General features: G+C 48.7%; 6 protein-coding genes and 1 long non-coding RNA gene across 19 annotated transcripts; 5 read left to right on the forward strand and 2 right to left on the reverse strand.

The window, feature by feature from the left end:
* The first annotated feature begins 4604 nt into the window (after positions 1-4604).
* Positions 4605-12866, forward strand: LOC102413408 (CASP-like protein 4U1). Of its 3 annotated transcripts, none has more exons than XM_044937616.2 (3): positions 4605-5303; positions 9200-9313; positions 9444-12866. In XM_044937616.2, exons 2-3 carry the CDS (start codon positions 9213-9215, stop codon positions 10039-10041), a joined length of 699 nt encoding a protein of 232 aa, XP_044793551.1. In that variant the 5' UTR covers positions 4605-5303; positions 9200-9212; the 3' UTR covers positions 10042-12866. The 3 variants fall into 3 exon arrangements, 1 of the variants encoding a protein (XP_044793551.1); XR_003106736.3 differs by having other exon boundaries at positions 4627-5303; positions 11107-12866; XR_328171.3 differs by having other exon boundaries at positions 5103-5303; positions 12431-12866.
* A 13711-nt stretch (positions 12867-26577) lies between these two features.
* BCORL1 (BCL6 corepressor like 1) lies at positions 26578-87205 on the forward strand. 6 transcript variants are annotated; one of them, XM_025275802.3, is made up of 15 exons: positions 26578-26725; positions 28012-28091; positions 45804-45933; positions 50690-50777; positions 51046-54321; positions 58122-58287; positions 59551-59631; positions 61716-62105; positions 66089-66312; positions 70761-70982; positions 73061-73227; positions 73977-74122; positions 80566-80643; positions 81643-81796; positions 85137-87205. In XM_025275802.3, the coding sequence occupies exons 3-15, from the start codon at positions 45848-45850 to the stop codon at positions 85417-85419; spliced, it is 5361 nt and encodes a 1786-aa protein (XP_025131587.1). In that variant the 5' UTR covers positions 26578-26725; positions 28012-28091; positions 45804-45847; the 3' UTR covers positions 85420-87205. The 6 variants fall into 6 exon arrangements, with proteins under 6 accessions (XP_025131587.1, XP_006065718.1, XP_006065719.1 ...); XM_006065656.4 differs by lacking the exon at positions 26578-26725 and adding an exon at positions 27282-27446; XM_006065657.4 differs by lacking the exons at positions 26578-26725; positions 28012-28091 and adding an exon at positions 28548-29097.
* A 6145-nt stretch (positions 87206-93350) lies between these two features.
* ELF4 (E74 like ETS transcription factor 4) lies at positions 93351-130787 on the reverse strand. Of its 5 annotated transcripts, XM_044937007.2 has the most exons (10): positions 130647-130787; positions 130357-130499; positions 105691-105970; positions 101258-101429; positions 100767-100859; positions 98939-99130; positions 98027-98110; positions 97746-97938; positions 96701-97078; positions 93351-95879 (listed from the first exon to the last, which is right to left on the reverse strand). In XM_044937007.2, exons 3-10 carry the CDS (start codon positions 105760-105762, stop codon positions 95075-95077), a joined length of 1989 nt encoding a protein of 662 aa, XP_044792942.1. In that variant the 5' UTR covers positions 105763-105970; positions 130357-130499; positions 130647-130787; the 3' UTR covers positions 93351-95074. The 5 variants fall into 5 exon arrangements, with proteins under 5 accessions (XP_044792942.1, XP_006065722.1, XP_045020374.1 ...); XM_006065660.4 differs by lacking the exon at positions 130357-130499 and having other exon boundaries at positions 130647-130779; XM_045164439.1 differs by lacking the exons at positions 130357-130499; positions 130647-130787 and adding an exon at positions 107436-107565.
* LOC123331871 lies at positions 107921-109834 on the forward strand. The gene is made up of 3 exons (XR_006548676.1): positions 107921-108059; positions 108987-109134; positions 109657-109834. It is a non-coding gene; the product is annotated as an uncharacterized LOC123331871 (long non-coding RNA).
* LOC123331704 (collagen alpha-3(IX) chain) lies at positions 129455-140467 on the forward strand. Its single transcript, XM_044936516.1, has 4 exons — positions 129455-129475; positions 130007-130205; positions 130261-130745; positions 140101-140467. The coding sequence occupies exons 1-4, from the start codon at positions 129455-129457 to the stop codon at positions 140119-140121; spliced, it is 726 nt and encodes a 241-aa protein (XP_044792451.1). The 3' UTR covers positions 140122-140467.
* A 3992-nt stretch (positions 140468-144459) lies between these two features.
* AIFM1 (apoptosis inducing factor mitochondria associated 1) lies at positions 144460-175196 on the reverse strand. 2 transcript variants are annotated; one of them, XM_025276589.2, is made up of 16 exons: positions 174923-175196; positions 166846-166976; positions 162110-162209; positions 160773-160897; positions 160515-160645; positions 158932-159022; positions 154130-154214; positions 153470-153546; positions 152471-152579; positions 151617-151724; positions 151195-151283; positions 150607-150747; positions 148844-148986; positions 147255-147379; positions 145055-145251; positions 144460-144728 (listed from the first exon to the last, which is right to left on the reverse strand). In XM_025276589.2, the coding sequence occupies exons 1-16, from the start codon at positions 175026-175028 to the stop codon at positions 144657-144659; spliced, it is 1830 nt and encodes a 609-aa protein (XP_025132374.1). In that variant the 5' UTR covers positions 175029-175196; the 3' UTR covers positions 144460-144656. The 2 variants fall into 2 exon arrangements, with proteins under 2 accessions (XP_025132374.1, XP_025132373.1); XM_025276588.2 differs by lacking the exon at positions 166846-166976 and adding an exon at positions 168143-168285 and having other exon boundaries at positions 174923-175193.
* Positions 175197-180492: 5296 nt separating this feature from the next.
* RAB33A (RAB33A, member RAS oncogene family) lies at positions 180493-190547 on the forward strand. Its single transcript, XM_006065662.3, has 2 exons — positions 180493-181026; positions 189957-190547. Exons 1-2 carry the CDS (start codon positions 180769-180771, stop codon positions 190410-190412), a joined length of 714 nt encoding a protein of 237 aa, XP_006065724.1. The 5' UTR covers positions 180493-180768; the 3' UTR covers positions 190413-190547.
* The last annotated feature ends 22468 nt before the right edge of the window (positions 190548-213015 follow it).

Raw genomic sequence — 213015 nt, forward strand, 5'->3', positions numbered from 1 at the left:
TAATTTACAGGGTGGTTTTTTTCAGGATTAAATGAAAAAGTATATGTAAAGAATTTGTAGAGCAACGAGAGTGCCATCTCTGGCTGGAAGAATGGAAATGAGACTGGCATCCAAAGAGTCCTTAAAGAACCCCCATCCCAGGCTTAGGGGGCAGGTTAGGGAGTGGGGAGAGGCAAAGATGGTGAGGGGAATATGTATAGCAAATTGATAACGCTCAAGCAACATCAGCAACTGTATTTGGACATTTTTTTTTAGTTGCTCAGTATACAAGCACTGATGGTTTGAAGCAAATTCTAAGACACATGAAGGGAGATATTCCGTCTCTCTACCCACCGGCAGCTAGGTAGCAGGGATGCAGCCCAGGATCTGCCAGTCAGATGCCTTCTCTCGCCCTGGACTTTGGAACTTGAGCATACAGCACTGCAGAAGAGAACAGCAATTATTCCTGGAGGTTTCGGCACCCAGACATCCAGAAAAGCAGCAAGCCTTGGAGGAGACCATGTGGTCACAGCATCCTGAGCAAGCCTGTCCTGTGGCATGATCCCAACTGAGCCTGCCTCACCTGCTTCCTACCCTTTTCCTGAGGTTGGTTCTTTAACATAGTCACAGTGAGATTTCCAACAGCCTTCCAACAAACTCCTTTCCTGCTTCAGCCAGTTGGAATCAGATTATGTGGTTTGCAACCAAGAACCTGACTCATCAGGCTACTACGATTAACTATGAAATTTACATTGGCAGATGGCATGAGGTGGTAACTCCCCGCCCCGAAATAATCAGATATCCACAAATCATTTGTTAAATAATTCATTCTCTTCCCACCGATTTGAAATGCCTGAGATTTTTCACTGAGTGAGCCCTTGCCCTTGAAACTCTCTCATTGACTACAACTCCTTGTCTCTCCTAGAACCCCAGAGAGTTTTTCATTCTCTTCTCCCCAAGGGAAATCTCCTGTTTTAGAACCCCAGACTGCCTGCTTTATACTAAATACTCTAGATATCTAAGAATGTCCCTGTTTTTAAGCTGGAGGACTGCATTAAGAAACACGTCTGCTGACTTTAGGTCTCCCCACAGCAAGTCATCAATTTGATGATTCCAGCCCCCCAATTTGGAGAAACTCAGAGGGGTTAGAGGGCCTTACCTAATGAAAAAATAAATGGCCCAAAACAAGCACCAACTCCCCATTCCACACTCCGCCCCCAACCACTGGCTCCTTATTCTGTATAACTGTATGCCAGCACAGCCCAGGAGAGAAGGGGACCAGTGGCTACAGTGCTTGCCTCCTGGCCTACTTTCTTGGTGACATCAACCCTGAGGTTGTAGGGACTTCCCTGGTATCATAGTGGTTAGGATTCTGGCTTTCTGTGACTGGGTTTCAATCCCTGGTCAAGAAACTGAGATCCTGCAAGCTGCAACATGTGGCCACAGAAAATAAATAAATAAATAAAATAAAAAAGCAAAAAACCCAAAACAACCTGAAACTGAGGTTGTAATGCAGTGAAGGTGCCATCTTTGGCTGGAAGGGTGAAAATGGAACTGACATCCAGAGAGTTGCAAGTGGGGAGGCAAAGGTGGTGAGGGGGAAGAAGATAGGGTCCTCTGAGGTAGAGACTGTGCTGACTGACAACATGGTACCACAAGGCCTGAGAATGTCTGGTTGCCAATGAGTGTGCTGCTGCTGCTGCTAAGTCACTTCAGTTGTGTCCGACTCTGTGCGACCCCATAGACGGCAGCCCACCAGGCTCTACCATCCCTGGGATTCTCCAGGCAATAACACTGGACTGGGTTGCCATTTCCTTCTCCAATGCATGAAAGTGAAAAGTGAAAGTGAAGTCACTCAGTCATGTCCGACTCTTAGCAACCCCATGGACTACAGCCCACCAGGCTCCTCCGTCCATGGGATTCTCCAGGCAAGAGTACTGGAGTGGGGTGTGAGTGTATGGAAGGACAAACCCTTGTGGAAGGACCAATACATGTCACAGGAAGTAACTAGATCTGAATGTGAGGGGTGGGAAACAGGTGGTTCCTAATTGTCTTCAGCAAAGACAGTGTTGCTGGGCTGGTCATGGGTAAAGGACAAAGGAGACAGTAGGCCTGGGAGTTTTCATTTATTTTCTTTATTTTCTCTTTCCCAGCTTTATTGAAAATAATTGACACATAACCTGATAGCTTTTAAAAAGCAACAGGACTCGACACAATGGGCTATTACATGGCCACTAAAATGATGTTTACAAGGACTTTTTTAATAACACGAGGAAATTCTTATAATTTTAAGTAAAAGTAAAAAAGCCCAGCTATAAAGTGGTATATTGAGTTGAATCACTAACTGTGTGGGAAAACTATGAATTTTTAAAAAGCCTAGAAGAAAATGCACCCAAATGTTAACCACAGTTAACTGTCTTTGGATGGTAGTTATTTAACAATGGGACTTCCCTGGTGGCTCAGTGGTAAAGAATCCGCTTGCAGTGCAGGAGACCCAGGTTCCATCCCTGGGTCGGGAAGATCCCCTGGAGAAGGAAATGCAACCCACTCCAGTACTCTTGCCTGGAAAATCCCATGGACAGAGGAGCCTGGCAGGCTACACTTCATAGAGGTGCAAAGAGTTAGACCCGAGGGAAGCAACTTAGCACGAGCACACAGGAAATTAGATCCCGCATGCCACAACTAAGATCCAGCACAGCCAAATAAATACATAAATAAAAATGAATATTAAAAAACAATACTAGGTACAGGCAAGGACCTATTAATATCAGGCCTGGGCTTGGCATTCTACTTAGATAAATTACCACATGTCTTTACACAACAACCCTGTGAGGCATTTACTCCTACTTTACAGGTGAAAAAATTTAGTCTCCCAGAGACTCAATGCCATACAGCTCAGGAGGAGGAGTATGATAAAATTATTGGCTAAGAATTATGTTTCTGGGCTTCCCTGGTGGCTCAGTGGTAAAGAATCTGCCTGCCAATGCAGGAGACACCAGTTCGATCCCTGGTCTGGGAAGATCCCACATGCCACAGAGCAACTAAGCCCGTGTGCCACAAGTACTGCACTCCAGAGCCCAGGAGCCATAACTACTGAGCCCACGTGCTGCAGCTTGCTGAAGCCCATGCGCCCTAGAGCCTGTGCTCTGTAGCAAGTGAAGCCACCACGATGAGAGGCTCACACCACAGAGAATAGGCCCATTCGCTGCAGAGAAAAGCCCGTGTAGCAAGGAAGACCTAGCACAGCCAAAAATAAATAAATAAACAAATGTATTTTAAAAATAAAAGTTATGTTTCTTTTCTCTATTTTCCAATTTTTTTTTTTACAAAGAACATGTGCTTTCTACCTTTCCCCAACTGTCCTTTTCTTCCACTAATTAATCCTTCTTGGATCAGGAACAAAGGGACACATTCTCTCCTGTTCTCAGAATTTGTGATCTCCCTGTCAGTAGAGCAGAAGTTCCCGGTGGGGAGGGACTCGGTCCCCAGCCCGGAACACAGAGGAGCACACAGATGCTGAAGAGATGTTTGTGGAATAAAGGACTGAATGAAGGAACAAATGAGTAACAGTCATGAAAAAGTTCATCATGCTGATGATGTAAATGCCCTGTGTCTGCAAAGTGCTTGGGGAAGGGACAGCCTTTTCACCAGAATGTTGAGGAGGGTGCCATTAGGACCATAGCCTTCCTATGAGACTTGGGTCCCTTTGAGCAACCCAGTCAGACATATCTCAAGTGATATACTTAATCCTGAAAACTCCATGTACAGGGCCTGCCACCCAAGGCTTGTAGCTACCTCGTCTTTCCTTCCACTAAAACACCCCTGTATTTTTCAGGCCCCAGCTCCTAGCGGGCTGGACCTGGGAAGGGGTGTAAGGTCAGGGAGATACTGAAATCTCAGAGCATCCTGGAAGACCCTGAGAATAACAGGGAGTTGACTGCATTTTGCAAGCTAAAAAAAAAGATAAAGGAATTTACATGCTTAATATACCAATAAGAAAGGCCCAGGATAGCCAAGGAAAGTCAGAGCTGCTCAGAGGGACCTGGAATCCCTGCCCAGTGAGCCCAGTGGTGAGGCCCAGTGGGCGGTGAGAGGTGAGGGCAGGCCAAGGCAAATCTCTCTGTGCCCTTGGTCCAGACTTGTCAGTGGGTGGCCACCTCTGAGCCCTGTGGGGCAGGGGGACAGGGAACAGGATACTGACTTAATTTCCTCCTAGCCCGTGCTTCCCCGATGGAAAAAGCAGGCTGAGGAAAGTTTTCATTGAACTGGTAGCACTTTGTAAAATTACAGCCAATTCCCCGTAATCAGCATGAACAAGGGGCCAGCAGTATGGCCTGCAATTAGATAAAGAAAAATAGCAATGTTTACAATCCAATTTGTTTTAAAACAGCAGATTTACCTTTATAATTATGAAGCAGTGCATGTTCCTGCTAGAAGGACCCAGCCTGGCTCCAGCCCTTCTCCTCAGAATAATTTCTCCACCTGTACCTACATCCCCCAAACCCCTCCTTGGCCTTCAAGGCCATGTTCAAATCCTTCCTCCAAGAAGCTTTGCAGTTCCTCGGCCACTTCTTCCTCTATACTCCCTCTAGCTCTTTGCTAGCGCTTCGTAGAGCCCCTTTCAGGGTCAGCTCTGACTGTCCCACTGTGAGCTCCTCTCCTTCTAGAGTGGAGGCTCCCAGAAGGGAGGGCACAGCCTTCTCCATCTCAGCGACCCCCTGGACCCAGTACAGTGCCTGGCCCAGTGGATTCCTCACCCAAGCCTCCTTTCTCGTTGCCGATGGACAACAGTGCCCACCCCGCGGGGTCCCAACGGACTTTCCGGGGAGCAGGGGTAGCTCCGAGGTCTAGCAGATTCCGGATTCCCAGATCCCCTGGGAAGCCCCCCTGCGGATAACAGGGAGTTGCCCTTATTTTGCAATCTAGAAAGGAGTATTTACCAGGCCCAGTTACAGCTGATTTTGTCGCTCCGGGAACGGGAAGCGTCAAGCCCAGCTGCACGGGCAGAGTGAGACAGCGAGGGGAATAAAGGGCTGCCTCCCTTGATCACTGGGCTCCCCAAGTGGGAGACCGGAGAGTTGAGGCTGCGGAGGAGGAGAGGGAAGGGGAGGGGGAGGCCCGGGGCCGCGCTGCCCTTCCTCCGGCTCCTCCTCCTCTCGCGGTCCCCGCCGGCCTCCCTCTCGGGCTCTTTGTCTGTCGGTCGGTCTGTCTGTCGGCTCGCTCTCGCACTGGCTCTCCAGCCCTCTCGCTCTCTCTCGGCTCGGTTCACGTGACCGACTGCTCTCAACGGCTCCGATCACCTCTTCCTGAGGCAGCACCTTTCGGTTGGTAACAGGAGACACTCGGGGGTTGGGGGCAGGATGGGTTTCCTTCCTCCGCTTTTTCCTCCTCGCCTTCTGGGGCAGCTCCGGCCGCTCCTCTCGGCTCGGCCTCCGGCCCTCCACCCCTCCAGCCTCTCCCAGCCCCCATGGTGCTCCCTCCCTCTCCTCTCCCCTCCCCTCTCGCCCCCGCCTCCCCCCCACCCCGCCACCGCCTTGCCTCCCTCTTTCCCCGATGCCATCCCTCTTTGGGGAGGGGGCTTCTGCGCGGGGGACAGACAAAAGGTCTTGGACGGACTCCGGGGGCGCCCCCTCTGCAGCTCCCCACCACGTGGCCCCTCCCTCCGCGGGCGGCGTGCAGCTCCCCCCTCCCAACCCCAGCAGAGGTCTGGGGAGTTAGGGCCCCCGAGGCATCATCCTTTCCGGGCTTAGTTCGCGCCAATTGCTCTGCCGCGGGTGCTGAGCCTCCGGGCGCCTCGAATACCAACGAGGGCACCGGACGCCGGTGGGGGAAGATGCTCCGAGGACCGAGGCTGCGCTGTCGGTTCCCACTCTGGGGAACCGCCAGCCTAACTGGGGAGACTAGGACCCCGCCGTCGGAAGGCTCCTGGTCCTATGGGGGATGATGACAAGGTCTCCAACCTCAGGGAGCTAGAGGCTGGTGGGACTCAGTCTCCCTCCCTTTTGCAGTACAAACTCACCAAAAAAAAAAAAAAAGGATGAATCCAAAAGTGTCATGAAAGTGCCCTGCAAAAGCAGCGCTGGAGCTACATATTCGTGAACTTCTGGCAGAACCAGATTGTGTGTCCCTGCCCATCTTGGCCAGCACGGAGGGAGCCGCTGCTCCCCGGCCTATTAGTGCCCGCCTCCAAAATTTGAAATTAAAAGTGAACTCTCTCTCATTCTCTCTCATTCCACACCAGGGTAAATTTTTAAACAAAGGCCATTTAAAGATCGAAGTTATCAAGTAAATCAGGCAAAACATTTTCAAAGCTGCCTCATTGTAAATACACACTTAGCTGGTGCCTAGAGCCGAGGTACTAGCCTGGCCCTAGATACCACGGGCCTGTGTTTTAGAGCCCAGGGAGGGAGAGTTCCCCTGAGCCCCCAGCTGACCACTTAAAACCATTTTAGTCAACAAATCTAAATTCCCTCAGAGGATACTACCTGTGGCCAATGCCATCCTTGCAGCATCTTAGGTACATCCCAAGTCAATCCTGATAATGATTACCCAAATGCTGGAAAGGGAGGGGTGCCTGGAGCAACTCCATCTCTTCAGGATCTTAGGGAGTGACTTGAGAAATGCCCTAGGTTTGATAGGTAACAGGCAGAACATTACTTACTTACAACACTAAATAAGAATGGTCACCACAGCTACAACTTATTGAGCATTTAAGAAAGCGCCAAGGGCTCCCCTGGTGGCTCAGTGGTAGAATCCCCATGCCAATGCAGGATACAGGGGTTCGATCCCTGGTCTGGGAAGATCCCATGTCGAATAGTAACTAAGCCTGTGTGCCACAACTACTGATCCTGTGCTCTAGAACCTGCGAGCCGTAACGACTGAGCCCACGTGCCACAACTAGAGAAAAGCCTGCACAGCAACCAAGACCCAGCACAGCCAAAAGTAAAATAAATAACTTTTGTTTAAAAAAAGAAATTGCCAAGTGCATAGTACACATCATGTGTTGTGCTGTGTTTAGTTGCTCAGTCGTGTCCAACTCATTTTGGCCCCATGGATTGTAGCCTATCAGGCTCCTCTGTCCATAGGATTCTCCAAGCAAGAATACTGGAGGGGGTTACCAGGCCCTCCCCCAGGGGATCTTCCCAACCCAGGAATTGAACCCAGGTCTCCCACACTACAGGTGGATTCTTTACTCTCTGAGTTACCGGGGAAGCCCAGTACATATCATATTTAACCCAATAACAGTCTCCTATAGTGGGTACTATTATTATCCTGGTTTAACACATAAGGAAACTATGGCTCAGAGACGGTAACTTGAAGAGGCCACACAGCTGGTTAGTGGCAGAACTGGGTTTGGAATCCAGGTCTGGCCAACGCCCAAGTTCAGGCCCTCAACCATTCACTGTACTATCTCACCTCTTTCCCACAGGGAGTGATTCTAAAACTCTCCCAGAAGGAACAGGGATAATCATGGGCCAGGGCACAATCCTGCTGGAAATTGGCTGGCTACAAAAATGTGGCGGGTCAACAGTGGCCCATAGGTCACCGCACTGCCGTTTCAAATGCCACAGACTCCCAAATAAAAGTCCAGACTCCTAGATTCCTAAACCTAGAATCCAAAGAACGCATCCTGTCTGCCCATCCCCACAGAAATTGTCCCACTTCCGGTTTCTGCTTTTTCTGGTAGTGGGGAGATCTGCAGGATACCAGGCCTAGAGTGAGCTTCATGGAGGCAGTGTTATGGGGGGTGGGGGTGGGCATAATAATGGACCCCCACTGCCCTACCCCCAGTCCTCCCTGGAGGGAGGACAAATAGGTCCATTGATTTGAAACTCTCCCAGAGGGCATTAGAGTAATGACTCTGGACTGTGTGATGCCTACACCCCCTTTGACCTCCTGACTGACCCCTGCCCTGGGAGGTTCCAAAGGCCACAAATCTCTGTTGCTTGTGGGCCATGTGGTTTGTGGCTGTTTGTAGTTTTGGAAAGGAGGGGGAAACTACAGGGGTAGGGGACACTGCTTCTCACTGTGCTGGCTTCCCGAGAGAACTAGCAAGGGGCGGGCAGGGCCCCTTCCAAGCCCTGCCAAGACACACTGCAACTACTGATACGGGCTTCATCATTTATTTTTGAAAGCAGCAGGGCTCTTTGCTCATTTGCATAAATGTTTGCACTGCCTGCTATATTTTGGTTCGGGAGAAGGGCACCGGAGTACAGAACATACATAACAGATTTGTAACTGGGCAGCTTGACCCTGCCCCTGGCAAGGTGAGCTAACCAGCCACCCTCTGTGTCTACTTTTGAAAGCCCCTCTAAGTGCAGACTCCAGCATCAGGGGTATATGACAATAGAAAGATCTTACCCCTTAAGGAGTACTTCTAAGCCAGGTGTGTAGGTAGATGGGTAGATAAGAGAGCATTTTCACTCGAAAAGAGTTGGGAGTCTGGACTCCTGATTTCTACTGTTCAAGAAAGAAACATTTATTGAATGATGTCCATGTGCCAAACACTTTATTAGGCACTGAGATAACATAATACATATCAAGACCCTGTCACTGAGACACTCATAGTCCAGCATAGCATGGGTGACAGAAACGTGATAAAAACAAACAAACAAAGAAACCCTAAGTGTGTTGTGCCATCAGAGAGGTTAAGAGAGGATTGCTAAGGCAGCACTCAGCTATGGGAGACATGGAGTCTGGAGAGATTTGTTGGTTGCCTAATCTGAGTCTTAAACATCAACCCTGCTCCCCATCTCCAAGGTGTGTTTTAACCTCTATTACTAATCCCTTGTGTGAGTTCAGCAAAGGTCTAAGCTCTCTGGGCTGCCTCAGTTTCTTTATCTTCATAATGGGAGCAATAATCTGTGAAGTGGGCCCCTGTTTGTCCTACCTCCCACCTTGACCCGTCCTATATCCAACCTCGACTCCAGACTGAGAGCATAACTACCAGTTTCATCGACGTGCCACGCAGATCTGTGGCGGATCCAGAGTGGGGACTATTGAGAGGTGACGGGAGTGGGAGATGCGATGGCATCCAGAGGGTCTGGCCACAAACGATGGTTCAGGTGCGGAGGGGTTACTCTCATCTTTACATAGTTAACCATCCTTCCCTGGCGCCTCCTCTGCCCTGGCGTCTCGAAGCGGGAGCTAGGTAGCAGCATCGGGGAGGAGACGGGCTGCTGGGGAGAAGGCGCCTCAGGATAGCAGTCTTCTCTTTCAGCACCCCCCCCTTCATGCCGTCTAGCCTGAGGATGCAGGCACAGAGGAAAATGTTGTCCTTTCCTGCCGTCACCCTGCCACGATTGGGATCGCCTGGGTTTCTCTCTGGAGTCAGGTATTTGCCCATAAATCTGGCTCATCTTGCGGGGGCGGGGAGGGGGGGTCACCCGTTCCGTTAAATTTCCTCCTTGTAGAGTAAAGAAGGACTTCCTTTTATTCGTCCTAAGCGACCCCCCCCCCCCCAGGGCTTCAGGGGACGCGAGAGCCCGGGGCCCGGCCGGGGCCGAGCCGGCAGCGCGGCCCCTCCAGGAGTCCGCGTACTCGGCGCTGCGAGGCCGGCTGCAACTTCGGCCTCCGAAGCTGCCGACTCGGCTTCCCTTTAAAATACAGAAACTCCCGGCCCATACCCCCGCCCCGCCGGCCGCCTCCTCTCCTTCCCCCTCCGCCCCCGCCCCGGCTCAGGCTCCTCCCAGAGCCCTGGGCGCGGGGGCCTCCCTGCCACCTGCCCGCTGCCCAGCCCACATGCAAAGCGTGACCGCCGGGGAAGGCAGGCGGGCGAGCGCCCACACCGGCCCTGCGCCGCGGCGACAGCGACAGCGACAGCGAGCAGCTCGCCTACTCTGTCCGTCTGCGCTTACCCAGCATGCACTTCCAGGCCCCGAGCTATCTCGGAGCTGCAGCCCCGGGGTCAGAGCGGCCGGAAGAAACAGGAAGTTTGGGACGGTCCTAGTCGTGGGGCCGGGAGTCCTAAACACCAGGCCCTTTGCTTGGCTCTGCCGCTCCCTTCCCCCGCCTCCTCCCTCTGGCCGACTTCCCTGGGGTCCGTTTCGGGGGCTGGCCTGAACTCCAAAAATCCAGATGTGTTTGGGGGTCATTCAAGGCGCACTCCCAGGGTTCCTTTGCCATAGCATCTCCAGGCTTTAGGGATCCAAGGGTGGGAGCGGGAGGGAGTGCTCCCGCCCCGCGGGTGGGTGGGTAGACCCGGAGGGTGGTTTGTCTTCTGCCCGCGGAGAGGGAGAAGGACGCTAGGTGGGGTGGAGGTTGAGGGCTGGAGATTAGCCTCCCGCAGCTATCTCTTGGGCAGGTAGGGCAGAGGTTGGAACCAGGGTTACGGTCTTCCCCTCCCCTCCGCCAGTTAGCTTCTCTCTAATCTGCCCTCCGCACCGACTAAGGCTGCCCCGTTATCCTTAGCAACCATCTCAGTAACGTGCACTGCTGTTCATCAGGGCCGCCTGGGGCCAGGGAGACGGGATGCCTAGCGCAGCCCCATTCCTCAGGCAGAAAAGGCGAAGGGCACGCCCTGTTGAAGGCGCTCTCCATCCACACACCGCTTTGGCCAGGCAAGAAAGGCTGGAGTCTCAGTGCCCTTGGTCTCCCACTCAGTCCCCATCCTTGACCCATCTCCTCACTCAGCTATCCCCACCTGAGTCTCTCCCTGGCCTAGAGCTGAGAGGGATGTGTTACAGTAGCTCCCAGTGGGCGGTACTGACCCTAGCATGCCACTTGGCCAATCCTATTCGGGTTGTGCAGATGGGCCATTAGAATGGCCCGCAGTGCTCTTTCTCCTCTCGTAGCCTTATGCTCCCCGCCGGGAACTTCTTTCTCCCAGCTCACTAGGAGTTCCTAGATTTCCTGAGAAGAAAGCTGGCTGGTTAGGAGAACAAGGATGAATATTTTGGAAGTGAAGGTAAAAACTCATTGGATGTAGAATGATTGTGAGACTTCACTGCAGTTTCTGCCCCAGACACCTCCAGGCAGAATTAATTGGTCTTTCCTCTGGGCTCCCATAGAGTAGGATTTATACCTCTATTATCACATTGTATTGTAACTATTTGTTTACATGTTTCTCCCCCCTGCTAGACTGTGAGCTCCTGGAGGGCAGAAACTATGTCTTATTTATCTCTACAGCTCCCCACACAGATCCTGGCTCACAAAAAGGCTGTTGAATAAATGAACCAGAAATGGAAGGGATTCAACTAGATGACCTCCAGGATCTAATATTCTGTGATGCAATTTAAACCCGCACCCATAGTTACACTCACATACATGTAAACACAGACCAAATCGACAAACACTATCATGCCACAGTCCGGGTGTTAGTGTAAGACCACTCCTTGGAAAACGAACAGACGTTACATGATGCCAAGTAACTGGCCTTTTGAAAGTTGAATCTTCAAACCTAAACATCTGAAGTGTCGGCAACCAACATCACAACTGGTTTGGCTGATTTTTTTTCACTGCCCTTCCTGACTTTTTAAGCAGCCACAGCCCTACATGCAGAAACAGTGAACATTTGAGCTGAAAGGGCCCTCTGAGAGGCTCTGCTACAAGTATCTTCATTTTACAGCTGAGAAGGTCCAAAGTCAGACAGGAGCAGAAATGGCAATCCCACATTCATGCCACTTGGAGCGTGCACATGTATGATACATGTTTGTATGCAGACACGACATGCACAGCATGGGTGCATCCCTGAAACACATGCCATCACTAGCTATACCCGGGTACACCCTCCCCCCAACACCCACCTAACAAACAAGGATGACCCCACCTCCGTGTAGCTGCTGAGCAAGGAAGGCAGGGCAGGGGTCATCTGGGCCTAGGCAGCCCTCGCCAGAGTTCCAAGGGGACCGAAAAGCCTACAGGTCTGCAGCTGCCATTAGCGTGCCTGGCTCCCCTCGGCTCTCCTCTGTCTGCAGAGGGCGAGGAGAGGAGACATTCCGGGCTCATTCCAGCGAGCCGTGTGCATGCTGCAGGCGTGGTATGCGAGCAAGCGGCGCGCTTCCAGCTGCTGCCTTCGAGGGCTGACAGGCAACCCCCTCCCCCCAGACAAAACTCCTCACCCACTGCTGGCCTCTCTTCACATGGGCATGATTAAGGCAACCAGGACCATCGCAAGCCCTTTTCAAAAGGAGAGAAATTATGGCTTTTTCTCCACCTTGCCTGCCCACCTTTTCTTAGGGGGCTCTCCTCTCAGACCCACCTCCAAGTGGAACCCGGGTAGGACTTAACCCACCCCATCCGGCGCCTGCCTCTGCTAGCCCCTTTGCAGCAAGCTCCTTTAACATTCCGGTGGATAGCTTGTGCCCTCATCGTTGGTGCCCATTCATTTCCCCCCATCAGGGTCATCTCTCCCACCTCCACCCCACTTAACATAAGCATCCCTTCCTTGCCTTTGTAGGGTGCTTTAGAGCTTTCAAAGTGTGTTTTATTTGACCTTTACCACCACCCCTAGCTTCCTCTGACACATCAGGAGACTGAAGCTCAGAGAAGATAAGCACCTGCCCAAGATCACACAGCTAATACATGAGGATGGCACATCTTTGACTATCAAAGGCACGTTTTGCCCACTCTGCCACCCTAATGTCCAGTTCCCTGAGGGGAAGGAGATGGCTTTCTGCTTCTTTCGGACCTCTAGGGTACCTGATGTAGCACAGACTTTGCACACAATGGGTGTTCTGAGGCCTGCGCAGACGACAGACGATGATGCCAGCAGCCAGAGAATCCTGGAAGCTCCAGGAAGGGAGAGACTCTTGCAGACCAAGGTGTTGTGTACCACCCAAGTCTTTTCAGCAGCCCCCATCCCTTGCCTCTTCTCACTCCTAACTTGCTCAGAGAGAGCAGTGCTCATGAATAAAGCTAATATTGGAGCTAGTCGTATACTAGTTCAAGAAGGACTGTTGTCTGGATTCTTCTCTGCAGGGACGGATTGTGCCAATAGAATGCCCCAGGCCCCAGCCCTTTCCGTGCGGCAGGCTCAAACCGAGGGCGTCCCCCCACCCCCGCACCCCCCTCGGGCCTTTATGAGTCTCAGCTGATTTCCCCTGAGGGCCGCCCCCCTCGGCAGCTCCCCCCAGCCCCCCACCAATCGGACTCCTTCACTGTACCTGGGCCCCGCCCCGACTGTCCTCAGGGGCGGGGCCAGCCCTAGGGCAAGCTGGGGCAGGAAGTGGTTGCAATTACACACTCCCGCCCCGCACTGGCTGCCACTGCCGGAGCGACAATGCTAACTCGGCCGGGCCCAAACGTCAGGGTAGGAGCTGGAAGAGGGCTCGGCCGGGGGCTCCTGGGCTGGAATGAATCTCCTTTCCTGAAGGAAGGGAGTTTCCAAGGCTGGGCAAGGCTGGAAGCCTCAATTGACTCCTGGTCACATCCAGGGTTGAAGGGAGGAGATCGTGGGTCTCTGTACCCATCCCAGCATGGCAACCACTAGGCACAATCGTCCCTTTTAAACCTGGCCACTTGCTAAAAGCAGCTTTCTCCTGCTGTTTGGGCCCCCTGCTTGCAACCGCCAGGACTGACGGCCCTGACCCCTCCTACCAGGGGAGGACAGGCTTTGATCCTCCACTGCTGCAAATCACCAGAGCATACCCCCTATTCCTCCCTAGTTTCTCGGGCATTCCCATCGGGGGCTGGCTCTTGGCCAGGTGGAGGGTGTGACTGGTGTGGCCAGAGCCATGTGCTAAGTACCACGTAGAGAGAGGGATGGGAGAGTGCCAGAATGTGTGGCTGGGACAGCTTCAGAACAACCTGGAGTGGGCTTTCACTGAGGGCATTTTTAGCTCAGCGAATTGGGGCTGCCTGAGAAGAATGGAGGGAGAACCGGGTCAGTGAAGAGACTGGAGAAATGAAGGGAATATGGGAGCATGGGAGGGAACGAGAGTGAGTGAACTAATTAGGGTTAAAAAAGAAAAGGCCTAAAAACCCAGTGGATGCAATGGGGGCTCTTCTTCCCCCTTCACTAGCATCTTCTCCTGCACGAAGCAGGTTCCTTCTGTATGTCGGCACTCAGTGGCTGCCTTCTCAGCTTCAGAGCCTGCCTTTACATCCTACTGAAAACCTCACAGCATCCTCCTTTCCTTGTTCTATGGAAACTACTCCTTCTCTCCCAGGCCAGGCTGCCCAGTCCGTTGAGGTAGTTTAGGGCTCATCTGGGAACTACCAAAGAAGAGAGTCTCCCCTCCCCATCCCACTCATCCTGGCAGGAGCCAAAGGCTTTGTGGACCAATTTGAGGGGCTACTGATCAGCAGCCTTTTCCCATGGGGTTCCAGGCTCCCAAGAGACTGGGAAGCTGAGTCATAGGCAACTTCATGCTCTACAGACAACACAGCAAGTGAAAGGGGGAAGAGAAAATGAAAAAGGTGCAAAAAGACAAACCAGGTAGCAGGTTCATTACCTAAGGAGGTGAGGGGCAGAGGGACTCTTAGCCCTGCCTTAGTCTTGCTTCAATCGTAGATAGTGATCAAAATCAGGAGGTGAATATGAAAGATGATGACTAGACACAGGATCAAATAAAGGAATAAAGATGGAGGTGTTTTGTAAACTACTAAGTTCTATATAGATATGAGGGATTACTATTATTGTTACTACACATTATGAATTTTCATTTTGCTCCCATGGATCTGATTTATTCAGTGCTCTCTCCTTAATAGAGGAGCATGACACAGCCAGGTTAGCCTTGAGGCTTTTGTAGCCCTGAGTGAAGGGGGGTGTGTGTGTGTGTGTGTGTGTGTGAGAAAGAGATTCAGAGACAGAGAGGGAGGGAGTGATTGGGTGGAACTTCTTCCCTCAACATTTTCTCTTAGAAAGCTAGGGTTCTACTGAATGAGGAGCAATTTGAAGGGGAAAAGACCTCACAAATCACATGGCCGGGGAGAACCAGGAGACACGTCTTATTTTGTGTTATGAATGCACCTACTTTTTTAAAGCAATATTTTATTTACTTGTTTATTTGGCTGCAGCAGGTCTTAGTTGTGGCATGTGGGATCTTTAGTTGCAGCCTGCAAACTCTTAGTTGCGGCATGTGGGATCTAGTTCCCCGGCGAGGGATCAAACCCAGGCCCCCTACAATGGGAGTGGGGAGTCTTAGCCACTGGACAGCCAGGGAAGTGCCATAGGAGACAAGTCTTGTTCGTCTCTGTACTCTCAACACCCAGAACAAACTCCTTCTGAGTGATGGAAAGGCTGCTGGAAGGAAAGAGTGATGGGTGCACCCATCCTTCTGCCTCCTCCGGTGTCCTAATGCTGATTGTGGGAAGAAGAGTCTCAGCTTTCAGCTCTAGCCGTCATGTCCACCAGCCCCATCCCCCAAGCGCTGGTATGTTCCTGCGAGTCTGTGACAGTCACTGTACCCCTGATGTCGCTGCCTCAATTAGGGGCATGGTCTTCAGAGGCCCTGCACCCAGCCAAGGCCACTGGCACTACGCGTCATCCCTCTTTGATGCTTCACAAGACCCTCTCCTAGGCTCTTGCAAAGCGTCAGGACCATTCTGAACATCAATCAAAAAACAAATGGGGTCATGGATGGGGAAGCACTTTGTGACCTGCGAAGCCCTCTACAAATGTAAGGGATTATTGCATTACATCTCATAAAGAGCATTCTGACACTTCGAGGGTTGTAGTTATTTGGATTTTGCCAAACAGGAGTTTACCACATTATAAAATGTGTGTGTGTGTGTGTGTGTGTGTGTGTGTTGGGGGGGTGTCTGCACAAGTGCATGTTCAGTGATAAGACCCACAGATAGAAACCTACTTGGCCAAGTAATACGAAGAGTCATTTAGACTGTGTAGAGCCATATTGGTAAGTTCACAAGAATTCCCTGGCCTTCTGTCTTTCTCAATATACTTCTATATAGGTGCTCTCATCAGATTCTCTGCACAACACTATGGCACTGTTAAGTCCCTCCGACTTGAGTTCAGCAGAATAAAGCACACAGTGAGCTCCAAGGAATCTACTTTTGAGACTTGCAGGCTCTGAGAACTTTGCCTGGGAGAAATTTTTGGGCAGAGAAAAACATAGTCTGTGTAGGTCCTGGCAGGGTGCGTGAGACCCATGCCAACTTCCCTCCATTCTCTGACCCCACAGAGAGGCTCTACAATGCCTCCATAATGACCTCCAGACCAAGAAGAAGGCTCTCTTTCAGTCAGTCATTCAATCAACAAACAGTTTTTGAGTGCTTTCCCATCAGTGCCAGGCCTTCTGCTAGACCCTGGGGCAACAAAAATGAAGAAGCCTTCATTGCTCACCATTCACCTCTTGCCTTGCAAGCAACATGTTTTGTAGCATCTTTCCCCCTTCAGGCTGTCCTTGCTGTTCATTTTATTCTGCGGAGAGAAGCCAGGGCTAATGGCTTTGAATCCAGCCCTGGTTGTTGGGTCTCTGATTGGGCAACAAGGGGCTCCTCTGGAGAGGGCAGTGCTCAGAACATCAAATGGGCTCTCAGACACGTGGCCCAGGTATCATAAACCTCCAGAGGAGATGCAAGCCTGATTCTTTTTTGTTTTTTGTTTTTTTTTTGTCCACAGCCTTGAAGAGTCAGGAGAAAAATCATGCGATTAGCATTGTGTTGGAACAGCATTCTCACCTCAGGTTTTGTCAGGGCAGACACTCTGGGTCTGGAAGGTCTCTCTGGGAAGTCCAGCTTAGGCTGTCACCTTTTGGTGGGGGCAGTTTTTTTAATTAATTAATTTTAATCGGAGGCTAATTACTTTACAATATTATAGTGGTTTTGCCATACATTGTCATGAATCAGCCATGGGTGTACATGTGTTCCCCATCCTGAACCCCTCTCCCACCTCCCTCCCCATCCCATCCCTCAGGGTCATCCCAGTGCACCAGCCCTGAGCATCCTGTCTCAGGCATCAAACCTGGACTGGCGATCTATTTCACATATGATAATATACATGTTTCAATGCTATTCTCTCAAATCAACCCACCCTCGCCTTCTCCCACAGAGCCCAAACGTTTGTTCTTTACATCTGTGTCTATTTTGCTGTCTCGCATATATGGTCATCATTACCATCTTTCTAAATTCCATATGTATGCATTAATATACTGTATTGGTGTTTTTCTTTCTGACTTACTTCACTCTGTATAATAGGCTCCAGTTTCACCCACCTCATTAGAACTGATTCAAATGTATTCTTTTTAAGAGCTGAGTAATACTCCATTGTGTATATGTACCACAGCTTTCTTATCCATTCATCTGCCGATGGACATCTAGGTTGCTTCCATGTCCTGGCTATTATAAACAGTGCTGCGATGAACATTGGGGTACACGTGTCTCTTTCAATTCTGGTTTCCTCAGTGTGTATGCCCAGAAGTGGGACTGCTGGGTCGTATGGCAGTTCTATTTCCAGTTTTTTAGGGAATCTCCACACTGTTCTCCATACTGGCTGTACTACTTTGCATTCGGTGGGGGCAGTTAAAGGGCTGTCTTATTGGTCCCCGGTACATAGCCATGTGCACCCTTGGTGGGGAAACTCTAGTTAGTTAACTAGAACATTGAAGCAGAATGATTTTCCAGATTTTGGAATTTGCCAATTTAAACATTTTATTTATTTATTTATTTTTGGCTGTGCTGGGTCTTCATTGCTGCAAGGGCTTTTCTTTAGTTGTGGCGAGCGAGGGTTACTCTCTAGCTGTGGTGTGCAGGCTTCTCATTGCAGTGGCTTCTCTTGTGTGGAGCACAGGCTCTAGGCTTCAGTAGTTGCAGCACATGGGCTCAGTAGTGGCGGCTCCCAGGCTCTACTAGAGCACAGGTTCAGTAGTTGCGGTGCACGGGCTTAGCTACTCCATGGCATGTGGGATCTTCCCAGACCAGGATTGAACCTGTGTTTCTGGCATTGGTAGGCGAATTCTTTACCACTGAGCCACTAGGGAAGAAACCCAGAATTTGCCAATTTAGTAAAGGTTAATTTTCAACTCCTTTCTTATTTAGCTTCTTGGTGTGGAAAACCTTTCTGACATGTATGAGCCCACTTCCTAGATTGTCAGTAGACTTTAATGAGCAACTCAATAGAATCTCTCCATTGACTGGGTGTCTTACAGGGATTTGCAATCAGTGAATCCCAAACTGGGGTCCCTGAACCCATAATAGCCTGAGAGAGAATCAATGCATTACGCTGGTATTTCATAAGGTCTAGTGAAACATACCAGCAGGTGGTTGCAGAGGTTAACTACAAAGGAGAGTGTTTTTGGCTTTGGCCAGAATTAAATGACCTTGGTGTGACTAGCTTGGGCTGAAGTTCTGGCCCAATTTTATATGTATCTGATACATTATTCAATGAAAAATTATTACTTAAAATATATCCCATTTAAGTCGATAATTTTGTAATATTTTTTGATTTGATTTATTTATTTGACTGAGCTGGGTGGGTCTTAGTTGCGGCATGTAGGATACTTAGTTGCAGCATGAGGACTCTTAAATGTGGCATGTAGCATCTAGTTCCCTGACCAGGACTCAAACTCGGGCTCCCTGCATTGGGAGCATGCAGTCTTAGCCATTGGACCACCAGGAGATAAATATTTTGAATACAGAGGGTTAAGAACACAGACTCTGAAACCAGACTGCCTGGATTCAGATCCCAACTTCAAAACTTAGTAGCTGGGAGTGGATAAACAAATTGTGGTGCATCCATACTATGGAATATTATTCAGTCATAAAAAAGAATGAGGATACATGCTTCAATGCAGAGGAACCTCAATAACATGATACTGAAATGAAAGAAGACAGAAACAAAAAGCCACATATTATATGGTTTCACTTAAATGAAATATTCTGAATAGGTATATCTGTCGAAACAGAAAGCAGATAGGAAGTAGCCAGAGTCTAGGGGGAGGTCAAAAGGGGAGCAATTGTTTAACAGGTATGGAGTTTCATTTTGGGGTGATGAAAATGTTTTAGAACTAGGCACAGGAGGTAGTTGCACAATACTGTGACTGTACTAAATACCAGGCAATTGCATACTTTATTATTTTTCAGTGTTGAATTTATTGTTAATGCCAACATTGACAAATATTTTCTAGATTTCTAATTTTTTAATATGGAATGTTTTTATAGAACATTCGTTTATTCTTTTTTTTACTGAACTATAGGTCATTTACAGTATTTTGATAGTTTCAAGTGTACACCAAGTATATTGGTTATGCACACACATATATACATATTCTTTTAAAGATTCTTTTCCATTATCGATTTTAACAAGATATTAAGTAGTTTCCTGTGCTATACAGTAGGTCCTTGCTGTTAACCTATTTTACATATAGTAGTGTGTATATATTAATCCCTAATTACTAATTTATTCCCCCCTCCGCACTGCATTGCACACATTAGTTAATTTAGGGACTTCCCAGGTGGTCCAGTGGTTAAGACTCTGGGCATCCACTGCAGAGGGAGTGGGTTCAATCCCGGTTCGGGGAATTAAGATCCCGCATGCCATACGGTGTGGCCAAAAAGTAAAATAAAATAAAGTTGTTAGTTTATGTTACGTAAATTTGATCTCCATTTTAAAAACTTACTAGAATTTCACCAGTGGTCCAGTGGTTAAGATTCTGCCTTCCAATGCAGAGGTCATGGGTTTGATCCCTGGTCAAGGAACTAAGGTATCACATGGCATGGGGGGTGGTCAAAAAAAAAGTTACTAACTGGGCAACTTTGAGCAAGTCACTGAACCTTTATGTGCTTCAATTTTTTCATCTGTAAAAGGAGAAAATGATAATATTTACCTTAAGAAGTTATACTGAGGGGAACACGTGTACACCCGTGGAGGATTCATGTTGATGTATGGCAAAACCAATACAATATTGTAAAGTAATTAGTCTCCAATTAAAATAAAGAAATTTATATTAAAAAAATAAAAAAGCAAACTAAAAAAAATTAAAAAAAAGAAGTTATACTAAGTTATTATTTGTAAAATCCTTGCAACAATGTATAGCACACACTAATTTACGTGTGTTTAAAATGGGGCCTGTGAGGGGAAAATTCATAAAACCTTTGACAGTGAAAATTTTGGGGGCCCCTGGGTGAAAACACAGAGTCGGACACGACTGAGGGACTGAACTGACTGACTGGGTGAAAATGACAATGGAAAGAGTGCTCAGTGTCTTTCAAGGGGTCATCTAGGAATCCTCTGGTTCCAGCTTCCTGGTAGCAACTATTGGAAATTCAGAGTATAAGGCTCCACCTCAGACCTATTCAATTAGAGCCCAGGTGGGTGGGTGCCTTGGAATCTGAATTTTGACAGCACCGCCCACAAGACTTGTGTATATTAAATTTGAGAAATTTTGGTGTTGCTATTTTTAAATATATTTATTTATTTATTTGGTGGCACTGGGTCTTAGTTGTGACATGCGGGATTTTTTTTTAGTTGTGGCACCTGTGATCTTTTATTTATTTATTTTTTTTAGAGGCATATTTAGGAATTGTATTTGGCATTTCTTTTTAAAATTTATTTATTTTAATTGGCGGATAATTACAATATTGTGATGGCTTCTGCCATACATCAACATGAATGGGCCATAGGCATACATGTGACCCCTCCCACCTGAAACCCCTCCTACCTCCCTCCCCACTCCAGGTTGTCATGGTGCACCCGCTCTGGGTTCCTCTAGTTATACAGTAAACTCCCACTGGCTATTTATTTTACATATGGTATTATGTACATGTTTCAATGCTATTCTCTCAAATCATCCCACCCTTTCCTTCTCCTCCTATGTCCAAAAGGCTGTTCTTTATGTCAGCCTTTTAGATGCAGTGTGTGAACTCATAGTTGTGGCACATGGGATCTAGTTCCCTGACCAGGGATCGAACCCAAGCCTGCTGCACTGGGAGCATGGAGTCTTAGCCACTGGACCACCAGGACCACTGGAGAAGTCCCCGTATGAGCATTTAAACTGAGCATGTACTGAAGAGAAAACACTGGCTTCCTAGCTTTAAAAAAAAAAAAAATCTAAATCCCAGGTCTCAACTTGTCTTTTTTATCTTGCGACTGCCTTCCCAAAATGGACAATTCTTCCTCTGGAACCCCTTGAAGTTTAATGAGCAAGAACAGACACACAAGAATACATATAAACACACAGTCCCGAAATAAGCATGGTATCTTTACCAAGTTATCTATAGTAACAAAACCATGTGCTTACTCTAGTTTGTTAATGTCGGAAGTGCTATGCTGGGCTGTGCAGAGGACATAGTAACACACGGCCCTTGCCCTCCAGATATTTGCAAATTCTAAGAGAGAAGATGGCTACTGAAAAGGTTGGGGTATCCTGGGGGTGGATGATTTGAGAAGTGTGGTGTACAGGGGGGTAGGTTGGGGGGGGTGGGAAATGATAGAGTATGGGTGAGACTTGAAGGGTCCCATGCCCCCACTGAACACCTACGGTCAAACAATCCCAAAGTATTCCTGGAGTGCTGCGTCCTTGAATGCTGCTGGGTATTGTGAGGGATGCACCTTCTATGCCTACAACAAGGTGCCTGCCCTCAGATGGAGAGGTAGAACAGAACACAGAAAAGAACTAACTGCTAAGCAGGGCTTACCTACGGGGTCAAGAGTTCAGAGGCAAAAGCATTCAGCGAAAGCTTCATGGAAATGGGGTTTGAAGGATTTGGGCAGGTGAAGGGTGTCCTGTAGGCACACAGATAGGGGTGAGAATAGCGTGTGTGGCTTCAGTAGGGCACATCAATCTTGGGTCAGCATCCCCAAGCCAACACAGAATCACCACTACAACCAGAGGAATGCACCACTCCAGGAACTGGAATTTGGGGAGTTCCCACTGAATGTGGGCCACTGGGCTGAGAACTGTTCCTGAGCTTCTTCAGACTGACTGAAAAGTCTAGCTTAATTTTATTCCATTCTCCTCTTCAAAAATACACCTCTCTTTTTCTCTGTGTTCAGGTTGCGGCTTTTATTTCCAGGCTTGAATTTAGCAGGTGCTCCCAAGTTCTGAACTCTTTAAAAACTCCTCACGTTAAACACAAAACCCAGAAAACTATTATGGGATGTCTACTGGAGGTCAGGCACTTTACGAAGTACTTAACATACAAGAATTCATTTGACCCTCGAAACATTTTCAGGAGATATTTATTAGGTCCCATTTTATACATGAGGAAACTGAGGCTCAGAAAGAAGTGGAGTGTCCAAAGTAATATCGCTAGGAAGTGGCAGAGCCAGGATTCAAACCACATCTGTCTAACTTCAGAGACTGTATGAAACCACTAAATGGGAAGACAAAGACTAAAAAGGACCAAGATTTAAAACTGAGTCTTTTTTTTTCCTTTCTTTGGCTGAATGGCATGCGGGATCTTAGTTCTTAGACCAGGGATCGGACCCATGCCCCCTGTAGTGGAAGCTTGTGACTCTAACCAGTGGACCACCGGAGAATTCTGCTAAAACTGAGTCTTTAATAACTGGCTAGAAAGAACACTAACTCTGGGCCTCAGTTTCTCCACTATAAAATAAAGAGGTTGGATTAGATCATCCATCCATTCATTCACTTAACAAACACTTGTTGAGGGCCAACTCCATGCAAGGGTGGACAACATTGGTAAGGGAGGATGGAGGCTGTGATACACAGATGAGAAATACTGGGTTCCTTCATCCAAGGAAGGGAAAATCTGGTTGGAAAGATAGATAGGCAGAGCATAGAAGTGCTAAGTAAAGGGATCAATTCAGTACTGTGGGGTCAGGGAGTGGGGGATAAGAGGTGGCAGGAAAGAACAGGCTTGAGTAATGGTTGAGTGCCATTTCAACAAGCTGAGAAGGGCATAGATAAAGCTGAGGGAACAGTCAAGGAAGCGCTCATCTTGTCCAAGGAATGCCAAGAGGGCCAGTTTGGTGAGAACAGAAGCCCTGTGAGGGACACAGAAGGAGAGAAGGCTGGAATCAAATCGGGGAGGGCCCTGAAAGTTAGGTGAGGACTCATGGACTTGATTTTGTTGGCAGCCTGCAGTCACAGCCAGTTTTTCAGGAGGTCAGTTGATTTCTTAGAGTTCCTTCCACCTCTAACACTGTCTGTTTGATTAAGAACCTTGTTAAGTGCCTAGGAGTCTTCAGGAAGGGAGGAGGCTTGACCTGGAGAGGGCTCTGGGGTGATTTTAGCCCCCTTCCTCATTTCCCCCCCTCCAGCTATAAAATCCAGAAAGGTTGTTAGTTGTTTACAGAGTTAAGTTTAACCAGACACACTGTCTCCCCATCTAGACCCGGGGCTCTGAGAGGCCAGAGACCAGGCCTTCCTCAGCTGCAGTGAGCTGCTGGAACGCATCTCCAGCAGCAACCTGCGGCAATAAGGTGCATTTGAAATGTATACGAATACTGGCAATGAATTGCCCTCTGTGGCCCTACCCAGGAGATAAAGTGAAACACTGGAGAGCACATAGTGTGTGTAACTCACAGTCAGTCTAGTACCAGCCCCATTCTTTCCCCATATTTGCAAGGCTCTTTCTGAACCCTGATCTCCTCTGGTCTGCTTTCAAGTAGGGTGACTTAGCATAAGTGCTTTGACAGGCTTGAGACCCTGGATTCCAAACCTGACTTCACCTTCACCTTCACCTGACTTCACCTTCAACTGCAGGGACTGAAGGGATGACCAGAAGCTGCAAATCTGCTTCATTCTGACACTCTAAAGATCTAAACCACTGGGATTTTATTGTTGTTGTTGTCATAGGACTGGGCTGTTTTACCAGAGAGACAAGGCCTGTGATTGCAGAACAAAGCAGAGAATTGAAGCAATTATCCTATGAATTTAGCCAGAGGTTTGGTTTGGGGCCTAAATTACCCTGGGACACCACCCCCCAATGCCCTGTTTTGTCTGGTCAGTTCACGAAGACAGGGCTCAGGCCAGTGTCACCCCTAAATCTCTGTGCCACATCTAAGGGGGCTGGTGGTGCCAATGCTAATAATAATAACTCTTGTATGAGCCTAGTAGTTGACAGTGTACAAAATTCTTTCCCATCCATTATTTCATTTGATGCTCAGGTGTGTGCCTGTGAGGGAGGTATGACAGGTGCATTGATTTCTATATTTTAGAGCATGGGGAAGACCCAAAACACATTACCTGGCACAAGGCTGGCACTGCTTAAATGCTAGGGCTTGCCTGAGGTCCCACTGCTAGCTATCGACAAGACAGAACTGGGATGGGATTCTTAGAACTCTCCAAACAATCCTCTTTCCATTACGACAAGCTGCCTCTCTGAGTCCAGCTGTTATTGATGGGAGAAACAACTAGAAAAACAAATCTGCCTGAAAGGGAATATTTTTGACATGAAATGGAGGCCCCATACCATATTAAAAGGAGCTCCGTATGTGGAAACAGGATTACTGAGGTTGAATCCTGGTTCGGGAACTCACTAGCCATGTGACCTTCAGCTAGCCGCTCATAGCCGCTCCTGGCCTCAGTTTCCTCAATTACAAAATTAAGAGCTGTAGTGAGAAACAAATGAAATAACACAACTGAAAGGGCTTTGTAAACACTCCGATGTTGTACAAAGGTAAGGTATTATGATGATGATATTGTGGTTCTAGCCTCAAATAAAACAATCATTTAAATTTACATTCTTTACAAGGTTTCCCACAGCTCTCCCTACCCTGCTCCTTGGTTTCCCATCATCTCCTGTAGGGCAGGAAGTGTGGCCCCCAACAGGAAAGGGCTCAGAAAAGCTAGAGCTTCAGCCAGGAAATAACCATCTTGCCCCAACCTTCATTTCGCCAGATAAATGATGCAGCCAAATGGTGAGACACAAACGAGAGGGAATGGAGATGTCCAAAATCCATCTCAGCCTCAAACCAAGGAGCAAAGTAGCCCTAAGGCCTTAAGAGACGTGGAGATGCAGTAATTACCAGGTTAATTAAAATCACTGAAGACGGCCAATGTGAATCAAAGCAGAATTGGTGGGGTCTGCGTTATCAGGCCTGATAGAGGCAATTTCCCCCCTTTAAAAATGCATTCTGAGTTCATATATTGATTAGCTTAAACAAATCATTTCCAAATCTTCACTTTCCCTTGGTGCAACTAAGGCCAAGCACTTTTTAATGTATGTGCATGGGGTGCATGGCAGGATGGGAGTGGTCAAGTAAAACAGCTAGTGAAGAGGGTCCCCAAGCAAAGTAAAATGGCAAGCAGTCTGTCCTCACTGCTGGCAACAGATTTTGAGGTTGGTGAGAACAAGCAAGAGGGGTTGCAGAACGCCAGGCCTTAAAAGCAGAACCACTGCAGCCTTCATGGCTTGCCCTCCTCCACAGTCCTCACGGGCATCCTTCAAACCAGGTGAGGCAGACATACCAGGCAAGTCTCAACTGCCATCTCTAAAGTCCTTCCAAAGGAGAGAAGACACCCCATAGCTTAGGGATGGAACCTCTGGGCCTAGGACAAAGGCAGGGGTGGGGGGGGGCGGGGAGAAGGAGGAGGAAGACATTAATCCTGCTGGGCTTCCTTTTAGTCCAAATCACCCTCTGGCTTCCTTAGTATAGATAAATATGTAATAAATAATATCAATATATCTGCACATAAAGATTTTTTTCAAATTCCTGCTATTCATTTCACATTCCGTTGACAATAATGCCCTGAACCCTCCAGGAACTGCTGGGCACCTCCCCTAATACCCTCTAGGTTGAGGCCATGCCTTTGAAGTCCCCACCAGGGACTCAGGGCTGGAACTGCTAAGAAATACCCAAAGACTGAAAGCAAGAAGGCCAGCAGCTTGAGATCCATCGCAAGCTGCTCTCCTCCTCAGAGTTAATGTAAAGTCATCAGAGTTCCAGTGTGGACCGCGCAGGCTTCTCAGCCCTTCAGTCCCAGGGATAGCCTGGGATGTAAACACGTCGGAGGATTTATTCCTTTAGCTAGGAAAGGAGTCGTTAGGGTAAAGGGTAAGGGTCAAGAGGTTCAGTTTGGTGTCTGAGGAGCCCAGAGAAAGCGGGCAGAAGCTGAATCCTCTTCGAGCCAGGTTTTTGGCCCGAGTCGTGCAGGCTTCCCCCTTTACAGACCTTTCGCCCCCTCCTCCTTCCTCCCTCGGGCCTCTCACTCCCGCCCCCCACCCCAATGTCTCCACGCCCAGGCCGGGGGCTGCCCTTTGAGGTCTGCCTAGGGAGGTTTGCAGCCGGGGCGGTTGCCACGAAGGGTGGGACGCCCCGGAGACGCAAAGCGAGGCAGCGAGCCCCGGCATTTTCCCTTCCCCAGCACCTGTCCCACTTCGGCGCCGGGGCTGGGGCTGCACCCGCGGGCGGCCTCGGTGCCCAAGCGTCGGAGCCACGCACCGAGGTCGCCCGGGTTAGGGAAGTGGGGGACCGGGGGAGGGGCGGGGCGTCCGGCGAGGGCGCCCCCCACCCCGCGCACGCAAGACCCTAACCACCACCCGCTTACACAGAGGCTAAACCGAGAGAGAGAGTCACACAGAAAGCTCGAGCGAAAACGCTTGCTCTCCGACCCCGAGCGGCGTTGCTCGCCCCCCCTCCTTCCTGGAGCCAAGGGCTGGCCGGGGAAGGTGGCTCCGTTCTTCCCCCGTGGCCAGTGCGGGGTCTGCGGCTGCCTGGCGAGGTTCCGGCTTCCCCGGGGCTGGCAGGGGGAGCCCCGAGAACTGCAGGCCCGCCCCCCCTTCCTCCTCCTCCTTCCCCTCCTCCCCCACGTGTCCTCCCAGAGCCCAGCGGCCTGATCCCAGCACCCCCCGCCACCTCCCTCCTCCTCGCGCTTCGCCCGCTTCCCCGGCAGCGTGGAGAAGAGCAAAGTTGCGACAGCCGGCGAGGGGCTCTGCCCAGGTGAAGGGGGCGCCGTGGGAGGGGGGGACGGCGCGGCCCTGCGGCGGGGGCGGAGGGGAGATAAAGAAACTTGCTTTCCGCCGCCCCCACCCCGCGCGGGTTCGGATCTTGCGTGGACCCAGCCCTCGTGGCGAGACGCGGCAACGCCGCCGGGACCGAGGCCGGCACCGGGACCGGGACCCGGACCGCGCGCCCGAGTCGGCTCGGCGGGCGCAGGCAGCGGGCCAGGCCAGCACCCAGGCAAGGGCGGGGTGGGTGGCCGTACACCGGACCGAACCGGGGACTCCAGTGGCCTGGGCGCGGGCCGAACCCGGACCGGGCCGAGTTGGGTGGCGAAGTAGGACGTGGATTCGGGGGCGGGGCGCGGCGGGAGGGGGAAACCAGGCCCGGCCGGACTGGCCTGGGCGTGGGGGCGGGGGGCGAGTTCGGGGCACTTGCTGGGCTCGGGACCGAGCGGTAGGGCGGGGCGGTGCTAGGGGCTGGGCCCGACTCGCGGGGAGAGGGCGAGGGGAGGGGGGGCTGGGGGTGGAGTAGGGGCGTGGAGTTGGAAGCGGGGTCTGGCCTCGGCCGGGGGCGAAGGTAGATCGGCGGGGCCGCCAGCAAAGGGAGGGAGGCCCGTGGTAGCGCGGCGGCGGCGAAGGCCAGCTTCCGCGGAGTTTGTGCCCGGGCTTCCCGGGCTCCGGCCGCCTCACGCGCACAAATGGGGCTAGGGGATTGACTGGTAAGCAACTACGAGTGTTAGACGGTGTTCGGCGGCGATTCCGGGAAAAGCGCGGAGAGACACTGTCTGCAATTATGCCGCACACCCCCCCCCCAACCTCTTTAGCATCTGGATTCTGCTCTCAGGGGGCCGCGGACCCTCCCCGCCACAACCTTTTTACTCTCCAGCACTCCCACCGCCTCCCCCGCCTTACTCGGCCATCTGACTCTTCTAGGGGTGTGTGTTTGGGGGTGGACGACGGCGGGGGGTGGGTATACTTTTCCTCTCGCGGCGGCAGCCTAGTTCCTATCTTTATTCCTACATGTAGCGTCGCTTCGAGTCGCATGGACATTGGGGTTTAGTTAATTTACCCCAACTAACGCCCCCCCTCCCCAAGCGATTTGATGGTTTTTAAGGAAGAGGACGAATCTCTGGATTTCCACGCGTGGGATGAGGTTTGAGGATTGGGATTCACCCCCAGCTCACTTCCACTACCAACCCCTCTTTCCTTGTGAGCCATTTCCACGGGCATCCGAACTCGAGGGGAGGAACGGCAGTATTAATGTGCTTCTCTGTCTCTACACAGGGTCGGCGTGGCCAAGGACGGCTGGTCTCGGAGGAAAAGTAGCCACCAGTCCAACTCGGGTCGCCCCCACTATTACTTAGGTGAGGGGGGGCAACACTAAAGAAGGGGATACTGGTGGGTAAGGGCCCAGTATAAGGGAGGGGGCTGGGTAGTCGCCCCCGAGGGACTCCCTTTCTTGGCGGGGAGGGAGACGCGAGCCCCGGCTTCAAGGGAGGGGTTCCGGGGAGGGAGATGAGGGGTGGCGACGAGGGGGGGCGGGAAGAAGGGGGGAGTCACGCCCTGCCAGCAAGGGGAGCCTCCCTCAGGCCCCTGGGAGAAGGGGACTGAATGCGTCTGCTCCGTGCTGCTGGGCAGGGGAGATCGGGGGTCTCCGGATTTGCACATTGGATCCAGCACCGGTGGCCTGAGAAAGTCAGGTCGGGGCATAAGGTGGAGAGCGTTGGAAGAAAGAGAGAAACCCCTGACCGTGGTGCACTGATCTTTTCCCTTCCTCAACCTCCCCCTTGGTGGAGCGTACGGTGGGGGGGGGGGGCGTGGGGCTTCTGCAGCCCCTCGAATTGAGCGCCTTCGCCTCTCCTGGGAGTCTAGCTTTTTGCCCGGCTTGCTGCAGCCAGCGCTGCCTCCCTCTCCGGAATCCGCTCGGTCCTCGCAGCGATCCCCTCCTCCTCCCCTCCCCTCCCAGTGTCACCGGGGCTGCTTGGCTCTGCCCCCTTCGCCGCCGCTTGCTCCCTGCTTTCGTCCCTCCCTCTCTTGCTTGCTCCCTCCCTTCGCCTCCTCCTCCCTATTCCTCCCCCTGGGCAGGCAGCATTCTGGGAGTTGTAGTCCCGCAGAGCGGGGGCCGGCGCCACCCGCGAACCCGACCGGACTCCACTTCCCGTCGAGCCCTGCGACCGGCACCCACTCCACCAGGCTTCGCTCGCACACACAGACACACACACACACCGCTCTCCCCCTCACTCTTTCGCTCGCCGCGGCTGCTGCCAGTGTGTGGCTCTGTCTCTCCTCCGCTTTGCTGAGCCCTCCCTTCTTCCTCTCAGTTCCTAGAGTCCGACCGCCGCCGCCGCCGCCGAGAGAGAGGAGAAGGAGGTCGGTGGCAATAAGGGGCGGAGGGGGCATCAGATCGGGGCAGTATTAGGCGGGTGGTGGCTCTGAAGGGGTTAGAGGGAGTCCGGGTGGCGGCCTGAGCCTCCCCGCGGAGCCGAGTCGGGAACAGGTGCGTCTTTTTTTTCTCTCCCCCAACCCTTCCACCCCTTTTGACTCCCCAGCTTTCTCATATCCCCCACCCGCTCCTTTCTACCTCAAGCCTTTCCCCAACCCTGTCCCTTCTTCGCCCCGCGGCCGCTCTGCTTGTCCCCCGGGGGCGCCGTCCTCTTCGTGTCCCCGGACGTAGCGCTCCCTGGAGCTCAATCTGCCCTCGCCCCTCCCTTTGGGACAGCTCCCCTCTACTTCCCACCTTCGTACCCCATCCGTGCCCTACCCTACCCCCTCCTCACCCCTTCTTCCCTTAGCCAGGTGAGACTTGTTCACCACGATCCGAGAGTCTTCTTCCTGGCTGGGCGGGGGTCTCCATGGAAACGGGGGTCGGGTTGATCCTGGGGGGAAACCATTGGAATTACCCCACTCCTCGGAAAGGGAGAGGTGGAGGCATCGGTCTTGTTAACTACCTGGCCCCAACCCCCTGCTCCGAGGATCCGACGATCCGAAGGGAGGCTGGCCAGCAGGGCAGGGCGAGAAAGGGCTTGTTTTTTTTTTTTTTTTTTTTTTTTTTTTTTTTTTTGAGGTGGGGGGGCTGTCCGTGATGAAGTCCTGAAGAGAGCAGGAGAAAATACCCTCCAACCTCAGAGGGGAGGTGCGACGGGTGCTCTGAAGGGCTGCTTTCTCCCTGGTGTCGGGGTGCAGGAACCGTAGGGTAAGGGGTACCCCTAGGTGGCGGCGGGGCCTGGGTTCGGGAGTGGGAGTGCTGTGATGGGGGCAGGGGCAATTATCCGAGTCCCTGGAAAAAAGGCGGGGGATGACTTCGGAGCGCCCTGGCTCCGCTGCCCTCGCTCTAGGGGCGGGGGCCGCCGGGCCGGGCGCGGCGTGGAAGGGGCTTAAATTGAAGGAGGATGAGATGGGGGTAATTCATACTAGCCCTGGCAAGCCAGGGGGGAGATTCCGGCGTGCAAGCTCTCCACCCGCTTCGCGCCAGGCCTGAAGGCGAGGGGTCTGAGAGCATAGCGAGGGCTGCAAGGAGGGAGGCTCCGGTTACTGGGCCGGGTTTCGGGATCAGGGGCAATCCCTCAGCCCTTGGGGAAGGAGGGAGAGGGATGGCCACGAACCCCAGGGCTCCCCCACCCCGGGTCCTGAGGGGCGTGAGGAACGGACAGCAGGCCCGGCTGAGCTGGATTCGAACAGATCGGGGCTGGGGAGTGCGGGGGGGCTTAGTGGTGGGCTTCGGGGGGAGCAGTCCCGCGGCGGGGCGGGCGGGCGGGGCGTGGGGCTCCGGCGGGCGGCGGGGCGGGGCCGGGGCGGCGCTGCTGCCGCCGCCGCCGCTGCCGCCGCCGCTGCTGCTCCTGCTGGGGCCGCCGCCGCCGTTGCCGCCGCCGCCGCCGCTTCTGGGCGGGGAACGGAGGCCAAAGGGAGTCCCGTGCCGGGGCAGAGGGCGCCGGCGGCGCGCGGTGGGGAGGGGGCCGGCCTGGGGGCGGGGGCAGGCGGGGGGTGGAGCCCCCGACGGGGGGCGGTACGAGCCCGGACGAAGACGACGGAGAGCCCCGGGGGCCGGGTGCATGGAGGACGAGGTGCTGGGAGAAGGAAGCGGGGGGTGGGTCCCGCGACGGGCCTCGTGGGCTTGGCTCGTCGAGGTTCTGCTTCGGGACAGAGCCCTGCGGGGGTGCCCAGGGGCCCGGGAAGGGACCGGGAGGTGAACTGGAAGATGGAGGGGGCCCTGCTCGCCGGGGTCCCGCCGAGAGGAAGGCTGGGCCAGAGGGACGTCCGGGGCAAGGCTGGGAGGAGCCGGCCGCACCTCAGCTGGGGATTTCGAGTTATGGAGGTGGGGGAGATCGTTGTAGGGAAAGACGTGGTCAAGGGGAAGGCACAAGGCAAGCAGACTGCAAACCCCGGAGGCCGGTGTGGGGGGTGAAGGCTTCTGTTCCACCCTCCCACCCCACCCGCGGTGGAAGCACTGTTTTTGTTTTATTGTTTTGAAAATTTTAGACGTTGCTTGAATGAAGCTGTTGATGCGGTGATACTTACTCATTCTTGGTGTCTCCTGGAGTAGACAGTAAGGACAAGCGTATCTTGGTGAGGACGAGGCTAGCCCAGGAGTCTAGCCCAGTTTAGGGGCTCTTTATGCTAGAGTGGGAAGGGAGCCTGATAACTTCTGTGACAGCCGAATGAATACTCTCCAGGCGATTGGGCACAGAGGTGGAGTACAATTGCAAAAATGTTTGGTGACACTTCTTGGGTGCATTGGTAGGTTTGCGCTACCCTGGTTAGCCCGTGGGTCTTTCAGCTTAGAAGGCTATTTTTCAAAGTCACTCCGCTGAAACGTATTTCAGGGGAAATGAATGCAGGATGCGTTTGGGGTTGGGAGTGGATTAGGTTGATGATAAAATTACAGCATTGGAAGGCACTTAAAAGGCCACTTAATTTTCTGTTTACCTGTCCTGTCCTTGAATGTTGGGAGAGGGGAAGCTTTATTTTGGGAGAGACGGTAGGCAGCACAATGGAGCAGAGTTTAGGGGTACTTAAATTGGATGGTGATGTCACCATGTAGTACTGAAGAGGACAGTTATGTAGGAAAGAAATTTGGAGGATTCCACTGGGGATTAAATGGGGGTAACCTAATCCTATAAATTATCCAGGGACTCCAAATAGAAGCAAAATGTAGAGTGAGGAACCTGTTAAATATTGATGGAGCAGCAAAGTTAGTAGGAGAGACTGGGGGAGCTAGGAGAAGCAGGAGGCTTGGTTATGGAAGTTAAGAGAATCTGAAGGCTGATGGAGTTGAGGAGGGACATGGCCATCTTGACTAAGCTGTGTGGACATTGCTAGGCAGACTCATCTTTTGACATGGCAAGTGAGGCAGCTGCCCTGGGGGTGGATGTAAGGGACAAGAGGCACAGGCCATGGGGCAGAGCCTTACTCACATTGGCATCATTAATAAGAGGGCTGACCCTATTGCTAGGTTTGCAGCAAAGGTAGGTCGGTTTCTTTATGTTCTGGCCCTAAGAAGTCGCTGATGGAGGAAGTGGGGTGGACTTTGATGTCTGGGTTAAGGAGGGCTCGTTCTTTAGGTCACAAGGAGGAGATGGCAGATTGTCGGGCTAGGGCAGAGGAAAGCTGAGTCCCTGTCAAGCCCCGCAGTTGGAGTCTGGATTGGGCAGAGTGGAAGGCAGTTCCACAGGAAATGGTGGCTGTACCAAGGGCACTTGTAGATCTGGCTGTATTGATTTACCAGGAGAGGATAGGGAGGGAAGGAGGATCCCTTTCTTTCTCAGGAGTGTAAACTTTCTTGGGAAGCAAAAGGGGTTCCTCCAGACATCTCTTTGCCTTATTCGTGCTATAGTTCACTACATGGGGGTGGGGAGGGAAGGTTCTCAACATGATGAGTCTGGATTATGGGTTTTAGAGAGCATATTCTTTTAGAGGAACAGAATTATAGGAGGAAAGGATTTGAATATTAGAAAGAAGGAAGGCAAAAAGAGAAGTCAGAAGTGGGTTGGATAGGCAGTGAAGAGGGAAGAGAGGTGGTTATCACTGGTCCCATTTTAGGGCCAACTAGGAAAAAGTGGAACCTTAAAGTCTCCAGGATAATGTTTCCAAAGTAAAGTTTGAAGACCCTTTAAGACTCTTAACTTTCATGCTAGAATAAGTAAGGTTTGGGCAAGAGAGAAGGATATTGTTGTCATTCAGTTGCTAAGTCATGTCTGAGTCTTTGTGACCCCATGAGAGAAGGATGATCTTGGGTAAAAGTAGGGCTAGGGAGAAAAACTGATATATGGGAAGAAACAAACATATTTACACATAAGGAAATAGGAAGTTTAGAGATACTATACAGACTGAAAAATGCAGAATAGAGAAAGAGAGTGGGATAATGAGCCAGAGTTTATTCAGATGTCATCTGGAGTTGGTGTGAGGAACATAAAAACTTGCTTTGATGGCTGCTGCCCTGGGAGGGCCCAGGAAGCAGAGGTTAGCTGGGATCCAGGGCTTAAAAGTCTGAGCGTTAATTATAAAATCTCAACTAAGGTAAGTATACAGAATGGGGATAGGAATTCACCATTGTTAGTAGAATGGCCTTGAAAGAAGGAGAAAGAGGGAATACACCAGTTTTTCCAGTCTGCAAGTGGGCGGAATACTAGATATAGGGAGGTGAATGATGGAAATTCCAGAATGAAACAGGATAAAGCACAGTGGCCTGAGAGCCTAGGGCCAGAATGGGAGGGCGGGGTGGGAGCAGGGAGAAGAGGCGTTAATCTGGGGTTGGACAGCTGGAGTGGTTCATTGCTTCTAGGCTGAGCTAAGTTTGAGATGGGCTAGAACGGCCTCAGACGGTAGAGAGCTGTTTTCCAGCATCAACCAGCATTCCAGGATAGAGAGAGAAGTTCATGGTTGAGTTTGGTGGGAAAGTGAACACTAGAGTGGAGTGGAAAGAGTGCTGAGGAAAGTGGAAATTGTCGGGGTAAAATAGACAGTGAAAGGGAGAAGCCACTGATGACTACATTAAGGGCAAAAGGAAGACCCTACACCTTTGAGTTTTCAAAAGGAAAATAAATTTCTTTTTAAAATATTTGTTTATTTATTTATTTGGCTGTGCCAGATTTTAGCTGGGGTTATAACTGTGGCATGTGGGATTTTTAGTTGGAGAATATGAACTCTTAGTTGCAACATCTAGTTACCTTACCAGGCATTGAACCTGGGCCCCCTGCATTGGGAGGGCAGAGTCTTAGCCACTGGACTACCAGGGAAGTCCCAGAGAGGAAATTTCTTAATGCTGACATTCCAGTTGGATGTGAGTCTCTGCTTGCCAGAAGGTTTAGCGTCTGACTGGCCAAAGAGGGAGGTAATAAGAAGTAATCTACCTTTCGGCCAGTAGGATGCTGCTGCTGCTGCTGCTAAGTCGCTTCAGTCGTGTCCCACTCTGTGCGACCCCAGAGACGGCAGCCCATCGGGCTCCCCCGTCCCTGGGATTCTCCAGGCAAGAACACTCGAGTGGGTTGCCATTTCCTTCTCCAATGCATGAAAGTGAAAAGTGAAAGGGAATTCGCTCAGTCGTGTCTGACTCTTGTCGACCCCATGGACTGCAGCCCACCAGGCTCCTCCGTCCATGGGATTTTCCAGGCAAGAGTACTGGAGTGGGTTGCCATTTCCTTCTCCAATGCATGAAAGTGAAAAGTGAAAGGGAAGTCGCTCAGTCGTGTCTGACTCTTGTCGACCCCATGGACTGCAGCCCACCAGGCTCCTCCGTCCATGGGATTTTCCAGGCAAGAGTACTGGAGTGGGGTGCCATTGCAGTAGGATGCTATACAGTATTTTATGTAATCTCACATACAAACTAGGCTTTATTAACGCCAGTTTTTGAATGGTCATCCTTAAAATAACGTAGAACCTGTTCTCTTTCTAAATCATACGCTTTCCTACTGTTCATAACTTAAAAGCACTCTTTTATGATGAAAACTTTCTTTGGTGAACTGAAGTTGAATTCTGGTCAAGAGTAAAATTTAACTTTGTTTCTATCCCCATAATTCAAATATGCTGTTCTGGTTCCCTCTTTTTTTTTTTTTTTTAAAGCAGAAGCCACCCTTTCCCCATAAAATGTTAAAAAGTGGATCATTGTTTAAAAAGTGGCTGCAGGCTCCATGTCAAGGTCATATTCTCCCTGGTCAATGAATTGTGATGAATCTGAAGAGAGATGATTTATTGTTTGTAAAATAGGGTGATTTTCAGCTTATTCGTGAGAGTATGTGTCGCAGGATACATCTTCATTTGGATTTTAAGAAGACCTTAGGCTAAGTATCCGTGAAGAATTGAGAGTACTGAGGGGCAGGCAAAGCTTTGTGTTTCAGGCTTCTTTGACTGTCTGCTAAGAAACAAAAATTGGTTACCTCATTGCTAAGGTATGCCTAGAAATCTTAGTGTTAGTGCCATTTAAGGGTACAGTTAAGTTTTGTTATAATGCTGGTGTCCAGGGACAAGGAGAACGAGCAGGTTTTCATTTTTCCAAGTTCTCTAGAGAAGTGCTCTACATGCGACCCTGAACCCCACATGAGCGGATGCACCCTGTACCTGACCTGAGAGGTGATTAGGTATCTTACCATGACGAAGCTTTACTCAGCAGGACTTGGTGGTACGACACAGAGGTTAGTGTGGTTCGGTGGTTCTCAGACGTTAGCCTTCATCAGAATTACCTGGAGGCCTTGGGAGACATACAGCCTTATGTTAGAGTCCTCATGCTTCTCTTTCCTAGTTGTGTGGAACTTTCTTGAGCCTCAGTTTTCTCATCTATAAAATGGAGATGATGGTCCCAGTCTCACAGGGCTGTGAGGATTACACAAGATGATGTGTCTCTAGTGCCTGGTCCATAGCAAGTGCCCAATAATGGCATTTAGTATTATGGTATAATCTAGTAGTATAATTTCATATTATAGTGTAACTAGTTTTTCTTATTCAATTGTGTCCTATAACATTATCTTTTTTATTATGCTATGGTAAATGTGGTGGCAGAAAGAAAACTGTCAATAGCTCCTGAGTGCTCGTCTTATATCTTGATGCTCTGTGCTCTTTCTCCATATTCCTGTTGTATTAGTACATATTTAGCATTTACGATGTGGTAGGAAGAAATAGCTTGGCTCATTACTGCATTGTTGCATCCACCTTTGAGGTGGAAGTGGCAGCTTCTTTAACAGCTGTGCTGTAACATGGCTCAGTGTTTCAGAGCAGGAACTGAAGGGTGTATATCCAGTCGAAACTTCAGGGCACATTTTGGGCCATGGTTTAAAAATGACCCAAAAGTAGTTTACCAGGGTGACATTTTAAAAATCTATTGCTTTCTGAAAAGGGCTTCCGTGTTTAATTATGACTCGTTGGGCTTTCCAGCTGTCTCTGACATCTGGAATTTCTACAAGAGCTGATGGATAGAGCCCAGGTCTGGGATGGCTCTATGACAAGGATGTTCATCAGCATTGAATGGGAGAGATTAGCGTCTCAAATAGCTCAGGTATCCCCAAACCAAAGTTCTGGGCAGGGAAAATGATGGGCTGTAAACTACAGTCCCTCTCTGCAGCCAAAGTGGACTTTGATGCCAACAATCAACTATGCCGATATAGGGAGAGTGTGATATCAGGCCAATTTAAAACAGTAGATGAGTGAACAAATTAATGATTTCTGTTTGACTTTGGAAATGCATTATTATTCTCTGCCTATCCCCCTCCCCAGCAGATTTACGTTCCTGTTTATATTCTGCTTAGGCAAATATTAAAATGAGTTGTTCCCTGAGCACACATGTACCGTAAGTGGCAGAAGGCAGTCCATAAGTTGGCTGGCTTTAAAAATTAGCTGTGGCTAAGCCACCCTCAGATAATTGGAAGTTGACTTTATTATTTTGCTCCAGTCCAATTTTATTTTATTTCTGTGATTTCTTTATCATGGAAGTAAGGAGAAGAAAGAAGAGAAAGTTTATGAGAGAAGCACAGGAAGTAAAAGGAATTCATAGGCCCAATGCTTTTTACATGGGGTTGTTCTTGGTTTCTGTATGGGGTAGTGGGTAGTGGGGATTTCCATTTTTACCCATAGTTTAGCAAGTATTTAATTATCAAGTGCATATTGCATGCCTTGTATCGTGCTAGGCACTATTGGGAGGAGCTATTAAAAGAGGTAGAAAATCTTCCTAGCCTTGAAAACTCTATAGATGGATAGCAGATTGAGCCAATATTGAGAGTTTGAAATTCTGTGAGCTAAATGTGTGTATGTATGTGTATACCTTTGGATGAATAATGTCTATAAAATGAGTTAAGCCCATAGTCTGGGGTGAGAGAATAGGGAAAAAAAGTAGGCTGACATGGCCTCTCCAAATATTTGTGTAAGAGGTCCAGGAGACTTTTTTTTTAAGAAAGGCCAAAGCTTGGTGAGGAGGAACCCTTGAAGTGAAAATCCCGTATCTTGAATGCTGTGTACTGAAATGAGGAGCCTGAGAGCCGCTGTCACAGTTTATTGCAGGGAGGACCCAAAAGCATCACAAAAGGGATCGAAGTCTCAGGTTACATTGACTCAACTTTGGAGTGTGAAAAACACCTGCAATATTCACATGGTCCTGCTGAAGACCAAATTGAGGAAAGCCAGCTCTTATTTTTTTTGATCTAGTAGAAACGAGAGGTGCTTAAAGGATGACCCTAGTTACTTAGGGTGACATTTAAGGTGGTTTGCATTTGGAAAAGGATTGATTAATTTCCTGATATTTAGGTTTTTTGGATATCTGTGACATCGAGAAGTTGTATAAAATCTTGTTCCTAGAGCCTAGGTCCAGTTTAAAGCTATGATGAGGTGAGGAATTTTCTTTAAATGGAGTAAAATAATGTCCTTACAGTAAGAAATAAAAGTGAGTACTATTTGAATAATAGGGAAAAAATGTCTTGGCAGTGGGTGGAACACTAAAATGATCTGGTGATATGAAAATATACGTGAGAGATTAAAATATTTTACTTTTGCCTACTTCACTGCTGGAATTGATTACCTTTGGTCCATTCAAGTGCTTTTGTGTTATTCTCAACTTTTGCAGATGACATTGTAACTGGACAAGAGTAAGATGTCTCAGATGGTTAAGAAGTAGGCGCTGAAAATGCCCTCCAAGTTTGTTCCCCCACAGTTGAGGCTTTGGGTAGTAGAGTATAGTCGTCCCTTGGTATCTGCAGGTGAGTGGTTCCAGGAACCTCCTCGGATGTCAAAATGGATATCAGATCCTGCAATTCTCAAGTCGCTGATGCAAAATGGCAGAGTAGAAAGACATTTCCACAGCCACACAAGTTTCGCATCCCTGGATTCAACCGGCTGTGAATGTCAAAGGAGATCAAGATCCAGACCTCAAGCCCTGGTCACTCCTTTGGGATCAATGTCTAGCTTCCCAAGGTGACTACTTTGGAAGTAATGACATTCATTTGAGTGAGTAAGCTCTTATGCCTTTAGCAGATAGTTAACATTCCTTTGTATCCAAGTCTCATAAATGTTTATAAGGTGAAGTTTTCAAACATAGAGGTACCTAAAGGAGTCTATGAAGGTGTCTCTGCTAGAGCTGTCTGCAGGCAACGCCTCAGCTTTCTTGGTAAACACAGGAATGAATGTATCTGAGAACAGAATGCCATGTCCCTTATAGGACTGATGCCTTGGAGTAGAACTGGTGGAACTTTTTGGATAGAAAAAACCAAAAACCTCGGTGTAACTAGAAAATGCGAGAATACAAGATGGGGATGAATAGGGCAAAGGACCCCTTTCTCATTCCAGTTGCCCAGCAGATTATTTTCAGTTGATTTCATCTGTGTGTATGTTTGTGTGTGGTGGTATATGGTGGTAGAGGAACCTGTTTTGCATGAAGGGAAGCAAAGTGATTGGGGCGTGTTTATGGGACCCTTTGAGTTCCAAGGAGTGTATTTGGTTAATGGTAGGGGAAGATGAGGGGATATAGATTTTGAGGGAAAAGCTGGAGGAGAATATTAGAATATCCTTATATGGAGAATCATTAAATTAGAAGAATGTAAGTTGGAAGAACTTCCTCATTGGGGGTGAGGTTTCAGATATTAAGTGAGGGAAATGGGAATGTTAGTCCTACACATGAAAGAAGGCAGAGGGCCAAGGAGGGTAAGACCCATGGTAGGGGTTCCATATCTAAAGCCAGGTGAAGTTATCCTTGTTGGGTGTGTGTAAACTTTCCTATTGAAAGCAATGATTTTGAGACATTTTGACATCTCTCTAAAGGCACCCCAGTGACTAGGTGGAAGTCATGGCCTTTTCATGTTCCCTGGGATCTCAATGCCAGTGAGCTCTTGGGTCTCCTTGGGGTGGGGGTGGGGGCGGGTATCTTAGATGTCGCTTTTCCCAAAGTGCGGAGTGGGGTGGCCATGCCTTTGCTTCAGTGAAATCAGAATGTGAATACCTCTCTCTCTGTCTACGGGCACTTTCCCCAGAGTTCTGAATTTCTATTGGAGCAGTAGGTCCCAAAGTTGATTTTCTTTACTTATTAGTCATCACTGACCCAGCCCTCCTTCTTTAACTGTCTGCTGACCACGCCTATCCTCTTGAGGACAGATTCAGGGCCAGGCTTAAAGATGAATATTTTCCAGCGCTTTCATTTTTTTTAAGGTTGTAATTGCTTCCAGGTCACAAGGCAGTGCGAACCAAGAGTCCTGGGGGAGTACTACCAGATTTAGTTTAACTGAGGCCTTCTTAATCTTGAGTTTCTGATTTACTGTCTTGATGGTAGAGTCCAAGCAGGAGTAAGTGGGCAGGTTTCATGCTATGTGTAAGGGCCCTGGATGTGTCACATGCATTGCCAGCAGCAGTTGTTCTTCATGTAAGGTGTCTTTGACCACAGAAGGAGCCACATGATTCTGGGGAACTTGTCCACTAGCCTCACAAACACCCTGTCTGGTCATTTTCAAGGGTGGAAACTAAAAGTTTTTAACAATGTCTACTTTCATTTAAAACAATGTCAGACAGATGCTCTGTTACCTCCTGTCATGTCCTCCTCTTCCTCCTATGCAGGGTGACCATGCTTTGGCTTGTAGTTGTGAAATCTCCTTGTTTTGGCATCTTCCTTTCAAAACCGAACCAAAAAAGTCTACCCAGTCTGTAGGCTCTTGGAGATTTTAGTGCTGACTGTCCCCTATTACCAACTCCCCCAGCCCTAATTTGGGCTACAATTTGATGTTCTTCCCCTTTTGAGAAGATATTCTCTCTAAACTTTTCTAATGTGTCTGTCTTCAGTGCTTCCCCACAGTGTTTCAGTTTGGCCCACGATGGTGAAATATTTCAGGTTCCCCTATTTCATTTTTTTCCTTTTTGGTTGTTATTTTCTATGGGCTTCTCTTTTATGCCATTTATACCTGCACTTGTCTTCGAGGGTTTTGTTTTTCTTTCTTCCTTTTGGATTTTTTTTTGGGGAAAGCGTTCTACTTCATTACGGTTTTTCTTCTACTCCCTGCTCGCCCTAAGCTTAGCTGCTATTCTCACCATGTTAAGGTCATTGCTCTCCCATTATCCATTTTCTCTTTGATTTCCCCTGTTTCATAGTGTGGTGATCCTGACTGGCTACCTGCTTTCTGCTGCCCGCTTGTTGGATTCAGTCCCTTGGATTTTGGTCAGTCCTTCTACTTATATGTACATGTGCCTGCTAAATCTAGATGTTTTTCTTTATTTTTTCAGCACCGCTTAGCACTTCAGGTTGGTGGAACATGTGTTCTTTGTTCTCACCACAAGTTAGATGTGCCTTTTGAGTCCCCCCTCCCCAAAGTGGGGACGGCTTGCCGTGGTCCTGCTGCATTTGATTCTGCGGCCCTGCAGCTGTTCATTTCTTAACAATTACATGGTTGTGACATCTGGGAAAATCCTTTGAGGTATTTCGTATCCTTGTGCCTGTGCTTCCTGGGTCACTTGAGATTACCAGGTTTCTTCCAAGTTCCTTTCAGGAACTTCGCCTTTCACCTTTGATGTGATGGTTGCCATCAGAGAGGGAGTGAGAGACGATGGAGAATTGTACACCACATATGAGTGCAGGCACTATGAGTGAAAGAAAGCTGGGCCCCAAGTGTGTACACCAGTGGGGCCTGCCAAGGGTGACATGTCTGTAAGATTTTCCCTTTGTGCTCACCTCTCCTGGGAAGTTGTGTACCACTGAATGGTTATTAACTTGATTGAACTTAGTACAGAACCCTCAGCCTCCTGGATCAGAATCTCCAGGGCTGGGACCTATGAATCTATCTTTTGAACCAGCACCTTGGTGATTCTGACTTGAAAAATATTGGTGTGCGTGGTCCATCTTGACTCCTCCTGTCCTGTGTGGGCATTGACGCCATTGGTACCTCTTTAGAAGTTACCTTTGCTTACTCTCTTGCCTTCTTGTGTAGACCGTTTAGCTTGATGTTCTCTTGACTGCGCTTTCCACCCTTCCCCTTCCCTCTCCACCCCTGCAAAGGCTACTATTAATTAGAAGCACAGGACTTCACACAGGAAGGGGCACTGCTCTGACAAAATCATAATAGAGGAGTGGGAGGCCGAAATTTAAGCTGATGCTCTTATCTTCAGGATCTTGTGCAAGTAGAGGTCTTTAGGATCAGGTTTGCCCTCTAGGTAGTCATAAAATATATATTTTATGCTAATTATTTTGGTTTTTACTTGGTTTTCTTGTTGTTATTTGGGGACTTGGGGCCATCTAAAAACTCCCTTATCTAGGTAATGATATTCTATACCTTGTTCTGTTTCCAAATGCTAGGATTCTCTCCTTTGATTTCTGTCCCAAATCCTACAAACTACTAATCCCCTCTAAACAGAAGAAAAATTAACCTAAGAGTGAAAAAGCCATGGTGACTGACATATCCGCTGCCTACAATATTCAGGTAGCCACTAAAACGTGCGTTAAAATTCATGTTAAAAATTTGTCCTATGACAAAATGGCCCGTTACATTGCCTGAGTCTTCTAATGCCTCACAGAAAGAAAAGATGAAAAAAGATGATCAGCCAACAGACTAAGCTGTTATTCCTTAAAGTAGGATATTCCAAGATACTCTAAGAAACAGTCAAAACTTGATTAACCAGGTTGTTTAGGGAATGGGATCCTAGTGAACTGAGGTATCTTACCCCTTGCTGAAATCTCTCTGAAGTTATGTGTGAATCCATGTAACTGTTTTAGAAATGTTAAAGATAATTTTCACGGAAAGGTAAAATCATGAGTCTCTTACAGATTTAAGAATGAGCACATGTTAAAGATTTTATTTTACTCATTAGTTAACAAGGGAACCAGACAGATGTTTATAGTTGGTTCAAAGAAAAAGTCCCAAAAACACAAATTTATATGGAGTAAAGGAATTGAATTGCAAATGGAGGCAAAACTGGTTTTTCCACAGTGGGGAGGGAAGTCAATCCAAACTGCATGGGACAAGACAGAGTTTGCATATCCATCAGTTACCTGCAATTTACAGAGGTGCAAAAGCGCTCAGAGGCAATGAACCGGGCTAGAATCAGGCAGCTTGGAAGGGTGTGCTGTCGATAAGGCAGAGCTCTTTTGTTAAAGTACAGTTTCTAAAAAATAGTAAGCATGGTGAGTACTTTTTTTGGGGGGGGGTTCTTTTGCCTTTTATAATTTCTCAGGGTCACCACCTCAATTCTCACCCAAGATTCAGTTCCGCATAACATGAATTTACTAAGTACTTACTATGTATAAGACATTGCAGAAGAACCAGAGACAGAAAAGAAGGTATTTCTTACCTTAAGTAGCTGATTGTTTGGGAGTGAGGGAAAGACATCTGTGCCATATGCCCAGTTAATCACACAGCAGAGGGACTAAGAATCTGTGCTGTGGTAGGTATGGGAATGAAATGTTTAGGGAGGACCAGACGGGGAGGAGTTAACTGACCAAGGACGGGGGCTGGGGAGATGACATGGTGACATTCAAGCTAGGCTTTGATGGGGGACAGAGGGGAAGAGGGGACACAGGAGAGGCCGTTTCAAGGTGAGGAACCAGCCTGGAACTGGATGGTCTGTTCAGGGAAGGGTCAGGAATCGAGTGGTGAAGGTGCAGGATGTGGCCAGACAGGAGGCTAAAGGCCAGGTCATGGAAGGCCCTGAAGGCTGTGCTAAGAAATGTAGTCTCGACTCTGAAGACAGAGGAAAGCTGTTGAAAGCTCGGGCAGACAGAGGGGGCGATGTGATCGAACTGGTGCTTTAGAAGATGAATTGATTGTAGAATCAAGATATTAGAGGCAGAGGGACCAGTTAAGAGGCTATTGTAATATTCTGGGTGAGGGATGATGAGGGACCACATCAGGTCAGGGGCGAGAGGGCCAGAAGGAGAGGACAGAGATGGTGTTATTAAGGCTTGACTCCTGATTGGATGTGGGTAGTGTGGGAGAGGAGTTGAATGCTGAAATTTCCAGGCTGGGGGATAGTGGTGCTCTTAACTAAGATAGGAAACATGCTGGGCATGGGGGGTGGGGAGCAGGTTCTTGGTAACAGATAATGAGTTCGGTTTGAGACACACTGAGTTTGAGGGGCTTGGTGGACATCTAATTAACAGCAAGTGGCTGGCAGCTGGAAATTCTGGTCTGGGTCTAAGGAGAGAGGTCAGGGCTAGAGATACAGATTTGGGAGTCATCAATGCCCAAGGGGTGAGCGGAAACTGGGAGGTCTTGAGCTAAGAGAGAAGGATTGGTGGGGTGCGTGTGCATGCGCGTGCACGCATGCGCGCACGCACACACACACACAAACACACACACACATACACACACATACACACAAGGAGGCAGGGCGAGGGGAGGTTGGGGAGAGCCAGTGAGAGCCAGACTTGAGCTGGAGAGGCAGGGAAGACAGGAGGACAGAGAGGGAGACTAAAGGCTGAGGCTGGAGGTCTAAGAATAGAGGGGAGGAGAGGCAATGGGGAGGGAGAAAGGGGAAATAAGGAAGGTGAGATAAAGGAGGGAAAGGACTGGGGCAGGACATGCGGGGGAAGGGAAGAACACTGAAGGAGAGAGGAGGAGAAGAGAAGCAGAGGAGAGGGGAAGAGAGAGAGACAGCGGGGAGAATAGTGGGGGAAGGGGAATGATGAGGAGGAATAGAGAGAAATGGGAGAGTGGGATTGAGAGAGGAGGGGGAAGGGAGAGAGAGGAGGCGGGTAGGAAGAGAGGGAGGGAAGGGGAAGGGATGGGAGAACATGGCAGAGGTGAGGAGAGACTTAGTAATATGAGGGCCAGGTTTCTGGAGTGGCAGGAGAGAAGCCCACAGGTGCAGGGTCTGTAAAGCCAGGCAAGGGGCAAGTATAAAGGAAGAGGCGAAGCAGGAGTGTCCTATGCTATCCTATGCGACAGGGATAGGAGGAGGGGGAAGTCCAAGGAGAGGATGCGGCCCTGCTCTCCTCTCACTGACTCTTTCCCTTGTCTGCTCCCTCTGCATCAGCTCTGCAGCCTCTGGGCTCTTTTCTGATCTTAGCAGGCACCCCCTGCCTTAAGGACCTGTGCAAGGTGGTTTCCTCTGTGGAATGCACTTCCCCAGATGTTCACATGGCTCGTATCTTTGCTTCCTTCAGGATGTATAAATGTCTCCTCAGCAAGGCCTACTCTGATCACCCACTTATAAATTGTAGCCCATTCTGCTCCTTGCCCCCCACTATTGCCTTGCCCCTTAGCCTGTTATATCACCTTCTAACATCCTGTAACACAGTCATTTAACATGTTTATTGGCTATCTCATCCCACTAGAATATAAACTCCATGAACACGGGGATTTCTTGTCTTTTTTGTTAATTGTTGAATCCTTGGTACCTTGGACAGTGGCAGCACATAGTAGGTGCTTGAAAAATATTTTTTTGAATAAATAAGTGATATTGTGTTGAATATGGACAATCTCCAAAAGTTGTATAAAGGATGTGTTATTTCTGTGTTAGTTGCTCACTCATGTCTGACTCTGTGATCCCATGGACTGTAGCCTACCAGGCTCCTCTGTCCATGGAATTCTCCAGGCAAGAATACTGGAGTGGGTAGCCATTCCTTCCTGACCCAGGGTTCAAACCTGAATCTCCTGCATTGCAGGCAGGTTCTTTACCATTTGAGCCTCTAGGGAAGCCCATATAAAGGATAAATGAAACAAATCCCCGAGGTAGCTGTATTTTACTATGATTTACTTCTTTGCACAGTGGAGAACAGCATAAAATTCTGATCACCATAGGGTTTTGTTCAGTTGAGCTTTGATGAATAAGGCTTTTAGCTAATAAGTTAACTCGAATTTGAGGGTCTCAAGACAAGCTCATTGGATAAACATCTTTCTCTTGATGCCTCGATTTCTCTGGAAGGTGAATTGGCTTTGCATTGGTCATCAGTAGTGAGAGCCCAACACTGGCTGGTGAAGGGGGTGGCAGGTCATAGGGATGACAGACTGATAGGAGGGACAAGGACAGACATGTGCAAGTCTTAATGGAGCATTGTCTTCCGTCTGCTTGTTTGTGGTCAGAGCACAAGGAGTATGTTATCTGATTTGAAGGGCACTTTAAACCAGCTTAGGTATATGCATTATATCTATATGACTCCTAACTTGAAATTAGAATAGTTTGGAAGGGCTTATAAAGCAAGCATGTGCTTCCTCTGGAGAGCTTAAATTGGCAATGTCACTCAAATACTTCAGTACTCATGGATTAGAGAGTTGACGAGAAAAAGATTCCCCAGTAGTCTTTCAATGCACTGTTCGTATATGGGAATGACCCTCTAATTGTAGTTGGTTAGGCTAAATGTGTGTAGAAAAATATACTGTCATCTCACTTGTCTGAAATAGATTGAATTTCCTCGAATACTCATGCATATCTGTCTTTCAGATAATTTAAAAATCACTCTAGGTGATTAACAGCATCCTCATCTCCATCCTGAAACCTATGGAATCCTGGAAAGCTGGTGCTCCCTCGTCCCCATTTGGACCTTAATTTTCCACAGCAGTCAGGCTTGTGAGAGAGATGGCCTTAATGTTTTGGCACTCTAATTACCTTTATTTGTTTCAGTGTTTCCACCTAAAAGGTGGTTAAAGCACCGTCTGTGTTACAAGTTTTGATTTTTGGGAGTTCTTTTTCCCCAGGGGGAGTGGCCACAGCAGGTCCTAGCTGGTGGTGAGTGGCTGTCATGATCTCTACAGCACCGCTCTACAGCGGCGTGCACAACTGGACCAGTTCTGACCGGATTCGCATGTGTGGCATCAACGAGGAGAGGTGAGGAGGCTGGGAAGGTGGCTGTGGCCAGCTTCCAGTGAGCTGCCCCTGCTCCCCAGCAGGGTAGCTGTGAGAGGGCCAGAGGAAGAACCCTGGGAAGGAGACTGTTGGTTGTTTCTGATTTTCCTGAGGTGGGCTGGGGCTGGGCGGTGAGAGTGGCCTGTTCTGCCATGCCGTCCCTGTTCAGGTGGAAGTGAGGAAGCCAAGAGATGACCTTGTGCCAACTAGTATTTGTCTACTCAGTAAGAACTGTCAGACTGTGGAATACAGGGATGCTCAGGCAATTGCAGTTTTTGTTTGCTGCATCCATGTTCTGTGCTCAAGGATACATGTAAGATATTTTTGGTCCTTGATCTAAGCCTGGAATAAAGATGGTTTTATTATTCAGCTTTATACTGGGAATGGTTAGTGGGTATTCTGGCGATCAGCACTTTCTGGCCTCACGAGGCTAGTGATGATTTGCAGTGAGATACTTATAAAATATCAAAGGATGATCAGACTGCTTAACGTAGTTTTCATAGGAAACTGAAAGTTGGTGATGCCTGCTGGATCCATGTGCATTTTCAGTTTTCTGTTCACCAAATACTGGGTTGACCAAGCTGTGCCATTTCTGATCATACCCCATATGAAGAGCACTCAAAATGGCCTTCAGATTCTACATTTGACTTTTCCTAACTCTTAGCCAAAGAGCTGTGTGTTGGTTGCAATGTCTCTCCCATTTTTAGAGAAGGTATGGCTCTCCCATGCTAGCTGGTTTCAATATATTGACTGCTGAAATCCAAATATGTCAAATCAATCACCTAGAACACAGAACAATATGACTTTTCATTGGATTCAAGATCTGGCATTTCCTTGGGGAAATCTTGGAGGTGTGTGCATGGGTGTGTGCATGGAGGGGGTGTGGGTAATTTTGAAAGGAAAAGGGATGGCTATCTTCCTTCTTCTGCTCTTAACTGAAGAAGTGTGTACTTGTCTGAGGTTCAGGTTAGAATAGACCTTTTTATTTTTTTTTGAAGCCATTAGTGTTTGATGGTTTAATGCTCTCTACACAGAAGAATGAGTTAGAGATGGACTTAAAAGGAATTTAATTTTAGAATATAAAAGTCAAGTTCAAGGAAAATAAGACAAAATTCTTCTAGGATCTGTGCAAGAAAGATATTTTCCTTTGCATATGAGGTGTGTCCTTAGATAATAACTAAGAGATGATGTGGGGAAGGCAGAGTGGTGGTATTGATTTGTATGAGTGTTCATTGGCAACTAGTTATAAGCAGATGAGACTTTGATGTAGAGATCTGGACTAGAGCCTTCAAAAAATCAATGGACAAGTTACTTGGGTTTACTGTCCATTCTAAATCCCCACTGAAAAAGGACCATGAGTTGGAACCAAACTTGATTTTCACTTCTTATGGACCTTTCTTGGGATGTTCAATTACCAAATATTCCACGTGGTTAAGATGACCTTTTAAGTGTTGTAACTTTTGACCTTGTCTACCCATTATTGTTACCTTCCTGCTCCAGCCTAGGCCATGCTACAGCTAATTTCCAAAAGGTGATCTCACCTTATTTAAAACCATCTTCCTCATCAGCCCTTTACTACCTGTAGAACTTAGCTATTTGGAATATAAAGCTACATCTGGGGGTTAATTCTTAAAGTTAGGTTTGAGAAGCCCACCCAGCTCCTCAGATAAAGTTGGGGACTGTAGAAACAGGGGACAGGGCTTTCTGCTGGCCTTAGGTGACTAACTCTAGACCAGCCTCCAGCTAAATCCCTCTGTTTGCTTGCTTGCTTGCTTCCTTTCTTGTACCCATTCATGACTTCATTCACCAAACATTTGTTAAACTCAGTCAGAGCAAACCATTTGTCATGGGACATTGGTGGTAAGTGCTGTCGAGTGGCATATACAGTGGGAGTCTAGAGGCAAGAATCAAAAACTTCCTGGGGAAAGAAGGGAAGGCTTCCCAGAGGCAGTGACATTTGAGCCAGGGCTTGAGGGATGAGTAGGAGTTTCAGGTGAGGGCTGTTGTTTGTCACACCGTGTGTTTGTGGGGAACTTTGGAATAAAGGCAGTCTTGGGGTGTGATGGGATTTGAGGCAGGGAAAGTCTGCAGGAGCTGGGATCCAAGGAGTGAGATATGTGCCATGTAGTTAAGGCCCAACAGGAACTGAAAAAGGTCTGGTTTGACACTGGTGCTAGCCCTTAATAATTAGGCAGACAGCCCTGAAAGGTTATGACAGGTTCTGGTTTAAGTTCAACAAAGCCTTGAGCATAACAGCCTAGGGTCGTCTCTGTTGGGAAGAAACGGTGGGATCAATTTTCAGTCCTGATTGAAGCCTGCTTTGACTCCTGTTCTCTTCTCCCCGCTACCTGCACCCTCCTAATCTTGCTCGGTTGACCTGGCTCTTCCCCTGCACCCCCTCCCATGTCCCACATTCTTCTGTCAATGGAGCAGTTTAACATTTGCTTGGCTTTACACACTCCTCTCCTCAGAAGGCTTGAAACGTGGCCTCAGGACATTTTCCCAGAGCTCAGGTGTAGGTATGGCTGGAGTAGTCAGGATCGCTGTTACTGCGGCCACCTCGAGAGTCTCTGGGCCAGTGGCTCCACACTTCTCTGGTGGCTATCCTTGAAGGCAAAGTTTCTACTTTCAGGGTGACTTTATATAGGATGAAAGCCGAGCAAGCAGGACCGAGTATGCAGCTTAGCTCCCCTCTGTATCATCAGCAGGGGGGATATGGAAGCAGTGTGTCCTCTCTGTGATACCTTATGAGGGGTTGTCCAAGCGGGGGTCCCTGCCTCTCCTTTTCCCTTACCACCATTGTCCCCGCAGAACCAGCCCTGGAACCCTGCTTCACCCCTGGCCTGAAGCTGGGGATTGGGCTTGCTTTCCTGGGCTCTCAGGGGTTGATGTCCAAGCATGTTTTCCCTTTCCCTCAGGCTCCGCCTTCCTCGCCTTCCTTGAGACCCCCGACTGTGTCTCCAGCCCTGTCTCTCCTTTTGATCCCTGCTATTTGTCACCAGCAGTCCATTGCCAGCAGTGAAACCCTCCCACTTCTGCCAGCCTAGCTGCCTTTTAAAGGGAACAAGCCTTTCCCCTCAGTTAGTCCCTTCTGCAGCCCTGAAAAGATAAGGAGAGGCCTGTGGTGACCCCCTTGCCTTTTTTGCCCCTCTTGCCCCAGGTACAGTTTGGGGGTGTGTCAGTGGTTCCCTGTTCCAGTGCAAGGGAAGGAGTTAGTTCTTACGGGGCTTGGGTTGGGGACACCCTGACTGCCCTTTGGTTAGGGTGGCTGGTGAGGCAGGCACTGGCTTCTTCCCTGGCTGTGGCAGAGCTCAGGAAGAGGCTCTGAAATAGGAGGATGGCAAACCCCAAGGCAGTCTGGCTCCCCGGAGATGCACAGAGCATTCCTGTGTTTGCACCCTGGGAACCGTATCGTAGTGCTTGTGCTAGAGCTCTGTTGTTGCACCTCAGCCTTCGACTCACCCACTCCACCCACCCCTGCCCCACCAGTGTCTTCCCTAGGGCAACAGAGGCACATTCTGTACTTCAGACACCAAGTTTCCCGTGGGCTTTATCCTCTCTCCAACGTCACCCTCCTAGGCTGACCTTTTTTCAGGGAGGGGGTCAGGATATACCATTTTCTGTGAAATGGTTGGACGGCATCACTGACTCAATGGGCATGACTTTGAGCAAACTCCAGGAGATGGTGAAGGACAGGGAAGCCTGGCATGCTGCAGTCCATGGGGTTGCAGAGTCAGACATGTCTGAGCAACCGAATAATAACAAATCCCATTTTCTAAGATTCTTACCCAAATTTTACAGAAGACTTTTTAGAAGGTGAGAGTACAGTGGAGTTTTCCTCTTTTGGGAACCTGGCCTTTGGGAACCTCCTTTGCTTTGGCCTTGAGCATTTCCCTCTGCAATATACCAGCTTGAATTTGGGGTCTGTTGTCTTGAAGGCTTCCTTCCCTTTGGGATGAGAGAAAATGCAGTGATGCTGGGAGGCCAAAGGGAGAGGGGGAAGCTGATGGGGAATGGGATGCAAGGAAGAGCAGAAAGGTAGGAAGGAGGGTGCTGGCCTGAGCTCACCGGTATCCTAGAGGGAAAGAAGTCATGCCCTTGAGATGCCCCTTGACACCCAGTGACCTGCCTCAAATCAGTGTCATTATGTGTGCTAATAAACATGCATCTGCTGTAGGCAAGCCTGTCAGGTGGACAGGTGAGAGTTGGATTTAGAACATGAAACACAATGGAGGTGCTTATTTGTTTTAGGAAAGGGTTACCCTTATGAAGCCTGCAGCCAGCTTTCCTTACAGACTTAAATAAGACTGCATTTATGAGAAAAGTGGTTTGCATGCCTTTTGAGATTTCCTGTGAGTTACATCTCTCCCCTCTTGGCACTGCTCAGTACTTTCTGCACAGTCACCTTGATGGATAAGCTCTAGGAACAAGGCAGAGGTGCTGGGGTCCTCCACACCACTGGTGAGAGCCCTAGAAAACTGGACACAGCCCAGAGAGGGGAGTCTGGTCAGATCGGGACTTTTCCTTTGTAGGAACTTGAAAAGTTGGGCATGGAGGCTCTGGTTTGCAGCGTGGACCCCCTCCCCCAAGTTTATTGTGGTCTCCCCAAAGCCAATAAGGGAAGTGAGACAAGAAGGATTTCTGTGAACCCAGGCAGGCAGGGGGTGTTCTGGGGAAGGTGGTTGTGGCCTGAAGGCTTGGCCTCATGTCCTTTTTCTGCTTGTGTCTCCCATGCTAGAAGAGCACCTCTTTCTGATGAGGAGTCCACGACAGGTGACTGCCAGCGCTTTGGATCTCAGGAGTTTTGTGTCAGCAGTTTTTCCAAGGTAAGGGGCCATGCAGAGCCACATGCCACCTGCTGAAGGGTGGAGCTGAACCACCCAGGCATGGTGGCCAGCCTGCCTTCCCTGAACGGGGCCAGGCAGGACCAGGGTGCTTCCCAGGAGTTGGTGCATGTGAGACAAAAATCAGCCCGCTGTGCTTTGCTTCTGCCAAGTTGCGAAGAGGACCAGCAGTCGCCCCTTCCAGGCCTCAGGAGCCTTTCACGACCTACAGAGAGCTAGTTAAGACAGGCTTTCTACTCTGTCATTGCAGGTGGAGCTCACGACAGTTGGAAGTGGCAGTAATGCCCGGGGGGCAGACCCAGATGGCAGTGCAACAGAAAAACTCGGGCCCAAGTCAGAAGACAGGCCTGACGACGCCCAGCCCCAGGTGGACTATACTGGGAGTGTGGCTGAAGCAGGGGGCCCCTTGGTGTCCCTGAGCAGCCCAGGAGACGGGCTCAAGCTTTCTGCTCCTGACGGCCCCGAGGCTGGCAACGACACTGCTGACTGCTCCTGGACTCCCCTTAGCAGCCAAATGAGCAAACAGGTGGACTGCTCGCCAGCTGGGGCCAAGGCTCTGGACTCGCGGCATGGCGTCGGGGAGAAGAATACTTTCATTCTGGCAACTCTGGGAACTGGCGTCCCCGTGGAGGGCACCCTGCCTCTAGTGACCACTAACTTCAGTCCATTGCCAGCCCCCATCTGCCCGCCGGCGCCCAGCTCGGCCTCCGTCCCCCCATCTGTTCCAGACCCATTCCAGGTGCCCCTCTCGGTCCCCGCCCCGGTCCCCCACTCCGGGCTCGTTCCCGTCCAGGTTGCCGCTTCGGTCCCAGCTCCTTCCCCTCCCTTAGCGCCAGTCCCGGCTCTGGCCCCAGCACCACCCTCAGTGCCCACGCTTATTTCTGACTCAAACCCCCTTTCGGTCTCAGCCTCGGTCCTGGTGCCTGTGCCCGCTTCTGCCCCCCCGTCGGGCCCCGTCCCCATGTCGGCTCCAGCCCCAACCCCCCTCTCAGTCCCAGTTTCAGCTCCTCCCTTGGCTCTGATCCAAGCTCCTGTGCCCCCTTCAGCTCCAACCCTTGTCCTTGCACCTGTCCCCACTCCAGTTCTGGCCCCCATGCCAGCATCCACCCCTCCGGCAGCTCCTGCCCCTCCAGCGGTGCCGATGCCTACCCCGACCCCGTCCTCCGGCCCACCTTCTACCCCCACCCTCATCCCTGCCTTTGCTCCCACGCCAGTGCCCGCACCCACCCCTGCCCCGATCTTCACTCCAGCCCCCACGCCCATGCCGCCTGCCACACCTACTGCCATTCCCACCTCGGCCCCCATCCCAGCCTCCTTCAGTTTGAGTCGAGTGTGTTTCCCTGCAGCTCAGGCACCAGCTATGCAAAAAGTCCCCCTGTCCTTTCAGCCGGGGACAGTGCTGACCCCAAGCCAGCCGCTGGTATACATCCCGCCTCCAAGCTGTGGGCAGCCACTCAGCGTGGCTACACTGCCAACCACCCTGGGAGTCTCCTCCACGCTCACGCTCCCCGTCCTGCCATCCTACCTGCAGGACAGGTGTCTTCCCGGGGTGCTGGCCTCCCCAGAGCTGCGGTCTTACCCGTATGCATTCTCTGTGGCCCGGCCCCTGACATCAGAGTCCAAGCTGGTGTCTCTGGAGGTGAACAGGCTCCCCTGTGCGTCCCCATCAGGCAGCACCAGCACCCAGCCTGCCCCCGATGGGGTCCCCGGGCCTTTGGCAGACACATCCCTGTCTACTGCTTCTGCCAAGGTGCTTCCACCACCGCAGCCTCTGCTGCCAGCCCCCAGCGGGAGCTCAGCCCCACCGCATCCCACCAAGATGCCAGGCAGCGTGGAGCAGCAAACAGAAGGGACTTCCGTCACCTTCTCTCCCCTCAAGTCACCTCCACAGCTGGAGCGAGAGATGGCCTCTCCACCTGAGTGCAGCGAGATGCCCCTCGACCTCTCCTCCAAGTCCAACCGACAGAAGCTCCCATTGCCGAACCAGCGCAAGACGCCGCCCATGCCTGTGTTGACCCCCGTGCACACCAGCAGCAAGGCCCTGCTCTCCACCGTCCTGTCTAGGTCCCAGCGCACGACCCAAGCTGCTGGCAGCAGTGTCACCTCATGCCTGGGCTCCACTTCCTCACCCTTTGTCATCTTCCCTGAGATTGTGAGGAACGGGGACCCCAGTACCTGGGTGAAGAACTCCACTGCACTCATCAGCACCATTCCGGGCACCTATGTGGGCGTGGCCAACCCGGTGCCCGCCTCCCTCCTGCTGAACAAAGACCCCAACCTGGGCCTCACCCGAGATCCCCGCCATCTCCCCAAGCAGGAACCCATCTCCATCATTGATCAGGGCGAGCCCAAGGGCACTGGTGCCCCCTGTGGCAAGAAGAGCAGCCAGGCTGGGACTGAGGGACCGCCAAGCACAGTCAAACGTTACACCCCTGCCCGCATCGCCCCTGGGCTGCCAGGGTGCCAAAGCAAGGAGCTCTCACTCTGGAAGCCCACAGGGCCGGCAAACATTTACCCACGGTGTTCAGTCAACGGGAAACCCACCAGCACCCAGGTCCTGCCTGTTGGCTGGTCACCGTACCACCAGGCGTCTCTGCTTTCCATTGGCATCTCCAGTGCTGGGCAGCTGACCCCCAGCCAGGGGGTGCCCATCAGGCCCACCAGCGTCGTTTCTGAGTTTTCTGGTGTGCCATCCCTCGGCCCCAGTGAGGCCATGCATGGGCTTCCTGAGGGGCAGCCGCCACGGCCCGGGGGCCCCTTTGCTCCCGAGCAGGATACGGGCACAAAGAACAAAACCTGCCGCATTGCTGCCAAGCCTTACGAGGAACAAGTGAACCCTGTCCTCCTGACTCTCAGCCCTCAGACAGGGACCCTGGCACTGTCTGTGCAGCCTAGTAGTGGGGACCTGCGAGTGACTCAGGGGCCTGGGGAACCAGAGAGCCACCTCTGCCCCGACAGCACTCCTAAGCTGGAAGGCCCCCAGGGGGCTTGTGGCCTGAAGCTGGCCGGAGAGACAAAGCCTAAGAACCAAGTGCTGGCCACCTACATGTCCCACGAGCTGGTCCTGGCCACCCCCCAGAACCTGCACAAGATGCCCGAGCTGCCTTTGCTACCTCATGACAGCCGCCCCAAGGAGCTCATCCTGGACGTGGTTCCCAGCAGTGCCAGGGCCTCTAGCACAGAGCTTCCACAGCTCGGAAGCCAGGTGGACCTGGGCCGGGTGAAGATGGAGAAGGTGGATGGTGACGTGGTCTTCAACTTAGCCACCTGCTTCCGGGCCGATGGCCTCCCAGCAGCTACCCCGAGGGGCCAAGTGGAAGTGCGGAGTAAGGCAGGGCAGGCTCGAGTGAAACAGGAGAGTATAGGTGTCTTTGCTTGTAAGAACAAGTGGCAACCAGACTCTGTGGTGAGTGATGGTGCGTCCGAATCTCCGCCACTCAAGAAAATGAAATGTGGCAAAGAGAAGGATGGTGAGGAACAGCAGCCACAAGCCAAGGTCCTGGTCCGAAGTTCCCATGGGCCCAAGGTGAGTGCTGGGCTGAGTTTGAGGGCAGGGCCGAGATACCAGTGGTCTGCTTTGTCCTGCAGATGTCAATCTCATGCAGTGTTCTTGAGTAGATCTGTGAAGCAAAGTGATTGCAAGCCTTGTGCAAAGTGAATCATGACCCTTAACCAAGGCACATTCTCCATATAGAATGTTTTAGTGTGGTGGGGGCGGAGTTTGCATTTTATAGGCTGTGGGAAATGATCCCTGCAGCTGAGGAAGCCATTGTCCCAGATGAAGATGGAAAGCGGAAGAGTATGATACGATACAGGGAGGGAAATTAATAACAGGCCCTTTGCTGCATAGCCATTCTTCCTTTTCCTTTTCTAAGATAACTGATGGCCTTGAGAATTTGGGACCCAGGGAGGGAAGGAGCCCTTGACAGGGTTGCTTCCTGCACCACTGGGTAAACCTGCTTAGGATTAGCTTGGAGTTTTGAGGGGCCAAAGCCAGTTCAGCTTCTGGGCTCATCCACCAGTTTCCTATCCCCCTAATGCTTGGGGTGGTAGCTTTGGGTTTCAGCCCGTTAGAGATTTGATGTCCAGAGCATCTGGATCTGGGTTCTTAATAGGTTAAGGAGAATGGCAGGGTTCTAGGCAGAAAGTGGGGATAAGAGGACTTGACCTGAGTCCGGTGTTCCTCCAAAAAGTATCTGAAGGCCACTAGTGATCAAGGAGATTCTAGAAGCAGTTGAGGATAGGGCTTATTCAAGATATGGAGCAATTTGAGGTTATGTTAACAAGCCTTCAAATTGAATGTTGAATAGATTTCTAGGTAGAGCACCGTGAATTTGTCTGTGCAGAAGTTCTTAGTTTTTTTGTTGTTGTTGTTGTTGTTGGACCATAGAGCACTTTGAGAAGCTAATGAGAGCTTCAGACCCTGTCCTCAGAAACATGACCTCATAATTTTGCCGATAATTTCAAGGGGCTCAAAGACCCAACCCATGTCCCAAAGCCCACCCATGGACTCCAGGTTAAGAACACTGGGGATAGAGTTTGGGTGGGTTTTTCTCACCCAGTGATGATGTATACTGGCCAGAATGGGCAAATTGATAGAGACAGGACATAGATGAGTGGTTGCCTAAGGCTGGAGAGAACGAGGAACTGGAGATGGCTTAATGAGGCCAGGGTTTCCATTTGGGGTGAGGAAAGAACTTTTGGAACTAGATAGTGATGATCCTTACACATGTTTGTGACTGTACTAAAAACAGTTGAATTACAAACATTACAAATATATGATATATCTCAATAAATTATGTCAACAAAGCTGTTGTTAAAAAATTATTAAATGAAGTGATACGTGTAGATGCTTAGAACAGTACCTGGCAGATAGTTAAGTGCTCAGGAAGTGTTGGTGGCTGCTATTGATATTGTTAGTATTACAAATAGGATAAATGTGGTCCCCGCCCTCCTGGAGCTTACGTCTCACAGGTGACTCACTGGCAGACAGGCCCCGCCCCTTCCTATATAAAATGCAGAGTTCACAGGGCGCACTGACAGATGCAGAGAGCAGAGAATAAAGTTACAGGGTCAGGAGCCTCGAAGCAGCCCTTGGCAACTGCCTGTAATGATTTAGTAAATGTCCATTTTTCTGGAAAGCAAATACCTTGGCTCTTTCTTTTTTACGTTCCATCTTCCTGAGGAAGAAACCATTGATTAGCAAAACTAAAATCAGGGGTCAGTTCAAAACAGCCCCTTTCAGGGTATGGCCAAGAATCAGAATAGTCTCTGGAGTATATACAGAAGTAGGAATATAATGTTAAGTGTGTGAAACTTATACAATGTTATAAACCTATGTGACCTAAAAAAAAGAAAGTTATTTTTTAAAAAGAAACAACACAGTCTCCTGTTTCCTACACCACCTGCCCCAAGGCCTGGAGACTCCTGAAGGACCTCTGAATCATCAGCAAAGAAAATTCTCCTTCAGTCTGGTGCTGGTGGTCTCCTCATCATTTGGAAAATTCTTTAGAAAAACCCTTCAACACTCTGTTGACCAGAACATTCATTTTACATGGTCTCCTCACCATCCCAACTTCTTGCCTAAGTTGAAGTGTGCCCTTGCAGAGCATGCAGACAGGAATCCCGTCTAGATGTTCTGTTCTGCCTGTTTTTGTCTTATCTTAGGAAGTAAAGGTTAATGATCTGTACTTGAAAGAGCCAGCTAAAAATGATATACAGAAATAAATAGGACATGTTCAAATTGATGTGCATTGAACTTTATTCCCCATGACCTGAAAGAGTTGTTTTCTGACTATACCTGAAGGGCACACTTGAAGCAGCTGGTGCCCATCTTCTTTCCTCCCTATGTCTTTCTTTCTCCTAACACTTTGGTTTGTAGGAACTTGCAGCAAGTGAAGGGAGAAACTGAACTTGAATTTCCAGCTCAGCCCTCCACTAGGTAAGAAGCAGGAGGAGTTGATGGGATAGCAGGATTCCCTGGACTTTGACGGGGATTGGTGACTTTTGTGGAGTCCCCCTGCCAACCCCTGCTGGAAGATGCTCCATCAGTAAGATATCTGCCATCCCCTTAGCTGGAGCTGGATCGTGATAATCTTCTAGAAGGTCACCCGGTGTGCAGGTCTGCTTAAAGGGAAAACCACTCTGCCTTTCTTCCTCGTGTCATTGTTAAAATGGTTTGCTTATTCCACACTCCCTGGACACTGCAATACTGAAAGTCCCTCTCTTGCCCTATTTCTTGCTGGATGGCGTGGAGAGATCTCAGAGCTTGTGAGAATATGTGACTGCTAGGCTCAGAGTATCCTAACAGTGCATAAGCACGACCATTGTGACTGTCCCAGGCACCAGGCAGTAGGTATGCGTGGAGCCAAGCATAGTCAGTGGAGACACAAGCACAGAAGGAAGAAGAAGAGAGGAATGAGAACGGAGGTGAAGGGGCCTGCCCTGGGTGCTAGGAGCCCTGGGTCTTGGTCCCAGCTTGGCCGTTTTCTCACCACAGGCACACACCAGTTAACTTGCAGGCTGGCCTGGTTCCTGGTGGCCCCTGAGGCAAGTGGAAACCTTGGGCTGTGTTGCCCTGGACAAATGATTTAACCTCTTACCCTGGAGGCTCAGTTTCCTCATCTCTTCACTAAGGGTGATTATTAGCTTTTCCTTGCAGAGTTGTTAAGAATAACAGATCGAATGGTAGAGAGAGTGTTTGGAAAAGGTGAAAAGGCCACAAAGTGTAAGGGGGCATTGTTGAAAATGCCTGAGCCTTTTCATTGTCTTTCCTAAGTACGGGGAGATTAGAATGGCTCCCGTGGCAGACTTTTCTTCTTGCCTTAGTGGAATCTTTTTTCTAGTATGAATTTATACATGAAAATAGATAATTTTTCTTGAATTGGCCCACGCGAGAATTATTTTCAGTTGTTGGTGTCGATATTATTCACAGTGAAGTTATTTGAACAATGTAGTCACCCAACTTGCAGAAGAGGCATTTTTGTTTTCTGTCGGTCTCTCTGTTGCTGTTCGGATAGAGTATGGGGCCTGACTTTGCACCTTTTCAAATGACTTTGGGTGTTTATTCGGCTTGTGAATGCGGACTCTGTGGACCTGTTTAAAATGGTGGGATATGGATGTCTATGGGGATTAGCTAGGGCACTGGATTGGGTCCAAAAAGCCTCTGTGGCCCACTGTGGAAGGCAGAGGGCTGCCCCTTCCCCCAGCCCATTCCTGGGCAGCTCATGTCCGTGTTTCAGAATCAGGGCACAGGGCTCAACATTAAGAGAACATTCTTAAGATGGGAAGCTGACCTTGGACCTGACACTATCTACCTCTCCACAGTGCCGGAAGCCACCTAGTGACCCCCAGGAACCCACCAAGAAAAGCCCCAGGGGGGCTCCAGATTCAGGAAAAGAGCACAATGGAGTCAGGGTAAAGCACAAGCACCGGAAGCCAACAAAGCCGGAGTCCCAGTCTCCAGGAAAACGAGCCGACGGCCATGAGGAAGGTAGGCCTGGCGCGTGTCCTGGCCCTCTCTCTGGGCTGCAGGGGGATCCCTATGGCAGACTGGGGCGGAGAGAAGGGCCTCTGACACTGACCAGGAAAGTGGGGCTTGCTCACTCGAGGAGAGAGAGATCATTAACACCTCTGAAAGTGGAAGGAGAAGAGAGACAGGAGCAGGGCTGCTCACCCTGGTTGCTGGAGTAAGGCACACTCTGAAGTGGTGCTTTTCAGACACACAAGAGTCAGTCCAACCCCAGAGTAGCCAGCCTATTAGCCTGTGGTGGGTCTAGGCTCAGAGAAGAAACGGCTTTAATGAGGATTGAGGCCGAAGGGGGATTATTTACAGTTTCTCTACCTTTGGTATGTTTGGAAACTCCCATTATAAAGGTTAAAAAATTAACTAGCTAGCATGGCTAGAGAAATCGTAAACCCTTATTGTTTAGGGACATACAGGATGTTTGGGGCAGGGAGGTGTGTACGTAATGCATGTGCTATGCCAGTGATAGTTCCTTGGCATCCTCTGCAGAGAGAAGCCCGTGTAGTCCCGCCCATAGTAGCCTGTGTTCACAGCCTTCCTGTCTGAGATGGCCTGCCCCTTTATAGTCTCTTCTTATATAGCAGCTTTCTGCCATCCGCCGCGTCCTGCTCCCATCTTCCTGCCTTGCTCAGTCCCCCAAGATCCCTTCTCTGGGACCTATTCCAGCTCAGTTAGAATTTTGTGGTGGTGCAGCAGCCTCACAGTCGTCCAGGCAGCCAGGCCTTCCACTCTGTGGTGTGCCAGCCCATTGATGCCATGCACTGCCTTTTTTGGTGTCAGCCAAAATGACCCAACTCCCAGTTTTCAGAAACCACCAGGAAAAGCTCCTTTTCTAAAAGAGATACTTAAATGGTGGCAGCATGCAGGTGTGCTCAGTCATGTCCAACTCTTTGCAACCCCATGGACTATAGCCTACCAGGCTTCTCTGTCCATGGGATTCTTCAGGCAAGAATACTGAGTGGGTTGCCATTTCCTTCTCCAGGGGATCTTCCCGACCCAGGGATCAAACCCACATCTCCTCTATTGGCAGATGGATTCTTTACCACTGAGCCACCAGGGAAGCCCTGATAGCAGCATAGGGGGAGCTAATAAATGTAATGCAGGCAGAACACAAACCCTCCCTTGAGCTTTCCATCTGAGCCTTTCAGGGCAAGGGTGGGGGGCTTTCCTGTGCTGAGACTCTGATTGTGATATTTCTGCCTTCTGCCCTGAAACCGCACACCACTCCAGGTTCCTTAGAGAAGAAAGCAAAGAGCAGTTTCCGTGACTTCATCCCTGTGGTCCTCAGCACCCGGACGCGCAGTCAGTCTGGTGAGTGAGTCTGAGGCTGAGGCCCATCTTGGTACTTCTCTGCAGAGAGGTAGAAATCTGGTGGAGCCATTTTGCCATTGGCCTAAGTGGAGAGGTGGGAATTTCATTCATTGTGCCAAGATGCCCAGCTCCCTGCAGAGACAAGAGAGCCTAGGGTAGGAGCTGGGTCATTGCCCACAATTTTAGGACGATTTGCTTAGCTTTTGAGAACAGGGATTTGACACCTCTTATTGGTAGCCAGTGGTGGAAAGACGAAAAGCCTGTGCCACTCAGGAAAACTGGTTCTACTCCAGGCCTTGGCGTCTCTTGATTATTGGGGCCAGTTACCAGCACAGACATTTTAATCTTTGGGCCTCTCTCTTCTTGGCCCATGTGACAAGCATCATCAAAATTGGAAACAGTCATTGAGTCGTCAGGGCCAGGAGAATCACACTTGGTCCCCTGAATTTGTACTAATCAGCCCCCAGTGTCTAAGAAAGGATGGCTCTTGCCAGGCGCTCTTCTTGTCTGCTAGCCTCCAAGTTGGTACTTAGTGCTAGAAATGGTTGCCCGGGTTCACCCAGATATCCAGGCAAAGTGAATGGAATGGAGAAGCAGGCACAGTGTAAACTCAGTTATCTGACATTCTGTTAACGAGCACCTCAGCACACGGAGAGCACGCTGGTAATTGGGGTTTGTAATGACAGCCTGGAGGCCTTGACAAATCCTGAAGTGTCCTCTGAATCATCAAAGAGCCATTACGTTACAGCCATTGCCATTTTAGTGTTAAACACAGCATAGTGTATTTGGTTCTTTAGAAATTGGTGATCCCTGGGTGATCTCTATGGTAATTCGTATTAACCAGAATATTAGATTAACTAGAACACTGCGTTCCCTGCCTGGTCTGTATAATGGAAAGTTTGCTGGACATTTGCTGTCTTTAAGTGGTCTGACTGAGGGGCTTGAAGCTTTGGTCCAGTGCCACTCTGTTTGCCTTGAACCATTTCTTCTCTTTTTTTTGGCTGCTCCGTGTGGTTCCGCAACCAGGGGTTGAACCAAGGCCCTCAGCAGTGAGAGCTTGGAGTCCTAATCACTGGACCACCCGGGAATTCCCTTGAACCATTTCTTTTCTGCTGACCTCACTTGGGTTTGGGGATTGCTGAGTTAATAGCTGGGTCTTAAGAGAAAACTGGTGGTATCTCAGAGCCACATCCAAGGACGATGTCAGATCTCCTGGACTGCTGAGCCAGGCCAGCTTAGGACTGCGCTTGTTGTCAGCAGAGTTGAGGGTAGGAGTTGGGAGGAAAATGGCCTCTCGGCCAGTGGCAGAAGAGGGCAGGAAAGGTCCCATCGTCCTGGGGTGGTGGTGAGAGGAGAGGAAGTGCCTGCCCAGCGGTGAGGCACAGCTGCAGCGGGGTGGGGGGTGGAGCTGAGCTGGGGAGAAAGCTCCACCCCTGGACTCGTGGCTGCTCAATAGAAGGTGGGGTCAATGTAAGGGAAGAGGGCCTGGCTCTGGAGCATTTGGGCGGGCCTAAGCCAGGCTGTCACAGGAAAGGGGCTCCTTGCTTCACTTTTCCTGAGAGCCTTGAGAGACAGCTCAACTTGCGCAGGGTGGATCTGTCAGCAAGTTTGGGGGTCACATAGTGGGCCGGGGTGGGGTGCAATGTCAGTCTGCCCTCCCTTACCCTCTACTAAACCCTGTGGCCCTCTCCTGCCCCTCACACAACTCTTGGCACCTCGTAAGCACTAAGTAAGAGTTTGTGGAATGAATGAAAGTGGCAGGGCAGCACGGATGAGGAAGGGTGTGTGGTTTGGATACTTGACAGTTGTGTAATTATTGGACTGTGTAAAGCGCTTTGGAGTGAATTATCTCATTTGAGCCTCAGAACAGTCCTGTGAGGTCAGTAAGGCTCAGAACAGTATTCTCAATTTATAGACAAGGAGACAGAAGTGAAGGAACTTTCCCAGAGCATACAGCCAATAACTGGCAGAGCCTGAACTCGAACCCAGACCTGCTGGCTCCTAATCCAGGGCACTTGCTTCGACACCATACTCTTAGTCCTTTGAAGAGATGCATGACCGTCCTCTGTACATCCCACCCGCAGGAAGCATCTGTAGCTCCTTTGCTGGTATGGCAGACAGTGACATGGGATGCCAGGAAGTCTTCCCCACAGAGGAGGAAGAGGAAGTGGCTCCCACACCGGCCAAGCGTCGAAAGGTGAGAAAGACCCAGCGGGACACCCAGTATCGCAGCCACCATGCCCAAGATAAGACCCTGCTGAGCCAGGGCCGCAGGCACCTATGGCGAGCCCGGGAGATGCCCTGGAGAACAGAGGCTGCCCGGCAAATGTGGGACACCAATGAGGAGGAGGAGGAAGACGAGGAGGAGGGCCTGGTGAAGAGGAAGAAACGGAGACGGCAGAAGAGCCGAAAATACCAGACTGGGGAGTACCTGACGGAGCAGGAGGAAGAGCAGCGGCGGAAAGGGAGAGCAGGTAAGGCTGGCCAGGGGCTGCTGCCCCAGGCGGCTGCTGTCACCCGTCCCCAAGCCACAGTGACTCTGGCTTCTGGGGACCCTCAGGCATCATGGGTACTCCCACCCCTGCCTCCTCTCCACCTGCCAAAGGCCTCTGCACCCAGAGAAACCTGGTGCTATGAGCGCCAGCTGCCAGAGGGGGTCACTCAACTGCAGTCCCAAGGTCTTGGCTTGGGGTTGAGATTGAATGAGTTCCCACTGACCTGCAGGTGAGCTGAGGACATGTATGCCCAAGCCCTCCAGTTTTATGTATATATATAGATATATAAATCTCAACATGTGGGCATGGCCACAGTGATGTCCTTGGTTACCAGGCAGTTCTCTGGTTGGCTTGAGGGAGTTGGGTCTCGTGGGAGGTTGGGTTTTCTCTCCTAGAATCCTAGGTCCGAGAAGAAAGAGGGCATTGGCTGCCTTTCCTGGGATGCCTCCAGCCCCTAAAGTTCAAAAGAAGTACAATGGTTTCCTCAACCCAGCGTAAGAAGTTCAAGTAGAAGCAGGCACAACTTGGCTTTCTTGGTTAAAGCCACAAAGGTTAGTGAGGCAGAGTGAAGCTTTGACGTGACCCGAGGTGGCATCATTTTTGTTGGACCTGAGCTGGAAAAGTGGGGAGCCCAAGGAGAACACCAGGCTCTCTTTGGCCACGTCAGATGCTATAATACGCAATCACGGAGGCACAGACTGTCACCAAGGCCAATACCAGTTTGTTCTGTTAAGTGCTCTTCAGGCCCATTCCTGTAGTGGATTTCTAGATGAGCGAAAAGCACATCTCTGGGTTCAGTGAAAACACTTCTGTCTTTCACTCTCTTTCTCTGACCTCTGCCCTTGAAGCAACAATTGATTGTCTCCTATAATGTATTCATCCTGAGCTGCTAGTAAATATCTGCAGTCTCATTATTAGTGAAAACTGAACAACCATGTTGGAGTGGGTAGTATATTCTGGGTTTGCTATAATGCCAAGAAGGCTAACCATCATCTCTGGCCCTGTTTAAGTAGAGATGTATATTATATCTATCCTCACACTTAAGAGAGTAATTGAGCCAGTTTTTGTCAACCGTGTGAGAGTAGTGATGACTTTCCCATTTTTCTGCCAGAGCCATGATGGATTGATTGGTCAGGAGTGAGTTGTCAAGCAGTTGGCCTCAGCCACTTGTGTTAGGATAAAGAGAAGCTTTTGTATCATCACTTCCCTGGGGCTCAGACAGTAAAAGCATCTGCCTACAATGTGGGAGACCCAGATTCAATCCGTTGGTCGGAAAGATCCCCTGGAGAAGGAAATAGCAACCTACTCCAGTACTCTTGCCTGGAAAATCCCATGGACAGAGAAGCCTGGTAGGCTACAAAACATGGGGTCGCAAAGAGTTGGACATGACTGAGCAACTTCACTTCACTTTTGTATAACCACAGCACTCTTGACAGCTTCAACATAACCACCTCCAGGAGCATGGGAGCACCACTCGGCAAGGCATCCTGCTGGTTGTGGGGTCACCTCCAGTGTTTGGAAACCAGATCATTCTCCCTCCATGTGTGTGTCTACGGGTTTTGAGTTGAGTCTGTTGGATTTGGCCTACGATCTTCTCCATATGTGATGCTAACTCTTCTTGAAGGAATTGCCTGGCAAACATCTCTCTTCTCCAGAAGCTCCAATTCCTCCTATTACTCCCCTCTTTCAGGTTGACATCACAGAGTCAGGCAGAGACTAAACTAGACCAGACAACTCCCGTGTGAGCCTCATGATCTTTCTTTTCATCCTGGGCTTGGGTCTCTCCTTGATTTGCAGAGGGGATAAGAAGAACCATTGCCATTCACATACCTGCTACCTTCACTCCCAGTTCCCTTCGGTGCTACCATGAGGGTGCTCCACCAGTGTCGAATAAACTCCAGAGCCTACCCTGCCCTGAGGACATGGGAAGGGGCTGCTGCTTTTCCTGCGGCATTGAATGCTGTAATATGGCTTCCCCATGTTTCCTGAGGTTCTCACAAGACTCGCTTCTATTCCTTCCTCTTTTGCCTCAGCCCAAACTGGTTACATTAAAAGGCCTGGTTGATAATGTGCTGGCTTGAAGTGCCATTAGAAGCCATCCAGCACAGCAGTTCTTTTTTTTAAAATTTATTTTGATTGGAGGCTCAGTACTTTACAATATTGTGGTGGTTTTTTGCCATACATTCACATGAATTAGCCATGGGTGTACATATGTCCCCCATCCTGAACCCCCCTCCCACCTCCCTTCCCATCCCATCCCTCAGGGTCATCCCAGTGCACCAGCCCTGAGCACCCTGTCTCATGTATCAAACCTGGACTGGTGATCTATTTCACATATGATAATATACATGTTTCAATGCTATTCTCTCAAATCATCCCACCCTTGCCTTCTCCCAAAGAGTCCAAAAGTCTGTTCTTTACATCTGTGTCTCTTTGGCTGTCTTGCATATAGGGTCATCATTACCATCTTTCTAAATTCCACATATATGCGTTAATATACTGTATTGGTATTTTTCTTTCTGACTTACTTCATTCTGTATAATAGGCTCCAGTTTCATCCACCTCATTAGAACTGATTCAAATGCATTCTTTTTAATAGCTGAGTAATATTCCATTGTGTATATGTACCACAGCTTTCTTATCCATTCATCTGCCAATGGACATCTAGGTTGCTTCCATGTCCTGGCTATTGTAAACAGCAGCACAGCAGTTCTTAGGCAGAGGTGGGGACCCACTGGTGGACTAGGGAAAGTTGGGAGAATGGGGAGCTGTGACAACTGGGCTTTTGAGAGCTCTGTGTAACCTGTGGAGAAGTCCTCATGCTATGATGATGGCTCCTCCATCTAGGTCTCCCCTTGGCAATGTCACACGTAAGAGAAGCCAAGGTCAAGGGAGGTGGGTTGAGAACTCTTGGATCTTGCAGAACCCCCTCATTTCACAACTTGGAGAAACTGAGGCTGCAGTTACTTCAGAGACATACTCATCTTTCACTGTTCACTAGGCATGGTGGCCAGTCCTGGCGGGAAGATAAAGACTATATGGGCATGGTCCTGCCTAAAAGCTTACACTTAACTAACACAGTAATGATGCCTTACACTTTATAAAAGGGTGGTGTGGATTCTATCCTCATTTTACAGACGTGGAAACTAGGCTCCCGGAGATTATGACCTGCCCTCAGCAACCACACAGCTAATGGCCATGCCATGTAACAGTCATGTTAAGAGATAAGGATCAACTCAATCTGTCCCGCCCCACCCCATGGGGCTTAGGACTGACCCTGCTTTATGAAGCTCTTGGTATGGAGTTCCCAGCAGGCCTTTTGGAAATTGGAATGTGCTCTGTTCAGCGAGCTATGACTAGAACTAGAGATGTTGCTCAGTGTGCCCCAGTGACTTGATTTCCAGCTACAGAGGGCAGCAGGTTTCTGTGACTGCCCCTCAGTTAAGTTGGCCCGTGGCAGCTTCTGGTTTCAGGGAGTTTCTGTCCACTTTGATCTTTGTGTGCCTGGAGAGAGACCAACAGGGCAGACAGGCGGGTAGAGCTAAGGCTGTGAGGGACGCCTTCTCCCATTTACTCGCCCCTAGTATACTACATGCTTCACTTCAGGAGAGCTGCTAGCTTTGTTTCATATTGAAGTGGAGAAAGAGACAAAGGGGGGAAATGCTGGGAAAGTTCTGATTTCCTTTTAAATAGACCCTCATCTTTGGGACAGCCAGATGGGCCGCCCCCTGCTAGCAAGGCTGGGAGTTGTCTTCTGCTTGGAGGGGAGGGACATTGATGTGGAAGCACAGTGTCTGTTCGAGAAGCATCTAGTGGAATAGGCAGCCCCGCACCAGATATTGGTAGGGAATAGTTACACAACTTTGTCCTGAGATTCTAATCCCCAAAGTCCTCTGATTCAGCTTAGAGGAAGACGTTGCTTTTCTGTGTGCCATTTCCCTGACATCCATTCTTTCCTGCAGATTTAAAGGCCCGTAAGCAGAAGACTTCCTCCCAGAGCCCAGAGCACCGCCTCCGGAACAGGAACCTTCTCTTGCCCAACAAAGCCCAGGGGATCTCAGATTCACCAAATGGTTTCCTCCCAAACAACCTTGAGGAGCCAGCCTGCCTTGAAAATTCAGAAAAGCCATCAGGAAAACGAAAGTGCAAGACCAAGCACATGGTGACAGTCTCAGAAGATGCAAAGGTATGTTATCAGCCAGAGAAGTTGGGGGTGGAGACTGGGCTAGGGTGGCGTGTTTCCCATTTGAGGAACAGTCTTCTGAGTGAGTGAGTAAGTGCATGAACAGAAAAAGTGAAAGTGTGAGTCACTCAGTCATGTCCAACTCTTTGTGACCCCATGGACTATAGCCCACCAGGCTCCTCTGTCCATGGGATTCTCCAGACAAGAATACTGGAGTGGGTTGCCATGCCCTCCTCCAGGGGATCTTCCTGACCCAGAGATCGAACCCAGGTCTCCCACATCGCAGGCGGATTCTTTAATGTCTGAGCCACCAGGGAAGCCCGAGTGAGTGCATGGGGGGATTGAATTAACTCGTATTTATTACAGTGTTTTAAACTAATTCTAGAAGGGTTGGGCTGTAGATTTGAAGGATGGGCACTGAAGTCAGAGCTAATAATAAGCATCTACAAACTGTAGGGTTTGGCCCAGGATGAATTTGCCTCAACAATCCTTGGATCTCCTTAGAGTAAGGGAAGAGTTAAAGAATATGGCAGAATGTTAGCCTGAATAGCTTGTTAACGTCCAATCAAGAAGCTTTTGTCTGGGCTTAACTCACTGGAAACCAATCAGGAAGTTTTCTGAGTCAATCAAGGTAGAAAACAATTTGTAGAAGCAAGGATGTTGATGTCCAGACAAAGGTTGCCTGAGGGTGGGGCTGAAGGAATTCCACTTGGACTGGTCATATCTGTACTTTCCCAACTCCACTCCTCAGTTTCTGTGCTTCTCATGAGTGCCTACCAATCCATAGCCAAGCAAGGGCACTAGAACCCCTGTTCAAAACTGATGTCTCTTTGGGTTCTGATGTTCATGGCATTGGTGTTTAGTTCCACACCATGCAATTGAAAAAAAGAAAATCCCATGATCCTCTCATCCTGGAGGTGTGAGGATGTTGGAGAGATGCGAGGCTCAGGTTCAAGCGTTTGCCTGTAATATGTGTTTGTCTTGATAACCAAAACTCAAAAGGCCGTATGAGCTGGTTTCGGTGGTTGTGACTCTAATGGCTCTTGCCAGCTCCAGAGCAGGCTCCCTGAGTGGCACTGGCAAGAGGTAGCAGACCCAGGTGCTCAAGTCCCCCACCCTTGTTCTGGAATCTGATTTCAGCGCAAACAAAGTGCTCAAGCCTATTTCTTCATCTTTAAAAAAAGGAGATGATACTTCCAGTCCTTTCCATCCCACAAGGGTGCTTAGGGGAACAAAGGAGGCAGTGGATGTGAAAGGCTTTGATAATGGTCAAGTGCTGTCTCTGAGGTTGGTGTAAACCCTCGAGCTTCAGACCAAGGCAAGAATGAGGGGACAGAGACACAGGAAGGCCAGGTAGCAGGGCCGGCTCCTGGAGACTCTGGAGGGGCCAAGGCAGGAACCGGGGCATCTGCTCTGGGCCAGGTGCTCTGCTCACACAAACACTCAGGTCCCACAGCAGCTGTCAGAGGTGGGCCCTCTTGTTGTCATTTTATAGTGAGGAAACCAACGTTTGGGGAGGTTCAGGGACTTGCTCGAGGTTACTTGGTGGTCTGAGTGACAGACTGGGGCATGAGGCAGGCCTGGCTGCCCCGGGGGCACCCCCAGCCCCTACCCTTTCCATATGCCTCCACCCTGTGAATGGGTGGCTTCTGTCTGCATTCAGGTGATGCTGGGGTAGGGCGAGGCTAGGCAGGAAGACGGTGCCAGCCGGAGCAGCTCTGGTGGAAGGTGGACATCCTCATCCCCTGCTCTTCCCCACTCACATGACTCCATCCCACACAAAGGTGACGAGTCACCTGACACTCAGCAGCACATGTCTGGTAATTCTGCCTGGCAGTGTGTCCACTGGAATGTTCTCCCAGAGAGGTTTTGTGCCTTCCCAGGGTCTCCCTTTCTCCCTCCCGCCTTTCTTTCTTTCCCAGTCACCACCACCTGCTCCAGTTGCTCCCGTGGCACAGTGCTTTGTAGTGAGAAGCAAGGCAGGGGGAGGGCGGGGACGCGCCTGCAACGCTGAAGCTGGCACATCAGCCAAAGGCTTCTTCCCACAGGGGCTCCAAGCCAGGGGGGCAGGGCAGGGGGTCTTGCTCCTCCCTCTCTCTGGCAGCCTCCCTTTTCTCTTCCAGCTCTGGCCCCTTGATGGGGAATCACCCTTTGGCTCCTCACTTGGCTTAGCAACAACCTGGGCATTTTACCCAGCATCCTCCAGTATTACCTTTGTACACCTGTGTTCTCCTGGCAAAAAAAGGCCACATTCTACGCTCATAGCCAGGGCCTTCCTGCTAGCTGTTATACCTCTCTGCCCTTTTGGGATGTGGACAGAAAGCAGCTCTTTTCTTGCAATTTACCAGAGGAAACAAATGCCCTGGGTCAATGTCTTTTCCCTGGTGCAATTTCTTTCCTGGCTTCGTGTCTTTCTAGGCAACTCTTTTGGCTGCCCAGGGCTCTATGTGTAGCTGGCTTGAATCAAGTCAACAAATGTTTGCTGCAGTGACATGCCCAACCCCAAGTTAATTGCTGTAAGGAACAAAAGAGATGACTACAATATGAACCCTAACCCCAGGGAGCTTAAAATGTAGCAGGGGAGGCCAGACTTGCCCATGAAACAACAGAAGGAAGTTGACAGTCAGGCATAAGGCATGGGATTATGTGATTCAGACTAGGTGTTCTGGGTGTGTAGAGAAAGGGCAGTGGGGACCACAGTATTGTAGATGACAGGATTTAAGGGAGCCCTTGATGCTCTCGGGGATTTAGGTAAGTAGGATGTATTCATTATCTGTTGTGCTCAGTTGCTCAGTCGTGTCCAACTCTTTGCCACCCTATGGACTGTAGTCCACCAGGCTCCTCTATACATGGGATTTTTCCAGGCAAGAATACTGGAGTAGGTAGCTAGGGAAGATCTCCAGGGGATCTTCCCGACCCAGGGATCAAACGTGGGTCTCATGCATTGGCAGGTAGATTCTTTACCAGTGACCCACCTGGGAAGCCCTCCTAGTTATCTATTGCACTGCACAACAAACTACCCTAAGATTTAGCAGTTTATCCCAACAATAAGCATGTATTATTTCAGTTTCTGGGGTCAGGAATTCAGGAGCAGCTTTGCTGTGTCTGACTTGGGGTCTCCCATGCATGAGATTGCAGTCATGGTGTCAGCCAGGACTCCATTCGTGCAAAGGCTCGACTGGGGCTGGAGGATCTGCTTCTTGAGTGGCTCCCTCACATAGGTGGCAAGTCGAGGCTTGCTGTTGGGGGGGGACCTCCTTTGCTTGCCCCTTGGGCCTCTTAAGGGATGCTTGACTATCCTCATGACGTGGCAGCTGGCTTCCTCCTGAATGAGTGATTCAAAAGAGGGCAAAGCAGAAGCCACATTATCTTTTAGGCTGTGGCCTTGGAGGTCACACACCATCATCTCTGCCTTCTCCTGTGCAGAAGGGGCTACACAAGAGCATGAATATCAGGAGGTGGGGATCATCACAGTCATCTTAGAGTCTGATGGGGGCATTCTTGTCCTCTGGCCCCTGGTGATTCATGTTCCTTCCACGTGCAAGTCATACCCTCCTCTCCCATGGCTCCCCCAAAGTCTTGTCCACTTATGGCATTAACTCCAAGTTTAGAATCTCATCATCAAACTTAGATCCAGGTGAACATGAAGCACCTTGCGTCTGGGTCCTTGAGTACAGCTCTTCAAACACAGTTCCTCTCTGTCTGAAGTCCCCTCCTCTCATCTGAAAGAGACAAGTAACCTGCCCCTATGGACTCAATAAACCATGGTGTGCCAGACATGAGAACCTGTTCTGGATATTCTAGTTCAAAATGGGAGAAGAAAGGAGACAAGCATGGGTCATTCATGAGGAAAGGACTGTAATGTTTTGTGAGCACCCACCGTGTGCATTGTTCTGTGCTGCTCTAGCTCATTATCTCAAAGACCCTGTTGGGGAGAAAGTGAGGCTCTGAGAAGTTGGGTCTTGCCTCAGGTCTTGCAGCTAGTGGCTGGCAGAGGCAGGATTCAAAAGCTGGTCTGTCTGATTCTAGAGCCTGAGCACTTTCCACCAGCCCAGGTGGGCACGAGTGTAATCCAGGGGGACAGTGTGCTAGGAGGTGGGGAAAGCCTGGTGAGGGTTGGATGTTGGGGGAAGGTTTTTGCAACAGAGTGAAGGCTTCTACAGCTGTGCCTCTTTCATCACAGCGAGCTGTCTCCACCTTTCTTCACTCTGAGAATTTGCTTCTGCTTATTTATCGAGGTGACTAGTTAAAAACTTCAACAAATGGGGATCAAGGCAGGTAAAGAAGGCGTGCAGAGTGTGTGAGAGAAGCTGGCATATCCCCTCGAGCTCTGTGTGCAATCCCTTCGTTATTGCTTGGTTTTCGGGGTTGAGGACTTGAGCCATTCTGCATCTGCTCGCTGGGTAGAAATGCGGTGGTGAGTTGTGCTGATCTGTGTCTCTGCCTTCCAGAGCAAAGGGCGTTGGAGCCAGCAGAAGACACGCCCTCCCAAATCTCCCACCCCAGCGAAGCCCACAGAACCATGCACACCCTCTAAGTCCCGAAGTGCTGGCCCAGAGGAGGCCTCCGAGTCACCCACAGCCCGGCAGATTCCCCCAGAGGCTCGTCGTCTCATAGTGAACAAAAATGCTGGCGAGACCCTCCTACAGCGGGCGGCCCGCCTTGGGTATAAGGTAAGGAACACCTCCTCATATCCACAGGATATTGTTGCCCCAGCATCTGTGGATAATCTCTTCCCCATTGGCTCTTCTGTGGCCTGGCCAGGCCTTTGTTTGGGGCTTAAGTCCAGGATGGCCCCCTCCTACTGTGTATATGGCCTATGGGGCTGCCTCATCGCGACGTGCTGTGTGGGCTTGCAAACCCGATTGGATGTCAATTTAGGATGAATAGCATTGAAATGGTAAGACAATATCATCCAGTACCTTCATAGGCCAGAAATGGGATTTGGGGGGTTTTATGTCATCTTGAATTTCCCTGTGCCATGGATCCCCACTCAGAGAGGAATGGGGGTGATCATCGCTCACTCTTTATATCTCCCTCCAGCTTCCCCTCCTTTTGGCCTCCAGTAGTGGAGGGGTCGAGTACATTGGAGGGGCAGAGTTGCGCTTACCCCCACCTTATTCTGCTTCCCTATGGACTGGAAAGGAAGCTGGTATTTGTTGAGCACCTCTTTGGTCATGTTAAGAGCTCTCGTTACTTCATATCCTTTCATCTTCACTGTAAGCCTATGGAGGTAGGTTTTATTAACCCTGTTTTACAGGTGAGAAAATCAGGGGTTAGCCATGTTAAGTGATGTGTCCACAGTCACTCAAGCACTATGTATATGTGAGTCTGAATTCACACCAGCGTCTTCTTGATTCCCAAAGGGTAGGGGCAGAAGCCAGATTCATTCAATGACATTGTTGGACATTTTTGTTGATATGAGCGTATTTTGTGGCTATGAGCTCTTTGACCATGTGCCTTTGCCAGCCACACCAGTTATTTCCCCAGAATTTGCTCTGAAGTGTGGAAATGCTGGGCTATAGAGTAGGTCCTCTTTTTTTTTTCTTTTGAGGTTTCCAGTACCCATAACTGACTCATTTAAAGACAGCTGGACTCCCAGCCAGGCGGGTTGGCATAAGAGAGCCACCTTGACACTGTCTCACTGGCAAGCCACCTATCTGTCTTGAGCACCTAGTGTGGGGGCCTGGATAGCTGGTAAGGGAGATCTAAAGAAAAAATGATAACCAACCCTTGCCCTTTAAGTGAGTTTCTTTTACTTGGGGCCAAATCAGGCAGCAGGAGACCATAGGTGAACCGATCAGGACAGGGCAAGGGCAGGTTGGACAGCCTGTGACAGGAGGAAGGGAAGGAGGAGGCGTCTGAGGCCAGGACAAAGAGGCTATATCTGCAGTGGTGGGAAGGGTGGGGGCTTCGTGACCCCCTGCTTAGAGACAATGTGACAGTTCCGTGTCCAGAAGGCAGCACCCCGACTCAGGCACACAGGCTCTAGCCAGCCAGCCGGTGTGCTAGCTGTCAGTCAGGACGGCTGAGTCCCATCTCACCGGGGCCTGGGGGAGCTGACGAGAGGCTGCTGGTAGCTGCTGTCAGCCTCTTTCCCTCAGAAGAGGGACTGCCTCTCCCTTCTGCCTCAACTTATCCACCACAGCTAGCTAGACTGCTTCTCAGCCTGGAGTCCCACTTATCGTCCTGTCATCTCAGCCCAGGGACACTGATCATTACTATGGATGACTGCCCACCTTGGATGATACTCAGAACAGTCTTCATTTGAGGGGAGGGCTGGAACTGACTGCCCTGGGATACACATCCAGGGATGGTACTTACACCAGTTCTTTCTTCCTTGTTCTCAAATAACTGCCAGAGGCAGTGTTTGCCAGCACAAGTCTCATTTCTCTGGTCTGGGGCTGTCTCGCAAAGCCCCGGACGAGGGAATGGGCAGTCAGACCATGGAGGCCTGAGGGTGTGAGCTCTGGGTGGGCAGGTGAGCCTCTCTGAGGGGCTTACACCCACAGCCCATACCCTGATCAGTGTTGTCAGCCATTAGAAATGTCTCCACTCTGCTGAGGACACTGCCCAAAGCTGGCACCTCAGGACTGATTTAGTTGACAGTAGATTCTGAGATCTGCCCATCAGTCCCTGGACTAAAGAGCACGTTCTGAGACTCTTTGGACACGTGGAGAGCTTCAAACCTAACCCAGGTGACTGCAAGAGTTTGGCCTCTCTGCTCATGGCGCCCTCCCTGTCCCCACAGGACGTTGTCCTCTACTGCCTCCAAAAAGACAGTGAAGATGTGAATCACCGTGACAATGCCGGCTACACGGCCCTGCATGAGGCTTGCTCCCGGGGCTGGACTGACATCCTGAACATCCTGCTGGAGCACGGGGCCAACGTGAACTGTAGTGCACAGGATGGCACCAGGCAAGAAGCCTGCCCTCCCGTCTCCCCCACCCCTCTCCCCTGCTCAGCCCCTCCCTCAAGAGAATCCACCCCACTTCAGGCCAGGCTGCATGAATCCCTGGCTGGCCAGTCCATGTTGCCCACTGATGGGAGGCCGGGGTTCTCTGGGGATCATCCCTGGCACCTGTCTTCAGGTAGAATCTCAGGCTTTAGGAATCAGAAGGCTGATCTTGAGGTAACATCCCAGATTTGATTCTTGATTTGATCTCTGTATACTTAAAAAAGGGACACCTGCCGTGTCTTAAAGAAACTGCACCCATTCTCCTGTGCTGTATCCGAGGGCCTGCTCCCTGGGCGAAACTGACCCCTGAACTGCATACCAAGTGGTGGGGGGTGCTTGGGTCAGAGGCTGTGGGCTCTGCTGAGCCACCTGCTGGGTGTGCGGAGCAGCTCTGGGGCAGTCATCTGGGTTTTCCAGTCATATCCCCCAGAATTTTCTCTTAAGTTTAACTTCAGTTAGGGGCCTATTCTCCCCTGAGCTCCAGAACAACCAGCAGAGTGCCATTGGGGAACATAAGAGAGAGAACTGGGAGGGAGGAGAAAGAGGCAGGGAAATATGGAGGGCAGTGCAGGCCAGGCAGGCTCCCTGCCCTCTTCCCCATGTTACGCTGGGCTCGTCTCACTTTGCTTTCCCTGCCAAGGTGGCCTGAGGCCTAGACACCCAGGTTCCCACTTGGGTCCTGCTGTTCTCACCCTGTGTCACCTTGCAGGCCAGTTCATGATGCAGTGGTCAACGACAACCTGGAGACCATCTGGCTTCTGCTGTCCTATGGGGCTGACCCCACGCTGGCCACCTACTCAGGACAGACAGCCATGAAGCTGGCCAGCAGTGACACCATGAAGCGCTTTCTCAGTGGTGAGTATGACCCAGACTCAAAACCTCATTACTAGGGCTCTGACCCTGAGCTCCCGAGATACCATCTCACTCATTTCAAGCGACTCCTATGAGGGGCATCGGCTCTCATCACATGTTTCTTTCTGGCAACTCAGAAATCTCTCTGAACTTTACAAAGTCAGCAGGCAGCTTTGTCTTGTCCCTGTGCTGTGAGTGTTCTCATTGCATGCATCCTCTTCAGGGCCCCGGTCGCCCTTGGGGCCCCCTCTTCCCGCTCCATGTGTGAGGTAGGCCTCTCTGTGGGACAGTGGCCCCACTAGTAGTTTGAGTTTGGGGCAAAATGTGTGGACTTGTGCTTTGAATGGTGTGCCATTTGCAGAGAGGTGGCACTTAACAGTTTGCTTTTGTTTTTGCACTTGCACTTTATCTCTGTTGGTGATCAAAGTCCCACCCTTGGGACCCCTCCACTTGCTTTATTCCTCACGCCCTGTGGTAACTGTGATGTTCCCTGTGCATCCTCCTGTTCTTTGCTCTTCCTCCCTCACTTGCCCCCTCTGGAAAAGTAGTGTTAAGGCCCGTGGCAGGCACCACAAGCCAACTTGCATTTGTTTTCTCATCAGTGGATGACAGCTGTTTGTCTGCAGTTAGATAGCTCTACAGAGTTGGGCAGTGGGAGGAGGAAGTCTGGCTTGGGCATGCTCAGTGGAAATCTCCTCAGACTTGACCTCTGAATAAAGGAACCCTACCTCCTGTGTGATATTACAGCTTGGCCCTTGCTCCAGCAGTGACTTCTTCAGCCTGCCTAAGCGCAGTTGGGTGGATGGAGCAGTTGGAGGTTGTGTCGCTGATCCTCTTCGGAGGCTTCGATGTTGGTGGTAGAGCTCCTCTTACCCTGGAAGCTGGCAGGACCAAGGGTTTGCCCAAGGCTGTTTCCTCTCTCCCAGGCTGTGACCTCAGTTAGTACGCCCACCCCCACCCCACCATCAGGTACAGTCCTAGGTTCCCAAGCAGGAGCTCATTTGTTTATGGAATACAGGTTAACCAGGCAGCTGATGATGGAGGGGGAAACGAAGTAGTAGCCTGAGCCGAAGGTCCCCGTGGAAGGAGGACTAGGTGGGAAGGGCCTTCTAGGTACTGAAGGAAGGGGAATGATGGGATGCTGTGAGGGAGGCCCTGACCCCTGCATGGGTGCCCCCATCCAGTCCACAGCCAGGCTTCTGCCCCACAGCCAGACCCAGCCTCTCCGGCTGGGGCAGGAGGACTGCCTCCTTCCTCCACCAGCTCTGGGGCCCAGGCCTGTATGTGAGGGCAGAGACATGTGGGGACACTCCTTCAGGCATTTGCTCTGGGCTAGTGAGGACTCTTGTTCAGTTTAACTGGGCTGCGTGTGGCTCGGGGCAGGCCACCCTCTGTGGCTTCTTCCCACATACCACTCTGCACTCTCCTCCACACAAATGTGTGTTGTTGTCTGCACTCCACTCAATTCCCAGGGGAAGCTGGCACACAGGAACACCCAGAGCATCTCAACATGATAAAAGCGCCTCATGAAGCACTCCTCTGACCAGAAGGTCTCATCCAGAGGCCTCTTTGGGCTGGAGACCACCCTCCTGAGGGCTTGGGGCCCTCTGGGTGCAAATAAAGCTGTCTCTAACCTCCGTGGTCACAAAGTCTTTTCTTCGTGGACCCCTTCTCCAAAATCCCCAAGGAGTTTGTATGTTGAAACCATTTGAAGTAGTTAAAAAATGAGAAGTAAACACAGTTTTCTCTTTTCTCATGTCTGTTACCTAATCCCAACTACTGGAAAGCCTTCGATGCCTCCTTAAACTAACTCGAGTTCTAGTCTGTGCTGTGGAGACAAGAGAAGACTTTCCTGAATTCTGGCACTTCCTAGCCTCTCCAGGCTGAACACCTTCATTCAATTCTTGACATTGTTTCTCAACTTTATGGGCATGGAGCTATAACTTCATAATGGGGGCCAGGAGCTGAAAGGAGTGTTAAAACTGGGCCACCTCTTTTCCATGCAAATACTGAGTGCCAATTAAAGGCAGAGCTCTGACTGGCCATTAGGGAAAGTGCTCAAGCTGGTTAGGACCTTGGCAGCCGGGGAAGTAGGCACTGGCAGCAGTCAGTAGGCTCCGGGAGGGGGGACTTGAGCTCAGAGGCTGTTGGAGGTGATAAGAGGTTAACACTTAAGGTTTTTAAGGTTGAGGAAAACTCACCTAACAGAACCATTTTGAAGTGAACAATTCAGTGGCATCTCCTACATTCACAATGTTGAGTAACCATCACCAGGAGCTTTTTCGATTCCTCCAATGGAGTGTCTCTCTTGTTTCGTATCAGCTCCCTACCTCTCCCCTGCCCCGAATCTCAAGAAATGACTGGGTAGAGTGGCTGCTGGAAGCGCCATGAGGTTGAAGGTTGGGGAGGCAGTTCCCTCCTCTTCCCCACCTCCCCAACCACTACACCTTAACACACCAGTGTGGACTTCTGGATTTCTTTTTACCTTGCCTGTCTGGCTGAAGTAGTTAAAAAGCTCTTTACTGTTCATCCCCAAGCATTTGCCTGACCAAATTCCCCACAGATTCATTGTCTTCTTCCTCCCCTAGTGGGGATCCCACTGGGCAGCAGATGAAGGTGAGTCCCTGTAGGGTGTCAAGGGCAGAAATGATGAGCCAGTATCAGGGTTGCGCCTCGTGTAGAGCATCCCTCATTTTGTGCAAGTCTCCTCTCCTGGAAAACTCGAGGAATCAAATCCTCATTTAAATACACAGCAGAGTGGTATCCTGTAGTGAATTCTTTTGTAAAGCAGAAGATGCTGGTGATACATGTGGGTTGACAATGTGGATATTCCTCCATTGTCTTGGCTTAGCACGAGGCCCACGTCTCCTGAGACCCTGGAGAGTATAGTGCTGCTTCTTCATGTGTTCATTCACCCATGTGTTTATAGAGCACCTGTTAACTTTCAGGTACAGTTCTGGGTACTGGAGGTCAGACAGTGAACCCTTTGTCTCTCATCCATGTCCTTGGAGAACCAAGCCATCCAAACCTTCCAAGAGGCCTTTGGAAGAGCTCCTTCTTGGGCCAGATTACAGGCAGGCATGTGACTGATTTCCCTTTGACCCTTTGAGGAAAAGAATAATATGCAGCCTAGCCAAGGGAAAACAGACTAGTTTTTCGTCCTCTGTCGCAAAGAATGTGGGAGTTGGGGGTAGTTGTTGCAGTTTGGGTTGGGGCATTGGAGGAACTCTCAGGACTGCTTTTCCTTCCACCAATGAAAGGGTTAGTAGTTTACCACTTGAGGTCACTGAATCACAGGTTTTTGTTTTTCCTGCCAGAGACCTCGGCCATATGACCCCCTGTCGATGAGTGTTTTTTGTTTTCTCCCCTTTCATGTCCCTCAGCTGGTGACTTGGTTGTAGGAGATGGGCAGGGGTACAATGGGACCCTAGGAAATAGAGAAACTTCTATTGCCAGGGCCACCACTCACATTGAATACTTAAAAATATTTTTTTTAATCAAGGCAAGATTCATGTAAGATAAAATTAAAAGTGAACAGTTCAGTGGCATTTAGTGTGTTCACCATGTTGGACAACTACTACCTCTATCTAGCTCCAAAACATTTTCATCCCCCCCAGATGAAACCCCATACCCAGTGAGCGGTTGTTCTCTACCCCTAACCCCAGCCCCTGGCAACCGCCTGTCTGCTTTGTCTCTATGGATTTGCCCATTCTGGACATTTCGTATAAAAGGGAATCATACAATATGAGGCCTTTTGAGGCTCACTTCCTCCATGTAGCATCATATTTTCAAGGTCTATCCACTTAGTGGCATCTTTTTAATGGTGAATACTATCCCCTCATCTGGATAGATCACATTTTCTTTTATCCACTCATCAGTCAAGGGACATTTGGGTTGTGTCCACCTTTTGGCAACTGTACCTAGTGCTGCAGTGAACACACATGAGCAAATATTTGAATACAAGTTTTCAATTCTTTGGGGTATATACCTAGAAGCAGGATTGCTGGGCTTGAGGGTACTTTCTGAAGGCAAGGGTAAGAGAAAAGAACTCAAAGTTACAGGGAGGACAAGGGAAAATTAAGGAAAAGGACTCACTCTTCATCCTGACTGTACATGAAGACACGTGTGGAAATGCGCCTCGAAGCTGCCCTGTCAAGCAGACTTCGACGGTTCCTTTTGTGCACCACTCGTGGGCCAGTTCTGACTTTGGCATCTTTGTCTGTGCCAGTTGACTTCGGACTATCTCAAAAGGCACCTTCACCTGCAAATGAGAGAGAGCTGTTGTCAGTGAGGAGAATTAGATGAGTGCCTGGCGGCCTCTGAAGGCAGGTCCGAGAGAGGAGCCCCAGGAGTATGGTGAGCGAGGGCTGCTCTGCTGGAGGCCTCTGGTGACCACAGTCACTTTAATGCTTATGTGCCAGCACACAGGCTAAACAAGCCCTTGACTTTATAGTCTCGCCTTGTAGTAGTTTCTCCACGCTCTTACTTCCCCCATGGTGTTTATTATGCTCTTACTGTGCCAGGCACCTGGGCTTTGGAACTGGGGAGACAGTGATGAACAGGACAGATGTAGTCCCTGACTTTGGGGAACTTAACAGTCTCATTCCTTTATCTCCCAGGACACCTAGCGCAGGGCGAGGCACCACATATACTCACCTACCTGACAGATGCCTTTGGAAGAAATTACTTCCAACTCCCAAATGGCACAGGGTACAGAAGAGGAGATAAGCTGGCATCTGGGACCTCATGAGTTTTTCATGGAATACTCAAAAGATCTAATATATGTGATGAAGGATTTTCCACTCTGGCTCCTCTACCATTACTTTGAAAGCTTCTCTCTGACTGTCTTTTCCTCTCAGAAGAAACTCCTTATCTCCTAGGGGGTTGCCAAAAAAACAAACTTCTTTCAGTAGCTCACAACAGCTGATGGGCACTTTTGCTGATAGAATGTGTGACCCAAAGGGAAGGTATCCTGGAATGTGGTGGTGCCTTCCATCCAGGGACTTAGCTCTGCTCCTTTAAGAGTAGCTACCAACTTCCTCCTGGGATTTGCTTTTCAGGGGGCACCCTCACCCAACCTGTGCCCTTTGGACTCTCTCCTGTCCTGTTACTCAGGTGTCACTTGAGGGCAGGTGGCAACCATACACAGCTAAATCAGCTTGCCAACTGTACTACGTGGCACATTGGCAACCACTGGGCCATGTGCCCACAGATGATACAGTTGAATTTGTCATGGAATCCTGCTTTTTGTCCACATGGAGCCAAGAGGTGAAACAATTCATCTAGATGATGCTTAACTAGGAAACAGGGAGGCTAAGAGGTGGCCTGATGTCAGTTCTCAGATTGTGTAAGCAAAAGGTTGTTTGAAATGGTTTTTTAGGGAGAGGGAATTCGGCAGTCCAGTGGTTAGAACTTGGAGCTTAACCCAACTTAAGCCAGGGCCTGGGTTCAATTCCTGGTTGGGGAACTAAGATCCTGTAAGCCACGAACCCAAAAAAAGAAAAAGCGCTAAGTCCTAACCCCTTAGCCTCCTTGTTTCTTAGTTTCATCCATGTTGTAGGTCACATGTCTCAGCATTCAGTTCTCCTAATGGCTGATTACTATCCCATTGTGTTAACCTTCATTTTGTTTCTCACTTCATCAGTTGAATGACATTTGAGTTGTTTCCACTTTTTGGAGATTGTGAATAGAGCTGCTCTGGAACATTCATGTACAAGTTTTTGTTTCAATACCTGTTCTTAATTCTTTTGGGTATTGCTGTGGAAGCAATAGGTTTTCATGAGGATAAACTTGGTCATCCCCCCCCACCACCATTCCATGTTTTCAAAGACGAGACAGAAGGAATTATGCTTCCTTTATCTTCCTTTGAATTGGCAAGATCACGATTGGATATATGAACATTGTGACCAGCAGGGGACTGAAATCTTGGGATGGATCTAGGATTCTGCTTGCAGAGTAATGCCCTACATCATTTGAAGAAGGGGTCCCAGGCCTAAATGCTTTCAGACTGATGATGTTAGAGAGCAGGCAGGCTGGGCGGGGCCTGCTGAGCTGGATAACGCACATGTCGCCTCTCCCTCCAGCCAGCTGATGACATGCAGTAATGTGGGTACAGTGTTGCCAGATCTCTTGATTTTTTTTTCAAGAACGCTTGGAAATCTGAATTTTTAAGTGAAATCTCCCAACTTTAAAATGTTAGAAGGTAATTAAATTGCGGAGGTTTAAAACACTGGGCCAAAACCCAGGTGGTCAGTGGGCTAGATTTGGCTCTTGGCACTGGTTTGTAGCCTCTGATGGATAGCAGATCTCTCTGGGGTCGCTCCTGGCCCTTCTTGTGGTCCTTCCTTCCCATCGCCCATTCTCCTAATGCCAGATGAATATACTTTGCTTCTAGATTCCTCTTTTAGTCTACCCCCTATTCTCACTGCCCTTTCTTCTTTCATCAGATCACCTCTCAGATCTCCAGGGCCGAGCAGAGGGTGATCCTGGCGTCTCCTGGGACTTCTACAGCAGTTCTGTGTTGGGTAAGCTTTAAGCGGATGCTTCCCACCCTGGTCTATGTCTCAGATGTATGGGATCTGCTTTGGGGATCACTGATTCTTCTTAAAGACAGGAGTGACCCAATGGAGCCCTGCTTCACCTGCTAGTAGCATACAGACCCTTTCACCCCCCACTCCAGCCGTGCTTCTCCCAGACTCAGAACTTGGTGGCCAAAATCAAGAGATGCCATTGATTTGGACAAAGCCATCCGTCATTAGCCCTCTACCACTCCCCACCCTGGGTACTTTGTAAATTCTCTCTCTCCCAAGCTCCCTTTCTCCTCTGTTGCTTTGTCCTAACCCTGCTGGAGGCCCTCATGTGCACTGTCGCCTCTTCTGGTATTGCTCACACTCAAAAGGGACCCAGCCCCCCATCTGGTAGCTACCATCCCTCCCTACCCTCTCCCCAGGATGCACACAGAGTTTCTGAGAGAGCTGCCAGCTCCCGAGTCCTTAGCTTCGGCCTGAGCCTTCCTCTGTCAAAAGAGTAGTGAGCCTTTCTCTGTGGCTGTCATCCAGCACTCACCCAGATTGAGGAAGGTGCCCACTCCTAAGTTTGGGGGAAGCTGGAGCAGGAGAACAGGCCACACATGAATGTGCAGCTAGAAAAGGTCAGAGGCCTAGTCCCTGCCACTGGGTTTCTGGGGACCCATGCAGGCAGGCAGGCAGCTTTCAAAGCTGCGGTTTGAAGGGCAAGTATTTTCCTTTGCCTCTGACTGCTGATGGTGTCTTCAGGCTTCTGTCTCCAGCAGTTGGGCAGCACATCCTTCACACCTCCTTGCTTTTTTCCCAGTTGAAAGGTGGAGGAGTATAATGAATCTGTGGCCACTAAGCACTACCTCCCGGGTCTAGAACGTTCACATGCCCTCCCAAGGATGAGAGACATTTGACCCCAACCAGTGATCTGTATCTTGTTGGAGCATTTCTTTTCTGTGGTATCATGCATGTAGCTAAGTACTAATTCCCTATATGATGTCTTTCCAGAGGAAAAAGATGGGTTTGCCTGTGACCTCCTCCATAATCCTCCTGGGAGCTCTGATCAAGAAGGAGATGATGTGGAAGAGGATAATTTTATGTTTGAGCTCTCAGATAAGCCTCTTCTCCCTTGCTACAACCTCCAAGTGTCAGTGTCCCGCGGGTAAGTGTCTGAGTGGTCTATGGGGACCGAGTGCTAGGATCCTGGGACGGATGGAGTTCTCCTGCAGGAAGCTGAGACCTGGAGAACAAATGTTAGAGCACAGGAAGGAGAAAATATGACCAGCCCAGCCTGACTCTCCAGCCCAGATTAGATACGTTCAGAGTAGCTCTAGGTGCATTGACTATGTGTGTTTTCCAAAACCAAAATCTAGATTCACTCTGAAGAATTTTTGTGCTGTTTCTGGGTGTAACAGATAATCTGGGAGATATTTGGGCTGGTGAACTATTAGAATCTCTGAAACATTTTTGTGGTTTCTGGGGACAGCCAGACAGAATATTTGAAATTGAGATTCTTGGAAAAGCCAGGACATATGTTTGCCATAGCTGTGGGGCCACTGGAGTCCTTACATCATCCACAGGCTGGTTGCTCATTGCCTTAACGTTGGTGAGGTGATGGCATTGCTGCTGTCCTCTCAGATTACCACACATATTATAATGAGAATCACCCATTTTCAAAGACTAGAATATTTGTGGTACTTAGCATTAGAGTGGACCCAATGTCACCTTTATTTGATGATTCAGAAGAAAGCTCAGCAGTCTGCAGGGCCATGGCCGCGCTGGTTAGGAGGATACAGAATACACTGTCCTTTTGTTCCTGTGCTAGTGCTAAGTCGCTTCGGTTGTGTCTGACTCCGTGGAACCCTATGGACTGTAGCCCACCAGGCTCCTCTGTCCATGGAATTCTCCAGGCAAGAATACTGGAGTGGGTTGTCCATGCCCTCCTCCAGGGATCTTGGCCTCTATCATTAAGTGTCCTCTTCTTGGTGTCTTCACATATTTCAAAACCTTTGCAAACACTTTTAAGTATACTTTTTCTTTGAGATCTGTTTTTGAAATATCAGACCCTGTGTTTTTTTAAGTGAAAGCACATGGAGTGCACATAATGGGGGGCGGTGGACAATGAATTAGGAACCCTTTGAGGGAGCCCCTCACTTGGCGACTGTAACCACTAGACCACAGTTTCTTTGCATGCCTTCCCCCCTGGCTGATAAGAATAAAAATAGCCTCTGTGATGACACTAGTAGGGATCAAGTTTCAGGGGCTTTTGGTCCTTATTCTTCTGGGCACACGCTGATCCCCGAGGGCGGGGCTGCGCCTCTGGGATATAGTATTGCACAGTTAATTAATTCCTCCAACATATTCAGCACCTCCTTCTCTGAAATAGGATCTTGGGCCCCAGGCGGTAAAAGGACCAGGGTAGCGTGCTTTAGGTGCAGACAGAACAGGGGCAACCAGGGGCTGAGCGTCAGTAAGCAAACTGGGTGGCAGGTGGGTATTTGGTTGAGAGCTTGGTCCCAGCAGAGCTGCTTTTCTTGATGCTACATTCTCGGGCACTGCTTCTGAATCTGCCCTTCCACACAAATTGTGGCGTCGTGTAAGAATTTGTGGTCTTCAAAGGGGGGTCGGGTGTTATATACTGATGACTCTGAGGCCCTGTGGGCTTCAGAAGTGCCTACTGACTCATCAAAGCAAGACTGAATTCTGATCAGCACTGTCAATGTTCTGAGGCGGTTTTCCTCCATTCTTTGAAAGCGATGTCCAAGGATCTGGCATCTGAACCCCCTTTCTCTTAACCCAGAACACCCCATTCCCTGCTTGTGTGAGATGATAGAGGTCACTGTCATTCGGAAGAAATGCTGCCTTTTAAGATGAGGACTGTGGGTCTGGGGAGAATTTTTAGGTGTGTACAGAACATTCAATTCCAGAATCACGTCTTAAACAGTTGCACCAGGTCAAACCCAGAATGCTGGAATATAGCTCTGGCCTTCAAAGACTCTCCAGTCTGGTATAGGGCACAGACAAGTATACCATGAACTCTAATAAAAGACCACATTCCTAAGCAGATTTATTATTGTTAATCATACAACAGTTCAGAAAGGTGTCAAGGGAAAAATATAAGTTCCAGTCCACCCCCAAGTTCCCCTTCTTGGACCACAGAGAGAACCACAGTTTGCATTTCTTTTATATTCTTCCAAAATGGGCTCTGTTACCGGGTTATAATAGGGGTACAAACCAAGTGCCAGGAGACTGTGGGAGATGGGACAAATGACTGGTTACATCAGAGAAAGGCTTCACGGGTGGCAGGATGTCTGCACTGGGCTGCCGAGGAGACAAGGATGGAGGGTATGGCATGAGCAAAGGCACTGAGACTTTCAAGTTCAGAAAACAGGGCTGTCCTGCATTAAATGGCTGGTACTTGGTGGGGTGGGGGTATACAGCCTGTGTGTGCGCGTCTGTGTGTGAGTAAGAGAGAGAGATTGGAGATAAGGCCAAAGGGATTGAGTGAGGTTTGTTTGGAAGGTCTTGCATAATAATCATGCTAAAGAGTTTGAAGGGTTTTTTGCTGGAGATACTAGGGATCTATTAAAAGTGGTTTAGTGACCCAGTGAAAAGGTCTGATTTTCTTTTTAGAAAACGAAGAGTAACTGAGGATCCAGTGAGGGTGGGTGGGGGTGTGGAAGAGTGACTCTTGGCAGAGGGAAACCAGTTAGAAGGCTGATGCAATATAGTCCAGGCTAAAAGTGGCAAAGGCTGGAAGTGGGACAGTGGAATGGCGGATGGCGAGGAAAGACAGCCTTGGAAACAGGGACCACTAACATGGGGATGCAGCATTTCTTCCTGGTTTAGTCAAAGCTAGCGTTTGGCCCTGGGCGGCCTCGCAGCCCCCCTCCCAGCTGTCCCCAGGCTGCCGCCCAGTCGGGTGTGCTCAGCAAAGTCAGACTAGCTGTAGCTGTAACGTGAGCTGCAGCCCTGCAGAAACGATGGTGCTGCCGCTGGAGAAAAAACTTGTCTAATGCATTCCAGAGCCAAAGAGAAATGCCTTTTGGATTACCCGCAGTTTAGGCCTTTCTCCACGGCTCCCCCTCTGCTGGGGAAGATCTTGGAGAAGAAGGAGGCAGGGGAAGCAGGGGTGAGACAAGCAAAGGGAAACCAGACAGGCTGGCAGGGCTTGCTGGGGGGCAGAACTGGTCCCCACAGAGGGTAAATTCCAGGTCACCTGGGCTGCGAAGGCTGGGACGCCTGCTCAGGGTTTATGGTTCTGGAAGGCCCACTTCACCCCTATTCCCACTTTTTGGAAGGGGTCAGTCATGGGTTGAGTGCTTGCCATTGAGCTAAAAGCCCGGGGCCTGCCAGCGTAGGGGACAGGAGAAAATTGTCACCTCTGCGACACCCAAGCAGTCAGGGGCTTAGCAGAGGGGTAGCCAGGCCAGCGCCCAGTGCCCGCCCCCCACCCTGTCCCTTCTGCCCCCTCCCTTAACTCTCATTCTTGCCTTTTCCAGGCCCTGCAACTGGTTTCTCTTTACCGACGTCCTGAAGAGGCTGAAGCTTTCCTCGAGGATCTTTCAGGCTCGGTTCCCGCACTTTGAAATCGCCACCTTGCCCAAGGCTGAGTTCTACCGGCAAGTGGCCTCCAGTCAGCTGCTGACCCCTGCCGAGAGGCCTGGAGGCATGGATGGCACCTCTGCCCCAGGCTCCTCTGAGACTGTGGAGCTGGTGCGGTACGAGGTGGAGCTGCTTCGGCTCCTAGGGTCCGAGGTAGAGTTCCAGCCTTGGAACAGTTGACCGGGAAAACAGCCCCTCCCTTTTCTTCTTTCTCCTCCCAAGTTCACCCCTCCCCCACCTCCCATGTTTTTCCCCCACCGAGCACCAGACTGCAGAAAGAGGCAATAATATGGACCAACAAGAAGCCGCCTTATCGATGCCAGCATTAGTGACTGGATTTTTTTTTTTTTTTTTTTTTTTGGTTACAGTTAGTTCTCATCTCCCTGTCATCGTCATTGTTGTTGTGGTTGGTGATGGGGGTGGAAAGTTGAACTCCACGTCTGAGGACAAGAGGTCCCAGGGGTGGTGGGAGGTGGCGCCAGGGTCCCTTGGACTGGCCTTCTTGTGTGTGACCAAGACCAAACCCGGGGCCCTGGGTGGCCACGGCCTGTCCGGAAGAGAAATGAGAAAAGCCCAAATCTCTGAGCGCCCCCTCCGTTCCCCTGTGTTCTTTTGTCTTCCATAGTATTTATTTTATTAGTATTTAATTTGTATTGTTTCATTGGTTTCTGATAAGTCTGTATCACTGTGACGATTTGAGACAACTTGTTGTATTGAGGGACTTTCTTCACCTCCTTTCTTTGTCTTTCTTGATCAAGCTCTGAAGCTGTTTCCTCCCTCTGAAAAAGTTACTCCCAGGTTTTTTTCCACCACTGGGGAGGAGGCAGGGAAGGGTGGGGGCCATTGACTTGTAAAAGTAATGAAGGTGGTTGGTGCTGGCCCAGGCCTGGGGGGTTGGGGGTGAATCCTGAGGCTTTGGTGCTCACCCCTCCCCCAATCCCACCCCCGACCCTGGTTCACCCCCCCTGCCCTTTGCAGCAGCCCTGCTGTTTGGAGATGCTTGTTTACTGGGGGAGGGGAGGATTGTGGGAGTAAGGGGTTATTAATAAGTTACTCTAATGGAGAGTTGAGAATGGGTCTTGAAGGATAAGGTCGCCTCCTCTTACCGTCCTCACTGCCCTCAGAGTGCACAATATAGGTTTGTTCCCACAGTTTCTTCCCCTGCACCCCTGGCCACCCTACCCCACCCGGGCCTTGCCCTCCCTGGATACTGAGCCTCTCAGCTCCCTCTTACCCTTGTCCCCATTCTCCTCCTTGCCTTTGAAGCATCCCTTTCTCTTCTCTCTGTCCTCAGCTCCTTCTCCCTCTGCCCCCCCCCTCCACCCAATTCTCCTTTGGAATTTCCAGAGGGCTCTGGGATTTCCTGCCAGATGTTGAACCCAGGCCTCAGCTGTTTCCTAGGTGAGGGCAGGAGACTGGTCTCCTGCGGCCCGGCCCTACCAGGTCTCCCTCTCAGCACTGGGTTTGTTGGTGGAGAGAGAGAAGGAGGGGTTTGGGCTGCTTCCTTGCCCCAGCCCCCTCTGTGGCATTGTCTTTCCCACTCTTGTTCTTATTTTTCTACCAATTGCTATTTTTCCGAACAATCCTTGTAGAGAGTATGTACCATCCAAAAGCAGGAGGGCCTCCCTACGGCCGGCTCTGGTTGGAGATGGTACAGTTTTATTGTACAGGTGCTAAAACAACAACAACAAAAGAAGAAAATGGAAAAAAAAAAAAAGACAAAAAAAAGGCAAAAAAAAAAAGCCAGTTTGAGGATGGGACAATCTGTTCTCCGGAGACTCCTGACCCTCGCAGGAGGATTGTTGGTTATTTTCTTTGTATTGTGTTTGTTCTTTGTTCCCAGGGGGAAGTTCTAGGCCCCCTTCTGTAGGACTGCTACCCACCTCCACCATACTGCCCAGTTGGTTTTGAACAGTTGTTCTCCCTTTTTAAAAAAAAAAAAAAAATATATATATATATATATAAAGTTGAGGGGTTTTTTGGGTTTAATTTTCTGGTTTTGTTGGGGTTCATGGTATTGTGTGGTTTATTTTATGTTTGCCTTTACTTTTTTGCATTTGGGTGTGTATTTTGGCTGCCCTTTATGTTTCATTTTAAGCAACTGGCTGTGGAGTCAAAAACACTTGCATACTGAAAAACCTGTGTCAGGGCTTCTGTCTCCTGTCTCTTTTCTCTGCTCTCCGTATTGGCTTTTCTGTAGTTAAAAAAAAGGTGGGTATCCTTATGAAGTCAGTGAGGGAAGCCCTCACCCTGCTTTGCAGTTTGGGGTCCTTATCAGCACAGCAACTGAGAGCAGGTAGAGTGACCAGTGAGGATTTGGGTCACCTTGGCAAGATTTGGAAAGAAAAGGAAAGGCAGGTACAAATCCTGGGGAGAAGTGAGTACCTGCATCAGTTTGGTAGGCTGCGTAGTGGTGCCCCTGCACATGTGCACACACTGCTCAATCCCCAGAGGAGTATGGTCAGAGGGAGGGGCCCTCTTTGAGGTGGCTGTGAGGGATGATCCTCTTTAACTCAAGGAAATCACCTGCCTGCCAGCACTGTTTCCTGCCCTGTGTGAGCAGCAAACTTCATGGTCTTGTCACTCACTGCCCTCACTGTCTTGCCGGTGTCCCCTCTGGCCCCCTACATTGTGCAGATCTTCCATGGTTCTGCTTTCCTAAGACCCACCAGCTTTGGAGGCAAGATGCCCATCCTAGACTTTACACCTTTTCTCCCTTCTGAAAACCAGCAGTAGAAAGTATGATTGTGACTTGTGACTGCTGGCTCCAGAATGAGCCTGTTACTGTTTGAAGGGAAGGGGATGTCTGTAGGTCTGGGATGAGGCCCTTGTAAGCTATGCTCTTGGGATCTCTCACTGTGGCTGCCATGTCTGGAGAGCCATGTCATGTACCAGCCAGGGGGTCTGTCTGTCTGGCCAACAGGAATCCAGCCATCCTGCCCCAGGAGTGACCCCTGAGTTGCTCAGATGGAGGAGCAGCATTAATCCTCCCAATTGGCTTTCATTCCCCACCTCCTGATCCTGAGGCCTCGAGGCTTCCCAAACAACACCTGAGGCCACGTGGTGAATGCGAGGATCCAGCTAAGCCCAGGATGCTTTGGGAGCTCAGCTGGATGGGCAAGGGCACAGAGGTGGTCGGAAGTAATGCCTAATTGACAAGTAGGAAAATGGGAATTGGGGTGGCAGGGAGGAACCCTTGAACTAAGGGGACATCTGAGCACAGGCTTGGAGACAAAGAAGAAGGGTAGTACGTGCAGGAAACTACAACTCACTTCAGTCTCACTGCAGCTGGAAGGTACAGGTGGGGAAGGACAGTGTAGGAGCCCTGCCAGCCATGCCAAGGAGTATGGCTTTGACTTTTGCCTGAGGTGATGGGGAACCATGAGAACTCTAAACCAGGTAGTGACAGAGGTTTTTCCTTTTTCTTTTAATACATTGGTAAAATATGTTGGAGGTAGGACAGGCAGAGGGAGGGGAAAAGGTGATTGCCTGATTCAGAACAAAGGATGAAGGGAGAGCCTTAGGGGTATAAGGATTTCCACTTAGAGCAGGATGGAGATGCAGTGGGCAAAGTCAGAATGATCGCAAAGGAATAGGTGATGGTCCTTTGCGACTCCTGGACAGCCCTGGGCGTTTGAGTGTGTGGGCTTGCACACACCCCTTTATTTCTCTGGAGAAAGGAAGTGAGTTGAAAGCCACACCAAACAGCAGTTTCTTATTTCCTTGCTTTTGGGCTCCCTTCTCCACACCTTTCCTGGAGCCTTCTCACTGCTCTTCTTCCAGAGTGGGAAGACCAAAAATGGAGGAATGGGGGGTGAATCCCATAAAGCAGGAGGTGAGTTTGCATTCCCGGGTTCGGACTGGGGAGAGGACGATCACCTCTTATTAAATGATCTAATCCTTTTCAGTGCGGTCTCAGGGAAAGAGCTAGCCCGTCACTTCCAACCTAGGCTGATAGCGGGTGAGAGAGAACCTAGTATTTCGAGCCTTCATTATTCCATCTGCCAAATGGGGCCCAATTTACCGCCAATGGAAGAGAAACATACTGAGTAACCATGGCTGTTTAGCTGAAGTTAGTTCCTCCGACATGCCGAGGTCGCAAGCCTACAGTTGATGGTCTTACCAGAGTGCTTCTCTTTAAGGTGCTGGGTTAAGAGGGAGGCTCTCCGAGTCTCCATACTCCGAGAAAGGACGATCCGCTTTCACTGCAGCCCTATTTGGGTTGGGGGAGGGCGGCGAATTGGGCAGCAAACTCCTGCCCCTTGCATACTTTAACCCACGACGGGGAAGACTGCTGGGCATTTTATTGTGTCCCACCCCTGCTCTGGTGGCTCAGACGGTAAAGCGTCTGCCTACAATGCGGGAGACCCTGGTTCAATCCCTGGGTCGGGAAGATCTGGAGAAGGAAATGGCAACCCACTCCAGTATTCTTGCCTGGAAAATCCCATGGGCGGAGGAGCCTGGTCGGCTACAGTCCATGGGGTCACAAAGAGTCGGACACGACTGAGCGACTTCACGTTCACGTTCACGTTCCCTGCTATGACAAGTGCGTGTGTGTGTTTAGGGAGGACGGAGTCCGCCCCAAGGGCAGTCTGCTTAGCAGCCAGCGGGAGGCGCCAAGTGCTCGGGCCTTCTGGACCCCGCCATGGGGCGGGGCGGGGCGGGTTCCACGTGTTCCCCTGGACCACGGGTTTCCCCGGCGAGGCGGACTGGCAAACCGCAGCGTTGGGCAACCAGGCTCGGATGCCTCCCGGGCCGCGCGCTGGCCCCCCCGTAGCTCAGGGTCTCGCCACGGGCGGTTGGGGCCCTCCGCGGGCAGAAGGCTGTCGCGGGCGCCTCAACTGCTCTCCGATTTCAAGGTTGAAAGCGGCGCTGCGTGCATCTGTAGCTAAAGGCAGGCTGCGGTGGGAGGTGGGCCAGGCCGGGAGCCCTGCGGCTGGTGGCTGCGGCCCGGGCTCACTCCCGCCACCCGGGAGAGAGTGCAGGCCGGCAACCGAGGCCAGGCCCGCCGCGTGCTCACCTGCTGGTCCCGGAGGCTACGGGTAGGGGGCGACGGGGGCGGGGCCAGGGCGCGACCGGCCAATGGGGAGAGGCTATTCGACTGTTAAATTCTCCCTGGAAAGTGGAGGGGGAGGGGGCTGGGGGGAAAGTTCCAAGCTCCCGAGAAATGGAAGGCCTGCTTGGGAACCAGAGCCGCCCAGGGACAGTTTGGGGTGCAGAGTCAGGATAGAGGGACAGGAAGATGCCGGCTGCGGCCGCATCCGCCGGGAGCGGCAGGCCCCGCCCTGACCGCCTCTCCCTTCCCGGGCTCCGCTGGGCCACACGCCCGCCTGCGCCGGCTCCATAGCGCCACCTGCTGGACTCCGGCCGCACGCCTGGCGTGCCGAGGCCGAGGCTCTCAAAGGAGCGACCGCGTTGGCCTCCCTGGCCTGGGAGCGGCTGGGGAATGAGTTCACTCACCTCGGATCCAGCGGCTTTGGAGCCGGAGGCAACCGCCTCTTTAAAAATACATGATGGGGTCAGAGGAACGACGATCGTGAGAATCACTTCTTGTTCTGTCCCTCCTACCGGGCCTGACATTTCCACCACTCAAGTGACATTTCCACCCAGGTATAAGGAAATAGCGATGAGTCTGTCCCAGGAAGGAGGCAGCAGCAAAGGGCAGGAGTTCAGAGCCGCCCCGGGCACCTAGTGACAGCAAGGCACTGCTGGAAGCAGCCTTGGGCTCCTGTTGTCCTGGGGTGGCCGCAGACATGGGCAAGGGAGGCAGCTGCCTGCCATGCTCTATGAGGGGTCTAAAGCCGTGGTAGGCCCCGTGTGGGTGTCCTTTCCCGGCCTCTCTGGCCTGCCTTAGTATAGCACCGGAATCTCATGATTAGAAACAGGACCCATTCATTCTTTTAATAAACATTTATTGAGCACCTACTGTGTGCCAGGCACTGTGCTAGGCGCTGGGGATACATCAGTGACTAACACACAGTCCCTGTCCTTGAGGAGCTCACAGTCTATTGGAGGGGAAACATACATAAACACATAGCTAAGGCGCTACCATGTGCTAAGTGCTACAATAAGAGGTATATACAAAGTGCTGTGGGAGCTCAGAGGAGGGAGTAATGCATCAGCTGTTGGGGGTGAGGAGCCAGTCTCTTGACTCCATCAAACTATTGCAAAGGCAGGGTGCTGTTGCTACACGACCCTGGTTGAAATGAACCTATCTCCTGAGGCTCTCCTCTAGCCCTCTCCCATAACTACATCAGCACAGGTTAGTTTATCAGCTTAGCTAATTTAACACTTTGAGTAGGAAAGAAACTGGACAGGGAAGTTTCTTGAGAGGCAGGGGATGTTCAAAGTAGTAACAACTCTTGGGTGCTAAGGCCAGGGGTAGGGTGGGGGTACCATGAGGGCACTGAGCCAGGGAGGGCCGGCCCTGGGCAGTGGAGCACCCGGGGTGAGTGTCTGTGCAGAGGGGAGGTCGGAGGTCACCTACCTCACTTTGGTCCCTCTCTCTCCCCAGCTCAATCAGTAACCGTCCGTTGACGCTCACTAGATGCTTCGTAGTGTGCCCTGCTACGGGCGACAGTCCCACTCCCCTCAGAAGGTAACACACTAACTGGGGAGACTACATAAGTCCAGGCCATTGAAGATTTAAGTAACAGTCTGTCATTATTATAGAGGCGATGTCACAGGCTGCTCACAGTCAGTTAGCAAAGAATGGCACTTGCAACATATTTCGAATGAACTCACTTAGGGTAGGCTGGTCTGGGGAGGCAGCATCTATGAACTGAGCCTTGAAGGATGGGTATAATTTGATGAGTACTAGCGGGGTGGGACGGAGAAGGCAATGGCACCCCACTCCAGTACTCTTGCCTGGAAAATCCCATGGATGGAGGAGCCTGGTAGGCTGCAGTCCATGGGGTCGCATAGGCATAATTGGACATGACTGAAGTGACTTAGCAGCAGCAGCGGGGTGGGAAGAGCACTGTGGTTGAGCAGAAGCAAGAAAAGTAAAAGTACAGAGGGAGGCAACTCCAACAGAGGCACGAGCAAAGGTTAGCGAATCCATCTGTTTGGAGCAATACAAGGGGTCAGGGGAGCAGTGGGAGGTGAACGGGGAAGTAGGCTAGGATGTGATGGTGAAGTGCAAAATACTCCTGGAACAACTGCCCTGAGCCATCAAGTGCTCCCAAATCCCTCCTCCAGGACCCCTGGATTGCCTTGTGAGTCAGACAATAAAGGGTTAATGCCCAGCCGCTAAGAACAGATTGGAGGTTAAGGATTTTGAGTATTACTCCCATTTGTAGGCAGTGAGAAGCCCCAGGAGACTTTTTGGCAGAGGAAGAATAGAGCTGGTGCCCTGGCAGGTTGGAGGGGGTGACTCAGATCACACTGGGGGACTGCTGATATGTCCAGGGAAGGGGATAAGCTCTGGGGGAGGCTGAACAAGGCTGGAGGCTTTCTGCAAGTGTGGAACAATGGCTGGATTGGAGAGACGTGGCAAACCACACCGGACTTGAGGCAACAAGGAAGGGGCAGGGTCAAGTGAATGCAGCCAGCAGATGGCTCTGAAATGTCAAGCTTAGAAGGTCAGGACAATAACAGAAATAGGCAAGTCATGACAGCCTTTTTGTCTGGAATGGTTTTGTGTGTTGGAAGACTTCCAAAAATCTATTTTTGATAGAGGGACAATCTTTGAGGGTCTGACAATCATCTAGGTAGAACTATCCAGGAGAAATGTGAGCCAGAAGCTGAGAAGAGTAGGGGCTGGGCCTCTAGATTCCATACCCAACCCGAAGAGCCTCACTGGAGCCAGGAGGATGGCTGAGGCTCGTGGGGTGCCCAGAGTGAATGTAGATGTGGGGCTAGCAAGGGCACAGAGAGGGTGACAGAGGAAGGGGAAGTAGTGTCATGTGCTGTGAGGACTTACAAGGGGCCAAGAACTATGAAGAAGAAATTTGACATCATCTCCAGGGTATCAGTGACTTCAGATGAAGAGTTCTATGGGGTTCAGGTGAGGGGGCAGGGCCCCTCCTAACCCATGTGGCACCTTTGTGTAAAGTTGTTTTCAAAGGTGACCCTTTCTCAAGATGTTTTGCTCTCCACCATCAGGAAGCTGTCATCATAAGCTGATTTTATTAGAAAAAGGAACATTAATGCCAAGTGCTGGAGACATGTAAGAAATATACCCGCACAACCATACATGGTTCCCTCCCAGGGTGGAGAAGGGGGAGAACAAGAGGTGACAGAGCATGATAATGGGCTTGGCAGTGACCAGAAGGAGAGAAAGAGAAGGGCAACCAGGGGAGGTAGTGAGGTCAAGTGGCTGGTTTTGTGTCAAGGACACAGCAAGGGTCCTGATGCACCAATTCACAGTAACCACATTTACCAGATCCTATCACTGTTTCCGAGGCTGACATAGTAGAGCTTGCTCCCAAACCTGGCAGGAGAGACAAAGGCAAATTCACAGAAGAGAGAGCGGAGGGCATCAAGGCCCCCTGCCGAGGGGTGGACTTTAAGAGATAACTGGCTGACCCCCTTCTCAGAAAGAGGAAAGGTGGAAGGAAGGCATGCGGAAGGACAGAAAGGACAGGAGCTCACAGGTTCAGGCCCCATCTTCATGGAGGAGGTGTCAGGGTGAAGTGAGAAGGCTGGCCATCAAGGACCTCGGCCCACTGGAGGAGGTCTACTGCAGCCATAGAGGGAGTGGGTGCGTGGGCAGACCTGTGAGGGGAATAGAAAGCAGGCTGACCAGCAAGGAGGCATGAGCAGGGACGGAAGCAGACCCCGAGCATGTGGTTACCCAACGTCCCCTGCATCGCCTGCCAGCAGTGGATGGCAGGGGCGAAATTAACCAAGATGGAAGCCAGGATTTGGGATGCAGAGCAGGGTGGCCGTGAAGGCTAGAATTACAGCCCAAGCCCTGGGTGCAAACATCGATTATTTAGTCCCCTTCCCCTGGGGACCTTGTGGCTGAGTCTGACCCTGGAGGGGCACAAAGCACTTGGGAGATTAAGGATCTGGCCTGCTAGCAAATGACTGGTGGGCAATGAGGCTGAGCCCAAGAAGACCTCGGTCTAGCCTGTGGGGCTGCTCCACAGGGCTGAATTCCTTCCCTCTCTTCAGGGTTTTATCCCACATGGCTTTCTCCTTGTCCCCTACAATTCCGTCTTCCCCAACAAACACACCCATCAAAACTCTCCTCCCCAGACCTACCCCAGCTCTGTGACATCTCTCCAGATTTGGGGGCTCAAACCTGTACCCCATAGTCTCAGAACAAATCTTGGCTTGTACAAAGGGAACTGGAGAATGCTTTCCCTCCAAACAAAAAATTCCCCATCTCTGTGGCTGACCTCCAGAGAGACACACACCCTTGAAGACCTCACAGCTACACCCCCGTCCTCACCAAAGACGACGCACAAGTACACAAAAATACATACAGAGATATTCACATATGGCATAGTAAATACTCTGCGGAGGGAAAGAAGATGGTGGAATACAGCCAGGTGAAAAGACTCTTCTCATGAAGCTCCTACCCCAGCCCTGGTTACAAACATCTCAGAAGGTTTGCCTCCATCAGGAAGTCAGCCCATTACCCCGACAAGAGCATATCCCCTAGTACTCTTAAAAGCCATGGTCTGACACCAGGGACGCTCCAACTGGGCCTGTCTTGGCCATGGTGACACCAAGCAGGGGTGGGGCATGGGGGTCTGTTGTATTGACACCCTGCTGAAATGTAAGGGCTGGTGTGCTACTTCAGTCAGTCTCTCTTAGAGGAAGTCCGTGTACAAATGCTGCTCAACTTTGCCTGGCAGTCACATTTCCCCCTGACCCCCTTCATTTACATGTCATGAGGCTCCATCTTAATGAGGGAAGTGGGGTTGAATGGGGAGATGGAGGCTGGGGTTGGGGATCTAGTCAGCAGGCTCCCAGGTGTGCTTACATTAGGCTCAGCCGTAAACAGGGACCCTGAGCTCGAGGAGAGCTCAAGTTCAGCCACTGGGGTCAGCCCAACAGTGGGGCGGCTGGGAGGAGACAAAGTCTGGTTTCCCAGAAGGCTCGGACTGTGGGAAGCCCTTGAAACTACCTGGGTTGGAAGTGGCTGAAGGTGAGCCTGCTCCCTCAGGAGTTCCCTGAGGGTCTCTTCAGAAACCAGCAGGCCCTCCATGGGGGCCCCAGTCATCATGCCCTGCACATAGGACGAGGGCCTCAGTGGCCCCTCCTTGACCCCAGGGGCTGTGGTGGCACCGGAAGTTCTGATGAAGGCCGCAATGACAGTCCCAGGGGCCTGAGAGCTGGGCCCCGCTGGGCCAGCTCCCATGACTGAGGGTGGTGCCGGATTGGTCGGACGGTTGGCCCCAGCCAGAAGCTGGGGGAGGCCACTGAGAATCAGTGGAGCCCCCGGTGCTGCCACCTGGTTCTCTTGGAAACTGGTGTTCAGGGGGAAGGAGGTTTGCAGAGTGAAGGTGTCCTTGAAGGTGGAAGCAGGTGGAACACTCTGGAGAACGAGCTGGGTTGAAGCAGTAGTACTGGCAGGAGGCCCGTTGGTCAGCACTGTGGTCAGCGGGATGGTCTGCAGGGTCAGGGCCGAGCCCGACCTCACGGGGGCCACTCCTAAGTGGATGTTGCTGGGCACGGCAGAAGTACTGAGGAGAAGCAGAAAGCACATTTGGTTCAGGGAGGAGGCGTGGAAGGAGGGCACTGGGGGAATGGAGCAGGTGTTTCAGCCACTATTTGTTGGGCCCTTAGCTTGGGTCAGGGATCATTTAAATGGTTCGCATGTGGGATTTCACTCCATCTTCTGATCAGCCCATGAGTTGAATAAGATTAACAATCTGATTTTCCTGCATGAGGAAGGAGGCACAGAGAGGTCATGTAACTTGCCCTAGACCACACAGCCAGCAACAGGGACACACCTAGGCCTTCTCTCCAGAGACTGTGCTCATCAGTGCTGCGGTGCACTGACATCCCCTTCAGAAGGGTGTCCCTGTGGCCTGCATCAGCACAGAAACAGGCACACACGCACAACCCAGGCGAAGGCCGAGCTTCTCAGGGAAAATTGGAGGGATCTCAGTGTGGACAAGTAGTAGCAAGAGCTTTCCTGGTGGGCTTGGTAGGGCCTGAGGAAGGCAGAATGGCACTTTCTCTGTTGCCCCTTTTCTGGAGTAGAGGAGACTTGTGGGGATGGGCCCAGGAGAGGAGGTTCTTGAGGAGCACCCTGGGGTAACAGGAGCAGCCCCAGCTGGCAACAGAAGATGCCCCAGGTCAAGGACTGGCTTGGCCATTTGTTATTTTGGTGTGTGACCTCAGTCAAGTGACCTTTCCCTCTTTTAAGCCACGAGTGTCCCACTGGATTCCCAGGGATGCTGTGAGGGTCCCAGGAGTCAGAGACAGAGCACAACTTTGCAAGAAGCTGAAAATGTCCCCATCCCTAGGGGAAGACTTGGAACAACCTGGGCGCCCTTACCTCACAGCTTTGGTGACTTTGGCCTGGCTCTCTGGTGGAGAGACAAGCATGGCGGAGGTAGTGGGGATCTCTTCGTCTATAGACAGTCCCAATTCCAGACTCGCAGATGGCTGGAGACCAACGTGCTGCACCTTCGGCTTTTCCCAGGAAGTGTCACCCTTGCCCTGCGGGGCAGCTCTGGACGAGACCCGGGAACTGGCTCTCCGGGAGCTGCCACCAGAGGAGGTGGAGGGAGCAGAGGCCTGAGGGGATGTGGCTGTGACCTCGCTTCTCTCATCCTCGTCTTCGATCACCACCAGGTCCTTGGGCATCTCCTTAAATTGGTACACCAGCCTCTGCCCTTCCACTTTGGCCAGGATGCCTCGTTGGTAGTAATATCTGGGTGAAGAGTAGGGAGTGTCAGGGACATAGTGCCCTCCAGGGCCGGTGGGGGGATGCAGATGGGCGCCCTGAGCAAGGGAAGGGGCACTTTGGACTTAGAAGGCTTTTATGAAGTTTCTGAGATCTCCCTCTGATGACTCGAAGGGTCCATGAAAGGGGATTTCCAATGCTGACCCTCATGCTGCTTTGGGGCAGAGGATGGGGTGAGTGAAGCATGGGAGGGGGTGGAAGATGGCGGTTCAGCCATCCCCCAGCCTGAGAGACCGACTGTGGGTAAGTCAGACCCATCTTCCTTGGTCCCTGGCTTGCAGAATGTGAAGGAAGCCCTTCTTGGGGATGGGGAGGCCCTGAAATTCTCTTTCCACTCTAAAAAGAGAAAAGGCTAGGACAGAAACACAAGAAGAAGAGCACTATCCCTCCCAGATAGGACCTGGGAAACGGGCTGGGGGGTAAGCAAACGGGAGAGTCACAGGAGACTTGCGGGGATGGGCCCAGGAATTCGTACCTCAGAAGAGTGTCTAGGTGACCCATGCAGGAGGAGCAAGGTACTTACTCATCACCCACACAGAGCCTGATCTTTCCAGGGAACGTTGGAGGCCCCTTAGTGAGGGGCTCCTGGGACAGAGGAAGAAGCTTGGGGACCCCTCCGGGCGGGGGCTCCTACCTGAGTGCCCGGCCCATCGTCTCATAGTTCATGTCAGGCTTGTTCTTCTGCTTCCCCCACAGTTTGGACACTGCCTTAGAATCCACCAGCTTGAAGATGCCTTTCTCTCGCTGGGTCCACTTGATGTACTTGGGGCAGGTGTTCCGGTCTTGCAGAAGTGCGAGGAGGAATTCCCACAGGTAGATGGTGCTGCCTGCAGAGCAGCAGGGTGGTGATAGGGTGCCCAGACCCCGCCCACCCCTGCCGGCTCCCTTCCCACCTCACCCGCCTCCCCGCTGTACCTTTGCCATCCTTCGATTTCTTCCGAATGGGGATGCTGAGGTCAGTGACAGGTGAGGTACTGCGGTTGCCCTTGGTCTTCCGGACTGAGGATGGGGGGAAGGTGGGAGTGAGCTGAGGCTACAGGGCAGGGCTCCCGAGACAGAGGGCCCAGGTGCTTACCAACTGAGGGGCACCCGGCGACAAGGAAGAGGCAGGTTGCCTCCGGGGCTGGAGGCCTAGGGTCACACTCCACAGGCATCGCACTCAGGTAGCTCCACCCACCCAAGGGCCCTCCCGAATTTCAGGCCCCAAACAATGAGGGGCCACGGAGTGCTTGCCAATGAGTCACCTATAGAAGCACAGAATCTGCCTTGCCTAATTTTTGAAACAAAATGGCATCTGAAGGCATGCCTGTTGTGCAGATAAGTGTGGCACCAGGCTTTGGTTGCCACACTGACACGGCAGTATCGACCAGCCATCATCTGAGTAAATCAATAACATGGGGCTTGGGAAAGCCCAAAGTCCTCTACCATATACAGTCTCGGCTCTGTAAGCTCCAAGAAGGAAGCTAAGAGCAGAGCGTGAGGCAGAGGCCCCCAGAGGGCAGGAACTGGCCAGGGGGCCAAGGTTGGTGTCTGAACACTCAGTGCAGGATTCAACCCACTGAGGTCATGGGCTTGCTAATAAGCATTTACATATCTGCTGGGCAGACAGGAGAGGCCTGGAAAATGTCAGGCTTTAGGCAAGCTACCTGACGAGGCCTGGCTTTCCAGAAGGGAGGACTTTCCATCTGTCTCTGCCACACCAGAGGGCTATGCTCTGAACATGTCTGTAAAGCATGGGACTCACCTCTAGCCGTGGTCTCCCTGAACCCTCTCCTACTGCCCAGCCCCTTGAGGAAACACACACACTCTCTCCCCCCCCTATCTTACTTCTCTTCTTGGATTTTCCAGTCTTCTTAGAGCTCTCTTCTCTGGGGACCTTCCCCTCCAGACAGTTCTCCTCTTGGTCACCAGTGTCACCAGCCCTGTTTAGGGCGTCGGGCTCAGAGACAGGAAACAGGTAGTTGGGCAGTGTCATGGCTGGAGCAGGGTCTGGTTCTGGAAGCATTTCGGAGGTGCTGACTGCAAGAAGAAAGGCCTGAGGTGGCGTGGGCGCAGGGCACGGTAGGAGTGTGGTCTCCCGTGCTCAAGAGAACAGTGGGTTCCTGGGGGGTGGGGGTGGGGGCGAAGCGTCATTCCCCACAGCCCCAGACACAGGACACACCTGAAAATGCCTCCTGTGTCTCACGGCACGAGGACAGGAAACATCTGCAGAGCTGTGGGCACGAGCTGGCCCCAATCACAGCATGCACATGTGCAGCCCGCCGCTGGTGGTGGGAAGCTCCAGGTGACACCCAGGGAAAGGGCCACCTTCATTTAGTCATCTACGCATTTTACAACCAGAAGGGCCCTTAGACCTCGTTTAGCCCTGATGAGGAGACTGAGACCCAGAGATGGCAGGGCATGTGCCCAGGGTCACACAGCAACTTGGTCACACATGCCTGGTATGTGAGGGTACTCAGTAAATATCTGTTGAATCCTGAGTGAAAATTAGTGCCAGAGGTGGGATGAGGAATTGGAACCTGCAGCTTCATGGCTTTTTTGCCACCCTGTATCCCAGCACCTCCTTCGAAGGTCAGTTGGAGCCAGGAATCTTCCTGTAGAGTCATGGCAGATGCTTGATGGGGGTATTTGCTGGGGGAAGAGCCTGCCTCAGGGGCCATCGCAGGAGGTAGGGGCCAACCTCCTAGAACAGGGAAGGGATGAGGAGGCTCCAGCCCGGTATATTTCTAACTAAGCCGCATCTGGCACAGATATCCTGGGAGCTCAGCGAGACAGCAGAGCGGCCTGATATTACCCTGGCCAATAGCATTCTGCCTTAAACAAGGAAGTTCTGACACGTGCTACACGTGGACGGACCTTGAGGACCTTATGTTAAGTAAAATAAGCCAGTCCCCCCAAAAAACAAATACTGTATACTTCAGCTCATCTGAGGCCCCAAGAAGAGTCAAATTCATTGAGATATAAAGTAGAGCGGTGGTGGCCAGGGGCTGCGGGGAAGGGGGAATGAGGAGTTAGTGTTTCATGGGAACAGACTTCAGGTTTTGCAAAATGCAGAGCTCTGGAGAGGATGATGGTGGCTGCACAACATAACAAATGTACTTAATACCACAGACCCGAACACTGAAGATGGTTAAGGTGGCTCATTTTATGTTATGTGTAGTTTGTTGTTCAGTCGCTCAGCCATGTCTGACTCTTTGTGACCCTATGGCTATATAGCTCACCAGGCTCCTCTGTCCATGGGATTCTCCAGGCAAGAATACTGGAGTGGGTTGCCATTTCCTCCTCCAGGGGATCTTCCTGACCCAGGGGTCAAAACCTGTGTCTCCTGCATTGGGAGACAGATTCTTTACCACCAAGCCACCAGGGAAGCCCTATGTGTATTTTACTGTAATTTAAAAATTGGAAAAAATAACCAGTCAACCTGGTTATTTTTATACATAGTTACAAAAAGTCACTCCATCTTCTTCCTCGTCTGCAGGGGCCATTCTGCCCCATCACACTCCACTCACAGCTCAAGAGCATGTTAACAGGTATAGGGGTGGTATGGGTACATTAGCCCGCACACACAGGCCCCTGAGAATCCAATACACAGATGTGATATTTTAAAATGGAATTTTGTGTTGCCGCGAGTTGAGGCACCACAGTTCAAACTCACAGATCTGCTTGTCATCCAGGATGTTGTTGGGAGACTCGACGTTGAGCAAGACTTCAGGGGTTGACACGGTTTGTGAGGTGGTTTCATTGTCATCTGGTGCCAGGTTCCATGGTTGGGAGAGAAGAAAATTCCCTCAGGACATAGGGCAGTGGGTGCCGCCAGAACGAGGCTAAGGAGCCCAGGGGCAGCCGGGAAGGTAGCAGCGTGCCTCCCACCCTGATTCTCCACCTTTCTCTACACCCATCCCAGCAGAGCTGGTCTCCCCTCACTCTTCCACTGCATCTCGGGAGATCATGGATCCATTTAGGTGGCTTTCTCCTCTCTACAGTGGTACTACCTTCTGCTTATCCTAGTCACCCTGTCTAATTTCCAACTACTGGGGGCCTTGCTCCTGGCTGCATGGGGTCACTAGAAGCCTCTGTGGGCTACTGTTACCTGAAGACAGAACCCCTCCCTCCTCCACACCTTCCCTGCCCAGGAAGGAAACAGACCTGCCAGCAAAAAACTGCCCTCCAAGATCTGATCCTGTGTCATGCACAATGTCCCATCTGTTATGATGCCATTGTGAACGTCATCCAGCTCCAGGCCTGAGTACAGATGCAGTAATTCGGGGTAGGGGACTTGCTCCACAATCACAGCTGGAAACACGGAGGGATCTTCTAGCTACGGAGAAGACAGCGATCCGGTTCAAGGCCCACCCGCCTCTCCCAGGAAGCCCTCCATACCAGAATCTGGCCCTTCTTGCAATTCCTAACTCTTGGATCCCTCAGGGGCTGTCCTTTGTAGGGCATGACATTGCTCTGGGTCCAAACTCACTAGTGGGGTCTTTACTGGTAGAAATGGGTTAGCTCTGTACCACCTTCACTCAACCAAGGGCAGGCAGTTTTAACTGGTTACAGTTATGGGTTAAGCTGTGGCCAGGGTTAGTTAGGCTCATTCTGAAACCAGTGGGAAAGGATTTGTCCATGGCAAGGGCAAGGGGCTCAATCTACAGCCAGTTGAGGGACTCAACCTACGCTCAGGGTTGGGTACCAGGGTGAAGGGCTCAGATCATGAACATCTTAGGGCTCAGTTTGTGATAAGAGTAGGAATGAAGATGGAAGAACAGAGGAATTAGAGACATAGAAAGTTAAGGGCTGGGAATTCCCTGGTGCTCCAGTGATTAAGGATCCACCCTAGTCAGGAAACTAAGCCCTCGAGCTTTAGAGCCCACACACCACAACTAAGACCTGATGCAGCCAAATAATAAAACAACACTAATTTTTTTTTTTAAAAAAAAGGTAAGGGCCTGGATAGGGGAGAGGGTTCCGATTTCTGGCCTGATTTGGTGGGCGCATGGGGGTACTGTTCTTGTTAAGGGGGAAGCCAGAAGGAAGAGGAGCGGGTTTTTGGAGAAAGATAAGGGAGCAAGTGTCTGAATATGGTCAGTTGGAGGTACCACTGAGATATTTAAAATGGAGATACCTATCAAGGAGTCAAAAATATGTATCCATGAGCTCATCACTGAGAGTGGGTAAAATCATCAGGATGAGAATTTGACCCCCCGAGGACATAGTTATTCTAAAATCAAACAAAGGTAAATTTTAAAAATAAGTGTGATTGCAACTGTTGTTTAAAAATTATAGAAGGAAATGTACTGGAATGTTCATAAGAATTATATTTTGGTTGTGGGACTGCAGGTGATTTTTTTTTTCCCTTTCTACTTTTCTGAATTTTCTTTCATGGGGCTATTAATTCTTTCTTCATGAAAAAGGAATGAGAATGCTCAGTTTTACCTAATGTTCCTGAAGGATCCAGAAGAATAAAAATTGATGAAACTGCCTTTGGGTTTGGCTGCTGGGCAGTCACCTGGCTAGAGCAGTTTCAGGGGAGTGCTGGGATCTCAGAGAGGACGGATGGAGGGAGACAGGCAGGTGGGTATAGTGATTAAGGCCAGAGTTTAGAGCTGTCTGTGGGCTTCCCTGGTGGCTCAGAGGGTAAAGTGTCTGCCTGCAATGCAGGAGACCTGGGTTCGATCCCTGGGTCAGGAAGATCCCCTGGAGAAGGAAATGGCAACCCACTCCAGTACTCTTGCCTGGAAAATCCCATGGACAGAGAAGCCTGGTAGACTACAGTCTATGGGATCGCAAAGAGTCGGACACGACTGAGCGACTCCACAACTTCACTTCACTTTAGAGCTGTCTGTCCAACACAGTAGCCGCTAGCCACTGGTGACTATTTAAATGTAAATATAAAGTTTTTCAAGATTAAAATTCAGTCCTTCAGTTGCATCAGCCATAGTTCAAGTGCTCCATAGCCACATGGCCCCATACTGGACAGCACAAATCTAGTGAAGTTGCTCAGTCATGTCCAACTCTTTGTGATCCCATGGACTGTAGCCCACCAGACTCCTCTGTCCGTGGAATTTTCCAGGCAAGAGTACTGAAGTGGGTTGCCATTTCCTTCTCCGATGCATGAAAGTGAAAAGTGAAAGTGAAGTTGCTCGGTCCTGTCCGACTCTTCGCGACCCCATGGACCGCAGCCCACCAGACTCCTCCATCCATGGAATTTTCCAGGCAAGAGTACTGAAGTGGGTTGCCATTTCCTTCTCCAGGGGATCTTCCTGACCAAGGGATTGAACCCAGGTCTCTCATATTGCAGGCAGACGCTTTACTGTCTGAGCCACCAGGGAAGCTAAGAGCACTTCTAGAATATCAGAAAACTCTACTGGACCATGCTGATCTAGAGCCAGACTGCCTGGGTCTGAGACCAAATTCTGCCATTTATGAGCAGTGTGATCTTGGGCAAGATACCTTTCTGTGCATCCGTTTCCTCCTTTATAAAACTGGGGTGATCATATTATTGATCACATATGGTTGTTTAAATGGATCAATGTACATAAAGCACTTAGAACAGAGTCTGGCATACAGTAGGTTCTGATTATGTGCTTCAGGCATCAGGGACTCCGAGGAGACTATTGTAGTGTTAGTCGCTCAGTCATGTCTGACTCTTTGTGACCCCATGGACTGTAGCCCACCAGGTTCCTCTGTCCATGGGATTCTCCAGGCAAGAATACTGGAGTAGGTTGTCATTCGCTTCTCCAAGGGATCTTCCCAACCCAGGGATCAAACCCAGGTCCTGCTTTAAAGGTGGATTCTTTACCATCTGAACCACCAGGGAAGCCCCCTAGGAGACTGGTAACATTTAATTTCTTAACCTGGGTGGTGAGTTAATGAGTGTTAATTTTATAGTTATTCTTAAAATATATATTTTTCAGATTCTTTTCAATTACAGGTTATCTGTTTTATATTCATACTGTATTTTGCAACAAAAAGTGTATCCTAAAAACAGTGAGAGAAGGGAGGTGAGAACGTAAACCCAGATGATGGAGGTCACATTGGGGAGAAGAACAGCGCTAAGGAGGTGGTATGTTAAAGAGGCGGGCAGAAGGGAGGGAGGGTTTCTCTTAGGGTTAGGGGGACATGAAGATGTTCTAGGTTGAGGAGAGAGGTCTGGGAGGTGTGAAAGACACAAGAGAGAGAGGAGGTGAAGGATGGTGTGAGGTCTGGAAGGCAGCAGGAGAGAAGAGATTAAGCCCTGGGGTAGGTGTTGCCCTTGGAAGGAAGAGGGCCACTTCTTTCTCCCAGGCCAGCAGAAAGGAAATAAGAACAGGTGATGTTGTTGCTAAGAGGGAGGGAGGAGGGAAAGTGAGGGCATCCTTGGCTTTGAGCTCCTCTGTGGATTGGAGAAGAGGCTGTCTCAGAGGGTGGAGGGGCAGCTGTGGGTTCAGGAGGTAAGAACAGCTTCTATGAAGAGCAGCTTCTAAGAAGAATAGAAAGAATTGCTGAGTGGTCTAGAAACAAGTAAAAGATGACTAGCCACACTGAGAACCCAGGTAAGGTTAGATTTTTCTTCCCTTGTTTCAGGAGGCTAGGCATGCCAGAGGTGTTGGATAAAACGGAGCCACTTTAGGTTAACATCTAGCAGGACAGAAAGCACCGTGTGCTCCAAGACCACTAGGGGGCAGCCTTTGGCTGGTCACTAGAGATGGGACGAAGTTTCCTGTCCTCACAGGGATCTGAGAGAGACCGCATCAGAACTAGGCTGGGGTGCCCTTGGAGATGATCCAGCTGGGCCTCCTCTTGATGAAGATGGGGAGATGGCAGCCAGGTAGGGCAGGGGACAGGTCTTGCCCAGGGGACACTGTGGCCACACTGGGATGAGAACTCAGGGCTTTGGACCACTAATCCCCCCTTCCTTCTGCAGTACCTGGCTGCCTCCTCTTCTCCAGTGTGTGGAAGGAGGGTGCTGGGCAAGGTATGGAGCAGCAGAGGCCTGAGTGCCAGAATTCTGTCCTAGTTCCCAATTTCCTCCGACCAGAGGACCCAATTTCCAGTTTATTCTGAATCCTTAGATGGTGGTTGAAAAGATGGTTATGGAAGGGCCTGTCAACCATGCCAGGACAGGAGTCTGAAGGTGCCAGGGGATGGACTGTACCCTGCGGTGCCAGCTGGCATTTCTCCGTCCTACTGTGTGGTTGTCTCAGCACCTTTCTCACTATGACATGGGGTGAAGTGGCCAGAGAACGCACACGGAGGTCAGTGTACACGTGTGCACTCGGCCCCCCGTTGCTGGTTGACAGATCAGCTAGTGTGCATAGCAGCTACTTGGCTGACTTGGAAACTACGCGTGCCCTGTAATTGCATGTTGGCCAAACCAGCTCACTAAGTGACCGCCCGATGACTACTGCCTGGCCACATGGGACTAGCTGATGGCACAGTCTGCCTGGCCCACAGCCGCCATGCCTTGAACCTAGTAGGTGCTTGATCAGTGTTTGCTGACTGGTAGCTAGCCAGCTGGCCAGCTTACTGGCTATCTGCCTGCCTGTCTTTATCTATCTGATCATCTGTGCTGGCTGACCAGGCTCTGTTCTCTGGGGCCATACCTGGTGGATGTCATCCATTCCGTTGCTTGCAAACTCAAAGATCAGGTCACTGGGCTGCAGGGCAACAGCCATGCTGTCTTGTCAGAGAGCTGACTGTGGGGCCTGCAGGGCCCACTGGAGCCGCGGTGTTTCCTTGATGAAAAGATGCTATTCAGATACCTTGAGCCTAGCACCTACTCCTTGAGTCACAGTACAATAGGGGCTGTAGAGAACTGGAGTAGGCGGTGGCCTAACCCAGGTTCAAGGCTGCATGCTGGGCTGGGCCAAGCGCAGGAGCGACCTATGGAGAAGGGAGAGATGGGGGCAGTGAGCCAGTCACCTTCCTTGGGTCCTGTTCCCAGGACAGACTGCCGGAAGAGGGACAGCAGGAAAAGGGGAAGACAGTGGGAACAGAAGGGCTGAGCCTTGGTGCCAGTCGGGTCACGGGGACCTACACCTGAGCGGACCCCAAAGATACGTAGTCTCCCTCACTTACTGCCCTATGTGGACAAGATGAGACACAGCGGGACTTGGTGCACTCTCCGCCCTGAAGATTAATCCCCAGGGTGTGGCCATAGGGGAAGCCAGGGCAGCCCGAGTGGCCTTGTGGATGGAACGTGAAGAACCCCACAATTCCCTTGGCTGGGGAAAGGACCCCTGTGACGGATCTGGGGTGGGGATATCCCGGTGCACAGGATGGTCTTCTAGACTCTGCCTGACTTAGTCCACCTTGGGAGTAGGGGCCGCTTAGTTCTGAAGGGCAGAGTCCACAGAGGAAGTGATCTCTCACTATAAGGGTTGTGTTGTCAGAGCCAGTGACAGCGGATGGCACTCTCAGACTCGGCCACGCCTCCAGAGAGCCTGATGTCAGAGGGCCGGGGGGGCCACATGCCCTGCTCTAGTCACCACCCAGCCACCACCACCCGCTGGGGATGCCGGGCACAATGGCCTCTGTGCTGTATGTGGCTTGGGCTCTTGGTTTAGCTTTGGTTTCAGTTTCAAGAGTGAACTGTCACCCTGGGAGAGCCCCAGCTGGGGGAGGGGACCACAGGAACCTTCCCCATCCTCCAGGGCCAGCTCAGGGCCCCCTTTTCCAGGAAATCTGTCTGCTGCAGCCCACATGTCTCTCCTCTCCCAGAATGCCTCTGGCACTCATAGTCTGCACCTCTGGCGCTCACATGTCACTGGGCCTCTGATTGTTTCCTGTGCTCCCTGCCCTTCTCAAGTCGTCGGTGCCGCACCCCGGCCTGGCTCCCAAAGCCCCAGCTCCCCTCCCACGCCCCTCCCACCAAAGCATTCTCAGCGTCTCCACCCTAACACTCAGGCTTCTCCATCTCCAGGTACCATGGCTCTGGCCTCGAGGGTTTGGCTTTGTGTGGTGTCCACATGTGTGTTGGTGTGGTGGGCCTATGATCGGCTTGGTTCAATCACGAGCACCTGAAGAACCAGCTCCATGCACCAGAGGAGGAGCCACACACTAGACCCCTGCCTCCTTGGCACTCCTTTGCCAGTGCCAGGGTGGCAAAACCTTCTCCTGGCCCAGGAAGAAATGAGGAACTTCAGAGAGGGGCAAAGGGGAGGAAAGGGAGGGGGACCATGGATGACCCTCCCAGATGACCACTCTCCCCCACAGAAGACACCCAGGCCTCTTCCACTTCCTTTCCGTTAGCCCACAGGGCTGACTCCGCCCTCTGCCCACCCCCACACTCACCCCCACACCTTGCCACCCACCCCCAACCAAAAAACTTTAAGTCATTCGACTCAACCTGGCAGGTCTGAGTTTCCCTTCGGGTGAATGAGAGGCCCAGCACAGCGAGGCTAGGACGGCCTTCCACCACCGGCGCCCACCCCACCCCACCTGCACATGACCCACGTGACCGGGTGTCTGTGGCCTCCCAGAGAGGCCTTCCAGGGCCATTTATGCTTGGAAGGTCTGTCTCCCCCAGCCAAAGCGCCCCAAGGCCTGCATTCCGCAGCTCCCGCCCTCCCACAGGCCGGCTGTCTGCCCCCAGGAAGCGTTCTCATACTAATCAAATGAAAGGTGATCACTTTCACCTAATCCCACTTTGTCTAAACATGAAACTCCTGTGTCTGCCCCTCTCCCTCCAAGGTCATTTCGCCATGGCCTTTCCCTGCAGGTTTGCTCATCGCTTTGGCTTCTCTTCGCAGATCAGTGTTTGATGTTTGTGAGCTCTCTGCCTGGGGAACTTCTGGGCGCCTTCCTTACCTCCCCCATTAGAAAGCCGCTTCGCTGAGGGCAGGGACGCCGGTGCTGCTCACTGATCAAGCTTAGCATGTGGTAGATGCCCAATGTGTGTTGGTGGAACGATCACATGAATGAATGACACTGGTCAATCGGTACCAGTGAGGTGGGGTGTGTTCTCTGGCCTGTGAGTATACGCATGTGTATACTGGGTGTGGGGTGGGTGTCCAGTGGTCTAGATTACAGGAAAGAGAGAAACTTGTGCCCTGTGTGTGTGCTATGTCTGTGTATTTTTGCATGGTAATTTACAACCAGGAGCAGGAGTTGGGGAGGGAGTTCCCTGTGGGTGTGCGAGCACACTGCAGATATATATGTATGTGCCGGGTGTGGGGACAAGTGCGTGAGAGCCTCTGTGTGTCAAAGGGCTTTGGTCCTGGTCGGGCCAGCAGAGCCACAAGCACAGTCGTCGGTTCCTCCTCCTCCAGGCCTGCCTTCCTGAGAATGGCAAGCTCGAGCTAATACTAGCTGCTGTCGGCTGGCAGAGGCTGGCTGTGGAGAAGTGGGCTGGGGCGGGGCCTAGCGGCCACCACCGCCCAGCCCCCTGACATGGAAAATTCAAAATCCTCTTGCTTCCCAGGGAGAGCATGCCAGAGCAGAATGTGTATGTGGCCCATGCATCCTAGGGGTGAGCCCCCAGGGCCCACTCTGCTAGGGGGGGTGTGGTAGGAGAGGGAAGGCAGCTCTGCACTAGACTGGATGGAGCCCTTAGCCATCAATGCAAAGAGAGATTTGAAATAAAAGAAAGGCAAATCCAGTTGCCTTCTTTAAGTATCAGCACATCTCAGTATCCAAATTCAGGATTCTTCAAGTCTGAAGCTAAGGTGAACTCTGTGTGTGTGTGTGTGTGTGTGTGTGTAGGGCGGGATTGGCTGTCCTACTCTCTTGGTCAAGGCTAAGAAAACTCTCCCTTCACCCTTATGGAACCTTCCAGTCCAGAAGGTTTCACCCTTCCCCCTTCAGATGTTTGAGGATTTGAAAGTGAGAGGTGGGGAGCAGTCATTTGCATGTTCACTCACTCTCCCCCAAGTCCCTCAAAATAACCTCCCTCTCCCAGGAACCTGAAACCAAAGAAGCCACCAGCACAGAAGGCCCGCCCTGCTGGAGGCCAGAGAGGCCCTCACAGGGGCTCCCCTCTCTGGCGTCCTCAGAGACGCTCTGGGACACAGACTCAGCTGCCTAGAGGCCTGGACACTGCCTTATCGGTGAGTGGGGGGCTAGGGAGGTCCACAAGGACCCTGGGCTCACCTGGTAACCCGTAGTAACCGATGCTGAGATCCTCCCACCCCACCCCTTCATTGCAAAGCTCAAAGCTGGCTCCAGTCAAAGTCCACGCCCAGAGTGGCAAGAGCTCTGCTCCCTTTGAGGCCACTGCAGTATCCCTAGCTCCCAGGGCCTGTCTTGCTTGGGCTGAAAGCAAAGCCTCTGTGAGAGCATATGGCTGGCCCCAGCTACTGAACGTGTGTGTGTGTGTGTGAACGTGTGTGTGTGCAGGCACACCACAGGAGGGAGCAAGCAAGCGAGGGCGCCCACATCCCGGGCTTGCAAATGCACACCTCTGGCTCTCTGTGGTTGTGACTGCATTTCAAAACCAAAATAGCAAAATAGAAGTGGTTTGGGCTGCTTCTGCGTCATCACAGCTGGGCCCCCTTCAGACCCTCTCTGGGGCTGTCACTGGAACACGTCAAGCGGTGTCCAGCACTCACCCATTGGGGCCTCCTCCACAGGAAACAGCCCCAATGTGAAAGCCACGTCCGCAGTCTCCGTGGAGCAAGTTTAAATCTACAGCCGCTCAGCCGAGCCAATGGCTCTCACAGAATCGCTAATAACACCCGTGGCATTTTCACACACGCCAGCAAACATGGGGGCCAGATGGTCAGCCAGGCCCGCAGAGCAGCGTTCTCACGTTCCTCGTCCTCTCACAGCCAGCCCTCACTCCTGAAATACCCCGTCCTCCCTGAAACCTTTCTGGAATTCTCTGGAAAGGAAGTGACAATTTCCTTCATGCCATTTCCCACTCCCTCAACACCCCTCCCCCACAACCACAAACAAAGTGGAAACTACCCCAGGAATAGCTGTACCCTCCACTTAAAAACAGCCCCTCCTCCGGCTAATAGTCATCAAGCAGCATATTTGCATGCGGCACCACGTGATCAGTGGCGTGTGTTTAAGAGACAGAAGTTCACACCCAGGGGTCCAGTCTGTAGCCATGGACCAAGCAGAAGTAGCCCAAGTGTGGGACTCCCCTACAATCTTGGTCCAACTAGGGCTGGACTCCAATCAGCCAGCCGAACCTCCCTCCTTGAGCAAAATGCCCAGTGAAGGGGGCCTTGCCACAGCGATTTTGTCAGCTTCTTCTCCTCTATTCCTGCCTTCTACCACCCCCTCCATCTGAGATGAAATCAGGAAGAGGGAGGGAAAAAAATAAATGTTTTGCAAGCTCTGTTGATTGGGGTTTCTCTGTGCTCATTTACAAGAAACCCAGTTTCCTTCCTTGGCCCTCGGTCACTGCCTGATTCCTCGTAGGGTTTGTCAGAGCTCTCACGGTGGGGCAGGCCTGGAGCTCTTCTCCCACTGTCCCTGCCCTTTGTCAGCTGCAAGCTTGCTCCTGCCTTCCCAGCCCCACAGCTTGCCCCATGGAGGGGCAGTTAAGGCTCCAGGCTGCAAGCACAGTGACGCATGCTCCTCTTTCTCCAGGAGACCCACCAGCCTTCTCCGGGCTGCATCCCAACAAGAGGTGGGCCCACAGAGAAGTCAGCCATCTTTCTGAGTTGTGCTTTCTGTCATCCTTAAAGTGGGTGAGGGCTGAGGGGAATCCAGGCCTAGTAGGGGCTCACCAGGCTGTCTCGGGTGAATGAAGATGGTGGTGGGAAAGTGCTTTGAAAATTAAAACACACTCATTCAGATGACAAGTTCCAGGTGACCTCCCAGAGACCAAAGGGGACTGGGGACCCCATTAAGCTCCCAGAAGTGCCCCCATGGCTCTAGAACATAGGGTGGGCTGCAGGCTGCCAGCTGTCGCCTTGGAGGGGGCTGGCTCCTTTGCTAAGGTTGGGGGCCTTGCAGGAGGGACAGGCAGCTGTGGTTGGAGGGGTGCTCCCAGTCCCTTGTCCTCACCACCTCCACCCGGCCCCAGCCCTCTGGGTTGTGGTTATGTGGCAAGAAGAGCACTACAGAAGCCCCAGTAGGCGAGGAGAGGTGGGGGAAGGGTTATGTCAAAGGGAACCTATTTTCTCAGCTGCCCTGACTCCCAGGGGCCTGGCCTGAGAAAGCTGAAAGAGCACCCCCTGGAGGTGCCTGAAGCCACCACACCCTCATCTCCAGAGCTCCAGGAACCAGGAGGAGGCGGAGTACTCTGGGAAGGGGAAGAGAAGAACAAGTCAGTGATGGGGAGGACAGGCTGCAGGAACAAGGCCAAAGCCAAGTCTGAGGCAGCTCCTGAACCCCCAGGCGGGTGCACTGCCAGCAACAGCCTAGGTGAAGACCTCAGAAGTTTCTGCAAACTGTAAGGGCACAGGCGAGAAGCTTTGCCTTGGGGCTTAGGTAGGTCACCTTCTTCCTCTGTGAAATGGGGACACTCTCCCTAGCACAAAGGGTCGTCGTGGAAAGCCAGCAAGTTAACATAGGTGAAAGCTCTGTTACATTCCAAGTGTGTTTTTAGATTTCCGGGTCAGATTTGTGTCTTTCAGGCTGAGGTCATGCATTAAGCATTCATGATATCTCTACCTAGATGGACAGGAAGAAAGGGAAATGGAGGTAGTGGGATGAAATGGACACTGAGGGGGACATAACCAACAATTATCAAACATGGTAGAGAGCAGAAACAAGTTTGACTATGGGGAGGGTGTGTATGAGATTGGCTGGTGGGGGGACCACAGAGAAATCAGGAGGATGAGTGCATAGGCCTCGATCCAGAAAGCAACTGAAAGTCGCTGTTGATTCTTGAGCAAGGCAGGGGCACAAAACAAGCAGTTTTCTAGGAAGATCAGTTTGATCTGACTGAGTGGAGGAGATGGAAGGGGACCAGATGGGTGGCTGGAACCAAGGAGGTGACTCCCAGGTCCACCCTGAAGGGATAAAATGACAGAGGGTGGGGTCATATAGACTTGTAGAGACCCCAAGGTTGCAGCCAGTTCTTCCCATGAGAATGGTAAAAAGACAGAGATTAAGGCAGGAAGTATGGTAAGAACATGAGTTCAGTTCGGACATTTTGAAGTCGGGATGATCTTAAAAAAACCAGGATTAATGATGGAACAAAAGACAGCCCAGAGAGTCATTTTCTGCTAAACACACACATCTACACACATCCCCTGGCAGGAGGAGTTTCCATGAGCCTTCAGTGGCCAGAGGAACAGGCCTGGCCTGGTGAGGCTTGCATTCTGAACACTGTGGCAGGAAAGCCACATGTGCTGAACGGAAGATGCTCTGCCACCCGACCCCTGCCCCTAGGAAGTCTACCTGCTTCCATGGCAGCAGGGCGGGGCGTGGACAGACACACTGACCAGAGACTAATTAAAGTTACTAGTGGTTTTTTTTAGAAGCTGGGGCAATCTGTGAGTAGATACCAACAGGATATTAAGTCAGATAACTTTTATTGGAGGGACAGTGTTCTTTGTTGAGGTCACTCCCAGCACGTGTCCTAGAAACAAATGCAGAGGCTCCCCGCTCAGATTGAGGGCTCCCCCAGTTGGGAGGGGCGGCTCCAGGTTGAGACCTGCTTTCTTCCAAATGCCTCCTTCCCCTGTGGGACACTTTCCAGGTGAGCAGAAGCAAGGGGCAGTCCAGCATCCCGTGCACAAGGGATAAAGTGGAAAAGAGCCCATGGGTGGGGGTAGGCAGGCAGGGAGGGCAGCTTGAGCCCCGGTGTCACTGTGAGCTCCTAGGACTCCTCCCCACACAACTGAAAGCCTCTCCTTGATTCAGTCTCAGGATGTGAACGTTAAAAAGGCCCTGAAAGATCAGCGCATCCATCCTTCCTGTCATCTGGCTGCAGGGTTCTCGAGGAAGAAGTGACTTGCTCAAGCTCACACAGCTAGTTGCTGTGACTCCTAGGTGACCTTTCTTCCTCTCCTCCTCACTGTCTCTAGGCAGCCTCAAAAGAGCCAACCCTTTCCTCCGGTGACAGACAGCAGCCTGAGACTCAGGGCTGGCAAACAACCAGGCCACACTTGTGCAGAACACAGTTAACTCTTGCAATTATTTCCCCACCTCCGCGCCTTTGTTCACACCGTCCCCCAGGCCCGATATGCCCTTCCCCAATTTCTGCAGCTCCAATTCCCATCCGGAACTACAAATATCACACCCTGTTCAAAGCTCTACCTGCTCTCCCCTCACCTGATGAAGGCTCACCTCCCTCACCACCTCCTCTTCTTCATGCTTTACGTGCTAAATTCATGCCACCATCTGTTTTTGTGTGGTTGGTGAGCTAAGGATGGTTTTTACACTTTGTTTTAATGATTGGGGGGAAAAAGTCAAAAGAAGAATGATATTTCATGCCACAGGAGTATTATATGAAGTTCAAATTTCAGTGTCCACAAAGAAAGTTTTATTGACACGCAGCTACACGCATTCGTTTATGTGTTGTCTGGGTGGGTTTTGCATCATGAGTTGTTGTGACAGAGTTCCCATGGGCCATAAAGCCTACATGATTTACTGTGTGGTCCTTTGAAAGAAAAGTTTGCTGACTCCTGGACTAAAGGCTTCACTCCCCTTCAGAGGGAATACATTCATCAAGTTCCTTTCAGAGAAGAATGTCACAGACTCAGAGGTGCCTGGAGGGAGCCGTGGAACATCAAATACAAACTCTAGATTTTCATCAGAATGTTCTGGCCCACGATGTGACCTTGAGTAAGTCACTTTTGCTTTGTGGATCTCAGTTTCCTCAGCCGCACAACAAGGGGTGGGGGTGGGGTGGAGGGGGGTGGGGGGGTTGGCCGGCATGGCCTCAGGCCCTTTCTGGCCCTGTGATTTAGAGACTCAGCAGTGTCCTGCATGTCCAACTCACATACTTTTGAGCAGGCACCATTCTGATCATTTTCTCTCAGAACAAGACCTCACAGAAGGCACCCCTCCTCAGCTGTGGTTTTCCCTACCATATGGGTCCCCTCATTTATACCCACCTGTCCCCCCGACCCTTCCCTTCTGCTGCCCTTCTCTCTGAATTCTTCTCCCTTCAAAATGAAGACGGCCTCCTCTGAGGAAGCACCCCCACCTCAGTGGTCCAGGAGCTTCTACTGCAGGGGTTGGGGGTGGGTAGAGGAAGGGAGAGAGGGACTCTCAGCTCTCCTTGGCTCCCAGAGCCCACAGCAGACAGGCAGGAGACAGGGCCAGCCCTCCCCGCACCCCTGCTCTGCCAGAGGAAACAGCCCCTCTCTGCCACTTCCTGTCCCAGGGGTTTCAGCAGTTTCCCCTTCAGGGCCTGCTGGCCCTCCCAGCCCCGCCCCTGCCCCACACAGGTCAGAGAGTGCAGAGAAGGGAGGGGCCCTGCGAGTGAGTGGGGACAATCCCTCACAGGAAGGCTGAGGAGACAGTTGTCTACACAAGGGGACGCCCCAGCAGCTCTTCTGCCACCCTGTTTGGGCCAGGAGAGCCAGGACCTGGGTAGGAGGTGGAGTGCCTCCATAAACCCTCTCCTGTTAGCAGATACGTAGACATGAGCTCATCACTTCACCTGGTGATCACCTCGGGGAGCAGAGTGCGCCTGCTGGGTAAAAGACTGGGCTGTAAATGCTGAGGTCAATGTCCACCTGGGCTGAGGGCTAGCCCTGGGCGGCTTCACATGCAGAGACGTGTTGAAGCAAGAATGCCTGGGGAAACCAGGCCAACTACAGGGGTTATTTCGGAGGAGCAGGTGACACTGAAATGAATGGCACATCATAACTTTGCATGATTTTGTCCCTAGCACTGAGAGACAGAGGCAAAAATGGAGAGCAAAGTATTCTATTACATGTGAGTCAAGGGTGGTGGCATTTTCTAGGTGATGGAACAGGAAGCTATCACATTCCATGGCCACTGCTGATTTGGTGTGGTGACTTCTACTTGTAAATGCCTCCCAGTTGCCTTTGCAAGGTGGTGCTCCTAGCAGTGGGGCTGGATGCCCACAAGGGACCAGGGCAGGTGACCCAAGGCCATGGGTCAGAGGAGCAGTAGCCGCCTGAGGCTCTGCACGTCTGCCCAGTTGTTAGTTCTCCTGAAGACAGGTTAGAAGTACATGACAATGGTTCTAGAAGCCTCAGTGCTTGGGATGAGGTCCTCATAGTGGGTAGATGCAACCATCTCAGCCCCCTGTGGTAATATTGTTCCATGAGGTTCAAGTAGCAGTGAGCAGAGCTAAGGGGACCCATAGAAATGGTGGCTCTGAGAAGACCAACAAAAATGGATTGGAAGATGGTCTTGCTACCTCCCTCGGCTCTGAGAGATCATCTTCTTGGGCTTTTGACCAAGAGTCCAGACCAAGCAGGCCTCCTGTCAAGACAGCAATCTGGCTTTGCCCTCTGCCCTCTCCCTCTATGCCTCCAGGGCCAAAAAGAGCCAGCACCCCTGCCATAGGACCCATCGCCCGTGAGGGGACTGCCTGCTCTGCCCCGCGAGTTGGAGTGAATACTGCTTCACAGCTGGTATGGAAGATGCCAAGGAAGCATCAGAGACAACATCTGGATGTGCACCTGGGCCCCTGCCAGCCCCTCCCTACATCTGCAGTGCAAACCCAGGGCCAGGGCTTGGTTACGAGCCCAACTCAGAACTGGTGGCACGTGTTTGGAAAGCTCATCTGACTGAGCAGAGGAGGTGGAAGCGCTTGAGATTGCTGCCAGCTGAGGGCCGGTGCTTGCGGGGTTGGCACCAATCTGAGCTAGGGCTGGGCCCAGGGTGGTGGGTGTGGCCACCATGGCCTCGGCCGTGGACCTGTGGCAGGAGGGGCAGGGGGGCATGGGTGCTTGTTTAAAGCGGGCAAGGTTTTCCTTTTGAGCCCTCGGATATCACTCCAGGCTGCTTCCTCTGCTTCTGGGGTAGGGGACCAAAGAGTAACCATTACAGGGAGACAGGACAGCACAGATTTACATCTACTGGGTATGAGCGTGGGCTTGATGTCACGCCAGGCACTTTCCATAGGCTATCTGTTTTCATTCTTACAACATCCCAAAGTAGCTAGTCGCTGGCAGAGCCCAGGTTTGAAGCCAGGTTTATTTCCAACTACTGTGGTCTTTGAACTTTGTTTTCAGTTACATGTACTTTGGTAGTAATCCTGTTTTAATAGTTCCATTTTACAAACAGCACAAGTGAGACCCAGGTCTGTGTGACCTCAATGTCTGTGCTCTTCCCATGCAGCCCCATGCTGGCGACCATCTGCTCAGAGTCCTAATTCTACACCCAGGGTTGAAGGCTCAGAGCCCCTGTAAGATCCTTCAACTAAGGCTTCCCATGTCCCAGTCCCTTTCAGGCTCCATGTGATAGGTGAAACCTAATTCCCTGGGCAAAGATGCACCCAAATGGAGATGAGTTGAGCCCTTGTGGAGGATAAGTACTGTGGAGTAGGAGTGATGAAGTTTCTGGTGATGAAGGAGTCTGCCTCTATTCCTGTACCTTAGGAGCCTGTTTCCAGAAGGCTCCTGGCTCCAGACCCGGAGTGGCCTAGGCATGGTCCCTGCCCCATAAATACACACTGGCTCTCAACTTACACATAATTTAAGTCTGGGTTCTTATCTCAGGGTGTTGGTTCACATGTTTACTCAAATATTTATGGAAAGTCAGAGCTGAACACCTCATAGGTGCCAGGTCTGTGGCCTGGGGCCTATCGTTGGGCCCACCCTATTCTCTGCGGTAAGGTCTATTCACATGTAAGTCCCCCCAGTAAGCTGGGTTAGCGCATCTGCCTAAACGATATTGCTGGGGTTTTTTCCCCTCAAAACACTTCTATAGGAAGTGTCTCTTCAAAATTGAGGCTCAGAGGTTGGGGGAAAAGGGTGAGTGACTGCTACTGTGTATAGTTTCTTTATGGGGTGATGAAGACAGAACTGCTCAGACCACACTCCAGGTCTTCTTACTTCTGACTCCAAGGCTCCCTTCCTCCCATCAGCCTCCCCATAACCCTGAGCAACCATAACTGCTGAAGTTTGGCGAGTGTGCAAGGCAGCATGAGGCATGGTGGCGGGGTCTTAAGCAACATGGTAGGAGTAGAAAATGCTCTAGAGCTGGGCCTTTAACCTAGGTCTCCATGAGCATGGCCAGGTCCCTGCCCTTCTCTGAACCCCAGCATCCCCATCTGTTAAGTGAAGTGGGTAAATTTGGTTTTCCTTCACAAAAGGCTCCACCAGCTCTGACCCTTTGCGGTTCTCATTATAAAGCACTGCAGTATGGAAGAGACTGGCATGTCCGATACCGGATTTTTCTTGGAGTGCTGCAGGGAGCTAGCTAGCTGCGACTAGGTGTTCCAGCTGATGCTCCTCACAGGCATGGTGACAAGCAGGACTTTCCCGCGAAAGTCACAAGCTCTCTGAGGATTCCGCAGCTCGGTTTCTCTATGGGGGGATGGGGGTGGCTTGGACCTGATTTCACTCCTCCCCACCCGCTGCCCCTGCCCACCGGCGGTGCTAGGTGGTAGAATAACCCTTCATGAGACCCTCTGATCACATCCTTTGGAGATGTCGTGAACCATGTTCTTGGCCGAGCGCCCAGGCCACCCCCAGTTAGCGCGGAGCTTGCCTCCGCGGTGGAGGGAGCGATCGCTGCTGGCCACCAATCTAGTCCCCGCTGGACAGGATGTTTCCACATCAAGCCCCACTTCCTGCAGCTAGGCCTGGGCTCCGGTTTCCCCCTTCTCCTGCCATCTGGTCGCCTGCCCTCTGCCCCTTCCTCTTGCTGGGTGTTTACAGGCTGCCTTATCAGCCTGGGGAATCTGGGCCTCACCCAGTCGGCTGCCCCGCCCCGCCCGGCGCAGCCGCCCCGCCCAGGGCCCTACCTGCTGTGGTTTCGTCACTCCAGGCCGGCACCCCCCTCATTCCCTCCCCACCGCAGGCAGGCCGGGGTGTGGATGAAGCCTTGCGGCCTCCCAGAGTGAAACCTGAATATTCATAGCGAGCCGTCCACTTGGTCCAGGCATTCTCTCTCTATTACCACGGTCTCTATCTGCAGGCTGTGGGGATAGAAATGGGGCCCTCGGGCTGCAGAGGAGGCCAAGTTTGGCCTGGACAGATTCCACCGACAGCTCTTCTGTTCTCAGCCACCCAGAAATAAGCGGTGCGGGGTGGGGAGCAGCACGAGGGTGGAAGGCTCTGAGGCTGTTTTGTTTTTAACTGAAGAGTACTCCATGTTCCAGGTGAGGCCGGGGAGGCGGGAAGGCTAGGGAAACTGTGGGCACAGACTTGAGGGCCTCCTGGGTTCCGCTGTTGTCTCCAGCCCACCCAAAGGCTAGGATGAGGCCTGAGCTAACCACTGAGCAGGTCCGATGACTTCCCCTCAGGGTACAACGGCTTAGATTTTTCCATTAAATGAGTTTGAATCAAGGAAGGAGACAGTGGGGGCACTGGGTGAATGAGCATGCAGGAGGTGATGGATTTCTTTTCCAGCACTTTGGGCTAAAACCTTGAAACTTCAAGTTCTGACCTGTCCCTAGGCAGCTCCCACAGGGACAGAGCCTGCTTGCTAAAGCTGACCAATCCTGACAGCCAGAATCAAAGCCACAATCCAAACCCGGATCCTCCCTCATCTTTCGGTTGCTTCACTGAGAAGTCAATTAAAATATGTTCAGGCGGTAGATTGCGGGCATTCACAGTATAGAAAAAAAATGCCATACTTCAAAGAACTTTTATGAAACTGTGTTTTTCTAGGTCTCTGAGATAGAATTTAATAGTTTGGGGCACTTGGGTGGGAAAGTTTGGAAAAACTCTGCTCAGGCAATTTTGCCATTAATGGGCTATGTAACCACAGGCATGCCATGTCACATGGCTCTCACAGCCCCGGGCTTCCCCCGCCCCCTCCACCATAGATTTCATGCTACTCAGAGCTTCTCACAAGCTTACTGACCCTAGTAGCAGTCAGGGCTCCACAGGTCATCCCACCTCCCCAGGAACAGCTTCCCACCACTCAAAAATAATAAACCATTTAGTGTTAATGTGTTAATGGGTGATACTGGGTTAATGTGTCACCTCTCTCCTCAACACATTTTCATTTTAAAAGGCCATCTGGAGCTACCCTGCTTTAACCTAAGGAATGGCTCTGCAGGTTAATAGGGGGGCAGGTGAGCGAAAGAGTGTTTCTTGCTGACTCTGCCTCCCGTCATACCATTAACCCTGGAGCAGGCCTTCCCCATCTCCTCCCCATGCCTGTAGTTTCTGTTGGGAAGCTGTATAGAGGGGATGTGAAAGTCTTTGAAAAGCTAACCAGGCCTGGGGCAGCAGAAAGCCCATTTGACTGGGCATGAGGAAGAGTAAGTTCCAGTCAGGGCCCTGCCTCTGCTGAGCTCCTCCCCCAGCCTCTGAGCCGGCACCAGCTCCTACTCCAGGGCACACATTTAGATCTATGGCTGTGGCCACACCAGCCATGCTCAGCAGGGCCTTACAGTCCAAGCTCATCTGCTTGGTTTCCAAAGGTCTTTCACAGTCTGACCCCACCCTACCTACTCAGCCTCATTTCCCATGATTTCCCAACTCAAGCCTGGGCTTCAAGCCCAGTGGTCTCCTCATGGTCCCCTGAGGGAACATTCCAGGCTCATTCACGGAGTTTCTCAGGCCTGCCAGGCCCTTGCTGCTCTGTTTTAGTTAATCAAACAGTGCCCATCCAGCAAGGTCCCAACCAAGTTCCCCAAATCCATGGAGCTGGTTTTGCCCTGATAACTAGCGCCCACACCCATGGGGCCCCCTTCTAAACTCCCAGAGCCCTTAAATTCCACCACAAGATCTCTTAATCCCAGGCAATCTCGAATTTCTCTTTAATTATTTCATGTGTATGTCTTATTTCCCCAACAGGCTGTAAAATTCATGGGATCAAGGTCTATTTTATCTTCTCCTGACTCTAACACAGGTCTGGGCATTCATGAACTAAGCCCATGTAAATTCTCAGCCCAAGTGAAATCTCTGGAATAGAGACCCCGAATCCTGCTAGATCTGAGGGCTATAGTCTAGGGGTGGGGACAAGAATAGAATTAGGGAACAAAGGTCCCCAGGCTTAAATATTACTTGTCTTCTCTTGCTTCAGGCCTCTACTAAGGAAAACACATACCAGCTAGAGTCATTTATTCCAAACATCATCAAGAGGGCAGTTAATCAATCAGGTCATCATCAAAGCACTCTCTCTTTGTACAAACCACAGTGTTTCTACCCCGTGAATATTGGGTGCTGGTCTGATCACTGAACCCTCGGGAAAGACTTCAAAACACTGGATCAGTTCTAAGAGCTAAAATGATTCAAGAGAATGGGATTCAAGGATAACTTTTTTTAAAAGAGGCCTTTTGTTTGCTAGACAGACAAGGTTGAAAAGGGATATGACTGGCATCTAGAAAATGATAATCATGGAACACTGCACCAAAAATAGGTATAAACGAAGGGCAAATAATAAATGGTCCTATTTTGCAAATGCATGGTAAGGTTAAGGAACTCTTTACTGAAGGATATCAATGAAAAGATTAGGCATCTTCTGAAAATGACAGTAGCATCAGGCTCATCCATGATTATAAAATAAGATCATAATAGCTAAACATATCTGTTATAACAATTAATGTAAATAGAATAAATTCTCAAGTATTAAAAGAATATGATATTATAAATAATCCATAAGGATACATTGCACAGCACAGGGAATATAGCCAGTATTTTATAATAACTCTAAATAGCATACAACTTTTAAAAATTGTGAATCACTATGTTGTACATCTGAAACTTATATGCAACCCACTCCAGTATTCTTGCCTGGAAAATTCCATGGACACAGGGGCCTGGCAGGCTACAGTCCATGTGGTGCAGAAGAGTCAGACACAACTTAGTGACTAAACAACAACAATATATCAATGAAAAATTATATTGACAATCTGATTCTAAAATTCATATGGAATTGCAAGTGACTTAGAATAGGCAAAACAACTTTGGTTTCTTCGTACTTTTTTTTTTTTTTTTTGGCTGTGCCATGCAGAATGTGGAATCCTAGTTCCTCAACCAGGGATTGAACTCACGACCCCTCCATTGAAAGCTCGGAGTCTTAACCACGGGACTGCCAGGGAAGTCCCAAAAACAACTTGAATAAAGAACAAAGTTGGGGGACTAATACTATCTGATTTTGAGAATGATTATAAAGGCTACAGTAGTCAAAACAATTGGTACTGGCATAAAGATAAACAAATAGATCAACAGAATATAGAGTCCAGAAATAAGCTTACGTAAGCTGGATGAAAGGACAACTGTATTAGACTAATGATAGCTTTTTCAACAAGTGATGCTGGAATAACTGGATACCCATATTTTAAAAGAAATCAAATGGATTTCTACGGCTCACCATAGAGAAAAATTAACTTGAAATTGATCAAAGACCAAAATGTAAAACCTAAATCTATAAAACTTCTAAAAGAAACTGTAAGACAAAATATTTGTGACCTAGGGCTAAGTAAAGCATTCCAAGATACAACACCAAAAGCATGATCCATAAAAGTCAAAATTGACTGGACGTTATCAAAATTGAAAACTTCTGCTCTTCACTGTGAAGTGAATGAAAAGATAAGGCACATACTCAGACAAACTCTTTGCAAAGCATGTATCTGATAAAGGTCTCCTACCTAGACTATATGAAGAATTCTCAAAACTCAACTACAAGAAAACAAAAAAGTCAATTAAAAATGGGCAGAAAATTGAACAGATACATTACTAAAGTAGATATATAGATGACAAATAACAACATGAAAAGATGTTCTACGTCATCAGTCATTAGGGAAGTACAAATTGAAACCACAATGAGATACCACTGCACACCTATTAGAATAACTAAAATTTTAAGACTGCCCACACCAAATGTTAGCAAGGATGTGGAACAAATGGAATTTTAATAAATTGCTGATGAACTGTAAAATGGTACAATGACTTTGGAAAACAGATTGATAGTTTCTTAAAAAGTTGAACCTACAACTACTGTATGATCCAGCCGTTCCACTCCTAGGTATTTGACCAAGAGAAAAAGACATATAGCCATAGAAAGATTTGTACAAAGAAGTTCACTGAAGCTTTGCTTGTAATAGCCAAAAACTAGAAAAAAATCAAAACAACCACCAAATGTCCATCAACTGATGAACAGATCAACAGTATATGGTATTGTCCAGACAATGAAATTCTACTTAGCAATAAAAGAATGAAATATTGATGTAGAAAACAACATGGATGGATCTTAAAATAAATGTGCTGGATGAAAGAAGCCAAAGAAGGAGAGAATACATTTGATATGATTCCACTTACATAAAACTCTAGGAAACGCAAACTATTACAATGAGTACTGAATAAGCCCGAGAACTCAAATGCACAGTGTAGTAAATGTAAACAACAATATTGTATTAACAATCATCAAACTTGGTAAGAGACTAGAACTTAATCATTCCAATTACTAAATAGAGAGGATAATTCCGCAATGATAGAACTGCTCATTATCACTATGATATATAATCATATCAAATTACCATGTTGTACACCTTAACTTTACACAATGTTATGTCAAATACAGACGGTCCGCAACTTAATGATGGTTCACTCGAGACTTTTCAACTCTACAATGGCATAAAAACGTTACACATTCAGTAGAAACCCTACTTCAAATTTTGAATTTTGATCTTCTGTGATCATAAGGGTAAACAACCAATATACTTACAACCATTCTGTACCCAGACAACCATTCTGTTTTTCACTTTCAGTACAGTATTCAATACATTACATGAGCTACTCAACACTAATACTCTGGCCACCTGATGCGAAGAGCCAGCTCATTGGAAGAGACCCTGATGCTGGGAAAGATTGTGAGCAGGAGGAGAAGGGGGTGACAGAGATGAGATGGTTGGATAGCATCACCAACTCAGTGGACATGGCTTTGAGCAAACTCTGGGAGATAGTGATGGACAGAGGAGCCTGGCACGCTGCAGTCCATGGGGTCATGAAGAGTCAGACACAACCTAGCGACTCAACGACAACAGTATTCAATAAATTACATGAGATATTCAACACTTTATCATAAAATAAGCTTTGTGTTAGATGAATTTGCCCAACTGTAATTTAATATAAGTATTCTGAGCACATTTAATGTAAGCTATGCTAAGCTAGTGGAGAAGGCAATGGCACCCCACTCCAGTACTCTTGCCTGGAAAATCCCATGGATGGAGGAGCCTGGTGGGCTGCAGCCCGTGGGGTCGCACAGAGTCGGACACGACTGAAGCGACTTAGCAGCAGCAGCAGCAGGCTAAGCTATGGCACTCAGCAGGTTAGGTGTATTAGATGTGTTTTCAACTTCCGACTGGTTTATCAGGATGTAACTTTATCATAAGCCAAAGAAGATCTGTACATTTCAATTAAAAAATGCATACTAATCGACAGTCACATAAAGTAGATAAGTAGATAAGTAGTTGCTCAGGATGAGAAAGAGGGATCGCAAAGGGGTGCAAGGAAACTCTTGGGGGTGATTAGTTTCATGAGTATATACATATGTCAAATATTATCAAAGCGCACACTTTAAATATGTGCAGTTTATTGTGTGCCAACATTGCCTCAATAAAACTGTAAAAGAGAAAGAAAAAGGTCCTCAGATTGGGTAAAATAACAACAGCAGCATTTACTATGTAATTTTAGCAAATAGTATTATTGCATAATTTAACTATGCAGTAATATCATATGACAGCAGTGAAGACAAAAGAAGCAAGAATACACATCTTTCCTGGAAAACACATTCCTTGGTGCCACCCGTGGAGACGAATTCTGAACCTGGGAAGTTACTGAGTGTGCCGACTCAAATGTGTCTTGTTGTTTTATCTTTGGCTCGCTCCCATGCCTGCTTCATTGTCCCACCGAGCCTGGAAGGCCCCTAGAGCTCAGCCCATGTGCTCTTTCCTCCTTTGAAATGCCCTCTCACCTCCAGGAAGCCTTCCCCAATTAAGCTGAGGAGGGAGAAGAAAGATCTTCCTCTAGGTATGCCCTCCTTGAACCGATTATTACCTATTCTCCAAACCTTAAGTGCCACAGGCTTGTTGGCACTTCAGCTCTTGCCTGCTGTGAAGCTAAGTGCATGTGTATGACCAGAGCTCCAGAATCAGGTTTAGATTTGCCTGGGCCTACCGTGTTTTTTTTAGGATCAGGGTGGCGCCAAGAAAGTGGTCACTTAATGAGACAGGTGTTTTCTGTGCATGGATTCTCACAAAATCAGCAGAGCTAAACTAGCCTCTCTGGGGGCATTATGGAAAAAAGGCATTATCTGCTAAATCTATGTCTTAAGTACCTCCTTGTTGTCAGGTCATCAGGAATCTGGGGAGGTTAAGACTAATTGCCCACTCTCCCATCCCTCAAGGCCTAGGGGCGGGGACCAAGGGACAGAATGAAGTGGCTCAGGGGTGGTTCAAGGGTGGTCTAGGGCCTCCTGCCCCTGTGGGTGGCCACAGGCACCTCAAGCAAACGCAACCCATTTGCGAGCAGATGAAACCTCCAAGTTATTTTCTGGGAGGCCTTTGGAATGGGAATGGCCTCCCAGCCCCCCAGGAACTCTTCTGGGCAAAGGCAGGGTCCCAGCCCCAACCCAAGGCCTCAGTTCTAGTGAAAGAAGGGAGAAAGTGAGCAGTGGTTGGCCAGTTGGCTCCCAGAATTCTACACTCAGTAGGGTAAGAACAAGAAACTGCTGCTGCTGCTGCTGCTAAGTCGCTTCAGTCGTGTCCGACTCTGTGAGACCCCAGAGACGGCAGCCCACCAGGCTCCGCCGTCCCGGGGATTCTCCAGGCAAGAACACTGGAGTGGGTTGCCATTTCCTTCTCCAATGAGTGAAAGTGAAGTCGCTCAGTCGTGTCCGACTCGTAGTGACCCCATGGACTGCAGCCCACCAGGCTCCTCCGTCCATGGAATTTTCCAGGCAAGAGTACTGGAGTGGGGTGCCATTGCCTTCTCTGAAGAACAACAAACTGATGATTGCTAAATACTTGCCAGGGGTGGAACATGAGGCCTCCTCTCAAAGGAACAAATTCACTCTTATTCCTGCAGCGAATGAATATCGAGATGAACATGGTGACGAGATAAAGATGGCAAAGTTAATAAAAATGTTCAAGACTTGATTTCTGCTCTTTACTACAGCACTGCCTGTAGTAAAGAGAAAGATTTTATTCTGATTTTTTTTAAATCAGAAAGATTTTACTACAAACACACACACACACATCTTTTTCCACATCCCTCTTTATCTAGTATGATGGCAGAGTTAACAAAAAGTTAGCAGAAAGATGTAGAAAATCTCCCTCTTGCTTTTATGAATGAGCATCACGTTCCCTGCCAGCACTGCCAGAGAAGCAGTTGATCCCTGGAGCCTGGTAAAGTCAAGGGTGTGGGAGGAGGAAACGATAAGAACAACAACAACAATAATAATAGCCACAGAATAATAGCAGCTCACACTTACTGGGTGGTTTCCGTGTGCCAGGCATCATGCAAAGTGCTTTACAGGCATTATTTCATTTAACCCTCACTGCAACCCTGGGAGAGTGATTATGTGATCAGTCCACAGTCACACAGCCAGTAAGTGACAGGCCTGGGATATGAATGCAGAGAGCCTGTGCTCTTCCTCCTCGGGACAATACCACACAATAGCATTCTTGAGAAGAATACAGGGCCTGACTGGAAGAGGAAGGGAGCTTCGGGAAGGGCAGGTGGAGTGAGAAGTGGGAAATGGCAGCACTGGGACCTAGGGCAAAGCTTCCTCAGTCTGGGCAAGTTGTTTAACCTCTTTCTTCTTGTTGGTCTGGCTGAGAAATGTTCTGGCACTTTCCCTGGTCAACCCTCCTGCATCTGCCAGGGAAAGTGCCGCTCCCTGCCGCTTGACCCTCCTCATCACCCTGCGTGAGGAGGCTGGGTAAGGTCTCTGCCAAGAAACTCACCTTAGGACACAGTTTCCCCAGATGAGAAGTCAGGGTACTCTGGTGTGTCTCTATGGTTTTGCAATGTGCTGGGGAGGGCGCATGTCCAGAGGGCAGAGAGAGGAAGACTGATGCCTGGGGTGGGGAGGGGGTGGTATACATGTGTCCAGCTGTTTTCATCCAGTTAAATCTAACAAGGATCAAGTCTCCTCGGCGTGTCCAGCCAGGAGAGACGCAAAAGTCACAGAACAACTAACGGCTAGTCCTTGCCCTTGCCCAGGGGGTCCGGACAGAAACATGTGGGACTCTCTAGACCTTTTAGCTCTTGGCTGGCTGAGAAAATGAAAACCTCCATCCTCTACCTGAACCTCTGGGCTCCCAGAGAAATCCCAGGACGCTGGGGAAAGTGAGACTCAACCAGTCGGTGCTGGTTGTGCACACCGTGGTAGGGCAGTCATCCTGTCCCTTTGCTGCCCTCCGCCTCTTTTCCTCCTCTCTCCCCTCCAGGGCCTGTGTGTGGTGAGGGGAAGTTCAAAATGAAATCCCCTCCGCCTGGGAAAGCCTGGCCACCCTTTGTGTCTCATCCATCCGTGCTGGGCCCTCCACTTTGTGTATCTCCTGGAGTGGAGCTCAGGCTTTGCACTGAGCCACCCACATTGGCTGTCCTGATCTTTTATGTGACACACATGTCCCAAATGATTACCGAGGCTTCAAAGGTCAGTATGTAGCCAGGGAAGAGAAAGGCGGCTTTTCTCCCTTTTCTGCCTAGCTGGATCTCCCCCACAGTGCCCCACCCCTTCAAGGTCTAGCTCAGAGCCGAGGCCGCACAAAGCCTGTCCTCGCTCTTCCTCCAGCTGCTGCTGATCTCTGAGCCAGGCCACCTCTGGCCCCTGCTCCAAGGAGCACAATTTAGCACCTGACCAGCCACAGTCCTGGCAGCTTGTCCTCACCTCGGATTGTTTTCAATGTCTTAGTCATCTCCTGCCACCCTCTTCCCTTGTCTCCCCCACAGCGCCTAGCAAGGCTTGGGCACACAGTAGGTGTTAATAAATGTCTGTTGAATTGAAACTCAGCGGCTCCTATGAGGTCAGAACCGTCATAAGCACCCCGACCAGCAGTTCCTTGGCAACCGGCACTGGGGTCCAAGCTACAGGGCATGAGTGGAGAGGCCGCTATTACAGGCCACACAAGACTCAGCAGCTGGAGATTTGCAGGCAGGTTGGTGTTGATGAGAAAAGCCCCTGACCCTTAGGAAAGCGCCCATGGGATTCTGGGTACCTTGTGTGAGTTTCTTTTCTCCCCTGCAGAACTAGTTTTCAGTCTGAGAACCACAAAGGGAATAAATTGGCAGTGATGCCAGAAACCTCTTTGCAGCTTAGAAATCCTGGAGAGAGAACCAAGCCTGGGTTGGGGTCAGGCCCAAGACTGAAGGAAGAAGGCTGCCCAAGGCCCTTCTGAGCTTGGTGGGGGATCCCAGGGTGGGGGCTAGGGGCATAGCAAGTAGGGGGGTTAGAGGGGCATCTGGGGGTGGCCCTAAGTAATGCCATCCTGTCCTGGAACCCAACAAATCACAGCACTAGATGCTTGCCACCTGTGGTCCACACAGGAATTGGGTCTCCTTGTCCCTCTTGTTCACCCAAATCTCAGGGCAGGCCTCTGTCCAGGGGTAGAATCCTGACCAGAACCCAGCCTGGGTCCCCAGACATGGAGAAGCCTCCAAGTCTGGGGTAACTGGCTCCCCACACGGGCTTTGAATTATGGTTATTTATATAGATGACCTAGCCATCCTCTCCGGTCTTCTCCCACATCCCCCACCCTGACTCTGGCCCACACCGGAAGGTACACACAGTTCACAGTGGTGTCTTCTTCACCTCTGCATTCCCCTCGCTCATAGCTCAGTGGGTAAAGAATCCACCTGCAATGCAGGAGACCTGGGTTCAATCCCTGGGTTGGGAAGATCCCCTGGAGAAGGGAAAGGCTACCACTCCAGTATTCTGGCCTGGAGAATTCCATGGACTGTATAGTCCATGGGGTTGCAAAGAGTCGCACACGACTGAGTGACTTTCACTTTCACTTTTTACTTTCAGTGCTGGGACTGGTTCTCAGCAAATGCTTGCTGAGTTAAATCTGAGTTTTAGGCCCCATATTAGACAATACCATAAGGTTAGCTTGCACTTATGGTTCTAAATAAACAGCTTATGTGTTTTGACGTATTTGATCCTTGGCAAAACCTTATGAGGTAGGTCTGATTTGACAGATGAGGAAACTGAGGCATACAATTAAATGGGATCACACAGTTAGCAAATAACAGAACCGGGATTTAGACCCAGACAGTCTGGCTCTAGGGATTGGAGGCAAAATGAAAATGTTGAGGGGAGAGAAGGGGGTTGGCAAGGACCAAGGCCAAACTTCTGTGCAGGGATTTCCCTGGGAAAGCAATCCCCTCAGCCTGTGTCTGGCTGGGCCTCTCAGGGAGGCCCTGAATTTTGCAGGCTAGGAACATTTTGGACATCCCATTAATCAGGCCCATGAATGAGAGGTCACAACACCCTCATTTTGAGATTCCAATACAGGACAGAGGAGACAGAAGCCCACCACTTAGCTCCAGGCACGGAGAGGGCTGCTTTCAGGCCTCCAGTTTGTCCAGGGGTGGGCGCCAGTTCCTGAGCAACCGCGGAGCAAACAGTGCAGCAGTGGGAGGAATGCCAGACATAGTTGCAAACAAGCCACTCCTCCTGCTCACAGCTAGAGGCTGGGTGAGGGTGGCAACGTGGACCCTGCTCAACGCCCCCCCCACCCCACACACCTCCCCGGCTTGAACCCAGAGACAACCACTTGTAAGGCAGCCTCTTCCCCACACTGACCAGGAGAGGAAGTCCTCCAGGATAGTTAAGTCCTTCACTTAACTCAAGAGAGCTCCCCTTCAGGCTGTTACTGCCAAGGGTCCGCTGAATTAATGGTTGAGAAAGCACCTTCTAACCAGTAAAACCCTACTGTTCACTGTGAGGAGGAATTTGCATTCTAGTCGTACAAATGGGACCCTGGGTATTTTCAGTCCCAACGTATCCTGTCTCCCCAAAGCAGAGAGCCAGATCTGATCCCTTCACCGACCCCCCCAACCTAGCACTAAGGCCAGGGGTCAGCTCGCTGGGGGTGAATCCCTCATGGGCGTGCCCACCAGCTGTTGGGGCCGAGCAGTGGTGGCTCAGGCCCTGGGGTGGTGACTTCACTTCCGCTCCAACCTCCCCAGCACTCCTCCCCTATGAGGCCCCACCAGGCCAAAATCGAGAAGTCCAAGGTTAACTGTTCCTCCCCACTTTAAGAGCTAATTAAAATGATTAGCCACAATGAAGTGTCAAACATTAACCAGAAGAAGCTGCAGGACCAAACAGGCCTCTATCTTGGGCAGAGATGAGGGTCAGGACCATCAAATCCCACGGCTGGGATGTGGGGGGGAAGTGGGGGGGGTCGGGATGGGGGGCGCGGGCGGCGAGGTAGAAGCTGGCTGAGGCGCGGAGGGGATTAGGGGGTTAGGAGGTGACCCTGGTCAGGAGGGCCGGGCAGGGAGGGCAGGGCGACAGAGTTAGGTAGGGTGCGATGGAGGGATAGGCAATCCGAAAAGCAGCCGCCTCAGCAGTCTCCCAAAGCAAGGCGCGGTCGGCAGGGCACACGGCGCTGCGCGGCTGCCGAGTCCACGAGCCGGCGGCAGAGGAGGGAACACAGAGGCGGGAGAGCGGGAACGCGGGAGCGGGAAGGCTGGCGGCCGGCTCACACGGAAACTCCGGCCCCTGCCAAGAGGTCTCTATTTTGGCGATCCAATTATCCAAGTCATAGGTGTGTGTGTGTGTGTGTGTGTCTGTGTGTGTGTGTCTGTGTGTGTGTGTGTGTCTGTGTATGTGTCTGTGTGTGTGCGCGCGCGCGGGCGCGCGTGTGTGTGTGTGGAGAGAGAGAGAAAAAGAGAGAATGTGTGTGTTACCCTAAGGCGCCTGGTCCCAGAAGCCCTAGGGGCCGCCAGATCAATCTAGCAGCCCCGCCACAAGGAGGCCGACCGCCTGCCCTCGGGCACCGAGCTGCTGGGGCAGGCTGTCACAACCGGCCCTCTCACGGACCTCGGGCTGCCCGGGGAGCGGGCAAACCCGCCCCCACCCCGACAGGGGAAATCGACTGGGCTTCTAACCCGGGACCGGCAGCCCGGGTTTCCCAAAGCACACGCGGTGGGGCGAGGCAAGGGCGGGACGCAACACGCCTCAGCTCTCCCACCCTTCCCTGGGCCCCTCAGCCCCTAATGCCCCGGGGCCCCGGCGTCCCTGTTCCCGCTCTCTGGCAAACTTTCCGAGGGCCCCGAAGGCTCGGAGAACCGGCGCCATCGACGTACCTGAGACTGCGCGGGCTCCGTCGCGGGGCCGGGGTCGACCGCCGCGGTCTCCTCCCTACTCGGAAGGCCGAGACGCGGGGTCCCCAGCCCGGCCGACCCGCCTTCTCCCCCTCGGAAGCCGGGCCGGGCGAGTGGTGCCGGGACTTCGGCGCCGGCGAAAGGAGAAGTGGAAGTTGAGCGCAGCGCCGGGTCGGTCCCCGCGGCCGCCGGGGCCACCGTTCCCCTCCTTCCTCCCCTCCCTCCTCTCCTCCCTGCCCGCCGGCCCCCGCGGCCCCGCGCCTGTGACTCACCTCGGCGCCGGGGCAGGCTGGTCCGGGCGGGCGAGGCGCAGGGCTCTCCCACACGTCGCGCCGCCAATGGCAAGTTGGAGGGCGAGATGCAAATACCAGGTGAGACGACGGCGCCCCTTATAAAACGACTCCGGGGGGCGGGGTGGAGTGCCCGGGGAGCCCAGACGCCAGGCCGAAGGAGGGGGCGGCTGGGGCGCCCGCGGAGGGGGCGCGAGCCAACGGAGACCTGCGCCGAGACAACCGAGCGAAAGGGGAAATTGCGCTAGAGACACACACGTCCCCGCAGGCGGCGGCTGGGGCGGGCGCGAAGGAGGCAGGGCGGGAGGGAGGGAAGAGCCGGAGGGAGGGACCGACGGGAGGGACGGCGGGCGGGCGGGGTGGAGGAGGGCGAGAGGGAGGGACGAGGCGTCTTGGTGGAAACAGCGCCCCTCCACCCCCGGCCCGCCGCGGTCGCCAGCACGGCAGGGGGAGCCGTGCCAGGGGCCCGCGCGGCCTCTCCTTCCCCTCCCGGCTCGCTGGCCCCCGGGGGACGGCGAGAACCTGGCTCCCGCGGAGCTCACGTCGCGCGCCCAGCGCCCCCCACGTGGCGCGTCCCGGGGCCCGCAGCTTCCGCCGGGATGCCCCACACCGTGTCTCATAGAAAAAAAACAAAAAACAAAAACAAAACCATTCCATTCCCGGGGGACTCCGGATGGCTATATCCGGCCCCCTCGGTTCCTCGCGCTTACCGGCTTTGGCCCCAGCCCCGCGCTCCCAATTGTTATTGAGCGCCTGCGGTGCGGCGGACCTGCTCGAGGGCGGGCCGAGCGGGTAGGTGAGGCCGGGAGATGCCCGGAGGATCCAGTTTGGGGACTATATGCCAGACACCGCGGAATCCCGGGCCAAATGCCTCGTGCACTTGGCGCGACTAGAGAGTTTTGGGGATTTCTTAGGGAGGTCGAGCCTAGGGCTCCCGATGAGGGAGGCCAGAGGATATGAATGCGGGGAAGGATTGGGGGGAGAGGGCTGGTGCAGCAGGTGCAAATGTATCGAGTTAGGGTGTTGCAGAAAAACTCGTGCCCCCTTCTGTCCAGAGGCAGGCTTCTCTGCTTGATGTATCTATTTGGATCCAGCCCATTCTGCCTCCCCCTAACCCTGTCCTCTCACGTGCCTCAGCATCCATCCCAGCCCCCCGCTCCACCCTGCCCCCACCCACTCCACCCCACCCCCACCCCACCCCACCCCTCCCCCACCTAGGAGGCCCTAGGAGGGAGTTGACTGGGAATTGTCACTTCTGGCTCAACGTGGTCTGGAGGAGGGGCCCTGCTAGGCCTCAGCCGGCATCTCCCTCCTCCGCAGAACGCAGCAAAGCGGAAAAGGCCCCAGGGGAGGGGGGCCCTCTGCGGGGGTGGGGGTGGACTAAGGACCTGAGGTCCAGGGGCCTGCTCAGCCACCAGCATGTCCGCTTCCCCAGCCTTGGGAAAGGAGAGTCCCTGGCACAGGACTGGGGAACAGGAGTGTTGGGTGACGCTGCCGAAGGTAGCTGTGGATTACCGGTTTCCAGGGAAAGACCTAGGGGCTGGACTGGGGCACCCGAACACCTTGAGACCTCTTGGCCACCTAAAGCTAAGTCCTTGAAAGAAGTGCCCAGAGAAAATTTCCACTCCTTTTCTCTTGTAAATGAACACACTTTCCCCAGGGGATTCTGGGTCTGAAGACGCAATTTTCCTGCCAGTGAGGCTCCCCTCTCAAAATTGTGGTAGATCTCAGCCATCCCTAAGGGGCCTTTACTTTGACACACGCACATACACACAGGCGCGCGCTGGGGGAGGGGGCGGGCACAGGCTTTCCCATTTTGCTAAGAGTTCAGAGGTCTCTAACATCAGACAGACCTGGGTTCCTATTCCAGCTTCACCATTTACTGACTGTGTGTGTCTTTGGACAAGTCGCTTAAACTCTCGGAGCCTGACTTTCTTTATTTTTAAATTGAGGAAAATAAGAATCTATCTCCCAAGGCTGTGGGGAGGCTTGAATGAGATAGTCTGTCTATAGCAGTGCCTGGTGCTTAGTAAGCCCTCAATAAACGTTAGCTGCCTTTAGCATCATCTCCGTCTCATCTCGTTTTTCTCAACCCAGCTCTTGGGAGAAAGTGTGCAGGGCTGGAAGCTGCTGAGAATGGTGGCTGCCTCCTATGAGTGTTTGTGGTTTAAACCAAGCTCGAGGCCTCAAGGTTTGGAAGTGCTAGAGGAGAGGTCTTCTTGGGAAGGGCAGGGAGAGAGGATGGCAGGGGCACCATGAGGACCTGCTCACAGCCCTGATGCCTCCCAGTGACCCGCAGCCCATGGCTTGTGGGAATCCCAGAAGTTCCCACCATCCGCAGCCACTAGGAACTAACCACAGCCCCGTGACCTGGGAGGTGCAGCCAAAGCAAACCCCACCCCCTTGATGGAAACCTGGTGCTGACCTCGCCTGAGGGAGCCCTCGGCCACCTGAATGACCTTCCTGACTCCAGGTCAGCCAGGCTGCCGTTCCAATGACCTTGCTGCTCCCCAGCCCTCGACGTCGGGTGAGCCCCAGCCAGGTGGGGCCAGCGGCTGGAGATCACCACTCCTGATGACAGCCACCCTGTCTCTGCCAACTGCTCATTCCCCAACTTGGCAGGAATTCCCTGTGTATGCCCAGGCTGTGCCATCCAGCATGCCCTCTCAGCCTCTCTCCTTCCAGCCCTGTTTCCCCTCACTCTCCAGCCCCAGTTTGATCCTCTCGAGGCTCAGCACCGGGGTCCCCCGGGGAGAGGTGGGACCACCTGGCTGCCCAGAGCCTGTGTAGGGCCACCTCCCCGCTTCTGCGCTCCACTTGCCTTTCTGCCTTGGCCACTTCCTCAGCCCCTCTTATGTCGCCTCTTTTAAGCAGCGAGTGATGACCTATGTTATCCTGCAAATCACCCCAGGTGCTCTGGGGACAAGGTGGCTGGCTAGTTCCCCCCTCTCCACCCCTCCCCCCCGCCCCGCCTCCCTTAATCCCTTAGCCTCAACAACTTCTATTCAAACCTGTGGCCAGAACTAAATACCACAGTGCTGCAGCCTCTGTGGCCATAGCCCTTACTTTCCATCACAGACACATGCTAGGAAGGTCACCTGTCCATCAGACTTTCAGAATGTAAACCATATTCGAAAGGCAGGAGAGAAGTTATGGTTTAAGAGGAACCCTCTCCCCTGTAAAGCTGAGATGTCCCCTCTAATCCTTTCTATACAGCCAGCAGTCGTTCCTCTGTTCAGTAACTTCAGATTCGCCTCTATTGGATTGACCTGATGAGGCCTTAGATGCAAATGATGGACAGATTGTGGTTGGGCCTCATAAGGAGTTTTTGTTCTCAAAAGATTGTTGAGTAGCTGTAAAAAAGAAGAATTCCTTGGGATAGGTTATACCAAATTGCTCCCTGTGTGGCTCATACTGGGGGGCAGCCGGGCTGAGGGGCCTAGGTCAAAGCACAGGCATACAGGTGGGAGGATATAGTTGGGAGCAATTTCACAGATCATGTTCTGGCCAGCCACCTTCCTTGGCTGGGGCTCTGGGAAAGCCTGTCTCAGTCCTACCCTTCCCTGACCCCTGCTCTCATTAAAATGGAGAGCTTTACCTTTCCCCTCCAGATCTTTACTGGGACAGGCCCTGGCATCCTGAGAGCCCCTACAACATTTCAGAGGAGTGCTGGGTTTCACTTCTTAGGCCAGACAGCAGCTCAGGGGCCTGCCTGGAGGAAGATGACAGCCCCACATAGGAGGTGCCATGGGCCCTGAGCGAGTGCTCTGCGTGTCTGCTCTGGGCCCAGGGGCTGTTGGGAGGCGCTGTCCCCACTGCTCGCACAGCAAGGGGAGCCGGCCTAGTATTGGGGAAAACAGATTCTGTGCCTCTGGTTTGGCGGAGATCTGGAGGGTGGGTGGAGGGGGAGGAACCCAATCCTGTTGGTTCATTTGCAAAAAAAAAAAACAAGGAAGAACTGGCTTCAGGCAGAGTTCAGTAACTGAGGGCAAGGCCTCTGGAGTCTCTAATCCCACTGGTCCCTAGCCCCTATCTTGGGGCCTAGGCTCAGCCTGGAAAAGTCCCTTGGAGAAAAGCCGAGAACAGGCGCCTGCTCTGGGGCACCTATCAGAAGCAGCGCAGTATCCAGAATTTTTTGGCAATCGTCCAGTGGAACCAGAGTTAACCCCTCAACCCCCGGCATCTGCTGCCCCAGCACCCATCTTGTGTGGCAGGCCACCTTGCTGTGCCCACAGCCCTTCGGGGATTCCAAGTTACACTCTGAAGGTGCCACCCCTCAATGCTGCAGGAAACACCAGTGGGCCTAGGGAGGCCTTGGCCCAAGGAGCTGCTGCTAGGGACCAAGGAGTGAAACAGAGGTGCAGATGGACGCCAGCCTGTGGAGGACTTGCCAGAGAGAGCACCAAGTGATTTCTGTGGCCCTTGCGTGTGTGGGGTGTCGGGGGAGACAGGGTCACAAGCAGCCACAGAACTGGGGATTCCCTCCTCAGATGGAAAGGAGGCTCAGGAGAGAGGAGGGAGCCCCAGTCACGTTACATGGGGTGCTGGTATTATATACGGCAAATGGCGCCCCCTGGAGTTGTGCAGGGAGAGGGCAGTAAGGACCAACACAGGCGAGCACAGGGCAGGGGTGCTTGAATGCAGGGGAGAGAAAAGGAAAGCCTTGTTTTGGAACACGAAGTGGGGACACTGGGCCTGACCCCAGGTCCTCAGAACTGGACATGCAGGAGAGTGATGGGGAGATGCTATGAGGGGGGTTTAGCTCCCAATGTCACCCACTGCACATCCTGCCAAGGGGCGGTTCTGGGCTGAGGCTTGTAACAGGATGTAGAGGATTCTGCCCTTTCAAGGTCACCCCATCCCACAGGGAGGCAAGGACAAGCCTGAGCCACAGGCTGGACGCTAGACGGAGGCCCGTGAGGCCTGCAGGCACTCCTCAGTTCACCCACCCTGCCCCCAGGACAGGGGGCGAGGGTTGTTGTTGTTGTTGTTGTTGAATTCAGAAAAATACAACATTGAATGTCTATAAAGGTGCAGTATGAGTCATTTCACGGAATGTCTAGGCCCCTTCGCTGGCAGCAAACAAACTTTCCAGCCCTCTTTTGAGGAAGCCATCCAACTGGGCTGCTGCTGCTGGTTTCTGTGTGAGTGAGTGAGTGTGCGTGTGGGTCTGTATGTGGGATGGGTCTCTGGAGGGCCCTGCCTGCCTATGTGTGAGTCTGTGTGCCCCTCAGAGTGAGGGAGAAACTGGGGCTGGTGTGCGTGTGTGCGTGCACACACATGTACGTACACATGCACTCGACTCTTGGGTGTGTCAAGTCCCCTCAAGCACGCGTGTGTTTGTGGAGGGAGTGTGCATGTGTGTGTCTGCAAGGCAGTGTGGTGTGTGAGCCTGTGCATCTGAGGGTGTCCACGTGTACATTTTTTCCTCATCGCTGCCAAATTATCTTCCCATCTCTCCCCTCACGAAACGAAGGGCTGGCTGAGGGAAGCTAGCAGTTGAAGGGAAGGGAGGGAGGCGCGGAGGGGAGAGGGGTTGGAGGGAAACCAAAGCAATTCCTCTCGTCGGAGGAAAGTGTCAGCCAAGGATGAAACTGAAACCGAGGCGGCAGCTCGAAGCGGCAGCACCCTGGGATGGTCCCGGGTCCCACGCTCCCCCTTCTCCAGCCAGCCGTGGAGATTAGTCAGCCTGGAATTCCCATTCCTGCAGCCCCGGCTTGGGGTTGAGGCCGTGGTTAGCACGTGACCCCATTAGCACCCATTATCACATTAACACAAATTAGTATATCATATCCTCTCCCAGTCACCTAGTAGGGTGCACGGCCAGGCTGGAGGGAGAGGCCCCACTAGCTCAGGGAGGAGAAGCCAGTATGTGGGCATCAAGGGAGGGGGCAGGCTGAGGACTGCGGCAGGTCAGACAGAGGGACGGGGACATCAAGCTTGGACAATATGATCATTTTCCTAGGTCGTGCTCTGGGAGGAGACACCTTGGGGAGGGGGTTGGTAGAAAGGAGGGGGTTTCCAGGAATAGCTGGGCACCGCCCTGTAGGAAGGAGGCCCGGGCTCTGAGGTCTGGGCGGGAGACAGACGGTATTTCTCCTGGCACACAGTGAAACCTGGGAACGTTTAGGATCCTTTGGGGTTTTTTCTTTTTTTTCTCCCTTTCCTTTTCTTCATGGAAAATCCTTAGATAACTTTCTCAGATGGTTTTGGACATCCTGAAAGCAGGGGACCTGTAGTGATAGACAGAGGACAAGACGCACCCAGAACCCTAGCTCAGGGCACAGGGTGTACATCTTTGTACCAATAAGGGAGACATACTCTACCCAGGCATTTATATGTAAAGTTGTATCATGGGAAAAGTCAGCCACTGGAGCCTCTGGAAAGGGTGAGGCTTGCGCCCCCCAACAGCTTTTTTTTTCAGCTTAAAGGTGTCTGGCCACAGGTTATTTTTGTGCCCTGATACTCTCAATACGTTAGCTAACCAGCCACCACATAACCATGAACCAACACGGAAAGGTCAGCGGCATCATGACTTCTAGAGCTCAGGGCCTGCACAGAGGTAGGGCACAAAGCTCGATCAACCGAGGCCGAGGCTGCAAGTCTGAGCTCCAGATGGGCCTCTTGGCCGTTTTTCTTACATAGCTGCTGAATTCCGGATTGACAAGCACGGAATCCCTAACCATCGCCCTCCATCCAGCCCAAGGCCGAGCCCGTGTCCCTCCTCCAGCACGAGCCCTGGTCTCAGACTGCTCCCCAGCCCCGGCCACAGCCTGTCCTTCTGCAGAAGACGCATCCTTGGTCTCATGGGAGCCAGGCTGGAGGATGGCTGTTCAGGGAAACCCACTCCTAACGCCCGAGACGCGACTCAGAGTTTCCATTCTACTGCCCGCGGGTCAAGAGCGCCGTCCCTGGAGAGCAAACGCTGCCCCAAACCGCGGTCTCTTGGCTGGAGGCGAGTCTCCCCAAGCTCTGCAGGGCCCAGGAGGTGGCCCGAGGGACCCTGAAGAAGCGCGCACCAGGCAGCCCCACGCCTGGACGCTAGCGCTGCTGGTCGGCTCTCCGGATTCTACTGCCGCTCGGGTGGGAGCGCCGGGCCCGAGGGACAGTGGGGTCGTGGCGGCCCCTGCAGCTTTCCCCTCGCCCCGCACCCCTGGGCTCCCCGCGGGGGCCCGAGCTCTCCACCCCGACCCCAGCAGTGCGCCCATGGAGCCTCTGCAGCGCCACCTGCAGGCGGAACGCGCGCCACGTCTCGGGCCGAGGCGGGAACCGGAGGCCGAGCGGGCGGAGGAGGAGAGGGGAGAGGTCGGCTCCTTGGCCCCGAGCGCTCCTCGCTCGCCCGCTGCCTCCTGGCGCCGCCCAGCCTCGAGCGGCCTGGCCAGCGCCTAGCCCCGTCTCGCGCCCCGCCCGGCGCTCGGACCTTCCACTCCTGCGGTCTCCTGCCCCAGGCGCCTCTTCTCGCGAAGCAGTGAAGTCACACCGAGCTCGATCCGCTGACTCATGAGAATCCTCCCCCGTCCCCGGCACACCCCTTGAAACTTCTCCGCCATCCCTTCTTTCCCGCACCTCCCTCCCTTCCTTGCGCCCCGTCGGGCGAGCAGGGGCGGCTCCGGACTCCCAGGGAAGGCCTGTTGGGGTAGCTGGGAGAGGAAGGGCGGGCGGGAGTCCGCGTGAAGACCTCCGCGCTCGGCCCCTGCCCGCCCCGCTCTTCTGGGGCGCATGGGGGCTGCCCCGGAGGGAAGTGCGCTTTTGCAACTGTGGGCAAAACTCCCATCCGGGTATCCTTTTGCAATTATTCACCTACGCAGGAGGCCTCGGGGCTTCAGGACAGGCTGGGGAGTTCGCTTGGAGGCTGAAATCTCTTTGGAACCTCCTGTTCCCGTGAACAGCCGCAGCACAAGGGCTGGCGCCACCAAGGGGACAAACGCGGAGCGCTCTGAGCTTTGAGCTGCCCTCGACCCGGGCATTAGTGAAGTCGCTTAGTCGTGTCCCACTCTTTATGACCCCATGGACTGTATAGCCTGCCAGGTTCCTTCGTCCATTAAGCTGATCAAATGCCTGAGAAGTCGCTGTGGCCTTCCTCCTATGACTTGGTACTGGTGCAGGCCAGGCTGAATTGGGGGTGACTTTGAGGCCAAGAATTCCCTGTTTTCACCACCAGTCTTTGCTCCTGCACTGTGCCGCTGGTTTGAGGACTCCCACTGGAGTGGGACACCAGAAATTAGTTTCAACAAAGGTGGCAGAGGACCTCAGGCCTGGGCCAGGGAAGGCTTCAAGTTGGCAGGGCTCTGCAGCCTGCTCTGAAACACCTGAAGATCCCCTTTCCCTCTGGAAAGACAGAGATCCTTAAGCATTATTTGCATGTGTACGTAGGTACTTGCTAAGTTGCCTCAGTTGTACCCGACTCTTTGCGACCCTAGTGGACTATAGGCCGCCAGGCTCCTCTATCCATGGGATTCTCCAGGCAAGAATACTGGAGTGGGTAGCTGTGCCCTCCTCCAGGGGATCTTCCCAACCCAGGAATTGAACCTGCATCTCTTAAGTCTACAGCATTGGCAGGCAGGTTCTTTACTACTAGCACCAACTGGGAAGTTCTAAGCATCCTTTCCCACCCAGCAAATCACAGTGCTGATTTTCTTTCTTACCCTGTATGCAGTTTCCTTTTGTCTCTACAGTAAGGGTTGGGTGGTGAAGCCTGCAAGCTTCCTGGCCCACTTGTCGCTGCATTTGGGGGCAGGGCTCTACCAAGGCTATGGCCGATGTGGAAATGGCAATGTACTAACGAGCAAAGGGGGCCTGCAAACTAGTCTCAGACTTGAGGTTTAATGTGGCATGAAGGGGGTTTTCTGCGCTCATTATCTCAGCCTCAAGTTGAAAGCTGCTTGGTTAAGGTGGCTCTTCACCAGCCAGCTCTGCAGGGTGTGTTTGTTGGGGACTGGGAGCCACTGAATGGTTGGGTAGGAACATAGTGCTAAGATCATGGCTGAGAACAATCTCACCATAAAGCCTTCCTGGGGCAATTTTGGGCTTGAAGCCAGCCTTTTTTAGGGGCTAAAGGATGCCACCTTTCATGAAGCAGTTTTAAGGCTGTCAGACTCTCCATGAAGAGCAAATCAGGCAAGGAGCAATTTCTAGGGGCCTAGGTCTAGGTGTAACTTGCTATGTCGATTACATGTAACTTGCTAAGTCATAAGCCTCAAACTAAAACAACCACAAAAACAATCTGTTGAGTCAAAGGGATAGCAGTAGCAATGTGCAGAAACATTTGCCAAGGGTTTGGGGTCCCATTAGCATCTGCTGTAGACCGTAGAGATGAAAGGCAAGTGAGTCTGTGGAGGGCTGAAGGAAGTCCTGGGTGAGCATCTGAGAGACTTTTCCATACACAGGAGGTTAGAGCTGAGGGTGGAGGGATGATCTGTTTCCCTTCATTTTACAGATGAGGCTGCCGAGAGTTTAAGTAAACAGACTCATGTTCTGTTCCCAGAGATGAGAGAAGATACAAGAAGAGAATGGAGGAAGAACCATGATTCGGTCAGTAGAGGAAAAGCTTGGAGTAGATGGAAGCAGAACAGTAATCCGAGGAGTGATGAAGATCTGATGTGAACTCACACATCATACTCCCAGCACCTCTGTTGCACTGATGGTTCCCGATGACCTGTCTGTCTGCCACTAGGTTATAAAGCCACTGAGGGCAGGGACTGTATATTAGTCATCGTCTTATCTCTGGGGCCTGTTGTCCCACAGCATGCAGTAAGTTATGCTGTATGTTTGCTAGCTGACCAATAAATCCATTTACAAATGTATATATGTATTCATAAATTCAACACCCACATTGAGTGCTCTTTCAGAAGCATTTCTGTGTTGCACTGCAAATGCCACGAGAGCACAGGTGGGAACCTGCCCGGGAGCCAGGCAGCTCTGTCCACACACCAGATGTGACTCCTGGGCTTCTCCAACTGACACAGACCTTGGAGACTCCACCGGGACCAGGAAAGATCTTCAAGAAAGTATGAGACTAGGCAAAACTCATGGTGGGCCTCCTGAAGGTATTTTGGCTACCACCAAATTGTCAACACCTACCAGCCAAAGGCTGCAGTGAGGGAGGGTGTGCGCCCTGGGGACCTGTGGGGTGTCTCAGGAAGAGGGTGCTGGGAAGGACTTGTAGAATTCAGGCCAGGCTGGGTGATTTGGGGGAGGGGTTAAGGAAGCCAGGCTTTACTCTGAATTAGATGCTGTCGGGAAGTGTCTTACTGAATAAATCATATCCAATAGGAGGGCAGACTGGAGTGTGGCTCAATCTGTAATTGGTAAGGAAGCAGTAGTCACTTAGATTAGCCAGGATGGAGGGTGGCGGTTGCTCATTTCTGTGGTTTGGGCAGTGTTTGGCTTTTTTTTTTTTTTTTTGCCCCTGTTCACACATGATTCTGGAGTAGTCTTGTTTTTGGCTCCATCCACCATGGTCAGGGTGGCCTCGTATGCTGCTAATGTCCCATGAACCTGTTTACATTCAACAGCACACCCAGGCCCAGTGGGGAGTTTTTAGCGACACCAAGGCCTTGCTGACAGTCCCAGGCCAGCTTCCAGGTGTCAGGGGCTGTGTTTCTCTTTCTCAAAATGTTCATTTTGAGATGGTCCGTTTTCCAACCAGGAATTGGCAGTCCAGTATTTAAATATTCAGACCCTCCCTGTACTCTGACCCAGTCACACCCATCTGTAGAACCAGCCAGGCAGGGGAACGTCATCACTGGCCTGGGCTCTGTCTCTGTGTGTGGTTTTGTTTACATGTGTCCGTGCCCGCCAGAAATTCCCTGATAAGATGGGAAACAGGCCAGAGGCAGTCTTACTTCACCTCTGGGGCCGGCAGGACTTTCCCTCTGCCCAGAGCACAGGGCACTGGGATGGAGCCCCAGCAATCTCTTGGGCAGCAAGGGTGCCAGGCTTCAGGTGGAGTCAGGGAAGGGCAGAGGGGATATTGTGGCAGCCAAACTTGCGAGGAGTGAGGAGCGGGAACGGGAAGGGGCAGTAGTGGAAGGGAGGGGAGAGTTCCTTTGTATAAACGGGTCTCTAGAGGAGCTGCTGGTTTTCCTTCAAGGAAGCAGCCTGTGCTAGAGCACTGTGGGTTCCCCACCCCCATCCCTTTCTGCCCTAAGCCTCTTGTCTCCAAAACAGGCCCTGTTGATTAGAACAAGAAGAAAGTCCCACATGTTGACCTCATCCTCCACTAAGAGGCTTACTCTGACCCCTTTCCAATCAAACACACTCCCTGCCCTCAGGTCCATCTTGCCAGCTCAAGTACGAGGACATCTCTCACCATGTGTGTCCTACAGGTGGCCGGGCAAACGTCAGCACCATCCTGAAGTGGGGCCGAGGCACCACCAGGTATCATTTGTAAAATGGCAAAGAGAAGCGAGGCTGCAGTCAAGTGGGTGAGCCCCAAAAGCTTGATATTTTGGCAGAGCCCCAACTTCACAGGGTGTGACCAGCCCTGTTCTGTGGCCCAGCTAATCACAGGCCAGCTATCAAGGGCCAAACCTCAGTTGGCACTGCTTGTCTGTAGTCAGAAATTGGTCCTTGGATTTGTTCCTTGTGATCCTTGGGGACCCAGGATCACACATCCTGGGTTTCATCCCAGGATGAAACACATCCTGGGTTAAGTAGCAGTGGGTGAAGTAACGGAGGTCTGATAACCTGGATTACAGAGAACTGAGGCCCCAAGGCAGAGGCTCACTTTTACAATAAGCCCCGTTATCTAGCATCATCCAGCAACCAAGGACTTGGTCAGCACTTTGCCAGGGTTTTCGGGGGGGATAGGGAACGTTGTCCCCATCCTGAGGAAAAAGTCTGCTCTGGGAGAGCTTACAGCCAATTTAGGGAGTGAACACTAATAATGAGGAGACTACTTAAAGGACAATCAAGTTCAAAGGCAGTAAGTGCAACTGAAGTTCAGAGATGAAATCATGTGTGGGCACTAGTCCAGCTGGTACTACGTCACCATGGTGGGATTTCATCCGGGCCTTGAAAGATGAGCAGGATTTAGATATGTAGAAGGGAACAGGGGCGGTGTTTCAGATGTGAAGAGCACAAACAAAAGTTTAAAAGTGGAGATAAACCAGATGTTTATGTGTGTGCGCATATGCATGTTCAAAGGTGGTCCACAGGGCAGAGGGGGCCAAGGTTGGGACTTGATATGACTAATGACAGGAAGTCAGTGTATGTTGGTCCTATGCTGTAGGGTCGGGGGACGTGGACCAAGTGATGCTTTAGGAAGTGATCCAGCAGCAGCGATTGGTAAAGGACGGGTGCTCTGGCTGATCTCCATTCTTCGCATGTCTACAGGGCTTTTTGTATCTTCCTGTGGACACAACTGACTATATTATGCTTCTGGGTTCATGTGTCTGCTTTCCTCACTGCCACCAGCAGCTCCTTAAGAGAAGTAGCCATGTTTTCTCCATCTTCCTATTCTGCCATCTACATGGCTCCTTGTAGGTATTCAATGAACACTGAATAGAAGAACAGATCCTTTCATTTTAGTTAACTGAATTATTATGACATTCCATGCAAGGATGGCAACTGTCAAAGAATTAGACGAAACTGCACCTAACAGCGAAACAAGGCAAATCACAATTTGACCTTTTTAAAAAATGATTTAAATGCTTCAGGATCTTACAGCGTCTTGGTACCATCTCTGTAAGCAGCAATCACTATATAATAAGTCCCGTTTCACAGAATACTAGATGAGTTTTATACCTATGGATTTAGGTATGTCATGCCTCAGATCATACTTCACTAAAAGTGTATATATATGGTAAGAAGCTGTTCTAGTGCAGCTAACTCTTAAAGTGGACATGTGTCCCGTTCTAGTGTCCAGAAGGGATTTCATTATAGCTGCTACTCCCTTTAAACAAACCCAATACCGATAACAAAATCCAGCCTGGTAATTATTTTCTCTTTAGAAAAAGATTCCCAATAGGACTCTTGAAAGTAGTAAAACTTTCCTCTTAATAGGAATTAAGATTTGATTTTTAAAAGTTAAGTAATTTGAAATGTAAAATATGAGTTGATTTATGAAACTTTGACTTCTCTTCCCAGGAAATCATCTGCAAGGTGAGGCATGCCTATAAGCCTATTTGAGATAAAAGGGGATAGGGGAGGGAAATTTCTAGTTTGGGGGACAGTGAGTGGAGGAGTTGAAGAGACCAAGATCCCTCCACGAGTCAGACTCCAAGCTTAGCCCTGAAGCACTGGTCTCCGAACCTCTGTTTCCGTTTGCAGTAAATGTCTTTTCTGCTCTCCCCTCCCACGACCAATTCAGTTCTGGGCTGGGGGGTACACAGGGGAGGTGCCCCAGGTAGAGCAGAGTGGAGTCCACATGTTTATGTGTGTGCTCATTCAATGTTTCACTGAGCACCAACTATGAGCCCTGTGCCTAGCTCTGGAGAGAGAACTGTGAGAAGACAGGAAACCCAGAGTTCTGGCTTCCAGGGAGCTGCAGAGCAGCAGGGGGACATGTAAGCAAGGAACAGGCTTGGGAGGATCAGGAAAGTCTTCAGAGATGGCGATTTTCCCCAGAGGAGGGGAGAGGGGTCAAGTTCTGCGGGAAGAGGCCATAGCAGGTCTGTACAAAGAGGTCTGGAAGGCGAGGGAGTTCAGGAAACTGAAAGAAGCTGAGAGTGTGAAGCAGGGAGAAGGAGGCCAAGAAAGATGGTCTATTTGGGAATGGCTCCAACTGGCCTGCTCTCTCATTCACACAGCTTTCCTCCCTTCACCCACTCGCTCCCTTTCAAAGAGAAGAGAATTTAGAAGAATCAGGTTTTATTTAATGATGTGAACATTAAGAATTTGCCTACATGGTTGAAATATTCACAAAGGACTTGATCATTCATACCCATACATTCAGAGGAAGTCTGCTGAATAAAAAAAAAATGCTCCTCTACTCATCTAAGCTGTTCTCAGGGACAGCCAAGGGCCTGCCTGCTACCCAGGGCGAGGGCTTCAGTCTTCATGAATGTTGAAGAGCTTGGCTACTTCATTGAGATCTTCATGTTGCTCACCGTCCTTAATAATCTGAGGGACAGAGGAACAAGAAGTCTAACTCACTCCGTGTGTGTGCAGGCCAGGCCAGCCCCCACTCCACACCGGGAGGGAGTTGTGGGAAGGGCTTTCTGCAAAGCCCAAGTGAGGACGCCACCCAACCGTGTCCTGAGTGAAAAAGAAACATTCCTTTTATAAAAAAAGAAAGAAAGAAACATTCCTGAGCCAAGGCGACACCTTGTTCTGCTCAGGCCCAGTCTGACCTGGGAGGACAGTGCATGGCAGGACAGCTGATGAAGTCACAGGAGCAGCTTCCGCCCACACCCCTATCTTCCTCTCAGAGCTGTGCCAGCACCTACCTTCCGTGCTATTGGCATCCGGTTGAAGATGTTCCACAGCACAATCCCCACCACCACTTTGTCCCTGAGGTAGAAGATGACACCTTTGCCGTAGTCCTCCCCTTGGGTGGGGACCTGGGGGACTGCAGGGTTGCTGGGAGGAACAGGGATGTCCGAGGCCTCAGACTCTGTCTCGCTCTCTGATCGGATACCAGTGCCTGTGGCCAACCCCCCAAACAAACAAGCAAAGTCAAAACAAAACAAAGTCACTTATTATGCGCTTGGAAATTCTAGAAGGCAAGTATCTTTCAACACCTGCTTCAGGCTGCTTCTAGATGATTTGTTTTTCTATGCCGCCTCAGTAAACACTGGTCTTCTCCAGCTCCTCTCCATTGACAGAGCCAACAAAAGCTCTTCCTTGCCAGTTGCTGGGCACTGGGTCAGTCTGACCCCAAACTTTCTATCTCATTTTAAATTGACTCTACGGATATTTCCTGGTATCTTTTTCAAATTACAGAAGACTTGTTCTTGTCGTCTGAGAAACATCCTAGAGCTACAGTCAGTACAATAGCCACTAGTTACGTATAGTTATCCTAATTAAAATTAATTCATAATTGAAGTTTAATTTTCATTAAAATTGAACAAAAATTGTAAAATCCAGTTCCTCACTTGCCAAACCAGTTCATTTGTGAAACCCAACGCTCCCTGGTGGTCTAGTGGTTAGGATTCGCTGCTCTCAGCACTGAGGCTCGGGTTTGATTCCCGGTCAGGGAAGCCTTTCTTCTTGAGCTTCCCAGGTGGCGCCAGTGGTAAAGAACCTGCCTACCAGTGCCAGAGTCATAAGAGATGTGGGTTTGATACCTGGGTTGCGAAGATCCCCTGGAGGAGGGAAATGACAATCCACTCCAGTATTCTGGCCTGGGAAATTCCTAGGATGTGATTGAAGCAACATAGCACATTTGCACTAACCACATTTCAAGTGCTGAAGAGCCATATGTGCTGAGTGGCTAATGTTTCGGACAGAAGACAGAACACTGCCACTATGGCAGAAAGTTCTCTTAGCATCATTAGAGACACTCTGGCCAAAGCAGAAGGCACTTCCAAAGGCAAAAACCATAGTGCAAGTGTTTCCTCCTGGGTGGGGTGGTGGCAGCAGCCTGGGGAGAGGGTACTTTGTCTTCTGAGAACCAGGCTTCAGGTAATACTGCCCAGTGGACAGAGCAGTGACCTTCAGCTTATAAGTCCCTGGGTCCTCCTCTGGGGATCCACTTCCCAGGAGAGGTCCAAATTAAGGAGGAATAACGTAATCCACTTAGATTATACATGAACAAGACCCTTATATCCATATGTCTTGCTTTCTCCTTAAAGAGCAATTTGTCCTTAAAATGCCTCTAATAGGAGGACACAGAGGTTAAATAACTTCAGCCAAGGTCACGAAGGGAGAGAGAAGAGGCCTGGGAGTTAATGAAAGAGATGTGTGTGGGAGAGACATTCATTTCAAGAGAGATGTTCTTTGCCTCCTGTCTAAAGAAAACCTGGTGTTCAGATCTGACAACTGGAACTAGAGGCAGCTTAAGAACTACCTGGGCTTCCCAGGTGGCCCTGTAAAAAATCTGTCTGCCCATACAGGAGATATGGGTTCAATCCCTGGGTCAGAAGATCCCCTGGAGGAGGGCATGGCAACCCACTCCAATATTCTTGTCTGGGAAATCCCAGGAGCCTGGCGGGCTACAGTCCATGGGGTTGTGAAGAATCAGACATGACTGAGCGACTGAGTATGGAAGAACTACTCAGCCCAGTTCTTCACTGTCCAAGGCACAAGGAAGGGAGCAGGTCCCACACTAAGGTTCTTGGGCCTCGTTCTTGGGATCAGCAGGAAGCAAAAAAAAGGGGGGGTGGCACTGAAAAAGTACAAGTTTTCTTCATCACACCAGTCTTCCTAGTCCATCCAGAAAAACTAGACTTTCAGTCATTGAGTTACCTACCGTCCAGAGTCTAGGATAACACCCACTGTAACCATCTATGCTCTGACCAGGATACCTGATTTCACCAGCTCTCAGACCACTGAAGAGTAAGGACTTCGGGTCTGGTGTGTTTTAAAGCACACCATGAAGAGTGGCTTTCACAGGTTCCCCCTGGCCAATACAGAAAGCCCTTGTTTGGGAGGATTTGGACCACGGCTTCTCAATGCTCTTCACGAGAAGAGGCTGGGCTTCCTTACCTGACTGCTCTGTGGCAGATTTGGGGTTGTCCTGTGCAGTTGCTTTTGCAAAAACACCGACTGTGGGCAAGCTACTGTCCACCAGACCAATCGCTTCATAGCCAACATCAGGGCCCAAATCACTCCTGAGGAAGGAGAGAGAAGGTATTCTGTCAGAGGACTGTCAAGAATGGTGTGGCAGAATGTTTTCTCTATGACAACAACCGTGCTTTCGTGCCAACCAAAGAACCTGGTGGCAAGAGAAATCCCAAAGTGATCTCTCGCCTGCTAGGGCATCTGGGGACAACTGTGAGAAAGCACGATTATCCCAAACAGTTTTTATTTTTCCTTAACAAGCCACTATGCATATCGCAGATCCATACTGCCATCTATATGTTCTAAAATTTTATCATGTGTTTATACCATACACCACATCTGGGGCGGGATGGCATCCCCACATTTATTATTCACTACTTCCCTTTACCTCTTTTCAAAGCTGCCTTTTTGAAACTTTAAAGAGTGCTCCATATCTATGGAACTCAGAATGTGAGATATTTTGTGGTTTTATTAACTGATAAACTTCCTTACTTTACTTTGCATCATTTCCTCTTAGCTTTCATTTTTTCAAAGCTGAAATGCTTTCTATACAGAGGCACCTTGGCTCACTTGGTCATTTTATTTTCTTTGTTCTTCTTGGAAGTTTTTCCCATCATCATCATGCTAGGAAGTTCACGGAATATTGGTGGCAGAGGCACGCCATGGTTTTGTAATCATCTCAGTGACTTGAGCTGTTTTGTTTCTGGGGCCCTATATTTTGTTATCTTCTTGGCCACAGAAGCTCATCGGACTGGTGTCTTCAGGGAACAGTCTACAATGACTTCTTGGATTCTGTTCATGGATACTGATAATTGTAGAGCTATTCTTTTCTTAAGTGTATTATCTTACACATGTTGACCCCGAGATCCATCTATTATTTGTTTTGCTGCCCACTCATGAAACTGTGTGTGATCATCCTGAAATGTACTCCCATCAGCTGAGAATTTTCTCAACAGAAACGGCTTAGAGGTTTCTGAAACCTTGAAGTTTTTTTTTTGTTTTTTTTTTTAATGTATCCCATCTTTCAAATCAACAAGATGAGAGTGGGCCAAACAGGGCCAGCTCCAGTACTCAGGAATATCCATCGCTAACTTTTCATTATCCAGAAAGCTGCCTATATTTGTCTGACTCTGAATTGCTTATTTTAAGAGTTACATGAGTGGGCTGTCTTTGTCCGTAGGTTGGGCTCCTGAGCATCAGCAGCAAAGAACAAAGAAAATATACTTCTGTCTGTATCTAAGGGCACACTTCTGTCCTACCTACTGTAGCTCCAACTCTGAGTTATTTTAGCAGAAGTTCTAGTGCCATCTCCATTCATTCACCTGTTCAAACTTAGGTCGAATGGAGTCCTTTTACCAGAAGATGGCTCAGGGGTAGAAAGCACAGACATGAGATGCAATTTTTTTACCCTCTGTATGAAGCTGACTGGCCCACAAAGAAAGCAAACCATATGATTCTGGCTCCATTAATTCTGTGTTCTAACCGACTGAGTCCTCAAAGCACAAAACTATTACCAGAACATTGACTGATGCCAGTACGGCTTAGCAGCTCCAGTCATATTCTCTCCAGCCAATCTTCCGCTCACAACAGCATGATCATGGTGCTCTACCCGCCTCCTACCCAACTTTATATCGTAGAAACATGCGGCATCTCCTGCCTTTGGAGACAAATATGTTACATGAGCACATGATTAAAAAAAAAAAGCAAGTTAAGGACAGAACATAAACTTTGGGGGTTCAAAAAAATGCTTGTGATGTTAACTAACATCTTCCATCCACAGGTCAGAATCATACCTACAGTATCAAAAACAGGTACGCTTCCATTTTTAAAAAAACATCAGATGCTTCCCCAAAGTTAACCTCAGTTCTGCATGCTCCAGCTTGCACTTTCTTCTCGTTCTGCCCTTTAGCAGAAACAGGGTATTTAATAACCAGGATTTGCAGAATATTTTTTCCTGTGTGGAAACCAGTTTTTAGATGTGATTGCCTCTTACCTAGAAATCTTTTCCAAGGTGAGATTTTTTTTTGATCATTCAATATTCATTCATTCATTCAGCAAGTATTTCCAGAGTATTTACTCTGTACAGAGCATCATACTGTCTGGGCTGCAGAGACATGCCTGACACAGACCCTGCCCACGTGGAGTGTACAAGCACTGAGGAAGGTGTGGCACTGTTGCACTGACGGTGTGCCATACAAGAGGAATGCAGTGAGTGAGCTCAGGGTTTCAAGCAGAGAGAGAACCCCCTGCTGGCTGGAGGTGAACAAGGCCAGCTTCACGGAGGATGTGGTGGCGTGTTAGCTCTCTCACTCTTTGTTCATCTTTGTGGCTATTCAGATACCCCCAAAGCAACCTAAAAATCCAACACATGAGCAGTAGTGAGATAAATTCTGAGATCCACCAAATGGAGTATTATACAGTCATTACACTGTTCACAGAATTGGAAGCAATGTGGAAAAAACTTACATTTGAACGTTAAGTGAAAGAGAAAAGAATACAAAGGTTTATACGTAGTATGCTTGCCATGACTGTCTACAACAAAGAAAAACACCTATGTGCTAGGAAATGAAAGGAAGGAAAAACACCCAAATATCCGTGGCTGCTGCCGAGGACTCCCTTTCTCCTTTTTGGCTGCGTTTTCCACACAGAGCATGTATGGCTTTTATAACAATTGTAAAAAAATCCAGTACAATGTAGCTTTAAAAAAAAAAGAGCTTTAAGGGAAAAACACCCTTCAAAGTTCCTACGTCCTTGGTTGCAGAGTCCATAATCAAACACAATACACTTGTTATGATCTAACAATAGGGAAATTACCTCATGTTCCTACATACTATAGTCCTGTTTGTGTTGTAACAGATTTTTAAAAACACCTAAAAATAGTACTCAAGGAAAATGAAAATGGAGTAATTTTCCTTTCCAGAGAATGTTACAAAACTGGACTCGTGTTCAGGCAAAAGGAACAGCAGATCAGTCTGAAAGCTGCACACACGCCTGTCAAGGGGATGCTGATGGCTGCTGCCAACAGCGGAACCGGGAGAGGCCTACTTCTGTGGCCATGTGCACCATTCACTTCCTTTTCCAGAAGCCTGTGGCGTGAGGCCAGACCTGATCCTGTAAACCAAACAGTTCACAAGCTTCTGCTGTCTACCCTCAGCTTCCAAACACAGAGACCCTTTTTGAGCAAGCTGCTGCTGAATCTCTGAGCAACACCAGGCAGACTTGCGCCCAGGCCCGAGCCAACGCACTGCATCTGGTCAGGCCATCACCACACACTTACCACCCAGATGTTAGAACGGGCCTGGAGCTCTGCGTTTACCCGGAAGCCGCCAAAATCAGAGTCTATCTCTAATCCACCAGTCTTGGCCAACTCAACATTGGGCTCCAGGCCCACGGCTGCCACTATGTGGTCAGTTTCTACCTGAGGATAGAAAGAATTCAGTCAATGATCACAGTTTCCTCGTATACCTATGGTTGGAGCAACTGTATATCACGTCACTAAAAATTGGGGCTTTACCAAAAAATCACTGATTAACTCTGATAAAAAGGTTCTAAGTTCCATTTCATAAAGTGTCACCCCTACACACATACATACCCCCTTCCATCCAAACAGAAATCTGCCACCGTAGAAGGTCTCAAAAGTGTGTGACATACACACGAAGGGGATATGGGAAATGGTTCCCAGGTGTCTACGCCGGCTCCCATCATTTTTATTTTAGTAGAGGACAGTTCATTCAGAAAATTATGACAGGTCAATGGTAACTGCCAAGACAACTAATCTATGGGTATCAAATGAAGGAGTAAGAATGAGGAAACAGGGCAGGGCAGGGTTGGAAGGTCTTCTGGCAGCCTGTCTTCCCCTCCTTACCTTCCGGCCATCTTTCAGCTTGATGAGTAACCTGCCAGCGCTGACTCCAACTGATTGCACAATAGCACTGGGCAGCACCTTAACCCCCTCTGTGAAGGCAAATGAGACCTGAGGCTGAGCCTGTGAGCCCACCACCCTCACAACAGACGAGAGGCATCCCCCACAAAACCAGGACTCGTCAGCACACGGGCGGCCTTGGAGAGCCACAGGCACCCACACCCACAGTTCATTTCCGGCACTTCCAGGAATCTGCTGCATCAGATTCATAACACCTACATGAAGCCAGCTGACAGGAGAATGGTGGAAACTTTTCACCTGGCAGCCGGTAAGGCTTATGTACAGGGGGTTCCCAAAGAAGCAAACTCTGCCAGTTCTAACTAACTCCAGGCAAGAGTGGGAGCACATGGAAAGAGTGTCTCTACCTCGTCGGACTTTTTCCATGGTCCAGTTGCTGAGGTATTCGGGGAGGACCTTCCCCATATTTCCTTTCTCAGGGAAAAGCTGAATCACTTCTGTGCCTGAGGCTCGAGCTGGGAAGAAGAAACAGAGTAGGTAAAGCAGGAGGCAAAGGCCAACCCCAGGAAGAGAAGTAAAGGGGCCAGCGATAGCCATCTACTGCACACAAGGCAAGGCCGTGACCTGGGCCAGAGCACCCATTTCTGGGCCACTAGGGCACAAGGGCATCCATCCACATGGCAAACACAACAGGTGCCAGAATTTGTCCCTGGATTCAGGGACATACAGTGAACTCGGTGCACATACACCCAGGCTTACACAAGTGCCTTGCAAGCTCTGAATAGTATGCACCCTCCTGAGAAGATGCTCTGATTTCACACAGCTGAAAAATCACGGTAAGAAAACAAATGACTGCCGTGAAACATTCGAACTGGAACTCACAGATCAGTCAAGCTGCGAACCATCATGTGTCGGAAAGAAGTCTTTGACTTTTACGGGGAGCAGCAGTTCAAAGATACATGCAGTTCTTTAGTCTACATTGCCCCTACCATCTTAATAACTCACTTTCCTTAATATTTTATTTCTAAGGAGTTCTGGCCCAGAGGTGAGAGGAAAAGGAAAGAAAGCAGCACTGCTCAGCTGCTTGGATGACAGCCTTTCAATCACTAAGGTGACCCACATCAGAGCTAAGCTCCGTGATTAGTTTTTCATCATGTAAACATTAATTGACCCCTTTCTACTGATGCTGGCAAATGCATCTCTGAAAAGCATGTGCTATAAGGCCAGAGAAAGGAAATGGAGGTCACTCCCCAGTACTCACCCTTTCTGCCAAGAGCACAGGCCAGTTCGCTACCAAGAAAGCCTCCACCAATAATCGTAATCGACTTGACTTCTCGGGAAATCTTCTCTAAGGTTCTAAAGTCTTCGATCTGTAGAATCACACCAGTTTAATCCATTGATTTCCCAAAGGGGTATCCAATGATAATACTAGGAAATATTTTCTGATAAATCTTTGACAACAGTAATTTGCACATAAAATCTTCTCCTTGTATGAAGTGGCTCAATTACAGCTTCTATTTTATTGATGCAAATTTCTTTCTCCAATGTAACACTCTATTAACAGTAGTTCTCAACTGGGGACAGGCATGCCCCCTCTCCCCCAGGGAATATCTGACATTGTCTGTGGCGTTTTTGGCTGTCACAGATACTACCTGAAGCTAGTGGGTGGAGTCCATGGACACTGCTAAACACCCTACAGTCCATCCCCTCACCACAAACAGTTATCCGGTCCAAAATGCCAAGAGTGCCAAGGCTGACAAACCTTGTTGTATTAAGAATTTAAAGGATAGTAAAAATCTTTTCCAATACCTATAGAAGTGGCTGGAAATGTTCAGTTTTCATAAGTAGAACATTGTGTTAAGAGGCAACTCCTTCCTCTTTTTCACTTAGGTACTCTTAACTTTTCTCCCCAAAGTCTCCACAATAGCATTTGCAGTGAAAAATGCCAAGGGGCTCTAAGGAGTTCCAATGACTCAAATGCATCAGAAAAAAAGAAAAAAAACAACTGTGGACGGGAAATCGGAAGGAACTATAACAAGCAATAAAAAACGCTAAATGTATTTTTTACCTAGGAGCTCAAAACTCTTGAGTGAGGTATTTGAGGTGCAGAGAGACGAAGTGATTTGCTCAAGGCCAGATAATAAGTCTGTGGAAGAGCCATAGATAGAACCCGGATCTCCCAATTCCCAGGTGGGTACTTGGGGCCACGAGATTATGCTACCTCTTCAAAACCGACAAAAGCACTAAAGCTGACAATTACCTTTCTGAAAAGTGTTGTTCTACTCTTCACCTCTGCTCCAGCCCTATCAATGGCAGAGAGACTTCTTGGAGTGCCTCCTGGAAATCAGAGGAGAAAAACCCTTTAGCCCAACAAGCAGAAGCTGGCCCAACAGAAGCATCAACTCGCAACAAGGCTTTGTTTTCCTTCCACTGGTCCCCGCAGCAGGCTTATATCAATTTCCTTTGAAAAGCAGATTTGAGAGTCTCTCCTCAAAGGGCCCACCCTCCCTGTAGATGGCCAGAAGGCCTCACTTTTTGCTCCCATTCTCTCCTACTTTTTCACGAGGATTCACCAGAAAGCACAGTCATGTTTGTTGAAGCATCTGCTTCAAACCCCTCTCTTGATTTCTGGCTGAAAGTGGCAATGAAGCCATGAGGTTATATCACTTTCAGGGCAGAGGACAAAGGCTAAGAAGGGAAAGGCAATCCTTTTCAATAGCCATCCCTGCCTTTAGCAGAGGGAACAGTAAGGACTGTCCAGAGGGGCTATTGCTCAGATGCTTGTAGTTAGCTAGCCATGCTTTGCACCAAGGGAAGACATCCACTTCAGAGTCTGGGTTTCAGTTTTCTTAGTAATGTCTTTACACTAAAACTCGAGGGAGCTCTATCAGGGAATGAAGCTATCTCCAGAAGTACTCACCTGTTGCAATCAGGCACTTTTCGTAGGTTATTTGAGAGCCATCATTAAGTTTTGCCACATTGCCTCTCACATCCAGCTGTACTACCTGGTCCCGCCAAACATACACACACAGAAAGGGATAAATTCACTTTAAAAATTTTTATTGAGATATCACTCATACAACATACAATTCACCATTTTTAAATGTACAATTCAGTGGGTTTTAGTATATTCATAAGTTGTGTGGCCATCATCACTATATAATTCCGGAACACTTCCATCACCCTCCAAAAAAACCTGAACCTGGCAGTCATCAGCCCAATGAGAAGAGTTACTTCTTGACCTAAAGTGATCCTTAAGAAACCTAATCACTGGTACCAATTTCTTCAAGGAGTCATAATTTCCTAAGTGGCCAACATCACAGTAAGTTCCTAGTGTCCCAAAGCTCATGCCCAATTTGTGGGAATGGAGAATAGGGACAGACTTTTCTGCCTGGCTCTTTGGAACCCTTCTTTAAAAAAAAAAAAGTGGCAGCGCTGGGTCCTAGTTGTGGCCTCCAAACTCTTAGTTGTGGCACGTAGGATCTAGTTCCGTGACCAGGGATTGAACCCGGGCCCCTTGCATTGGGAGCACGGTCTTAGCCACTGGAGTACCAACGAAGTCCAGGGACCCTTACTTCTTTGTTAACAACTCTCTCATATCCTTAACATTCTTGTAGGATGCTTTCTCCCAATTTCTAGCTTTCACTAAACCTGAGCTCCCCCCGCCTGCACAGGACAGCTCATATGTAGAGATTGCTCACTCGCTCACACTCCTCCCCATTACAAGGAAAGGATTATAGCTGCTGATGGTTCCAAGGTACTCTCGCGCACTCATCCCCTCTGAAGGACACTGACCTATATCCCCTACAACTCAAGTGTTATCCCGCCTGCTCTTGGTCACCCCTCAGTCACTGAAGTCCTTGGCACCTGGCTCATATTTTTCCTCTAAGCCACATCCAAATCCTCTCTCTCAAACTTCTACATCAAATATCTCACTCTTTGGTCACAGTCTGCCATCCTTCCAGCTTTCTCTCAGTCCCACTGGCACCTTTCCTTGTTTCTGATTTTCTCCATTTACCCAGTGGGCTGTTCCATTCCATCTAATCTGGGCCAATGGTAGATCTCTCAAACTGTGCTCTTGCCAGCATCCCTCATTTCCATGCACCCTGCTCCTTATGATGAAGAGCTTGAGTTTTGCAGTCAGGGAGACTGGGGTTTCTGGCTCCACTCCACTCCTTATGAGCAGTGAGACCATTCATTCAAGACATATTTATTAAACACCTAGTATGTGTTGGGCTTCCCTGGTGGCTCAGATGGTAAGGAATCTGTCTGCAATGTGGAGACATGGGTTCAATCCCTGGGCCGGGAAGTTCCCCTGGAAAAGAGAATGGCAACCCACTCCAGTATTCTTGCCTGGAGAATTCCATGGACAGAGGAGACTGGTGGGCTATATAGTCATGACGTCATGAAGAGTTGGACATGACTGAGTGACTAGCACTTTCATGTGTCAAGTGCTGTGCTAAGTGCTGGGGACACAATGTTGAGAAAAACTGATACCTTGCTGCCTTCAGAGTGCAGCAGCCAAGACAGATAATTTAATAAGCACTATAATTAAGCATGAGAAACGCTCTAATAAGGACAGTGCAGGTACTGCTAGAAATGTGTGACAGGTGCACTGGGTCAAGCTGTCCAGGGGGCCATGATATAAACAGATGGGATGGGTGAGTAGCTACTTTAGCCACCTTTGATTTGTCCTGGGTAAGCTCCCTCCTCAATCCAACTCATTGACTCAAACCTCTCAGGTAACCCACCTGGTATCCTGCTGCTGCTGCTGCTGCTAAGTCACTTCAGTTGTGTCTGACTCTGTGCGACCCCATAGACGGCAGACCACCAGGCTCCCCTGTCCCTGGGATTCTCCAGGCAAGAACACTGGAGTGGGTTGCTATTTCCTTCTCCAATGCATGGAAGTGAAAAGTCAAAGTGAAGTCGCTCAGTCATGTCCGACTCTTAGCGACCCCATGGACTGCAGCCTACCAGGCTCCTCCGTCCATGGGATTTTCCAGGCAAGAGATCTAGAGTGGGGTGCCACTGCCCTCTCCAACCTGGTATCCTAGTTTACTGCAAACACAAGTGAAGCCATTAGATGTGAGCTTCCTCAGCTTCCCATAATGGTTCCCACCTCCTAACCCCTGAATACAGACTTCACTTCCTCTCTGCCAGTTACTGGGATGAAGTGGCCTTTCTGTCTCGTTTCTATGCCTGACTCTTACCCTTCCTCTCGCTCCTGTTAGTCAGCCACTCACTCCCCCATCTCTCTCGTGACATCTTCTACCTTAGTCCACTGACATGTTTAAGTCTGCCCCATCCTAAATGTACCACTTGTGATTCTATGTATGTCCTCCTCCAGCTGTTGCCCAATGCCATCTCCGTTTTGTCATTTAAACTTTCTGAACGAGTAGTTTCTCCTCTTTTCTAACTTCACAATGATATCTGAACAGCTAAATGTAATGGGTCATTTTAGAATTCCTTTGTTAGCAGATTCTTTTGCTGTGGTAATACCCTGGCTCACATCCTCCTTCTTGAAACTCACTCCAACCCTGGCCCCGGCCCTGAGCTCGCCTCATCCTGCCCTTTTAATACTTCTTTCCTAGTCTCCTTTTAGGACACTTTTTCTTAAGCCTGTTTCCTGAAATTTGGGTTCCACAGGGCTCCATCTTTGCTTCACTCCTCTTCTGACATGACTACCTCAGTTCTCCATGGGGGGGCCTCACCTACTCTCATGGTCTCAATTCTGACTCATATGTGGACGATTCCCCATCCATATCTGAGCCCAGAACTCTACTCTGAACATTACAGTCATGTCTCCACCACTGCCCTTAGGGCATATCCACACAGATATTCTAGTTCATACTTAACAGTCCCAAATGAGATGTCATGTCCCCCTTAAACTAGGTCTTCCTCTTGCAATGTCTCTCTCATGTGGGGGTGTACTACCATCTACCACACAAGCTGAAAATCAGAAAGTCATCTTCGCCTCTCTCCTCTCTCATGTTCTTCCTCCAATCGGTCACCACCACACTCCACCAAGTTTGACTTTATGCTTTTAGTCTGTTCCCTACTCTTCATCACCTTTCTGTTAGGAAGCTATACAATGATGGTATTAAGAGCTTGGGCTCTGGAATCAGAATTCTCCAATCAGAGAGATCTGGGGCTCAAATTCTGCCTCTACTACTTATTAACTATGTAATCTCAAGCAAGATACTTCACCTCTTTTAAATCTCCATTTCTTTCTCTGTAAAATGGAAATATTAATAGTGCCCACCTCATAAGATTATTGTGAAGGGCACCATGATGTAATTGAACACACATAAAGCATTTTCATACTGTGCTTACTTCTTCTTAATCACCATCAGCACTACTGCCCTTATGTGGACTCCCACCATCTTTCACATGGATTATTAAAAAAGTCTTTGAAATGGTCTCTTTCTAGTCTTGTTTTCCTGAAATCCATTCTCTTCACAGCCAACCGAGTGATTACTTAAAATTCAACCCAACTGCTTTATATTCTTGTCTAAAACTCAACAACTCCTCAGGGTCAATGCCATAAAACTCAAGATCTTTCACACGACAGAGCTCAACCATCAGGCCCCTAACTTCCTGCTTTCTCATCTCCTGTCACTCCTTAACTTCCTGCTATATCAGTCCCGAGCTGCTTGTATTTCCCTGCACCAAACACGCTTTTTCACCCCTTTGTGCCTTTGCTTATGTTATTCTTTTTCACTTGAATGCTCTTCACTTTTCTCTAAGCTGGTGAATGCTACTTCATTCCATCATATTCCCCATTCTATAGAAGGAGACTGCCTTCTCCAGGAAGCTTTTCCATCATCATACTGGGCACACTTCCCAGTAATTCCCACAATATACCGAATTTCTTTCTTATTCCAAATCTATGTTAGGATTATCTGCTCACATTTTTGCCTAATACTGTTAGCCCCTAGAAGGCAGGGCCTGTGTGCTACACATAGGGGATACTTAATACAGTCTTCTTACCAGCTTATCCACCAACCCATATCCATCTTCTCCACCTAACATCCCCGTATAGGAGAAATGAACCTGTCCTTATCAAAGGTCAGTACTTCCACTCAAGCTCTGGATCCCATCTCTTCTGGGCCTTGCTACTTCTGATAGCCCTTCCCTCTCTACTGGAACGTTGCCAGTAGTTTACAGACACACTCTAGACCTCCCTCCTGTTAACAAACACAAAACAGAATGCAAGCAAACAAAACCCTCCCTGAACCCTAAATGCCTTTCAGTCACTGCCCACCCCCGTATTCAGGCACTCACCTTTGTAAAATCCAACAATATTTTCCATGCTGATGTCATGCCTGAATTATTTTTACTATCCTAAATAATATACATTTGTCAATCTCCTGTCATCAATAATCCCAAAGAAATGCTAGTGTGGAAAAACAGAAAGAAGGAGGAAAGGCAGAGGAGCCAATCAGGAGAAGGAACAGCCTCAGAGTCATGGTCCCCAATGACCTGACTTCCCTGGGAAGGTTTAGCTAGCCTGCTACTCTAGGCTAGAGACAGTGCTTTCCCCTGGGGGAGACACTAATTAGTACCAACTGGCAATATTAAACCTTAAAATGACTTGCTCTTTCTTTGATGAACTACAGTGACAGACAGACGGACGGGCCAGTGGGAATGCAAGTCACCATCCTTGCTGCCCCTGTGGGCACATAGGTGGAGCTTGACTAAGAAAGCAGCCTACTGGCTCACCTTCTTCCCAGTGAGGACGGCCACACCACCATTTTCAACATGAGGCAGGTCCTGAGCAGAGACGTAAAAAGAAGGTGGCTGGAAATATATGCTGTACAGAGAAAAGAGAGAAAACGTTGTAAGTACATGGAATGGCTATCAACTTCCCCCAGAGGTTTAGAAAAATTGGTTCCACCACGGAAAGCTTTCAGGAATATTTTCTCAAGTAGGTGCCCAAGGGCACTAAATCTTGGTCATGGGAACAATCTGGATACATTCTTGGCTCCAACAGCTTTGCAGGAAGGATGGTTCTGGTATCTAGGGGGTAGAAGCCAGGGATGCTGTGAAACATCCAACAGTATGCAGACCAGGCCCCTAAAGCAAAAAATTATCCAACCTTCCATGTTAATAGTGCCGAGGTTGAGAAATCGTGCTCTGCATTTAGGTTCCTTTCCAAGTCAGGACTTGAGGAGTGGCCGAGGTGCTGATACTCACATCCACCCACACAAGCTGTCCAGGATGGCACTGATCACTGGACAACTTGGTCTAGCTCCTGAGATGATCTCACCCCAAACAGTAGATACTGTCTATGAGGGATTAATTAAGGGATGGGTAACCTGGAGAATCCCATGGACAGAGGAGCTGAGGAGGGTGCTACAGTTTGTGGGATTGCACAGAGTCAGATGCGACTGAGCACAACAACCTAATTGGAGGGCTTCCCAGGTGGCTCAGTGGTAAAGAATCCACCTGCCAATGCAGGAGATGCAGGAAACGTGGGTTCGATCCCTGGGTCAAGAAGATCCCCTAGAGGAGTAAATGGCAACCCACTCCAGTATTCTTGCCTAGAGAATCCCATAGACAGAGGAGACTGTAGTCCAAGGGGTTGCAAAGAGTTGGACACAACTAACCAATTAAGCATACGCACATAATTGGAAGTATGCATCCTGCTTGATAACAGGACATGATACGAGTGAGGGAGGCAGGTAGATTTATAAAATTTAGTCCAGTGTCAAAGGGATCCACTAATGAGGAAAAAAACTGATACCCAAGAACATGGTACTGGACTCAGGAGATCCAAGGAGCCTTTTAAAGGAAAGGGCTTCTTGACTTGTATTCCTAAGTCTCTCATGCAAAGATTTTAATAAAGAGTTTCTTCCTTAGTGTTCCCACTGTATCCCTGCAATTCTGAATGTCTCCTGGGGCGTCAAAGAAAGTGCCATAGAACAGTGTCTTTTGTTCTGCTTTTATGGCACATGCCTAGGCAAGTGTGAAGACATGACAACACAGGCTGAGCTGCTCTTCGAAGTCTAATACAAGGTCCTGGGAACAGGGGCATGAGTACTTCAGAGGCCAACCTTATAACTTCAGCTATTGGTAGCACTGGTTAACAGAATCCAGGACTCTTGCCACTACAGCCTGATGTTCGCTCTAAGCTATACACTCGCTCTAAGTGTGTACTACAGCGGACTCCGGAGTGCTGCCAAGTCACCTGTCTTATGTGCTGTGTGCAGTTCCTGCTAAATCCTGTCTTACTCTCTGTGCTAAAGAGACAGTACAACCAGCTGAAGTTGCTGGTTGGGCCCATTTTACATAAGTGAACACACCTTCGCTCTTTTCCATTCCATTGTTTGAATCGTAGTGTCTTTGTGACATTTGGGTCATCTGAAAACCACAGTTCTTTTGAAAGAGGAGGTCTCATGTAAGGCAGCTCAGGATCTTCAGATACAATCAGTACCTTTGGACACAAAATAATGATACTTATCACAGCCAAGTTGTTTAAGAGGCAAATGTCAAAGTGCTCACGTTGGCTAAGTGCTTGTGGACCACAGCTTCCATGTCAAGCAAGACAGTGTGTGCCTTACCCTGGCTCCAGGATCCCGAGCCCGGATGGATCTGGCTGCAGCAAAAGCAGCAGTGCCTCCACCGATGAGCAGGAATGGAACATGACTTGGTATCCTAACTTGGGGTTCTGGCTCTCCTTCCAGAGCTATAAGCAAAAGATCAGACAAGGTGAATATTTTTTAAGTCTCAGATGACTCCTTGCCACTATTAAAAAAAAAATCACCTTGAACTTGACTCAATCCTTTATATAAAAAGCTAGTAGAACACTGCAAGTACATTAATCTTAACAAACGTCACATCTTCTGAAACGACAGGAACAGGAAGCATCTCTGTGATAAGTGAAGAATACTCAAAAAAAGAGGTGAATGATGTGGCCAAGGTCATTGACTCACTAAGCCTCTCAGAACTAGAACCTGCTGCTGCTGCTAAGTCGCTTCAGTCGTGTCCAACTCTGTGCGACCCCACAGACGGCAGCCCACCAGGCTCCCCCGTCCCTGGGATTCTCCAGGCAAGAACACTGGAGTGGGTTGCCATTTCTTCCTCCAATGTATGAAAGTGAAAAGTGAAAATGAAGTTGCTCAGTCGTGTCCGACTCTTAGCCACCCCATGGACTACAGTGCACCAGGCTCCTCTGTCCATGGGCTTTCCAGGCAAGAGCACTGGAGTGGGGTGCCATTGCCTGCTTCAATGTTTAGCTATTTCTCAAATATACTAGAAAGTATATATTCAAAGCCTTCTGTCCTGCCCACTTAATTTCTTAATGGCCCACAGGAAAATATCAAGTTCAGTTTCACCTTTTATTAGTAATAATGGGGGAACACCGAGCAGATCAATTGGGGATTACTAAACAGTGTTCAAGAATAAGGAGGTGTTATGGAGGAAAGTGATGGAAATGGCCTACCTGGAGTTGTAGGGTTTATTAAAGGATTAAAACATTCCTGAGAAATCAAGCCAGAAGTGTGGGATGGAAATGATGGCTAGCGCTACAGGCTTTAGGCAAACAAACACATCTTGAACAACTCTGAACTCCAAAGACTCACAAGGGGAACAAAAAAGACCAAAAGAATATCCTCACTGGGGGGGAAAAAGGCTTTCATCTCTTTTCCAATAAGTATCTTTGCCAAGCTTGCATTTTTTAATTTAAAGCTTGCCTTTTAAGAGTTTAATATAAAGAAAAACAACCAATCACTAATCACTAAGTTTATTCTCAAACCTAAATTACAGTCAAACACTTGTAATACCATAGTTTCTGGAAGTGTACAATCTCACAGTATCATCATGTCAACAAGATACCTGCAAAACATAGCAAATTGTCTATAATTTTCCCTTTATATATTGAGTCTCAAATCATACTCACCAGATGATGTGGCTCTTTTCTGTTTCTCTTCTGGTGTCAGCCCTAACCCTGAAATTCTTTCATTGTATCTTTTTTTGTCCTCTTTTATTGTCTTGTAGGCCTGTAGACCCAAACAGGGAGAAAATTTATTTCATCATACAGCTAGCTAGCACACATCATAAGTAACATTCATTATCTTTCAATTAAATGAGAAGCTTTTGTCTATATGAAGTTAGTTCTTCTGTGTTAGAATCACTAAGGCAAAAATGTTTTCTTAAGAAATAAAAAAAATATTTAGTGTGTACACACTTGGTGTGGAAAGAATACAGGTAAACAGATGAAAATGTTCCAGTTTCAGATTTCCTTAGGCTCTATGTGAAGAATTTTCCTCATGTTTAATTCTGAAGGTACAGCTGAAGAAAAAAGAAAAATACTTTATACTGGAAGAATAAAGTGCTAGGAAGAGCTAAACTTTATAAAAGAGGTTTTGGACTCTGCTGGATACTAGCTGTGAAACCAACCTATAGGGTCCTGGGTAGGAAGCTGGGCCATAAGTTATCTTAGAAGATGTCCCAAGTTATCTAAGTATCACAGGACTTAGGTAACGTCCTGAAGCATGACCAACAGTAAGCCTAGTCTCATAGAGTAACCCATCTTTCCCTCAAAGGCTTGTTCTTTAATGAAACTCAGATACTTAATGGGCAAACATCTCACTTAAACAACTACTGTATTTAAAATATACTACCTGGTGGCAAGAATACACAGAAGAACTGTACAAAAAAGATCTTCACGACCAAGATAATCACGATGGTGTGATCACTCATCTAGAGCCAGACATCCTGGAATGTGAGGTCAAGTGGGCCTTAGAAAGCATCACTACGAACAAAGCTAGTGGAGGTGATGGAATTCCAGTTGAGCTATTTCAAATCCTGAAAGATGGTGCTGTGAAAGTGCTACACTCAATATGCCAGCAAATTTGGAAAACTCAGCAGTGGCCACAGGACTGGAAAAGGTCAGTTTTCATTCCAATCCCAAAGAAAGGCAATGCCAAAGAATGCTCAAACTACCGCACAATTGCACTCATCTCACATGCTAGTAAAGTAATGCTCAAAATTCTCCAAGCCAGGCTTCAGCAATACGTGAACCGTGAACTTCCAGATGTTCAAGCTGGTTTTAGAAAAGGCAGAGGAACCAGAGATCAAATTGCCAACATCCGCTGGATCATGGAAAAAGCAAGAGAGTTCCAGAAAAACATCTATTTCTGCTTTATTGACTATGCCAAAGCCTTTGACTGTGTGGATCACAATAAACTGTGGGAAATTCTGAAAGATATGGGAATACCAGACCATCTGACCTGCCTCTTGAGAAATCTGTATGCAGGTCAGGAAGCAACAGTTAGAACTGGACATGGAACAACAGACTGGTTCCAAATAGGAAAAGGAGTATGTCAAGGCTGTATATTATCACCCTGCTTATTTAACTTATATGTAGAGTACATCATGAGAAACGCTGGACTGGAAGAAACACAAGCTGGAATCAAGACTGCCGGGAGAAATATCAATAACCTCAGATATGCAGATGACACCACCCTTATGGCAGAAAGTGAAGAGGAACTCAAAAGCCTCTTGATGAAAGTGAAAGTAGAGAGTGAAAAAGTTGGCCTAAAGCTCAACATTCAGAAAACGAAGATCATGGCATCCAGTCCCATCAGTTCATGGGAAATAGATGGGGAAACAGTGGAAACAGTGTCAGACTTTATTTTTTTGGGCTCCAAAATCACTGCAGATGGTGACTGCGGCCATGAAATTAAAAGACGCTTACTCCTTGGAAGGAAGGTTATGACCAACCTAGATAGCATATTCAAAAGCACAGACATTACTTTGCCAACAAAGGTCCGTCTAGTCAAGGCTATGGTTTTTCCTGTGGTCATGTATGGATGTGAGAGTTGGACTGTAAAGAAGGCTGAGCGCCAATGAATTGATGCTTTTGAACTGTGGTGTTGGAGAAGACTCTTGAGAGTCCCTTGGACTGCAAGGAGATCCAAGCAGTCCATTCTGAAGGAGATCAGCCCTGGGATTTCTTTGGAGGGAATGATGCTGAAGCTGAAACTAGAATACTTTGGTCACCTCATGCGAAGAGTTGACTCATTGGAAAAGACTCTGATGCTGGGAGGGATTGGGGGCAGGAGGAGAAGGGGACGACAGAGGGTGAGATGGCTGGATGGCATCACTGACTCGATGGATGTGAGTCTGAGTGAACTCCGGGAGTTGGTGATGGACAGGGAGGCCTGGCGTGCTGTGATTCATGGGGTGGCAAAAAGTCGGACATGACTGAGCAACTGAACTGAACTGAACTGATCTTCTCTATCCTTTCAAATTGAAGGGCTAGGTTTTTTTTTTTAACACAGCATTAGAACTGACTAGTTTTCTTTTTTTAATTCAGCATCAGAATTTATTGAAGATATTTTAAAAAGCAGTAGGCAAGAATGACTTGTTTTCATTATAACACTTTTGCTCTTTTTGTAACCCACAGGGTCAACAAGACAGAAATTTAAGTGACCATATGTCAGCTGATATCCCACATTATTAATTAAATTGGAGGAAAAAGTAAGGATAATCAGAGGAAGTAGCATAAAAACATGTTTTAAGAATAATATGAGCCTCTTACAGAGTAATCCACTAGGCAATGTACTACATTAAGGAACCTGAATTCTCAGATTTGCACTTGACATTTATCAGCCTGGAAACATCTAATATACAACATGAATGGATTAGAAAATTAAGTGCTGTATGTTAAAAGATAATGGTTATTCCTTGAATTTACCACTAAATTCATCAAATTCATAAACTGAATTCAAGTAACACTAATTTCAGGAAGAGTTTTTTTTTTAAATCTTGGCAATATATACAAGTCCAGCATTTACTCATTCCTTGAAAAAATATTTCTTTTAAGAAAGGGATTTCTACCTAAAAAGATGGCTTTAAGCTGATCACTGCGAGTGAGCAGAGAAGTAAACTGGGATCATGCTCACACTGAGACAGATGTCCAGTAATAGCCTAGGCCCTCTCACACCTCCTACTGGCTTCACACATCAGGGAAGAGGAGACCAAGAAACACCTTGAGGTTTACTGGGGAAAGAACAAGAGAGAGGTTTGTCATATATTTATATGTTTAGCTTTTAAGTAAATGTTCTGATATAAAAATAAGTTACAGACCTACTAAATAAAAATTAACTTTTCCCCCAAGTGTCTCTGTCTCCCCAGTTTGCAGATTTCCAGTCAGTGACATGAATACATGTCAGGTTAAAAAAAACCTACAAAATTCTGAAATACGTTAGCAGACAACTGTTCTAAACAGATGAATATAATGGCATCTATTCCACTTAAAGGAATATGAAAGGTAACAGTTCATTTTCTGAGTGAGGCAATGTGGTCCTATCAGTTGAACAATGGCTCAAATACTAAATCTCATTAAAAATTCTAAAGGCCACTTTGGCTCTGTGTGTGTGTGTGTGTGTGTGTGTGCGCGCGCACGTGCGTGCACACTCAGCAGTGTCTGCCTCTTTGCAACCCCATGGACTGTATGTAGCTCACCAGGCTCCTCTGCTCACTGACAAATCCAAGTCACCTCAGATCACGTTTTAAATGATTTAAAATGTAATCTAAAACAAAACACAATAGTTTGATAAGTTGTAGGTAGACAAAAGCTTATCATTTAACCTAAAACCACCATAATACAGCAGCTTTATTATTACCAGTGTTGGATAAACACAGAGGGCAATGAGGCATTTAACTGAATGGCTTGAGAGGAACTTGTGCTTCACAGACATTTCTAAGACAAGAGGAAGCAACAGTATGAGTGGCCCTGTTCTGTGGCCTGGCATTAAGAGATTCGCCTGGCCAGCTCTGTGGAGGCCATCCAACTCTGGTACAGCAACATGAACCAGAGGTTTAATGAGTTTCAAATGTTACAGACATATCAGATATGAACACCTAAAATCTATTTCTGAATGAATGGGGTGGAACTGATGGGAAAAGTTGAGAGAGCTATGAAATGGAAAAGTTAAAGGTTTAGAGGGTAGTATCTAAATAATGAAAGAGAGGCATTTAAGAAAGCAGTTGGCACAAATGCATTAGCTTATACCACTTCAGCCACTAGTTTGACCACATTACATACAGATTACAAAAGGGACACTGCCAAATGAATTTAGTTGAAATAGAGGCTGGGGGTGAGTGTGGAGAACACTGCAATTTCTATGGCTTTTTGGACCTCCTCAGAAGCATTCAATAAAATGCCCTTTCACAATAAAAGTAGGGTTAATTTGCTATTTCCCACAAAACACAGAAATTATATTTTACCTAAAATGATTCAAAATGGATGATGTTCAAGTCACCTTTACTTGCTTATTCAGTGTTTACTCTTTGAGACTATCTTGTTAGGTATGCAGCACTAAAGCACAATATAATTTAGCATCATAAAAAAAGAATTATGAAATTGGCAAAAGTTTCAAAGACAGGGTTGATGACAAGGATTTACAGCAATCATTAAATATATGGCTTTAGATATTTCCAGTAAGACTTTAACAGTTTGAAGAATGAGATTTGAGGACTCCCTAGTGACTGACAATGTCCCTTTAATAAATACCTAGAAAGCACATGCCATGAATGTTTCATCATGTTCTAATGGATCAAGTTTTCATTAGTGCCATGGTCTCACCCACCCTACCCCCAAAATATATTTGAGTGTAAGTATCTTACATAGTAAACTCCTGCCCCAGTGACTGTTGCTCCTACAATTAAGAAGTATACTAGGCTGCTGCCATCTTTCCCAGAAGCACCTGTAGACGCTAGTGATCTAGAAGGGGATCCTAGATGATGACACTGCACAACTGTAGGTAAAGATAAGGCCAAGAAAGAAACAAAGGGAAATAGAAAAAGCACTAAGTATTAATGAAGAAACATTCAATATAAAGGCAGGGAAGTGTTTTTGGTTACCCTGTGCTAAAAAGAAAAACAAATGCTGTTCCAGGATTGGAGGAGAATGTATATATCCTCAAAGTCTGTCACCAGACAGAGCTCACCTAGTTCATACTCTGATTCACCTCACAGCTGGCAAGAGCTATCTACTTTCCTTGTGCATTTGGAGTTAGGTCAGAGAATGATCATCTAAGTGACGTCAAATAATTTTCATGTCCCCCCCCTTTTTTAATGCAGTGATCGAGTAACAAAGATAAGTTCACCCTCTTACCAATGTAGAAAGAACTAAAATTGTAATGTTCAACCATTTGCTCTCAATAAGTAAAATAAACAGCTTCCTTCAATCAAGGGTGTTACTAGGTGTTATCTAAGTTGGTTCACTCAACCTTACATGATCCAGCTTTAGACTGATCTGCTTAGTCACAGTAAACTCTGCCAAGTTAAAAAAAAATGCCCTCTGTCACCAGCTAAGCTGATCACAGTTCATTTAAGGGGATATTATTGTGGTAATACTATATAACAGTTTAAAGCACATTTCTCACCTCACACAAACTCCATCCTAAACCTGGAGATACTAGACCTACTTCTAGAATTTAGTCTTTGGATGAGGTTCCTGGATAAGTTTTCCTTTCAGGGAATGCTGAACTGAAGATTATTGTTTTTAAATGTTTATTATCCCAAGCCAAGGAAAAATACAATATTTGGCAAATGGGTCAAAATCAAATATTGTGCTAAGGAGCTGCAATGAATTTTGACCTTATTCATAGGTTAGTGCAGTATATCCAAGAGAAAATATACAATTCCATAGATTAGTCAAATCTAACGCAGAAGCTTTCAAGTAAAGAGTAAAAAGACAAGTGCAAAGAGCAAAGATCATCAACGAGAGATGAAATTTCAGTCATTCTCAAATTGGTTCTCACAGACTATTAGATAGTAGGCACTCTAAAGAAGGCTCTTTGGAAATTCTTCCAAAAAGAGAAAGGAGAATTAGTTGTAAAAGTCTTAAAGCAGAGTAGTACTGAGTCTATTAACGGGAGCTGTTTGGCAGCTTCTTTACACAAGGTGCTTTTCTACTTACATATGCACCAGCTCCTATTGTTGATAAGCCCACAATAAGGACTAATACAGAATTATCGATTTTGCCCCCTGATGGACCAGAGCTAGCCATTTGTCTTGTCATCTGGAGTTCTAGAGGAACATGCCATCGCTGGAACAAGTTGCCTAAGGAACACAATTTATTAAGACACACACACATACAAAAATAAAATAGTTAATACATGTTTATGACTAAATGTCAATGCATTGCACAAGTAAAGACTTAAATGCACATTGGGCTGTGTCATATTCACTGTTAAATGACCAAGGGGGAAAAAAACTTAAAACTGTACACACAAATACAACAGATATCAGAATGTACACTCTAAAGTTGTTGGAGTTTTACAAGTATAATTTAATGCTGTCCAGGGAGGAATTTATCGCTTCCAGAAAAGGTAATGGAAAACCCGGGCAGTTCATCAAATACTCGCTTCACATCTTCACCGTAAATGAAGCAAACATGGAGAGATGACTGAATAGACAGATATAACAAGTTAACTACAGGCTACCTGGGACACTCTAACAATCACTTAAGGAGTAATTTAAATGGCTGGCTCAAACCTTGCACAAATAGACTCCAGCAACACAATCTAACTAGAATAGACTTTAGCCTTGTGTGAAAGGCAATGTGTCCTGGAAGACAGAAATGCTAAATCTCAGAAGAAAACCACAAAAAAAAAAACTAGGTAAATTTATCTCCCCCAAAGAACTGAAGAATTTTGGATTATATTTTTTAGAATGACAAAATTTAAAATATCCACTGGCTACTTGGCTCTTAGTCCTCCAAAATAATACAAAGATTATGTTGATGTAGAAACTCGGAATGCCTATTAAGAATCTGAGGATCATAACAGCGTTCACACATGGAAATGTCCGAGTTTCATAGACTTCCTTCTCCAGGAGGATGCTGGCATTTTCAAATGAAGGAAGAAGGTCCCAGCACCTTCCCTGCTTGTGACAGTCTTCATGTTGACTACTGACCTAGAACAGGGGTTTGCAAATTTTTTCTGTAAAGAACCAGATAGAAAATATTTTCAGCTTTGCAGGCCGCACAGTCTCTGCTGTAACGACTTAATTCTGCTGATGTTGTGCCAAAGCAACCACAACATAAAAATGACCGGGTGTGATTGTGTCCCAACAAAACTTTGTTAGTGGACACTGAAATGTGAATTTTAAATAATTTTCAAAAAATTGTCTATTAAAAAATGTTTGAGCCATCTCAAAAATGTAAAAACCAATTTTAGCTCAAGGGGCATAGGAAAGCATGTGGGTTTGGCCTGTGGGCTGTAGTTTGCCAATCCTGATCTACAGCAGTGGTTCTAAAACTTGAGTGGGCATCAGAGTCCCCCCAGAGGGTTTATTAAAGCATGGAAGGCCAGACCTACACCACCCCCACCTCAGGGTCTCTGAGCTGGAGGATCTGGGATAGGGCTCAAGAAATAGCATTTCTAATGAGTTCCCAGGTGATACTGATGCTGCCAGTCTACACTTCGAGAATCACTGGTCTAGAGGCAAGTAGCTATGTTCTGATCTGACCAAGCTTTACAAGACAAACAGAACAGCGCCGGTAGCTGGTCCATATGTACTTGCAGAAATTCGAAACAGGGAGCTTTTCCCCAGCTTTCACAATTACAGGGCTCAGAGGGGTATAAACATGTCCAAAACGCAGCTGCATTCTCTTACCTGAAATCCTTGGGAAGACGGGCATCCCAGAACTTAGAATTATTAGGTGCTAAGTATATATTACATATACCATATAGTAAGCAACACCCAGCACAATAAGGGGCAGCAACCCAGTCACACGCATTAATGTTTCTATGACCGATCACAATGAAGAGAATAAATAAAAGATCCTAAGTTAACTTCTCTCCAGTTCAGGTTCCAAAAACTTGACAAATGAGTTTCAAAAACTTGATTTTTTTAGTCCTATTTTCATTGCTAAATATAGATAAGAAACTATGGATCTATATTCTTAGAACTGGAAATGTATTTTTCTCTACTGTTTTTATTTCTTACCTGTTTTAGAATCTTTCATCACTGAATGAAATAAAATGGCTTATATTTGGGAACAACAACAAATCATGAAAATAAAAACATGGGCAAGGGTTGAGACGCTTATCTCAATCTGGGCAAGCTTTTGATTTTCAGAAGTCCATAAAAATGATGAAGCATCAGAAATAGAAACTGACAAATCTCAGAGCTTAGAAAATGAAACTGGGTAGAAAAAGTTCCACATGGTTAGATATAGTACAATGAATTTAGTTGTCTCTTACCTCAGTCCCAAGTTTTTTTTTTTTTTAACCAAAAATAAATGTTTTTAAAATTCCACTTATTCCTCTAGAAGATCCTAAATCTAAAAACCATAACAACTTTGTTTTAATATAATAATTTAAGTTCAGCAGTTTTTGCCTCAATTTGAAAAAAAAAAAGACATTTAAAAGCAAATTGACTTTTAAAAAAGGAAATGGGTTTACATTTACACTATTGCTTGAAAAGAAATATAACACAATACAGTCATTAACAAACCAACTTTTTATATATCTAGTGACTTTAATTTTGTAAAAGGTGATAATATGGTATGGATATTCATATTTCCCTCCAATTTTCTTTTACCTATAAAATTATTCTCACACCTTTCCTACCACAGCCTCAGAATTTTAGGAAATCTTACATAAAGACTGAAACATGCCTTTTCATTTGTCTTACTAATGTGGGAAAGCCCCCTTACTCCTTGACTTCTCATTGCGCCAATCTACTTATTTTAGATTTTCTGCAGTCAGACCACATGTACCAAAGTAGAGCTTTCTTCCTCACACTTATGATTTTTTTAAACTGATCATTTATATGTAATACTATGATTGCCATTTTTGTGATAATTAGAACCTCTACCATGTCATATAACTATCATTTCTTTGTAGTTGTTGGAATAATTAAGATCTAGTTTCTTAGCAAGTCTGATACTATAATACAATATTATTGTCTATATTCATTATATCATGGAAAGATTCAATTCCTGTAGGAGTTTGCTCAATAAATATTTCATGAATTAATGAATAAGATAAATAGAAACTCACCCCAGTTCTACTGATAAGGACTGAACGTTTTGAAGAAATTTTTGCAAAGAAGTTTTGAATACCACAGGCTAGCATTAGAATAGTACCTAAATCAACAAATTCACTGCTGTAGGTTTCATAATCTCCTATTTTTCCATACACCCAGAAGCCCTTTTCCACAAATACATCCATACAATTGAGGCGCCCAGAAATTTCAAGTGGTTAGGAGGTCTAATATTGTCTTGAATCTTGTTTTCTGAACATCAAACTTATTCTTCTGACATGTCTAAAACACAGGATCAGACAAGCCTAGGTGATCTGTCCATTGCAGCTAAATGTCTCTTGTGTGAAACACTGAAGAACGGCACCAGAAGAAAAATGATTTTGATGACACACAAAAAATCTAACTCTATTCTCCAAAGTTAAGTCCTTCACAGTACTAGGGTTCAGTCACTGAGAATTTACCATGTACCAGACTGTACAAAATGCTGAGGACACAAAACTAAATGTGACACAATGCCTGTCCTCGGGTAGTGTATAGTTTAGGAGGGGAGAATGGCTATAACTATTCTGAATATCAGAAAAATGGGCTTGACACAAATCACAAGAGATTCAAGGTTGCTCAGTTTGGCTTTTTTTTTTTTTTAACTTTTTTTTTTATTTTATTTTATTTTTAAACTTTACATAATTGTATTAGTTTTGCTAAATATCAAAATGAATCCGCCACAGGTATACATGTGTTCCCCATCCTGAACCCTCCTCCCTCCTCCCTCCCCATACCATCCCTCTGGGTCGTCCCAGTGCACCAGCCCCAAGCATCCAGTATCGTGCATCGAACCTGGACTGGCAACTCGTTTCATACATGATATTTTACATGTTTCAGTGCCATTCTCCCAAATCTTCCCACCCTCTCCCTCTCCCACAGAGTCCATAAGGCTTTTTAATCCTTAGGTCAGTGGAACAGAAGGGAGTCATTATTCATTCAGAATAGCAGCTTCCAAACTTGCCTGATCATTCGAATTACATCAGCAGCCTTGTTAAATATAAATTCCCACGGCTCTCTTCCAAAGATTATCATTTGGTACAGTTGGGGTTGGCCCTCCACTTTAACTTATTCGACCAGGCAAGTTTTGGAAACATGAAAGTTACAATATACAGCAACTCCCTTAAAATAATAGCAAATGTCTATAAGAAAATGTTGACTTGCTAAAATTTTCTTCTGGAAAGTTCTGTCCCAGCAATAGGAGTGGGTAAAGGCTTGTCTTCTAGGCTTCAAAAAAGTGTCATTTGGCAGTGTCTAGGAAGTCTGGATCATTGCCCACAAGGAATCCAGTTTCTTTTTTAAGAGAGTGAAAAGGGTTCTGAACAGAGCAAAATGTTCAAACATCTGACCCTCAGGTCGGGGGTCAGTGATGAGTTTGATCACATTGATAGTACAATGTTTGATAACCAAATAAAAAACTACAGAACAGAAAACGTCTATTACCTACCTAACCCATATGCTCCTCAATTCTGAATGCCGACACAAAGTGGTTACTATAAATTACCTTCAATCATTTCTGGAAAGAGGCAGAGCATCCAAATATAGTAAATGACCAGATAGTAGCAATTATCGTTTTAAGGCAAAAGGCAATATATAATGCAAATGAACTCGACAATAGTGACAGATGTGGATGAGATGTTCCAAAGTAGGTTTAAAGTTTGCTATAATCCTGGCAAAAACTAGTGGGGAGGGAGGGGAAAACAGGAAGGGGAAATGGCCTATCTACAAACATGCCTCTCCCTGATCTATGTAAAAACATATGGTAAACTATGGCTACTATGGGCAAAAGAATTCAGATTAAGAGCAATTAGTCATCAAGCCACAAAACAAAGTTGATTCCTACAACGATAGAATCATTTCTTTTTGAAATTGTAACCCCACCCCCACCCACTGCTAAAGATAATAAGGTTATCCTCTGGTGCTTGGCCAAAGGACAAATAACTGTATACGAAGAGATGGATGGATCTGTCGAGAAGTCATAATATACTCTACAGCAGACTGCCTTAAAACAAAGTCATGCAATGGAAAAGAACACTTTTAGTGAGTATTTTTCAGTAATTCTAATATCACCAACCATCTCAAACGTCTCTTAAATCGATTCACCTTTGCAAATCCACACTTAATTGATGAGAACGTTTGTTCAGACTTCAGAATGGTGGCAAAAGTTGTGCGTTTTAGGCAAAATAAGTACACAGAGTTTGAAAGCCCAGTCTGGATGAAAATCTTCAGCTTACCTAAATTTCTGTGTAAATTTCTGTCCAACTTAAATACAGCATCCTCAATTTAACGCACAAAACCCATGCAGATGACATCATAGACAGGATGTTAGTTTTTCAAACCTAATCTAGTTTTTCAAACTTCTGCAAAGGCAGAAGTGTTAAGTTTCAAGAGCAACACGCCTTAGGACATACCTCAGGTACACCCATCAGGAAACATTTTCTTGAGGGATAGCAACTGGAAAAACTATTCAAATGTACATTTATAAAGACTCTCACAATCTAAGGGAAATATTTTCTACTTTTTAAAAAGCACCCAGCAAGCAGTTCCACGTTGAAAAGGCCTCAAGGCAGTTCTATACTGACACTGCTAATATGAATATCCTTGGGTGACCGTTCAAAGATTATTGATGAAAAAATAAATAAACCAACAAAACCAAGCACCTTGTACTGGTGGATAATTCTTTACCCCCTTGAAGTTGTGCAGGTTGAAAACTGGCAGGTTCAAGACATGTTTAGATAAATTCAAGGATATCTGATGCCCAATGGGCTTAAAGGGGAACCAGATTTATCCTTAACCTTTTGAGATAAAACTTTAGCAAACAGTGTGGAGTTGGGGCAAGAGGATTAGGGACCTAGAGACCGGCAAACTATCCTCTGCTCTACCTATTAATTAGGCATATGACCTTGAGCAAGTAATTTCACCTCTCTGTGCTTCGGTTTATTATCTATAAAACGAGTGGGTTGAATTTTACCATGAAATCCCTTCCAGCTCTAAAATTTGCTGAAACAAGTTCACGGGCGGGCGGGGTAAATACAATGTGTTCTGCAAACTGTTTCTGCGAAAGATTAGAGACCATCAAGAATTTCACTGACCAGGCAACTCAACTCAAATTAATTCTGGGCCAACTCTTTCTGGTGGCTGGCGCACAGCGGACAGACTTCTTACTTGCATTGCACTATTTCTGTTTCCCAAGGGACTCAAATCTGTGAATCTCATCTGGGGTTTGTAAGGTAAGCAGGTTACATGCTCATTTACAGAAGAACTGAGGCGTAGGGCTTGTGTCCTGCTTCAAGTCTCACAATCGACAAATGACAAAGTCTACTTGACCTCATTGCTCTAAAAAGGCGAACTGGGGGTGGCCAGGAGGTGGCACTGGACAATACAAGGCAGCCAGCTCTTCTGTTACCCCTGAACAGTAAACCCTCACAGGAAGAGGCCTCAAGCCGACTACCGGACTCAGATCCTTTGAAGGTCAGGTCGGCACGGCTTGCGAAACTCACGGTTTGGATCCCGCCGATTCGGAATTCACAGGATCGATCGTGAGTGTGTTTAGTTTTTTTCCCCAGGGATGGGGGTAGGGTGGGGGGAGCCCTGAGCGGCATAGGGAGCCTGTGAAACCCAGGCCCTTGGTCTTCAAGGTGGGGGTTGCCCGGGATGGGTCAGTCACCTGGGAGCCGGTTCCTCTGCCTCGGGCCTCGGACGCACACTGTCCGCACCAAGGGCGCCAGCTTCTGCTTCAAAGCACCCGCTGCCAGGCCTCCACACCGGAACATTTCGGCAACCGCTACCCTGGACCTCCTCCTCCTCTCCTTTCTTCTTACGCACGTACCAACGGGTCAAACACCCTGGGCCCTGACCCGCTCCCCCTGCTCCCTTCACACGCACTCTACGCAGGCTCCTCCTCCCAGCTCCGGGTGTGCATTGGACAGCTAAGCCGGCCTGCCAGAGCTGGAGAAGGGGACTCGCGACTGGAGGCCTACTGCGCAGGCGTGGCGCTCCGCGCCGCATTGCGATTGGCCCTCACGGGGAGAAGCTGGGCGCAGGCGCCTAGCTGTCCGAACACTTGGCAAGACCCCAGGCGGAGTTGCTTGCAAGTTTCCAAGGGCTGGGGGTACCGTGTTCCGCTCAGCGAGCTCAGAAAGCTGTCTAAGGAGGGACCGGTGAAGCCGCTTTGCTGGGAGGTGGTGGCCGGTGCTGCCGCTGTGTCGATGGCGGGAACCTGTAACGGAACCTCACAAAGCGTGGCCCCAGCACAGTTTGTTCTTCTGTTTAAGCCACTGATTACTAGGTCCTAAGCCTTCCGGATTCTCTGACGGTAGTCCACTTCCAGTTTTTCCGGAGGTCCAGCCGGGGCACCTGGCTATGCAGATTCGGAGTGGACTTCTCTCTTTTACAAGTTGCTGGCGCTTTCCCACCCAGCCCTTGTTTCCTGGAGGAGGAATCATTACGGGCTCTTTCCCAAATCTGTCGTCGTGCAGTTCTGTGTCTTAGACGCTGTCCCAGGTGCTGCGGATAGTCTCCTGCTATTATGGCTTCCGTGCTTGAGAGCAGGATGCTGGCAAAGAGTTAGTGTTTCACCAACTTTCTGTGAGAGAAATCCTAAGCAGGATTTTAAGAATTATGGGAGGAGTAGGATGAGGGACTGAGTGTAAATAGGTGTTTTTGACTCCACCAAATGTAAAAATACAAATGCAAGAATATATTTTTAGCAGTATGCAAACCATATGCCTTTTTCAAAGTTTTGAGTTACATATTTTTAATTGGCATATAATTGGAAATATAATTGCTTTATGATATAAATAAATATGAATTTAATAATGAAATGTAAATAATAATGAAATATAATAAATACAATAAATTTATTATATAAATATAACATTGGAATATAATTGCTTTACAGTGTTGTTAGTTTCTGCTGTACAACTTAAATCAGCTATATATATATATATATATATCTTCCCGACCTCTTGAGCCTCCCTCCCCACCCCCTTGAGTTACATGTTCATTTAACAAGTATTTATTGAGCACTTGCCACTTGGACTGTGCCATGAAAGGAGCTCTGGGGGATATGAAAAGTATAGGAAGTGGTCACTGTCTAGTTGGGAGATGAGATATATTGGTCATTTAAATAATAACATCTGATGTAGTTCCAGAGCAAGAGAAAATCGTATAGGATGGAATAGCTAAGGAAGGACTTCATATAAAAAGTGTTACTTGAGCTCTGTCTTGAAGAATGAATAGTAAAATTAACATAGACAGTGGAGGAGAAGAAATGATGTTTCAGATGGTGAATACTTTGGACCAAAAGTAATATTTTCAGTGGTTAAGCATCATTGAATTTGGATCCAGTCTGCTCCAGGTTGAATCCTGGCTCTGCCACTTGGGGCAAGTCACTTATGCCTCACTTTCCTCATCTACCAATCCCATAGGGTTGTTGTGAAGATTAAATGAGCTAATATTTGTAAAGTATCTTAGAGGAAGCACCATGCTGTTTAAAATGCTTGGAAGAATAAAACAAACAAAACCCACCACATTTTCATGGGACAATGGCAGCAAGTACATACTAGAAAGTAAATAAGGACAGGTGAATGTGGTGGGGCCAGATTCAAACAGGCAAAACAGTTTGGCCCTAATATTGTAGGTGATGAAGTTATTATTTTTAGTGGAATTAGGGATCGACAATGAAATTACAATGTCGTTTTAGGAAGTTTAACCCAGGAAACAATATTTATTGGGAGAAAATTATTCAGGATCCCCATACTCATTAAGAATAGATTAATGTCCAGAAGTGCAGGTAATAGTTTTCTTTTAAAGTAGGGCTGTTTGAGGGGGATAAATATTGAAAATATCAATTCCACAATAAGGTAAAAAATTTCTATTTATTTCATATTTAAAGGCCTTGCAGACATTGACATTTATTACTATTTCTAAAAGTCAGTAATGAACAAGGATTGATTAAATACAAAGTTAATCCTATCTGGTGGTGAAAGAAACTTCAGAAAACACTCAAAATCTTGACAATCAGGTACCTATGAAAACAACTGAGTGTATTTGAAAGACAATCATTTAATGATGCAACATTAACACAAAAAAGACATTGTGCAGGGCTTCCCTGGTGGCTCAGTGGTAGAGTCTGCCTGCCAATGCAGGAGACAGGGGTTTGATCCCTGATCCAGGAAGAGCCCACATGCCAGGAGCAAAATAAGCCGTGTGCCACAAATATTGAGCCTGTGCTCTAGAGTCCACGAGCCACCACTACTGAGCCCATGTGCTGCAACTGCTGAAGCCCACATGCCCTAGAGCCGTGCTCTGCAACAAGAGAAACCACAGCCATAAGAAGCCCACGCACCACAACTAGAGAGTAGCCCCCACTCACAACAACTAGAGAAAAGCCCAGGAAGCAAGGAAGACCCAGCACAGCCAAAAATAAATAAAATTATCTTTAAAAGGGCATTGTACAGCAAAGTTATTAATACTTTTGCCATAGGTGCAATGAGGTACTTTTCTTGGCCTCTTAATAAAAAATGATATTTTATCATTTTTGCGGGGGGCAAAAACAATGTACACATATGAGTAACTCCAAAAATACGAGTGAAAGTACCTCAAAATCTCACTCCACAGACTTTTTATTAGGGCATGGGCCCATTTTGATATACCACATTCCCAGAAATCAATGTTTCTACCTTACAAATATAATGAGAGCTCTTAGACTCAGTGACAAGTTTTTGCTGGAAGCACGCATCTAAATAATCTTATGTGGATGTAATATTTTTTATATCTCTCAGAAAGATAGCATTAATTATGGCTATAATTAGCAAAACTTACTTTCACTCTTGAAGGTGAAAGTGAAGCCGCTCAGTCGTGTCTGACTCTTTGTGATCCCATGGACTGTAGCCCACCAGGCTCCTCCTTCCATGGGATTCTCCAGGCAAGAATACTGGAGTGGGTTGCTGTTTCCTTCTCCAGGGGATCTTAGTGGGTTGCTGTTTCCTTCTCCAGGGGATCTTCCCGACCCAGGGATCAAACCCAGGTCTCCCGCATTGTGGGCAGATGCTTTAACCTCTGAGCCACCAGGGAATACTTTCACTCTTACCTCCTGGATATATTTGTGTGTGTGTGTGTGCACGTGCGTGCATGCTCAGTTGTGTCTGACTCTTTGCGACCCCAAGGAGTGCACCCCGCCAGGCTTTTCTGTCCATGGGATTTTCCAGGCAAGAATACTGGAATGGGTTGCCATTTCTTTCTCCAGGGGATCTTCCTGACCCAGGGATGGATGCCAGGTTGCCTGCATTGGCAGGTGGATTCTTTTACCACTGTACCACCTGGGAAGCCTAGTTAATAGTTATCTCTCTCTCTCTTTTTTAAAATAGCTACTCTTCTGTATAATGATCACCAGGAACATTAGCTTCAAATACAGAGGAGAATTATCTGGCAAGCTATTTAGACATCAACCAATCAAAAACAAAATACAATGAGGATTGCTATTCACTCTATACAATGATACTAGGTATTCATAATGATGACCTTGGATTAGTCAATGAAGATTAAGTCCTTCTCGAAATGGTTTTAACATTGAATAGTATAATCTAGGGTTTTAGAAATGGGTGACCTACATATGTGCTAAAAGAGTTAGCTATAAATATATCTGCTAACTCAGCTTAAAAAGTTTACTAACTAAAAGACTCCATTTTCCCAGCCATTTTGAGTAACGTGGAAATGGCTGAGCAGTCACATTCCAATTTGTTTACAGATCTGTCACTGATGCTCTGAATTGTTTTCCTTATGGTGGGAATGGATTTAGTCCTGTTCATCTCTTCTGCAGCTCAACCTCACACCCAAATAAGATGGCAACTTACGTGTGCTGCTGGAATCCCTGACCTTGATGGTATTAGCAAATATCTCGAAAGTCGGTGCTCTTGGTATGTGTCATTAATATCTCAGCATATGAAATATGCAGGAGGAGGGATAAAGTCTTAAAAGGAAATGTAAACGGGCACATTTTATTGTATGTAAGTTGTTCCTCAGTAGAGTTGATTTCAAACAAATTCTGAACCTGCAAATCACTTTTGGCAGAGGGAATTGGTCTTGACCGAGATGTGTAATGCTTGTTAAGCCTTGGGAAGCTGCCCCCTAATACCGTAAGAAAGTTCTGTTCATTTATCATCTTCCAAGCATAATCTAGGCTTCTGGCAAATTAGACCCAACCACTTTGTTCTACATTCAGTTGCAGAGGGGTGAACGCTCCTAGGGGTTTCCACTTCCTTTTGAAACTCCACCATTCTGCAAGGATTTGTGATTGTACGGAGAGCTCAGGAGTGCAAGACACTGTGAGGTTTACGCCATGTCCCAGGATCCCTCCACCTGGACCTGTCATGGTTAGCCCCGGAAACAAAGTCCCCTTTTACTGAAGCTGCCAGCACTAGCTTCCCCCTTCCCTTACCCCACACACCGGCCCTCTGCCGCGGCGGGCCTTCCCCATTGGCCAGCCAAACACAACCGACTGCAGCAGCCAATGGGAGCCACTCTCCTGAACATTCAGAGGATGGGTGCTCGTGGTGTGATGAGGGGAGGTTGGCGCCTGGCACGCGCCCCCCTACATCTGGCAAGTCTGTGACAGAAACAGTAACTCGCCCTACACACGCACACCCGTGCCCCTGCCTTCCTCCTCTCAGCTGCGCGGGCTCCCACAACCCATGGCGTGTCTTGGCAGCGCCCTCCCCGGATCCCTGGGGCGCGCGAGCGCACCTGCTTTCTCAATAAGACAGAGCATCCCTTTATCTTAAGGCTTGGGAGGGGGGCCGCGGAGGCGGGGCGCAGCTGCCCGCCGCTGGAGAGGTGAAAGAGGTGTCTCCGCCCCACATCCCACCCTCGCCGAGTAGTGTCGCTCCAGGGCCAAAGTAGCTCTAGAGACGCCCGAGGGTGCAGCTTTCTTTGTCCTCCCCAGCTGTGCTCTCAGCCCGCTGACCCCGAGCGCTCTGAGAAAGTGGGAGTGGGGAGCCCGAAAGCTATAAAATAAATGGGCGCAAGGAGAAAGGAAGACCATCCCGAGCTGGCGTGTGCGGATCTCCCCACCCACCCTCTCCTCCTTAGGCTTCTTCCCTCCGGTGTGTCCCTGGGATCCCGGCAGGGGAGGGTTTATGCAAAGGCGCGGTGGCGGCAGAGGCGGCCTGGGGAGCGCCGTAGGATCGCAAGCCCGAGGGCACAGGCGCAAGGAGAAGGTTTGCCCGCTCTCCTCCATCTCTCCTCCCCTCTCTGGCTTTTGTGTCACTGTCTCTGAGCTGCTAGGAGGGTGCGCTGGAGGAAGGGGGCTGGGGTGAGAGGCACCCCCTTCACGCGCGCGCGCGCGCACACACGTTGCCGGCGCACGCACACACGCGCGGGTACACACTCACAGACACGTACGCACACACATACACACGCACAAAGCTCGCTCGCCTCGAGCGCACTAACGTGGCCGTTTTCTTTGTGTGGAGCCCTCGAGGGGGGTTGGGGCCCCGGTCTGGTCCGGGGGAGATGGCGCAGCCCATCCTGGGCCATGGGAACCTGCAGCCCGCCTCGGCCGCTGGCCTGGCCTCCCTGGAGCTGGACTCGTCGCTGGACCAGTACGTGCAGATTCGCATCTTCAAAATCATCGTGATCGGGGACTCCAACGTGGGCAAGACCTGCCTGACCTTCCGCTTCTGCGGGGGTACCTTCCCGGACAAGACTGAAGCCACCATCGGCGTTGACTTCAGGGAGAAGACGGTGGAAATAGAGGGCGAGAAGATCAAGGTGATTCGGACGGTCAGGTCCAGAAAGGGAGGGATCTGGGAGGGGGTCTTGCCAGAGGTATCTCTCTCGTGGTTGTAAATGTCCGGCGTGTGGCCGTGTCGCCGCTTGCTGAGCCTAAGACCCTCCGCAAGTCCTCATCCCCTTTCGCCTCTCTCAGTGGCCCAGTTCCCACCTCACCCCCCACCTTTTTTTTTTTTTTGAGGGCTGGAGGGAGTGGTTGCATTCATGCCCTTTGCCCTTGCCTGACAGCTCCTGCCAGGAAAAGCCGGTTCAAACCCATCCTCGACCCTGAGCCGGGAGCAGCGGCACCTGTGGGCAGAGGGAGGTATGAGGCATCTCCGTCCTGGTCTGTGGAATGGATCCCAAAGCACTTCACATATCTTGAGGTCTCTTCTACCTCGTGAATGCCAATAGGTTGCACAAACCTGCTTTGGCTAAGCCCTCAGGCCTTGGCAGTGGGCAGGCCTGTATTTAAAAGTGCTGTATTTTAAATTAAAATTTATAGTTGAGATTAGGGCTGGTTTGGAATAGGAGTGGTGTGCAGTGGTTCTGGCACAAAGCCATGAGCCCTTTTAAAGAAATTGACACAGGGTTACCTGCCGGCACTTCATAACAGATAAAACTAGTTTTTTTGGAAGAGCACCCCTCAAATGATAGCTTCTTTATTTGTCTGGGGTACCTAATGCCTGTTACTCATTCTGTTGGTATTGTCTTCAGTGGGCCTTTGTAAAGATGCAGAGCAACTTGTCTGAGGGCTAAGGAAAGTATCTTGGTGCCCCCCTCTCATTAGTTTGTCAATAAGTACAGATATTCTTGTCTGACCATTTTGCTCACTTTCGGATCAGAAAAGGCAGAAACTCAAGAGGACAGGAATATTTCAATGTGCAGAAGATGGAGGGAGGGAGGACCTGGCAAGGGCAGCTTCACGTGCCAGGGGAGCAGAGGGGGCAGGGTTATGGGCAGAAAAGACACCTCAAAAGGCACTGGGCACTGAAGACCAACTCCTCTAGAGCCACATCTGGCCTTTTCTCAAGCCTGTGGTCAGACACTGTCAGGTGAAGTTAACCCTCCCTTTCCATTGGGCAAACAGCCCAAATGACCACAGGACCTCTCTTCTGAGTGATGTAGAGAGAAGGGCTGAGTAACTGGGGAGGGTGATGAAATGCTCTAAACTGTACAAGATTCCCGACTCCTTCGTTATTAAAATGAACAGGTTTTAAAATGGCTTCAGGGACTGGTCCAAGGCACTTGATGTCAGGAAGATGGGTAGCTCAGTACTGATAAGGGAGTGCTCTTGAGAACAATTGACCCCAGGATCAGGAAGATAAGGTACTGTTTTGAAATAGTGATCTTTTTTGCCCCTCTCATTTTGCCAGGCGGTCAGGGGGTGGGGGCGGGGCGGGGGGCATTGCTACATTTCCTTTTAAAAGTCAAAGTAGGTATCTGTCTCCATCCTTTCCTAGGGCTCTTATGTCAATGTCTGTTTGGCTAGAACTTCTTTAATGTAAGGTTGTAAGACTCTGGAATTTCTAAAACATGCCTTTTAAAATCCAAAATAGAAATATACTTATGGATGTGTTCTTAAACCCTCAAAACCTTTCGAATTTAATGCTATCGCTTGTTTAACATCATGTCACATTGAGCCAAAGAGTCGTTTACATTTAAGAGAGGGGAAAAGAAGTCCACTTGAAATTTAGATGAAAGAAAAAGGAAATGTTTGGGAGTCTAGGAAGGGAGAAGAGGGGGAGAGGAAAGGAGGAAGCCAGAAAGTGGAAGGTGAAAACGAGTGGAAGAGGGTCACTGTCCAGTGGCCTTGGGGGAAATTTTGCAAAGATTCCTTCCATTCTAACATCCAGTACTTAGTCAAACTGGATTTTACAGTGTCCACCAAAGATTCCGGACCTTTTCCCAGAGGGCAGAGCCTGTGACAGTGTGACTCACAAGAGATGGAGCCCAGCACAGCACCACGTGCAGATAAGTGCTTAATACAGGCTTTTTTGGGAAGATGATATTTTCAAGAGGACGAAACCTTGTGACACTGCTGATGGGTGAGCCCTCTGAGGACAGATTCTGAAGGGGCTCAGGGTAGGGTGTGGGAGCAGCGGGATGGGGGCCCTGCCTCCAGCAAGGCTGCTGCAAGCCCAGGGCCCAAGCTGGCAGGTGAGACTGGAGTGTCTTTGGGGAGATGGCAGAGCACGGCAGCTAGCACAGGTACTCCAGGGGAGACAGTTTTGCCGCATACTCTGGCTGGCCTGAAGTGTCTCAAGGAACGGGTACCAAACCCAGACTAGGAGGTGACTGTCAAAGGCTCCTCTTTTTGGGAGAGAGAGAAAAGTCCCCAAACTTAGGCAGCCCTAGACCACAGGTTCAGCAGGAGAAGGCTGTCAGGCTCTAAAATGGCAGTGCTGGGACTTCCCTGGTGGTCCAATGGTTAAGACTCTGCACTCGCAATGCAGGGGCCCAGGCTCAGTTCCTGGTGGGCGAACTAAGATCCTGCATGGCATAAGGCATGGCCAAAAACCAAACAAACTACAACACCAAACAAAATGCCAGTGCCATCTGTAGGGCCTTGAAGCCCCATTTGGTGTCAGCAATCTATGTGTCTGGAACCCCCTCACGACATTTATAATCCAGTATTTCCTGATTCACAAGAACATCAAGAAAAGCCTGCAGCAAGTCAGCAATAATCATAATAACAACAACAGCAACTTCTATTTATTGAAGAAACAAAGAGCCCAGGCTAGGCACTTTTCATGTACTATCTTATTTGATCTTCTCAGCAGCCCTATGAAATTAGGACTATTATTACTGTTCTTGTTTTATAGATAAGGAGACCAAAGTTAGAGAGATGAAATAACTTGCCCCAAGGCACATGGATCTGAGCTTCGGTCTTTGACCCTGGAGCCCCAGCACTGCACCATCTCACTGTCCTGCCTTCTCTGTGATAGGGCCAGCATTCAGCCACAATTCAGAGCCCATGTGTTTTGTCACTGCTCTCTCCTCCAGTCGGGCAATATCTGGCTGGGAGGGATTGTGCACAGGGGGAGGTGGCATGCCAGGCAGCCAGCCTTATGGGATCCCAGGGGCCCAGGGTTTCAGCCCCTGGACTCATGAGCCTTCAAGAATGCCCCCTTCAGCTGCACTGCAGACGTTGTGCTGAGTACCTAGGTTTTCCTTTCTGTCCCTTTACTGTCTTACCTTGAGTGTAAGAATCAGAGAATGTTCAGAGATGGAAGAGACCTTAGAGCATCTCTAATCCAACTGCCTTGTTTTACAGAGAGGAAACTCAGGCTGAGAGAGGGAAAGTGACTTGTCTGAGATCACCCAGGGCCCGGCCTACAACTCAGGTCTCCTAATTCCCTTGTTGGTGCTCTTTCCACACACTGTGCTGCCTGGCTTAGAAAGTGAAAGTGAAAGGGAAGTTGCTCAGTCGTGTCCGACTCTTTGCGACCCCATGGACTATAGCCTACCAGGCTCCTCTGTCCATGGAATTTTCCAGGCAATAGTACTGGAGTGGATTGCCATTTCCTTCTCCAGTGGATCTTCCTGACCCAGGGATCAAACCCAGGTCTCCCGCATTGTAGACAGACACTTTACCGTCTGAGCCACCAGGGTGGCTTAGAAGAGTCTGTAAATCCCCACACTGGGCCAGCACCGTGGTCCATCCAACCCACAGAGTTACCTGGGACAGGGATACAGTGAGACATCATAGGGGAAAACTGACAGGCCTTCTTGACATCAGCCTAGGAAGGATGGAGGCCTCCCCCAACGCCCAAGGGAAGGGTGGAACTTCCTTGAAAGAACATTAAGTGTTGTCTTACAGGTTTAGCTAAATCATATTGCGCCTGTCTCAGTCTAAAAGCATTGGAAAATGCCGAACAGGACTGGGTGTTTGGGGGTGGGGAGGTAGTAGAAGGGAGACTCAGTTCTAATTTTTGAGCTCCTCTTTGTAGATTTTCATGGAAGCATCTTCTCCTGTCCAGTTGGGTTCCTCCTACATGCCAGGCACACCCTCTGCCCTAGCCTCTGGACCAGGCATCCTGCAGTCAGCCATGGCTGGGGACAGGTGCCGCTCAAGACTGTGGATTTCTCTTCCTCCGCACTCACTTGGAAAAACACCCTCATGTGTGTTACATTACCGAGTGGATGGAGGATGAACTAAGTGTTCCCTCAGAAGCTGCCTGCAGTCAGAATGACATCATGTCTTCCTTAGGGCTTCTGAGCTTCCATCTTCTGCCAGTTAGCTTAATGGTTAATTAGCCATCAGTTTGGTTGTTTCTCTGTCTCCACTGCTGCTTCTCTTGCTGTGTGTGAGTTTCTTTTTGTCTCTCCGTCCTCCTTTGCCATTCTCTGTGTCAGCCTGGCGTGTGAAGCTGGTTGTATCTTAGATGCAGATGGGATGGGCCAGCTCTCTGAAGAAAGACTTGTCTTAAACTTTCCCCGTGATCCCCTCGGGCATCCTCCAAAGATTACAGATATACTTTCTCCCTTTCTCCATTTCTACCCTCCCTCACCGGCCTTCAACAGAAGGATATTCATACCTCATACCTCATGTGTAGAAAGATACCAGATATCTTCTCTAGGGAAAAGAAATACCTAAGTCACCTAAGAGCACGTGCAGGGGGTGAGGGACTTGCTCAGGCAGCCGTAGCCCCAGGAAAAAGGTTTACAAGGCTAGAGGTGTCTTTGGCAGCTCCCCTGTGCCCCTCGATGCTCCTCTAGTGTGCCTGTCACTTTGGGCCCGACCCCAGCCACCAGGACATGTTGCTGGCCTTCCTCTCTCTTCCCCCTCCCCACTGGTTGCCTTTGCCTTGGCTCTAGCTCATCATCAAGAAGCCAAGCTAAAAAAAAAAAAAAAAAAGAAGAAGCCAAGCTGTCTCATCTTGCTTTCCAAGAAGAGAACCAATGGATTAAAGGAGCAATGCTACTAGGACAGGGCTTTTGGGCCCCCTGAGACAATGGCAACAACTAATATTTGCAGAACACTTTATATTGCGCAAAGATCTTTCTCACATGTTATTTCCTTTGCCTAGTCATTGACTCAGTTAGTGAAAGAAGGGGCTGGAACTCGCGTCTCCCAATTCCATATCCACTGCTGCATTTCCAAGGGTGCCCGCTCAATGAGCTGTCTGACCAGACTTGGTGGTGGCGGTTTCGGGCCAGGGATGAAGGGGGACTGTATTGGGCACTGTGCCCTGTACTTATGAGGATGCTAATCCTCACAGTATCCCTACAGGATTGCTGTGTTTATCCTTAGTCTCCAGAGGAGGACACTGAAGATAAGTAACTTGCCTGAGGACACCTAACTAGTAGGACGTGATTGGGTTGGGATTTGCACCCTTGTTGGTTTGACTCCACTAAACCCCACTGGTCCTTGGAGAGAAAAAAAGGGTCCTGGGGGCATGTGTGTGGCTTAGGGGCAGGCGCCAGCGCTGGCCACCATGTGGATGCTGTGCCCCCGGGGGAGAGGGGGACTGGGTGAGGGAACGCCAGCTGCCAAAGGGGGAGGAGCTGCTTTCACTGTCCAACAGAGGCCAGGGGTTTATGAGGGTGCCGAGAAGGACTGGGACACCAAACCCCGAAACAAAACAAGGTCATTCCTGTTTCAGAGAGCCTGACTGTCGTGCTCTCCTTTTGTGATGGCTCTTGAAGCCACAGCACCGGTTCTTGTGATTTTCTGCTGTGAGTAGTCTGCTTCCTGGCTCCCCTCTCACCAGAGAGGGGTTGAAATTCCAAGCCCCCAAAATCAAAGGTTCAAGTCCCCACAGGCTTGGGTGGTGTGCATCATTCTGAAGCCCTACCTTAGAAAAGCCAAACAGCCAACCTACTCAGCCCCAAACACCTCACACACTCCCACCCGTGTTCCTGCTAGTGGCAGGTATTTTTAGAGTCCTGAGCTCATGGTGTTAAAGCATCTGCCACACGCCTGAGAGCTGGTAGGGATTCAGCCTTATTCAGAGGCAAGAGTTACGACTACCGGAGGGTAGGGGTGGGGAAACCAGGAGCCAAGTGGTAAGGATATTCTCTGGTGATACCTTCCCTCTTTCCACTGACCTCCATTCCTCTCCCGGCCTGCTCTCCTCTTTCTTCCTGCTCAGAGCACCAGAGAGGTGGAAGAAATGAGAATCCCTTCTGTCTCTGCTTGCCAAAGCAAATCAGCCTTTGAGGACTTACGTTTTTCTGGGTAACCAAAGTCGAATGTTGTCTCTGAAATCCTTGGCAGATACCTAGGATGTCAGATGGATTGTAGTTTTGGTGACTTTGGCCAATACTGCTTTTTGATCAAGACGACAATGTTAATGACAAGCATGATGATGAGGGACCTGATGCAGAAAAAGACTGCTTACAGTCTATCTGGAGGGATGCCAAGAACACTGATGAAACGACTAGAGAACAAGTATGCGCGTGTGCTCAGTCACTTCAGTCGTGTCCGACTCTTTGTGATCCCATAGATTGCACCCTGCCAGGCTCCTCTGTCCATGGAATCCTCCAGGCAAGAATACTGGAATGGGTTGCCATTTCCTTCTCCAGGGGATCTTCCCGACCCAGGGACTGAACCCAACCAAATCTCTTGCATTCTTTACCACTGAGGTGGATTCTTTATCACTGAGCCATCTGGGAAGCCCAGAGAACAAATAAATATATTCTAAATGGTGTGGTAGAGACTCAAAGTACAATAAACGTTCCTAAGGAAAGAGAACTGAAAAATTGGAGAAGGTTTTAGGAAGAAGGTGGAATATGAGTTGAGCGTGGAAGAGTGGGTGGGATTTGGGTAGAGCAATTTGGGGGCAACCACTTATATAGGGGAAGGTGGACTAGTAGGACCAAAGGTACAAAGGACAGAATGAACCAGGTGTAGCTGAGTAGCTGGAAACTGGGTTGGGTGGGGTCGAATTATGGCAGACAGAAACGTTTCTATTTTGATGCCATATACAGTAGAGGGCTGTTGGAATTGGCTGAAGAGGAGGATGACACGCTGATACAAGCAGCGATTTAGGAAGGCTGATTTGAAAGCAGTATGCAAGAGCCACTGGGGTGAAGACATCTAGAATGCAAAAGACTTTGCTGTAGTCCAGAAGTGAGGAGAGAAGAATCTGACCAAAATACATGGAAATCTGAATAGAAGAAGGTGATGACTTGAAGATCGTGCCAAAGGAACATGGCACCCATCTCCATAAAGGAGATGAAGGAAAGCCTGGATGATGAAAATTGATGCTCAGAATGATGACTCTAGTGCCCTGTAAGATGTTTACCCAGCAAAAAGATTTAATTGTATTTACTAGATTATACTTACTGACTGCTAATTCCAAATAAAGGCTATACTTCATTTTAAGAACCATAGTAGTCAATTAGTGACTATTACCACATTCTCTTTCATAACTTAGAATTGTACAAGGCCTTGGGACAGTTGTTCTCAGCATGATTTCCCTTGTCCAAGACTTTGGATATATAAAGGAAACTAGATTGGGCTGAATGTGTGTAGACTCCAGAGCATCCCCTGGGAACTATATCTTTATGTATGTTGCTAATTGGCATTTATCCCAAAAACTAAGATGCAGAAGAAAATTCCAATGAGCTAATTTACCTTTTACATAAGAAAGAAGTGAATTTAAAATAAATTGAGCCACAAAGTGAGATTTTAACACTGACTTTATTTTCTTTAAAAAGTCATACAAAAAAAGTTTAAAACCCCAAAGTGATGTATGCTTACAGTAGAAAATTTGGAAAATACAAAAAAGGAAATAAATATCACCTAAAATCCCACTGTTCATAAATAACCATTAATATTCTAGTTTTGTACACTTCCGATCTTTCCTATGCATATGTCTATGTTTAATTTTTTTTAAATATTGGGACCATAGTGTACAAAATATTTTATATCCTCCTTTTTAAGCTTGTATTTTGTGAGCATTTTTGCACCATTTAATTTTTTTTTTTTTTTTTGGCTATGCTGTGCAGCTTGTGGGATCTTAGTTCCCTGACCAGGAATCAAACCTGGGAGCTTGGCAGTGAAAGAGCACAGTCTTCACTACTGGACTGTCAGGGAATTCCCATACACGATTTATTCTTTGCAATAAGTATTTTAATGGCTGCATAATAGCCCATTGTGTAGATGGGTTTCCCTTGTGGCTCAGCTGGTGAAGAGCCCACCTGTATAGATGCACACGTGCATTTTAGCTGTTTATCTCCTAGTGAACATTTAGGTTGTTTCCTGTTTTGTAAAAATTGATTAAGATCTTTGTACAGAATTTTGACCACATCTCTCTCTTTTTGCTTCCCCCTCTAGTTTTATTGAGATGTAATTGATGTACATCACTGTATAAGGTTAAGGTATACAGCATAATAGTTTTAGTTACATATGTTGTGAAATGATTACTGTAGTAACTTTAGTGAACACCCATCATCTTATACAAATACAATAAAAAGAAAAAGCAAGAAAAGAGAAAGTTTTTCCTTGTGAAGAGAATTTTCAGGTTTATTCTCTTAACAACTTTCATATATATCATACAGTAGTGGTAACTATGGGCATCATGCTGTATATTACATCTCAACTACTTATTTACATTATTTGCTATTTCTTTTGTACAGATTTCTGGATGGGATTCTAGGCTCTAAAAATTTGGTACATTTTTAAGCTTTTGATAGTATTGCCAAATTGCCCTCCAGGAAAATTGACCAATTTACACTCCAGGTTTTCAACTAAAAACCTTAAGATTTTCAACTCAAAATCTTAAGAAAGACTTAATAAACGCTGGAAGAAACTTCTCTCTCTACTTTGATAAAGACCATTCTGCCAATTTGTCAAAGAACCACTTCCTGTGTCAGGGCTTGTCACCTCATTTTTATAGTGCCACAGAACCATGTTTTGGCCTATCTCTATTTCATGTTTCCTTTTCTGACTCCAAATGTCGGTCTTTTGTATCTTCCAGGTACAGGTGTGGGACACAGCAGGTCAGGAACGCTTCCGCAAGAGCATGGTGGAGCACTACTACCGCAACGTGCATGCTGTGGTCTTTGTCTACGACGTCACGAAGATGACCTCCTTCACCAACCTCAAAATGTGGATCCAAGAATGCAATGGGCATGCTGTGCCCCCACTAGTCCCGAAAGTGCTTGTGGGCAACAAGTGTGACTTGAGGGAACAGATCCAGGTACCCTCCAACTTAGCCCTGAAATTTGCTGATGCCCACAACATGCTCTTATTTGAGACGTCGGCCAAGGACCCCAAAGAGAGCCAGAATGTGGAGTCAATTTTCATGTGCCTGGCTTGCCGATTGAAGGCTCAGAAATCTCTGCTCTATCGTGATGCTGAGAGGCAGCAGGGAAAGGTGCAAAAACTGGAGTTCCCACAGGAAGCTAACAGTAAAACTTCCTGTCCCTGTTGAAACCAAATGGTATAAATACAAGAGCAATTATCACTGGAGGGTTTTTTCTTTCCCTTTTTTCCGTGCCTGCGTAACACTGACACCTGCTTGTTTCCATACAAATTGATATTAAAATAAAATTTGTATAGATTATCACATGCCTTCATGTCTTGCTTTCTTCCAAGAAGACATTTCTGACTGTGATGAGCAGAAGAGGCAGCTCACCCTACTAGTTAGGCACCCTTTCTATCAGTCTTCTATGCCACCTGAAATGCTCATCCTTTGAGTCACTTCTTCAGGACTAATTCATTCTCTCATATGGTGTCATCAGTGGGCAGAAGCACCCAGAGGGGGTGGAATACAGGCCAGGTATGTGGTTCTTGACAGCCAGTGCAGGGGGAGGGATAGAGAAGTTCTAAAAGGAGACATTGACTCATCATTACTTCCTAGGTTCCCTGGATGTCGAGACTAAGCTGCTCTCCTTTTATTTCCAAAATTTAAAAATACAAAGTGTAGGTTACCCAACAGGCCCAGTTCTTTCCCATGCCCTTAGCTCCTGTTCCCCATTTTTCACCGAGCAGCCCCAGGTACCAAAAATATTTCTTTCCCGCTGCCCTTTCTTGAAGAGGGCAGGGTTCAAGTTAACATCGATCTATGATGTCCCCAGCTCTTTGCTGGGTGCTCTGGAAGAAATACAGCAGGAGGATCCATCCTCTACGTTCAAGGGCCCTCTGATCTAGTTAGGAGAACAAGGTACATGCTGAAACTACTTGGGAACAAAAATTAGTCCAGAGTATTACCAAGTGTAAGACTGTGCTATGGAAATTGAGAGCATTATGTATTCAACATCATGGAGGGGTCACCAAAAAAAAAAAAAATCACTGAACTTACTTTGGTTGTTGAAGAAAGTGTAATGTTTGGATTGGTAAAGAAGAGGGGAGTGGGCAGAAGTAGGGAGGCAGGAATGAGCCTGTGGCTTGAGCAGGAGGGCAACTAGGAGTCTGGCCTACTGACAGCTGAGCAGCCCTCATGGGGAGCCAAGGTTGGAGAGGCCCATGCCCCAGGCAGGGCAGTTTATTGCTTTTTGAGCCAATGGGAACTTTGGGTCACTCTCCAGCAGAAGTCCTATAGGTATTTCTTGTATGTCTGGTCCTGTGGATATGACAGCTCCTCGTCCAATGGCTAAAATAACTAAAAGTCTTTCTGAAGGCATATCCATAACAGCCCCAGGGAGAGTTTTTGGCTTAGGGGTGCTGCTGAAGGCAGCTCTCTTGTTGGAAGCCCAAGAGGAGGGGAGAGGGTTGAAGACAGCCGCTGAGCACTGTCTTTGGTAGGCAAATACAGCTCTGCCCTGTGCCCCAACAGCAAAGGGCCACAGATGTGTTTTCCAACCAAACAGCCTGTCCGGTCCTGCCTCTTTCACTGGCTAATTCTCCAGCTAGCCCAATTCCCACTTGACCTCAGGCTCAGCCCAGCTCCCACTCTGGGTCTCATGACTTGGTTTCTGCCTGGATTCTGGTTTTTGGAGTCTCCCTAGTAATCTTGGTTAAGGCTGTGTTTTCTGTCCAGTTGTTGCCACCTAACATTTTGCCCCTGAATCTCACCTGAGGAGCTGGGGTCTTGTTGTCTATGGGTGAACTGCCTGCTGAACCCTCGTCACTGTGCTTCTCCGCAGTGGAACACCCCAGGACCTTGTCTCAGACTTCAGATGCCAATTCCTCATCTAGGATATGGACGACTGCTGTGATGTCTTTTGGCTCTTGTGACCTGGCTGCAGAGTCAGGCCACCTCTCAGTGGCTGCGAGGACACTTATCCATTCACCCTAATGGGTGCATTTTAGTTTGAGTCCTGGTCCGCCTTGATCACGCCCCTTTCTGCTTTAACAAGGTCAAGATGACAATATTCCAAAACCTCTCTCACCATCAGGACTGCCTCTTTTAGATCCAACACCTTTCCAGCACTCAACAAACGTGTACTGAGTACCTACTATGTGCTTCTGTTCTCAGCCCTGGGGATAGAGAGGTGAACAAAATAAAATCCTACTTTCATAAAGGAGACAGACACTAAACAAGAAATGAGATATATAAATGAGATCGTTTGACAGAGTGATAAGGACTCTAAGGGCAATAAAACGGGGTAAATGGACAGAAAGTGTGGGAGTTGGGGGAGAGCAACGTATTAGAGTGCTTACAAGAGGCATCTTTGAAGAGAGGACACCTGAGATGAAACCTAAATGAAAGAAAGCAACCAGCCATGAGTGAAGAGAACCTCAAGCAGAGGAAACAGCTAATGAATGCCAAGGCCCTGAGGCAGGAGTTAGTGAAAGTGAAAGTGTTAGTCGCTCAGTCATTTCTGACTTTGCAACCCCATGGACTGTAGCCTGCCAGGCTCCTCTGTCCATGGGATTCTCCAGGCAAGAATAGTGAAGTGGGTAGCCATTCCCTTCTCCCGGGGGATCTTCCCAACCCAGGAAACCTGGGTCTCCTGCATTTCAGGCAGATTCTTTACTGTCTGAATTACTTTGTGCATTTGAGGAACAGAAAGGAGGAGGGTGTGGCTGCCACTTTCACACTGGTTGGGCCTGAACTTAAAAGTCAGACTCTGAAAACTGCCCCCAGACATTTACCTTTTGGTCCCTCCAAGGCTCTGGGAGTTTCGCTGCCAAAAGCAGGCTCTCTCCACTCCTACCTGCCCCATCCCGGCCCTTCACACAGGATGATGTTGCTCTGGCTTGGAGACCTGGAGACAGTCAAGAAGTCCAGGGGCTCCCCACAGTGGCCCCAGGAATCCTGAGAAGCCCCAGGCTGTACCTAGTCTTCCAGCCCCAGAACTTCCTGCTGGCAGCAGCAGGCCGGCCTGTTGGTCCCCAAGTCTCCCACAGATTGAGCAAGAGAACGTGTGAATGGGCTGTTACCAGGGTGCACCCAGAGGAAAGGGGACACAGGAATCCAGAGAATGGTGACACCCTTGTTGCTGTGAGGGTGATAAGGAACAGGGGGCTTCAAGGGATGCAGGCTTCTCATTCAGCCCCAGTGAGGCTCTGAAACAATCCATGATGGCCAGCATCTCCCCTCTACAGTTCGCCTTCATTTTCCAGACCTGTACCCTTGAGTCTTAACCTGTGCTACAGAGACAAGACTTGGAGAAGTCACTGCCAACATTTCAATACCGACTGGATGCCAGGCGCTGTGCTGAAACACTTTATATTCTTTCAGTAGCTCATTTAATGTTCCTTCAACCCTATGAGATAGCTATAATACCTTCCATTTTACAGATAAGAATATGCGTGCTTACCTGTCTGAGGTAGTAATGTCTTACTTCATGTCTAGCCTCTTTCTATGATTTTACACCATCTTCAAGTCCCTTCCAAGCTCCAGGATTTCTCCCCTTGCGGGGATGGCAGGTTCCCTCCAGTCAGTCCCCCAACCCAGGGAGGCCTGAACAGGAGGCCATTCAGTATCCAGGAGGCCAGAGAGGGACTTCCCTCCCTGAATGAGACACCTCCAGGAAACCCGAGTGCTGGACAGAAGCGTCAACTCCGGGCCAAAGGAGTCCCTAAGATGCCCTTGGGTTGGACAGTAGCTCGGAACCACACAGCTGGCTGGACTCTGCAGCTCAGCCTTTGGGTCTGTAGAATCTTGTCACTGGGACCCCCAGGACTACTCCCCCACCAATATCTGAGCATGTGCTCAGCTCCCGACTCAGCCTGAGGACGGGCTCTGGCTGAGCTCAATGTGACTGATAACTCTGTCAGGAAGACCCTTCAGTCAGAGAGATAGAAGCTGCTCTAAGCACCGCCATCTGGAGCCATGCTGGGGAGGAGACCCGGCCCCCAAATGTAGCTGCCTGCAGCCCACCCTGCCTGTGTGCAGAGTGGGGACAGAGGGCTTGGAGACAAGCTGAGAGCTCCCTGGGAAGCAAGGTTCAGCTTCTCCTGTCACTGTGAGTGGCAAACGCAGTGGCTATTCTCTGATCACATCTGAGAGTATAGGGGATGTTCCTGCTGGTCCAGTGGCTAAGACTCCATGCTCCCAATGCAGGGGGCCCAGGTTCAATCCCTGGTCAGGGGATTTGAGCCCACATGCCGCAACTAAGGGTTTGAATTCTGCGACTAACAGATCCTGCATGCTGCAACAAAGATTGACGATTCCGCGTGTGGTAACTGACTAGGCACAGTCAAATAAATAAATATTAAAAAATCCCTCAGAGGGGACAGAGTTGCTACCTTAACTTTAGAGACCACCCTCCACATCCCCTCAGTGGGAGGGGCCTTGCTCCCTCAGGAAGGGCTGGTCCAGGCCCCAGTGCTTTACACCTACTTCTGACTCCATGACTGCTCATGGCCCTAAGGGCTGTTGCTGCAGTAGCAGGACTGAGATGGGAACACCAGAGATTGCCCTGGATTAGTAGGTCCCCACGGAGAAGGCAATGGCACCCCACTCCAGTACTCTTGCCTGGAAAATCCCATGGACGGAGGGGCCTGGTAGGCTGCAGTCCATGGGGTCACTAGGAGTCGGACACGACTGAGTGACTTCACTTTCACTTTTCACTTTCATGCATTGGAGAAGGAAATGGCAACCCACTCCAGTGTTCTTGCCTTGAGAATCCTAGGGACAGAGAGCCTGGTGGGATGCCGTGTATGGGGTCGCACAGAGTCGGATACGACTGAAGCGACTTAGCAGCAGCAGCAGTAGGTCCCCAGTGCTGATTCAGAGCTGACTGTATGAAATCCCTTGGCAACATGTTATAGTATGGATTCCTAGGGCACCAGCCTAGACATTCTGATGTATTAGATCTGGGGGCCACGTCCAGGAATTTTTTTTAATATGCACAGTTGATTCTGATGTTCCTCCAGGTCTCTGTGTCTCTCGCCCCCTCCACCCCCGCAGGCATCCTGATAAACCCTAAAGTTTACAACTACCTTTCCTGAGCCATGCCTTCAAAATTAGTGATCTAGATAACCACAGAATCCAGCCTGGTGATCCTTTCCTAGGATAAATGAAACTGTTCCAGACATAGCAAATGTCCTTGGGCTGTTCATCTGAAATAGAAGACAAGAGCCTCTTAACCATGAGAGGAAAGTGAAGAACTAATTTGGAGCATTAACAGCTCAACACTATGAGGACCACTCTGGACGCAAGACTGATAATTCAATAGAGATTGCATGTCTGCTGTGTGCCCTCTGCTGGTAAAATTAGTGAAGGCTGGAAAGTGTTTGCTGTGCTGTGCTTAGTCGCTCAGTCATGTTCAACTCTTTGCAACCCCATGGACTGTACCCCGCCGGGCTCCTCTGTCCATGGGATTCTCCAGGCAAGAATACTGGAGTGGGTTGCAAGGCCCTCCTTCGAATCTTTCCAACCCAGGGATCGAACCCAGGTCCCCCGCATTGCAGGTGGATTCTTTAATGTCTGATGGGTGCTGACCATGTCCTGGTGTGGAAGCCCATACAGAAGGAGTGAATCCTGGTCCCAGTGTGGGCACTTGGACACCTGGAGCTAGGAAGGCTACTAACTAAAAAAGAATTTTAGGTGTAATAATGATACATAAAAACTGAACATATTGACTTATATAATTTGATGAGTTTGGACATATGCACATACTCAGTGAAACCATCACCACAATCAAGGTAATAAACATATCCATCACTTTTTTTATTTCGAACTAACCTTCCCTCATAGCTCAGTCAGTAAAGAATCTTCCTGCAATGCAGGAGACACGGGTTCAATTCCTGTCCTGGGTCGGGAAGATCCCCTGGAGAAGGAAATGGCAACCCACTCTAGTATTCTTGCCTGGAGAATCCCATGGACAGAGGAGCCTGGCAGGTTACAGTCCATGGGTCCCAAGAGTCAGACACAACGTAGTGATTAAACCACCACCACCACCACCATCAGTTTTTGTGTCAAGAACACTTCCCCTAGTACTTTAAATTTTTAAAGAGGGTCAGTTCAGTTTAGTTCAGTCACTCAGTCGTATCCGACTCTTTGCAACCCCATGGACTGCAGCACACTAGGCTTCCCTGTCCATCATCAACTCCCAAAGCCCACTCAAACTCATGTCTGTTGAGTTGATAATACCATCCAACCATCTCATCCTCTGTTGTCCCCTTCTCCTTCTGCCTTCAATCTTTCCCAGCATCAGGGTCTTTTCCAGTGAGTTGGCTCTTCCCATCAGGTGGCCAAAGTATTGGAGCTTCAGCTTCAGCATCACTCCTTCCAGTGAATATTCAGGACTGATTTCCTTTAAGATTGACTGATTTGATCTCCTTGCAGTCCAAGGGACTCTCAAGAGTCTTCTCCAACAGCACAGTTCAAAAACACCACAGTAAAGATCTCATGTTACGGGTTACTCTTAGAACTAAGCTCCCTCACTGAGTCACTGGGCTGAACTCTCCTAAGGGAAATTTGTGACCCCTGAAGAATGCTCAGTCTGGCGGCAAGGAAGGAGGGGAGACATTGAGTAGCATTTCACCTGTCCAGGGAGATAGATTTTGAATCTAGGTAAGTAAGTAACCCTGGGAGCCTGAAGAGAGAGCCCTGGGGGTACAGGGAGAATCCCCTAAGCCATGACACAGTTGAAATAGACACAAATGGACCTTATGGCCTGAGCTGACTCTGGTTGGTACTTAATCTCTTCTCCAGCAATAAAATAAGTATGTATTATGACCCGCGGCATTTAAAGTACTGGAGGAAGCATCAGATTAAACTGTGGATAAGAAACCTGGCTTATCTGATACTTACCCACCAATCCCAGGTGGAAACCCTGACGTTGCAGATAAAGGGGAATTATCCAGGTATTGGGGCTTCCCAGGTGACACCAGTGGTAAAGAACCCGCCTGCCAATGCAGGAGACATAACAGATGCAGGTTTGATCCCTAGGTTGGGAAGATACCTGGAGGAGGGCATGGCAACCCACTCCATTATATTCTTGCCTGGAGAATTCCGTGGACAGAGGAACCTGACAGGCTACAGTCCATAGTGTCCCACAGAGTTGAGCATCACTGAAGCAATTTAGCATGCACACAGGCACCCAGGTATTTCGGTCCTTCCTGTCCTTCAAGGGATATTATTCCATGGGGAGGATGATGTCAAATCTCACCCAGTTTTCAAGCTCTCTACCTCCAACTCAAATAACAACAATTATTAATGGCAGCTAAACTTTACGGTCTATTCTGCACTGCTGAAGTACTTGGTTATGTGCTTAACATGGACTATCATGCTTGATTCTCACAGTAACCTCTGAAGCATGGAATTATCAAAGTCACTTGCCCAGGCTCACACCGCTGCCCAGTGTCAGAGCAGGGGTGACCCAAGTCTAACTGCAGAGCCAGAACCACATCGCTAACTTCTCTTGTCTCTGTTTCTTTCAAGCCTGGAAGGAAGCTGCTCCTGGGCCTGAGACAAAGGGCTCTACTCCTGTTGCATCCAGGACAAAGTAGCAGATTAATTGGGAGCTGATCCTATATGCCAGGGCTTGACCTGGTGATATCACTCTTGGCAGAGGGCTAAGTCCAAAACCCAAGGGTAGGGACTGAGCAGATATCTGAGGATCAAACGGTCCTCCTAGGAGGAGAGGGAGGGCAGGAGGATGGAAAGTCTAGACATGGGCTGGTTCTAACAGCTGGAACTTTAAAAAAATAGATGTTTTAGAAGAGCTTCTAATACCATTTGAGAGATGGGAAGAAAGGACTTTTAAGAACCTTTCCAGTTCTCCATTTGTATGAACAACCCTGAGAATAGTGTGATTGTGCACTAGCTTTTTTCAATGGCCGTATGTGTTTTAAGCCAGTTGTGAAGATGGTCAAGTTTTAGGCTTTTGGATAAGGGTTGCTTCCTAGTCTGCAGATCAGAAGTAAGCTTCAGAATTGTGCAGATCTTCCATTAAAGAAAATGCAACATGACATTGTAAAACAATTTCCTGCCAATTAAAAAATAAATTTAAAAAATTGTTTTTGTGCATGACAGTGAGACAACAAAAAAAGGAAATATTCAGATTTGACCAAAGCCCAACAGGGAGGATGATACCATTTTATTTTCAGAATGACAAGTGACCTCAGTTTGTTCCTCTTTTGAAAATCATCTTTACAGGCTTTTTGAAGATTCAAATAGCATGTGAAATGTAGTTTATGGGTAAACATTTGTATATTATACTTTATTCAATTCTTCTAGTATAAAGGGCTTTAGGAAGAAAAAATGGAAGACTTAAGGCTCTTCCAGATCATTCAGTTTTTAAAATAAAGCATCAACAGGACTTCCCTGGTGGTCCAGTGGTTAAGATTCTGTGCTTCCACTGCAGGGGACACAGGTTCGATTTCTGGTCTGGGAATTAGATCCCACAGGCGTGGCCAAAAGATTAAAAAACAAAACAAAACAAAAACACAATCATAGAAAAATAACAAAAAATAAAGCAGCATTGAATATATTTTTCTTTTAAATTATTTGGAATTGAGGTAATTTAACCACAAAGTCACTTGAAAGTTACTGAGATAACTAAATCAACTTTTAAAATCACTTCAAAATGTGGCCTTTCAGTTCAGTTCAGTCGCTCAGTCGTGTCCAACTCTTTGCAACCCCATGAATCACAGCACGCCAGGCCTCCCTGTCCATCACCAACTCCGGGAGTTCACTCAGACTCACGTCCATCGAATCAGTGATGCCATCCAGCCATCTCATCCTCTGTCATCCCCTTCTCCTCCTGCCCCCCAATCCCTCCCAGCATCAGAGTCTTTTCCAATGAGTCAACTCTTCGCATGAGGTGGCCAAAGTACTGGAGTTTCAGCTTTAGCATCATTCCTTCCAAAGAAATCCCAGGGCTGATCTCCTTCAGAATGGACTGCTTGGATCTCCTTGCAGTCCAAGGGACTCTCAAGAGTCTTCTCCAACCACAGTTCAAAAGCATCAATTCTTCAGCGCTCAGCCTTCTTCACAGTCTAACTCTCACATCCATACATGACCACAGGAAAAACCAGAGCCTTGACTAGACAGACCTTTGTTGGCAAAGTAATGTCTCTGCTTTTTAATATGTTATCTAGGTTGGTCATAACTTTCCTTCCAATGAGTAAGTGTCTTTTAATTTCATGTCTGCAGTCACCATCTGCAGTGATTTTGGAGCCCAAAAAAATAAAGTCTGACACTGTTTCCACTGTTTCCTCATCTATTTCCCAATGAAGTGATGGAACCGGATGCCATGATCTTCATTTTCTGAATGTTGAGCTTTAAGCCAACTTTTTCACTCTCCACTTTCACTTTCATCAAGAGGCTTTTTAGCTCCTCTTCACTTTCTGCCATAAGGGTGATGTCATCTGCATATCTGAGGTTATTGATATTCTCCTGGCAATCTTGATTCCAGCTTGTGCTTCTTCCAGTCCAGTGTTTCTCATAATGTACTCTGCATAGAAGTTAAATAAGCAGGGTGACAATATACAGCCTTGACATACTCCTTTTCCTATTTGGAACCAGTCTGTTGTCCCATGTCCAGTTCTAACTATTGCTTCCTGACCTGCATACAGATTTCTCAAGAAGCAGGTCAGCTGGTCTGGTATTCCCATCTCTTTCAGAATTGTCCACAGTTTATTGTGATCCACACAGTCAAAGGCTTTGGCATAGTCAATAAAGCAGAAATAGATGTTTTTCTGGAACTCTCTTGCTTTTTCCATGATCCAGTGGATGTTGGCAATTTGATCTCTGGTTCCTCTGCCTTTTCTAAAACCAGCTTGAACATCTGGAAGTTCACAGTTCACGTATTGCTGAAGCCTGGCTTGGAGAATTTTGAGCATTATTTTACTAGCGTGTGAGATGAGTGCAATTGTGCGGTAGTTTGAGCATTCTTTGGCATTGCCTTTCTTTGGGATTGGAATGAAAACTGACCTTTTCCAGTCCTGTGGCCACTGCTGAGTTTTCCAAATTTGCTGGCATATTGAGTGCAGCACTTTCACAGCATCATCTTTGAGGATTTGAAATAGCTCAACTGGAATTCCATCACCTCCACTAGCTTTGTTTGTAGTGATGCTTTCTAAGGCCCACTTGACTTCACATTCCAGGATGTCTGGCTCTAGGCCAGTGATCACACCATCGTGATTATCTGGGTCATGAAGATCTTTTTTGTACAGTTTTTCTGTGTATTCTTGCCACCTCTTCTTAATATCTTCTGCTTCTATTAGGTCCATACCATTTCTGTCCTTTATCGAGCCCATCTTTGCATGAAATGTTCCCTTGGTGTCTCTAATTTTCTTGAAGAGATCTCTAGTCTTTCCCATTCTGTTGTTTTCCTCTATTTCTTTGCATTGATCGCTGAGGAAGGCTTTCTTATCTCTCCTTGCTATTCTTTGGAACTCTGCATTCAGATGTTTATATCTTTCCTTTTCTCCTTTGCTCTTTGCTTCTCTTCTTTTCACAGCTATTTGTAAGGCCTCCCCAGACAGCCATTTTGCTTTTTTGCATTTCTTTTCCATGGGGATGGTCTTGATCTCTGTCTCCTGTACAATGTCACGAACCTCATTCCATAGTTCATCAGGCACTCTATCTATCAGATCTAGGCCCTTAAATCTATTTCTCATTTCCACTGTATAATCATAAGGGATTTGATTTAGGTCATACCTGAATGGTCTAGTGGTTTTCCCTACTTTCTTCAATTTAAGTCTGAATTTGGTAATAAGGAGTTCATGATCTGAGCCACAGTCAGCTCCCAGTCTTGTTTTTGTTGACTGTATAGAGCTTCTCCATCTTTGGCTGCAAAGAAAATAATCAATCTGGCCTTTAGGATAAATCAATCAATAAATAGACAACTGATTAAATGGCCTAATTTTCTAAGCTTGAGATATTTACTGATTTACTCAAGGATACTTAAGATACTGAAGATTTGCTAGGTAGAAATGCCCCTTTCTATTCCCAACATTTTTATCAAGAAAAAGAAACTTGCACAACTTTAAGCATTCTTTCTGTTCTATATTCAGTTCAGCTCAGTTCAGTTCAGTCACTCAGTTGTGTCCAACTCTTTGCAGCCCCATGAACTGCACCATGCCAGGCCTCCCTGTACATCACTAACTCCCGGAGTTTAATCAAACTCATGTCCATTGAGTCGGTGATGCCATCCAACCATCTCGTCCTCTGTCATCCCCTTCTCCTCCCACCTTCAATCTTTCCCAGCATCAGGGTCTTTTCAAATGAGTCAGCTCTTCGCATCAAGTGGCCAAGGTAGTGGAGTTTCAGCTTCAACATCAGTCCTTCCAATGAACACTCAGGGCTGATCTCCTTTAGGATAGACTAGTTGGATCTCCTTGCAGTCCAAGGGACTCTTCAAAGTCTTCTCCAACACCACAGTTCAAAAGCATCTATTCTTCAGCGCTCAGCTTTCTTTATGGTTCAACTCTCACATCCATGCATGACTACTGGAAAAACCATAGTCTTGACTGGATGAACCTTTGTTGGAAAGATAAGGTCTCTGCTTTTTAATATGCTGTCTAGGCTGGTCATAACTTTCCTTCCAAGGAATAAACGTCTTTTAATTTCATGGCTGCAGTCACCATCTGCAGTGATTTTGGAGCCCAAAAAAATAAAATCTGCCACTGTTTCCCCATCTATTTCCCATGAAGTGATGGGACCAGATGCCATGATCTTCATTTTCTGAATGTTGAGCTTTAAGCCAACTTTTTCACTCTCCTCTTTCACTTTCATCAAGAGACTCTTTAGTTCTTCTTCACTTTCTGCCATAAGGGTGGTGTCATCTGCATATCTGACATTATTGATATTTCTCCTGGCAATCTTGATTCCAGCTTGTGCTTCTTCCAGCCCAGTGTTTCTCATGATATACTCTGCATATAAGTTAAATAAGCAGGGTGACAACATACAGCCTTGACATATTCCTTTTTCTATTTGGAACCAGTCTGTTGTTCCTTGCCCAGGTAGATACATTGGAGGAAATGGAGGGCAGGAAAAGAGGAGATAAGGGGCAAACAGAGCTGTTCCCAGATCTACTGAAAATATCCCAAATTTCTGAGAAAAGCAGGGACTTTTTAATCATTTCAAAGCTTTACTAAAGGAAAGGCCGAATCTGCCTGCAATGCAGGAGACCCGGGTTCTATTCCTGGGTCAGGAAGATCCCCTGGAGAAGGAAATGGTAACCCCCTCTAGTATTTTTGCCTGGAGAATCCCATGGACACAGGAGCCTGGCAGGCTGTCCATGGGACCCGGGTTCTATTCCTGGGTCAGGAAGATCCCCTGGAGAAGGAAATGGTAACCCCCTCTAGTATTTTTGCCTGGAGAATCCCATGGACACAGGAGCCTGGCAGGCTGTCCATGGGGTCACAAGAGTCAGACATGACTTAGTGACTAAACCACCAAAGGAAAGGCTACTTTACTGCTGGTATATACAATGACACTTTTTAATTAAATTACTAGTATTAATTAATACTAATACTAGTAATAATGTAATAATACTAGTAACACTGCTAATCTCAGACAAGCAGCTGAGATCCCTGGAAATGAATTCCTGGTAATAATCATTTAAAAAGTTTCCTGTAAACATGGGATTCTTTCACAGAAGAAATGTTTTCCTCCAAAGCAGATTGGATTCTGTACTCATTTTTTAATGAGTCAGTGTCTTATCATTGTCGTGACAGGAAAAGCCAGAACTACCCTCATTTCCAACATTAGAGAATTATTGCATGTATAATTGAAGCTCTGTAATAAGATGTTATCCACCTAACAGTTTGGAGGAATGTATCGCCAGACCTGGGAACTATAAGCCAAAGTTACAGATCACCACAGTGCTGATGGATTGCTTCTAAAGCTGTCAGTGAGAATATTCCACTGATGTGTATTCCCAGGGTCTCCTTCCAGCAGTAGTAACAGTGTAACAGCAATGAGAACAGTCATGGCAGGGGCAGCAGCAGGTGCTGGGAGCCAACGTGAGGAACTCCACGCATGGCAAAGGTCATGAGGAAGGAGGCTCGGCATACGCAAAGGTGGGATCGAGCCTCAGGAGTCCCCCTGGAAATTCTCGAGCATCTACCCCCAAAACCAGAGTCTGCCTACTTTACTGCTTTGTGCTCTCACCTACACCTCTGACTTTACGGGGGGCTGTCCCCCACCACCATCTCTCTCTCTAAAAAAGAGTTAACTTACAGCTCCAGTTAATAAAGTTCCTGGGCTTGCCAAGGATGTTTCAACCTACAAACTCCTTTGGAAGTCCTCTAGCCTGCCTGAATAGGTTCTTCCGGCCACATGTCATTGTTCAGAGCCTCCCAGCCGTGAGAGGCATGAGATGTTCTAAACTGTCTAAATGCAGATTCCTTTGAGCAGTTAAAAGATTGATTAAAAATTGTATTGGTGAAGCGTTTTTCACTTGTTGGGCCAATGTTTGCTCCTAAGTTTCCATATCCCTTACCTACTGTGTCCCTGGGAGTGTATTGATTAATATAATTGGTGTATAGGAATGTAAGTAATACAATTATGTAAAGTTTAAAAAAAATAAAATTAAATAAAATTAAACAAAAAAAGGAATGTAAGTAATAGCTTTAGTGTTTGTAACCTTGGACCCTTGAGTTAATTCTTTTATAGCCCACCACACCTTTGCCCTATAGGAATGCAACTTTAATGCTTTTGGAGGGTGGCGCCTGACTTTAGAATAATCACCTTTAGAGAAAAATAAGTTTTCTGAAAGAAAGATCTTAAAATGTTGACAGGCCTCTGGGCCAGAAGATGATGTAAATCACCTAAACTTTTGCATGTAATAAGTTTGCAGCAAGAAAGCCTGGCTTACTGCGGACCCTACCCCTTCCCCCATTATCCTCTATACACAACTTAAGGTATAAAAACTACTTTGGAAAATAAAGTGCGGGCCTTGTTCACTGAAGCTTGGTCTCCCCATGTTGTTCTTTCTCTCACCTTCTGGCTGAATTCCCATCTGTAGCGTGGAGGCTCGTCAAGCCTACTAATTATGCCTGGGCTTCTAAAATCTGACCAGGGAGGCCTTAGTGTCTCCTCTCCTTCAGGAGAACGGGAGGACGCCTGCAGCCTATGTAGGTGATGCAAATTCCTTATTTTGGAATTTTATTAGCTTTCCACGTAAACCAAGTTATTCAGCCTCTTTTCTCCACTGAATTTCCTGCTGAGCTATCCTTATTCTATTACTTTTTATATCTCTAATTGATAATTAAAGCTATTGTATCCAGTTCGCCAACACTGTCCCCGCTTCAAATTCCCTGGATCCACCAGGGCTGGACCCCAGTAAGCAGGAACAACACTAACATTCATGGTATTAGGATAAGCAGCTGCGTTTATTGAGGGCCTACTGTTTTCCAGGCCAGGGCCAAATTATTTCTATATATGCCTTGCATATGCACACACACACACACACACACACACTTTTCACTGATGAGGAAGCTGAGGCACGACACGTTTAGGTAATTCACTGGAGGCCACACAGCTGGCTAGGTTCAAACCCAGGATTTAAATCTAGGACTATCTTATTGCAAGGCTGAACTCCCTTCACACCACCATATAATCCACTGGTATGGATAAATAGATATTTTTCAGTATGAAGGATTAAAAACAGTAGAAGAGGAGCACAGTAGGCTCTCCAAGTTGGTTGATGAAAGCAAGATTTTCCAGGTGGTCGAATACCAAAGAGACAGAAGTGAGGTTGTAGAATGATCTCAAAATCAGAGAATCGAGGTGCGTGAGTATGAATATGAGGAGAACCATGGTGTGATCAAGTACAAGGCAGTTTAATTTAGGGGAAATGCCCTAATACTATTTATAAAAGACAATTATGACCCAGACCTAGGAGTGTTCATACATGTTCCCTAAAAATAGAAGTCTGGTGAGTTTGAGACACCGAAAGCTATGGTATGCCTACCTTCAGTACTGTATGCTTGAACAATGATTCTCGAGAAAGAATCATTGGGTACTAGGTTAGGGAAAAAAAGGTACTAGGTTAGGAAAAGGTATCTGGTACTGGATTAGGAAAATAAAGTTGACCAAAATGAGTCACCGGTCCAGGTTCGATGCACGATGCTGGATGCTTGGGGCTGGTGCACTGGGACGACCCAGGGGGATGGTGTGGGGAGGGGGGGGGAGGGTTCAGGGTGGGGAGCACATGTGTACCTGTGGTGGATTCCTTTCGATGTTTGGCAGAACTAATACAATATTGTAAAGTTTAGAAGTAGAATAAAATTTAAAAATAAATAAATAAATAAAAAAGAAAAAAAAAAAAGTGGTGTTGGAAGGTGGAAGTGAAAAATAGGGGGGGAAGATTAGGGCCGTTCAATCTGAATAAAAGAAGGTAGAAATAAAATCAGGAATGGTAGTAATAGACTAACAATAATAGTAACAATGATGACTTACATTCCTGTATGCCAATCACTACTCTAAGTGCTATATACACATATTAACTCATTTAATTCCCTTAACTCTAGGAGTAGGTAGTGTTACTTGCATTTTACAAATGAAGAAACTGAAGCACCGAGTCCAAAGTAAAAACTAGTCGTTGGCTGGGCAGGAACTCCAATCTAGGCAGTCTGCTGCAGGCCTTGGGCTCTTAGCCACTCCACCAAACTGCCCCTTTAAGCTACAGGGAGGCTTTACTGTGGAGTTTGGGATTGAAGCTTATAATATTAGTATCAAGGAAAATCTCTTGAAGCTGTTTAAATAGGAAGTAAAATTTATAGAACAAGAAACTCAACAGATAAAAATCAGCTGAAGATAGAGTTTCAAGAACACACTTTCTGAATTCACTTTCTTCTAAGAACAAATTATATATAGGTATAACCAAAATAGAATAATAAAACCTAAGAACTTCAGAACAAGTTATTATCCACATTTTACAAATAGTACATCTGAAGTCAGGGATACAGCCATTTCCCTGGTGTCCTCACATCACTAGCCACTCCTCAGTCTCCTCTGCCGATTCCTTCTCATCTCTCTGCTTTATCTGTGGACCCTGTCTGTTCTCTACCTCTACTCTGTCCCTTGGAGATCTCACTCTTGTGACTTGAAAGATTTAAATGTTACTGATAGCCTGGACCTGTCCCCTAAACTCCAAGCTCACACATAAGAATGTCCATGACCTCCCCAACTGGATATCTAATGGGTATCTCAAATTCAAACATGCCCCAAATCAAAGTCCCTACCTTCCCTCCCAAATCTCCTCTTTTAGCCTTTTCCATTTCAGTTAATATCAACATTCTCTTCCCAGTTGCTTAGGCTACTGATTGTGCTGTTCCCCAAACACTTTCTCTCTCACATCTCACATCCTAAAACCATCAACAAATTCTGTTGGCTCAACTTTCACGATCTAGCCCCATTGAACCACTTATAAACCTGCACTCTTACCATCCTAACCCAGATCCCTGTTATCTCCCACCTGGATTATTACAGTAGCTTCCAAGCTGATCTCCCTGATTCTGCCCTTGGTCCCCCACGTCCTATTCTCAAGTCAGCAGTAGCGTGATCCTGTTGACTGTACTTAAGAATTTTTGTTTTTCATTGAGGTATAAAACACTCCTGTATTCATCTGGAAAGGGTGTGGGAAAGGGGAAGCCCTTCTACGCTGTTGGTAGGAATGTGAACTAACAACCAGTATGGAGATTCCTTAAAAAACTAAAAATAGTTACCATATGGTCTAGTAATCCCACTCCAGGGCATATATCTGGAGAAAAGTCTAACTCAAAAAGATACATGAACCTCAATTTTCATAGCAGCACTATTTACAGTAGTCAAGACATGGAAGCAACCTAAATGTCTATTGACAGATGAATGGATAATGTGGGGTACACACCCACACACAGACACACATACACAAACTTGGATATGACGCAGCCATTAAAAAACTGAATTAATGCTATTTGCAGCAGCATGGATGGACCTAGAGATAACCATACTAAGTGAAGTAAGTTGGACAGAGAAAGACAAATATCGTATCACTTATATGTGGAATCTTAAATGATACAAATGAACTTATTTACAAAATAGAAATAGACTCACAGACATAGAAAACAAATTTATGGCTATCAAAGGGGAAAGGAGGAGGGATGAATTTGGAATTTGAGATTACAGATACACACTACCATATATAAAATAGACAAACAAGGATTTACTGTATAGCACAGGAAACTATATTCAATATCCTATAATAACCTATAAAGCAAAAGAATATTAAAAAGAATATACACATAAACATATATATATGAGTGAATCACCTTGCTGTATCAACTACACTTCTCTGTTCAGTTCAGTTGCTCAGTAGTATCTGACTCTCTGTGACCCCATGGACTGCAGCACGCCAGGCTTCCCTGTCCATCACCAACTCCTGGAGCTTGCTCAAACTCATGTCCATCGAGTCGGTGATTCCATCCACCCATCTCTTCCTCTGTTGTCCCCTTCTCCTCCTGCCTTCAATCTTTCCCAGCATCAGGGTCTCTTCTAATGAGTAATTTCTTCCCATCAGGTGGCCAAGTATTGGAGCTTCAGCCTCAGCATCATTCCTTCCAATGAATATTCAGGACTGATTTCCTTTAGGACTGACTGATTTGATCACCTGGAAGTCCAAGGGACTCTCAAGAGTCTTCTCCAACACCACAGTTCAAAAGCATCAATTCTTCGGCACTCAGCTTTCTTTATGGTCCAACTCTCTAATTCATACATGACTACTGGAAAAACCATAGCTTTGACTATAATGGACATTTGTTGGCAAAGTAATGTTTCTGCTTTTTAATATGCTAAGTTTGTCATAGCTTTTCTTCCAAGAAGCGTCTTTTAATTTCATGGCTGCAGTCCCCATCTACATTAATTTTGGAGCCCAGAAAATAGTTTGTCACTGTTTCCCCATCTATTTGCCATGAAGCAATGAGCCGAAGAATTGATGCTTTTGAACTGTGGTGTTGGGGAAGACTCTTGAGAGTCCCTTGGACTGCAAGGAGATCCAACCAGTCCATTCTAAAGATCAGTCCTAGGCGTTCTTTGGAAGGACTGATGCTAAAGCTGAAACTCCAGTACTTTGGACACCTCATGCAAAGAGTTGACTCATTGGAAAAGACTCTGATGCTGGGAAGGATTGGGGGCAGAAGGGGACGACAGATATTGAGATGGCTGGATGGCATCACTGACTTAGATGGACTTGAGTTGAGTGAACTCTGGGAGTTGTTGATGGACAGAGAGGCCTGGCGTGCTGCAATTCATGGGGTTGCAGAGTTGGATACAACTGAGCGACTGAACTGAACTGATGAGACCAGATGCCATGATCTGAGTTTTCTGAATGTTGAGTTTTAAGCCAGCTTTTTCACACTTTTTATAAAAAGCGAAAAACACAAAACAGAAACATTCCTTTGTTCAAAATCCACTAATGGCTTCCTACCCCAGAATAAAAATCAAATCTTCACAATTGCCTTTAAGGTTCTATAGTGCAAGGTCCACATCACATCTCCGGCCCCATCTCCTACTACTGTTCTCCCTCCCCTCAACTCTACTGCAGCTCTGTTCGTCTTGCTGCTCTTCCTTGAGCCAGGCATGATCCCACTTCAGGGCCCTTTTTCTTCTTCTCATCATTTGCTAGCTATGTTTTTACTAGGTATACATTAGGTTAAGGTTTCATTCATATTCCTAGTTTGCTAAGATTTTTTTTAGAAGATTCACATACTGTAGAATTAACCCTTCTAAAGTGAACAATTCAGTGGCATTCAGTACACTGACAGTGTTGTGCAGCCCTCCTCTCTCTAGTGCCTGAACACGGTCATCACCCTGAAAAGAAAACCCTGTTACCACTGAGCAGTTCCTCCTGCTTCCCTCCTCCTCACAGCTCCTGGAAAACACTAATCTGCTGTCTCTCTGGATTTGCCTCTACTGTATGTATTTCATATAATTACATAACATGACCTTCTGTTTTTTATTTTCACTTAGCATCATGTGTTTTGATGTAGCATGTATCATTACTTCATTCCTTTTTATGGCTAGGTAATAGTCCATTGTGTGAATATACAAAGGCTTCCCTCACAGCTTAGTTGATAAAGAATCTCTGCCTGCAGTGCAGGAGATCTGGGTTCAATTCCTAGGTCAGGAAGACCCCCCTGGAAAAGCAAATGGCAATCCACTCCAGTATTCTTGCCTGGAGAATCCCATGGACAGAGGAGCCTGGTAGGCTACAGCCCATGGGGTTGAAGAGTTGGACAGAACTTAGGGACTAAACCACCACCATAAATATTACCACCATCATGAATATAGAATTTATCCTTTCATCTTATGACATCTGGCCAGTTTCCCTCTTTGGGTTATTGGAAATAGTGCTATGAACATGCATGTACGACTGAGTCACTGCTTTTGAGTCTTTTGGGTATACACCTAGGAGGGGAATTACTAGGTTGTACGGTAATTCTGTTTAGCTTTTTGAGCAACCACCAAACTGCCTAAACCATTTTGCATTACATCAGCAGTGAGTGAGGATTCCAATTTCCCCTTTGCTGTCCTCTCTCTGGAATGCTTTTCTGAGAGATACCCAAGTGGCTCACTTCCTCAGCTCCACATCTTTAACTCAGTTGTCACCCTGTCATGAAGGCCTATCTGGGCCAGCAATTTAAAATTGCAACCTCCCAACTACTAATCCCGGAGAAGGCAATGGCACTCCACTCCAGTACTCTTGCCTGGAAAATCCGATGGATGGAGGAGCCTGGTGGGCTGCAGTCCACGGGGTGGCCAGGACTGAGCGACTTCACTTTCACACATTGGAGAAAGAAATGCAACCCATTCCAGTGTGCATTGGAGAAGGAAATTGCAACCCATTCCAGTTTTCTTGCCTGGAGAATCCCAGGGATGGGGGAGCCTGGTAGGCTGCCGTCTATGGGGTCGCACAGAGTCAGACACAACTGAAGCGACTTAGCAGAAGCAGAAACTACTAATCCATACTATCCTCCTGTTCTTTTCTCAAGAGTACTGTTCATTATCTAACATACTATATACTTCTCTTATTTTCTGTTGTCTTCCAACACTGAAAAACTCCACAGGGGCAGCGATTTCAGTCTGTTTTACCAGCAGCACCTAGAATAGTGTCAGGCACAAAGTAAGTGCTCAGTAAACATTTGCTAAACCAATCAATGAGGCCCAAAGAGGTGTTTTGGCAAAGTTTTGAGGAAACAGTAAGAAATTCAGTCTTTGTAGCTAAGTTCATTTTTCTAATAGTGATAAATAGAAACTAAGTCAATTACACCTTTTATTCAGCTGTAACCAAGAAATACTCATGTGTGAGATGGCTATTTCTGAATAAGGTTAAAGAATTATTAATAGCCTGAAAGTAAAGGGATCAGACTGTCAAGCTAAAACTCATTAGCATCAGTTAAAACCCATCTGACTATAATAAGCAAGCTTAATACTGAGATGTTTTATTTAAATGAAGTAAAAAAAAATGCTATAGGACACAGAATTTTAAGGGCATTATACTTTAAGAAAATGAACATATGTTGTGGAAATAGAATCCTATGGAAGAACACAAAGATGCAACCCTGAATAAAATAATTGCTATAGCAAGACTGTGGTTTTCATATTTGTAAACTATGACAGAGGCAGAGAAAATTCATAGACAACCTACACTAAAACCATGTTATTCCTGGGCCAAAGTTTAAAACTTGGTGTAATTAACACATAAAGTATGCACTTGAAAATAAACTGGTAAATTTTGTTATATAATTTTACCATGATTTTTGAAAAAAAATAGGTATTAAGATGGTAAATGAAAACGTATCTTAAGATACAGAAATGGAACTAAAGACTAGAATATCACCAAGTCCACTCATAAACAAGCAACTTTTGGAAATTTTGCAAAGTTATTTACAGCAGAAATCAGTCTGGAAAATTAAAGTCTTTTGACTATGAGTTACAAGGAGTAGACTACATAACAAGTGAAAATTAAAATTGGCTTTCAAAATGTTTCTGCCATAGGTTGAGTATTTGTGTCCCCCTTTTCCCAGCCAAATTCATATGTTGAAACCTAATCCCCAGTTGTGATGGTATTGGAGGTGGGGCCTCATTAGGTAATTAGGTCTAGAGGGTAGAGCCCAAGTCAATCAGATTAATGCCCTTGTAATTGAGGCCCTGGAGAACTCTTGTCCTTTCCACCACGTGAGGACACAGCAAGAAGAAAATTGTCTATGAACCAGGAAGGGGTCCTCAACAGACTGAATCTGCCAGCACCTTGTTCACTGACTTCCAACCTCCAGTATAGTGAGAAATAAATACATTTCTATTGTTTACAAGACACCCAGTCTATGGTATTCTTATAACAGAATAGGTTAGTAATATAGCAGCTCAAACAAAGTTTCAAAGTACAGTTCAAGAAGTTCCAATGTTTAGAGGGAAAAATAAAACTCACTCATGATTGAGTCAAACAACTTCTCAGCCTGTCCATGGCTTCATGGTTATTAAAATTATAAAGGGACTCCTGCCAGTCTTCAAAGTTCTAAAAATTACAGTAGTATACATGGATGAATGATGGATGCATGTGGGTGCTTGTGTGCGGCTCTTTGCAATCCCATGGACTGTTGCTCACACCCCACCAGGCTCCTCTGTCCATGGGATTCTCCAGGCAAGAATACTGGAGTGGGTTGCCATTTCCTTTTCCAGGGGGTCTTCCCGACCCAGGAATCGAAACTGCACATCCTGCATTGGCAGGTGGCTTCTTCACCACTGAGCTATCTGGTTATCCCTAAAGTATACATAGTGAGCTTTTAACTGTGCTGAAGGAAAAACTACAAGATAGATTGAATAAAGCACTCAGTCTGTAGGCCAAGTAATCAGGCTTCCATGTAAGAAGCAAAGAAACGCTCCTAGATGTATGGAAATCTACAGCTTTTAGTCGAAGTTCTTCATTAGAAAATAATTCCAGAGGCACTTTAACAATACAACTTTTATTAAAAAAATAAGTAATAACATCAAAACTGTTCAGCAAATCTATATTCAATGTAACCAAAATAAACAAACACCAAATTAAAAAAAATATACATCTATATATATATATGGGCAAGAAACAAGTGCATTTTTTGGTCCCAATATTTTCTGAATATATTATCTTTATCCAAAGGAATTACACTAATGGCTAAAAAGATAGTATGCATTAGATGTACAGAAATGCAACGTTAAAACTCGTTTTAAGGTCTGTAGGAAGTGTTCTTTGCCAATTCTTCATGCCTTTGAACCCACAATCACTAAGATAACGATAGTTCCAAGGTAGACAGTGGATGTAATAACGTCTAGTGGTCTGAATAATTACCAAATTAAGAAGCTGCCAATAGGTAGCTACATAAAATCTGTAGGGAATTCAAAGGATTTTTTTGAGTTATTAACAAAAGAAAATGAACACAAAACAAGTTTTAAAGAGAAGAAAGAAAAGAGGATATAACAAAACAGACATTAATAAATTTGGCAAAGACAACATAAAACAAAGATAACAAAATTAAATTAGACTAAAAAAATAAAAAAAATTGAATAGTAGTATTGCTGAATAAGTCTAATACTGGAACAAACTTTAAACAACAGTAAAACTAACTGATTTTGGAACTGTAACTTCAGAAACTTCAAGAACATGAAAGTAAAAGTTACCTTGGTTCCCTATATAACCAGTTTTTATATTCCCTGGACTGCATGCACA

The sequence above is a fragment of the Bubalus bubalis genome, chromosome X (assembly GCF_019923935.1).
Source record: "Bubalus bubalis isolate 160015118507 breed Murrah chromosome X, NDDB_SH_1, whole genome shotgun sequence".
NCBI lineage: Eukaryota > Metazoa > Chordata > Mammalia > Artiodactyla > Bovidae > Bubalus > Bubalus bubalis.

What these genes read in the sequence shown, in the direction of transcription:
- LOC102413408 (XM_044937616.2), top strand. Translation starts at nt 9,213, where the DNA reads ATGCCGTCTAGCCTGAGGATGCAGGCACAGAGGAAAATGTTGTCCTTT. An exon ending in GGGTTTCTCTCTGGAGTCAG is followed by an intron (nt 9,314 to 9,443) that starts GTATTTGCCCAT and finishes CCCCCCCCCCAG; the next exon opens with GGCTTCAGGGGACGCGAGAG.
- BCORL1 (XM_025275802.3), top strand. Translation starts at nt 45,848, where the DNA reads ATGATCTCTACAGCACCGCTCTACAGCGGCGTGCACAACTGGACCAGT. An exon ending in AGCCGACGGCCATGAGGAAG is followed by an intron (nt 58,288 to 59,550) that starts GTAGGCCTGGCG and finishes ACACCACTCCAG; the next exon opens with GTTCCTTAGAGAAGAAAGCA. An exon ending in CATGAAGCGCTTTCTCAGTG is followed by an intron (nt 74,123 to 80,565) that starts GTGAGTATGACC and finishes TTCTTTCATCAG; the next exon opens with ATCACCTCTCAGATCTCCAG.
- ELF4 (XM_044937007.2), bottom strand. Translation starts at nt 105,762, where the DNA reads ATGGCTGTTGCCCTGCAGCCCAGTGACCTGATCTTTGAGTTTGCAAGC. An exon ending in GGGCAGTTTTTTGCTGGCAG is followed by an intron (nt 100,860 to 101,257) that starts GTCTGTTTCCTT and finishes ACCTGGCACCAG; the next exon opens with ATGACAATGAAACCACCTCA. An exon ending in GAAATCGAAGGATGGCAAAG is followed by an intron (nt 97,939 to 98,026) that starts GTACAGCGGGGA and finishes GCTGCTCTGCAG; the next exon opens with GCAGCACCATCTACCTGTGG.
- LOC123331704 (XM_044936516.1), top strand. Translation starts at nt 129,455, where the DNA reads ATGGGGGGCGCGGGCGGCGAG. An exon ending in AGCACACGCGGTGGGGCGAG is followed by an intron (nt 130,206 to 130,260) that starts GCAAGGGCGGGA and finishes TGGGCCCCTCAG; the next exon opens with CCCCTAATGCCCCGGGGCCC. An exon ending in GGGCGAGATGCAAATACCAG is followed by an intron (nt 130,746 to 140,100) that starts GTGAGACGACGG and finishes TTCATTTTACAG; the next exon opens with ATGAGGCTGCCGAGAGTTTA.
- AIFM1 (XM_025276588.2), bottom strand. Translation starts at nt 175,028, where the DNA reads ATGTTCCGGTGTGGAGGCCTGGCAGCGGGTGCTTTGAAGCAGAAGCTG. An exon ending in GCAGAGGAACCGGCTCCCAG is followed by an intron (nt 168,286 to 174,922) that starts GTGACTGACCCA and finishes TGTGTTCCTTAG; the next exon opens with GCAACTTGTTCCAGCGATGG. An exon ending in GGATGCCAATAGCACGGAAG is followed by an intron (nt 144,729 to 145,054) that starts GTAGGTGCTGGC and finishes TCTGTCCCTCAG; the next exon opens with ATTATTAAGGACGGTGAGCA.
- RAB33A (XM_006065662.3), top strand. Translation starts at nt 180,769, where the DNA reads ATGGCGCAGCCCATCCTGGGCCATGGGAACCTGCAGCCCGCCTCGGCC. An exon ending in TAGAGGGCGAGAAGATCAAG is followed by an intron (nt 181,027 to 189,956) that starts GTGATTCGGACG and finishes TGTATCTTCCAG; the next exon opens with GTACAGGTGTGGGACACAGC.